This window comes from Rhamphochromis longiceps, linkage group LG3 (assembly GCF_057381845.1).
Source record: "Rhamphochromis longiceps isolate RC_006_pf linkage group LG3, R_longiceps_female_GT1.1, whole genome shotgun sequence".
Lineage (NCBI taxonomy): Eukaryota > Metazoa > Chordata > Actinopteri > Cichliformes > Cichlidae > Rhamphochromis > Rhamphochromis longiceps.
The window spans coordinates 61,363,628-61,599,581 of NC_140559.1; the positions used below are offsets into that span (position 1 = coordinate 61,363,628).

The window sequence follows — 235,954 nt, forward strand, 5'->3', positions numbered from 1 at the left end:
GCACCAAAGTTCTCTGGTTTACTCATGCATGAGGGAGACCTGCCTAGAGCCAAGTGTCGTCCCACCACTTGACCTCCATCAGACTCTCAGCCAGGCTCCCCATAGCACTCCTTTTATTGTGGTTACATGAATATGCATAGGGTCATTAACATATAGCATCTTACATAGGTATACATGTGAACAAAGAATACTGTGTGTGTGTGTGTGTGTGTGTGTGTGTGTGTGTGTGTGTGTGTGTGTGGTACTGCTGATCAAAGGGTCATACATCCTTGGTCAGGAAGAGGGTAGCCTCCCCCTCACCCTAGATAACACGGTGAGGAAGTCCTGCAGCTCATCTAAACAAAAAGCACTTAGACTAGAACAGATGCAACTACGTTAATCCTACCATAAAACAATAAGAGAAGGTACGACCTCTCTCGTGCTCCCAGGATGTGGGTGTGCATTCTAGTGTGGAATACACACCAAGCCTTTGCAGCCTGTTAAAGATCACAGTCCTATCACTACACAATTGATTATACACCTCTAAGCATATATGGTTAAATATTTCTAAGCATAAATGACAATCAACAATACAAAACCTAACAGGTACTTCACATAGTCTTGGTAAATCAGTCAGTAGGGTCTGATTTTACCAGTAGGCCTTTACCTGACATCATGGCTCCCCCTTGCTGTAGCTTTCGAGTTTTACCTCATCAAGCTTCAGTTGTGATAACAGTTGCTTCCTGATGCTGGAACACTGAGCTACTAGTTGCTTCTTTGTTAGTCTAGATTTTAGGTGTTGAAGATTCCTTAGGTCCCACCTCCTCTTGATGTAACACCTTCCGCTGGTAGGTGTGGTAGCATTTCAACAGCCCCGTATTCTCATCTTAACTGCAGTTTTTCTCTGCTTCCTTTATGGATAAAGGGGTTTGGCTCTGAGCAGCAGATCAGAACTTCAGCAGGTGCTTGAGAGGAGGAAAAGGGAACAGAGTTACCAGGATGAGGAACAACATAGTAGGACTCCTCTGGAGAAAGTCCTACTCAGACGTCAGCAGAAACAGCATGAGGTAGTAAACTTAAAGTGTTGCACCAGCTTTAGCTACTTTTAGTAAGTTCCTTCATTTAATCGGATCATCCATTATAAACAGTGTCTAGTAGGGTTCAAGACCATTTCCTCCAAGACTACTGTAGGGTATTTATCTTACAATATAAACCACCCTGAGGTTACTGCTGTTGTGATTTGGTACTATATAAAACATAATTGTACTAAGGAAGGACTGTAGATAAAATGAGTGGATTTCAGATATCATGAAGAACATTATTAACACAGAACGCAAACGGACTGAACTCAGTTAAAGCACTTCTTACTCAATGCGTTTAATATTTGCATACATTCACGCAGAATGTATTTCATAAACAATAAACATATTATGTCATAAAAAGGACCTTTTTATGACATGAAAAAGTTACTTTTTCTCTGTCATTTATTTTCAATAATAAGTTCTATGTGCTTCTCTTTGTCTCTTAGAGAGAGAGAAAACAAGATGAGGAGGTACGAGAGGAATCCCAGCTGATGGAGTTTGTTCGAGTCCGACAGAACTTAAGAAAGATCCACACCGTGGTCCAGGAGAAGAATGCAAACTCTTGAACTGTTATTGAAAAATATGAAAAGATTTATTGTTTCATTTCACTTTATTCAATGTCTGATGTCCTTTACATGTAAAAACACTGGTTGTTGAAATACAGAAAGGAAAAAAAAATTAATACAAAATTGTTACACATTTTTGTTATACTTTACATGTGCTATATTATATACTTTTTAAAAAGAAGATATTCATAAATGTAAATAGGAACTGTTCTTTAACTTGTGCTGTTTAGTTATATTGAAGTCTTGTTATAAATTACTGCTACGTTTATGTTTTAATAATACCAGATGTTTTTGCAAACAGTTGCACATAAAATCCTGAACACTGCAGGACAATTAGCATGTTTTGTTGTGAAGTGGAAAAAAATACAAATCAAAATGTAAAATTCACAAAATTTGGCCAATAACTCTTGTTAGTGATGGAACGGACTGTGCTGAGGCTTCGGGGTATGTGTCAAGAAATCCAGTATTAGGAATAAAATGATTAAATAAAGCTGTTTTTATACACATTGCTATGTGCTCATTAAAGAGGGAATTGGATTATCGTGATTGTGCAGAGGGTTTTGCAACATGCTTACACATTATACCGTTTAAAAGTCAGGATGATATTTCTGGGCCAAGGGATCAGGGTTCAGAATATCCTGAACTTAGATAATAGATAGAATCAGTAGGATAATATTAATCAAGGTTAGGCAGGGAGGAGTTTTCTGTTATATTCCAGGAGAAGAGCAGATACGAGACAAGGCCAGATGTGAACAGAGAGAGAAGATTCGCAGGGAGACGGCAGGACCGCCACTTTGCTTCCCAGAAGAAGACAGTCATAACAATACTTGTGTTCAGAAGGGTTAAAGAAATCTGAGCTGGCAGCAATCACTTCAGAGTGTCGGGTCAGGACACTTGCAAATGTTCAGATGTGAGAGGAACAAACAGGCAGAGTCCAGGAATAAAGTTGTCATTCTTTGTATTTTCAATTGAGAATGTGCCCGCAGCTGGGCGAGAGAGTGTGTGTGTGTGTATGTGTGGTTTCTGCAGACAAAGCATAATAATACAATCAATTAGGAATCAGATTACATAATAAACATAAAGATACAACTGAGGTGTACTCAAGTACAGTATATAGCTAAATAAGCTGACATTATACTTCAGCCTGGTTACATAAACTTAAAGTCAGACATTATGCATTAACACACCGCATACAACTATGCACTGAAGGCAACTGTACATTGGTTTATCATCTGTTACACGGAGCACAGAATCAACAACACGATAACAACGAATCTCTCTCCTAGAAGCTAATTAGTAAACAAATCTGTTATGCTAGCGAACTACCACTTGTACATAATGTCACATAAACAGAAGCAGAAACTGCTGGTAAGTCATCAAATACACTCATGGCTGAACACCAACACAACTGAGTGAAGTAAAACATTAACTTACGGTCTTATGAACGCACACACTGTCCGTTGTTTGGCTGCCGTTTGTCTCTGAACTAAAGTTGCGGACATGCACCCCGATGGTGCATTCAGGGGGCATAGGAAATCCCATACACAACCCTAACCCTTTTGTACAGCCGCCCCCAAATTTGGTGTACAAATTTGACCTTGATGGAATGTCCTCTGCACCTAAGCAGAATCCCGGGGTAGAACAGGCAACCTGATGAGCCGGGCCACCGGGCGAGTGTAAGTTCGGTCCTTTACTCGAACGACTGCAGCTCTGACACGATCATCGGCCCCCGGTAGGATAGTTTTCACAGTTCCTACTTGCCAGAGCGCTCGTGGGGTCTGCTGATCAACAATGAGAACCACAGATCCAACTGCAATGTTGTCTGTGTCCTTGTGCCATTTCTGCCGTGGTTGCAAGGTGGGCATAAAATGCCGTATGAAGTGCTTCCAGAATTGGTCAGCCAGGACTTGAGTGTGTCTCCATCTCTTACGACTGAGCAGCTCGGATTCTGGATAGAACACTTGGGGTAGAGAGCAATCTGGCCGCCCCATCAACAAAGAGTAGGGCGTGATGGGATCTGGGTCTGCGATGTCTGAAGAAACATAACCCAAAGGCCTGGAGTTGAGTATACTCTCCACCTCAAGCAGGACAGTCCTCAGCACTTCCTCTGACACTATCTGCGCTCCCAACGTGGTGCGCAGAGCGGTTTTCACAGATCGCACCTCTCTCTCCCAAGACCCTCCAAAGTGTGGAGCACTAGGGGGATTGAAACAGAATCGGATCTGTTCTGCTGCCAGTTGCTGTCTAAGATCTGGCGTTAGGGCGATGAATGCTTCTTGTAGTTCCTTACTTGCACCTCGAAAGTTAGTACCCTGGTCCGAACGGAGTTCAAACGGCTTCCCTCTACGGGCTATGAACCGTCTGAGTGACATCAAGAAGGAGTCAACATCCATGTTTACCAGCAGATCCAGGTGAACTGCTCGAGTAGTAAGACACTTGAAAAGGATGCCCCACCTCTTTTCTGTGCGCCGACCCACTTTAATGAGCATAGGGCCGAAGCAGTCCATTCCAGTCGAATAGAAAGCAGGTCGGAAGAGCCTCAAACTTGAGGGCGGCAAATCTGCCATTTTCGGGACCTCTGGTTGACCTCTCCACTTCTTGCATTCGGGACAGTAATGCTGATGTCTTCTGACTGCTTCTCTCCCCCTTAAGATCCAGTATTTCCGGCGCAACTCAGCGAAAACACGTTCAGCTCCCGGGTGGTTGAGCTTATTGTCACATCGCTGGATTAGAAGCTTCGTAACTGGGTGAGCAGGCTCTAGAAGTACAGGGTGTAGTACCTCAGGGCTCAGGCCTTCGCATCTGCGGAGTCGACCTCCAACTCTAATCAAGTCAGAAGCCTTGTCATACTCAGGAGTGAGGGTAATTAGCCTGCTACTGGATGGAATCAGCTTCTCTGATTTAAGTAATGTGAATTCTCTCGGGAAGCTCTCCATCTGAGAATGTCTAAGCAGGGCCAGCTCTGCCCTTTTAAAGTCATCAGCATCAGGGTGACTGGTGTCATTAGCCGCCCCGTGCATCACTCGAGCAGTGGCTTTCAGGAGTTCCTCATATGTGCTGAACTGTTTGATGTCAGGTATCGCTGGACTAGCGGATCCAGTAAGCAGACCACAGAACACTGGCTTCTTCAGCTCCTCCACTTCCTCCTTAGCTTCTCCCACCGGTGCTTGTGGCCAAAGGCTGGGTGGCAGCTGAAGAAATGGTGGCCCCCGGCTCCAGCGATTCGCACCAGCAAGCTGAGCCACAGTTTTCCCTCTTGTGATATCGTCTGCTGGATTGGTTCCTGAGTCCACGTACCGCCAAGATGCTGCAGCGGAGAGTTCTTGTACCTCTGCAACTCTGGTTCCCACAAAGACTTTATACCTGCATGAATCTGAATGGAGCCAGTTAAGCACTGTAGTCGAGTCTGTCCAGAACACCACATCTTGGATGTCAAGGGTCAGTTCTTTCTTCAGAACAGAAGCCAGCTGTGCTCCTGTAAGGGCTCCACACAACTCTAGCCTTGGAATTGAGAGTTGCTTCTTGGGTGCAACTCTCGACCTCGCAGCCAAGAAAGCCACCTGGACCTTTTCTTCTCCTTGGTCGGTGCGTAGATATGCCACAGACCCATAGGCACGCTCAGAGGCATCACAGAACACATGAAGGCTCCGATGGCTGTGACTACAATCCGAGCGTGAGTCAGTGTAGCATCTTGGCAGCGTTATCTGTGAGAGCTGGCTGAGTTCACTTTCCCACAAACGCCAGGCGTGGAGCAGATTCTCAGGTAAGTGAGGATCATCCCATCCTCTTTTCTTGTCCCAGAGGTGTTGCACGATGACCTTTGCCCTGGTTGTATATGGAATAAGAAACCCGAGAGGATCATACTGCTGGGCGAGCAGCCGATAAATGTTGCGCATTGTTGGCTCTGAACTGACACTCTGCTGATGCTTGTACCGGAGTGCATCAGTCTTACAGTGCCATACGAGTCCTAGAGTGCGCTCTTGCGGATCGGCTGACTCCTGGGAGAGCCAGAGAACGCTACCCTCTGACTGGGATTCAACTGGTAGGTGGCTGATGACCGTGTGGACATTGCTAGCCCATTGTCGTAGTTCAAATCCACCCTCCAAGAGGAGAGACTGCAGGCGATCCACCAACTCCTTGGCTTGGCCTTCTGATGGGAGGCTCTGCAAACAGTTGTCAACATAGAAATTACGTTCTATGGACAGACGAGCATCCTCTCCTGGCTCAGTGTGTTTCTGGACATGATCTTGAAGTGCAAAGGTGGCGCAGCACGGACTGCATGTAGTCCCAAAGGGAAGCACCTGCCATTGGTAGATGGTGGGTTTTTCGTCTACCTTCATGTCTCGCCACAGGAAACAGAGAAAGGGTTTGTCCTCATCTAGCAGACGGACCTGATGGAACATCCCCTTTATGTCACTGCTGAAGGCGACTGGGTGTTCCCTGAACCTGAGAAGGACTCCCAACAGGCTAGCTCCCAGTGTAGGCCCTGGAAGAAGGCAGTCGTTCAGGCTCTGACCCTTGTAGGTGAAGGAACAGTTGAACACTATCCTGTCCTTCCCGTTGTGGTGCACCATGTGATGGGGGATAAACCACGAACAGTTACTCACTGCGGCCTCTTCCGGTGCAACAGCTGTGACGAAGCCAGCCTGCAGCAGTTTTTGGATTTCCCGAGAGTAGGCAGCTGCCTTCTGTGGTTCTCTGGCAAGTCGTTTCTCTGTACCACGAAGCTGGGCCAAAACTGCCTCTGGTGTAGCACGAAGAGGGGGAAGATTCTTCTTCCACAGTAGTGGGGTGGCGTAGCGATTTACTCCATCAATTGTTACTCGCGTTGTCCTTTCCTCAAGTCTCTGAATGGCCTCAGCGTCTTGTCGGGACCTAGTAATGAGCCGCTCACTCCGGTATGGCAAGGTATCCATCTTCCAGAGTCTCTCCACATGGCTGAAGAGCTCAGCTTCTGGTGAGGCCCCAGAGGTGAAGAGACACTGCTGTGGGGTTAGCCGCTGACGTAGGAATCTCGATGGACCCTGTAAAGTCCATCCAAGTCGGGTGTGCACAGCTGCAGGTCCACCTGGAGGACCTAGACGTACTGGCTCCACAGGAGTGAGAAGATGTGGATTATCTGACCCAATAAGCAGAAGGGGCTGTACCTCCTTTATGTCTGGCAGTGGCAGGTGCTTAAGGTGACGGTACCGCTCCTGTAATGCTTTTATCGGGTAACTATGGCGTGCTAGGCCAAGTTCCTTTGCTGTGAAGGCTCGGTGGATCTGGAAGGACTTGTTCGGCTGTGAGGCAGGAGAAATGGAGAATGACACAGCAGCACCATGGATGGTACAGCTATCTTGACGGACAGTGCGGAGTGCTAGGTCCTCAGCTTCCCCGTGCAGCCCCAAGCAATCAGCCGCTTCGTGCAGAAGTATGGTACGCTCTGATCCATCATCCAGTATAGCATAGGTTTCAACCATCTTTGTACTGCTCCTAATGATGACACGACTTAGCTTGAGTAACACCTGACTGCTATTGGTTTGCCGGTCTACGTACAGTGTCTCAGAGGTGGAACTTACTAAGCATGTGCTTTCCTCTGGTGCACTGGTTGAATCAGAGGCTGTAGCATCTGGGCTGGTATTGACATCATGAAGAACTTCAAGATGTCGGCGCCCACATGGTTTACACTTGGCTTTGAGGTTACACTTAGCTGCTTGATGATCATGGGCGCATCGCCAGCACCTCTTATTCACCTTGATCCACTCTGTCTTCTGCTCCTTCGACAAGAGTTTGAAGTTACTGCACTGATTCAGGTAATGCTGCACTGTATTACAGAATGGACAGTACTTCTTGGGCCTTTCTTGTGCCGCTGACATGTCACCTTCCATCTTTCTCCTGGGCTCACTACCATGGAGAATGGTGGCAACCTTCTGAAACTTATGCTCAGGACGTCTTTCCTTTCGTGAAACTTGCCTCTTCCTGTCAGAGTGGCCGCAATATTGGGCTCCAATTACCTGGACACGCACCTCATACTCAAGCCATTCAGCAAGATGAAGCAGTGTTGGTATAGGAGTGTTGATGGGATTGACAAATCTCTGGAAATTTGCTCTTAGGTCATAAGGTAGCTTAGCTAAGAGGCGAGATACGTGTGAGCCACACCTCAACTCTGTCCGACCTTGTTCTCCCAACTGGTGTAACATACCGACTAGCGCATGGACTTGTAGTGCAAAAGACTTGAAGGCTCTGATGTCACCACTCCTAATGTTGGGTCCATCCATCAGTTTGGTAATCCTTTTTAAGGCCAGATGTTGAGGTTGCCCATACATTTCTGTAAGTGCTCTCATGGTGTCAGCAAATGGGAATGGACTGTTACTGTATGAGTCAGCTACAAGTAGTGCATCTTCACACTTAAGGTGATCTGTCAAGATTTGGAACTTGAAGTGTTCAGGAGCATCAAGTGGAAGTATGTTATCTAGAGCTAGCTTTAATCTTGCAAACTCACGTGGGTCCTCGTGCACAAGGTCGGGGATCGTTGGTTGAGGTCCACGATAAGTCTCTATTGGTTGGGCTCTGCTGAGAGAGAGTGGTGTCTGAGGGCACCCACCTGGTTGCAGGCGATCGGTTGGACACTGTCGGCGGTCAACTGGATAGTTACCACAGCGCCTGTACGGATAACTCGAATCCTGATACCCATATCCATAAGGAGAACGATAGTGACTGTCAGGGCAGCTTGGGTGACCAGGGGTAGGATGCCTGTCATCTTGTCTGTAGTATGGATCATCTTCATAGCAGGCCCCTAGCCTTGGCAATCTAGGAGGAGTGGCAGGCTGACTGCAGTTCCTGTGGCGACGAGCATACACCTCGTCAACCCTTCTTTGGCCTGCATGATACGGTGATCGTCCCCTTGCTGCTGACGCTGGAAGTGGAGAGGGCCTCTCACCTGGTGTCATTGGTGAAAGAAAATCTTGAGATTCAGGGCATGAGTCGACTGAAGGTGATGGTGACTGTGCGCTGCGCTCCCTGTCAAGATCTGCGTCATTTAGACTGTGGGTGAGCTCCTCAATCAGGCCATGCTGGCTGTCCTTTGGATGTTGAGACTCATCCCCAAATGGCACCTGTGGAGCACTTTCAGGCTGATGTGGGCTCTTCTGACCTTTGATTGGCACCAGCTTACTAGTGTGGGCAGGTGTGGTTGACGTCCCATCCTCAGACCGTGATGTGGCATGCTGTGGAGCTAGTACAGGTGAGCTAGAGATCAATTCTGTCAGGCGTTGCACATCTAGTCGGAGTTGATTGTGTTCCTCTTTCATATGATGAATATATTGGAGAATTTCAGGATGAGTAGAATGCTTGCCCTGATCATCATGTGAGAGTCGGTTCTTAGTGAGGTCATCCACTTCATAGTTCTGGAGGTATGATGGCAGCTTGCTATGTCTGTGCGGACGGTCAGACTCTCTGTATGGGTATCGGCCTTCCATTCTGAACATATAAGGCTGAAGCAGTTGCTCACCTCCGGCTCGAAGGACCAAGTGTTCAGAAGGGTTAAAGAAATCTGAGCTGGCAGCAATCACTTCAGAGTGTCGGGTCAGGACACTTGCAAATGTTCAGATGTGAGAGGAACAAACAGGCAGAGTCCAGGAATAAAGTTGTCATTCTTTGTATTTTCAATTGAGAATGTGCCCGCAGCTGGGCGAGAGAGTGTGTGTGTGTGTATGTGTGGTTTCTGCAGACAAAGCATAATAATACAATCAATTAGGAATCAGATTACATAATAAACATAAAGATACAACTGAGGTGTACTCAAGTACAGTATATAGCTAAATAAGCTGACATTATACTTCAGCCTGGTTACATAAACTTAAAGTCAGACATTATGCATTAACACACCGCATACAACTATGCACTGAAGGCAACTGTACATTGGTTTATCATCTGTTACACGGAGCACAGAATCAACAACACGATAACAACGAATCTCTCTCCTAGAAGCTAATTAGTAAACAAATCTGTTATGCTAGCGAACTACCACTTGTACATAATGTCACATAAACAGAAGCAGAAACTGCTGGTAAGTCATCAAATACACTCATGGCTGAACACCAACACAACTGAGTGAAGTAAAACATTAACTTACGGTCTTATGAACGCACACACTGTCCGTTGTTTGGCTGCCGTTTGTCTCTGAACTAAAGTTGCGGACATGCACCCCGATGGTGCATTCAGGGGGCATAGGAAATCCCATACACAACCCTAACCCTTTTGTACAACTTGTTTGTTCTTGTTTTATAAAACTGTACAGCCCGCTCTGATGGTCATCCTCTGTGTGAGACAGACGGCTGATTTCACTCTGAGGTCCAGCGCTGTAAACTTGTAATTTCAAGTGCTGAAGCAAATTAAATCTTTTAAACGACAGAAGTTCTCCTGTACTTCCTTAAGAAAAAACAAACATGTCACCAGAAAGTCTTTTATGAAGATTCTTCGTCATGAGGCTTGCTTCATTAGGGTGAGTGATGTCACCGATGACATCTGAGGCCTTGCTGGTTCAGAAAGTGGTTGGAGTGTTTGTGTAATTGATGATCATATATTAAGTAGATTGGATCCATGCAAAATTTTCATGTTAGTGTTCAAGCTTGTTTTCATGGAAAAAGAAGTGTCTCCCCCTATATGGCATCACTTTGTCCTGATTTCTCCTAATAAAATATTACACATAATGTGCAATGTGTTACTGCGACTACAATATTCACAAGTCGGATTTTTTTCATCATTCTAAGGTGAAGTATTTGTTGTGTGCCAAGCACCTGACCTATGGGTATCATCTAGAAAGAGGTGCATTAATCCAAGCTGGCTGTGGGATACTCGTCCACTCTGTGGGATACTCGTCCACTCTGTGGGAGCCAGGGATTGAACCACCAACCTCCTGATCAGCAGCTGCCCTGCCCTACCTCCTGAGCTACAGCCACATCATTAAATATTTTTTTAAAGTGTCATTAATTAAAAAAAAATGTAAAATCATTCAAAGGCATTTAAAGAAATTTGAAGCATTTAATAAATAATAAACACTTTAATGGAATAGTAATGACTGATATAGTTAATTATTTCAATTTTAATTTGTAATTAATTAATTACACATTTAATTATGTATTTATTTTGGCATTTGTGGGCCTCAAAGCCCAAGCACAAAATATAGTTTCTTCCCTCTGCTGCTGAGGAGACATTCATCCGAGTCACCAGCCTCAGAAATCACAAGTTAACAGCAGCTCAGATCAGAGCCCAGATAGATGCCACACAGAGCTCCAGTAGCAGACACATCTCTACATGTTCAGAGGAGACTGTGTGAATCAGGCCTCTATGGTCAAACAGCTGCTGAGAAACACAAGGAGTGGACATTAGACCAGAGGACATCTGTGCTTTGGTCTGTCCACATTTGAGATCTTTGGTTCCACCTGCCGTGTCTTTGTGCGATGTAGAAATGAAGGCAAAAGGACCAACAAGTGCTCAGCATCTCTGGGAACTCCTTCAAGACTGTTGGAAACCGTTTCAGGAGACAACCTCATGAAGCTCATGGAGAGAACGCCAAGAGTGAGCAAAGCAGGACTCAAAGCAAAGGGCGGCTTTCATTACTACATAATTCCATATGTGTTCATTTATACTTTTGCAGTCTTGATTGCAGCAAGGAGGAATTATGGCAGGAGCCCTAGCCCCGCCTGGAAGAGAGAGCTGGGGATTCAGTAACAGCAGGTCCTCATCTTTGGCCTACACCTTTGCCATCATTATATCTGGCAAGGAGTAGGCTGGGGCGCCACACAGCTGGGCCTCCAACGCCAACTAAGACAAGCTTCTCTTAAACATAAAACAGAAATTTGGATGCCAGATGGATCAATATCTACCCACCCATCAGCCATAAATGAGTAGTTTGAGAAATTCTACCGCGACCTTTACATCACCTTTTTTTTTTTTAGGTATTTACAAGTCTGAAGCTTTACTAGTAAGCACTTCAGACTTTCACAACCACCAGATCATTCAGTTACTGATGACATACTTGATTTGGACCCTTGTGCAAAAGGCAATATTTGAATAAATTATTTCAAGATTCACCGAGCTGGGAAAAAACTAGATTAACATGAATAAAGGATCTCAAAATGGAAATTCCCAAAGAATTCTGGCAGCTCTGTCTAGAGCTTTCTGTATTAGACAATGTTTGATACAATTTAAGAGAGTACTTAGTTACAGACAAGCAAAAATGTATCCAACTGTGAGTGTAGCATGTGCAAGATGCCAATCAGGTTCCAACCACATTAGGGAATATGTTTTGGGGGTGCCCTCGGCTACACAAATTCACAAGAATGTGTAGGTCTTTCATACACATGCAACAGAACAATTTCACCATCGGCCCACATCTCCACCTTTAGGATTCCTGCCCAAGCTGTTATGGTTTCGTCACCACAGCTAAAAGCGATTGCTTTCGCCTCAGTCACGGCTCAAAGGTTTATTCTTCTCCACTGGAAATTAGACAAACCTCCTTCTTTGAACAACTTGGTAAAAGAAATGCTTTAAATGTTACAGCTGAAAAAACTGAGCTACAGCAATTCAGTTCAATTTTATTTATACAGCACCAAATCACAACAGCAGTCACCCGAAGGCGCTTTATATTCTAAGGTAGGCCCAACAATAATCCTTACAGAGGAAAAACTCAGATTCATGGATTTAAAATGGACTCGTAAAGTTTTGGCGAACTTAAAATAAAACAAAAAATAAAGCTCGCTAGCAAACATGAAATAACTTTGCCAGTGTTGGTCTATGGGATGCCAATAATAGTCCATTTGATTAATTTACCATGCTGAGCATTGTTACGTTAACTTGGTGATGACTTTGCTTACAGAACTGTTATATCATGAGTGGTGCTTCATATGCCAATGTGGCCACATTGTACATCATAGTCATGCACTTTATTTTCATGTTTTACAGTAACAGACACGTGTTTTCAAGAATACAGGTTTATTGAACTTTTTTAACTAACATTTCTCAAACAATTGTGAGGACAGAATATCCATTGTATTAATTTCATTTTTTATATCATGGATTTTTTACATTTGTGACACTACCATTCAAACCCAGGTCTACTTAATAAAATTACATGTTTCCAACTTCCTGTACTTTTTTGCATTTATCAAAATATGCTGATATTTTATTTACAATGCTTTCTGTAGACAGTGCTGAACAGAACTGTTGGCAGGTCAATGAGCTGCATATCTATTGCTCTTCCTCCTCCAGGTCCCAGCAGCTGCTGAATAGGCAGGCATAATTCAGTCAGGTCCGCTGTTCTCCAATCCCCAAATCCAGACTCCTGTACCCAAACTGCCAGACGTAGAAGTGTGATTCATCACTCCAGAGAACATGTGTCCTCTGGAGTCCAGTGCTTTACACCACTGCATCCAAAACCTTTCATGTAAGGCTCGGATGCAGCTGATCAGCCACGGAAACCCGTTCAATGAAGCCGTCTAAGTGCTGCTCTCAAGCTCATTTGAAGGCTTTCATTCCCAGTGGTTTTCACTTTGTTATACTACTGGCAGACTGGAATATTCAGCATTGCACAGGCATCCTGTAACGGTACCACGCAGGAATGTATTGAGCTCATGACAGCGACCCATTCTTTCACAAACGTAGAACCAGTCTGCAGGCCTGGAGCTCGATTTTATACAGCTGTGTTCGTGGAAGTGATCGGAACACCTGAATTAAAGGGTTTGGGTAGGCGAGGGAATACTTAATATAGTTTTATTACATTCAGCCATTCTCATAGATGAAAGATCTGAAAGTGCTGTTTGGAAGTGTTGTTTAGTTATATTAAAAAGTCAAACAGTTATCTGCAGGAAACATTTCAATTAAAAAAAAAAAAGAAGCTAAATGTCCCAAATGCATTTGTTTAACTGTACTAACATAATGAGCTGAAAGAACAGCTTTGCATGAATGATACAGCTCGAAAGTTTGAAATAAGAACCCACGTAATTCAAACAAATAAAGAAAATCAATTAGCAGGAGCTTTTGACACTTAACATACTGTGATGAGCTGAAAGCTCAGTAATGGGTTTAAAATCACTACAACAACAACGTCTAAATAATTATGGATTCCTGTCTACGCTTTAACAGTGTCAGCGGCACAATAAAAGGGTTAAGATGAGGGGGCGTCACATTTGAATAATCTAATTTGCTAGATGTGGTAGAGCTCTGTGTTGATTGGCTGTCGGCTTTGTGCATCAGTGACTTCTTTCCTTCACCGTCCGTGACGTTAGTGCTGTCGGTAGTTCCTGTAGGAGTCTGATGGTCTTGAGGAACCAGTGCCTTTAACTGAGTAAAAAGTTCATCATCCAGTTCTTGAAACCTTCTTCTTGTCGTGTTAGAGTCAGCGGGGGCAGAGAGACACTGGTACATCTGAAACACAGAGGGTCTCATCAAAACACTGGAGCAAAAAGTTCCTATTTTTAGGTTCTGCCAGAAACATAAAAAGCCAGACGGCTGACAAAACCTAACCAGCACAGATCACCAACTGTCCTCGGCCTCCAGTGAAAGCCAAGAATGAAATTTATTTCAATCAAAGTAATTTTATCCTCAAAAGAAAAAACAATTTCAGGGCTTTCAAAGCCTGATCACATGAAGACGACGGCTGTGTGTAAGCAGCAGGTCTCACCTGGATCATATGTTTGTGCAGTTTGTTGCAATCTAGCAGGGGAAGCTCCTCTGGGAGAGACATTAAAAGGTCCAACACTATGGCACTCTCTGGATGACAAAATGTATTATTAGCAAATGTAAATTCATCAAGTGAAAGCTATAAACAGACTTTCAGGATCGATCCAATATTTTGAGTAACCAGAGGAACAAGAACACAATGCACGTTTCAGTTTTTCCTTTTTAGCGAAGCTTTGGTCAAAGACAGCACCAAGTCTGTTTCATAATAGTGTAAAAGGAGTTCACAGAGTAGGTGTACCCTGGTTTTATATGTTGTTTCTTCAATTTTTAATTAAAAAAAATATCTCTTTCAGTCTCTTTGTTGGTAACATCTCCATTTCAACACCTGTCGGTGAAGACAGGTGTTGCCGGCATAAAATGTAAAATAAGCTTCTATTTTTTTTAAAATACAATAAAAAAAACTCTCAGTTTCAACATTTGAGAACTTGTTTTGTACTATTATGAACTGAATATATGCTTTAAAAGACCTGCATATCATTGTCTGCTTTTGTGTTTAGATTTTATGAAGTGTCCAAACAATTTGGGGTCAACTTGTGACGACCAAAATGGTTTCCCGGAGCTTGAGGGGTTTGCACATTCACAGGTTGCCTGATGGGAGGGGACGCTGCTGCAGACAGTTACAGTCAGACTGCAATCACTCCCAAAGACATTGATGAAGGTTGACAAATAATTGCTGTCAACTTATAGACAGATTGCCATCAGCTGGTTGTATTGTGCTTACTTTCTACAGAACAAGAAAGTTGCTGAGCGCAAATGAAGTCGTTAAATGTGAACTTCTATGTAGACAACAGACGTGAGTTTTTACTATTACAGTTAACTGCTGTATTATTTTACAGACTAATACCCGACTGTTAGCAAACTAAACTCTGTCTTATATTTAAGAAGCACATCTTGAGTACAGCTTTACCAACACGAATAACTTTTGATTTGTTTCTCGTGAAGACATCCTGTTGTTCTGAAGACAGAAACGAACCTTTTTTCATTAACCTCACATGAATATTACATAAAATACTGACGGCACCGGTGCAACCCCTCAGCCTCCTGGCAGACACACCTACATTTGAAAATCCTAGATGACTTCATACTTAAGTTTTCACATTCACAGGATATTTGTGGAAAGGTTTACGTGTGAAATTCAGCATGTTCAATGTGTTTGTTGCAAAAGGATTCTGCCATAATATTCAGCGATGCTTACCCATGGGAGTGAGTTGACAATCCTGATTCGGTTTTTGAACTGTACTTAAGAAGCCATAGATCCTCTCAAAGTCCACTACACACTTGACACCAAACATGTCTTTTGTGGCATATTTGCTGGTCCGACCAAACTTGGCATGAAATGCTGTGGCGGAGACGGACTGTGGGAGAGTAGTGGGTGTGGAGCAGCTGGAAATGGCTGAAGAGGCAGCAGTGGATAATACAGAACGGGGGACTGAAGTAAGGGTAGTGGCAGAGCAAGAGGCGGTCACATTAAGGCTGGAAGACAAAGACTGAGAGGTGGAGGTGATGGCGACGGTGGTGGGCTGTGACTCGGTGGGCTGCTGGGTGGTCTTGTTTATTGACCTGCTAAGACTTGGAGATGTCGAAGACCTAGAAGGGGGTTGAAGCGGTCCTTTCTCTGGCGTCGCTGTCAGAGATGCAGTCTGTAGATATACACATGGCTTATCAGAAGTTTCAAATGTGGGCGCAGGCTGTTGCTGCGGTAGACAGATTGTGCCGTTTGGCATGCTACATACTTGAGATGGTGCTGGCGGTGTTTTGGATGGCCTTGTGGTTGGTGCTGGAGTCTTGGGTGACTGGACTGCCTTTGTGTACCGATGCGCACCTAGAGAGGGACGTTTTACATTTTTAGTTGCAATATATTTTTTCACAATAATATGGCAGCAACTATCAACACATGTAATAAGGCGTTACCTTGGGGATCAGAAAGGACACACCTACAGTTTGGCTACTCTGGTCTGCATCTGTGGATGTGTTTGTAAACTTGCAGCTTTTTCCTGTGATTTGGTTTCTTTTAACACAGAAGAGTCAAACTGAACTCTGCAAACCTTAATTCATCCCTACAAACCATGTGAGACTGTTCACTCTGCTTACTGGTCAGCTGTGTCTGTGGCAGGAGTAACAGAAGTAAATACAGGGAGATGTTGCTGTGTGCCGGACTACTGGAGAACATGGACAGTTTACATAGAAATCACAGTTAGCTGCTAACCCATATATTGATGCCTATGATATATCTACCTGCACATTTTTAGTACCTTGATGGTGGAAATAACTCATTTTTGATGTAAACAGACTAAACACCACAGGTGTGAAAAGACCCAAAGACACAAAACAAACAGGCTGGTGACCACTTTCATAGTTGTGACAGAGTATCTGGTCTCACAATCAATATGCAAGTGGCACGACAGCTCTATGAGATTGTCTTAATATACAGTAAAAGCCATAGAAAGCAGGCAGGTGTTTGTTTGTTTTAAAAAAAACAAGAACATATTTTTCCCATTACCATGTTCAGGTGCCCAAAATATGGAGCAAAACGGATATTACATTTCACAATATGGGAAGCTGTTATTCCAGCTTTATTCTTAAATGGATTAAACTCATTTTCCAATACAACACTCCCTAATGACAAAGTTTGCTTGAGAATTTCAATACATTTGCTTTTATTCCAAATTTATTAGTTAAAAACCAAAAATACAACATGCACATAAGTATTCACAGCCTTTACCGTCACACTCGAAACTGACCTCAGGTGCGCTGCATTTCCTGTTCTTGTCTGCAACTTAATTAGAGTCAAGCCTTGGTAAATTTAATTGATTGGACAAGAAAGGCCAGCTCATAGTTTATGGTGCAGGAGCTGTCTGTAGACCTCCAAGACAAGACAAACACAAATCAAGGCTGCAGACAAACTTCATGAAGGCCCCAGTGAGCACAATGGCCTCCATCAAGTTTAGAAGCACCAGGACTCTTCCTGGAGCTGGTGCTGATCAAGGTGTGGGACCGGGTGGAAGGGCCTTAGTAAGGCAGGTGACCAAGAATCCAACAGACACTTGTGGGCGATCGTGGCTCAAGAGTTGGGAGTTCGCCTTGTAATCGGAAGGTTGCCGGTTTGAGCCCCGGCTTGGACAGTCTCGGTCGTTGTGTCCTTGGGCAAGACACTTCACCCATTGCCTACTGGTGATGGTCAGAGGGCCCGGTGGCGCCAGTGTCCGGCAGCCTCGCCTCTGTCAGTGCGCCCCAGGGTGGCTGTGGCTACAATGTAGCTTGCCATCACCAGTGTGTGAATGGGTGGATGACTGGATATGTAAAGCGCTTTGGGGTCCTTAGGGACTAGTAAAGCGCTATATAAATACAGGAGTTTGTTACTAGCAGCTATATAAATACAGGCCATTTACCATTTACTCTGGTGACGTTCCAGTGCTGTTCCACAGAGGGAGGAGAACGTTCCACAACGACAATCACTTCTGCATTATTCGACCAATCAGACCTGTATGGTCGACTGGACAGATTAAAGTGAATCCTCAGTAAAAGCGATGATGCTTGCCTGGAATTTGCCAAAATAGATCTGAAAGGCTCTTATACAGTGGGGCAAAAAAGTATTTAGTCAGCCACCGATTGTGCAAGTTCTCCCACCTAAAATGATGATAGAGGTCAGTAATTTGCACCAGAGGTACACTTCAACTGTGAGAGACAGAATGTGAAAAAAAATCCATGAATCCACCTGGTAGGATTTGTAAAGAATTTATTCGTAAATCAGGGTGGAAAATAAGTATTTGGTCAATAACAAAAATACAACTCAATACTTTGTAACATAACCTTTGTTGGCAATAACAGAGGTCAAACGTTTACTATAGGTCTTTACCAGGTTTGCACACACAGTAGCTGGTATTTTGGCCCATTCCTCCATGCAGATCTTCTCGAGAGCAGTGATGTTTTGGGGCTGTCGCCGAGCAACACGGACTTTCAACTCCCGCCACAGATTTTCTATGGGGTTGAGGTCTGGAGACTGGCTAGGCCACTCCAGGACTTTCAAATGCTTCTTACGGAGCCACTCCTTTGTTGCCCGGGCGGTGTGTTTTGGATCATTGTCATGTTGGAAGACCCAGCCTCGTTTCATCTTCAAAGTTCTCACTGATGGAAGGAGGTTTTGGCTCAAAATCTCACGATACATGGCCCCATTCATTCTGTCCTTAACACGGATCAGTCGTCCTGTCCCCTTGGCAGAAAAACAGCCCCATAGCATGATGTTTCCACCCCCATGCTTCACAGTAGGTATGGTGTTCTTGGGATGCAACTCAGTATTCTTCTTCCTCCAAACACGACGAGTTGAGTTTATACCAAAAAGTTCTACTTTGGTTTCATCTGACCACATGACATTCTCCCAATCCTCTGCTGTATCATCCATGTGCTCTCTGGCAAACTTCAGACGGGCCTGGACATGCACTGGCTTCAGCAGCGGAACACGTCTGGCACTGCGGGATTTGATTCCCTGCCGTTGTAGTGTGTTACTGATGGTGACCTTTGTTACTTTGGTCCCAGCTCTCTGCAGGTCATTCACCAGGTCCCCCCGTGTGGTTCTGGGATCTTTGCTCACCGTTCTCATGATCATTTTGACCCCACGGGATGAGATCTTGCGTGGAGCCCCAGATCGAGGGAGATTATCAGTGGTCTTGTATGTCTTCCATTTTCTGATGATTGCTCCCACAGTTGATTTTTTCACACCAAGCTGCTTGCCTATTGTAGATTCACTCTTCCCAGTCTGGTGCAGGTCTACAATACTTTTCCTGGTGTCCTTCAAAAGCTCTTTGGTCTTGGCCATGGCGGAGTTTGGAGTCTGACTGTTTGGGGCTGTGGACAGGTGTCTTTTATACAGATGATGAGTTCAAACAGGTGCCATTCATACAGGTAACGAGTGGGGGACAGAAAAGCGTCTTACCGAAGACGTTACAGGTCTGTGAGAGCCAGAGATTTTCCATGTTTGAGGTGACCAAATACTTATTTTCCACCCTGATTTACAAATAAATTCTTTACAAATCCTACCATGTGAATTCATGGATTTTTTTTTCACATTCTGTCTCTCACAGTTGAAGTGTACCTCTGGTGCAAATTACTGACCTCTGTCATCATTTTAAGTGGGGGAACTTGCACAATCGGTGGCTGACTAAATACTTTTTTGCCCCACTGTACCATTCTTGCCTGATGAAACAAAGACTGAACCCTTTGGCCTCGTCTGGCTCTCTTCCACAGCATCTTGTGTCATGCCTAACACCCCTCATCCCCAACTAGTTGCAGCAGATGGCAGCCTGAGCCCTGCTTTGCTGCGGCTTTCTTCCTGTTAAAAAGTAGTGGCTCCCCATCCAACCTGATGGAGCTCGAGAAGTTCTGTAAGTAGAATGGGAGAAACTGCCAAAAATAGGTGTGCAAAGCTTATGGTAACTTATCATTTTGTCATTATGGGGTGTTAGGTGTAGAATTTCTGCTATGATAAATGAATTTAGTCCATTTTGGTCTTGACATTGTAACATGACAAATTGTGGTCCAAGTGAATACTTTACGGATGCACTGTGAACCTTCAGGGGGAATGTTTTTGTTGTTTGTCAATCATTTCACACTGACCTATGAAACACATAAAAATATAGAAATAAATCAGTGTAGCGTCAATACTGGCAGGGCCCAGTCAGACCCTTCAGCCTCCTTGCAGATGCACCTATGGTATAAATCTCTGACTCTCTTCCACAGCATGTCTTTATCTTGTCTTCCATCTCTCCCCCCAACCGATCGCAGCAGATGGCCCCTCCCTCCCTGAGCCTGGTTCTGCTGGAGATTTCTTCCTGTTAAAAGGGAGTTTTTCCTTCCCACTGTCGCCAAATTGCTTGCTCATAGGGGGTCATATGATTGTTGGGGTTCTTTCTGTATGTATTATTGTAGAATCTACTGTACAATATAAAGCACCTTGAGGTGACTGTTGTTGTGATTTGGTGCTGTGTAAATAAAACTGAGTTAAATTCAATTCCAAAATCCAAAATGCCTCATTCTCAACTTATTGCGTTTAAAAGATTTCCAGAAAACCTTACGGTCAAGTTCACTGGCATTCAAAGTTTTTTGAAATTTTTTAGCAGATACATCTAGATTATCATTTTCAAAATCCTAGGTGACTTCCTTCTCCAGTTACTACATCACTTCGTTCTCGAGTTACGGCATACACAAACTTGATTGTTGGCATTGCCCACCCTCATTCCATCCAGTGTGATAAAAATACAAGACCAGCCTTTTATGGCTGATTTACCATGAAACCATGAAAAAAATTCAAATTATAGGCGCTTTGTTACTAGCAGCCTGTTACTTAAAAAATGGTAACTGAGAAACTGAGAAAGATAACACAATTTGACAGTACAAAAAAATATATATTTTTGCACCAACAATGCGATTCAGAAAGAGCCATTAAGCAAAAACCTGGCGTACATCAGCATACTGTGCAGTGTGCGCTTAGAAAACACTCTACCGCTTACCAAACGTTTATCAGAAATGGTCTCAATACAAGGGTGGCTACCATTAAAAATAAAAAGGAGCAGGCTCTCGTTTCTGGCAGCTGAATACATGATGCTGAGAGGTGGTTGGAGGAGCTACAGGTTTGTACCTTGCACTGGCACCGGTATTGGCCTCAAAGGGATGGTAAGACCATCTGTGGGTGGTCTGTGCACCTGGGGAGGGTCACCATTTCTCAAAGTGCAAGGCTCTGTAGAAGACACGATCAGCATCTGAAAACAGAGAGAAGCAGAATGTGGGAGAACAACATTGATTCAACTGTGTTTTTAACTACACAAATGTAACTATCAGCAGGAATTTTAAAAGCAAAGAACAGAAAACTTTAGTTTAATTTACATGCAGCAAGAATTATTCCTTGCAAATTAAGATGAGCTGTTGCACATTATTGATTTGTCTTTTTTGAAAAAGCTATATTCATTTTGATATCAGCCAAGCTCATGAAGGTGGTACTTTAATGCCATATATTTTCTGAGGTGGTACTCATCATAAAAGGTTTGAGAACCGCTGCTCTAGCTGATCTCGATGAACACCAAGGTGTTCCCAGACTAGCTGAGATGTACAGTCTCTCCAGCATGTCCTGGCTCTGCCCTGGAGCCTCCTTCTGGTGGGACATACCTGTTACGCCTCACCCAGGAGGCGCCCAGGAAGATGTTAGATGCCCGTACCACCTTTACTGGCTTCTTTCCATGTGGAGGAGTAGCATCTCTACTCTGAGCCCTCCTGGGATGGCCAGAACACTCAGCTGTCTTTTCACTACAATTTTAGGTGCAGCATCTGCATCACTGCAGCCGCAGCATCGATCTGTCTGTGGATTTCCTGCACCCCCTCTCTCATCACTCAACAAGACTCCGATATACTTAAACACCCGCACTTGGGACAGTAACTCGTCGTTGACTCCACCCTTTTTCTGGCTAAGAACCATGGCCTCAGACTCAGAGGTGCTGCTTCACACTCGGCTGTGAACCGCTGCAGTGCGAGCTGGAGGCCACCACCTGATGAAGCCAACAGAACCACATCATCTGCAAAGAGCCGAGACCACCCAATTTAAATTCTGTCCATAAAAATTCGATAATTCCAAAAGCACCTCTCACAGAATACTCCAAGGGACACGGTCGGATTCCTTCTGCAAGTTCACAAAAGACATGCAGACTGGTTGGGCACTGGCACCCACCCCGTGCAACCTCAAATAAGATTCGGAAAGTACTGGGAAAAATTCTCTGATACAAATATGTGAAACGATAGACTTTGAAAAACTTTGTTTTGCCTGTTTGTCTATGAGTCTTCTTTTTTTGTCAGTGGGTCTTTGGGTATAAAGAACAGGCTCCACCACTTTCCCCCCTCTTTGTTGGAGACAGCACAAAGCAAAGATGACAATCAGCACAAGGAGAGTTTTACCGATTACCACAGCAATTCAACTTGAGAAACATGAACAGGTAGGAAAGAAGGCTGCAGCTTGACTTGTTAGCTGCTGAAGTTCAGTTCTGGCTGCTGGGCTGGGGTCTGAGTAACTTAGCCTTAGCATTAGCATCCTGTCTGTACAGGTGTTTGCAGAGAGCTGAGGTTCTGTTAGCAGTATAATAAGAGATTTGTTTTTCTGTCCTGGATGTAGTTTGCACTTTATCATCATGCTCTTGTCCTTTTCTTCAATAAAAATAAGAGTTCGGTCCATATCCACGCTGTAGACTGCGCCACTATTTTTCTCCACAGGCACACAAATTGAAATCAGCTGACTGTACACAAGTGCAAGGAGAACCAATAAGTGGAACCAATAGGCAAGCAGAATAACAATCCCAATGAATTAAAATACTGGGTCTCGTTTCTCCCTACTGATAACAGATCTATCCTGAAGTATGACTGTTGTGTGAAGGATTTGTTGTTTACTTAAATTATCACAAAAATAAAGTTAAACTAAATTTAAAAATGCCTACCTGAGAGAAAGCAGTGGAAATAGTTTCCTCAAGGGTTCCCACTAAAGAAGAGGCCATGTATGTCCACTCCTCAATGGGTTTTCTAACGTTCCTCTCCTCCCTCCTTTGCCTTTTCAGCTTCAACCTGGAATTTAAGAGCACTTTGTTCTTCAGAAGTTCAACCACAGACTGGATCTGAAGGAGGGAAAGGACAGTGCGTGTCTTTATGCACAGTCAGCACACAGTATAAACAAAAATTAATAAACTCAGTTCAAAAAGTAAGGAATCTTGTGTTAGATTATTTTTTGTAACAATATTTGGCAATAAACCTCATGCTCTTTAGTCCCCTAAAACGCTGTCACGTTTCTAAGGAAAATGCACTTGCAGCGGTTACAACGATGGAAAACTTGCCAAATCTTCTCTATCAATGACAAACAACTTATTCTGACAAGATGCTGACAGTCAGGTCCCTGTGAGCATGGTCAAAGTATGCCACGCTGACTGACCCACACCATAGGGCAACGTTAAGCTGGTGTTGTTGGTCCTAAATCTCCAAATTGAAGACCAAGTTCAAAATAATGGGAGATGTCAGCACTCAGGAACCATAGGCGGTCTTCTACAGATTTGCAGGATTACATGGCACTCCAGACAATCTAGCATAGACGGCACACGGCCAGTCTCTGGCCTCATAGGGCTGCCATGACTGCCCTTTACTGTTTGCACTGGTATTGACAACATGTGCACTGGAACCTGAAGATGTGGAGGAATATCATCTTTGGTGATGATGAGTCCAGATTCTGTCTATGACACGGAGGACGCTACGCTGCTTGCTGCACCAATAAGGTGACAGCTTTCAGCTTTTGGTGAAGGAAGTGTGCGATGGTGTGGGATGTCATCGTTCTCACTGGAAATCCAAAGTTTGTCATTACTGGGGACTCATATTTCCAGTTTCTTCAGACTTTAATCATCCGATCCAATAAATGACACTAAATTTGAGCTGTTTGGCAGTGACAACGATCTGAAGGCACAAATACACGTTCCTTACGATTTAAGGGGAAATATACAGATTCAAGACGTATTAAAAATTAGGACTGTTAAAACAAACAAATAACCACTCAAACACATACTTCCTTACTTTCTGTTTATATAAATTAAAAAGGATATTTACGAAAGACTTGTTTTGACTTAAGTACCAACGAAAAGCGTCGTTTCTGTATGAGGGCCGTACCTCTGAAAGGGACCGAGTAGGCAGGTGTTTTCTCAGGAAGGCACAGTCGATGTCTGTTTTTCCTGCGGCGGTCCTGCTACTCAGTCCTTTAAGGGCAACAAGAAGTTTCTTCTTCTCGTCTCGATGCCAGCTGCATTTACCGGAACGTTCCGGCTCAGCGTCCAGTCTGTCAGCCCACTTTGTCCGAGTAACGCGAGGATGCGGCTTCATGTTCGCCTGAGATTCAACACAGGTTCCTGCTACTCAAAGCAGGAAAACCCAGTGCGCATGCCCTTTGCTCCAAAACTTCCGATAATACATTTTCAGAATAAAAGTTGAATATTTCTATTTGCTACAAATAATTTGTTGTTCAGTGTGCATTGAACTGAAATTACATTTATTTGGTGATACAATTAAAGAAAAAGCGTTTCTAATGGCCCAGGCTTGTGATTTTTTTATTAGATGTGATAATAAAAAATAAAACAAACAAACTGTCTGTCACATCAATATTATACATTTAAAAAACAAAACTTTTTGCGCTCCACAGGTTTGGAATGTGAAATCAAAGCATTTAGATCCCTTGCTCTCTCTCTCTCGCTCTCTCTCTCACACACACACACACACACACACACACACACACACACACACACACACACACACACACACACACACACACTTTTAAAAAAACTTGTTTTTAGCGTATATTGTGGATGAGTAGGTTTCCATTTTATTTTGAAGGTCGTACTGTTTCCGGGTAACTTCAGCGTTGACCTCCAAGGTAACGCAGCATAAAAATATGGACAGAGCTTCGTGAAATTCTGATCGCCTGGCAAAAAGTTTTAAAAAAAAATCATTGCGGGAATTTAAGCTGTTATACGTCACCTGTTGACCTACATCTGTCAAAAATAAGCCAATCATATCTGTCACAAACAATTTCAAGTATTTAAAGGCCAAAACGAGCATTCCTGTCACTAAGTAGCTCCTGCAGTCAGTGTTTGGTAAAATATATATATCCTTTGTTTATCTGGGTAAAAAGTGTAATGTTTTTCAAAAAAGATCTTCCCCAAGAGGGAAGCAGAAATTGTGACAAATATAACGTCACAGTTTTATAAACTTATTTGAAACTTATTTGAAATGACCAGAAAGCACTGGATTGATGACAAAATGGGTACAAATATGCAGTCATAAAGATACTTCAGAAACAGGTCATTAATGTATTTGATATATAACCTCTTCATAAATCCTGTCACTACAGTCTGTGTAATAGAGTGAATTGTTGCCCCCCAGTGGTAAAATACAGAAGTGCCTGTTACAGGGCTAGTTCTTGGTTGACCAATATATAACAACAAAAAAGGGTAGTTTTCTGCACCGCTAAGAAACAACAAGTTAGTGTGTGATGTCCTGCTGTTCAATAAAGGCACCTATCCACGTCCTTCTGTCCTGATCCTTTTAAGAGCCTAATCCAGAATATCACAACTGGCGACGAGGATTCTAAAGATTTCCACAGCGTGACAGAGGCTGTAGGAGGGTTGTGTTCACATGTAAAGAAAAAGACAAATCAAGACGTTTTCTTCACGGCTGCAGCGGAACAGCTTTTGGTGAGCTAACATGGCGATGCATGTGGGTCGTGTTGAAGAGTATAATGAATCGAAGGAAGATTTTGAGTCATATTTGGAGCGGTTGGAGCAATGGATGTTGGCAAATGATGTTTCCGATGAGAAGAAAGTGTGCACGTTTCTCTCTGTGATCGGAGCAGATACATACAGGCTGCTAAAGAATCTTGTGTCTCCGAGGGTACCGAGTACCATGGGATATGCAGCGCTGACTGGGGCGTTAAGTGCGCATTATAAGCCGACTCCAGTGGTGATAGCTGAGCGTTTTCGTTTTCAGAAACGTAACCAGAAAGAAGGGGAGGCAGTTTCTGACTATGTTGTCGCCCTGAGGCAGTTGTCAGCCACATGTGATTTTGGACAATATTTGGATGAGGCCCTGAGGGATCGTTTTGTTAGTGGGCTGCGTTCTGATGCTGTGCAGCGCAAGCTACTATCGGAAAAGGATCTTACATTTCCACGTGCATGTGAGATTGCCGTATCCATGGAACTCGCTTCGAAAAATACGATGGAGTTCTCAGGACGCCAGGACCCTCACCACGTAAATGCCTTGACAAATGCTCCAAATTTTTTCAACAAAGGATGGAAAGGACAGAACAGGCAAGAGGGCAATAACAAGCCAAAGAACTGGAAGGGACCTAAAAAAGACACAGGAATGAAGCAACCATGTTATCGTTGTGGTGGAAAGCATTCAGCACGTGAGTGCAAATTTAAGAGCGAAAAGTGTCATGTTCCTGCACGTGCTTGCAGGAATAAAAAATTCAGTCAGCAAACTCAGTATTTGGAAACTGAGGATGAATGCTCAAGTAGGAATGATGAAGCTGAACTTTTTGGAGTTTATTCAATGTACTCCATCACCTCCAGTGAGAAGGGATACACAGTGGATGTTGCGCTTGGGAGCAAGAACACCACCATGCTGCTGGATACAGGATCAGCAGTGTCGGTAGTATCAGACAAGTATTATCAGATGCATCTCACTCATTTCCCTATAAAACCAGCCAGTGGGCTAAAGCTCAAGTCCTACTCAGGCCAACACATTGCTGTGCGTGGATATATTATGTTACCAGTACAGTATGGGACTCAAAACATCACCCTACCACTGATCGTTGTTCAGGGAGACAGACCAGCTCTGATTGGACGAAACTGGTTAAAGAAACTACAGCTGAACTGGAAACAGATTTTCACAGTACACAAGGTACTGGTGCAGAAAGAAGCAAAGCCAGGAGTACTAGAAGTGATTCAGCGCCATCAGGCAGTGTTTTTGGATGACCAAGGCTGCATAAAGGGATTTAAAGCTAGAATCCACACTAAACCAAACACCACACCAATTTTCTGTAAAGCTCGCCCAGTTCCTTATGCACTAAAAGAAGCTGTGGAAAAGGAGCTGGACAGATTGGAAAAGGTGAAGGTTATTTCAAAGGTTGAGAAAAGTGAGTGGGCATCCCCTATTGTTACTGTGCCAAAGGCAGACAAAACAATTAGGATATGTGGTGACTACAAAGTCAGTGTCAACCAGTGTGTTGAAGAGGAAAGATATCCACTTCCAAATACTGAAGATTTGTTTGCCACTTTAGCTGGAGGAATATCCTTCAGTAAACTTGACCTTTCTCATGCCTATCAGCAGCTACAGTTAGATGAAGAATCAGAGAAGTATCTGGTCATCAACACACACAAAGGTCTCTATAAGTACAATCGCCTCAGCTATGGTGTTTCCAGTGCTCCGGCTCTTTTCCAGTCTGTGATGGATCAAATCCTTCAGGGGATGGAGCATGTCACCTGCTTTTTGGATGACATCCTCATCACTGCTTCATCTGAAAGGGATCATTTGAAGAGGTTGGAGGAAGTACTCACACGTCTGGAGAAGCATGGTGTCAGAGTGAAGCTTTCCAAGTGCCACTTTCTTCAGAGCAGTGTGGAGTACCTGGGACATCGTATTGACAGGGATGGTCTGCATCCTTTAGAGGAAAAGGTAGCAGCCATAGCAAATGCACCAGAACCAACAAACGTCACTGAACTGAAGTCCTTTCTTGGTCTTCTAAATTACTACAGTCGATTTTTGGAAAATCCATCCACCATTCTTCAGCCTTTGCATAACCTGTTGAGAAAAGATGCTAAATGGATTTGGACCATGGAATGTGCAAAAGCATTCAGGGATGCAAAAAGTCTACTGCTGCAGAACAAAATGTTGGTGCACTACAGCACAAATCTGCCATTGAAGTTAGCCTGCGATGCATCACCTTATGGATTGGGCGCAGTCATCTCTCATGTCATGGAAAATGGAGAGGAAAGGCCTGTGGCTTTCGCATCAAGAACATTAACTGAAGCTGAGCGAAAGTATGCCCAGATAGAAAAAGAGGCCCTTGCCATAATTTTTGGAGTAAAGAAATTCCATAAATATCTGTATGGAAGGAAATTCACCCTCATAACAGATCATAAGCCACTGCTGGCTATACTAGGGCCAAAGTCAGCTGTCCCAACACTCGCTGCACTAAGAATGCAACGCTGGGCTCTTATTCTAATGGCATACAATTATGACATTGAATATAGAAGATCAGCTGAACATGCTAATGCAGATGCATTGTCACGTCTACCTCGGAATACGCCAGACAACATTGCCGCTGAGGGAAGTATCTTCTATTTCTCACATGTGGAAGAGCTACCAATAGTAGCTAAAGACATTGAGAGAGCAACCATGAAGGATCCAATCCTCAGCAAGGTCTGGAGCTACACCATGAATGGGTGGCCAAGTTATATGCAAGACGAATCACTTAAGCCTTACTTTACACGCAGACACGAGCTGTCAGCAGAACAAGGATGTGTTCTTTGGGGACAACGGGTCATCATTCCACCGGTTTACCAACAGAAAGTGCTGGAAGACCTGCATCATGAACATCCAGGTATCTGTCGTATGAAAGCACTCGCTCGCAGTTACCTGTGGTGGCCAGGCTGTGATGGTGATATACAAGAACTGGTTCAAAGCTGCTCAGTCTGTCAGGCTGTACAGAAGTCACCACCCGTTGCACCACTCCATCCGTGGAAGTGGCCTGAGAGAGTTTGGCAACGGATTCACATTGATTTCGCTGAAAAAGGCAAGCAGTACTTTTTAGTTGTCATTGACAGTCATTCAAAATGGTTGGAAGTGTTCCCTATGCCATCCATTACCTCACACAACACCATTGAGGTTTTGAGAGGGTTATTTGCTTCATATGGACTTCCAGAAGAGCTTGTTTCAGACAATGGACCTCAACTTGTGTCAAAGGAATTCAATCAGTTTCTGGAGTTAAATGGGATCAGACACACAGCTGTTCCTGCCTATCATCCTGCATCAAACGGGGCAGCAGAGAGGTCAGTACAAATCCTGAAACGATCCCTGATGAAAAATGTGCTGGAAGCAGATGGTAAGGCCACATTGCCACTCAGTCATCGTTTGGCAAACTTCCTTATCATGTATCGCAGTACACCGCACACTGTAACGGGTCGTACACCAGCAGAGTTGTTCCTGAAACGTCAGATCCGGACTCGCTTCAGCCTGCTGAAACCTGAACTAAGCAGACACATTGAACAGAAACAGTCTGAGCAGAAGCGACACCATGATTACAAAACCCAACCTGTTCGTGTTTTTTCGGAGGGAGACGCTGTGCGTATCCGAAACTTCAGGGGGGGGGGGGAAACAAAATGGACTCAGGGAACAGTTCTGAAGAAAATGGGAAGTGTTACTTACCTAATACAAGAGGGACAGAGAACACGCACAATACATGTGGATCACCTGTTACCATGGAGACAGACTGTGGAGAAACCCCCAGTTATATTTTCACCGGTTTCAGAGGGACGGCCAGAAGTGATTATGGACAGTATTGTTCCAGAGATACCACCAAGTCCACCTGGGATTTTAACATCACACTCCTTACCTCCTGAACCACCTAAACAGACAACCGATGAACCACCAGTATCCAACCCAGAAACCACCCAAAGCCCATCTGTGGAACGCAGATACCCAGAGAGACGCAGAGTTCCCCCAAAGAGACTGAATCTTTGAAAATGTAGAGTTATGTTTTAGTTATTTACTGCCAGTTATTTTAGAAGTGAAGAGTTAATAATGGAAGTAATGGCTACATTTGTTCATTGTTCGTAAGGGCCACAGAATATTTCTTTTTGGTGGGGGCAGTGAAATACATTCTTTAAAGGGTTGCTTACTTCAATTACAAATCTAAAAGGGGAGGAATGTAATAGAGTGAATTGTTGCCCCCCAGTGGTAAAATACAGAAGTGCCTGTTACAGGGCTAGTTCTTGGTTGACCAATATATAACAACAAAAAAGGGTAGTTTTCTGCACCGCTAAGAAACAACAAGTTAGTGTGTGATGTCCTGCTGTTCAATAAAGGCACCTATCCACGTCCTTCTGTCCTGATCCTTTTAAGAGCCTAATCCAGAATATCACAGTCTGTTTACAGAATTAAAAATTAGATGTATAAAAAAAAACAACCATAAAAACGGAAATCAAATTTTGTCACAACACCTGAATTGAAGAGCTTGAAGATGTTGTTCTGTGAAACAATGATTAATGTCTAACAAAGCTCCTTATTATACCAGACTGCCAGTTTTTATGAACAAGAGAAATACTCGCACAAACAAAGAAAGAAAAGTTAAAGACACTGTTAAAGACAGCAGGCTGTGACTCTAATAATGTGCTTCAGCAAAATTCTCCATTTGTTAACATTTGTGTTGCTCACAATAAATCAATCATGCGCTGTGGGTCAGCACGTCACCTGGGCCTGCCACGGCCGCCCCGCGGTTCAGCATGCCGCCCAGACCTGCTCTCCCCTTGCCGGGGTCAGCAGCGCGCCTGAGAGACATGCTCTGAACGAACTGGAGGTCAGCACTTTGCCTGGACCTGCCTAATGATTTTTCATGCATTGGAGTCAGCCAACACTGCCTACGGCTGCCATGCCACCATCGGCTCAATTGCCTGCGGCTCCAACGTCACCACCAGCTCTACCATCAGTAGCTTCTATCTCACTGTCAGGTCCAGCCAAGTCTCTGCCTGAGCCGGAGGTCAGCAAGTCCCCTGGACCTGCCATAGAGTGCCCACTCCGGGTCAGGGATGAGTTCCTACCCCAAGTGGTGGAGTCTAAGTACAGTGGGGCAAAAAAGTATTTAGTCAGCCACCGATTGTGCAAGTTCCCCCACTTAAAATGATGACAGAGGTCAGTAATTTGCACCAGAGGTACACTTCAACTGTGAGAGACAGAATGTGAAAAAAAATCCATGAATTCACATGGTAGGATTTGTAAAGAATTTATTCGTAAATTAGGGTGGAAAATAAGTATTTGGTCACCTCAAACATGGAAAATCTCTGGCTCTCACAGACCTGTAACGTCTTCTGTAAGAAGCTTTTCTGTCCCTCACTCGTTACCTGTATGAATGGCACCTGTTTGAACTCATCATCTGTATAAAAGACACCTGTCCACAGCCTCAAACAGTCAGACTCCAAACTCCGCCATGGCCAAGACCAAAGAGCTTTCGAAGGACACCAGGAAAAGTATTGTAGACCTGCACCAGACTGGGAAGAGTGAATCTACAATAGGCAAGCAGCTTGGTGTGAAAAAAATCAACTGTGGGAGCAATCATCAGAAAATGGAAGACATACAAGACCACTGATAATCTCCCACGATCTGGGGCTCCACGCAAGATCTCATCCCGTGGGGTCAAAATGATCATGAGAACAGTGAGCAAAGATCCCAGAACCACACGGGGGGACCTGGTGAATGACCTGCAGAGAGCTGGGACCAAAGTAACAAAGGTCACCATCAGTAACACACTACAACGGCAGGGAATCAAATCCCGCAGTGCCAGACGTGTTCCGCTGCTGAAGCCAGTGCATGTCCAGGCCCGTCTGAAGTTTGCCAGAGAGCACATGGATGATACAGCAGAGGATTGGGAGAATGTCATGTGGTCAGATGAAACCAAAGTAGAACTTTTTGGTATAAACTCAACTCGTCGTGTTTGGAGGACGAAGAATACTGAGTTGCATCCCATGCTATGAGGCTGTTTTTCTGCCAAGGGGACAGGACGACTGATCCGTGTTAAGGACAGAATGAATGGGGCCATGTATCGTGAGATTTTGAGCCAAAACCTCCTTCCATCAGTGAGAACTTTGAAGATGAAAGGAGGCTGGGTCTTCCAACATGACAATGATCCAAAACACACCGCCCGGGCAACAAAGGAGTGGCTCCGTAAGAAGCATTTGAAAGTCCTGGAGTGGCCTAGCCAGTCTCCAGACCTCAACCCCATAGAAAATCTGTGGCGGGAGTTGAAAGTCCGTGTTGCTCGGCGACAGCCCCAAAACATCACTGCTCTCGAGAAGATCTGCATGGAGGAATGGGCCAAAATACCAGCTACTGTGTGTGCAAACCTGGTAAAGACCTATAGTAAACGTTTGACCTCTGTTATTGCCAACAAAGGTTATGTTACAAAGTATTGAGTTGTATTTTTGTTATTGACCAAATACTTATTTTCCACCCTGATTTATGAATAAATTCTTTACAAATCCTACAATGTGGATTCATGGATTTTTTTTTTCACATTCTGTCTCTCACAGTTGAAGTGTACCTCTGGTGCAAATTACTGACCTCTGTCATCATTTTAGGTGGGGGAACTTGCACAATCGGTGGCTGACTAAATACTTTTTTGCCCCACTGTATCTCTGGGTCTCGTTCACAAGTGACAGGAGAAGAGAGCAGGAGATTGACACGTGATCGGCAGTGATGCGGCCGCTTTACCGGTCTGTTGTGGTGAAGAGAGAGCTGAGTGTAAAAGTGAAGCTTCCAATTTACCTGTCGATCTACGTCCCTACCTTCAACTATCGTCATGAGCTGTGGGTAGTGACCAAAAGAGCGAGATCGTGGATGCAGCGGAAGAAATGGGATTTCTTTGAAGGGTGGCTGGTCTCTCCCTTAGAGATAGGGTGAGAAGTTCAGCCACCCGGGAGGGGCTCAGAGTAGAGTTGCTGCTCCTCCACATCGAAAGGAACCAGTTGAGGTGGCTCGGGCATTGACAACGATGCCTCCTGGACGCCGCCTGGGTGAGGTGTGCCAGGCATGTCCCACCAGGAGAAGGTCCCAGGGCAGACCTAGGACACGCTGGAGAGATTATATCTCTCGGCTGGCCTGGAAACGCCTTGGTGTTCCCCCAAGCTGGAGGAGGTGGCTGGGGAGAGGGAGGTCTGGGCTTCTCTGCTTGGCCTGCTGCCCCCGCGACCCGGCCGCAGATAAGAAGAAGATGTACGGATGGATTGAAATTAATGTTAAAGTCATAGTGTTTAACTGTTATAAACATCATGGGGGGAAAAACCAAAGAAAACAATACAAGAGTGCTTTACTTTATTTTTTCCAGAGAAAAAAAGTACAAATAAGTTTTCACTGAATAACATATTTAAACCAACTTCACATCAAATCATCAGTTTTAAACGTTTTACAGTTTTACTGTTTATCACTGTTAAATATTCAAATATCGTTCATAGTCTAGATTACAACAGTTCAGCAGTACCAGATACCTGAATTATTATATTATGGATGTATCACTCAGACTTTACACTTCACCTGGGTCTTGCTCTGCATTGTGCAAATTCACATAGCATTGTGGACCCCCTAACACAAATCCTTTGATGTGCCTTGCTTTTGCCTCTCTTCACCCTAATTTCTTTTGTAAGATCTCCCAGAAAGAGTTCTAATGAAGGAACCTACACACCTGGTCAAGGCGAATATAACAGAGTCAGTTCAGGAGTAGGTTGTAAGAACCTCTGACTGCTTTGTTCACACATATCTTAGCAGGGTGGAATCGCATTCCCTCTTTCTCATAATACTCATCAGTGTACTTTTGCAAAGGTTTTCTGGGTCACCCGACGCCTCTCGCTTGCATTTCAAAAACATTTTGACGTCAACCCTCTGGATTCTGATTACTTTTGATTTTATCCTTATATTTCACCTTTTCAAATTGTTCACCATGTCATGTTTGGTATCATTCTTTTCAGCACAACCTCACACGTCTGAATTTAAAGATATTGTTTTTATTCTCACATACTGTATTAACACAACTGACCTAAAATCGGACCAAAGACATAAAAATCAAGTATGAAAAAGTTTGATGTTTTTGCTGTGAAAAACACAAACAAGTTTAACGAATAATTTTCATAACTTGAAAAGAACATATGCTCAAATTTTGTGAAATATAGGTAAATATAATTATTTACCTAAAATGCAGCCAATGCCTGAGGAGTTTTTCTGCAGCCACTAAAACTCACTCTCTCTCTCTCTCTCTCTCTCTCTCTCTCTCGCTCTCTCTCTCTCGCTCTCTCTCTCTCTCTCTCGCTCTCTCTCGCTGCTGTCACTCACAAAGCTTCGCCATCTCCCGAAGCAACCAAATGCCACATTGCCGTAAAAATTTTTTTGATTGGGGCATTTGTTCAGCAATAGGAAAAGCACTCACCCTATTGGTTCTGCTCCTCAGCACAGGTACTACAGCGAGGAAACATCAGTTATCTGTAGGGAAGGCCTGGATGAAACAACCCACCAGGTGGCAGCACAGTGCATTTGACAAAAAACGTGTAAAGCATCTGAACTTGAACGTTTTCTTTAATTCAATCTTGTGGTATAATTTCATTGCATCTGCCGAAGAAAGCATTACTGGGGCCGAGATGCTGTGGCTTTCTGTCTGGATGAAGGCCATGACTGTGAAATGAGTCAACTTTAATGACACCCAAAACATATTCTCACATGACCATAACATCAACACAGTGATGCAATCTCAATGCATGTACCTGTTCATAAAACACACAAAGCTCAGCGCAGGACCCCTAACTGACCGGAATAATCTTATAATCAGGATGACATGACAGACAGCAGCTGGAAAATTCAGAAGTGGCATTGATGGAAGCGTCGAAACCATCCACAAAATATAGACCCACTCGCCTGTGAGAGCATGTTTCACTACAATGTTGTCTCTGTGGGCTAAAACTGAAGCCGTTCAATAGAGACATTAGTAAAAATCGTATTCTAATTAATATATGCTCCTTCATATGTGAGAGCTTGTATGTCTTGGGAGAGAAACAATGTTTTATACATGCACATACATGATGATGTTAAAGTAGTGAACAATGCACTTGGTCTACAGTTTATGAATGAATGTATGGCAATAGACACATCTTTAGCACAATAACGGTGCATTTCCAACTGAAAATCAAAGATTTTTCTGGAAGACAGTTTGGTATCAAGCCATAAATTTGGTTCACACACTTTCACACGTTGTGTCGTAGCCATCGAATGACAGATCAGGATATGATCCCACATTCATTGGCTGTATTAAATTTGTGTGGAAAGTGACCCTTGTCCAGGTCTTTTCTTATATGTTGTATCACACATTTCACAATACCTGAAATTGTCACAAGGAATCAGACCATGTCTCTGCTCTGGGGTTATTTGCAGATACGATTACAATCTGCATTTTTCACCATGTGCGTTGCTGAATTTGGAACTGTGGTGTAGGGGAGTCTCATGGCCGTAGCAGTGGTTACAGACATAGGATGCACTGAAAGAACCTGTGGAAACCTGTGAGTCATGTGGTGATGTTCATTGTGTAATTACAGCAAGATTGTGGATGTGGATTACTGTGTGTAAAAACACACCAGCAACATGATGGAAGATTACAATCTTGACATTTAAGTATTTTCAAATTTGGTGACATCAGTGTGGGATACCTGCTGATTATCATCTAGTCCTACTGCACTCTATAGCTTTCTTTCTCAGACATGGCAGCACTGGCTGAGTGTGCAAGACATAAACAGAAGTTAAACTTGTTTTCAATATTGTTTGAATTAGACAGTTACTTCCTTTTTTTGACAATATATATATATATATATATATAAGGTACTCACTCCAGCCTTAAACATTACCCACCTCCATTAACTCTAGTTCTTTGGCTAATAGAATCATTATTACTCTGCATATCTGCTTCATCAAGAAATAAATCCAGGTTATAAATGTTATCTGCATTTAAAACAGCCTGAACATTGCTGGCTACTGAAGGTCCTCTAAAAACAGCATTTATCACACCACCAGGCTGGGAGCCGTCCACTGCTCTATCAGGGACATTAGCCAGACTCTCTTACTCTGATGGGCACCTGTTCTGGGTTATCAGCACCAATATCTCTACATACTACTCAGGCATTGAAAGTGGATGTGCCTAATCGTTGCTGACCTGTCGTCACCACTACTGCGCCATAGTCACAGCGTCGTTCACATTGCCAACACCAGAGGGAGCAAGAGAAACACGACTCCTGTCATCAGGAGACAGCAGTAGAAAAGCATCACCAGAATTAATATAACAATATAATATAACCACCATTGTTCACATTATCAACAGCAGTAGGTGGCATATAAACACTAGTGTTATAAACACAGCCAGAGAAACACTAACATTATCATAGTGAGAGCCAGAGAAGCAGCACAAGAACTGTTAAAAGCACCAGGAGGCACAGAAGCCACAGCAGCTGCAGGATTAACAAACACGTGGAGTAGTGAAACCAGATGGTTCACACACATGTAAGTGGGTGAAGAGCTTGTGCCAACCATCGCATCTCTATCATATGTCTATTATTATTACCATTAGCATTTGCAAATATACTAATTAGACATGGGTTTGTGAAACGGGGGGCGGGGGCTGCATGACATCTTGTGACAAAGACACACACACAACAATAAGATTGTTGATTTGTGTATCTGTGCATTCTCACAGTTTGGTGTTCCAGGTGCTGTATGTTGTTTGTTTCTAATTCCCTGTGTTTGCGATACATCATGTTGTTCTATTTGTGCTCTATCATCTTATTATGTTTCCTTCTATTTTCTCCTACTGATGGTCCTGCTACACATATAATGCATTAACTGACATCGCACTAATAGAAATCAATAAATAAGCAGATAAAAGAAACACATGAACAAGAGAAGCTTATACTGACGTTGTAGAGCTCATCGTGGAAAAGCAAAGTGTGTTTGGCACAGAGAGCATTCAGATCATAAACCTGTCTGCAAAAGCTGCCTGACAGGAGGTCAACACACACACACACACACACACACACACACACACACACACACACACACACACACACACACACACACACACACACACACACACACACACACACACACACACACATGTGTCTCATCCACCAACACCATCATGCAGCCGCTGCTGCTGCATGATGGTGTTGGTGGATGAGTCATCCACTCCTCAGCACATGACATCATGAATCACTTAACCCCTCTGTAGGCAGGAGAGCTGCAGCCATTATGCTTTTCTCTCTCCTAGTAACAAGGCTAGGCACCTGACAGATTCGCTTTTTTGTATTCTTCTGTTTTTCTTTGTCATCCTATTTATTTCATGAGCTGAAATTCATTCTTTTTCAGGGTAGCCTACATTTTCACCCTTATACTTCAACCTTATATCCCTCCCATCTGTCTGTTTCAGTTACTGGTTCATCCATGCATCACATGGAGCAAACATGAATCAGTTTGTCACACACACGTGTCAGAAAAGGCATCCAGTGTGAAGTCTTTGCTAAATCAAACATGTGGATTCAAAACAGAGTCGTCTATACCAGATCAGTCAGGGTCCAGGTTAACAGTGATGGTCTCCAATGCCATTGCCCAACAGGTTGCTGGTGAAAAGTGCTGCTGTTGGCTGAATACAATATTGACATAGGAAAGGGATGAGGTGTGATAGGAGGCAGTGAGAAAAAAAGAAAAGGCAGGAGTGTGTAGGTGAGAACAGAGACTAAATGACTAGTAGAGGGGGAGTGCAGACTGATGTAATGGAGATGATGGCAAACAAACGATAAGTCAGGCTTCCAGCATTGTAGCCTCCATTTCTACACAACGTTTCTACAGTAGAATAACTGTGGTGATCGCTTTAATGTGTCTTTGGGCTGGTTTTCAACTTTGTTTGTGTTGAATGAATATGGTTCAGAGATGGTGACACTTACCAAAAAACAGAAGGTGGAGAAGGAGGTGAAAGAGCACGACATGTAATTATTTTTATTGGAAAAATTGAATAATGAGGATGGGCAAGATTAAAAATGAGTATATCAGAAGGACATCTCAGGTTGGGACAAGACAAGAGAGGTTTACATTGTTCAACACGTGCAGAGGAGAGACAAATCATGCTAAATCAGAATCAGAAAACGTTATTGTTCGTTGCAAAGTAATGGAAATTTGTTTTAAACTTGGTTTTCACTGTATAGAAAATAATACAACAACAAAAAACACAATATAAACACAGCATACTGAGATTAATACATAAAAATTATCTCTTTTTTTAAAAACAATATTTTTAGTGCTTTTGCAACCACATACAAAGATTTGTTTTCACAGTAATATGCCGCAGTAGTAAGAACACCCCCCCCCCCCCCCCCCACACACACACACACACCCTCACCTCCCATCCCTGCTCTCACCCGAGCATAAATCAAATAAAAACACATGAAATGTGCACACATTAGTATATTATGTGGCATTTATACATATTGAAGGAAACAAAAAGAAGGGAAAAAAACCAAAAACAAAATAGAAATAGCCCAAATGTACCCAATGCCCAAACCTGGAACCCTGCGTCCACATTTCCTGGTACAAATAAAGCATTTTTCCAAATAGGACTAAACCGAGAGAGATTATTCTTAATATTCCTCATTTCTTTTACTGTAAACCAAACTTCAATCATGTTTCAGACTATAGGATTATTTGTTTCTTTCTTTAATTGTTTTGGCTGTGCAGAGTATAAGTACAAGTTTAATGGCATTTTAAGAGAATTTGTTTCCATCCCCACCCAAGAAGGGATATTTTGGGATGAAAAATAAAACATTATTGTCCTTAGTTGAATAGCCAGATAATGCCAGTAAAAGTTGGGGGCATTTCAACCCCCCTGTGTCGAAGGGAAGATGCAACAAAGACAAGCAAATGCGGGGACGCTTCTTGTTCTAAATAAACTCTCTGATTAATGATGCTAGATTGGTAAACAATCCAGTAGGAGGAGCCAGTGGGACATTCTGAAACATTCATTTATTTTAAGACCACTTATCCTTCCAATAACAGATGTTATTATAAACTTATACAACGCTCCAGATCTTTAGAAATTTTCTGTAGAATTGTATTATAGTTAAGAAGCACCACATCTTTTAGTGAAGGAACTATTTTAATGCCTATAAGTGAATTCAGAATTAACAGTAAACCCAGATATATTCTGACTTACGTTTTGACTATACCCTTGTTTAAGTAACATTAATGATGGTTTTGTTACATTTACTTTATACCCTGAGAAGGCCCAAACTGGTCTATTAAATCCTTTTACTGCAGACGCAGAAGTTTTTAGCTTTAAAAATAAAGATTTTTAAAAATAAAATGACATCATCAGCAAATAAAGCAATTCTATGGTCCTGTCTACCAATCTTAACACCTTGTATTTGTCCACTGGTGCTAACACCTATTGCCAAAGGTTCAATAGCTAAAAGGAATAAAGGTGGAGAACCCTGCAGACACCCTCTTTTAATGTCAAATGGTTCAGAAATTATCTCATTAGTTAGAACCTGAGCAACAGAATGACAGCTTGATCCAATGCAAAAATGATTTACCAAACCCAAATCTAACAATGACATCAAAGAGATATGGCCATTTGATTCTATCAAAATCTTTCTCCATGTCAAGCGAGGGAATGGCTGTATCTTCCTGTTCACTTTGATTATGAAGAACGTTGAGGACTCGTCTTACATTATGAAAACCCTGCCTATATTTAACAAATCCATTTTGATTCAATTCAATTTTATTTACAGTGGGGCAAAAAAGTATTTAGTCAGCCACCGATTGTGCAAGTTCCCCCACCTAAAATGATGACAGAGGTCAGTAATTTGCACCAGAGGTACACTTCAACTGTGAGAGACAGAATGTGAAAAAAAAATCCATGAATTCACATGGTAGGATTTGTAAAGAATTTATTCGTAAATCAGGGTGAAAAATAAGTATTTGGTCAATAACAAAAATACAACTCAATACTTTGTAACATAACCTTTGTTGGCAATAACAGAGGTCAAACGTTTACTATAGGTCTTTACCAGGTTTGCACACACAGTAGCTGGTATTTTGGCCCATTCCTCCATGCAGATCTTCTCGAGAGCAGTGATGTTTTGGGGCTGTCGCCGAGCAACACGGACTTTCAACTCCCGCCACAGATTTTCTATGGGGTTGAGGTCTGGAGACTGGCTAGGCCACTCCAGGACTTTCAAATGCTTCTTACGGAGCCACTCCTTTGTTGCCCGGGCGGTGTGTTTTGGATCATTGTCATGTTGGAAGACCCAGCCTCGTTTCATCTTCAAAGTTCTCACTGATGGAAGGAGGTTTTGGCTCAAAATCTCACGATACATGGCCCCATTCATTCTGTCCTTAACACGGATCAGTCGTCCTGTCCCCTTGGCAGAAAAACAGCCCCATAGCATGATGTTTCCACCCCCATGCTTCACAGTAGGTATGGTGTTCTTGGGATGCAACTCAGTATTCTTCTTCCTCCAAACACGACGAGTTGAGTTTATACCAAAAAGTTCTACTTTGGTTTCATCTGACCACATGACATTCTCCCAATCCTCTGCTGTATCATCCATGTGCTCTCTGGCAAACTTCAGACGGGCCTGGACATGCACTGGCTTCAGCAGCGGAACACGTCTGGCACTGCGGGATTTGATTCCCTGCCGTTGTAGTGTGTTACTGATGGTGACCTTTGTTACTTTGGTCCCAGCTCTCTGCAGGTCATTCACCAGGTCCCCCCGTGTGGTTCTGGGATCTTTGCTCACCGTTCTCATGATCATTTTGACCCCACGGGATGAGATCTTGCGTGGAGCCCCAGATCGAGGGAGATTATCAGTGGTCTTGTATGCCTTCCATTTTCTGATGGTTGCTCCCACAGTTGATTTTTTCACACCAAGCTGCTTGCCTATTGTAGATTCACTCTTCCCAGTCTGGTGCAGGTCTACAATACTTTTCCTGGTGTCCTTCGAAAGCTCTTTGGTCTTGGCCATGGCGGAGTTTGGAGTCTGACTGTTTGAGGCTGTGGACAGGTGTCTTTTATACAGATGATGAGTTCAAACAGGTGCCATTCATACAGGTAACGAGTGGGGGACAGAAAAGCTTCTTACAGAAGACGTTACAGGTCTGTGAGAGCCAGAGATCTTCCTTGTTTGAGGTGACCAAATACTTATTTTCCACCCTAATTTACGAATAAATTCTTTACAAATCCTACCATGTGGATTCATGGATTTTTTTTTTCACATTCTGTCTCTCACAGTTGAAGTGTACCTCTGGTGCAAATTACTGACCTCTGTCATCATTTTAAGTGGGGGAACTTGCACAATCGGTGGCTGACTAAATACTTTTTTGCCCCACTGTATATATCGTCAAATCACAGCAACGGTCGCCTCAACAATCATATGACCCCCTATGAGCAAGCACTTTGGCGACAGTGGGAAGGAAAAACTCCCTTTTAACAGGAAGAAACCTCCGGCAGAACCAGGCTCAGGGAGGGGCGGGGCCATCTGCTGCGACCGGTTGGGGTGAGAGAAGGAAGACAGGATAAAAGACATGCTGTGGAAGAGAGACAGAGGTTAATAACAGACATGATTCAATGCAGAGAGGTCTATTACAGTTTTTTCTGATTGCTTAAGCACATTTTTTGTAACCATTGGCTAATTTTGCAAAACTCTTCACACAAATAAGAAAACCTGTCACCCAATCATCAAAACATTGTAGTTCTCTTGCAAAAGCGAACACAGCTAGATTAACTCTTCACACCTTCGTAAAAATGGTGTTTCCGTATCAAACAGTACACACAAGCCATCATCTACTAAGCACACAATGCACCAACTGCACACTGATGGTATGAATACAAAACACATCTGGCTTTTGCTTTCTCTGTGCACAAGGTAGGCTATGTCAGTTTGAGCTCATACTTCTGTCATAGATCCATAAGCATAGAGGGATCCAAACTTCAAGTACTGGTGTTTATTCAAACACATCAAAACAAACACAAGTGTTTATTTCCAAGTATAGGATTATTTGCAATCGCCATAATGACTATATGGGTTACTTGGTCTGCAGTGAACATGCTTCCTCTGCCCCAGCATCTGGTCATCTAGCAATTCTGTAAAGTAACAATTTCAGTATTTTTACATCAGTGGTATTGGTGTGTTTCTCATTGGCATATGGCAGTGCTACAAATCTTTGTGCGAAGTGACTGTACTAACCGACCCTCATTTCAAGATGTCCTTATGGTACTTGCTACAGTGTAGCGGCTCGAGTTAGGCTGGACCCGTTGGCCAGCTACCCTCAGGGTCATTCCACGGTTGATTACATGGTCCACTATTGTAGCTCTGATGTCATCAGCAATTCTATTTCTTACTCTTCCTACCCTTCCTCTCCCCCCTCCTCATCTTCCTCTCCCCCCTTCTCGTCTTCCTCTTGCTCCTCCTTGTCCTTGTCGTCCTCTTCATCCTACTTCTTCACCTCCACGTCCTCTTCCTCGGCCTCCTCTACTTCTCACTCTTTCTGCTCCCTCCATTGTACTCCGCACACACAGCTTACCTGTATTATAGTGCTTAGGCTGATTGCAAAGTGAACTAATTATCTAAAAAAGTTTTCACATGTGAAAGTGTGCCAGACAGTTGGCAAATTAGTGTTAATGATAGCCATACATGTGTATACTTTTGCTAGGAGTGTGTTGGAAATTTGGTAATTGAGTGTTGTGCAGTGAATTGTGCCTACAGTTTTGCAAAGTGTGTGTTACAAAATTGCAAACTGAGTGCAAAGCAGTTTTTGTGCTTTTAGTTTTGCAAACTCAGTGAGTGGTTTTGCTATAAGTCTGAATAGTTTTAGAGATTGTGCTACAGGAATCACAGTTAGGGTTTAAGCAATCAGAAAAAACTGTAACACATAGTGAGTGAGAAAGGTGACTGGAAAGGAAAAACTCAATGCATCATGGGAATCCCCCGGCAGCCTACATTTATTGCAGCATAACTAAGGGAGGATTCAGGGTCACCTGGTCCAGCCCTAACTATATGCTTTAGCAAAAAGGAAAGTTTGAAGCCTAATCTTGAAAGTAGAGATAGTGTCTGTCTCCTGAATCCAAACTGGAAGCTGGTTCCACAGAAGAGGGGCCTGAAAACTGAAGGCTCTGCCTCCCATTCTACTTTTAAATACTCTAGGAACAACAAGTAGGCCTGCAGAGCGAGAGCGAAGCGCTCTAATAGGGTGATATGGTACTACAAGGTCATTAAGATAAGATGGGGCCTGATTATTTAAGACCTTGTATGTGAGGAGCAGGATTTTGAATTCTGGATTTAACAGGAAGCCAAAACAGGAGAAATCTGCTCTCTCTTTCTAGTCCCTGTCAGGACTCTTGCTGCAGCATTTTGGATTAGCTGAAGGCTTTTTGGACATCCTGATAATAATGAATTACAGTCGTCCAGCCTGGAAGTAATAAATGCATGAACTACTTTTTCAGCGTCACTCTGAGACAGGATATTTCTAACTTTAGAGATGTTGCACAAATGGAAGAAAGCAGTCTTACATATTTGTTTAATATGTGCGTTGAAGGACATGTCCTGGTCAAAAATGACTCCAAGGTTCCTCACAGCATTACTGGAGGCCACGGTAATGCCATCCAGAGTAAGAATCTGGTTAGATACCATATTTCTAAGCTTTTCAGGGCCGAGTACAATAACCTCAGTTTTATCTGAATTAAGAAGCAGAAAGTTAGCGGCCGTCCAGGTCTTTATGTCTTTAAGACATTCCTGCAGTTTAACTCATTGGTGTGTGTTATCTGGCTTCATGGACAGATAGAGCTGGGTGTCATCAGCATAGCAGTGAAAATGTATGCTATGTCTTCTAATGATGCTGCCTAAGGGAAGCATGTATAATGTAAACAGAATGTATGGTCGACAGTAACGAACGCTGCACTGAGGTCTAGCAGGACAAGCACAGAGACGAGTCCACTGTTAGAGGCGCTGATCGTTTGGAGAAAGTAATTATTGAAGTGAGCTAAGAAAGATCAGTTGGAGAATCTAATTGGAGAGTCTAAATAAATATCAGCAGCCCTGAAATGAGTCACTTTTTTCGCTAATGGTTAACATTTTATTTGTGACAAAATTCATGAAGTTATTGCTGGTTAAGGTTAAAGGAATGTTTGGCTCAACGGAGCTCTGACTTTTTGTCAGCCTGGTTATCGTGCTGGAAAAAAAAACTATACTGGATTAGTTAGTTTTACTTTTACTCCCTACATTTTTAACCAAACATCTGTACTTTCTACTCCTTATATTTTCAATGCTCCTAACTTTTTGTTTGAAGCATTTCAGTTGTTATTTCACGTCACATTGGTCCTTCATCAACATCAAACCAATCTGAACCTGTAACTCATGAAAAGCAATCCTTTTTGTGTATTAATGACCAGCAGATGTGGCATAAAAAGAGGTAAAAAACAAAATAAACAAACAGGCAAAACTATCAGGGGTTAAAGTGGATGATTTTTTGGTTTGTTTGTTTGTTTGTTAGCTCTCAGTAGAAATAATCGTGACGTGATTAATTTCCTCATGATGAATTTTTAAAAACAGATGTTCCTTCCTTTTCTTTGTTCTACTTAGTTGACTCAAGCCGAGTGCATTTACTAGAATTAAAATTTAGACTAAATTAAATTTTGTATTCCCATCTACAAATTTTATTATTACACAAGGTTCACTTTGCACAGCTGGTAGAGATATCCTCAAAAGAGCTACATTTTCACTTTTACTTGAGTAAAGAAGTTGAATCAGTACTTCAACTTTTACTAGAGTATTTGTCAACAGTAGTATGTGTAGTTCTATTTAAGTCTGTACTTTTGCTACCTCTGCTGAGGATCCACAGTATCCACACTCATACGCAGTGAAGATGTAAAACCATTAACAAGATAATGATATACACAAGATGATGCATGCAATTGAAGAAAAGAAAAGTGGAGGAATTAAAAGTAAGCACTTTCTGAAAGGTGTCTACCGTAATGAAATGAATTCCTCACTGCTGTATAATCCATAATTGTAAATGTGAATGGTATTAGGAAATGACCGGGCAAAAGAGGATCTTTGGAGAATATTGTTAGATGTTCAGGTTTTATGCCATTTGTCAGAATAGGTCTAGAGTGTGAATAACGTGGTGGATGGTTTCTTTTACACATTTAAAAAATTCAGTTGAGTCTAATATTGGAAATAGATATAAAATGTATTTAATCCCACACTGAGGGAAATTAGATAAAAAGTCAGAGAAATCAGAGTAAGGTCCAGGTGGATGATAGATAACAGCAGCAAAAGAACTGGCTTTTGAGTTTTCAGGTTTGGTTGAAAAATGCATCAGGCTTTCAAAACTCTGTCTGGTCTTTAGTGTGGAAGATTGCTGCCACACCCCCTCCTCGGCCTGTGCTTCGAGGATTCAGACAGTTAGTGTTTATTCATTATCACTTATGTTAGAGTTTGTATTGTTGATTGTCATTTATGCTTAGAAATATTTAACCATATATGCTTAGAGGTGTATAATCACTTGTGTAGTGATAGGATGTGTGATCTTTAGCAGGCCGCAAAGGCTTGGTGTGCATTCCAGGAATGCACACCTACATCCTGGGAGCATGGGAGAGGTCGTACCTTGTTTAATTGTGTTATGGTAGGATTAACGTAGCTACGTCTGTTCTAGTCTAAGTGCTTTTTGTGTATAAATGAACTGCTGGACTTCCTTACTGTGTTATCTAGGATGAGGGGGGGTCTACCCTCTTCCTGACCAAGGATGTTTGCTTGTGTGCTTTTATGACCCTTTGATCAGCAGTACCTCACACACACACACACACACACACACACACACACACACACACACACACACACACACACACACACACACACACACGGGCAAGGTACTCTTTGTGTGTATGTAGACGTCATATGTTAATGAACCTATGCATATTCATGTAACCTAAGGACAGGACAGTGGTACGGGAGAACGGAGGAGAGCAACTGGGGCCAAGCGAAGGAACGGCGTTTGTCCGGTTCTCTCCCGTGCACGAGTAACATGACGAAGCTTGCCTATCCATCTCCATAAAACCTCTCTTGACATGTCTAGATGACATTAAAGCTTGGTTGGCTCGAAACTTTTTAAATTTTAATAAAAAGAAAACAGAAGTGTTGGTGTTTGGACCCAGTGGTCCCTGTGAGTCCTCCTCTGTTGTTTTAGGATCCCTGGAAGTCTATTTTAAATCTGTTGTTACTGACCTTGGTTTTAAGTTGGACAGTGATTTTAAATTGGACAACCAAATCAGAGCAGTGGTGAAGTCCAGTTTTTATCATTTAAGGCGACTGGCAAGACTAAAATCTTTTCTTTCGAGGCAGCACCTTGAAACAGTGATCCATGCTTTTATTTCTTCCCGCCTGGACTACTGTAACTCACTTTATGTGGGGGTCAGTCAGTCATTGCTCTCACGTCTGCAGCTGGTTCAAAATGCGGCTGCACGACTCCTAACAGGAACTCGAAAAAGAGAGCATATAACCCCCGTGCTGGCCTCTCTACACTGGCTGCCTGTGTCTTTTAGAGTTAATTTTAAAATTCTTATGTTTGTTTTTAAATGCCTACACAGTCTTGCCCCGCCTTACCTCTCTGAGCTTCTTCATCCCCACATACCCTGTCGGTCTCTCAGGTCAGCTGACCAGCTGCTCCTGGAGGTACCGAGATCCAGGAGGAAGCTCAGAGGGGACAGGGCCTTCTCTATTGTGGCTCCAAAATTATGGAATAATTTGCCCATGCATGTTAGAGAGGCCCCTTCACTGTCCACTTTTAAATCACGTCTTAAAACCCACTTTTATTCCTTGGCTTTTAACCTCAGTGAGACTTAGTTTCTTTTTTAATGCAGTAGTTATTTAATTAATGATTTCACTCTTCTTTTATTTGTTTTTTATTTATATCTCATGTAATTTTATTTTACAGTTCCAATGTACAGCACTTTGTGTCAGCTGTGGTTGTTTTAAAGTGCTTTATAAATAAAGTTGATGATGATGATGATGATGATGATTTGTGTCTTGCTTTGCGGTGTAATCATATTGCCTTCAACGTTCCAGCGAATAGGTTTATGCTACAAACCTATCAACTTACATAATCATCCTGATGTAAACAGGTTTCTGTAAGGTAGAATAATCAGCATGTTGATCAATTATTAATTCATGTACTAACAGGGACTTAGAAGACAGAGAGACTTGCACTGTTTTACTCGTTAGTGCAGTATGTTGTTATATTGTTTTTCCTTTCATTTTCTGTGGATTTTTGTTTTTTGGTGGTCGGGGACCAGACACAGTCTCTAAGGGGATGGGGATTTGGGGGACAACAGGAGGAGAGAAACTGCAAAGAAATTTGTAAGACTGCAACCCTGCTTCCTGCTCCAGAAGGTTACAGAAATAAGAGCTGCTCCATCCAAAGTGGATGGATGCCATCTCTCCTAACAAGACCAGGTGCTCCCCTGAAAATTTCCATAGCAGGCGATAGCTTCAGTGTTGCCTGCTCTGGCCCATGCAAGACAATTCACTACGGTTGCTGGTGTCTCTGTCTTCACGTCTCAAAACAGAATTGGTAATATCCAGTTTTTTCCAGAGCAGAGTAGCTGGTGTGGAGTGGTTGGTCGTGCACTCACAGAAGATTGTCGTGGGGGCTCTTGTCAGGCCTGCATCGGCTAATCCACAGTGTTACTTGTGTGGGTTTTTTCACATAGTTGGGCCCCAATGAGACCCTGGACAAGCACATTCTCTTGGGGCTACATAGGATAAGTGTAGGTTTGCCCAGCCTCTACTGCTGGCCCGCACAGACATGTATGTTGGGAAGTAAGACTGCAGTTCTCTATTGAGCTGCTCATGATTATGATCATACTTCAACCAAATTGGACTGGCACAAATATGGTGCAAGCGAGCACAGTACATCATGCATTCTGGTAGCAGCCCGAGAATGATCTTTACCGTCCTGGTTGAGCAGTTTATTGAATCTAGCACTCTTTTCAAGACTGAGAACACTGATGAATACACAAAGGCAGTCAGTCAGGCACTCAGCAAACAGACAGTAGGGAAAAGCCTATACTGATAATCACTGTCGTGATGTGACAACTGCAAGCTCACCATCAGAAGTGTTCAGCTTTACTTTGGTCACCAAAGTCACACATGTTGCCGACCAAAGTGTCCAGGTTCGATGAGATGACGACTTTGCTGTTGCTGTCTCTCTCTCACAGTCTCTTTGTGTCCAAAATGAAACATTTTTTTTAATAAAAATATTTTTCTTTATTTCTTTATGTGTAGTAAAATAGTAATTGACATGGACATTTACATCCAGCAAACACATATTTATTACAGCGGTTACAATGAGTTACATCTAGAAAGAGCGTTGGTAACACTCATTGCATACATGACGCAAACAGTTAGTAGTAGGTACACTGACGTTTTTGTTTCATTCATCTTTAAGATTTTTTTATACTTTTTTCATTGATGCATAAATGTCTTTAAAAAAAGTTGTTTTTCAGATGCAAGTATACATAAACGTGCAGACATTGTACCCTCTACTGTGTCTCAGCCCCTTTCTTTATTAATAAGCCAAAAAGAAAAGCATAAAAAAAGCAACAAATCATTAAAAATGACAAAAGTTCAGTTCATTCTTTTTGTTACTCGTAGCTCATGGTTACTTTTTTCTATGACACTTTCAATGCCAAGATGCTGTGCTGATACCTTGATGATGACAAAGATGAACACCAACAAGCCAAAGTGGAAAACCTCTTTTCGATTGGAAAAATAGAAAAAGTAGCAAAAGAAAGTTTTTATTGATGAATTATTATTAGTATCCATGTGAAAACGAAAATCAGGCTGTACAAAGTTTCTTTTTGTGTCATTGTCATTGAAAAATGTTTGGAAATGTGGAGCAAACATAAACATGAGCAAACTGTTAAGATGGTGAGAACATTTGCATTATGCACTTTAGTCTGACTGACCACACAAAGTGCTTCACACCAAACCTTACCATTTTACTCTGTTCTTGCATTGCTTTATTCCCTACACTTACACATTTGATCTGCATTTGACCTGCCTTGCATTCGTACTTTGGCAAATTTAGAACCAGTACATGTATCATGTATGTTTTTCATTGTGGGATTCTCGCTAATTAGGAGATTTGAAACTAGAGCCTTCTTGATATGAGGTGAAGGGATGTTACTAAACACTGAACCACCATTACAGGAGAGTTTTCCTATAATCAACATTTGGATAATGGGAAAAATAAGCCGAATTAAAACTGAATTTAAAAATGACAAATTAAAAAAAGAACGAATAAAATAAAAGTTTAAAAAAAATGTGTGAAACTGGGATTTCAGAGCACTTAGTGCCAACAACACTTCTTGTAAAATAGAAACTTGTAACATTTACTAAAAAACTACAAAGGCCATCTTGCTTAGAAAAGTAATGTATTAAATGCAAACTGCTGCTTCTAAGGAATCTGTTGAGAGTGACTGAAAATGTAGAATTATTCTTTTGCTTTTAAATATCTCCATGAAAAGATCAGTATGGCTCCACCATTACATCCTCCTCCAATAGCAGGACGTGTAAAACACTGGACTGTTTTCTAGCCAGGGTTTGGCTGAATTTGTTATCACCGTAGCAACAAGGTTGTTGAAGTTATGCAAAAGAATGAGTCATCCAAGCTATTATATTGGTGGTAGTCTGGCTTTTTGATGCATTATGTTTTATTATAAAGAGCTTTGGTGGATATGTGTGAGTATACATTCACAGAAACGTGCTTTCCATTAAAAATTTATCCTTTTATATGAACAATAAAAAACTGATACATTTACATAAACATGTGGTCATTTAAAAGATAATTATAGGGAGTGGCTTTTGATTTCTAAGAGGTGATAGTGAAAGAATGTATGGACACCCTTTGGGGGCTATTTCCTTCCACTGAGGGGGGACTTTTGGTATCTTTTGGCCAGGCATAATTTTGAGGAAACTATTTTAATTTGATAATTTTCAAATTTTAATGCCAAAACTATCATTCCTGACAGTAGAGCCAACATGGGAATAAATGTTTTCAAATTCATCTGACTGATTCTGAAAAAGGCCTTCGGTACAGGTAACAGCATATTTAAACATCCTCCTTTGTTGGCATTTTAAAATGTCCATATAGAGAATGTTGTCAAGAAAAGTTAAAGGATAGCAAAGGAAATGAGTGCAGTTGTACATCTTTCATCCGTTTTATCCAGACCACCTCTGGGGAAAAGTCTTCTGTGGTGTCCTTGTCTCAATCATAACCAATCAAAATGATTACAGGAAACTTATTACATATGAAAAACCACCTAAATACTTTAACATAAATAAATACACTCTTTTCTGCTTGTGGCTCTTCTTCTTCTCGTCCTTCTTCTCATGTCTGTACTCAGTCCATCATGTATGGCTTCTTCATGGATATCTGCTGTATGTATTTCTCCAGATCATCATAGTTACTGTCTGGCTGCTTTCCAGCCACATAATAATCTGCAGGCGCTGGGGCTGAGTAATACAGCTGCTTCTGCTGAGAATGGATTCTGGGAAGTGGATGTAGTTTGGGGTTGGACGCTGGCTGAAATGTCCAAGGGTACAAAGAGAGAGGGTATCTGGTGTAGTAAGACTTCTGCTGTTGGCCTGTAGGGGGTTTTCTCAGCTTAGGTTGGACCCAGCTGTTGTATCGCCTTTTGGGAGAAAAAGCATAAACATCATCCACTGAATGAGTGAGGAAGTTGTTGAGAGTGAGAGCGGGCTTAAGGATCAAGTAATAGGGTTTAAGTCTGGGTGCAGGAGGAACATAGATGGGGTAGCCTTTGTAGGGCTTCTTCTGGTAGTAGGAAGGATAAGTGTGGGGGAAAAGGGGATAGTGAGGATATCTAGTCCAAGCAGCTTTAGGTGACGTGAGCCAGAGGTCCTGTTTGATCGGCACAGGAGGCTGGGCCCAGATATTTTGATTGCCAAGCTGAGGTTTTGCAGGTTTGTTCCAGAGATCCTCTGATCTTGTTGGATTTTTCTTCTGCAACCAAGTTTTGAGGAAATGAGCTGCTGGAAATGGTTGGTTAGAGGCGGGAATGTCATTTTGATTGCTTGAAATCTGTGATTCCGATGAAAATGGTGAAGATATGGGGGATAAATGTCGTCGCCAACCTGATATCACGTCAGGCGACAAGTCTTTCTTCTTCTTCTTCTCCACGTCACTGATGATGTCCACCACATCATCAGCAGGGAGGTGGAGCTTGCTGGAGATCTCTATAAGCTTGTCAATGGTCTGAGGATCAATATCGTCTTCCTCTGTGACTTCCTGTTCTTCGTCAGACCTTTTATCCTCTGCAGCGCTGGAGAGAGAAGAGCTGTACTGCTTGTTCCCGTTATTCTGTTTGACCATGTACCGCAGCAGCATGTCTGAGGCAATATCAGCTAGCATCTCCTCCTCCATCTTGGCTCTTTGTGCCTCAGCTGCCTGTCTCCTCATCTCCTCCTGCTCACCTTTGGCCTGAGCCTCCTCTTCCTCTGGACTCAACACCTCCTCATCTTCTTCCTCCTCCTCGTCTGGATCATCATCTTCCATCGTCTGTTCTCTTGGAGCCTGGAGGTCTGCTGAGTTATGATTACTGTCATCAAATTCATCCATAAAATTATCTCCTCTGAACTTTGGGAAGCTGAGAGCTTTCTGCGTCTCTTCTTGCCATTTAAGCTTTTTCTTAGTGATAGCAAGGTCACTGCCTTTATTTATGGGCATGATGTCGTTGTAGCTGTAGTCTCTGCTTTCTCTGTGACTTTGCTCAGAGTCTCCTTCCCTCTTAATGGGCACATTCAAAGCAGGGAATTCCTTCATCATCATCTCAAGACTTTTTAGCTCCTCAGGGCTGAGCTGTTCCTCCTCCTCAGTACTGGCTTGATCAGGGCTGGTTGATCCCTGCTGGGAACCAGTACTCTCTCCATTATCGCCTCTTCCATCTGAGCCAGTGGGAGGCTTCTCTCTTGCTATTTCGACTGTGTGGCTTGTAGTACGACTGGTCACCCTCTCGGTCAGCTCCTCTTCTTTTTGTGCTTTCTTCCTCTCTTCCTCTTCCCCCGTTTCCTGCTCCTTCCCCTGTGTCGCCATTAGCAGCTCTAACTCTTGTCGTCCGTCTCTGTCTCGGTCTGCTCCCTCAATCGTTCTCAATTTTCTGTATGAATCTTTGTTTTTATATTCCTCTTTCTCTGCTGTCATCTCTTCTTCCATTCCATCACGCCCCTCTCCTTCGCTCATTTGCTCTGCTTTTGAATTATTCAGTGCCTCTAGTAAAACTGCTGCTAGTTTTTTGGGATCAACATTTTTAAAAAGCTCTTCTTCATGCTCTGCTTCCTCTTGTCTCTGCATTGGCTGGCTTTCTTCACCACCTATATTCCTATATCCAGACAGAGTCAGCCCTGACATATGTTGGTATGGCTTGTCAAGGGTGCTGAGAGGATTGGAGGTGGACAGATGGAGAAAGGATGCTGCTGTCAGAAGAAGCAGCCGTATTAAAGCACTTGAGGGATTATGGTATCTAGTCATGGCTAGCCAGAACAGGACTTTCTGTGAGCGGTGAAGGAGATCAGAAATCCCTGGAAAAGAGAAGAAACAGAATCAAATCTTCACTGAGAATGCAAGGATGTATATGTGGGTTTGATGAGTGAATGAGTGAGTACCACATATGACGGCTAAAGCTTGTTTTCTATCTGCAGTTAATCACAACTTTTAGTGTAACCATGACCGTTTCTTCTCCTGGTGCTTGACTAGCCATTCCACTCCTATCACACATATTGCTCCCATGAAAAGATATTCTAAAAAATGCATACTGTGTTTACACTTTAGTAAACCTTTTGTCCCGTTTCATTTTATGAATTTGAAATTAATCTCATTAAATCTGTTACTTTTATTAGATGTCACCAAAAGTTTTGGGAGCTGACACGTAGGGATGGAAACTGATGAGAGCTGAGTGATGCAGATTCCATTGTCAATATCACTTATCAATTATCGATTCTTGTTGGAGCTATTTATTCTTTTTTTATTACTTTGAAGTTTGCTAGGGGTTGTTGTTGATTTACATATATTTTTGGGTTATTCACAAGTTTTATTTGTAGGTTTATACTTCTTTTATTGTTTTGTTTTGTTGTTTGTTTTGTTAAGTCAGCCAGGAGGAACTGTAGGGCCATTTCCTTTAAATGAAGGCACTGGTAAGTGCACGTGGAACTGATAGGTGAGCAAATTTGACGAATCCAAGGAACTGAACATCTCGAGTCCCATCCCTACTCCTAGAGTTGTTCACAAAAAAGAGTTGTAACATAAGTTATAACACACAGGGACCTGAAGTGAACCTGAGAGTTAAAACAATGAAAGTGTCCATTGTCTGCACTTTTCATGATTTACATTTTGCTCTTTGAAGTTTTTTTAAATTCTCCTGTTCTGGTGAACTCTGATATTGTTCCCTGCTCTCTTCTGGCCCACTTGCTAACAATCAACCTTCTTCAGAAGTCCAGCTCCAGTGACAAGCAGTAAGGATCTTGGAGGACTGCACATCTCCTGAAGGTAAAAACCTTTCTCCACCCGCATCCAACCGAATTGTAGAGTTGGGCGGATTGATCCAAATATCGATAGCATCGATACCAGATCGATACTAGCACGATTGGATCAATACTTTGCTTTTATCCTTCAAGTTCAGTATGTAGCCCGCTGAACTGTGTTAATCATTTCTTTGGAAAAACTAAACCTCAAACACGCACTCTGAAAAACGTGCAAACTTTCTGTGCTTTAGATTCAGAATTTTTTTAATTCCAGGTCTCCAAAAACCAAGTTTGAAAACATGAAAAGCTGAAAGGTGTGTTTTGTTGTGTCAGCTAATTATTGTGGAAAGTAACAATCACAGTGGTGATTAAAATGTGTTCAGAATTTGCAAATTGAGAAATCATCTCATAAGTCATGGCAAACTATTCTCCCCCAATTAGCTGCTGAGTAACTTCAGCAATACTGGCCCTGTATTTGCTTTGTATTGGATCGATACCAAAATTTGTAGTGTGGCACAGAAATTCTGTGAATGAGGGAAAGTGTGAACGTGAAATTATATCTGAAATACAATAACACATGAATAACACAAATCCTGCGTGAAGCAGCCCAGACGAGGTCCTGACAGACATTGACTGATGCGCGCGCGCGCGCGCGCGCGCACACACACACACACACACACACACACACACACACACACACACACACACACAGGGAAATAGGAAAGTGGAGACAGAACACAAAACAAACAGAAAACAGAAGCTCGCGCAGTGAGGACTGAGGGACGTGACGCTGTGCTCTAGCACTAGAGCAATGTTTCCGTGCAACACTAAGAGCACAGCTGGTTTTCACTTTCTGCGTTTTCGCGCGCGCGCATGCGTGTGTACCTGAATCTAGTGTAGGAGTAACTAACCAAGGTAGTTATAGTTAACTAAACCGGGCAGAGGAGGCGTGGGTTTTCACGCACGCAAGACGCGCTACCTGCAGTCCTCGAAGATCCTAACTGCGCGTCGCTGGAAGCGGATGATATGTGACTGCTGAATGTTGATTGGTTGACAAGTGGGCCGGAATAGAGCAGCGAGCGATAGCAGAAGCAGAAAAATAGTGAAAAAACGTAAAACATGATCAAATAAATCATCTCTCAATGTCGCTGCTGCTGACGCGCTGCTCTGCTTGGTGCTGCAATGTTGAACCCAGAGTGCAACAAGTGAAATATCTTGAAATCCGCAACAACCAAACCGGTGCGCATTCACTGCCATGCCGTCTTTGGAACGGGTAAGACGTTTATCACACCGAGTCGTTTACACCATCAGAAAAAGCTGCTCTTGTTTTCAGAAGCCACCGCCTGCCTGCATCGCCATGTGCCACATGCAGCAGTTAAACACTGTAAAAATGCGCAGGAACAGCAAACTCAAATGTATTTTCTAAGAATACCTAAACAACCAGTTGTACGGTGAGATTTTTTTTATCCCTATTAAAGCAAAACAATTCAAGTTTAATGTCATTTCGTTCTCAGCTAATTACCACAAACCTTTTTGTTTGTTAAATCACCCAACAGTTCTATCAGTATATTAGTAAATAGTTGCTAAAATCCTTTTGTTTTTAGTTGCAGTAAACACACTTCGGAGATACAGGAACAGCATATCCTGCGGTGGAGGCTGGGCTGTGCCAAAAAAGGGATTTCACATGTTCTCGTGTGTTGTTGTTGTTGTTTAATGTCTAATACATGTACTTATATTCGTGAGTAGACTGTACTGAGCAGGATTTATGAAGAGGCTTTTGAAGTGTCTTCATCACTCTGTGTAATTGTACCCATTTTGTCATCAAGCCCTTCCTTTTTGGTTACTTCAAGTAATTTTATCGAACGGTGATGTTGAGAAATGATTGGCCTATTTTTGATAGGTTTCAGGTCAACAAGTTATTTTTAACCGTTTAAATGTAATCATTGTTTGGCACAACGAGATGACTCTGTTGTTTGCACTGTTGCAGCAGGTCACAGTTCCCAGAAAAGCAAATAAACATGAGCATACAGCCACCTCAGACTCTGTTCGACAGTAACCTCCCCGCAACTCGCACTTCACATGTAAACAACATTATCTCAGACTAACATGGACGTCAGTGTTATGCAGAGACAAAAGGTTGCCGTTGTCTCTGTGGTTTTTAATGCGAATGTCCCCGCGGTTACAGCTTCAGTCTACTTATTTTACAGTGCAGTTGTTTCAGTCTAGGATATGATTGCTGGAAATGACGATGATTGAGATGATGTGGCTGAAGATGAGAAGTAGGAGGGGTTGTAGGAGCAGACACGGTTGATTATAAACAATGAATTTTGACCACATCAAATAACAATACTTTAAGCTGCCATCAGTGCACAAATCCACTTCAACGTGACGCCTGACTTACGAACCGCCTGCGTGTCCGCAAAATATTGACTGGGGCCTAATTGATTTTTATTCAATAAAATCAATTAAATGTGCCACAGTTTGGGACGAACATAAATACTTCCGATTCATCTACTAAACCTCCTCCAACCCATCACACAGCAGGCATTACCACCTTTTTCTGCATTTTCTATATATTTTGCACATTTCCTGCGCCTCGCTTTGCTTTGACTACAAAGCTGTAGCGTGACATCATAATTTTGTTGCAATATTTCAAACATTTATGAGTATTTCTAAGAACGCTTATATTAATGAGCAACAGTACTTCTTTCGGAGAGCACAAGGTTAAATGCTTTAATGCAAAATAAGTTGCCGCTTACTTGCAGTTCAGTGTGTGCGGCGGGGGAATTCCTGCTTTCCCTCCTCGTCACGTCACACAGCTGCTGAAGTCCTGCAGTCATCCACTCCGTGCTCGTCGTGACGCGTGCCGTGTTGTAACGTGCTGTTAATCCTTGTTACTGTTATTGTTGTATGTCGCAGGGTTTCGGACTCTTCGTGTGCTCCTATCACAGGAGTCAGAACCTAATTCGTGTATTTTCAGGACTACGGACAGAGGCTGCGGCTGTCTTCTACCCCCTCCTTCCGCACACACGTGATCCTTGCGTCAAGGTCCCCATTGACGTCAATAGACTGGATTTCATTCATAAGATTTTTCTGCACCCCACCGACCTTATCTTATCCCTCCTCCCCTATTTTATCAGACCAATTAGCTGCAGTGCTGCTGTTGAATAGACAGAATATTCGTAATTCATGGTGCAACCTCAGAGAGCTGGTCCAAGCTTTCACGGGCAAACCTGAGTGCAAGAGGGAACATTTGGGGTTTTCTTTAGACATAGACACGCTTATTTCTGCGGCTGTCTCACGTTTGTGTGCCATCAGAGCTTAAGGATGCTGTGCACTGGTGTGTGACAATGGAGGCAAAAATAGCTCTCCTAATAAGCTGTGAAAGGGCTCAGTTTTAGTAAATAAATACATTTATTTTTCATGGATCATCATCTCCATCCTTCTGTTCACTGGTGCAATTCTGCATTCATCAGCGTCTCCAGTTTTGTGTTAAAATGTCTGGTTAAAAGTCCACTGCCCTCTCTTAGATATTTCCGCACTGCTACAGCTGCATCATCTGAACCTTTCATTCAGTGGTGCTGGTTTCAGTTATTGTGCAAACGTACAGTTTTTAAGTTTGGGGAAACCTGCAGTCAGCTGAGACATCATCTGTTCCTCCCACTGAAAACATCCAGATGAACAGAATCAACTTTTGGGGAACTTTTCTACTCTTCATTATTTTCATAGTTGCCTCAACTCCCTCTTAATTAATCTTCTGCACTTCCTGTTTCCAAGCGCACGCTCTCTGTCTAGCCAATTCATAGAAGTCCAATTCTCCTTCCATACTGTCCAATCTCACGTGCAACACACTTTTTCTTTTCCACCTTTCTTTTTGCAATGCACGTGCCCTACCAGTGTTCCTGGCTACTTCTCCTTCATCTCATAGACTGTCCAACTTTTTTATTACCACTTTTTATTTGCATAACACCAAGTCACAACCGTTGCCTCACGGTGTCGTTATGTACATTTACTTTTAATACCATTGATATTTGGACTGCTTTTCTCCATCATCTGCCTCCCTTGGTCACATTGCAATAAGCTGTTGATGGCTTCTCATGATGCATCATCATGGATTCATAATCTTCATTTAAATGCTTGCTCACAGGGGGTCACATGATTACTGGAGTTTTCTGTTTTCTTTATACTCTATGTATAGTTTCTTCACCTTCTAATATAAAGTATTTGCTCAAAGAGGCTCGTCTCGTTTTCTCTGTATTATTGTAAAGTCTTTTGCTTACAATATAAAGAGTATAAATCAGCTTGAAATATAAATGTCAAAGAATAAAACTGATGATGTGCCAACTAAAAAATATCCAATCCAATGTTTGTTCAAAACGTATCATCACTCAGTGATCACTACAACTACATTTTCTCTAAATAATACAAGATAAAATTCATCAGTTCTCAAAGTTTAGCTCTGTCAGTTAACCTTTATTAACACCAGGTGAAGAGTTCCTGTTATGAATCTGGATGACAAGCATAGTTTTTGAAAGTGCGTAGACTAGTCTTCTAGTTTTTTGTTAGCAGTTTAATCTCACAGTGGTTGGGCATGCTAGTCTTTACAGGTATCTCTGCAATATATCAATGCAGGAAACCCGCAGTCAGCTGAGACTGAAGATGTCACTTGGATGAAGGACGAAACATTTCTCCATCTGAAAACGCTACGTCCAGATGAACAGAATCAACTTTTAGTGTATCCGCACCAACAATCACACCCAAGGCCAATTTGGAATCACCAATTAACCCAGTGGTTCTCCATCTGTGGGGTGTATAGCTACTGGACGTGCACAACTAGTGAAATGTGAAAATAAGAATGTTTTTTAGGTAAACAACAGTTGTCATTGTTCTGAACTTTACTAAACTTGAAACCTTTTCTTTTACTTGCCAGTCAGGGTAATTATTATAATTCTTAACTATTGGGATTCTTATCTAAGTTAAACTGCGCCATTAAAGTTTTAAGTTGCATCTCTATATATTTCATATAGCTCCACTTGCCACACAGATGCATCTGTATGTGCAAGGGTGTGGATTTCTGTGCCACTTTGAAACTGGTGTGTGGAGTGACTACGCTGACCTGTCGTCAAATGACAGAAGACTACAGGATATTTCTGACTGCTGGACCATTCAACCTAGAGCCTAATATAACTGTACATTTGGAGAGACATGAAAAACATTTCCCCCTTACCCCCACCAACCCACCCACTGAGTGCTTTTGACTTTTACACAGGAAAGAAGAAAAAACAAAAACTGGACCATATAGTAGAACTACAGATCTATGGTAAATAAATAAAGAGCAAGTTCCATCACTTATTCTTTTACAAAAAAGGTAAATAAACTCCTAATGTGGGCCTTTTGGGGTTTTTTTCTTTATATATTTTGGCCACACATTGTGGAATATAGAGGATTTTGCCCAATTTTACACTGGACTGAATCAAAGATACACACATTTCATGCTGTGTGTTAACAGTGCTAACTGAATCACACTTGTTGTGATTTACCTCTTCAATATAAATACCTTTCAACAGAATTATGAAGGAAGATGGATTGAGTATATTGTATAAAAGACTTTAAATGCAGAATGTTTGTCCAACTCTTAGACACCCCTTTTCAGAAATGTTTATTAATCCCACCAACTCAGACTAATTTGTGTGATTACAAGCAGATGCATTCAAATTCAAAGGGAAAAGTAAACAAAGTTAGAAACATTGTTCCAGCTCATAAAATATTCCTGCTGAGACAGTATAACGAGCTAAGATTTATTTTAAACAAGCAAACAAACCAGAGAATCTTAAGCCCGACCATTTTAACATAATTTCCCTGGAAAATAAATCCAAGGTGATGAGGTGATGATACACGTCCTAATAATCCCATAAAAAAACATAGACACTGCAGCACCTTAGGGGGGCGTGCTCCATTTTGACCCCGAGACTTCCAGGCCATACTCAGCACAGATGTTTCTGTATCCTATGCCAGCCACTTGGTTATGGCGTTCCATGTATGTCCTGTTTGCTAGCATCTAGCACCCTGTTGTTATATGTGCTCAGGGGCATCTTTGCACAGCCCGCCCTTGGGGTCTTGCCTTGTGTGATAGACCGTAAAGTCTAGTGCTCAGAGTGTGTTCCTGCACTGCCATGATTAGTGCCTTTCTCTCAGTTCACCTTTGTCCAGCCACTGGTAGGATTTCTGGACATCAGCCACTTCTTCTGCCGGCCGTATATACCATGCAGGGTCCTGTAGATCCATGATGCTCCTCTTCTCAAATTTCTGCTGCCTGAGATATTAACTAACCACACTCTCAGTTGTGGCCATCTTCCTGAAGTACTTGTGGATGTTCATTGTCTCATCCTGGGTAGCAGTTCTGACACTCACTAGCCTTGGCCACCTTCCTCCTTCTTAGTGTACAGTCTTAGGGTGCTGCATGCATGTCAGTGGCTTCTATCTCCTCTTTTGGCCAGCTTATTTCATGGTTCGTTCCTATTTGTCTATGGGACTACCCCCTCCCCCTTTTCTTTTAACGATCCAACTACACTTCTCAAGTCCAAATGGGCTGGAAGTAGCCTGCATATGATTATATCCGGCCCTAGATAATTTCACGTCAGTTATTGATGGTCCTCAGTAGAAACAGAATCTTCGGCCCTGCGGAGAAGCCATGCAGGCAGGGATGGGACTTTATTCCGATGGGCACACCATGCAGGCAATCTGGGATCATATCATTATGTTAAAATAGGAAGGGGGCAGACGTTACAAAGACAACAAGTGTAGTGGTACAGGCTTAGTACACAGAGACAAGGGTGCCGGATTTAAACGCTAAGGTGTTGGGAAAAATGAGTGAAAAAAGTAAACTAAGCAGCACTTGGCTGCATTTTAAATAATACTGAAGACTGCTGAGTGCAGAATCTATCAAACTAGGAGCTGGCTAAAGTGACACCAGATTTTATTTTCAGCCATTTGCCATTATGGAGGACAAAAGGTTTCAAACTTGTCCAGGCCTTAAAGCTGATGTGTGCTCTCCCATATAGTAATAAATGCATAAAAAATAAGGCTTTTCTGAAAACAATGAATAGAAAAGTCTCACAGGCCAGAATACATGCTTCAAGCCATTTATAATTCTTACCCTGTTTGATCTGTTGCTCACCACAAACAAGCACAAGAAAAATTTGTTACCCTAAACTTTAGTTGCATAAGTTTTACAGCTTTCCCCACTGATAAAAACGCTTCATACTACACAAAATAATTAAGCAAAAACAACTGAATGAAAAAACAACTAAACGTATATCAAAAAAATGGAGTCTGAGCAATGAGCTACCAGAACTTTACACATTTATTTCTTACACTGAAAACCAAAGAGTCATGCTGACAGATTTGTCACAGCAGCTTTTTCTTTACCATCTAGAAACAGTTCAGAATCAGAATCAGCATACTTTATTAATCCCTAAGGAAATTATGTAAATATGTAACTTCTTTACAGTGACGTTGAGTTTCACTAGTCCAGCCCCTTAAGATCAACATTTGCTGTAGATCCTGGTGGTGTGGATCAGTGAACCAGTGTCTCCTTCACTCCTGGCATACAGCTTGATATCATCCGTGTAGAGGAGGTGGCTAATAATTGCTTAAGTCCTTGGCCAGCCTGTTTGATGATCTGGCTGACGGGGGTTCAGGCCTATGCAGAACAGTAGTGTGGGGCAGAACATCTCCTTGGTAAATCCTGCACTTGAAGCTGACCTCTAGTGTTCGCCAAATCCCCATCAAATTCCTTATGGTCCTGTCTTGTACAGTCAGAGGAATCCCAGGATCCATGAGTGAGGCACTGAGTCATAGGCTTTCTTATGGTCAATCAAGGGAGTGCACAGGTTGGTCAGTCTTGTCTTACAGTCTCTGGTAACTGCTCAACCAGTAGCAGGTTTTCACCACTCTCACCACCCCAACATAGCACACTGGAACCTTCAACAGTTTTAGTAAATCCTTTTGTAACCAATGCCATCAGTATATTTTGTAACAAGCTTGCGAAGCTCTTGACAGAGCACACTGGTTTTACACAACATGAGATGTTCCTTGTGTGACACCTTTTTATAGGCCATCAGTTGGGACTTGAGAATTAGCTGATATTAATCTGCACCTGGCGGCAGGAATGCTTTCTAATTACAGAGGGAGTCTGACAAGAGCCAAATTGTGATAGCTAGACCACTGGATCAGCACATTTCCAAAACTGCAGCTCTTATGGAGTGTTCTCAGTCTGCAGTAGTCAAAAGTGGTTGAAAAGGACTAGCGATGAACCAGTGACAGGGTCATGAGCGGCCAAGGCTCACCAGTTCATCTGAGGAGCAATGGCTGGCCCGTGTGGCTGGTCCAACAGACAAGGTACTGTAGGCTTAAACTGCCCCCAAAATATTGGTTCTGAAAGGTTACTGAAAAACAGTGCATTGCATTTTGTTGGGTATGGAACTACATAACAGCAGAACAATATGGGTGCTCATGACCCATCCATCACCAAAAACACCAACAATGGGCACTTGAGCATCAGAACTTAAATGCCTTAATGCAACTGCTGTTGTGATTTGGTGCCATTTAATTGAAATGGAACTGAATTGACCGTGGTGCCATGGAAGAAGGTAGCCTGGTCTGGGAATCATGCTTTCTGGGAATGGCCAGGTTCTGCTGGGGAACCTTGAGTCCTGTCATTCATGTGGATGTTACTTTGACATGTACAGCCAACCAAAGCCTTGTTGTAGACCATGTACATCCTTTCACTGAAATTGTAATCCCTGATGGCTGTGGCCTATTTGAGCAGGATAACCCTCGCTGCCACAAAGCAAAAATGTTTCAAGAATGGTGTGAGGAGCTATCTGTTTCTAACGCCTTGGTGCAAGGTGTGTGTGTGTGTAAACTGTAATCGTTTTAGCAGTTTATCTATTAAGAAGTAGGGATGGGTATCGTTTAGGTTTTATCTGATACAAGTACCAAACCGGTACTTTTGAAACGGTGCCGGTGCTTAAACGGTGCTCAAACCGGTGCTTAAAGAATGGAGAACACAAAATTGGTCCAAAAACCTCTCATGTTTAGCTGTTTTCCACTTTTTCTTTGGTCATTTTAGCCTTTTTGGCCAGGGTGAAGGGAGTACCTGTCATCAAACAAGAAGACAGCTGCATGTAACTACGACGGTGTTTGCTAGTTCACCTTACATGCATTAATGTAATAACGTGGTTAGCCTACTCAACGTAAATTACACACGAACAACATTAAGCTACTCACGCAGAGAAGAGGAACGGCAGAGATGTGCACGGTGTGAGGTCTCGCAGCAAGCTATCAAATACGGCGCTTTTCTCGGCTTTTAAAAAAACGCTATGCGTCGCCAGGTGTTTCATCAGATTCGAGGTGTTACCTCCTTTGCACAGTATCAGCTTAAAGCACTTGTTGCAGGCTGCTGAGTTTTAATCTTTTGCTGTGAAGTACAGCCAGACTTTTGACCGCTTCACCTTGGGCATTTTTAATCTGTAGCTCTGCTCTAAAAGAATGTACATACCTGGGCCCGCCTACTACGCTCGCAAAGGTAAAATGATTGGCTGGAATCCAAAGTGCATGACATCTCAGGAAAAAAAAAAAAAAAAAGCACCGAAATAAAGCACCGAAATGTGTGCTGCTTTTCGGTCTGGTTACTACCGTTTATGTCAGAACCGATACCGGTACCCATCCCTATTAAGAAGTCTATTATCCTGGAATTTTGTCAGGGGTATCAGCCTGGAAATTTTTCAACTTGTTCAACTGATTTTGAATGACCCGTTCCATTACTGCCCACTGCTCATTCAGCAAAAGTCTGTTTTTCACACAGATGTCACACTGAAAACAAAACTTTGTAAAACATTTACAGAACAATAAAATATAGTTAAGCTAGATAATTCTATCTGCCTTGTAATTTCACCCCAGCCCAAACAAGTAACCACTGCACACAGCATGTCCCTCCTATAACTTTCAACTCTGACCTTTACCTGTGTTCCTTCTCATTCTAAGTTGCACTTTTCTTAAACTGCATATGACATTTCCACCTCATCAGGATACAGTACATATTAATGGTTCAAATGTAAATAAGATCCTTTTTTTTTTAGTTCTGATGCCATTCTAAAATGTCTTTGGTTTATTCTTCACTATCAGTTTATCAAAGTTGTGCAATGAAAGATGGGCCAATAACAAGGAATATTCATACAATCTAAAAATATTAAACACCTGAAATAAACGTGATATATTCACACACCAATTGATTACCTAGTACAAGAACAATTTGAGTGGAGCCAGAAAATTAAAATGTCTAATTCTTGTAATTGTTTTGTTTTTAATTTCTTCACTGTTTTATGTAGCGCCTGCATTTCTTAACATGGTGTAAATATACTGTACAAGGCAGGAACACAAGCCATCATACGAGCGAATGGATTATCTAAATAACAGAATGACATTAAATGTTGTTAAATGTATGTATAAATTAAGTGTTTTTTCCCCAACTTACCATCGTCAATGCTTTAAAATTCACTAGTAGCACTTGTAGTGACATTAAATATTTATTACAGCCTTACTACTCAAGTGAGCCCATAGTCAGTACCTGACAAAGCTTCATGACATAATGTGCCTGCTCAACCAGTTTTTGTATCATAGCCCAGTCACACTGCAAAATCACAATACTGTGATAAACATTCAGCAAAATGTTACTTTGCTGAAGTGTATATAACCCACAGTGGTAAACACTGTGGGTTATTTTCTTAGCTGGACTCTGCCTTACTCCTTAAAAAGAATATAAACACACAACTCTGGCAGCCACATAGAAGTGACCTCCCCACCCACACACACGCACACTATCACCCACCCACCCAGAGCTAAAGGGCCTGGCACTGCAAGGTTCTTCCACTAACTGAGTCTCTCCCCCAGTTAAACAGTGTATATCAGTCCCCATTCACATATACATAGTACCAGTACTGTCAAGTTGATGCATGTTCTACCCTACACTGACCCACCCCCTGCCTTCTATATTCTCCCATAACGCTGCTGTGGGCTATGCCAAGCCCATCTCCTCCAGTACACTTCTCGGTGATTCGTCCTCCTGAAAAGATAAACAAATGGAAGACGCAACTTAAATTACAGACAACAAATTGTTCCATTCACATTGCATGGAGCTGTCACCTCTCACAGGCATACGTAGAAAGATGACCGTATGCCATTTATATTAGTATTACTGTATTATATGCAAAAAAAAAAATGCAACAGTTAGGGCTAGCTGACTCAGAGTGCAGGCAGAGAGGAAACTTACACAAAACTGTTTTTTCACCGACCAGGGAGGAACAAAAACGACACAAATTTACATATGCAGAGTGTACAAACTGCACAACTCCAAACTGAAGTTAGTCTGGTGATCATTAACACAACAAAATGTGTCCCACAGTCAGTCCATGACTTGTGACTGACTTTTCAGTGATAACTCACAGGTCACTAACTTTAACGCATCGTCTTCTTGAGTCATGTCAACTCTGAAGCCCAGCTTACCTCCTGCAGTAGGTCAGCTTGTTCAATGGCTTTGAGGACACTCTTTTTAGATGTGTCCTGAATCTCTCCTCCCATCAGGAACTCGTCTAAAATGAAGTAGGCCTTCTCAAAATTAAAGATGATGTCCAGCTCACATACCTACACATACACAAAACGCCACTCTTTACCATGCCAGGGAAAGTCTCAGAATGGTCTTTCAACTTTTCCCTTTTGAGAATTCAAACAAAATTATGTTTGAATTCATTGTGAGTACATTTTAACAAGTAGACATTTATCTTTCTGACAATAATAATTTTAGAAAACGTATACAAAATGATTCAAAGAGTGACTGCATGTATTATAGGAGTACATTTTTACTTAAACCAACTAAGGATAAGTTGCTGTACTAAGAATTATTGTTACCCCTGGACAAAATGTCAAACGAAATGTCAAACGATCACTGCGGCATCAATGAGTTAAACTGTCTAAATGCTTTCATCTTTAATAAAATGATCAGTGTTGCAACTTTACCAGGTGTAACAATTAAGTTTAACATCCAAGCATCCATGAAAACAGCATTTATTAAATTCAGCAGTTAGAAGTTAGCAGGAAGTTAGCTTGCTAGTTTCCATGTAAATATACCATGCTCTGAGAGATTTCAGAAAGAAAAAAAAATCAAACTTACAGCACTGCTGTCACTTAAATGAGGACAGAAAAACTAAACCGAACTGACCTTTGTAGGGTTACTGAAGTTGGGCTAGCTGGAATATAATGGTTTGCTACATGCTGGCTAGCTACAGAGCTATAGTTAGCATGATATAAAAACATTAGCACAGTGAAGCTGGAGGATGAAATATAAGTTTTTCCTGTTCCTGTTTCCATGTTAAGTTCCTGATCTTCAGCTTCATGTTCCCATTCCAATCTTTATTTGCCTCAGAGTGATTCTTTTCTGACTCATTCAAATTTTTGGTGTCTGAGCAGCTGGGTTGTAGTTACATGGTAAGGTTTTAAAACTGAGCTTTAAAAAGTGTTGCAGATGAATAGTAGTAATGAAAACCCACAGGTCGACAGTGATCATGGACTATTTTTAGGGGCTTGTTCTGATTAAACAGAACAAGATGCAAAGCATTAAAACATGCCAAAAACACAACAGCCTTAAAAAACGCAGAGTAGTTTGGACCCGGAAGCAGGATTCATATGCCGTCAACTAGTCTCTTCCTTCAAAGTAATTCACATGCAAATCAGAAAAATCACATTAAGATGCACATATGACTTACACTGCCAAAATATTTATCCAGCAACTCTACGAAACGGTGTATAACTTCGAGTGTGATCAGCTCATTGTCTTGCTCTTCAATGGCACAACAGAAATAAAGGCTGGCATACCTGCAAGACAATATACACAGAAGTAGAAACAACTTTAAAATCCTACATTGCCTTGTTCTCAAGTTATCGCATTCACTAGATTTGCAGAAAACGTAACCTCTGACCTTTATGTTAAGGCCACTGAGATTGAAACTCAAACATATTAAGTGGATTCACCTATGGTATCAATCTGAAAACCCAATGTCGCCTCGTTCTCAAGTTAACAAAAACCACCAAGGCCGCAGACTGCCTGCTGTGAGATCCAGTTAAGACTTTCTGCCTCAAAATTCATCACAGATTTTAAAAAAGAAAGAAAGACGAAGAACAACAACAACAACAACAGAAATGTACATACAGTCGAAGTATGACAGTTTACCATACCTGTGTAGGGCTGCCAGACAGAGCAAGCGTGCAGAGTTCTTTCAGTCCAATAACCTGTGTTTGGGTGCTGACCTATGAAGTAGCATCTGTGTTTTAATCAGTCACTTATCCCCCTGATCTTGTTGACTTGCCTGATTTTGTAATTTGTCCAAGGTAAGTGGGCTAAATGATTAAATCCTTAATTCTGCTTTCTGTTTTAAATGCATTGTTTGCCTAGTTGTGTTGTAACCTCCAAGTTGTGCTTGCGTTTTGGTTATTAACACATCAATATCTCATTATTATATCAATATCCCAAAGGTGTTCTATTGAATTAATATCTGGTGACAGTGGGGGCGATGTGAGTATAGTGAACTCATTGTCATGTTCAACAAACCAGGTGACTGGGGGAAGCTGTCGTCACAGGATGGGCACAATGTGAGCATAAGGGTTGGACGGGTCAGGAAAAATACTCAGGTAATGATCCCATTTAACACCTGCCTGAACATTTCATACAGTGTAGGATAGCCCCATGCTTACAGTGTAGGATAGCCCCATGCTTGCATACTATTTATGTCGAACTCTGACCCTCTCATCCAAACGTCGGATAAGAAACTGAAGCTCAACAGACCACACAATCGTCTTCCAATATTCTATTTCCCTATTTTGGTGAGCACATACAAAGGAATGGCACCCAGTGTGGTCTGCTGCTGCCATCTTGTCTTTTGCATACTTTGGCTGTAATGCAGGGTTATGTTGGTACTATGGTAAATGGACTGGTTCTTATATAGCTCTTTTCTACTCCACCTGAGCATTCAAAGTGTTTTATACAACTTGTCTTGTTCACCCATTTACACAAGCTCTTATTTTTCTCTGTACATGCTTTCTACCACATTCACACACATTCAAACTCAGATGGATGCATTGAAGAGCAACTTGGGGTTAGTATCTTTCCCAGGGATATTTGGCACATATGTATTTGGAACAGCCATGGATTGAACCACCAACCTTCTGATTAGCGCACAATGTGCTATACCTGCTGAGCTACAACAACCCTTATCAGATAGAAGAAGTCTTCTTCTCTGAAATGAACAAGTTATTTTTGCCCAAAGACCCACTGCTCCCTGCATATTTTCTCCTTTTCAGAACTTTCCCTTTAATTTCTAAAGAGGGTTGTTAGAAAATAGATCACCAATTTGTGAAACACTCAGAATAGCGTGCGTCAGAGCAACATCCATGCCACATTCAGTCACCTGAATTACATTTCTTCCCCATTCTGAGGTGCTGACCATGTCTACATAAATGCATGGACTGGGTTGCTGCAATGTCAGTGGCTGATTAGACATTCAACAAGTAGTTAAAAAGTTGTACCTAACAAAGGTATACCTAACCTATCTATAGACTTGGAGTACTGTGTTAAGCCACCCATCCTTTCTTTATATTTTGCTTCCACTGAGCCAGACTCTTAATTTTTTGTAATTTTTATTCAAAACTTTTACCTGGACATTGTTAGGGCTGTTTTTGTTTTTGTTGTGCATCTGCACCTTATTGTTGTCAATGCCTACGCATGGGACAGTGTGAAACGTAATTTCAATTCCTTTGTATGGCAAGTACATTCGAAGAAATTGACAAATAAAAGTATTCTATTCTAATTGTAGTTCACTGCCCAGACTGTCCTGTATTTACGAATCACTTTTGTTTTTTTGATTGATGAAATCTCCATAGTAGATAGTGAAAAACAGGAACTTTCCTGTCAATTAAATGTTTATGCTGGTGTAGCATGAATGGCTGTAGATGAAGTCTTTATCAACAGAAAAGATTGTTAGAAATTATTATTAAAAAAAAATAAAAATACAGTTAAAAGTCCAAAAATGTATGCCCTCCATCACATGTTCCAAAGACTCCAGTGGGCTGAATTGGTGTCTTTGCTGGATTGATTCTGCTCCCCTGGTCTTATGTTTAGCACCACTGATTTAGTCCAGTGTTAGACTATACTTGTAGAGGGGATGCATTCTTTAGTGATGGTCAAGGGTGGTTCTGTACCACATAAGATGGTTGTTGTTTTATGCAACAAAGTCTCAGGGACAATGCTTCTTTGGTCTAATTTCCTTCCCTTCGCCTCAGCTGAACTTGTCCGGTCTGTAAAATCTCAAGTATGCCTTCCAAAGCTCTGATGCAGAAAAGCAAATGTTCTAAGGCTTGTTGTGTCAACATTGGACTCAGCCATTAACTCTGCTAGGTGTGGCAAAGCCAGCTGATGTGGCTGGCCATAGTGGGAAGTAGGAGAGGCCACTGTGTCACTATATTAGTTACTATAGTGTGAAATGTGTAGGCTTCTTCAAATTTCAAATGACTCATAAAAATCTAATAATGTAACATTCAACAGAAAGACCTGATGCATCTTCTAAACCAAGTTGTTTTCCTTGGGTACAGCTGGTTTAAGTCCTATGATGTGTTTCTCTGACCAGGGAAGTCAAGGGAAGCAGGCCAGTAGTAACTTGCCCTGATGCTAAGAGCTCCTGGCAGTTAAGGCAATGCAAATCCAGCCCATGGCCCTGGTGATCAGGGCCACCCATATTCCTCCACTGATCACCGGATGTATGAGGCCATGGTTAGGTTCTCTGTAGTTAGAGCTCAAAGGCAGTAGTTCACCTAATTTGCCAAAGCAGACTTATAGTTCATCTACGTGTTCCACCAGTGGGGGCTGGGCTGGCAGTGAAAGACCATGTACCACTGTGGTGGACGTGGGCCTATCGTCCCCATCTATATGAAAGCAGCTTCTCTTTCCAACAGACATTAATTTTAATGAAATACTCAAATACAGACAAATATGTAGTTTTCCTTCCTGCTGTTTCTTTCTTGGAGACGAAGCACTGCCACATCTCATCCTTTTTACATGTTTAATACTGTGTTACTAACATTTCTTTTAAAAATTTCTAAACAATAAAGGCTACTGCCTAAATGTATAAAAGCACTAGTGCATTTCTTTAGTTTCTTGATAATTAGTGATAAATCAACAGCAGTTCATAGCACGAGTTAGCTACAAAAGAAAATGAAACTGTAAATATCTACTCTAGAAACAACTGTCAGTAACGTTAAAATGAGAAAAGATGAAAATAGTGTAAAGAAAGCACCACAAGAAGCACGTGATGATGTGATGAGTACAAAATGCAGGACTGCCCATGGCACTTTTACCTTTTATAGACAATCTTGAGGTCGCGCCATTCTAGAAAACTGCACATCTTTGGTTTGCGAGCCAACACTATCTGCATCAGCTCCCTGACCATCTTCTTCTTGTCACGCTCAGCTGTGGCTGTGTACCACTTCTGCAGTCGCAGCTTGCCCTGCCGGCTGAACAGCAGCATGAAGCGCATCTACATGCAAAAACAGAACAGCCCCCAAAAAGACAGTACAGCATATATGAGAACATGTATTCAATGTATAGGTACATGTCAATACATAAATGTAAATTTGAATTACTGGCCCAGTAAAGGAACCTTTCCTGTTAACTGCATTCTTGTGCCCAATTATGAGTCACTTCATCACAGTTTTTTATCATTTGCTCTTTTTGTAAACATTATTATCAAGTCTGACATCATTAACAATTTCTGTGTTCAAATGCTCTTTCAACTCCCAAAAGCAAAGAAATACAGGGACGTCATTAAGAGTTAAATATGGTCAAAACTATTTCAGCTCCAATAAAATAATCAGTGCGGCTGCTCAAGTGTTGCACCATTATGATAAAGAGGATAAATAGGAGGGCCCCATATTAATAGAGGCAGATGCCATCATATGGTAGGAATCAATGGTATGGTATCAACGTTTTGCAATGTGGTCTGGATTACTTGCTTAGAAAAGGTTCAGGTTCAAAGTTTAATATACAGTGAAATCTGAAGTCAGCCCAAGAGAATCACATCCTTGGTGACAAATAAACCTCAGTGTGCACTGTGAGTCTTTAGAAATTAAACCATGTCAACAGTGCACATCTTTTAGAGCACGCGGCGGCTCCTGTCTGCTCAAATAACAAAGAACTGCACTATGTTTGAAATCCAGCAGAATAGATGCTTGGGCTGAGATGTGCTGCACTCAAAAATCAACTCTGACATTTTGTGAGACTTTAACTTGTGGTAAACATTTCAGGTAGAAATATACTGCAAAAAAAAGAGAATAGCATGCCAAATTGTTTTCTCAAATCACAAAAAAAAAAAAAAAAAAAAAAGGTCTAATCTCCACTTGGTGTCTATATTAGATCATCATCCCATATCTACTTGGTCCAAGGGAGTGTCACAATGAAACACATAGGGAGTTAAGCCAGCATTATAAAATAGCCATTTTAAAATGATTTTATGTTACAGTGATCCAGTCAAACCTACCAAAAAAACATAAATAAAACAACCTCATGGCTTTCTGTAATAGGTTATTTAAATTCCAGTCTACTTATCCCATGCCCTCCAAATCCCTCAGTTGTTAATGCAATATCTCTCTGATACGTCCCAAGTACACTACTGAAAACTGGCAGTTCAAAAGTAGAAGGTGAACAAAGTGGAGCATTTAGCAGTTGAAGAGTCAGTTACCTTTTTCAGGTGCTGGAAGACCAAATTAGGACTAAAACCAAAATTAATAATGGATTTGGTCACTAAAGACTTGCACTAGGATGACAATCTTTAAATATTCTTTGTGAAGTCAGCTGGGATAGGCTTCAGCACCCCCCGCGACCCTGAAAAGGATAAGCAGAAGCAAATGGATGGATGGATGGAATGGATATGAAAGTCTATAATAACATAATGGCCATGACAAATTTACATTGCGATTGTATGTGGCGAGTGTTTCATCATCCTATGCTGTTTCCCCACTGGTAAAGGAAAGGGAGGAACTGACATCAAATGGCTATAATATTTTGGTTTGATATTACCTACACACATAGACGTCTTATACTGCATTTAAAGCAAACCCATATACATAACACTTCAATCACATAATGAAACCACTGGTATAAACTTAAGCTGTAATGTGTATTACAGCTATTTTAAAATTTTGCAGATTTGGCAATACTAATCCCCCGTATCACTTACTAATTATGTTTACTTACATGTGCCTGTTACCAGTCTACAGTCTATTTGGCAGGGACGAGTGTGGGAGCTATGGCAGGTAATATTAACATCACCAGTGTCAGTCACATCATTCGGCCACGCAGAGTTTCAAAAACAACTGCGCTGAGGTTAAGCAGAAAGTTAGCCACATAATGAAACCTATTTCATTACTTTATGTTGTAACCCTAGGCTGGCAGAAAGTAGGAAGCACGGCATCACCTCCGTTGCTGACGATAACTAAAACCTACAGATAAACTAATTACCTGCAACAAGGGCAGTCACACTAGTTTGTCCCTTATCTGTCATGCTAAAGTCTGACTAACATCACACAGATCACAAGCTGCACGAAAGCTATATACAGCGTAAGAAGCATGAAGCATGTTTCTTATGCTGGCCTGTTAGCTTGCAAGGCTATGCTGACAGAAGCCAGGTGTAGTTACCGCAGGTGGTGACTTCCTGGAATCATACACCTTGATAGCATTAGCGTAGCATACCCTCCACGTACACTTTTCCAGGCAGGTGAGACGTAATAACTTACCATTCTGTGGGGTTTTTAACGTTTGTGTCACGTTACAAACGGACTGTACTCCCTCGTTGCCCACTCAGACGTACACCCGAACTAATGCCGAAAGTTCATTCCCGTGTGAGGTGCTCAACTACTGCGCTTGTAATAAGCGCAAACCCTTCCCCGACCGTTGCTTCTGCCAAAGCACTTCCACATCCGAGGAGCATGCGCACTCCGGCACGTCTAACGTGACGTTTATGATTTCGTCTCACTTCCGGAGGGTTCGAATGATCTTAAAGTGTATGAAGTGTAGTGTTACATCCTCACCGTGTGTAACTGCGGACACTGAGTCCCTGGTAAAGAAAAAAAGAGAGTCTCCGTAGCGGTAGGATTTTCCATCATCATCATTCATTAAACACCGAAAAACCAGGTTTCTCTTCAGCATTGAAGCCACGCTCACAAAAAGTCAGAGCTCTGCTGAGTCAAGCATTCCTTTAACTTCATTGATTAAAAAATAAATAAATGAAATTTTATCTATTGAAGAACAAATACTCAAAGCCATAGACACATCATTATTTTAAGCTACTTTAAATGTCATTTATATTTATTTAGACTCTTTCACTTCAGCTAATCTAAATCTGAAATAACTTTAGTAATCGCTTCCTCCAGGTCATCAACGTGTCCATTAGACCTCATTACCCATTCCTGCTCAAACTATTACAATTAGTAAATGCTTTAATCTTAAATATGATCATCTATCTCTATTAATAGGCTATGTGCAATTAAGGTGGCAATCATTAAACTATTACTTAAAAAGCAGTAACTTGACCCAGCTGTCTTATGTAATTACTGACCACTCTCCAGCATTCCTTTTATCTCAAAAATTCTTGAAAGAGTTAAACAGCTAACCGATCATCTGCAGAGGAATGAAAAGAGTTTCAGTCAGGTTTCAGAGTTCATCACAGCACAGAAACAGCTTTAGTGAAGGTTACAGATCCTTTCCTCTGGCCTCTGACAGTGGACTCATCTCTGTGCTTGTTCTGCAAGACCTCAGTCCATCGTTGATACTGTTGACCACAGTATTTTATTACAGAGATTAGGACTTGCCATAGGTTTTAAAGTATGGCACTGTAGGGCTTTGCATGATATCTGTCTGATAGACTCCGTTTTTTTTTTTTTTTAAATAATAATGATGAATTGGATTTATATAGCACTTTCCAAGGCACCCAAAGCGCTTTACAATGCCATTATTCATTCACTCTCACATTCATACACTGGTGGAGGCAGCTACAGTTGTAGCTACAGCTGCCCTGGGGCAGACTGACAGAAGCGAGGCTGCCATATCGCGCCATCGGCCCCTCTGGCCAACACCAGTAGGCGGTAGGGTAAAGTGTCTTGCCCAAGGACACAACGACCAGGACAGAGAGCCCAGGGATCAAACCGGCGACCCTCCGGTTACAGATACGCTTCCCAACCCCCTGAGCCACGGTCGCCCTGTTTTTCATGTAAACGGAGAGTCCTCTTTACACACTAAGTTTAATTATCCAGTCTTTAAGTGATGACGGGATGAACCCTGCTTCTGGGTCAAAACTACTCTGCGTTTAATAAGGCTGTTGTGTTTTTAAAATGTTAAAATCTTTTTCTATTTATTCTGAACTTCAGCACCCCTAAAAAGCGGGGTGGCTTTTTAGGGACTTGTGCTCAGTTGGTAGAGCAGGTCAGATACTAACCGGAAGGTTGGTGGTTCGAGCCCAGGCTCCTCCTCTCAGTGATGCTGCAGTGTTCGTTTGAGTTTGGGACCTGAAGCGGAGTTTGGACCCCAAAACAGCTAATGATGTCAGACTTAAAGACCGGATTGAGTTCCACATGGTTCTGTGCTAGGACCAATTCTGTTTACATTATACAAGCTTTCAGTAGTATCATTTGAAGTCACAGTATAGATTTTCCTCGCTAGCAGATGACACAACATGGTGTCTAACCAGATACTTAGTATCTAAATATGATGGGACGCAGAGTCTTCAGCTTTTAGGCCTTCTTTTCTAAAGTATATAGTTAGTGCTCGATCTGGTAACTCTAAATCCTTCCTTATTTGGACCTAGACTGCTGCAGGCTTCCTGTGATGCACGGACTGTTTCTTCGTCTTCACTTACCTTTTTCACATGTGTAACTTGCTAACCTAGCCCTGTAGAGTCAGTGTTAAACACCTGGAATGCACAGAGTTGATTGGTTAAGTGGTATCATGTGGTATGGCTTAGCTTCCATCCAATTGGTCTGTGCATTTCTGCAGCCACTGAACCACTATCATAAAGACCAGAATAGCTGAACCAGTTAAAAATAGAAGTGCCCTCCCTGGTGTTAAATCATAAACTTCTGTTTTGGCTGTAGGTCTGGGTCCATATGGGACAGCCTGTGGGTCTGGATCTGGACCTTGGTCCACATAGTGGCCTCTGCTATAGAGGTTACACAGGTAGTCCAACTCCTCCAGGATGGTACATTAATATGTAAGGTTTTGCTGTGTCTCTCAGCATAGTCTCAAAGCATGAAGGAGATTGTTACAGAACCGCTCCTTTGTCACAGTAGGAACAGAATTAACAATTTTTGGAGAGTCTTTGAATTCAGCCCTCTGTAGGTTGAAAATGTTCATTTCCAGTGAACATTGTGGCATCTTTTTGTTCCCAACAGATCGCATATTACATATTATTATAGCTATATAGCACATTTTTTTTCTTATCAAGATCTAATATGTTTTCCAAGTTCCTTTAATTATGTGTTTGGGATATGATGCTGAAAAATGAAGACCTCTTGCCACTCATTTTCACTCCAGTTCTTGTGTAATGTTTCCCCTTCTTAAGAATGGCTTCCTGACAGGTTTTCTTTGCTTTGGCGAATCAGTGACCCCACCCCACCCTATATCTTGCTTTCAGATACTGTTCATCTACTGTAGATAGATACAGATTTTTTTAGACATGCTTTTGTCTTCCACTTGTCTAGTTTCCTCAGTCACTGCACACCATGCTAGGTGTTCAGGTTTTCAGCTAATACCTATTTTGCAGCTTAATAGTACAAAAATGCTGTTTTGTGCGAAGCTTATCTTTGGCAGATTTAACTAAAGCAATGGGAACTAATATTTCTGTTATGTGTAGAAACTATATTGATTTGTTAGGTGCCTTTTGATGCTTGAGTCAGGGGGGGAACAGAAAAAGTCAATGTTAACCTTTCAAAGAACTCCTCAAAGACTGCAACATTGTAAAAAATATAGTAGTTTAATAAATACAAGCATAGTGACAGAAATAAAAATGTAAGAACAAAACAAACAAAAAATATGAAATATATTTTTTAACAGTAATAATATCAAAATATAACTATTTATAAATACTAATCCATTCAGCGTCCCTCCCTTACAATTAAATCAATATCTTTTGTATCAGGAACAGGTGAAATACCTCATATGTTCACTTTCCTTTATATCACAATATGTTTTATCACTCAGAAACATTCAGAGAAATAAATAATCTATAAAGAAATATATATATATTTAGCAAAATCTTTTTCAATAATGTTGTAAATAAACCTTCCAGTGATAAAGTTTACAGTTTCAAATATGTCATCTGATGTAAGTAGTATATGTCAGATATGGCATCCATTGGATGGTCATGTGGAATTTTAGTAGCCTCACGCAGGGGAATGAAAGGTTTTCAGAGCGGGTTACTGCTGAGGCTGGTTGAACTGACCCATGAAAAGAACAGCACCTAAACATAAAAAGGAGAACATTAGGGAGCCACTCTACCAATTAGCAGTCTGGTATTGTAAAATTTTATTCTAGTGAAAGGTTACCTGTGAGTTTGTGCTGGATAAGGAAAAGGAACGGTCGGTCTAGAATGATCTCCTCTACGGCCATACGAGAAAACAAGACAGCAGCTAACAGAATAATGAAAAAGAAAGGGGGGTCAGTGCTGGGTTTATGTGGGGACCTCATTTGGACCCCTCACATTATCTTCAAATAGTTCTCCTGATACATTTTTTGTTGAAAAGTATTTGTTACAATTTGATTAATCACAAAAAATGATTAAAATATTTTCTCTGTGTCTATAAATCAATATCTATAAACATTAAGAACTCTGCTTCTGTTGCCTATTTTCAACATCCCCTTTTAGCTTACATCATATTATGTTCCATACTACCATAAAACCATAAAAAATCAATTATATCACCTGTGCCACAAATAAATATATATAGACTTGAGAAATGAGGGTACCTGTTGATGCTGCTCCTTTGGTTCCCTCTTCATTCACCTCAATTTTCAGTTTTTGCAGGACCTTCGACACACACAGCCTTTGATCCACTTGAGGCAAAAACACAAAAAAAACAAAAACAAATGAGTAAATAAAGAAAAAAACAATTACATAAAATGTGTTTTTTTTTCATTATGTAGTTTTTTTAAACCTTAAATTTTTTTATCTGCTTATTTATAATCTATCATTAAGGCTTAAAATGCTTCAATTTTTAAATATGGATAGTCTTGACACACAGGCTTTTAAGGTGGTTGTAATGAAAAGATAGATAGATAGATAGATAGATAGATAGATAGATAGATAGATAGATAGATAGATAGATAGATAGATAGATAGATAGATAGATAGATAGATAGATAGATAGATAGATAGATAGATAGATAGATAGATAGATAGATAGATAGATAGATAGATAGATAGATAAAAAAACTGAATGATCATCTCTGAAAAACTGGTTTATTTCAAAAGCTCCAGTCAGGATTAAGAGTGTATCATAGTGCAGAAACAGCTTTAGTGATGGTCATGAACTATCTTCTGGACTCATCTCTTTGTTTGTCCTGCTGGACCTCATTAAAACACCATTCGTGTTAAACAGTTCAGTTGTTTGAATTCTATCTGTAACACACTCCGATTTGTTCATATAACAACACAATACACTCATGACTCCAAGTTTGTAAGGAATCTTGGAGTCATTCCTGACTCCAAGATGATAGCACTGATAGCACTGTTCTATCTACCCGAACACTCACAGTGCTTTATACAACTTCTCTCATTTATACCATTCATATGCTTAAGTGCTTTCTATCTAACATTCACACTTAATTATTCTCCAGTGGATGCATCGGAGAGCAGCTTGGGATTAGTATCTTGCCTGAGGATATTTGGCATACAGACTGGGGTAGCTTGGGATCAAACCTCCAACTTTCTGATTGGTAGATGACCTGCTGCACCTTGGGAACTACAGTTACCCCCAAGAGGTGAACATTTAACAAAAAGGTTGACTTACAGGTGATGCGTGTGAAGTCTGCAGTAGCTGGGTTGAAGATGTCTCCTAGTCCCATGTTAACTAGCGCAGTCTTCAGATTCACCTCGGAGTCCAGAGTAAACCTTCAAAACACCAGTCTTTCAGTTTCTTGTGTTTTGTTTAGGCTGACAGCCTTGTGATAATCAATATGAATCAATATAATTTATTGTTAGCTCCAAAGATACACTCTGACCACTCTTACCTAGGCAAGGCCAGCTGCCTCCTGACATTCCTCAGCTCTGTCCTCCACTGTCGGATCTTCTGGCTGCTCAGATCTGCACTGAGCGTGCTCAGAGGAACTTCAGGCTCAAAGGGAGACACCAAGAGCATGCTCAGTAAGTCGCCCTCATATGGGACCTCGATCACATCGTAATCCACTCCATCAGCGGTTACAAACTCTCCTGTTAATTGAGGGGAAAAGAAAGGCCTTAATGAGTAAATACAGATAGAGACCTTAGTCATCTGTGGAACCGTCTGATAAACAAGTGCAACAACGTGGCCCACCGTAGTTGAAGCGGTTGGTGATTCTCATCATGTGGACTGGCACAGTGCTGCCATTAGCACAGTGGAACATCCTCTCCTGTGTCAGTTTTGGGTCAAAGGGAATTTTCCAGAGCCCCTGGAAGTGGAGCGCATTAAGGAGGACGAGGCGTGTCTGATCAGTCAGAGATCCAGACTGCAAGAATTCAGGGATAAGACCTGCAGAAGAGATGACCAAACGATTTCAAAGATGGACACAAAGATAGACGTCAGCAGAAATCAAAGCTGATGGAGGTTTCAGACGGGTTTGAGTCTGCTATATGAATATACCTGCAGTGTGATCTGAGACCCATGCATTGATAACGCTGATGGCTTGGTCTGGCTTCGTGAAGTCCACCTGGTGAGGGTTGGTCTTGAAGGCCTTGGCCAAGGTCCGGTGATATCTCTTCTCCAGATTCATCTTCCTCTCCACCATCACCCCGTTGGCTATTTCTACCCCTTCCTCAGTGGACAGGCCCCGCTGCAGAAGCCACTGCTGCCGAAGCATCCCCCGCTCTGCGGGACGAGTTTTGTTTTTTCATGGTTATGGTCTTGACATGCTCTAGTCTACCAAAGTCACAAAACTACCTTTTTTTAATCTTTCTTTAACTTAGTTACAAACTTCCTTTTGCAAACGCTACAGTATGTGTAAAAACAGTAAATAGTGCCATATTGTTGTCCTGATGCTAAATACTTTATGGATATATTCTCATTATTTCCTGTAACCTGTTCCTGTTGCCGCAGTCCCACTTTGTTGTCTGGATCTAGATGTCACTCACCTTGCAGAGAAAAACCCATAGCTGTAGTTAAGGCCTTGCTGGTGTTTCCATTTGCACCAAGCTGAGCCATGGCCAGAACAGAGGCCACGCCATATGGGGACAAGACCACATTCTTGTCTGTTGACTCCTGGGCCAACTGGTAGAAGACCTTCAGCCCAAAATCAGTCTGCTTATCCTGCAGAGAACTCAGTCCCACTCTGCTCAGAGCCAGCACCAGGAAAATATATACACAAAGCATTCTGGAAAAGAAAAATGAGAATTTCATCAAATATGAATAGTGGTGATTCAGTATGCAGCAGACACTCTGTATCTGACACCTGCAAATATAACCTTTCTTCTCAAACAGCTTTTCTCGCAGTGATTGTACACTACATCACTAAAACTGATGCATTCTTTAGAAATAGGTATTGTTTCCATTTAAAGAGGAGTGGGTTTTTGTTTAACCTTGTGTCTGTAGATCCTTTCTGATTCTTAGTAAGAAACTGCACTGGATTACACAGTGGTACAGAGAAAGGTTAGAGACCTGTCAAAAGTTGGCCATAAAATGATGTCTTAAAAGTATGACTGTAAAAACTTGCATACAGAAAGGTTCAAGCAAAGAGTATGAAAATAAATAAAGACAGAAAGAAAACGTGTCAAACTAGCCACAACTGGTAGATGTAAAAAAAAAAGAAAGAAAAGAAGAAGAATATATTAGTCCACTTCTAACTGTGCTTCAGTCAAACACTGACTCAGGATAATGAGATTTAATAATAATAATTCAGGATAGGATTTATAACAGATTCAGTTTGTTCTTAGGAACTGAATGCAAGTCAACATAATAGACATGTGTATTAAAAAAAGCTGTGCACATGTGATTGATGATGTAATTTATGGATGTGGACAAGATCCACTGAAAACTACTCAAGAGGCTAAATTACACTTTATTGTATTAAATACCAATTTCCCTTCTAATTCCTTGTAATGCTGTGTGTGCCTGTATGTATAAGCTAAAGTCTGAACTGTCAGGTTCAGGTCCTTACCTTGTAGCTGGTGTGTGTCCAGTGTAGTATTTCAAATCCCTGTTTGTTCAGGTTGGGTCTTCTCTGCTGGTCCCTGAGTTTGAAATACTGACAGCGGTTTGCCTATTTATACTAAAAGACTGCCTCCCTCCTACGCACACACATAAACACACAAAGCGTTGGAGACGATGATGTCATCTGACACTGTCTGGACAGACTTCCTTTTCATGAACACACATGTCCACTCACCCTCCCTCTCACTTTTTTCCTTGTCTCTTTTTCCAAGTTATCATTGAGGATATGGAAAGTCACTTAACTCTTTCCCCACACGGACACACACACATTAGTCTGTTCTTCCTGCTCATGCTGGAACAGTTAGTCAGAGGTGAATGCACAGTAATGTTTCGTAATCACTGATTTTTTAAAATGTCTGGATATAATAAATATTGCTGGCTGACAGGCAAGTGCTGCACTCTCGAATGCTCTGCATGTTTCTACAGGAAATATGGTGTGGAAGTAAAAGTGCTATCTGTTATTTGTTTTTCTTTGGAAGGCTATTTTTGACTTCTTTTAGCGTGTCACAGGTTAAAAACATATATAATCCAGTGCTGCAGTGAGTGGTATACATGCTCATGTGCTTTCACTTTGGGTGGGGATGCATCAGAATTCCAAATTTAGTCACAACTTTTAACATTCCTTATCCCACTACTCACCAAGCATCTGGTAGACAGGACAGAGAGTTGCATTTTACACACTTTTTCCAAGTCTATCTACGGAAGCTTGTGGCAGCCTAACAAAATGTAATTGAAGCCATTTGTTATATAGAAGAAAGCAAAATCAAAGAGCTTCCTGGACCTGATTTTGTTATGGAGTGTTTCAATTTCCATTACTAAGAAACAAAGAAACAAAAAGGACAAGAAGATGTTAAAACACTGCAGATACCCAGGAGACACAGAAATTACCAAACTGCATCCCTTAATCATCAGAATACAGTGTCAACAATTTTTCCTAAGAAGTAGGACCAAAACCATCTGTGGATTATCCAGAGTAACAGAAACATAAGAATCACCAAAAACACAAACTAAGTATAAAATACATAAATAAAAAAGGTGAACAGATGTTGTGCTGCTGGAACGTCGTTTCTGTGAGGGGACCTTATATAACAAGCTGCATTCACACAAGCTGTTTCATCCTTGAGAGCTTTTCTAACATTCACTCACATTCTGATGGATGCACTGGGAGAACTCGGGATTAGGATCTTGTCGAAGTATAGTTGACATGCAAACTGAAGCATCCAGGGATCAAACCACCAACCTACTGATAAGTAGATGATGTACCTCTTGAGTTATACTCAGACTGAAAAGATGTGCAAATGTAATTTCATGAATACCTTATTAACAGAGAAAATCAGTTTAAACTAGTTCACCTTGTGTAAAACATTCAAAATAATTCCAAAGAAAAACACAAACCTAGGCTACAAATTTTAATGACAAGGTTTGGGAACCAGATCTTTCTTTATTCTAAGATAACTGAGTCTTTGACAAATGTTTATGGCCATTGACAGTGTCTGGCATTTTTTGCCCTGGCTTTTAAATAGATGTAGTTTTCTGTCTTCAAAATACTCAAAATTTGTTTATTAAGCCTGAGAAGCTCCCACTACTAATACCCTGGGAATGTGACACAGCCACAACAGTGAGAGAATAACAACAGTGAACAATGGGATGACAAGTCCGTTATCAAGCCTTTAGGATCACCACTGTTATTTTTACACATTATGCTGTTTTTGCTTTAGACAATGTTTCCTAAAATATAAAGATGCATCAGCACATCTGGTTACTGTAACTTGGCCCCACAACCCCTGAGGATTTAGTACATTCCATGTAAGGCTGTGACTGGAAATTTGGTTTGTACACCCACTCAGTTCTCTGTGAGAGAAAACAGGAATGAACTGTTGCCAAGACAGCAAATAACACCACACACTGACTCTTAGTTTTGTTATTGCTTAGCTATTGATTTGTATTTATTCCCAGGTATTTTTGTCCTAGTTATTGGGTTTATTTGTTCCCTCTGTGGGGCTCGTCCCTCTGTATCACTTTTCTCTGGTTAATTTATTTATACATCCATGTTTCTCTATTTAGTTATAAGTCTTATTTCCTGTTTTATATCACCTTCTCATATTGGTAAATGGACTGGTTCTAATCAATCTGAGCGCTCGAAGCAATTTACACAACTCCACACAGTCTGGCTACACTGTCACTAATAACTCTGCGTGCTCTTTGGTTAGAATCCAGGTGACTTGAATAAACCTCATGGGTTTGAAAATAGAGTTAAAATTAAGAGGATAAACAGAAATTTCAGTTCAGTTGTATTTATATTGTGCTAGTTCACAACATTATTACTTTATATATAATTATAAATTTCAACAAAACCTAAAGGCTTAAAATTAACATTTGCACTAATTTTCAGCAATAATATGGTATATTACAGCTGATATATTGTTATAGTATAGCCTAAAAAAAGTGTGGTGACTGCTGCCTTTTGAGTAATACGGTGAGGGATGATCATGTTATGACTGATGTGTCAGAGTGTGGTTGTTCCTCTGTATCAGCCCATCACAGCTGCAGGGACATGTACAATAAGTCCTGAGTGTAACATTTCTGTAGAGACCTATCTCCACACATCAAAGCTGATGTGGTCCTTGTGTTGACTCATCCACTTTCTGTCTGTCTTGCTACATCATGCTCTCTTCTCTCCTGTTTTATGTTCATTAACTGCACCTTCTGTTTCAGGGTCTTCCTCTGTGTGCCACCTTTGCATCCAGCACACCTATATTTCTTCTCTGTGCAGGTACCTGGTTGTGTCTGAGGGACTTGCCAAGAGCGAGTTTTTCCTTGAGAAACAGTTTATCTGTGAATCTGTAGTGGAGACCAGGACATTCCAGCTATCATTCCTTATGCTGTCTGTTGTTTTTACCTTCACTGTAAATAAACACACTGTTAGTGAACCTACTGAGTCCAGTCTTCTCTAGTGTTCATGATGAAAGCATTTTGGCAGCTACCAAAATGCATCCTGATTTTTCTTAAAAACAAGAAATAATGGACTGTAATTATTCTGCTGATCAGTTCTAATAGTTTGTGGTTTAAAAGTAATTAACAGGGTTCATAGCAGTTTGGCCGATCTCAGATGAAAATAATTTGTCAAAACAATTCATCCATGTGTTTTATCTTAATTACTCCCCTTTTTATCCATTTCTTTCAGAAAACTATCAAAAAATGTCAAAACTTTGAAGCGCTCCATATTAACAGCAGGTACTTTTGTTGACTTGGAGGCCCCATTATTTCAGAAGTTTTGGTTAAAACTTAAAGTACATAAATATCTCTGAAGACAAAAGTCACTGATGAAGATACACTGTCTTACTTTCAAACTAGCCTCTCCTTTTCTAAATGTATTCTCTATGAAATAAGCAGAGAGGGGGCCAATCACATTTATACTGAAATTTACTAACATGGTTATCATACAAAACACTAGAGTAATGTGACAGTTACTTTTAGTGTATTGACTATCATGTTGAGCTGTATACGACACGGCTCTCAGCCATCCTACCAAAATGAGATAAAACTGAGGCACAGTTATCATATTCATATCCAGCAGTATTCCTCAATTATTTTAACATTTTACTGATATACAGGGACCAAGCCTACAAAAACAACAGAAAGTAATTTTGTTACATAAGTTCCTGCTGTATGTATGATGAAACAGTTTTATATAATCCCTGAAAGTGCAAAGCAGTCAATGAGAGACAGAAGAAATGGAAAACTCAAGTGTTTGTGGTTAGGTGAGTAAATGGGTGTGATTGTGGTGAACAGATAGAAGATCGCTTATGTTCAGAAAACGGGAATTTCCATCCATGAAATGTATTCGCTACTTCATATTCCACAATCAACTGTTTATTATATTCTAACAAAGTTGATGCGATTTGGATTGAAAGCAACTCCACGTAAAATCACAATGGGATCAGTGGATAGTGAAGCGCGTGGTGTACAGTCGTCCCAACTCTCTGCAGAATCAAACGACAGTTAGTCTGCTGTCTGCGGCAGGGGAGCAAACTTCCGGCGGCATGCGAGAATGTGTGACTTATTAGTGACCCGTCAGTAAGTGCGAGCTTCACCGGCCTGCTGACAAACCATGCAGGCAGGGGCGGGGCTTTGTGTTTATGGACACCAATCACACGCAAAGACAGACTAGGATCATACCATTACGTGAAACAAGGAAGGGGGAGGGGGCAGACATTCCAAAGACACCAAGTTAGTGGTACAGGCCGGGTACACAGAGGAGATGAGCATCTGGCTGCATTTCAGTGCGATTGGAGACCGCAAAGCAGAATGCAGAATTTATAAACTTAGGAGCTGGATAAAGTTTTGGAGGATGAAAGGTTTCACATTTCTCCTTAAACCTCATGCTCTTCTCCCTAGCAGTAGTAAATGAATTTAAAAAAAAATGATGTAGCACTTATCTATCTATACTATTAGGCGAGTTATGTAAACTGCTTTGAGTGCTCAGATAGATATAAGAAGGTGAAGGAAAACTAAGCACGAGAAACAAATAACTGTCAAAGCAGGCAACTTCTAAATATCTCGTGTTGCCACATGTATTTCCACGTGTGGGACTAATAAAGGTTATCTTATCTTATCTTATCTTATCTTATTGCCTTCCAGTAAGTTTTAATAACCCGACAGTCCCAGAAAATATAATAGTCTGCATTTGTGTTTCCACATCACAGTCATAGTGAGATTTTTGGTATGTTGTAATAAAGTAACTTATCAGGCTTTTCCAACCAAACTCCCTCCAGCTCACACAGCGTCTTTGAATCGCAGAGATGTAGAAATGTGTGCATGTAGCACAGAGTCATGGTTCACTGAGTCTCAATGAGTCTCACAGGCCGGAATGTGCTTGAAGACTTTTACAATTCTTAACTTGTTTGATCAGCTGCTCACCACAAACGAGCACACATTTGACTTTTAACAGTTTATCCCACATTCATACTACGTGAAGTCATCAAGCAATAAACAGGAAATGACAAGAGTTTGTTTTTACTTTCTAATGTCCAAGTTTGTTTTGTTTTCCAACTACAGGTTAAAAAACAAAAAAAAAAACTGGAGAGTCGGGGCAATGAGCAGCACAATACAGGACTGTTAATTAAGACACTTTATTAACAAACATTAGCTTACAAGGCTCGCTGTCACGATGCTGTCCTAGTTAAAGAGCAGCTCAGTAAAATATTTAAACAACCATTTTGACCAGCCACTTGGGGAGGGAACCTACACGGGGGAGTGCCCAAGGGTGCCACCAATTACTCACCCGTGCAGTCTCTCTGCAACTTAAACTCCTATTAAAAGCATGATTAAAGTACAACAGTTAACACTAAAACACCATAAAACACAAAGAACCAGTCTATGCCAGTCAACACAACCACAACAAAGCAACAACAAGGCTACAACAAGACAGCAGCAGTGCGTAGGCCTGTAACAAGAGAAAGAAAGCAGTGATCCAGGGCCCACCCTGCTATAAGCCAAATTCCAGACAATCTATAACAGTGGTCCCCAACCCCCCAGGCATCGGACCGGTACCGGTCCGTGAGTCGTTTGGTACCGGGCCGCGAGAGTTGAGGCTCAGGTGTGAAATGTATAGTTTTCAGGGTTTTTATCGGTTTTCAGCATTATTTTGTTATCTTTTTATCGTTTACTCGGTTTTCCTTGGTCTTTTCACTGTGTTATGAATAAATTTTCTGTTTTTCGGTACCGGTACTAGTTTTATTTTGTTGTATTTATCCGCGACACCTTAAAGGCCGGTCCGTGCAAACCAGCTTCTGGTTAACAGCTAAGGGAAGGGTGACTGTTCATGCTGCAATCAGACACCATGCGTGAACCTAACACCTCCTATCAAGTCTAACCCACTCATACCTGTTATTAATCTCTGTCTCTCTTCCACAGCATGTCTTTGTCCTGTCTTCCTTCTCTCACCCCAACCGGTGGCAGCAGATGGCCGCCCCTCCCTGAGCCTGGTTCTGTTGGAGGTTTCTTCCTGTTAAAAGGGAGTTTTTCCTTCCCACTGTCACCAGTGTGCTTGCTCATAGGGGGTCACATGATTGTTGGGTTTTTCTCTGTATGTATTATTGTAGGGTCTACCAAATTGCCTTGAGGTGACTGTTGTTGGGATTTGGTGCTGTATAAATAAAACTGAATTGAAAAAATGACTTCTCGTAGCCTCTCATAGTGTGAGATGCTTAGGTCAAAGATATATCCAAACAGAGATATAGCCTGACTGCTCTTGAATACTGGAATATTGTGGAGTACTGTACATGTGTACCAGCAGATAAAAAGTTTCCTCTACCTGTAGTGACTAAATCCATTATTTTGACACTGTGGTTTCTAATTGTTTGGTAGTAGTTTTAACGTTCACTCAATCAAAGTTCACCATGCCGATCTTTGTTTCCATTCATATTCATGAGTCATTTATTTCATTTGCATTGTCTGGTTTTCTTGCCATTTCCATTTATAAAACGCAACAGGTAACTTGATTAAGCACAGGAGAAAACCATTTCTCATCAGCAACACCTGAACAGAATTACCCATGACCTTAAATAACCCTGTACCCGCTTCTGCCATAACCAGTACATAAAATGCAAAACAACCCTCTAGTGGTGATAAAGATAGGGAAACACTACCTCTGTGTGAACCTCTTTGCTCCACTGTTTGACAGTCAAAAGAGGCACGATCCCAAAGGTGTCAGACTGCTTACCCATAAAATGTTTTAGAGTCCATCACTCATGGGTTAAACAGAAAGAAAAACCTAAAAATGGCTAACCATGCACTGTTACAAAGGTTGTTATATGTCAGTATAATCATAAAAAGCAGTTTGTAGAATTACCCATAATGGTAATATATGTCCATATTTTTTTCTAGACATTTACCGTATTTTGTTCCTCAGGAGCCCTGGAAGCTGAAGGCTCTGCCTTCCATTCAACTTTTCCAACTTTGTTTTATTGATTTCAACCATGACATACAAAGTCAGCAACAGCAAAGTCGATTTTGATTTCAGAACAATTGTATGTCCATTACACCCTCCCAAATTCTCCCCCTTCCAGGTCCACCCTAGACAAGACACCGCAGAGATCCAGTCTCTGCACATAAAAAATACCTCAAGACCCATACACATAACAAGCATAACAAAAAAAGAAAAAACCCACCAACAACAAAACGAAAGGAAAAAACCCCCAAAAGAGAACAAAACAAAAGCTTTATAACGTAGCCTCACTCAGTTCACTTCAGTCTCAGGAAGTACAGTAATGGTGACAACCAGTAAAAGAAATGATTTCCAGGTTTTGTTAAATTTCCTAATAGAACTTCCATTCAACTTTTAAATACCCTTTGAGCCACAAGTAAACCAGCAGTCTTTGTCAAAGGGTGTGACACTGGCGACATGTTTTACCATCAAGCACAAAATTGCTGTACTCAAAGAGACCTTGTCTAATCTTGTCCTTGTCTAATCAACGCGATAACACTGATATGGCCGTTGTTAGCAAAAGTTAAAGTGCCACCTAGTGGCAACTGGAAATGTCACGTTTGAATTTTTAATGCACTGCTCCTCACATGTTGATCCCATCCACCTGAAATCTAGTGTGGGTACATATCAGACGCTTCATTGTGAAAATTGTGAGATTTCACTGAAAGGCATGCCGAGTTACCAGGGAGCAGGAAGTAGCTTTAGAGGGGCTTGGAAAGCTCAAAAACTCATGAATCTTAGCATACTCCTCTAATGTGCAGCTTTCCACTTCTGTAGCTGTTATTAGAGCACGAATCTTAACAGTGATTTTTGCACATCAGGTCATCTTGCATATTAAGCTCATGGCTCCTTTGCATTTTGTTTTCTTTCTGTCAACCCTTAACCTATCCGGCATTTGTGTGTGGCAGCAAAGAGAAATGCTTTTTCTTCTTGTACATATGACAATAAACGCTTTGAATATTGAATCTAAAGACCTTGATTATGCTAAACTGAGAAGCTTTTGGGGTTTCGTGAAACGGCGTGGTCATGACAGCATGCCGAGTTTCGATCATTCACCATGAAGCATGAAATGCTGTAGCTCATTGACTAGCCTCTATCAAGCTTGACAGGCATGGTGACAGTCCCACCCCGAACAGATTGATATGCTATTTGTCAGCAGTAGTTAGAGTGCCACCTAGTGGGAAAAGAAAATATGCAAATAGGTATAATTATCAATCTTAATGAAAATTTACTTTGCAGTTCCACACACGATATGCATCAGTGTGACATTTTGGTCAATTGTTATCCTCCATTGCCACCTAGTGGGCTTAGAAGGTGCTCAGCAGGGCTCGACCGCATCGGGGTGCAGCTCTCGCATGGCTGCCTGCAGTGCCCCACTTGATTACTTGCTGTTTCTCCCCGATGCTACTAAATAACAATATATTAAGTTTATATTAACTTGTAATACATTTCATTATGATATTGTGACTAATATAGACAACTTTTAAATAAATATTTTCTTTTCATATCAGGCGTGTATAGCCCTTCCATCCATTTTCTTCCATGTATCCTAACTAATGGTTGAAAACTCATTTAAAGCCGATCTTCAGCGAATTCAAGTTCTAGTTAGCTCTCTCCAGAAGTCGGTGACCAGGTTAGCGCCCCATCTCCGTACATCCCTGGCTCAGTTTGAATACGTCTTTATCATAAGTCCTCCTCATGTTTACTAGAGTTCCTCTTGACTCAGCGCTATGTTAAGGATTGACACATGTTTGGGTCCGGCCGGTCTTCACAAAGTTTCGTTTTAAAATTTTCCGGGTAAGTCTACATCTTTAACACAAAAATAGCACGGCTGCGGAGTAGGTGGCGCCGTGGCTTAGTTGGTTAAAGCGCCTGTCTAGTAAACAGGAGATCCTGGGTTCGAATCCCAGCGGTGCCTTTTTATGGAAACACATAATTTACTGCCAATTGTTAGAATAATTGTGAAGTACTTTTAATATCCGTATAACATAGACTATCGGACTGACATTTAATCAATGACTCAAATGGGCTCATAGTCTTTTTTCGTTTTAGATAGCGTAATATTTTTATTTCATAGATAACCATCTTTAGATTCCAAGAATAGAGTCAGTAAATTTACATTTTTCTATGAATAAAAGTAGTGAAAGGAAAGCACACGCTGCGAGCAGGGTTCGAACCTGCGCGGGAAGATCCCATTGGATTTCAAGTCCAACGCCTTAACCACTCGGCCATCGCAGCTAAGCCACTACATGGTGGGTATTGTTTTGATAAGTGAGTAAGTCGTATAAGTCGAATAAGTGGGAAAAAAGTGGGCATGTGTTTTGTTTTTCCTTTTCCAGAATTCTGAGAAAAATGTCAGAAGACTTTAGTATCACACATTAATCTCAGAATTCTGACTTTAATCTCAGAATTCTGGAAAAGAAAAAAAAAAGATGTGCCCACCCTCACTAGTTATGTTTCTGATTGAGGCAGTATCACTTATAATGGAGATGTCAGGAATAGACACGGTTGTGGCACTGATTCACTCTTTAGCACTATGGTCACCCCGGTGTGTTGGCCAGAACACCACTTAAGGCCAAGTTGTCCCAGAGTATAGAAGAAGGAGAAGAAGGTTTGGTTTGAGGCACTTTATTCTCAAAGCTCAGTTCCTGTGGCTGTAATCACACGGGTGTGTGTGTGATTTTTTATCATTCACGCACACATCACATCCCACAGGAATCAGTGCATCCCCACCGGACTAACACCGCTCGTCCGACACTAAAACTGCCCACCTTACTAACTGGATGATGTCACCAGACGGTGGGCTGGCTCAAACTGACAGAAGAAGAAGGATTTTCTCCTTCCAAATTGAGTTAAAACTGAGGTTATTGTACTCTGCCGTAGATGTGCCTTAAAAATGTGAAAGCTTAACTTTATCTTATCTTATATCTCAGAAATGTGGTATGAAACCAGATACTTGTCTTCCAGTAACATTGAGAGGAATCGAGGAGTTGTTATTGACTAGAATATGTCCTTCAAACCACAGATTAAAAAAAAATTCTGTGTAGTGTTTTGAAAAAAGTTTTTTAAAACTGCAATTTGAGTGTAAAGCAGGACTTGTGCTTGTAGTTTAGCAGGATTGGTTCTGGGGATTGGTGGATCAGTTACATGTTGTAGTCATTGTGTCTGAAGTACAAGTAATTGTGTGTAAACAATTGGGGGAAACTGTAACAGGCTGTACTAAAAACTCCCTGAAAAGCCTTCAGTTAATCCAAAATGCTGCAGCAAGAGTCCTGACAGGGACTAGAAAGAGAGAGCAGATTTCTCCTGTATTGGCTTCCCTTTGTTGGCTTCCTGTTAAATCCAGAACCAAATTTAAAATCGTTCTTCTCACACACGAGGTCTTGAATAGCCCCATCTTATCTTAAAGGCCTCATATAGAGCACTTTGCACTCCATCCACATGTCAAAGGAAAAGTGTTTCATTGTTGCTACCCTACTGTATGTGTTGTTAATTTCATTTACACATAAGCAGCTGAAACTGATTAACAACCCTGTCTGCTACTTCACTGACCAGACCAAGAACCCAGAACTTGAACTGACTTGATGCCATACTGTCATTACAAAGTGTTGCTTTAATCTTTTGAGCAGTATAGTATCTAAAACTTGTCACTTGTTTAAGACCGACAGGCAATTATTCATTGTCACATCTACACTTACAGCTTATTTAGAATAACCACCTAACCAAAGAAGCATATAGATCACGCTCCACAGAAAGGGCACAGCTACTTTAGAACAGAATATTTCTGCATTCAGGCGACTCACTACCACAGCACCCAGATCTCATGTGAAACACTTGGTTCTTACTTGGTGTAAAAAAATTTAACTTCTGGTTGCAGTGTGTGATTTTAAACCACACCCCTGAGAAACACACTATGGTCACAATGGCAACCAACACAAAGGTCCTTACTTTGAAGGACTTCACTCACGTCTCAGTATCTTTATTGGACTAGAACTTTCATGCACACCCATAGCTGATTCATGTTGATGATTTTATATTTTAATGATTCAAGCTAAGCCACCATCCACAGATCATCTGTGTTTAAAGGTTATTTTTCTATATGATGCGTTCACAAGTAAACATAGAAGCTTGTCCGTTGATTTTAAAAAGATCTCATTTGAAAACGACGTACAGAGCTATTATTAAATTAGGTTTATATGCTGTCCAGTACAATGGATGCAATGCTTTACTTGTAAGATTCACTGCAAGGTAGAAAACTTATGTAACACTTTTTAGGGCATAGTGTGATAGCTCTGCATTCATCAAACCAGCAGGAAACTCAAGTCAGAGCTGAATCAGTTTAAAACAAGGATGTTACCTCAATTTTAACATTTTATACCTAATTCGGAATTATTATTATAATGTTGCTGCTGAGCATGTTTGCTATTTGCCTCATTTAATTTATCTTATTTCATAATTTATTCAAGAAATATCAGGAAAATGTTTTGTCTATGTGGGTCATAAAAGCCCAAACCCATTTTCACTGTCAGGAAAACGATGGGAGAGTCCCTGTTGAAACTTTAACAGGAACTTTCTTCCGTGTGTAAAAGGACAGTGACACCTGTATCACCTTGGGTTCTTATGGGTTTAGAACTAAGGAAACAAGGAAGTAGTCCAGGGACCAAGATATAAGAAAAGATAAAGATAATGTTCTGGACATTAACATAGTGCAGTAATATGAGAGAGAATCAGCTGCATCTACGATGACATTCAAGCTCCTGTATCATTTTGTGCATCGTCCTGTATCTTTATTGTTTAATCTCTTCTGTCCAATTCTTGTCATTGACATGAAATATGAGAGCTAGTATTCTGAATTGTTGAGATAAAGTCATTGCTAAGTTGATTGTTTCTGGGTGTGGCCATCATATTTTATTTTATACGTGTTTTATTACAAATTTCTCTTTGGTTTTTCCCTACTCTCAGATCTCTGATATGATACCACACAAATTCTCAAAAAAGATGATTAGATGATTCTTCATATCAGAAATGTCATTTAGGTTGTCATTTAATGTTGTGTCCACTCTTAATAATTTTAAGTGGAGCATGGGATTCAATTTTCCATAACTAAAACCAGCAGAACTTCGAGACTTATTTATGCAATCATGCCAAAGGACTGTTTTTCTAGAGCTTTTAAAGTGAAGGGCCACCACCGCTACCTATAAACCTTTGCAAAAACTTAATGAGCTTAATTGTGAAAGCAGAAAGAGTGTCTGTCTTCAAATCTGAACTGAGATGAGATGATGATGAGATGAGAGCCTTTATTTGTCAGTTGCAGGTCTTTTACCCACAACCGAGATGACAGACCTTGCCGACCATACATACAATACACAAACATCACATTGGGGAGACGGGTCAGGCTAGGTAGCGAGGAAAAAAACATTGAAATGTGTAACACTGAAGGATAATAGAGGAATGCACAGGTATCAACACACCATAGCACAATAAACACAGACAGCAACATGGGAAAGAGTTCCAGTGTGTACATCTGATCTGGGGCCGCTGCAATCTTCGACTGCGCCTCCAACTGACCCGATGTCCACATCAGAGGGGAGGTAAGCGTTGGAGGTGGCGTTGGATCCGGGGTAGGGAGGGTGATGCGTCAGTGAGGGCTTATCAGTATCAGTATATCTATGTGTGTGCGTGTCCATAGTTCAGCTGAGACAGTGTCCTTCGCCCTGCCAGGCTAAGTAAACAGTCTTCCAGCCAACCCAGGTGGCCTTGCATGGAATGGGAAGGAACAGACTCAACACAGTCGTTATCAGGGTGTTGATGTTCAGCTCCGGTCTTGCAGCTGGCGCCGAGAGGGTATCCGCATAAGTGATGGTATTTTTTACTTTAGTGCGAACAGCTCATATGAATTTCAAAGCAGTTCTACAGTCCAACACTGGTCTCTCAATCTCCCGTTGGAGAGCCGCGAGCTTCGCCATACTTGCGTTCTGTGATGTTGTCATTTCTTGTGCTCAAGGAGCCGATTTCTGAGAACTCACGGCAGTGTGCCTCCCCGAGATGTCATCCAATTTTGCGCCCAGAGATGTTATTCCGAGCGAGCCTTTCCGAGATGTATCCAGTCTGCAGTCAGAGATCTTATTCTGAGTATTCACAGCAGCCGTAGCCTCTCCAAGATCTTATCCGTGCTGCGCTCAATGAGCCCATTTTGAGAAACTCACGCCTCTCCCATCGTTTCAATCCCAGCGGGCAGCCTTGTGGGGGTTTGAACAGCCGGTTCCGCTTCCTTAATTCTTCGATAAGTCAGGGCCAAGCCAGCTCCGATCAGCCAGAACCCTGTTACCATGGTTCCGAATAGGTAGCACTCAGGCTCACCCCAGCCCAAACTTCTCGTTGAGAAAGGGGTGTCAATTGCAATCCATAATTCCTCTTTTAGGTTTTAGAGAACAGACTGTGAGAGAATGTAAGCAGGGAAGATAAGGGAGAGGAGAAAAAGTGTGTCCGCCAAAGAAGAAAAGCTGGGAGCTTGTTTCACAGAAGGCGTCTGAAAACTGAAGGTTTTGCTTCCTTATCTACTTTTAAATACCTGAGGAGCAACAAGTAATTCTGAAATCTGAGAGAGAAGTGCTCTTTTGGTTCTTTAAGAGTTCTTTAAGATATGATGATAATACATGCATGAACTAGTTTTTCAGTGTCACTCTGAGACAGGGTCGTTCTAGTTTTTCTGGTGTGAAACATTTCTAAGATACCTGAATGTAGAAGTAGTGTGTACTGTTCATGCTGATGCACAGATATAAAATGTAGGTATATCAGATAAAGAAAAGGAATAGGAAATGCTGATGTGAGGTTTCGTATTTGCTGCAGTATGAGCTGTCCTCACAACATGATTCCTTGAAGCTTACTGGTTGAGAGTCCATGCAGTAGTCGGTCCACATCGTGTTAACGGTCCATCCGTAAGTTGGTGGTAAAGAAGAACAAATATGTGAACGCAAGTGGCCTTCCTAGAATCACTGTCAATATACATTACAAGCTAAAAAGGTGTGTCCCTCTGATCAAAGTTTCATGTTTATTACACAATAAGCTTGATAATTTCTTAAGTTCTTTTTTATAATATGATGTTTGAGGAACATCCCCACCCTGCTCGTGAACTCCTGAGGTCAAAAGGCACACATGCACACACGCATCCAGTCATGCCTAACGGGACCACACCCTCTCCCTATCATTCACAGTTACTCATTTACTCATTTTGATACACAATATACAGCAGTTCAGCATCCACACCACCTACTCAATTTATCCATCCTGGTTTCCACCCAGCATGCCCCTGACTCATCCCCAGCCTATAAAAAGTCCTGTACTCTGTGTCTCTGTCTTCTTGCACTGGTATCTCAAAGTTAGCCATGGAAATATTAAAGTTTTTAATTTTCTTATTGTGGATGTGTGATTCCAGAGCAGGACAGTTACAGTACAGGTGAGTTCTTAATGCGTAACAACTATATAATCAGTTAAGTTGCTAATTATTCATATAGCTGGATCCTTCTAATAAGTTATGACTTTATCGAGCAGGAACGCGTCGTTTCTTTTCTGGTTGTTCTCAATAGCTGCCTTCTTTAATAATTGCTTTAAGTGATCAGTAAGCCTAGAAAAGCACTATGCCACTATGACTCTTATGTATAAAAATGTAAGGCTTAAATCACAAATATATGTCATTATTAGACCTTTTTTTTTGTTAAGAATTGGGAATTTATTTAGTTATTTATTTCTACCTTTAACTTGACTTTCAGTTTCTTTGGATAACTAGGCCTTCTTTGGAATATGGAATGAGTAAAGTGCTTCTTAAATGGACAAAACGACGAGTTTCCTACTTCACAAATGACTGTCACGGCCCATCCATGTTCATGTGCTCATGTGTTTTTTGTAATTTGGCGAATTGTATCGCAGTAGTTGCACTTAATTAATTAACTCTAATGATGTAAGCCACCACATGAATAACAGAGACACAGAGAATTCTGTTTGAAGCACATTTACTTTATGCACTTTGGCCTGTCTTCCACCATCAATGTGTTCCTTGGAGAGTCTTTTTTCTTCTTTTCAATGTCCTGCGCAGTTTTAACCAGACTCTAACCTGCATCTTTCTCTTGTTTGCAGTGCGCAGAATGAGCAGACAGAAGATGGTATGTTGGTTTTTTTTATCATCTACGACATGTTCAAGACATATAAAGTGCACTTATGGGTAACATACTATCACAGAGATGTGACATTACTGCAACGCTGTATCCAACACAGTCCCTGTGTTGGATTTGAACCTTAACTCTTTACAGCTCCTTATCTTAAGTAATGATAATAATGTCCGGCCTAAACGTACAGAAAAATAAACAGTTGTCTCTCATTGTCGAATCAGTTTAATGTCTGTTACTGGGATGTTAACTGTCAGTAACGATTAGGCATAGCTTGAAACCTGACACTAATAAACAGATGCTTGTTTGCATTTAAACACTTGAACTACTCTATCATAGAGAATTCTTCATGAACATGTTTGGCCTTGTGTTCCGTCTGTAATGTGTTTCTACAGCCGTAGTGGTGACTTCATGCGACTTTAACCAAGACAGTGGCCCATTCTGCGATTTCATCCAGGATAGCACAGACAGCAGTGACTGGACCCGGCACAGAGGTCCAACTCCCACAAATGGCACTGGTCCCAGTGGAGACTACCCTGATGGAGGTTTGCATGCTTTATTAAAAACACGTTTATTCCGTACTATTGTCGTGATTGTACTGAATGGGATTAATTAAGAGTTCGAGGGTGTAAACAAATAAACATGTTTCGTCTGTGTCCTTCTTTCTGCAGAGGGATACTACATCTATCACGAGGGGGACAATGTGTCTAATGGACAGAACGCTCGCTTGCTGAGCCCCCCCATCACCTCATCAGCCTCTGAGATCTGTGTTCAGTTCAACTACTACATGTACGGGATTGACAATGCCAATAATTTGAGAATTCTGGCAAAATTACCCAGTAGTGAGGCAGAGGTGTGGAAGAGGACTGGAATCCAGAGTCCAAACTGGTTGACCGGCTCTGTTACCGTATCGAAAGCGAGCAGCCAGAGCATTACCGTGAGTGTTACCAGATCACTTTAACAACTTTAAACAGCATCAACAGTAGCAACAGGAGCTTGGGACTTTAGCTATGAAGTGAAGTCATTCAGACACTAAACTCTCATCAGACATTAGTAAGTGACATTAATAAGGTGAAGGAAGCTGCTTTAAACAGCTTTGCAAATATAGAAATCCTTCTGTATTATTATCCTCTAATTTTATTAAGGAACTAATTTAAAGTTTCATTTTGTCGCTGATAATTGAGAACAATTTTTCTACATGCCAAATGAATACATGCAATAAGCAATATTTAGCATTACAAAACAGATAGTCGAAGGTAATAATAGTCAACACACGTAAAGATTATTTTACAGCTGCTTTTATGTCTTTGTAATTGCAACAACAGCTGTAAAACAACCATTCAAAATGCTGAACGAGACAAGAACAGACAGATATGTGCTGAGGCCCATGATAACGCTCTGCTCTTTAAAACATGTTCATAAAGTTTCGGACTGTCACACCCTCAACAGTATTCTGAAGGAGTTGCTTAACGTCTAGTGTATCATATTTGATACATACAGTTTTTGGCACTTCCACATCATCAGTGTGAATTTTCCCCCTGAAAAACCTAAATAAATTGCACAATACCTTTTTTAGCAATTAAAAAAAACAGATAAGCAAATACAAATTAAATTTCATATACAGAAATTGAAATGTGATTTATTTTTTAAAAACTTAAACAAAAGGAGGTTAAATAAACACTATTTTCAAAGAATTACAATTTTCTGGCAATGATTTCATGATTCAGGCTTTAAAGGGTTAAAGTAACAGCTGTGCTGTTTCTTACATTTTTTGCACAGTGCTTATCATGTAACAGCTTACCCAGTGCTGTTCAGAACCACACTGTCTGTTATACGCTTCACTTTTGGTGAAGTGAAAGCTCAGGAGGAGGAATTTGAAACGAGTCAGGAAACTCAATAATTAAAGATTGTTTGCAGGTTATTATGTAAAATCAATATATAACACACACAGTGTGTTCTAGCAGACACTTCTGGTCATGTATGTGTGTCGGTTACATCGCAGTATTTAACAACATGAAATCAAAGTACTTACATGCAGGACTAAGGTCGTAGCTTTATGGTCTGAACTATGATACCTTTGTGTCTCATTAGTCTGATACTTCTTCACCTTTTCTAAGAATCCTTTGGTGCCTCTTCTGTCTGTCACACTTCTCATCTCTCACCTCTTTCTTCTCTTGTTCATAAGAGGCCAAATCCTTAAAAACGTTTTGTTTTCATGACTAAATGAAAAAGCTTCAAATATTTAAGAGTCCAGCCACTACCACATGTCAAAGACATGTCCTGTAACCAGTTTTTACTGTCTCAGTTTCTTTATTTTTGAAACACATCCTTATGAGTACATTAAAGTGTAACGGCAGAATGCTGCTGGAATGACACACAGCGGCGGCTTCCTCTGTGTGTCTATTTCTGGAGGAGTGGAATGATTCTTATCATCTTTCACATTTTATTGTTTGGCCAACTCGTCCACTTTGTCACGTGTAGACATGATTTTCTGCTTCCTAAAAGTTAGCTGTAAAAATATTTTCAGGGCCCAAACATCAATGTGCTGAAAAACTGATGAAGCACACAAAGTTATTCATCACTGACACTTGTACTGTTTATGTTGAGGTTGAGCTGACATGAAAACTTTTTGTTCACTTGCCCGCCAGACTTTTATTGGGCAACTAATCTCACTTGCAAATGTTTCCTTCCATCTCTAAAAGCATCAGAGCAATTGTCATTTTGATCAGAAAATGATGTTTAGATAAACTGACTATAGCTTTAAAAATTACTGTTAAAATATGATTGTTATTTATTATAAATTAATTAAAATTACTAGCAAATGGTGCAGATGGCCCCGCCCCTCCCTGAGCCTGGTTCTGCCGGAGGTTAAAAGGGAGTTTTTCCTTCCCACTGTCACCAAAAGTGCTTGCTCATAGGGGTCATATGATTGTTGGGTTTTTCTCTGAATGTATTATTGTAGCCTTACAATATAAAAGCGCCTTGAGGCGACTGTTGTTGTGATTTGGCGCTGTATAAATAAACTGAATTGAATTGAATTGGATTACTTGGGTATCTGGAATAAAAGAAAATAAACCCTTAAGTCTTTTACACCCCCCCAGTTTGTTTCTGCTCCTACTGCTTAGATGGAAATCAAGGCTTTATTGAAGAAAAACTCTTTCTTTAAGTTACTGTGTATATTATGTATATAAATCTCTAGCTTTTTTTGTGTAGGGTGATATTTTCTTTGCATGTCTACAGATCGTCTTTGAGGCTCAGAGAGGCTTATCTTCTTCTTGTGATTCAGCTTTGGACAACATCGTCATCACTGAAGGAGCATGTCCCTGTGAGTTCACACACATGCACATAAAGACACACACACACACACACACACACACACACACACACACACACACACACACACACACACACACACACACACACACACACACACACACACACACACACAATCACATTTTGAGCTGATATATAAATGTTTTGTTCACAGCTTGTATTTTTGGCTGTGATTTTGACACTTCCGGTGACCTCTGTGGATGGACAACTCAAACTGAGGATCCCAATATGTTTGGCTTCAGTCAGTGGGCAGGAGGAACTGAAACTGAAGGCACTGGACCTGATGATGACTTTTCAAAACCTGGTCGTAAGTGATTTTTCTTTGTGAGGTCTAAATGGAAGTGAATGTTTTACCAAGACTGGCTCTATTTTCCTCTTGCAATATTTGCAAAACATAGAACGCTGCTTTCTGGCCTGATTAAGCACTAACTGACACTATTGTGGTACTGACAATAAATCAGAAATATAATAACAATTCTACTAATAATTTACAATTATTACTACTAGTAGTAGTAATATTATTTGCATTGTTATTATTATGCTTTTAACCCTTACACATGTAGTTGGATCCTATCTGTTGTTGGATTCTCCCGAGGCTATACCTGGAGTCAGTGCTCAGATCACAAGTCCTTTAACAACTCCCTCCTCCTCTGCATGTCTCGAGCTTACCTTCCATTACTACCTGTATGGCACTAGTACTACTATGCAGATCAGTGTCCACACGATCACCACAGGTAAAAGAAAAAAAGGGTGCACTATCATAATAGAAGAATGTTTGACCAAAAGCTAGAAAAGAGGAAAATCTTTTTTTGAATTGTTTTTCTCTTTACCAGATGAAACCCTCGGACCTGCTCTCTTCACTGTAACAGGGAACCAGGGACAAGGCTGGAAGCCGGCAAACGTCCGCTTTCTGGGAAATAATGCTATTAAGGTAAATAGTAGAACACCACAAGTCTCTTTATGTGTGTATTCCTGTGTGTGCACAGGCTTCACATCATATGCACATTTATATGCATTTCAGTTTGCAATTGTGGGTACCTATGGAGAAACGCCTCAGACAGATATTGCTATCGATGCTGTTTGTATCATGACCTGCACAGGTGAGAAATCAACCCAAGACGTTTAATTTGCCTTCTTGCACATTCAGAACCTTCAGAAATATGGATCAGTTGTGTCGGTGTTTACATGAGAAACTATATCTGTTTCATTTATAGGTCAGCCTGTTACACCCAAACCACCAACTGCTGCTCCAACTACACCTAAAACAACAACACCCAAACCACCAACTCCTGAACAAACTACACCTAAAACAACAACACCCAAACCACCAACTCCTGAACAAACTACACCTAAAACAACAACACCCAAACCACCAACTCCTGAACAAACTACACCTAAAACAACAACACCCAAACCACCAACTCCTGAACAAACTACATCTAAACCACCAAGTAAGACTTGTTTTATCAGATATTTCCATTAATACTTCATTCCAGAAGTCCAGAAGTTCTTTCATTCATGCTCCTTTTTATTTTCCATCTTATTCTTTCTATCCAGACCCCTGTCCTCCTAACGCAGAGTATATAGAGTGCGGTCCAGCTTGTATACCCACCTGTATGGAACCCTCCACCAATTGCTCCGGCTCCTGTATCAGTGGCTGCTTCTGCAAACCAGGCTTTGTTTTTAAGGGACGGCGTTGCATACCACTGGAGAGTTGTGGCTGTTTAGACGATGAGAATAACTATTATGAGGTCAGATGTCCTATTTACATATACTACATAAATTCCCGGTCAGTAAACACAGATATACAGTCAACCTCTGCCTATTCAGTATTTGTTGATTTTTCTGTGGAATGTAACTCTAAATTATTGGCAGAAAATTTGCCTATTTGTGGATTTTTTGATAAAGCATATCTAAAATATTCATTAGTTATTTTCATCAGGGTGATTTCATGTTTGAACTATTAAAACAGGCAGTTATAAGCGTTTTTAGAGGGCGTTCTTAAGTATTCCCAGAGTGATTGTGGTCCCTAACCACAATCGGGGGTCGACTGTAGTAACAAAATAGCAAGCATAAGTTGTATTTCAGGTCCCTCTTCTGTGAAACCAGCCCTCAGTTTAGATTTGCAAAACAGACGCGCTCTCTGCTTTTAGGATTATGCTTACAATTTTTTGATAAAGCTCATACTTAGGGTAGAAGCAGGTGACCCTAAAATAGTTAGTTATACTGCAATAGGTCAAGGCTACTAAGGCGTTCGTATGATAGACTGAATGTCTCTTCTTTGCTTAACTCTTTTCACTTTTTGTGTTTATTTATAAAACACTTTTCATCTCATCATTACTTATCTGGCTGTGTTCCATAGTGTGTCTTTTTTCTTATTTGCCTTTATTTCTCTTTTTCTCAACTCCAACCAGTCACAGCGGATGGCTACTCCTCACTGTGCCTGGTTTGGCAGGGATTTCTTCCTGTCAAAAGGGAGTTTTTCCTTCTGACTGTTGTGAGAAATAAAATAAATCTAGAGGCGACTACTGTTGTTAAATAACTAAAAATGGAATGAATTGAATAATATGTAATTATACACCATGCTTTCTTAGTTTTGATTGTGTTAATTCTTTTCAGCCTGGTGAGATCGTATTTGGAGATGGCTGCTCAAAGCTGTGTCGCTGTGCAGGGAACTACACTTTGGAATGTGTTGATAACTCCTGTGACCCCACTGAAGAGTGTCGGGAAGTTAATGGTGTAGCAGGCTGTTATCCTAAAGGTAATAATGTTTGGCAACAAAAAATTTGTCTTGAAACTACAACATGCATCTTAAAATGTGTAATTTTAATAGATGAATATGCAATGGATGGTCTAGTCACATCTAAAGAGAAAAATATTTTAAAGTAGTCACGTCCACAACTACCACTCCACTGTTCAAAGATTGTTGATATAATACTCCAGAGGTTGATTCTGTTCATCTGGACGTAGCGTTTTTGTGGGAGAAATGTTTTGTCACTCATCCAAGTGACTTCTTCAGTCTCAGCTGACTGCAGGTTTCTCCAATCTCATAAACAGTACATTTGCATAATGACTGAAACCAGCCCGCAGAAGGAACAATGGGCTGGGAGGTCAGTTCCTTAATCTAAGGAGCCTGGAAAGAAAAAGCATCTGGACTTCTTTAAGTTGCTTGAAGACATTTCACCTCTCATCTGAGAAGCTTCTTCAGTTATAGCGTCAAATGGTGGAGAGTCCCAGATTTAAACCCTGTGGGAGTAACCCCACCGAGAGGGCCAAAGGACCCCTAATGATCCTCTAAATAATCGCATGTCAGATGGCCCAGGATGTGAGTGGGCGTTGAGGCGTCTGGGAAGGAAAAACAAAACTGGATTATAGATGGCAGACAGTTGGTGTCGTAAACCACCGCTTCTGTTCAAAGATGGTCGCTCACAGTGGACAAATGGCTTATTTTATTCCTCTTTCAAACCATCTGTCTTCTCTGTCCAAAATGTGAACATTGGCATCCTCGAAAGAGTGACCTTTGTCCTTTAGACGCAGTTGGACAGCCGAGTCTTGTCCTGTGGAGGTGGCTTTTCTATGTTGTGCCATACGTTTGTGAAGTGGCTGTTTGGTCTCTCCAATGTAGAGGTCTGGGCATTCCTCGCTACACTGTACAGCATACACCACATTGTTAAGTTTGTGTTTAGGAGTTTTGTCTTTAGGATGAACCAGTTTTGGTCTGAGTGTGTTGCTGGGTCTGAAAGAAGCTTCTCAGATGAGAGGTGAAATGTCTGTAAGCAACTTAAAGAAGTCCAGACGCTTTTCTTTCCAAGCTCCTTAGACTACGATGACCTGGATGACTGAGAACCTTCACAGTTAGTTCCTTGATCTTAATTATGCAAATTCTCATGACCATTGATCAACAACCACTGATCAATAACCATGAGTCCCATTCACAGAGAGTTGGGGAATGGCTGCAATCACAGCATTGTAAGATGGTGACAGATGTACCCTTAGGCCCCCTCCTCGATTCAGAGATGGTCTTTCCCTTTTCACGTAAATTTTCACGTTCCTCCCTGTCCAGGATGTTACATCCTCATCATTGAAAGAGTGTCACTGGCCTGTAGGAGTAAATAGACTGCAGAGTCCTGGCCTGACGAGGTGGCTCTTCTGTGTTGTAGCCAGAGGTTGTTTGGTTTCCCTGATGTATAAATCCTGACAATCCTACTGGCACTTAACAGCGTACACTATGTTACTCTATTTGTGTCGGGGGACCCGATCCTTGGGGTGGACCCATTTTTGGCGCAGCGTGTTTTGGGGTTTAAAAGCCACAGAGACCCGGTGTTTAGAAAAAATGCATCTAGACTGCTTCGATACTCCTGACATACTCCTGACATGTACGGGATAGCTATAGGTCACTATATAGTCAGCGGTTGTCCTTCTCTCCTGGAGCTTTCTTTAGGTGGCTTTTCTTTAGGTGGTAGTAGGAGGACGCAATGTGCAGACACTCAGAGGCGGAACGTAAACTGAAAAGGGTAACAAAACTAGGAATACAAAATACACTTACACAGATAGAAAACGCAGCTAGATAAGGGTAGATCGCAACGCGGACACAGAGAAACACAGGGCTTAAATACACGGAGGGAGGAATCAGGGAATGGGTAATAGGAGGGAAACACAGCTGAGGAAAACCAGGCCTAACGAGACAAAGGAAGCACAACCAGATGCATTTACATGGACTTTCAAAGTAACACAGGAAACATAACACAGACTGAACTTACAGACACAGACTCATAGGCAAGCACTACAGAGGGAACAGAGACGTGGAACCAGGGCAGACACAGACACTGACTGGACACGGGGATATAGCAGGCAGGGGAGACAGCAACTAAGGTTTACACAGAGACATAAACCATAAGACAGAACTCTAACAAAGAAAACAAAGACTAGAAATGATAAATAATATAATAAACTCAAAACCTTGGGTCAACGACCCAGGCATCCTAACATAGGCAGCCGTTGTCCTTCTCTCCTGGATCGGCTGGAGCTTTCTTTTGGCGCCTTACCAGCTTTGACAAAAGTCCAGCTGGGATAATCACATTTACTCAGGGCCTTCTTGATGTGATGTTCTTCTGCCTCCCTGGCCGCTGTGTCTGTGGGGATGGTGTTCGCTCTGTGTTGTAGCGTCCTGATTAGGGATGGGTATCATTTAGGTTTTATCCGATACCGGTGCCAAACCAGTACTTCTGAAACGGTGCCGGTGCTTAAACGGTGCTCGAACCAGTGCTTAAAGAATGGAGAACAAAATCTTTGTCCAAAAACCTCTCATGTTTTTATTTTTTGCAGTCTCTTTTTTTCTGCAAAATGATAACCAAGTTAGCCTTTTCTGTTGATACAACATGAAGGGAGTATCTGCCATCAAACAAGAAGACGGCCGCATGTAACACCGACAGTGTTTGCTAGTTCACCTTATGTGCATTAATTTAATAATGTGGTTAGCCTACTCAACGTGAATTACATACGAACAACAGTAAGCTACTCACCCAGAGAAGAATGGCTGCTGCCGCCACCATCATCATTTTTGCTACACTGGCAGGGCTAGGGCCAGGACTCTCCTCTTCGGGGATGTTGCTAACTCCGGGTCAATAACAGGCACCACATCCGCAGTAAATGTGCTTGGTGCGAGGTCTTGCAGCAAGCTATCAAATACAGTGCATTTCTCAGCTTTTAAAAAAACGCTATGCATCGCCAAGTGTTTCATCAGATTCAAGGTGTTACCTCCTTTGCACAGTATCACCTCAAAGCACTTGTTGCAGGCTGCTGAGTTTGCATCTTTTGCTGTGAAGTACAGCCAGACTTTTGACCGCTTCGCCTTGGGCATCCTCGGAAACGTAAAATGATTGGCTAGAATCTAAAGTGTATCACAGCTCAGGAAAAAAAAGCACCGAAATAAAGCACCGAAATGTGCGCTGCTTTTCGGTCTGGTTATCAGAATCAGAATCAGAATCAGAATACTTTATTGATCCCTGGGGGAAATTATTTTTTGTTACAGTGCTCCATTTTAAACCAACATTAAGACAAGACAGACAATACACTAACTAAGAATAGTACAATATATACATATATATACATACATACATACATAAGTCACTCATAAATAAATAGTTGGAAAAGAAACATGTGTAGTTGTAGCAGCAAACAGTGTGTTAAGTGGATGCGTTGTACAGGGAGATGGCCACAGGCAGGAAAGATTTCCTGTGTCGTTCAGTGGTGCTTTTTGGTAATCTCAGTCTCTCACTGAACGTGCTCCTGTGACTGACCAGCATGTCATGGAGTGGGTGGGAGGTGTTATCCAACATTGTCTTTATCTTGGACAGCATCCGCCTCTCCGACACCACCTTGAGGGAGTCCAGCTCCATCCCCACAACATTGCTGGCCTTACGGATTAGTTTATTAAGTCTGTTGGCATCTGCGACCCTCAGCCTGCTCCCCCAGCATGCAACAGCATAGAGGATCGCACTGGCCACAACAGACTCATAGAAAATCCTCAGCATTTTCTGGCAGATGTTGAAGGACCTCAGTCGCCTCAAAAAATAGAGACGACTCTGGCCCTTCCTGTAAAGTGCTGTGGTGTTTGCAGCCCAGTCCAGTTTATTGTCAATGTGTACTCCAAGGTATTTATAGTCCTCCACAATGTCAACACTGACCCCCTGAATTGAAACAGGGGTCAAGTGTTTATGTCATACCGTTTATGTCAGAACCCATCCCTAATTGGGAGTGGACCTAAGGGGGCCGTGGACCCCCTAATGTTCCTCTCCATTATCACATGAGCCACGGTTAGAAAACAGGTGTGGGTCACAATCAGCACAGGTTTCGGGTGAATCCATTGTGAGACCTAGCCTCAACCTATCATGTGACTTACTGAGGTGAAATGACCCAGTATGTGAATGGGTGTTAAGGCGTCTGGGAAGGATCTCAAAACTGCATTATAGATGGCAGACAGTCGGTGTCGTAAACCTGTCCCTCTGTTGAAAGATGGTCATTCACAGTGGACAAATGGCTTATTTTATTCCTCTTTCAAACCATCTGTCTTCTCTGTCCAAAATGTGGACATTGGCATCCTCTTAGGGACACTCCCAATAGGGCTTAAAAGTCTGTGACTGTCCACCAGTTGCTCTTAGAACTGAAGAAGCTGAAGAGGTGAAATGTCTTAAAGAAAAGTCCAGACACTTTTCTTTCCAAGGTTCTTAGACTACGATGACCTGGATGGCTGAGAACCTTCACGGAAAAATCTGCCTTAAATTCTTGATTACATCAATACATTACATTCGTATCAAAATGCCAATATACCATTTATCTCTTGTTATTTTCTTTAGGTACATCCACGTGCGTTGCATCTGGCGATCCACACTACACCAGCTTTGACAAACGCAAATATGACTTCATGGGCAACTGCAGCTATCTGATGTCTAGTCCATGCAATGACACAACTGTGCCCTACTTTGAGGTCCATACTGACAATGAAAACCGGTATAACAGGCCGACCATCTCCTATGTGAATGCCGTACATGTATACGCACAGATGATAAAGATCTCCATTCTCAAAGGTGGCACTGTGCAGGTAAGAAATAAGAGAAGGAAGGAAAACAAATCACGCTATCACGTTATCAGGCACTACTGCATTACAAACAAACATCATTCTGTGGTACAAATCACTGCACATGCTCAGGAACACTTCTGAAAACCACTGCAATTGACCATGGAAAGAAACTTGCACTTACACTTACCACTTTGCACATGTTCAGGAGTTGAGTGATCACATTTGTTGATCACTCAACTGGCACTGGTTTCGCTAGCTACCAGTGCTAGCTAGCGAAACCTGGCTAGCACTGGTAGCTAGCCAGGTTTCGCTAGCTACCTGGTTTCGCTAGCCAGGTTTCGCTAGCTACCAGTGCCATCGGAATGACAATAGTTCAATAGTCTGATCTTGATCCTAACATTCAGGGACGTCGAGTTCCAAATAGGTTAGAGATAGGTCCTTCTCTCACCCCAACCAGTCGCAGCAGATGGCTGCCCCTCCCTGAGCCTGGTTCTGCCGCAGGTTTCTTCCTGTTAAAAGTCGCCTTTGTCGCCAAAGTGCTTGATCATAGGGGGGTCATATGATTGTTGGGTTTGTTCTCTGTATGCATTATTATAGGGTCTACCTTCAAATATAAAGCACCTTGAGGTTACTGTTGTTGTGATTTGGCACTATATAAATAAAATTGAATTAAATTGAGTAGAACTGGAAACATCGGAAGACTTCGGCCGCCTTCCCTACTCTGAAGTCGCATCCTTGTCTGATGCCAGTATTAATCTTGAAGAAATCCATTGAGAAATCGTCTCTCCGGACGCAGCAGCAGGAGTTGGAGTAGAGACCACAAAAGGCATCTACAAACTTGCTGGGGGACTTCATATTGAAGTTAGATAGCCCTTAGAGTCAGCCGGTGGACGCTGTCAAAAGCCGTCTCAAAGTCGATGAAATTAATAGAAATCTTCTTTTGGTATTACGATGTTTGTTCAATGATCATGCGGAGGGTGAATATTTGGTTGACTCAGGACTGGCCACTCCGAAAGCCAGTCTGCTCTTCTCCCAGTCGTTCGCCCACTGCACATCGTAGCAAACTCAAAAGAATGAGGAAAAACACTTTCCCGGGTACCAACAGCAATGTGATGCCCTGCCAGTTGTTACAGTCGCCCAAATCACCTTCCTTCCGAAGTTTGATGATGATGACTGTAATTGAGCATTTCAGGGAGGATCTCGTCCAGGCCAGCAGCCTTTCCACTCTTGAGGAATCGGATCGCTTTCTTGACTTCGGCGTGTGTTTGACTCAACGTTGGTCTTGCTCAGCTAGGGTGAGCGGGACTCGTCCATTTTTCTCTTGGATTTGGACGCAGCAGCCACCGCGAGCCCCAGTTAGATCTCGTACAATGCGACATAAGGTTCAGGTATCGTTCGGCTGCTTCTTGGGCTTCCATGCCTTTGGTTTCGATCCACTCTCACTTGTCACACCGGCAGCTGCATTTGACCTGTCCGACAAGGTCTTAGTATGCGGCCGTGGCCCTCTTATGCTGCTCTGCAGGAGCATGCGGGTCAAAGGCCAGCTGGTCCTGAACCAACTTCACCAAACAACTTTGAACTAGAAGGCTTTTGACAGCGTCCACCGGTTGGGGACTGGCAACGGTGGAGTTGATGTAAAGAAAACAAACATATAATAAGATCCAGAAAGGCTTCCATACCACATCACCAAAAACAACTACACCCAAACCAAGAACTCCTGGGCCAACTACACCCAGACCCAAACAAACAATTCAAGGACCGGTTGTGATTTTGTTGCGTTAATGTAACACAGCTATAAATGTGCCCATGTGCCAATTGTTATTGAAATGGGTTAGAGTGGAATCAAGTTGAAAATAATCAATTATTATGTTGTTCTTCTTTTTTTTTTATGTCATAATCTGTTGCTCAGCCATCATTGGCATGATGAGGGAACGTTTCTTTTTAGTTACGGTTAGTAATGTTGTGACATGGGTAATTCGAAAATGAAAATGTTGGCTAATAATTGACCAGATTTGATGTACTGCGCCTATTTCCCCATACAGGTTAATGGGACCAATGTCAATCTGCCACTGTCCCCGGCCCCTGGTATTTCTGTGTTCAAGTCAGGAAAACACTACACTGTCTCCATGAACTTTGGTGTGACGGTTCGCTATGATGGAAACTCCTTCATGGACATTAAAGTAATCGAAGAGTGAGTGAAGACCAAATTCATGGTTTCCTTATAAAGTGGTGTTTTAATCACAAGTTCACCAGTCCAGAAATCTACATCCATACTGATACAACTAAAACTATAACACATATTCATATACTGAACATGAATCCTTTATCTGTAAGGAGTAGTAAGGTGATGAAGGCAGAGATTAATGACACAGCTAGGATATTTTATTTAAACAATTTAGCAGGGGCAACACAAACAGCTCCCTCAAAATTTCAAGATAAAATCACACAAAACTTCTAATTTCCTGACTAGTTAATTCTATGCTGATGCTATCAAACGCATCAAATGTACATGTCTGATCTTTTAGTCTTACTAATGTGTGGGGTTTAGTCTACTGCTGAAAAGAAACTTGGCTGGAATTAAAACACGTTGTAGTTCTGGCTGACTTGTTAGTCTTTCTTGCATAAGACTCTAACACAATCATTTTCTGCAATCTGCAGCTATCATAACAAGCTGTGTGGCCTGTGTGGCAACTATGATGGAGATACCAAAGATGACTTCCGCAAACCAGATGGAAGCTTAGCTGAAAATGCCAATGACTTTGGACACAGTTGGAACATGAATCCAGAGTGAGTATTGCAGAGATGCAAGTGTAAAGAAACATTTACCATTGACAAAAGACAAATGTTCTTAAGATGATGGTCTGTCTTGACAGATGTAATGAGAAACCCAACACTACCATCCCTGGGTGCAATGAAGAAGAACAGGAACTGTATGAAAGCTCTGGATATTGTGGCATTCTGCTGGACAAAAATGGACCTTTTGCTGTGTGCCATCCCAAAGTCAACCCCAATGTATGTTCATGTAGAGGATAGTGCACATATAATGAACAAATGTGGAACCAGTCCTTATTCTGAGCTTGTTGTATTTGTGTATGTGTGTGTGCATTCAGGGTGAAAATGTGATATTAGTAATAGTGGAATAATTTGAATATGTGGTTTTAGATGGTCACACAATATAAAGCATTGTAACAAAGTGATTGTTTGTTCTCAGAATTACTTCAGGGACTGTGTCTTTGACTTGTGTGAGCTGGATGGTGCCAAGCCCATTTTGTGTGAAGCCATTGAAGCCTATGTCAATGAATGCCAAGATCGTGGGGTCAACCTTGGACCATGGAGGAATGAAACCTTCTGCCGTGAGTATTGGAAGGACAAATGATTTAATTTAGTAGTAAAATATCTTTAGGTATATCATTAGGTAAAAATCAGCTTGGCTGAGTAGTTGGGAGAAAATAACACAAAGAAGTTTATGTCAGTTTTGACTTGTGGAAGAGTACTTCATACGGGCTTCCTACTCACTAAAGTTAACTGAGGGAGTGCTGCTTTAGCATACCTAGTTGGGCAGACAACATATGCCAAGAGGCTGCAGGAGACTGGGTTACCACCAAACTCAAACAATCTAGTTCCACGGAAGACAACACAACTGGAAGTGCCAAAGACGTATCTCTTTTCTTGTGAAAAGCTGTCATTTTATATTTTAACCAGCACATACTTTTGTTTCCTATCACTAACTTCAACCTCTTGTGGTCTGCTTAGCACTGAGCTGTCCCCCAAACAGCCACTACGAACCTTGTGCAGATCCTTGTCAGGAAACATGCTTTGGAAAACCCCCCTCCTGCTCTGGTCCCTGCTCTGAGTCCTGTGTGTGTGATCCCAGCTATGTCCTGAGTGCTGGCAAGTGCGTTAAGGAGAACATGTGTGGCTGCAACCACACGAACGGCCAGTATTATGAGGTATGGTGAAGTGGGTCTGATAGGCCGGCAGTGAATCATTTGGTCCTTTGTATTTCAAGTCAGGTCACTTGCAGTCTCTTTATGTCCTCTCTAAAACAACATTTTCATACATACATGCATAAAAGGATCTACAAAGAATCATCTGTGCCTGCTATGCTTAATTGTCAGTTTTGTTGTCTGTTTGTCAGCCTGGAGAGGAGTTTTTTGAGGAAGACTGCAAGCGAAAATGTTGGTGTGGTGCAGCTGGAATTACCTGTGAAGCCTCTGAATGCCCCCCAATGCATGAATGTAAACTTCAGGATGGAGAGCTGGGCTGCTATCCTACGAGTATGTTTGTAATGTTCACACCTAGCATTTTCTATCCCTGCTCTAATATACATAATTAGACTGAGTAATGGAAGATAGAGAAGCACAACCCAGAGGTGTCTTTTACTTTCAATAACAGTGAAATATTTATGTGTGTGTTGCTGTTATGTTTCTTTTGCTCTCTTCTGTACAGTTTGTCTATAACAACACTTGTTACATGCAATTCTTTATAATGCAAAATCACAGAGTTGCAGAAAAGAAATTGAAATAATACAAAATTTTGTCTAGTCAGGAAATGATATATTCCTTGCATCTATTTTAATGCCAGTATAAGTCCAAAGCAGCAGTGAACTGCACTGTTATTAGGTAATTGTTCTACAGTGGCTTCATCTGTGTTTCAGTCTGATGTTCCTGATGTTTTTCCCCTCTCTCAGGCTTTCAGGATTGTGTAGTTTCTGGGGATCCACACTACAACACCTTTGACAAGAAGTACTACAGCTTCATGGGAACCTGTACTTACACACTGGCCAGAAGCTGTAGGAACAGCACAGGTACACACTATTTTGAGACATTTATTCATTAAGATGTTTGGGTTTCATTGCACCTGTTCTAGTCTTGCCACACCACACGCACAAATGAAAGTTTAAATGAGCTAAATTTACTCATTTATTATTTTCATCGCAAAGCATGACATATATTGTTTTCATTCACGTTTGCTGCAAAGAGAAGACACTGAATGTCAGTGGTGGTTTGTATGTTAATGCCAATGTTCACCTTTAATATAAACACACAATATTCCTGATTGTCGTGGTCTTCCCTGTGCAGGCCCTTGGTTCTCTGTGGAGGCAAAGAATGAAGAGAGAGGAGTTGCAGGAGTGTCATACCTGAGGAAGCTATATGTGACAGTGGATGGAATTACTGTGACCCTGATGAAGAGCAGTAGAACACTGGTCAGTATATGAATGAATTACTATCTCTTGTATTTCCCATCTTTAAGTAAAATGTGTGCCAGCAGACATCCCACACAGTAGTTGTATCATCACCATGTATGTCTTATGTCTACACATAACTGACATTTTAGCAAAGAACTCAAATTATATCTTTAGTTACTTTGTTGCTAACAACATGTAAAAAAAACAAAACAGATTTTTCCCATTTTGTCAGTTGAATCTATGCCAAAGATAACACAGTGTGATAGGCATAAAGCAATGTCTGTCTTGCTTGTTAAAACTATACAAAGTCTGTTTTTGCCTGATATACTGCACATTGCACACTCTTTGTACTTTTATACTCCCTGACCTGTCCACCAATTAGACGTTTACACAGTCTGTTTAACATCTTTATATTCTTATATTCTTAACATCTTTTTCTTCATCACTGAATCAGGTGAACGGAGTACGGGTGGCTCTGCCCCACTCCCCCTCTCCTCTCATGTCTATTAGTCTTGCTGGTCAGTTCATCACGCTTCAAACATCCTTTGGCCTGAGGGTGCGTTGGGATGGAAACCATTATGCCCAGATCTCAGTTCCCAGGTTAGTATAAATATTGGTTTGAACTATTTTGATATTGTAGAACTTCTTTTTATTTGCTTCACACATTCATACAATACACCTGACCACTGTCTCCATTGCTCTATCATTATTTTTTTGATGACCACTTTCCTCTGATGCAACCATAACCTAACGATCTGAAGAAACTCTGATAGATAACGATCTAAACTGCTGAACGTCACCAGTTGTTTTATGTATGTTGTGAAAACAAAGCAGTCCATTTGTGTGCATATTGTGGACTTATGCAACTTTTAATATATACTAACGATGCCCTGGTTTATTGTATCAGGGATCTTTGCATTCTCTTCATTTGTTTCTAGAATTACAATAAAAGGCCAAGCAACACCTTATTAAACATTGCAAATATTCTTAAGCTTGTCTTATTTTAATCCTACATATCCTACCTTGACTTTGTCCTACCAGCTCCTACTATGACCAAATGTGTGGCCTTTGTGGTGACTATGATGGGAACCCAGACAATGACTTCACTAAACCAGATGGCACTGTGGCAGGAAATAGTAATGACTTTGGGAACAGCTGGCAGACCAAAGACGATGAAGATGACTCGTGAGTTCCAACATATCTACCTTTCTGTCTTTTGGATTTCTTCTGGTTATGTCTTTTGTTACCTTACTGTCGGACTCTTTCTGACAAACTGAAGAGGATGTAACTGTGTTTTGTATTTGTATTGACCAGATGTACCCCAGGAACAAAGCCTGATCCAGACTGTGACCCCAACTTGGAAGCTGAAGTTGTAAAACCAGAGAAATGTGGTAAAATTACAGACCCTACTGGACCCTTCCGGTAAGAATTCACAACCCCTCCACTTTTGGTTATCGACTTGGTTAAACTGATGGGATTCCTGGGATTTTACAACGTTTTTTTCCTGACCTTATAAAATCATGAAATAGATGGCAGCATGCCTGGTAATCACCCAACTGACCTGTAAAATATGAATAAATATTTTCAATACTATTACTGTAATGCTGTAATGAACCCTTCTGGCACTGGGATGCCAGTTTTGTTCTTTGTCCCTCATTCTCAAACGCAGCAGCAAGTTTTTACCAATGACTTGCCAGTTTATCTCTATCTATCGTTGCAAAAAACCTGGGATACCAGGTTCTTTCTATAACCCTCCTTTGCAAATACAACAGTGAGCTTTTGGCACCAGGATGCCAAGTTATTATTCCTCATTTGCAAATGCATCAACAAGGTTTTCTACCCAGGAGATTCCAGTTTCCCTTCCCCTCTATCCCTCCCTCGCACAATGCAGCAGCATGCTTCTTGGCACTAGGATGTCAGGCTTTCTTTCTCTATCCCTCCTTCACAAATGCAGGAGCAAGCTTTTAGCACCGGGTTGCCAGTTCCTCTTCTGTCCCTCCCTTTTTCACAAAAATGCAGCAGCATGTTTTTTGGCACAGGAATGCCAGGTTCTCTTTCTCTTTTCCTCCTTTACAAATCCAGCAGAATGCTTTTTGCAATGGTACTCCAGGTTCTATTTCTCAGTCTTTTTCAAATTTGCCAGCATACATCTGGCACCGGGATGCCAGTTCTTTTCCTTCATTTGCAGTAGCAAGCTTTTCTTCCCTCTATCTCTCCTGAGCAAAATGCAGCAGCGTGCTTTTTGGCACCTGGAAGCCAGTATCTCTTCCCACTTTCCCCAATAACTTGGATGCCAGGGTCCATGCATTTATCTATCTTTCACAAAATGTAACAGTGCACATTCCTGACACCGTATTGCCAGTCTTTGTCTCCATATCGATCATTTTCAAACACACCAGAATAGCTTTTACGAGCCGTCAAGCCATTGCCTCATGTCTTAAAATACAGACATGCATCCATCCAGCCTCCACACCAGTCGAGCCACGTTGCCACTCGATCAGGGGTTCTCCTCATTAAGCTATTAAGGTCTTTCGTTTTCTGAAATTTGCTTTGTGGTCTTCTCCCACCATTCCTTCGTAATTTTCCGAACTCAACCACTCCACTCTCTGGAATCCTTGACCATCTTCTCCCTGCGCTTCTCTTTTGTCCTGCTTTCCTTCTTCCACTTCAGCCGGTAGCGGCAGATGGCTGTCCTTCCATGGGAATGGTTTTGCCAGAAGTTTCTTCCCGTTAAAAGGAGTTGTTCCTTCCCAATTCCCAAAGTGCTTGCTCATAGGGAGTCATATGATTGTTGGGTTTTCTCTGTAGGTATTATTGCAGGGTCTACCTTACATATAAAGCACCTTGAGGCGATTGTTGTTGTGATTTGGGCTGTATAAATAAATTGAATTGAAAAATTGAATTATTCCTGCAGAGGTCTTTCACCTTCACAATGCACAGTTATTGCTGCTTCTAGGGGATGTCTTCTTTGGGGATCTGCCAGCCCAGGAGCCGCCGCCAGTCCACAGCGAGACCTTCCCCAAACCGCAGTTCAATTCATGTTTAAGCCATTCACCTTTATTCACTGGCCCCAGCTAGTGAATTGTTGCTAAACTTATGCAACAATTGTTGACTGTTTCACCACCAAATGTAGCTTTTTTGTTTGTTCGAACTCAGATTTTCAGTATATATGAGCCTCTGCCTTTTCCTACCTAAGCTAAGTGAGTGCTTTTCTCTGTTACAGGGAGTGCATCAGTGTAGTTAATCCCACTCCATTCTTCCAAAGCTGTGTGTATGACATGTGTCAGTTCAACGGCCAGCAGCACGTGCTGTGTGACCAGCTCCAGGCCTACACTGACGCATGTCATAGTGCTGGAGCCAAAGTCTACCAATGGAGAACTCCAGACTTCTGCCGTAAGTTTGAATCTGAGATATACCAAATATATCTAAATGATATATGATATATAAAACATAGTCACAGTGACATCACCCATTGGCTTGATAAGCCCCATTCTGAAGCATAAATGAATAAAGACTTGAATAATACCTTTTCATTTTGGAAAAATGAGCCTTCAGCATTTTCCCTTTTAAATGGGGTGCATGCCATAGCTTCTCCATTTGGAAGTTGTCTGCACCTGTAAATATAACCACGATATATTACATCCTGCTCACCAACATTATAATTGAACTTATAATCATATTTATAATTGTATAGGGAGGAGAGTTTAAGATACAGCGCACAATGCTGAAACCAATGTAAAATATTCAATGCAGTTAATATTATCCTTGCTTTCATTTATGACACTGAGTTAAATCAATATGAGATACGTAGGTGCCCTGTCTTTGAATCATCGTACTACCCACTCCCTTCTCTGTTGCTATTTGTCCACCATTGTTCCCTCTCATTATTGTTCATCCCTGTGTTTGTCCACACAGCTCTGACCTGTCCTCCCAATAGCTCCTACTCCCTTTGTGTGAATTCATGTCCTGAGACATGTCTTGGTGTGGTGGGACCACCTGGCTGTGAGGAAGTGTGTGTGGAGGGTTGTGAGTGTAACCCTGGCTTCATTCTCAGTGATGACAAATGTGTGGAACTGAGAGACTGTGGTTGTGTGGACCCCAGTGGAACCTATCACCCTGTAAGTGGAAACAGCCTCCAAACAATTAAAACCATATTCCATTTACCTTTAAAATGTGCTAAGCTCATGCTAACATCATTTTCAGTTCTCTTTATAACTTCAACAGGAGAGACGCCAAGAGACACAAAGACCCTACAGTACAAAAGAAATTAAAACTCAACTAAATTAAGGGTGCATAGACTGCAGAGAACTGTTGGCACATAAATATTGGTTTTACAACAAAGATTTTTACTTTCAACTTATCAAGCACAGATTATATTTATTATACTGTATTATACCTGAATTTAAAAGACACTGGTGTTATAGAATTTGTATTTATGTCATAGCATTTACATACTGGTGCCACCACAATTAGCAAGCCCAAAATCAATAAATAAATGAGTAAAGGTTGGCCTAATTAGTTAGTGGCATACAGAATCCCTGGTTTGCATCCAAATGTATATTTATCATTTTGATCTTTATATTCGTGTGATGTATAAGAGAGAATGTAAAAGGAGTCTGCAAAGAAAGGCGTCTGGACTTCTTTAAGTTGCTTGAAGACTTAAAGACTTAAAGAAGTCCAGACGCTTTTCTTTGCAAGCTCCTTTGACTACGATGACCTGGATGACTGAGAACCTTCACAGACATATAAGAGAGAATTACATGACAAAATTTTGATTGTTTTTTGCATTCTGTGTACATTTGTCAGGTGGGCGATGACTGGTACTTGGAGGGTTGTGAACAAAAGTGTATGTGTCACAGTGGAGGTCTGCTACAGTGTCATAACACCAGCTGTAACCCAACTACTGAGAGCTGCCAACTACAAGATGGAGAATATGAATGCCACCCTCTGGGTATGTTAATCACACAGCTTCACATAGAAATAGCTGCATGAATGCATGGATGTGGATTACAGTGTCAAGTGCTTTATCCGACTGGCCCTAGAAATGCAGTAAATAAATGCAGTCATTTTAGCAACAGGCGCTCCAAACCTCCACTGTCTCAACTGATGTTGTTAGTTTGGACTGAGTTTGTTAACACTGCATAATAACTTCCTACCTTTTTAGTTCCTGAAAGAGTATCTGCTCATTTTCCAGTAATCCTTTTTCTTTCTACCCAGACCTGTGTCCTCCTAACGCAGAGTATATAGAGTGTGGTCCAGCTTGCATTCCTACATGTATGGAACCCTCTACCAACTGTTCTGGCTCCTGCATCACTGGGTGTTTCTGCAAACCAGGCTTTGTCTTCAAAGGACGGCACTGCGTGCCGCTGGACAAGTGTGGTTGTTTAGATGACAACAATAACTATTATGAGGTCAGATGTCCTAGTTAGTACTGTGTACAGTGTACATTTAAAGACATACAGTATACTTTCTCAGTACTGATTGTTTTCATTTTATCCAGCCTGGTGAGATAGTATTTGGAGATGGCTGCACAAAGCTGTGTCGCTGTGTAGGGAACTACACTTTGGAATGTGTTGATAACTCCTGTGACCCCACTGAAGAGTGTCGAGAGGTTAATGGTGTTGCAGGCTGTTATCCTAAAGGTAATAATGTTTGTTGACTTTATTGTTGTTGACTTGATTTAATGCAGTGTAATAAATTACATCTGCACAAAGAGCACCTTGTGTTGTGCTTTACAGTCAGTCGGTATAACTTGATAGTTGACAGTGTGGAAATTACAATTTTCTCATATATTATTCCTTTAGGTACATCCACATGCATTGCATCTGGCGATCCACACTACACCAGCTTTGACAAACGCAAATATGACTTCATGGGCAACTGCAGCTATCTGATGTCTAGTCCATGCAATGACACAACTGTGCCCTACTTTGAGGTCCATACTGACAATGAAAACCGGTATAACAGGCCGACCATCTCCTATGTGAATGCCGTACATGTATACGCACAGATGATAAAGATCTCCATTCTCAAAGGTGGCACTGTGCAGGTAAGACATGAGAGGAAGAAACAGGATGTTTTGCATGTGAAAACCAATCACGCTTTCAGTTTTTAGGCACTACTGCATTACAAACAAACATCATTCTGTGGTACAAATCACTGCACATGCTCAGGAACACTTCTGAAAACCACTGCAATTGACCATGGAAAGAAACTTGCACTTACACTTAACACTTAGTTCCTCCTACGCCGAGCGACGCATCGGGCAGCTAACAATCTCCATCGATGACGGTCAGGGGCGAATGTTTCAGCTTCGTCCCAGGCGATGTAGACTGTTTTCAGATCATCCATAAACATTCGACGCCATGTGATATTTGGTCGGCCTTGTTTTCGCTGGTTCTGCCAAAGGCTTCTTCCTGTTAAAAGACGCCTCTGTCACCAAAGTGCTTGGTCAATGGGGTCATATGATTGTTGTTTTTTTTCTCTGTATGTATTATTGTAAGGTCTATCTTACAATATAAAGCACCTTGAGGTGACTGTTTTTGTGATTTGGGACTATATAAAAAACATTGAATTTAAATGAATTGAATTGGAGACGTCGGAGGACACCGGCAGCCTTCCCTACTTTGGAGTTTACATCTTGATCAGAGATCCCATAATTCGAGATGATGCTGCCCAGATATGTGAAATTTTCCAACTTATCAGCACGTTATTGGTTGATTATGACGGGAACATGGGCAGTTGTGTAGCCAACTCCGAGTACCTTGGTTTTCTTGGCGCTTATTCGTAATCCGACTTCCTCACCTCCCTCTGCAAAGCTGCAGTCCATTCTTGGAGGTCTTCCGTAGTCGAGCCCAGTAGGGGCCCAGTAGCCAATTCAAAGGAATAAGGCAAAGCACTTTCCCGGGTACCGACAGGAGCGTGATGCCCCGGCAGTTGTTACAGTCACCCAAATCGCCTTTCGGGAAGTTTGGTGATAACACCTTTTGCCCATTCATAGGGTACACGCGATGTTGTCCAGCAGGCGTTTAGGGGTCTTCTAAGGGCACCATCCAATCATCTGTCTGGACGCAGAACCGGGAGTTGGAGCAGAGACCACAAAAGGCGTATACAAACTGCTGGGGGACTCCATATTGACGTGGGATAGCCCATAGAGTCGGCCGGTGGACGTTGTCAAAAGCTTTCTTGAAGTCGTTGAAATTACCCATTCATAGGGTACATGCGATGTTGACCAGCAGGCATTTAGGGGACTTCTAAGGACGGCATCCAACTGGGCTTTGTCGTCCTTCAGCATTGTGGGGAGGAACTCGTCCAGGCCAACATCGCTGTCTTGACTTCGGCGTTGCTAATTTTTCCGATATCGAAAGGAAGAAGATCCATGGAGGGTGCAAGTTCTTCGGCCTCGAACAAGTGGAGTGGCTCGGGCTGGTTTAAAGTATCGCAGAACTGTTTGGCTCAACGTTGGTCTTGCTCAGCGTCAGTGAGGAGGACTCGTCCATTTTGTCTCGGATTGGGACAGAGCGGCCACTGCGAGCCCCTGTTAGATCGTACAATGCGATTTAATATTCGGGTATCGTTCTGGTCGACTGTTTTCTTGTGCATTCATGCCTTTGGCTTCGATCCACTTTCGCTTGCCATGCCGGCAGCTGCGTTTAACATGTCGGGCATGACATTTACAGACATCATTGGCATGAGAAATGGTAAATGGCCTGTATTTATATAGCGCTTTACTAGTCCCTAAGGACCCCAAAGTGCTTTACATATCCAGTCATCCACCCATTCACACACACATTCACACACTGGTGATGGCAAGCTACATTGTAGCCACAGCCACCCTGGGGCGCACTGACAGAGGCGAGGCTGCCAGACACTGGCGCCACCGGGCCCTCTGACCACCACCAGTAGGCAACGGGTGAAGTGTCTTGCCCAAGGACACAACGACCGAGACTGTCCAAGCCGGGGCTCGAACCGGCAACCTTCCGATTACAAGGCGAACTCCCAACTCTTGAGCCACGATCGCCCACTAAAGGAACGTTTCTTTTCAGTTACAGATAGTAATGTTGTGACATGGGTAATTAAAAAATGAAAATGTTGGCCAGATTTGATGTACTCTGCCTATTTTCCCATACAGGTTAATGGGACCAATGTCAATCTGCCACTGTCTCCGTCCCCTGGTATTTCTGTGTTCAAGTCAGGAAAACACTACACTGTCTCCATGAACTTTGGTGTGACGGTTCGCTATGATGGAAACGCCTTCATGGACATCAAAGTAATCGAAGAGTGAGTGAAGACCAAATTCATGGTTTCCTTATAAAGTGGTGTTTTAATCACAAGTTCACCAGTCCAGAAATCTACATCCATACTGATACAACTAAAACTATATGTCATGCGCCGCGGCGCGCATGCACAAAAGGATCCAGATGCAGACTCCGCGCTAACAGAAAAGACACTTTATTGAAATAACGAAAGGCGACCCGGGAAAACTAGAGAGCAAAACAAGAAACTAAAAACCCGGGGAATAATGACACGAGGAAGCCAGGATCGGGACCATGGGAGGCTGCAATAGAAAGGGGAGATGATTACTAGGGAGCCGGAAAGTAGGGAAAACACATCAGGACTGAGTTAGAGTAGGGGGCTTACGATGGAACGGGACTGTGGGAGCTCGGGAGGGAAGTGTGGCAGTCCGTGAGCAGAAAGTCCGTGGAAATAGCGAATGGGCCAGATGATGCACCGAGTGATCCAGTTGAGCCGGAGGACAGGCAGGTGGCAGACGCCGAGTCGAAACCTGGACACAAGTAGGCAGATTAAACACAGTTCCAACCAGAAGGGAATGCACGCTTTCGTGGAAGTCTAGTTACCACTGTGGGGGGACTAACGGACTGGCGTGGAGCCTTCCATCAGTGCCGGGTTCAGTAGATCTCCGTGTAGTCACCGTGATGGAGAACAGATGTGCCGGTGATAGCCCGGGGGTGTGGCTACCCGAGCGTCACGCATTCCTCAGACACAGGACCACGGACCATGACACTATAACACATTTTCATATACTGAACATGACTCCTTTATCTGTAAGGAGTAGTAAGGTGATAAAGGCAGAGATTAATGACACAGCTAGGATATTTTATTTAAACAATTTAGCAGGGGCAACACAAACAGCTCCCTCAAAATTTCAAGATAAAATCACACAAAACTTCTAATTTCCTGACTAGTTAATTCTATGCTGATGCTATCAAACACATCAAATGTACATGTCTGATCTTTTAGTCTTACTAATGTGTGGGGTTTAGTCTACTGCTGAAAAGAAACTTGGCTGCAATTAAAACACGTTGTAGTTCTGGCTTACTTGTTAGTCTTTCTTGCATAAGACTCTAACACAATCATTTTCTGCAATCTGCAGCTATCAGAACAAGCTGTGTGGCCTGTGTGGCAACTATGATGGAGATACCAAAGATGACTTCCGCAAACCGGATGGAAGCTTAGCTGAAAATGCCAATGACTTTGGACACAGTTGGAACATGAATCCAGAGTGAGTATTGCAGAGATGCAAGTGTAAAGAAACATTTACCATTGACAAAAGACAAATGTTCTTAAGATGATGGTCTGTCTTGACAGATGTAATGAGAAACCCAACACTACCATCCCTGGGTGCAATGAAGAAGAACAGGAACTGTATGAAAGCTCTGGATATTGTGGCATTCTGCTGGACAAAAATGGACCTTTTGCTGTGTGCCATCCCAAAGTCAACCCCAATGTATGTTCATGTAGAGGATAGTGCACATATAATGAACAAATGTGGAACCAGTCCTTATTCTGAGCTTGTTGTATTTGTGTATGTGTGTGTGCATTCAGGGTGAAAATGTGATATTAGTAATAGTGGAATAATTTGAATATGTGGTTTTAGATGGTCACACAATATAAAGCATTGTAACAAAGTGATTGTTTGTTCTCAGAATTACTTCAGGGACTGTGTCTTTGACTTGTGTGAGCTGGATGGTGCCAAGCCCATTTTGTGTGAAGCCATTGAAGCCTATGTCAATGAATGCCAAGATCGTGGGGTCAACCTTGGACCATGGAGGAATGAAACCTTCTGCCGTGAGTATTGGAAGGACAAATGATTTAATTTAGTAGTAAAATATCTTTAGGTATATCATTAGGTAAAAATCAGCTTGGCTGAGTAGTTGGGAGAAAATAACACAAAGAAGTTTATGTCAGTTTTGACTTGTGGAAGAGTACTTCATACGGGCTTCCTACTCACTAAAGTTAACTGAGGGAGTGCTGCTTTAGCATACCTAGTTGGGCAGACAACATATGCCAAGAGGCTGCAGGAGACTGGGTTACCACCAAACTCAAACAATCTAGTTCCACGGAAGACAACACAGCTGGAAGTGCCAAAGACGTATCTCTTTTCTTGCGAAAAGCTGTCATTTTATATTTTAACCAGCACATACTTTTGTTTCCTATCACTAACTTCAACCTCTTGTGGTCTGCTTAGCACTGAGCTGTCCCCCAAACAGCCACTATGAACCTTGTGCAGATCCTTGTCAGGAAACATGCTTTGGAAAACCCCCCTCCTGCTCTGGTCCCTGCTCTGAGTCCTGTGTGTGTGATCCCAGCTATGTCCTGAGTGCTGGCAAGTGCGTTAAGGAGAACATGTGTGGCTGCAACCACACGAACGGCCAGTATTATGAGGTATGGTGAAGTGGGTCTGATAGGCCGGCAGTGAATCATTTGGTCCTTTGTATTTCAAGTCAGGTCACTTGCAGTCTCTTTATGTCCTCTCTAAAACAACATTTTCATACATACATGCATAAAAGGATCTACAAAGAATCATCTGTGCCTGCTATGCTTAATTGTCAATTTTGTTGTCTGTTTGTCAGCCTGGAGAGGAGTTTTTTGAGGAAGACTGCAAGCGAAAATGTTGGTGTGGTGCAGCTGGAATTACCTGTGAAGCCTCTGAATGCCCCCCAATGCATGAATGTAAACTTCAGGATGGAGAGCTGGGCTGCTATCCTACGAGTATGTTTGTAATGTTCACACCTAAAAAAAACACAGCAAAGCTGTAGCCATTATATTCTAAGTAGGTTTCCAGATCTCATGGGTTGGACTGCCAACCTGAAAAGTTTTGCAACTGTGTTTGATGTGATGCTGTAGACTTTGTCAAAGTTCTCAAACGAGCATTTTCTATCCCTGCTCTAATATACATAATTAGACTGAGCAATGGAAGATAGAGAAGCACAACCCACAGGCGTCTTTTACTTTCAATAACAGTGAAATATTTATGTGTGTGTTGCTGTTATGTTTCTTTTGCTCTCTTCTGTACAGTTTGTCTATAACAACACTTGTTACATGCAATTCTTTATAATGCAAAATCACAGAGTTGCAGAAAAGAAATTGAAATAATACAAAATTTTGTCTAGTCAGGAAATGATATATTCCTTGCATCTATTTTAATGCCAGTATAAGTCCAAAGCAGCAGTGAACTGCACTGTTATTAGGTAATTGTTCTACAGTGGCTTCATCTGTGTTTCAGTCTGATGTTCCTGATGTTTTCCCCTCTCTCAGGCTTTCAGGATTGTGTAGTTTCTGGGGATCCACACTACAACACCTTTGACAAGAAGTACTACAGCTTCATGGGAACCTGTACTTACACACTGGCCAGAAGCTGTAGGAACAGCACAGGTACACACTATTTTGAGACATTTATTCATTAAGATGTTTGGGTTTCATTGCACCTGTTCTAGTCTTGCCACACCACACGCACAAATGAAAGTTTAAATGAGCTAAATTTACTCATTTATTATTTTCATCGCAAAGCATGACATATATTGTTTTCATTCACGTTTGCTGCAAAGAGAAGACACTGAATGTCAGTGGTGGTTTGTATGTTAATGCAAATGTTCACCTTTAATATAAACACACAATATTCCTGATTGTCGTGGTCTTCCCTGTGCAGGGCCTTGGTTCTCTGTGGAGGCAAAGAATGAAGAGAGAGGAGTTGCAGGAGTGTCATACCTGAGGAAGCTATATGTGACAGTGGATGGAATTACTGTGACCCTGATGAAGAGCAGTAGAACACTGGTCAGTATATGAATGAATTACTATCTCTTGTATTTCCCATCTTTAAGTAAAATGTGTGCCAGCAGACATCCCACACAGTAGTTGTATCATCACCATGGATGTCTTATGTCTACACATAACTGACATTTTAGCAAAGAACTCAAATTATATCTTTAGTTACTTTGTTGCTAACAACATGTAAAAAAAACAAAACAGATTTTTCCCATTTTGTCAGTTGAATCTATGCCAAAGATAACACAGTGTGATAGGCATAAAGCAATGTCTTTCTTGCTTGTTAAAACTATACAAAGTCTGTTTTTGCCTGATATACTGCACATTGCACACTCTTTGTACTTTTATACTCCCTGACCTGTCCACCAATTAGACGTTTACACAGTCTGTTTAACATCTTTATATTCTTATATTCTTAACATCTTTTTCTTCATCACTGAATCAGGTGAACGGAGTACGGGTGGCTCTGCCCCACTCCCCCTCTCCTCTCATGTCTATTAGTCTTGCTGGTCAGTTCATCACGCTTCAAACATCCTTTGGCCTGAGGGTGCGTTGGGATGGAAACCATTATGCCCAGATCTCAGTTCCCAGGTTAGTATAAATATTGGTTTGAACTATTTTGATATTGTAGAACTTCTTTTTATTTGCTTCACACATTCATACAATACACCTGACCACTGTCTCCATTGCTCTATCATTATTTTTTTGATGACCACTTTCCTCTGATGCAACCATAACCTAACGATCTGAAGAAACTCTGATAGATAACGATCTAAACTGCTGAACGTCACCAGTTGTTTTATGTATGTTGTGAGAACTTTAAAAAAAGCATAGCAGTCCATTTGTGTGCATATTGTGGACTTATGCAACTTTTAATATATACTAACGATGCCCTGGTTTATTGTATCAGGGATTTTTGCATTCTCTTCATTTGTTTCTAGAATTACAATAAAAGGCCAAGCAACACCTTATTAAACATTGCAAATATTCTTAAGCTTGTCTTATTTTAATCCTACATATCCTGCCTTGACTTTGTCCTACCAGCTCCTACTATGACCAAATGTGTGGCCTTTGTGGTGACTATGATGGGAACCCAGACAATGACTTCACTAAACCAGATGGCACTGTGGCAGGAAATAGTAATGACTTTGGGAACAGCTGGCAGACCAAAGACGATGAAGATGACTCGTGAGTTCCAACATATCTATCTTTCTGTCTTTTGGATTTCTTCTGGTTATGTCTTTTGTTACCTTACTGTCGGACTCTTTCTGACAAACTGAAGAGGATGTAACTGTGTTTTGTATTTGTATTGACCAGATGTACCCCAGGAACAAAGCCTGATCCAGACTGTGACCCCAACTTGGAAGCTGAAGTTGTAAAACCAGAGAAATGTGGTAAAATTACAGACCCTACTGGACCCTTCCGGTAAGAATTCACAACCCCTCCACTTTTGGTTATCGACTTGGTTAAACTGATGGGATTCCTGGGATTTTACAACGTTTTTTTCCTGACCTTATAAAATCATGAAATAGATGGCAGCATGCCTGGTAATCACCCAACTGACCTGTAAAATATGAATAAATATTTTCAATACTATTACTGTAATGCTGTAATGAACCCTTCTGGCACTGGGATGCCAGTTTTGTTCTTTGTCCCTCATTCTCAAACGCAGCAGCAAGTTTTTACCAATGACTTGCCAGTTTATCTCTATCTATCGTTGCAAAAAACCTGGGATACCAGGTTCTTTCTATAACCCTCCTTTGCAAATGCAACAGTGAGCTTTTGGCACCAGGATGCCAAGTTATTATTCCTCATTTGCAAATGCATCAACAAGGTTTTCTACCCAGGAGATTCCAGTTTCCCTTCCCCTCTATCCCTCCCTCGCACAATGCAGCAGCATGCTTCTTGGCACTAGGATGTCAGGCTTTCTTTCTCTATCCCTCCTTCACAAATGCAGGAGCAAGCTTTTAGCACCGGGTTGCCAGTTCCTCTTCTGTCCCTCCCTTTTTCACAAAAATGCAGCAGCATGTTTTTTGGCACAGGAATGCCAGGTTCTCTTTCTTTTCCTCCTTTACAAATCCAGCAGAATGCTTTTTGCAATGGTTCTATTTCTCTGTCTTTTTCAAATTTGCCAGCATACATCTGGCACCGGGATGCCAGTTCTTTTCCTTCATTTGCAGTAGCAAGCTTTTCTTCCCTCTATCTCTCCTGAGCAAAATGCAGCAGCGTGCTTTTTGGCACCTGGAAGCCAGTATCTCTTCCCACTTTCCCCAATAACTTGGATGCCAGGGTCCATGCATTTATCTATCTTTCACAAAATGTAACAGTGCACATTCCTGACACCGTATTGCCAGTCTTTGTCTCCATATCGATCATTTTCAAACACACCAGAATAGCTTTTACGAGCCGTCAAGCCATTGCCTCATGTCTTAAAATACAGACATGCATCCATCCAGCCTCCACACCAGTCGAGCCATGTTGCCACTCGATCAGGGGTTCTCCTCATTCAGCTATTAAGGTCTTTCGTTTTCTGAAATTTGCTTTGTGGTCTTCTCCCACCATTCCTTCGTAATTTTCCGAACTCAACCACTCCACTCTCTGGAATCCTTGACCACCTTCTCTCTGCGCTTCTCTTTTGTCCTGCTTTCCTTCTTCCACTTCAGCCGGTAGCGGCAGATGGCTGTCCTTCCATGGGAATGGTTTTGCCAGAAGTTTCTTCCCGTTAAAAGGAGTTGTTCCTTCCCAATTCCCAAAGTGCTTGCTCATAGGGAGTCATATGATTGTTGGGTTTTCTCTGTAGGTATTATTGCAGGGTCTACCTTACATATAAAGCACCTTGAGGCGATTGTTGTTGTGATTTGGGGCTGTATAAATAAATTGAATTGAAAAATTGAATTATTACTGCAGAGGTCTTTCACCTTCACAATGCACAGTTATTGCTGCTTCTAGGGGATGTCTTCTTTGGGGATCTGCCAGCCCAGGAGCCGCTGCCAGTCCACAGCGAGACCTTCCCCAAACCGCAGTTCAATTCATGTTTAAGCCATTCACCTTTATTCAATGGCCCCATCTAGTGAATTGTTGCTAAACTTATGCAACAGTTGTTGACTGTTTCACCACCAATTGTAGCTTTTTTGTTTGTTCGAACTCAGATTTTCAGTATATATGAGCCTCTGCCTTTTCCTACCTAAGCTAAGTGAGTGCTTTTCTCTGTTACAGGGAGTGCATCAGTGTAGTTAATCCCACTCCATTCTTCCAAAGCTGTGTGTATGACATGTGTCAGTTCAACGGCCAGCAGCATGTGCTGTGTGACCAGCTCCAGGCCTACACTGACGCATGTCATAGTGCTGGAGCCAAAGTCTACCAATGGAGAACTCCAGACTTCTGCCGTAAGTTTGAATCTGAGATATACCAAATATATCTAAAAGATATATGATATATAAAACATAGTCACAGTGACATCACCCATTGGCTTGATAAGCCCCATTCTGAAGCATAAATGAATAAAGACTTGAATAATACCTTTTCATTTTGGAAAAATGAGCCTTCAGCATTTTCCCTTTTAAATGGGGTGCATGCCATAGCTTCTCCATTTGGAAGTTGTCTCCACCTGTAAATATAACCACGATATATTACATCCTGCTCACCAACATTATAATTGAACTTATAATCATATTTATAATTGTATAGGGAGGAGAGTTTAAGATACAGCGCACAATGCTGAAACCAATGTAAAATATTCAATGCAGTTAATATTATCCTTGCTTTCATTTATGACACTGAGTTAAATCAATATGAGATACGTAGGTGCCCTGTCTTTGAATCATCCTACTACCCACTCCCTTCTCTGTTGCTATTTGTCCACCATTGTTCCCTCTCATTATTGTTCATCCCTGTGTTTGTCCACACAGCTCTGACCTGTCCTCCCAATAGCTCCTACTCTCTTTGTGTGAATTCATGTCCTGAGACATGTCTTGGTGTGGTGGGACCACCTGGCTGTGAGGAAGTGTGTGTGGAGGGTTGTGAGTGTAACCCTGGCTTCATTCTCAGTGATGACAAATGTGTGGAACTGAGAGACTGTGGTTGTGTGGACCCCAGTGGAACCTATCACCCTGTAAGTGGAAACAGCCTCCAAACAATTAAAACCATATTCCATTTACCTTTAAAATGTGCTAAGCTCATGCTAACATCATTTTCAGTTCTCTTTATGACTTCAACAGGAGAGACGCCAAGAGACACAAAGACCCTACAGTACAAAAGAAATTAAAACTCAACTAAATTAAGGGTGCATAGACTGCAGAGAACTGTTGGCACATAAATATTGGTTTTACAACAAAGATTTTTACTTTCAACTTATCAAGCACAGATTATATTTATTATACTGTATTATACCTGAATTTAAAAGACACTGGTGTTATAGAATTTGTATTTATGTCATAGCATTTACATACTGGTGCCACCACAATTAGCAAGCCCAAAATCAATAAATAAATGAGTAAAGGTTGGCCTAATTAGTTAGTGGCATACAGAATCCCTGGTTTGCATCCAAATGTATATTTATCATTTTGATCTTTATATTCGTGTGATGTATAAGAGAGAATGTAAAAGGAGTCTGCAAAGAAAGGCGTCTGGACTTCTTTAAGTTGCTTGAAGACTTAAAGACTTAAAGAAGTCCAGACGCTTTTCTTTGCAAGCTCCTTTGACTACGATGACCTGGATGACTGAGAACCTTCACAGACATATAAGAGAGAATTACATGACAAAATTTTGATTGTTTTTTGCATTCTGTGTACATTTGTCAGGTGGGCGATGACTGGTACTTGGAGGGTTGTGAACAAAAGTGTATGTGTCACAGTGGAGGTCTGCTACAGTGTCATAACACCAGCTGTAACCCAACTACTGAGAGCTGCCAACTACAAGATGGAGAATATGAATGCCACCCTCTGGGTATGTTAATCACACAGCTTCACATAGAAATAGCTGCATGAATGCATGGATGTGGATTACAGTGTCAAGTGCTTTATCCGACTGGCCCTAGAAATGCAGTAAATAAATGCAGTCATTTTAGCAACAGGCGCTCCAAACCTCCACTGTCTCAACTGATGTTGTTAGTTTGGACTGAGTTTGTTAACACTGCATAATAACTTCCTACCTTTTTAGTTCCTGAAAGAGTATCTGCTCATTTTCCAGTAATCCTTTTTCTTTCTACCCAGACCTGTGTCCTCCTAACGCAGAGTATATAGAGTGTGGTCCAGCTTGCATTCCTACATGTATGGAACCCTCTACCAACTGTTCTGGCTCCTGCATCACTGGGTGTTTCTGCAAACCAGGCTTTGTCTTCAAAGGACGGCACTGCGTGCCGCTGGACAAGTGTGGTTGTTTAGATGACAACAATAACTATTATGAGGTCAGATGTCCTAGTTAGTACTGTGTACAGTGTACATTTAAAGACATACAGTATACTTTCTCAGTACTGATTGTTTTCATTTTATCCAGCCTGGTGAGATAGTATTTGGAGATGGCTGCACAAAGCTGTGTCGCTGTGTAGGGAACTACACTTTGGAATGTGTTGATAACTCCTGTGACCCCACTGAAGAGTGTCGAGAGGTTAATGGTGTTGCAGGCTGTTATCCTAAAGGTAATAATGTTTGTTGACTTTATTGTTGTTGACTTGATTTAATGCAGTGTAATAAATTACATCTGCACAAAGAGCACCTTGTGTTGTGCTTTACAGTCAGTCGGTATAACTTGATAGTTGACAGTGTGGAAATTACAATTTTCTCATATATTATTCCTTTAGGTACATCCACATGCATTGCATCTGGCGATCCACACTACACCAGCTTTGACAAACGCAAATATGACTTCATGGGCAACTGCAGCTATCTGATGTCTAGTCCATGCAATGACACAACTGTGCCCTACTTTGAGGTCCATACTGACAATGAAAACCGGTATAACAGGCCGACCATCTCCTATGTGAATGCCGTACATGTATACGCACAGATGATAAAGATCTCCATTCTCAAAGGTGGCACTGTGCAGGTAAGACATGAGAGGAAGAAACAGGATGTTTTGCATGTGAAAACCAATCACGCTTTCACGTTATCAGGCACTACTGCATTACAAACAAACATCATTCTGTGGTACAAACCACTGCACATGCTCAGGAACACTTCTGAAAACCACTGCAATTGACCATGGAAAGAAACTTGCACTTACACTTAACACTTAGTTCCTCCTACGCCGAGCGACGCATCGGGCAGCTAACAATCTCCATCGATGACGGTCAGGGGCGAATGTTTCAGCTTCGTCCCAGGCGATGTCGACTGTTTTCAGATCATCCATAAACATTCGACGCCATGTGATATTTGGTCGGCCTTGCTTTCGCTGGTTCTGCCAAAGGCTTCTTCCTGTTAAAAGACGCCTCTGTCACCAAAGTGCTTGGTCAATGGGGTCATATGATTGTTGTTTTTTTTCTCTGTATGTATTATTGTAAGGTCTATCTTACAATATAAAGCACCTTGAGGTGACTGTTTTTGTGATTTGGGACTATATAAAAAACATTGAATTTAAATGAATTGAATTGGAGACGTCGGAGGACACCGGCAGCCTTCCCTACTTTGGAGTTTACATCTTGATCAGAGATCCCATAATTCGAGATGATGCTGCCCAGATATGTGAAATTTTCCAACTTATCAGCACGTTATTGGTTGATTATGACGGGAACATGGGCAGTTGTGTAGCCAACTCCGAGTACCTTGGTTTTCTTGGCGCTTATTCGTAATCCGACTTCCTCACCTCCCTCTGCAAAGCTGCAGTCCATTCTTGGAGGTCTTCCGTAGTCGAGCCCAGTAGGGGCCCAGTAGCCAATTCAAAGGAATAAGGCAAAGCACTTTCCCGGGTACCGACAGGAGCGTGATGCCCCGGCAGTTGTTACAGTCACCCAAATCGCCTTTCGGGAAGTTTGGTGATAACACCTTTTGCCCATTCATAGGGTACACGCGATGTTGTCCAGCAGGCGTTTAGGGGTCTTCTAAGGGCACCATCCAATCATCTGTCTGGACGCAGAACCGGGAGTTGGAGCAGAGACCACAAAAGGCGTATACAAACTGCTGGGGGACTCCATATTGACGTGGGATAGCCCATAGAGTCGGCCGGTGGACGTTGTCAAAAGCTTTCTTGAAGTCGTTGAAATTACCCATTCATAGGGTACATGCGATGTTGACCAGCAGGCATTTAGGGGACTTCTAAGGGCGGCATCCAACTGGGCTTTGTCGTCCTTCAGCATTGTGGGGAGGAACTCGTCCAGGCCAACATCGCTGTCTTGACTTCGGCGTTGCTAATTTTTCCGATATCGAAAGGAAGAAGATCCATGGAGGGTGCAAGTTCTTCGGCCTCGAACAAGTGGAGTGGCTCGGGCTGGTTTAAAGTATCGCAGAACTGTTTGGCTCAACGTTGGTCTTGCTCAGCGTCAGTGAGGAGGACTCGTCCATTTTGTCTCGGATTGGGACAGAGCGGCCACTGCGAGCCCCTGTTAGATCGTACAATGCGATTTAATATTCGGGTATCGTTCTGGTCGACTGTTTTCTTGTGCATTCATGCCTTTGGCTTCGATCCACTTTCGCTTGCCATGCCGGCAGCTGCGTTTAACATGTCGGGCATGACATTTACAGACATCATTGGCATGAGAAATGGTAAATGGCCTGTATTTATATAGCGCTTTACTAGTCCCTAAGGACCCCAAAGTGCTTTACATATCCAGTCATCCACCCATTCACACACACATTCACACACTGGTGATGGCAAGCTACATTGTAGCCACAGCCACCCTGGGGCGCACTGACAGAGGCGAGGCTGCCAGACACTGGCGCCACCGGGCCCTCTGACCACCACCAGTAGGCAACGGGTGAAGTGTCTTGCCCAAGGACACAACGACCGAGACTGTCCAAGCCGGGGCTCGAACCGGCAACCTTCCGATTACAAGGCGAACTCCCAACTCTTGAGCCACGATCGCCCACTAAAGGAACGTTTCTTTTCAGTTACAGATAGTAATGTTGTGACATGGGTAATTAAAAAATGAAAATGTTGGCCAGATTTGATGTACTCTGCCTATTTTCCCATACAGGTTAATGGGACCAATGTCAATCTGCCACTGTCTCCGTCCCCTGGTATTTCTGTGTTCAAGTCAGGAAAACACTACACTGTCTCCATGAACTTTGGTGTGACGGTTCGCTATGATGGAAACGCCTTCATGGACATCAAAGTAATCGAAGAGTGAGTGAAGACCAAATTCATGGTTTCCTTATAAAGTGGTGTTTTAATCACAAGTTCACCAGTCCAGAAATCTACATCCATACTGATACAACTAAAACTATATGTCATGCGCCGCGGCGCGCATGCACAAAAGGATCCAGATGCAGACTCCGCGCTAACAGAAAAGACACTTTATTGAAATAACGAAAGGCGACCCGGGAAAACTAGAGAGCAAAACAAGAAACTAAAAACCCGGGGAATAATGACACGAGGAAGCCAAGATCGGGACCATGGGAGGCTGCAATAGAAAGGGGAGATGATTACTAGGGAGCCGGAAAGTAGGGAAAACACATCAGGACTGAGTTAGAGTAGGGGGCTTACGATGGAACGGGACTGTGGGAGCTCGGGAGGGAAGTGTGGCAGTCCGTGAGCAGAAAGTCCGTGGAAATAGCGAATGGGCCAGATGATGCACCGAGTGATCCAGTTGAGCCGGAGGACAGGCAGGTGGCAGACGCCGAGTCGAAACCTGGACACAAGTAGGCAGATTAAACACAGTTCCAACCAGAAGGGAATGCACGCTTTCGTGGAAGTCTAGTTACCACTGTGGGGGGACTAACGGACTGGCGTGGAGCCTTCCATCAGTGCCGGGTTCAGTAGATCTCCGTGTAGTCACCGTGATGGAGAACAGATGTGCCGGTGATAGCCCGGGGGTGTGGCTACCCGAGCGTCACGCATTCCTCAGACACAGGACCACGGACCATGACACTATAACACATTTTCATATACTGAACATGACTCCTTTATCTGTAAGGAGTAGTAAGGTGATAAAGGCAGAGATTAATGACACAGCTAGGATATTTTATTTAAACAATTTAGCAGGGGCAACACAAACAGCTCCCTCAAAATTTCAAGATAAAATCACACAAAACTTCTAATTTCCTGACTAGTTAATTCTATGCTGATGCTATCAAACACATCAAATGTACATGTCTGATCTTTTAGTCTTACTAATGTGTGGGGTTTAGTCTACTGCTGAAAAGAAACTTGGCTGCAATTAAAACACGTTGTAGTTCTGGCTTACTTGTTAGTCTTTCTTGCATAAGACTCTAACACAATCATTTTCTGCAATCTGCAGCTATCAGAACAAGCTGTGTGGCCTGTGTGGCAACTATGATGGAGATACCAAAGATGACTTCCGCAAACCGGATGGAAGCTTAGCTGAAAATGCCAATGACTTTGGACACAGTTGGAACATGAATCCAGAGTGAGTATTGCAGAGATGCAAGTGTAAAGAAACATTTACCATTGACAAAAGACAAATGTTCTTAAGATGATGGTCTGTCTTGACAGATGTAATGAGAAACCCAACACTACCATCCCTGGGTGCAATGAAGAAGAACAGGAACTGTATGAAAGCTCTGGATATTGTGGCATTCTGCTGGACAAAAATGGACCTTTTGCTGTGTGCCATCCCAAAGTCAACCCCAATGTATGTTCATGTAGAGGATAGTGCACATATAATGAACAAATGTGGAACCAGTCCTTATTCTGAGCTTGTTGTATTTGTGTATGTGTGTGTGCATTCAGGGTGAAAATGTGATATTAGTAATAGTGGAATAATTTGAATATGTGGTTTTAGATGGTCACACAATATAAAGCATTGTAACAAAGTGATTGTTTGTTCTCAGAATTACTTCAGGGACTGTGTCTTTGACTTGTGTGAGCTGATTGGTGCCAAGCCCATTTTGTGTGAAGCCATTGAAGCCTATGTCAATGAATGCCAAGATCGTGGGGTCAACCTTGGACCATGGAGGAATGAAACCTTCTGCCGTGAGTATTGGAAGGACAAATGATTTAATTTAGTAGTAAAATATCTTTAGGTATATCATTAGGTAAAAATCAGCTTGGCTGAGTAGTTGGGAGAAAATAACACAAGAGAGTTTTTGGTCAGTTTTGACTTGTGGAAGAGTACTTCATACGGGCTTCCTACTCACTAAAGTTAACTGAGGGAGTGCTGCTTTAGCATACCTAGTTGGGCAGAAAACATATACCAAGAGGCTGCAGGAGACTGGGTTACCACCAAACTCAAACAATCTAGTTACACGGAAGACAACACAGCTGGAAGTGCCAAAGACGTATCTCTTTTCTTGTGAAAAGCTGTCATTTTATATTTTAACCAGCACATACTTTTGTTTCCTATCACTAACTTCAACCTCTTGTGGTCTGCTTAGCACTGAGCTGTCCCCCAAACAGCCACTACGAACCTTGTGCAGATCCTTGTCAGGAAACATGCTTTGGAAAACCCCCCTCCTGCTCTGGTCCCTGCTCTGAGTCCTGTGTGTGTGATCCCAGCTATGTCCTGAGTGCTGGCAAGTGCGTTAAGGAGAACATGTGTGGCTGCAACCACACGAACGGCCAGTATTATGAGGTATGGTGAAGTGGGTCTGATAGGCCGGCAGTGAATCATTTGGTCCTTTGTATTTCAAGTCAGGTCACTTGCAGTCTCTTTATGTCCTCTCTAAAACAACATTTTCATACATACATGCATAAAAGGATCTACAAAGAATCATCTGTGCCTGCTATGCTTAATTGTCAATTTTGTTGTCTGTTTGTCAGCCTGGAGAGGAGTTTTTTGAGGAAGACTGCAAGCGAAAATGTTGGTGTGGTGCAGCTGGAATTACCTGTGAAGCCTCTGAATGCCCCCCAATGCATGAATGTAAACTTCAGGATGGAGAGCTGGGCTGCTATCCTACGAGTATGTTTGTAATGTTCACACCTAAAAAAACACAGCAAAGCTGTAGCCATTATATTCTAAGTAGGTTTCCAGATCTCATGGGTTGGACTGCCAACCTGAAAAGTTTTGCAACTGTGTTTGATGTGATGCTGTAGACTTTGTCAAAGTTCTCAAACGAGCATTTTCTATCCCTGCTCTAATATACATAATTAGACTGAGTAATGGAAGATAGAGAAGCACAAACCACAGGCGTCTTTTACTTTCAATAACAGTGAAATATTTATGTGTGTGTTGCTGTTATGTTTCTTTTGCTCTCTTCTGTACAGTTTGTCTATAACAACACTTGTTACATGCATTTCTTTATAATGCAAAATCACAGAGTTGCAGAAAAGAAATTGAAATAATACAAATTTTTGTCTAGTCAGGAAATGATATATTCCTTGCATCTATTTTAATGCCAGTATAAGTCCAAAGCAGCAGTGAACTGCACTGTTATTAGGTAATTGTTCTACAGTGGCTTCATCTGTGTTTCAGTCTGATGTTCCTGATGTTTTTCCCCTCTCTCAGGCTTTCAGGATTGTGTAGTTTCTGGGGATCCACACTACAACACCTTTGACAAGAAGTACTACAGCTTCATGGGAACCTGTACTTACACACTGGCCAGAAGCTGTAGGAACAGCACAGGTACACACTATTTTGAGACATTTATTCATTAAGATGTTTGGGTTTCATTGCACCTGTTCTAGTCTTGCCACACCACACGCACAAATGAAAGTTTAAATGAGCTAAATTTACTCATTTATTATTTTCATCGCAAAGCATGACATATATTGTTTTCATTCACGTTTGCTGCAAAGAGAAGACACTGAATGTCAGTGGTGGTTTGTATGTTAATGCCAATGTTCACCTTTAATATAAACACACAATATTCCTGATTGTCGTGGTCTTCCCTGTGCAGGCCCTTGGTTCTCTGTGGAGGCAAAGAATGAAGAGAGAGGAGTTGCAGGAGTGTCATACCTGAGGAAGCTATATGTGACAGTGGATGGAATTACTGTGACCCTGATGAAGAGCAGTAGAACACTGGTCAGTATGTGAATGAATTACTATCTCTTATATTTCCCATCTTTAAGTAAAATGTGTGCCAGCAGACATCCCACACAGAAGTTGTATCATCACCATGGATGTCTTATGTCTACACATAACTGACATTTTAGCAAAGAACTCAAATTATATCTTTAGTTACTTTGTTGCTAACAGCATGTAAAAAAACAAAACAGATTTTTCCCATTTTGTCAGTTGAATCTATGCCAAAGATAACACAGTGTGATAGGCATAAAGCAATGTCTTTCTTGCTTGTTAAAACTATACAAAGTCTGTTTTTGCCTGATATACTGCACATTGCACACTCTTTGTACTTTTATACTCCCTGACCTGTCCACCAATTAGACGTTTACACAGTCTGTTTAACATCTTTATATTCTTATATTCTTAACATCTTTTTCTTCATCACTGAATCAGGTGAACGGAGTACGGGTGGCTCTGCCCCACTCCCCCTCTCCTCTCATGTCTATTAGTCTTGCTGGTCAGTTCATCACGCTTCAAACATCCTTTGGCCTGAGGGTGCGTTGGGATGGAAACCATTATGCCCAGATCTCAGTTCCCAGGTTAGTATAAATATTGGTTTGAACTATTTTGATATTGTAGAACTTCTTTTTATTTGCTTCACACATTCATACAATACACCTGACCACTGTCTCCATTGCTCTATCATTATTTTTTTGATGACCACTTTCCTCTGATGCAACCATAACCTAACGATCTGAAGAAATTTTGATAGTTAACGATCTAAACTGCTGAACGTCACCAGTTGTTTTATGTATGTTGTGAGAACTTTAAAAAAAGCATAGCAGTCCATTTGTGTGTATATTGTGGACATATGCAACTTTTAATATATACTAACGATGCCCTGGTTTATTGTATCAGGGATTTTTGCATTCTCTTCATTTGTTTCTAGAATTACAATAAAAGGCCAAGCAACACCTTATTAAACATTGCAAATATTCTTAAGCTTGTCTTATTTTAATCCTACATATCCTGCCTTGACTTTGTCCTACCAGCTCCTACTATGACCAAATGTGTGGCCTTTGTGGTGACTATGATGGGAACCCAGACAATGACTTCACTAAACCAGATGGCACTGTGGCAGGAAATAGTAATGACTTTGGGAACAGCTGGCAGACCAAAGACGATGAAGATGACTCGTGAGTTCCAACATATCTATCTTTCTGTCTTTTGGATTTCTTCTGGTTATGTCTTTTGTTACCTTACTGTCGGACTCTTTCTGACAAACTGAAGAGGATGTAACTGTGTTTTGTATTTGTATTGACCAGATGTACCCCAGGAACAAAGCCTGATCCAGACTGTGACCCCAACTTGGAAGCTGAAGTTGTAAAACCAGAGAAATGTGGTAAAATTACAGACCCTACTGGACCCTTCCGGTAAGAATTCACAACCCCTCCACTTTTGGTTATCGACTTGGTTAAACTGATGGGATTCCTGGGATTTTACAACGTTTTTTTCCTGACCTTATAAAATCATGAAATAGATGGCAGCATGCCTGGTAATCACCCAACTGACCTGTAAAATATGAATAAATATTTTCAATACTATTACTGTAATGCTGTAATGAACCCTTCTGGCACTGGGATGCCAGTTTTGTTCTTTGTCCCTCATTCTCAAACGCAGCAGCAAGTTTTTACCAATGACTTGCCAGTTTATCTCTATCTATCGTTGCAAAAAACCTGGGATACCAGGTTCTTTCTATAACCCTCCTTTGCAAATGCAACAGTGAGCTTTTGGCACCAGGATGCCAAGTTATTATTCCTCATTTGCAAATGCATCAACAAGGTTTTCTACCCAGGAGATTCCAGTTTCCCTTCCCCTCTATCCCTCCCTCGCACAATGCAGCAGCATGCTTCTTGGCACTAGGATGTCAGGCTTTCTTTCTCTATCCCTCCTTCACAAATGCAGGAGCAAGCTTTTAGCACCGGGTTGCCAGTTCCTCTTCTGTCCCTCCCTTTTTCACAAAAATGCAGCAGCATGTTTTTTGGCACAGGAATGCCAGGTTCTCTTTCTCTTTTCCTCCTTTACAAATCCAGCAGAATGCTTTTTGCAATGGTACTCCAGGTTCTATTTCTCTGTCTTTTTCAAATTTGCCAGCATACATCTGGCACCGGGATGCCAGTTCTTTTCCTTCATTTGCAGTAGCAAGCTTTTCTTCCCTCTATCTCTCCTGAGCAAAATGCAGCAGCGTGCTTTTTGGCACCTGGAAGCCAGTATCTCTTCCCACTTTCCCCAATAACTTGGATGCCAGGGTCCATGCATTTATCTATCTTTCACAAAATGTAACAGTGCACATTCCTGACACCGTATTGCCAGTCTTTGTCTCCATATCGATCATTTTCAAACACACCAGAATAGCTTTTACGAGCCGTCAAGCCATTGCCTCATGTCTTAAAATACAGACATGCATCCATCCAGCCTCCACACCAGTCGAGCCATGTTGCCACTCGATCAGGGGTTCTCCTCATTCAGCTATTAAGGTCTTTCGTTTTCTGAAATTTGCTTTGTGGTCTTCTCCCACCATTCCTTCGTAATTTTCCAAACTCAACCACTCCACTCTCTGGAATCCTTGACCACCTTCTCTCTGCGCTTCTCTTTTGTCCTGCTTTCCTTCTTCCACTTCAGCCGGTAGCGGCAGATGGCTGTCCTTCCATGGGAATGGTTTTGCCAGAAGTTTCTTCCCGTTAAAAGGAGTTGTTCCTTCCCAATTCCCAAAGTGCTTGCTCATAGGGAGTCATATGATTGTTGGGTTTTCTCTGTAGGTATTATTGCAGGGTCTACCTTACATATAAAGCACCTTGAGGCGATTGTTGTTGTGATTTGGGGCTGTATAAATAAATTGAATTGAAAAATTGAATTATTACTGCAGAGGTCTTTCACCTTCACAATGCACAGTTATTGCTGCTTCTAGGGGATGTCTTCTTTGGGGATCTGCCAGCCCAGGAGCCGCTGCCAGTCCACAGCGAGACCTTCCCCAAACCGCAGTTCAATTCATGTTTAAGCCATTCACCTTTATTCAATGGCCCCATCTAGTGAATTGTTGCTAAACTTATGCAACAATTGTTGACTGTTTCACCACCAATTGTAGCTTTTTTGTTTGTTCGAACTCAGATTTTCAGTATATATGAGCCTCTGCCTTTTCCTACCTAAGCTAAGTGAGTGCTTTTCTCTGTTACAGGGAGTGCATCAGTGTAGTTAATCCCACTCCATTCTTCCAAAGCTGTGTGTATGACATGTGTCAGTTCAACGGCCAGCAGCACGTGCTGTGTGACCAGCTCCAGGCCTACACTGACGCATGTCATAGTGCTGGAGCCAAAGTCTACCAATGGAGAACTCCAGACTTCTGCCGTAAGTTTGAATCTGAGATATACCAAATATATCTAAAAGATATATGATATATAAAACATAGTCACAGTGACATCACCCATTGGCTTGATAAGCCCCATTCTGAAGCATAAATGAATAAAGACTTGAATAATACCTTTTCATTTTGGAAAAATGAGCCTTCAGCATTTTCCCTTTTAAATGGGGTGCATGCCATAGCTTCTCCATTTGGAAGTTGTCTCCACCTGTAAATATAACCACGATATATTACATCCTGCTCACCAACATTATAATTGAACTTATAATCATATTTATAATTGTATAGGGAGGAGAGTTTAAGATACAGCGCACAATGCTGAAACCAATGTAAAATATTCAATGCAGTTAATATTATCCTTGCTTTCATTTATGACACTGAGTTAAATCAATATGAGATACGTAGGTGCCCTGTCTTTGAATCATCCTACTACCCACTCCCTTCTCTGTTGCTATTTGTCCACCATTGTTCCCTCTCATTATTGTTCATCCCTGTGTTTGTCCACACAGCTCTGACCTGTCCTCCCAATAGCTCCTACTCCCTTTGTGTGAATTCATGTCCTGAGACATGTCTTGGTGTGGTGGGACCACCTGGCTGTGAGGAAGTGTGTGTGGAGGGTTGTGAGTGTAACCCTGGCTTCATTCTCAGTGATGACAAATGTGTGGAACTGAGAGACTGTGGTTGTGTGGACCCCAGTGGAACCTATCACCCTGTAAGTGGAAACAGCCTCCAAACAATTAAAACCATATTCCATTTACCTTTAAAATGTGCTAAGCTCATGCTAACATCATTTTCAGTTCTCTTTATGACTTCAACAGGAGAGACGCCAAGAGACACAAAGACCCTACAGTACAAAAGAAATTAAAACTCAACTAAATTAAGGGTGCATAGACTGCAGTGAACTGTTGGCACATAAATATTGGTTTTACAACAAAGATTTTTACTTTCAACTTATCAAGCACAGATTATATTTATTATACTGTATTATACCTGAATTTAAAAGACACTGGTGTTATAGAATTTGTATTTATGTCATAGCATTTACATACTGGTGCCACCACAATTAGCAAGCCCAAAATCAATAAATAAATGAGTAAAGGTTGGCCTAATTAGTTAGTGGCATACAGAATCCCTGGTTTGCATCCAAATGTATATTTATCATTTTGATCTTTATATTCGTGTGATGTATAAGAGAGAATGTAAAAGGAGTCTGCAAAGAAAGGCGTCTGGACTTCTTTAAGTTGCTTGAAGACTTAAAGACTTAAAGAAGTCCAGACGCTTTTCTTTGCAAGCTCCTTTGACTACGATGACCTGGATGACTGAGAACCTTCACAGACATATAAGAGAGAATTACATGACAAAATTTTGATTGTTTTTTGCATTCTGTGTACATTTGTCAGGTGGGCGATGACTGGTACTTGGAGGGTTGTGAACAAAAGTGTATGTGTCACAGTGGAGGTCTGCTACAGTGTCATAACACCAGCTGTAACCCAACTACTGAGAGCTGCCAACTACAAGATGGAGAATATGAATGCCACCCTCTGGGTATGTTAATCACACAGCTTCACATAGAAATAGCTGCATGAATGCATGGATGTGGATTACAGTGTCAAGTGCTTTATCCGACTGGCCCTAGAAATGCAGTAAATAAATGCAGTCATTTTAGCAACAGGCGCTCCAAACCTCCACTGTCTCAACTGATGTTGTTAGTTTGGACTGAGTTTGTTAACACTGCATAATAACTTCCTACCTTTTTAGTTCCTGAAAGAGTATCTGCTCATTTTCCAGTAATCCTTTTTCTTTCTACCCAGACCTGTGTCCTCCTAACGCAGAGTATATAGAGTGTGGTCCAGCTTGCATTCCTACATGTATGGAACCCTCTACCAACTGTTCTGGCTCCTGCATCACTGGGTGTTTCTGCAAACCAGGCTTTGTCTTCAAAGGACGGCACTGCGTGCCGCTGGACAAGTGTGGTTGTTTAGATGACAACAATAACTATTATGAGGTCAGATGTCCTAGTTAGTACTGTGTACAGTGTACATTTAAAGACATACAGTATACTTTCTCAGTACTGATTGTTTTCATTTTATCCAGCCTGGTGAGATAGTATTTGGAGATGGCTGCACAAAGCTGTGTCGCTGTGTAGGGAACTACACTTTGGAATGTGTTGATAACTCCTGTGACCCCACTGAAGAGTGTCGAGAGGTTAATGGTGTTGCAGGCTGTTATCCTAAAGGTAATAATGTTTGTTGACTTTATTGTTGTTGACTTGATTTAATGCAGTGTAATAAATTACATCTGCACAAAGAGCACCTTGTGTTGTGCTTTACAGTCAGTCGGTATAACTTGATAGTTGACAGTGTGGAAATTACAATTTTCTCATATATTATTCCTTTAGGTACATCCACATGCATTGCATCTGGCGATCCACACTACACCAGCTTTGACAAACGCAAATATGACTTCATGGGCAACTGCAGCTATCTGATGTCTAGTCCATGCAATGACACAACTGTGCCCTACTTTGAGGTCCATACTGACAATGAAAACCGGTATAACAGGCCGACCATCTCCTATGTGAATGCCGTACATGTATACGCACAGATGATAAAGATCTCCATTCTCAAAGGTGGCACTGTGCAGGTAAGACATGAGAGGAAGAAACAGGATGTTTTGCATGTGAAAACCAATCACGCTTTCACGTTATCAGGCACTACTGCATTACAAACAAACATCATTCTGTGGTACAAACCACTGCACATGCTCAGGAACACTTCTGAAAACCACTGCAATTGACCATGGAAAGAAACTTGCACTTACACTTAACACTTAGTTCCTCCTACGCCGAGCGACGCATCGGGCAGCTAACAATCTCCATCGATGACGGTCAGGGGCGAATGTTTCAGCTTCGTCCCAGGCGATGTAGACTGTTTTCAGATCATCCATAAACATTCGACGCCATGTGATATTTGGTCGGCCTTGCTTTCGCTGGTTCTGCCAAAGGCTTCTTCCTGTTAAAAGACGCCTCTGTCACCAAAGTGCTTGGTCAATGGGGTCATATGATTGTTGTTTTTTTTCTCTGTATGTATTATTGTAAGGTCTATCTTACAATATAAAGCACCTTGAGGTGACTGTTTTTGTGATTTGGGACTATATAAAAAACATTGAATTTAAATGAATTGAATTGGAGACGTCGGAGGACACCGGCAGCCTTCCCTACTTTGGAGTTTACATCTTGATCAGAGATCCCATAATTCGAGATGATGCTGCCCAGATATGTGAAATTTTCCAACTTATCAGCACGTTATTGGTTGATTATGACGGGAACATGGGCAGTTGTGTAGCCAACTCCGAGTACCTTGGTTTTCTTGGCGCTTATTCGTAATCCGACTTCCTCACCTGCCTCTGCAAAGCTGCAGTCCATTCTTGGAGGTCTTCCGTAGTCGAGCCCAGTAGGGGCCCAGTAGCCAATTCAAAGGAATAAGGCAAAGCACTTTCCCGGGTACCGACAGGAGCGTGATGCCCCGGCAGTTGTTACAGTCACCCAAATCGCCTTTCGGGAAGTTTGGTGATAACACCTTTTGCCCATTCATAGGGTACACGCGATGTTGTCCAGCAGGCGTTTAGGGGTCTTCTAAGGGCACCATCCAATCATCTGTCTGGACGCAGAACCGGGAGTTGGAGCAGAGACCACAAAAGGCGTATACAAACTGCTGGGGGACTCCATATTGACGTGGGATAGCCCATAGAGTCGGCCGGTGGACGTTGTCAAAAGCTTTCTTGAAGTCGTTGAAATTACCCATTCATAGGGTACATGCGATGTTGACCAGCAGGCATTTAGGGGACTTCTAAGGGCGGCATCCAACTGGGCTTTGTCGTCCTTCAGCATTGTGGGGAGGAACTCGTCCAGGCCAACATCGCTGTCTTGACTTCGGCGTTGCTAATTTTTCCGATATCGAAAGGAAGAAGATCCATGGAGGGTGCAAGTTCTTCGGCCTCGAACAAGTGGAGTGGCTCGGGCTGGTTTAAAGTATCGCAGAACTGTTTGGCTCAACGTTGGTCTTGCTCAGCGTCAGTGAGGAGGACTCGTCCATTTTGTCTCGGATTGGGACAGAGCGGCCACTGCGAGCCCCTGTTAGATCGTACAATGCGATTTAATATTCGGGTATCGTTCTGGTCGACTGTTTTCTTGTGCATTCATGCCTTTGGCTTCGATCCACTTTCGCTTGCCATGCCGGCAGCTGCGTTTAACATGTCGGGCATGACATTTACAGACATCATTGGCATGAGAAATGGTAAATGGCCTGTATTTATATAGCGCTTTACTAGTCCCTAAGGACCCCAAAGTGCTTTACATATCCAGTCATCCACCCATTCACACACACATTCACACACTGGTGATGGCAAGCTACATTGTAGCCACAGCCACCCTGGGGCGCACTGACAGAGGCGAGGCTGCCAGACACTGGCGCCACCGGGCCCTCTGACCACCACCAGTAGGCAACGGGTGAAGTGTCTTGCCCAAGGACACAACGACCGAGACTGTCCAAGCCGGGGCTCGAACCGGCAACCTTCCGATTACAAGGCGAACTCCCAACTCTTGAGCCACGATCGCCCACTAAAGGAACGTTTCTTTTCAGTTACAGATAGTAATGTTGTGACATGGGTAATTAAAAAATGAAAATGTTGGCCAGATTTGATGTACTCTGCCTATTTTCCCATACAGGTTAATGGGACCAATGTCAATCTGCCACTGTCTCCGTCCCCTGGTATTTCTGTGTTCAAGTCAGGAAAACACTACACTGTCTCCATGAACTTTGGTGTGACGGTTCGCTATGATGGAAACGCCTTCATGGACATCAAAGTAATCGAAGAGTGAGTGAAGACCAAATTCATGGTTTCCTTATAAAGTGGTGTTTTAATCACAAGTTCACCAGTCCAGAAATCTACATCCATACTGATACAACTAAAACTATATGTCATGCGCCGCGGCGCGCATGCACAAAAGGATCCAGATGCAGACTCCGCGCTAACAGAAAAGACACTTTATTGAAATAACGAAAGGCGACCCGGGAAAACTAGAGAGCAAAACAAGAAACTAAAAACCCGGGGAATAATGACACGAGGAAGCCAAGATCGGGACCATGGGAGGCTGCAATAGAAAGGGGAGATGATTACTAGGGAGCCGGAAAGTAGGGAAAACACATCAGGACTGAGTTAGAGTAGGGGGCTTACGATGGAACGGGACTGTGGGAGCTCGGGAGGGAAGTGTGGCAGTCCGTGAGCAGAAAGTCCGTGGAAATAGCGAATGGGCCAGATGATGCACCGAGTGATCCAGTTGAGCCGGAGGACAGGCAGGTGGCAGACGCCGAGTCGAAACCTGGACACAAGTAGGCAGATTAAACACAGTTCCAACCAGAAGGGAATGCACGCTTTCGTGGAAGTCTAGTTACCACTGTGGGGGGACTAACGGACTGGCGTGGAGCCTTCCATCAGTGCCGGGTTCAGTAGATCTCCGTGTAGTCACCGTGATGGAGAACAGATGTGCCGGTGATAGCCCGGGGGTGTGGCTACCCGAGCGTCACGCATTCCTCAGACACAGGACCACGGACCATGACACTATAACACATTTTCATATACTGAACATGACTCCTTTATCTGTAAGGAGTAGTAAGAAGGTGATAAAGGCAGAGATTAATGACACAGCTAGGATATTTTATTTAAACAATTTAGCAGGGGCAACACAAACAGCTCCCTCAAAATTTCAAGATAAAATCACACAAAACTTCTAATTTCCTGACTAGTTAATTCTATGCTGATGCTATCAAACACATCAAATGTACATGTCTGATCTTTTAGTCTTACTAATGTGTGGGGTTTAGTCTACTGCTGAAAAGAAACTTGGCTGCAATTAAAACACGTTGTAGTTCTGGCTTACTTGTTAGTCTTTCTTGCATAAGACTCTAACACAATCATTTTCTGCAATCTGCAGCTATCAGAACAAGCTGTGTGGCCTGTGTGGCAACTATGATGGAGATACCAAAGATGACTTCCGCAAACCGGATGGAAGCTTAGCTGAAAATGCCAATGACTTTGGACACAGTTGGAACATGAATCCAGAGTGAGTATTGCAGAGATGCAAGTGTAAAGAAACATTTACCATTGACAAAAGACAAATGTTCTTAAGATGATGGTCTGTCTTGACAGATGTAATGAGAAACCCAACACTACCATCCCTGGGTGCAATGAAGAAGAACAGGAACTGTATGAAAGCTCTGGATATTGTGGCATTCTGCTGGACAAAAATGGACCTTTTGCTGTGTGCCATCCCAAAGTCAACCCCAATGTATGTTCATGTAGAGGATAGTGCACATATAATGAACAAATGTGGAACCAGTCCTTATTCTGAGCTTGTTGTATTTGTGTATGTGTGTGTGCATTCAGGGTGAAAATGTGATATTAGTAATAGTGGAATAATTTGAATATGTGGTTTTAGATGGTCACACAATATAAAGCATTGTAACAAAGTGATTGTTTGTTCTCAGAATTACTTCAGGGACTGTGTCTTTGACTTGTGTGAGCTGGATGGTGCCAAGCCCATTTTGTGTGAAGCCATTGAAGCCTATGTCAATGAATGCCAAGATCGTGGGGTCAACCTTGGACCATGGAGGAATGAAACCTTCTGCCGTGAGTATTGGAAGGACAAATGATTTAATTTAGTAGTAAAATATCTTTAGGTATATCATTAGGTAAAAATCAGCTTGGCTGAGTAGTTGGGAGAAAATAACACAAAGAAGTTTATGTCAGTTTTGACTTGTGGAAGAGTACTTCATACGGGCTTCCTACTCACTAAAGTTAACTGAGGGAGTGCTGCTTTAGCATACCTAGTTGGGCAGAAAACATATACCAAGAGGCTGCAGGAGACTGGGTTACCACCAAACTCAAACAATCTAGTTCCACGGAAGACAACACAGCTGGAAGTGCCAAAGACGTATCTCTTTTCTTGCGAAAAGCTGTCATTTTATATTTTAACCAGCACATACTTTTGTTTCCTATCACTAACTTCAACCTCTTGTGGTCTGCTTAGCACTGAGCTGTCCCCCAAACAGCCACTACGAACCTTGTGCAGATCCTTGTCAGGAAACATGCTTTGGAAAACCCCCCTCCTGCTCTGGTCCCTGCTCTGAGTCCTGTGTGTGTGATCCCAGCTATGTCCTGAGTGCTGGCAAGTGCGTTAAGGAGAACATGTGTGGCTGCAACCACACGAACGGCCAGTATTATGAGGTATGGTGAAGTGGGTCTGATAGGCCGGCAGTGAATCATTTGGTCCTTTGTATTTCAAGTCAGGTCACTTGCAGTCTCTTTATGTCCTCTCTAAAACAACATTTTCATACATACATGCATAAGAGGATCTACAAAGAATCATCTGTGCCTGCTATGCTTAATTGTCAATTTTGTTGTCTGTTTGTCAGCCTGGAGAGGAGTTTTTTGAGGAAGACTGCAAGCGAAAATGTTGGTGTGGTGCAGCTGGAATTACCTGTGAAGCCTCTGAATGCCCCCCAATGCATGAATGTAAACTTCAGGATGGAGAGCTGGGCTGCTATCCTACGAGTATGTTTGTAATGTTCAAACCTAGCATTTTCTATCCCTGCTCTAATATACATAATTAGACTGAGTAATGGAAGATAGAGAAGCACAACCCAGAGGTGTCTTTTACTTTCAATAACAGTGAAATATTTATGTGTGTGTTGCTGTTATGTTTCTTTTGCTCTCTTCTGTACAGTTTGTCTATAACAACACTTGTTACATGCAATTCTTTATAATGCAAAATCACAGAGTTGCAGAAAAGAAATTGAAATAATACAAAATTTTGTCTAGTCAGGAAATGATATATTCCTTGCATCTATTTTAATGCCAGTATAAGTCCAAAGCAGCAGTGAACTGCACTGTTATTAGGTAATTGTTCTACAGTGGCTTCATCTGTGTTTCAGTCTGATGTTCCTGATGTTTTTCCCCTCTCTCAGGCTTTCAGGATTGTGTAGTTTCTGGGGATCCACACTACAACACCTTTGACAAGAAGTACTACAGCTTCATGGGAACCTGTACTTACACACTGGCCAGAAGCTGTAGGAACAGCACAGGTACACACTATTTTGAGACATTTATTCATTAAGATGTTTGGGTTTCATTGCACCTGTTCTAGTCTTGCCACACCACACGCACAAATGAAAGTTTAAATGAGCTAAATTTACTCATTTATTATTTTCATCGCAAAGCATGACATATATTGTTTTCATTCACGTTTGCTGCAAAGAGAAGACACTGAATGTCAGTGGTGGTTTGTATGTTAATGCCAATGTTCACCTTTAATATAAACACACAATATTCCTGATTGTCGTGGTCTTCCCTGTGCAGGGCCTTGGTTCTCTGTGGAGGCAAAGAATGAAGAGAGAGGAGTTGCAGGAGTGTCATACCTGAGGAAGCTATATGTGACAGTGGATGGAATTACTGTGACCCTGATGAAGAGCAGTAGAACACTGGTCAGTATATGAATGAATTACTATCTCTTGTATTTCCCATCTTTAAGTAAAATGTGTGCCAGCAGACATCCCACACAGTAGTTGTATCATCACCATGGATGTCTTATGTCTACACATAACTGACATTTTAGCAAAGAACTCAAATTATATCTTTAGTTACTTTGTTGCTAACAACATGTAAAAAAACACGGGTGGCTCTGCCCCACTCCCCCTCTCCTCTCATGTCTATTAGTCTTGCTGGTCAGTTCATCACGCTTCAAACATCCTTTGGCCTGAGGGTGCGTTGGGATGGAAACCATTATGCCCAGATCTCAGTTCCCAGGTTAGTATAAATATTGGTTTGAACTATTTTGATATTGTAGAACTTCTTTTTATTTGCTTCACACATTCATACAATACACCTGACCACTGTCTCCATTGCTCTATCATTATTTTTTTGATGACCACTTTCCTCTGATGCAACCATAACCTAACGATCTGAAGAAACTCTGATAGATAACGATCTAAACTGCTGAACGTCACCAGTTGTTTTATGTATGTTGTGAGAACTTTAAAAAAAGCATAGCAGTCCATTTGTGTGCATATTGTGGACATATGCAACTTTTAATATATACTAACGATGCCCTGGTTTATTGTATCAGGGATTTTTGCATTCTCTTCATTTGTTTCTAGAATTACAATAAAAGGCCAAGCAACACCTTATTAAACATTGCAAATATTCTTAAGCTTGTCTTATTTTAATCCTACATATCCTGCCTTGACTTTGTCCTACCAGCTCCTACTATGACCAAATGTGTGGCCTTTGTGGTGACTATGATGGGAACCCAGACAATGACTTCACTAAACCAGATGGCACTGTGGCAGGAAATAGTAATGACTTTGGGAACAGCTGGCAGACCAAAGACGATGAAGATGACTCGTGAGTTCCAACATATCTATCTTTCTGTCTTTTGGATTTCTTCTGGTTATGTCTTTTGTTACCTTGCTGTCGGACTCTTTCTGACAAACTGAAGAGGATGTAACTGTGTTTTGTATTTGTGTTGACCAGATGTACCCCAGGAACAAAGCCTGATCCAGACTGTGACCCCAACTTGGAAGCTGAAGTTGTAAAACCAGAGAAATGTGGTAAAATTACAGACCCTACTGGACCCTTCCGGTAAGAATTCACAACCCCTCCACTTTTGGTTATCGACTTGGTTAAACTGATGGGATTCCTGGGATTTTACAACGTTTTTTTCCTGACCTTATAAAATCATGAAATAGATGGCAGCATGCCTGGTAATCACCCAACTGACCTGTAAAATATGAATAAATATTTTCAATACTATTACTGTAATGCTGTAATGAACCCTTCTGGAACTGGGATGCCAGTTTTGTTCTTTGTCCCTCATTCTCAAACGCAGCAGTAAGTTTTTACCAATGACTTGCCAGTTTATCTCCATTTATCGTTGCAAAAAACCTGGGATACCAGGTTTTTTCTATAACCCTCCTTTGCAAATGCCACAGTGAGCTTTTGGCACCAGGATGCCAAGTTATTATTCCTCATTTGCAAATGCATCAACAAGGTTTTCTACCCAGGAGATTCCAGTTTCCCTTCACCTCTATCCCTCCCTCGCAAAATGCAGCAGCATGCTTCTTGGCACTAGGATGTCAGGCTTTCTTTCTCTATCCCTCCTTCTTAAATGCAGGAGCAAGCTTTTAGAACCGGGTTGCCAGTTCCTCTTCCGTCCCTCCCTTTTTCACAAAAATGCAGCAGCATGTTTTTTGGCACAGGAATGCCAGGTTCTCTTTCTTTCTCTATCCCTCGTTCACAAATGCAGTAGCACGCTTTTAGCACCGGGTTGCCAGTTCCTCTTCCGTCCCTCCCTTTTTCACAAAAATGCACCAGCATGTTTTTTGGCACAGGAATGCCAGGTTCTCTTTCTTTCTCTATCCCTCGTTCACAAATGCAGTAGCACGCTTTTAGCACCGGGTTGCCAGTTCCTCTTCCGTCCCTCCCCTTTTCACAAAAATACAGCAGCATGTTTTTTGGCACTGGAATGCCAGGTTCTCTTTCTCTGTCCCTCCTTTGCAAATATACCAGCAAGCTTTTGGGCCCGGGATTCCTGGTTCCTTTCTCTGTTCCTCCTTTACAAATGCAACAGCAGGCTTTTAGCGCTGGGATGCCATGTTTTCTTTCTCTTTTCCTCCTTTACAAATCCAGCAACATGCTTTTAGCACTGGGATGCCATGTTTTCTTTCTCTTTTCCTCCTTTACAAAACCATGGAATACCATTGCAAAAAGTGAATAATTTTTGCAATGGTATTCCAGGTTCTATTTCTCTGTCCTTCTTTTTCAAATTCTTCAGCATACATCTGGCACCGGGATGCCAGGTTCTTTTCCTTCATTTGCAGTAGCAAGCTTTTCTTCCCTCTATCTCTCCTGAGCAAAATGCAGCAGCGTGCTTTTTGGCACCTGGAAGCCAGTTTCTCTTTCCTCTTTCCCCAATAACTTGGATGCCAGGGTCCATACATCTATCTATCTTTCACAAAATGTAACAAAGCACATTCCTGACACCGTATTGCCAGTCTCTGTCTCCATATCGATCATTTTCAAACACAGCAGTAAAAGCTTTTACGAGCCGTCAAGCCATTGCCTCATGTCTTAAAATACAAACATGCATCCATCCAGCCTCCACACCAGTCGAGCCACGTTGCCACTCGATCAGGGGTTCTCCTCATTCAGCTATTAAGGTCTTTCGTTTTCTGAAATCTGCTTTGTGGTCTTCTCCCACCATTCCTTCGTAATTTTCCAAGCTCAACCACTCTACTCTCTGGAATCCTTGACCACCTTCTCTCTGCGCTTCTCTTTTGTCCTGCTTTCCTTCTTCCACCTCAACCTGTAGCGGCAGATGGCTGTCCTTCCATGGGAATGGTTTTGCCAGAGGTTTCTTCCTGTTAAAAGGAGTTGTTCCTTCCCACTGTCGCCAAAGTGCTTGCTCATAGTTAGTCATATGATTGTTGGGTTGTTTCTGTAGATATTACTGCAGGGTCTACCTTACATATAAAGCGCCTTGAGGCGATTGTTGCTGTCATTTGGGGCTGTATAAATAAATTGAATTGAAAAATTGAATTATTACTGCAGAGGTCTTTCACCTTCACAATGCACAATTATTGCTGCTTCTAGGGGATGCCTTCTTTGGGGATCTGCCAGCCCGGGAGGCACCAGTCCCCTTTGCGCCCTTCCCTAAAGCTCAGTTCAACTCATGTTTAAGCCATTCACCTTTTTCTAATAGGAACACTGTAAAATGTAAAATGACAATGTGGACTCAGTTAGTGAGTTAGAGATAAAGTATCCAAACACTTCCCTTCCTGTTCTTATCTATATATAATCCCCCAGTTCTACTAGCTGTTTGTTCTTCCATTCATTCCCAACCCTCCCTCCCCTTTTTCAATTTCAATTCTTTCACTGTTTCACTTCTCATTAGTACATGGGGATCTGCCAGCCCAGGAGCCACCGCCAGTCCCCAGCGAGGCCTTCCCCAAACCGCAGTTCAATTCATGTTTAAGCCATTCACCTTTATTCACTGGCCCCAGCTAGTGAATTGTTGCTAAACTTATGCAACAGTTGTTGACTGTTTCACCACCAAATGTAGCTTGTTTGTTTGTTTGAACTCAGATTTTCAGTATATGAGCCTCTGCCTTTTCCTACCTAAGCTAAGTGAGTGCTTTTCTCTGTTACAGGGAGTGCATCAGTGTAGTTAATCCCACTCCATTCTTCCAAAGCTGTGTGTATGACATGTGTCAGTTCAACGGCCAGCAGCACGTGCTGTGTGACCAGCTCCAGGCCTACACTGACGCATGTCATAGTGCTGGAGCCAAAGTCTACCAATGGAGAACTCCAGACTTCTGCCGTAAGTTTGAATCTGAGATATACCAAATATATCTAAAAGATATATGATATATAAAACATAGTCACAGTGACATCACCCATTGGCTTGATAAGCCCCATTCTGAAGCATAAATGAATAAAGACTTGAATAATACCTTTTCATGTTGGAAAAATGAGCCTTCAGCATTTTCCCTTTTAAATGGGGTGCATGCCATAGCTTCTCCATTTGGAAGTTGTATCCACCTGTAAATATAACCACGATATATTACATCCTGCTCACCAACATTATAATTGAACTTATAATCATATTTATAATTGTATAGGGAGGAGAGTTTAAGATACAGTGCACAATGCTGAAACCAATGTAAAATATTCAATGCAGTTAATATTGTCCTTGCTTTCATTTATGACACTGAATTAAATCAATATGAGATACGTAGGTGCCCTGTCTTTGAATCATCCTACTCCCACTCCCTTCTCTGTTGCTATTTGTCCACCATTGTTCCCTCTCATTATTGTTCATCCCTGTGTTTGTCCACACAGCTCTGACCTGTCCTCCCAATAGCTCCTACTCCCTTTGTGTGAGTTCATGTCCTGAGACATGTCTTGGTGTGGTGGGACCACCTGGCTGTGAGGAAGTGTGTGTGGAGGGTTGTGAGTGTAACCCTGGCTTCATTCTCAGTGATGACAAATGTGTGGAACTGAGAGACTGTGGTTGTGTGGACCCCAGTGGAACCTATCACCCTGTAAGTGGAAACAGCCTCCAAACAATTAAAACCATATTCCATTTACCTTTAAAATGTGCTAAGCTCATGCTAACATCATTTTCAGTTCTCTTTATGACTTCAACAGGAGAGACGCCAAGAGACACAAAGACCCTACAGTACAAAAGAAATTAAAACTCAACTAAATTAAGGGTGCATAGACTGCAGTGAACTGTTGGCACATAAATATTGGTTTTACAACAAAGATTTTTACTTTCAACTTATCAAGCACAGATTATATTTATTATACTGTATTTTACCTGAATTTAAAAGACACTGGTGTTATAGAATTTGTATTTATGTCACAGCATTTACATACGGGTGCCACCACAATTAGCAAGCCCAAAATCAATAAATAAATGAGTGTAGGTTGGCCTAATTAGTTAGTGGCATACAGAATCCCTGGTATGCATCCACATGTATATTTATATACATTTTGATACATTTATATTTATATATTTATTTATCATTTTTGATCTTTCCCACAAATTTCCCACGTGTGGGACTAATAAAGGTTATCTTATCTTATCTTTATATTCGTGTGATGTATAAGAGAGAATTACATGACAAAATTTTGATTGTTTTTTGTATTCTGTGTACATTTTTCAGGTGGGCGATGACTGGTACTTGGAGGGTTGTGAACAAAAGTGTATGTGTCACAGTGGAGGTCTGCTACAGTGTCATAACACCAGCTGTAACCCAACTACTGAGAGCTGCCAACTACAAGATGGAGAATATGAATGCCACCCTCTGGGTATGTTAATCACACAGCTTCACATAGAAATAGCTGCATGAATGCATGGATGTGGATTACAGTGTCAAGTGCTTTATCCGACTGGTCCTAGAAATGCAGTAAATAAATGCAGTCATTTTAGCAACAGGCGCTCCAAACCTCCACTGTCTCAACTGATGTTGTTAGTTTGGACTGAGTTTGTTAACACTGCATAATAACTTCCTACCTTTTTAGTTCCTGAAAGAGTATCTGCTCATTTTCCAGTAATCCTTTTTCTTTCTACCCAGACCTGTGTCCTCCTAACGCAGAGTATATAGAGTGTGGTCCAGCTTGCATTCCTACATGTATGGAACCCTCTACCAACTGTTCTGGCTCCTGCATCACTGGGTGTTTCTGCAAACCAGGCTTTGTCTTCAAAGGACGGCACTGCGTGCCACTGGACAAGTGTGGTTGTTTAGATGACAACAATAACTATTATGAGGTCAGATGTCCTAGTTAGTACTGTGTACAGTGTACATTTAAAGACATACAGTATACTTTCTCAGTACTGATTGTTTTCATTTTATCCAGCCTGGTGAGATAGTATTTGGAGATGGCTGCACAAAGCTGTGTCGCTGTGTAGGGAACTACACTTTGGAATGTGTTGATAACTCCTGTGACCCCACTGAAGAGTGTCGAGAGGTTAATGGTGTTGCAGGCTGTTATCCTAAAGGTAATAATGTTTGTTGACTTTATTGTTGTTGACTTGATTTAATGCAGTGTAATAAATTACATCTGCACAAAGAGCACCTTGTGTTGTGCTTTACAGTCAGTCGGTATAACTTGATAGTTGACAGTGTGGAAATTACAATTTTCTCATATATTATTCCTTTAGGTACATCCACATGCATTGCATCTGGCGATCCACACTACACCAGCTTTGACAAACGCAAATATGACTTCATGGGCAACTGCAGCTATCTGATGTCTAGTCCATGCAATGACACAACTGTGCCCTACTTTGAGGTCCATACTGACAATGAAAACCGGTATAACAGGCCGACCATCTCCTATGTGAATGCCGTACATGTATACGCACAGATGATAAAGATCTCCATTCTCAAAGGTGGCACTGTGCAGGTAAGACATGAGAGGAAGAAACAGGATGTTTTGCATGTGAAAACCAATCACGCTTTCAGTTTTTAGGCACTACTGCATTACAAACAAACATCATTCTGTGGTACAAATCACTGCACATGCTCAGGAACACTTCTGAAAACCACTGCAATTGACCATGGAAAGAAACTTGCACTTACACTTAACACTTAGTTCCTCCTACGCCGAGCGACGCATCGGGCAGCTAACAATCTCCATCCAATCTCCAGGGGCGAATGTTTCAGCTTCGTCCCAGGCGATGTAGACTGTTTTCAGATCATCCATAAACATTCGACGCCATGTGATATTTGGTCGGCCTTGCTTTCGCTGGTTCTGCCAAAGGCTTCTTCCTGTTAAAAGACGCCTCTGTCACCAAAGTGCTTGGTCAATGGGGTCATATGATTGTTGTTTTTTTTCTCTGTATGTATTATTGTAGGGTCTATCTTAAAATATAAAGCACCTTGAGGTGACTGTTTTTGTGATTTGGGACTATATAAAAAACATTGAATTTAAATGAATTGAATTGGAGACGTCGGAGGACACCGGCAGCCTTCCCTACTTTGGAGTTTACATCTTGATCAGAGATCCCATAATTCGAGATGATGCTGCCCAGATATGTGAAATTTTCCAACTTATCAGCACGTTATTGGTTGATTATGACGGGAACATGGGCAGTTGTGTAGCCAACTCCGAGTACCTTGGTTTTCTTGGCGCTTATTCGTAATCCGACTTCCTCACCTCCCTCTGCAAAGCTGCAGTCCATTCTTGGAGGTCTTCCGTAGTCGAGCCCAGTAGGGGCCCAGTAGCCAATTCAAAGGAATAAGGCAAAGCACTTTCCCGGGTACCGACAGGAGCGTGATGCCCCGGCAGTTGTTACAGTCACCCAAATCGCCTTTCGGGAAGTTTGGTGATAACACCTTTTGCCCATTCATAGGGTACACGCGATGTTGTCCAGCAGGCGTTTAGGGGTCTTCTAAGGGCGCCATCCAATCATCTGTCTGGACGCAGAACCGGGAGTTGGAGCAGAGACCACAAAAGGCGTATACAAACTGCTGGGGGACTCCATATTGACGTGGGATAGCCCATAGAGTCGGCCGGTGGACGTTGTCAAAAGCTTTCTTGAAGTCGTTGAAATTACCCATTCATAGGGTACATGCGATGTTGACCAGCAGGCATTTAGGGGACTTCTAAGGGCGGCATCCAACTGGGCTTCGTCATCCTTCAGCATTGTGGGGAGGAACTCGTCCAGGCCAACATCGTTGTCTTGACTTCGGCGTTGCTAATTTTTCCGATATCGAAAGGAAGAAGATCCATGGAGGGTGCAAGTTCTTCGGCCTCGAACAAGTGGAGTGGCTCGGGCTGGTTTAAAGTATCGCAGAACTGTTTGGCTCAACGTTGGTCTTGCTCAGCGTCAGTGAGGAGGACTCGTCCATTTTGTCTCGGATTGGGACAGAGCGGCCACTGCGAGCCCCTGTTAGATCGTACAATGCGATTTAATATTCGGGTATCGTTCTGGTCGACTGTTTTCTTGTGCATTCATGCCTTTGGCTTCGATCCACTTTCGCTTGCCATGCCGGCAGCTGCGTTTAACATGTCGGGCATGACATTTACAGACATCATTGGCATGAGAAATGGTAAATGGCCTGTATTTATATAGCGCTTTACTAGTCCCTAAGGACCCCAAAGTGCTTTACATATCCAGTCATCCACCCATTCACACACACATTCACACACTGGTGATGGCAAGCTACATTGTAGCCACAGCCACCCTGGGGCGCACTGACAGAGGCGAGGCTGCCAGACACTGGCGCCACCGGGCCCTCTGACCACCACCAGTAGGCAACGGGTGAAGTGTCTTGCCCAAGGACACAACGACCGAGACTGTCCAAGCCGGGGCTCGAACCGGCAACCTTCCGATTACAAGGCGAACTCCCAACTCTTGAGCCACGATCGCCCACTAAAGGAACGTTTCTTTTCAGTTACAGATAGTAATGTTGTGACATGGGTAATTAAAAAATGAAAATGTTGGCCAGATTTGATGTACTCTGCCTATTTTCCCATACAGGTTAATGGGACCAATGTCAATCTGCCACTGTCTCCGTCCCCTGGTATTTCTGTGTTCAAGTCAGGAAAACACTACACTGTCTCCATGAACTTTGGTGTGACGGTTCGCTATGATGGAAACGCCTTCATGGACATCAAAGTAATCGAAGAGTGAGTGAAGACCAAATTCATGGTTTCCTTATAAAGTGGTGTTTTAATCACAAGTTCACCAGTCCAGAAATCTACATCCATACTGATACAACTAAAACTATATGTCATGCGCCACGGCGCGCGTGCACAAAAGGATCCAGATGCAGACTCCGCGCTAACAGAAAAGACACTTTATTGAAATAACGAAAGGCGACCCGGGAAAACTAGAGAGCAAAACAAGAAACTAAAAACCCGGGGAATAATGACACGAGGAAGCCAAGATCGGGACCATGGGAGGCTGCAATAGAAAGGGGAGATGATTACTAGGGAGCCGGAAAGTAGGGAAAACACATCAGGACTGAGTTAGAGTAGGGGGCTTACGATGGAACGGGACTGTGGGAGCTCGGGAGGGAAGTGTGGCAGTCCGTGAGCAGAAAGTCCGTGGAAATAGCGAATGGGCCAGATGATGCACCGAGTGATCCAGTTGAGCCGGAGGACAGGCAGGTGGCAGACGCCGAGTCGAAACCTGGACACAAGTAGGCAGATTAAACACAGTTCCAACCAGAAGGGAATGCACGCTTTCGTGGAAGTCTAGTTACCACTGTGGGGGGACTAACGGACTGGCGTGGAGCCTTCCATCAGTGCCGGGTTCAGTAGATCTCCGTGTAGTCACCGTGATGGAGAACAGATGTGCCGGTGATAGCCCGGGGGTGTGGCTACCCGAGCGTCACGCATTCCTCAGACACAGGACCACGGACCATGACACTATAACACATTTTCATATACTGAACATGACTCCTTTATCTGTAAGGAGTAGTAAGGTGATAAAGGCAGAGATTAATGACACAGCTAGGATATTTTATTTAAACAATTTAGCAGGGGCAACACAAACAGCTCCCTCAAAATTTCAAGATAAAATCACACAAAACTTCTAATTTCCTGACTAGTTAATTCTATGCTGATGCTATCAAACACATCAAATGTACATGTCTGATCTTTTAGTCTTACTAATGTGTGGGGTTTAGTCTACTGCTGAAAAGAAACTTGGCTGCAATTAAAACACGTTGTAGTTCTGGCTTACTTGTTAGTCTTTCTTGCATAAGACTCTAACACAATCATTTTCTGCAATCTGCAGCTATCAGAACAAGCTGTGTGGCCTGTGTGGCAACTATGATGGAGATACCAAAGATGACTTCCGCAAACCGGATGGAAGCTTAGCTGAAAATGCCAATGACTTTGGACACAGTTGGAACATGAATCCAGAGTGAGTATTGCAGAGATGCAAGTGTAAAGAAACATTTACCATTGACAAAAGACAAATGTTCTTAAGATGATGGTCTGTCTTGACAGATGTAATGAGAAACCCAACACTACCATCCCTGAGTGCAATGAAGAAGAACAGGAACTGTATGAAAGCTCTGGATATTGTGGCATTCTGCTGGACAAAAATGGACCTTTTGCTGTGTGCCATCCCAAAGTCAACCCCAATGTATGTTCATGTAGAGGATAGTGCACATATAATAAACAAATGTGGAACCAGTCCTTATTCTGAGCTTGTTGTATTTGTGTATGTGTGTGTGCATTCAGGGTGAAAATGTGATATTAGTAATAGTGGAATAATTTGAATATATGGTTTTAGATGGTCACACAATATAAAGCATTGTAACAAAGTGATTGTTTGTTCTCAGAATTACTTCAGGGACTGTGTCTTTGACTTGTGTGAGCTGGATGGTGCCAAGCCCATTTTGTGTGAAGCCATTGAAGCCTATGTCAATGAATGCCAAGATCGTGGGGTCAACCTTGGACCATGGAGGAATGAAACCTTCTGCCGTGAGTATTGGAAGGACAAATGATTTAATTTAGTAGTAAAATATCTTTAGGTATATCATTAGGTAAAAATCAGCTTGGCTGAGTAGTTGGGAGAAAATAACACAAAGAAGTTTATGTCAGTTTTGACTTGTGGAAGAGTACTTCATACGGGCTTCCTACTCACTAAAGTTAACTGAGGGAGTGCTGCTTTAGCATACCTAGTTGGGCAGACAACATATGCCAAGAGGCTGCAGGAGACTGGGTTACCACCAAACTCAAACAATCTAGTTCCACGGAAGACAACACAGCTGGAAGTGCCAAAGACGTATCTCTTTTCTTGTGAAAAGCTGTCATTTTATATTTTAACCAGCACATACTTTTGTTTCCTATCACTAACTTCAACCTCTTGTGGTCTGCTTAGCACTGAGCTGTCCCCCAAACAGCCACTATGAACCTTGTGCAGATCCTTGTCAGGAAACATGCTTTGGAAAACCCCCCTCCTGCTCTGGTCCCTGCTCTGAGTCCTGTGTGTGTGATCCCAGCTATGTCCTGAGTGCTGGCAAGTGCGTTAAGGAGAACATGTGTGGCTGCAACCACACGAACGGCCAGTATTATGAGGTATGGTGAAGTGGGTCTGATAAGCCGGCAGTGAATCATTTGGTCCTTTGTATTTCAAGTCAGGTCACTTGCAGTCTCTTTATGTCCTCTCTAAAACAACATTTTCATACATACATGCATAAAAGGATCTACAAAGAATCATCTGTGCCTGCTATGCTTAATTGTCAATTTTGTTGTCTGTTTGTCAGCCTGGAGAGGAGTTTTTTGAGGAAGACTGCAAGCGAAAATGTTGGTGTGGTGCAGCTGGAATTACCTGTGAAGCCTCTGAATGCCCCCCAATGCATGAATGTAAACTTCAGGATGGAGAGCTGGGCTGCTATCCTACGAGTATGTTTGTAATGTTCACACCTAGCATTTTCTATCCCTGCTCTAATATACATAATTAGACTGAGTAATGGAAGATAGAGAAGCACAACCCAGAGGTGTCTTTTACTTTCAATAACAGTGAAATATTTATGTGTGTGTTGCTGTTATGTTTCTTTTGCTCTCTTCTGTACGGTTTGTCTATAACAACACTTGTTACATGCAATTCTTTATAATGCAAAATCACAGAGTTGCAGAAAAGAAATTGAAATAATACAAATTTTTGTCTAGTCAGGAAATGATATATTCCTTGCATCTATTTTAATGCCAGTATAAGTCCAAAGCAGCAGTGAACTGCACTGTTATTAGGTAATTGTTCTACAGTGGCTTCATCTGTGTTTCAGTCTGATGTTCCTGATGTTTTTCCCCTCTCTCAGGCTTTCAGGATTGTGTAGTTTCTGGGGATCCACACTACAACACCTTTGACAAGAAGTACTACAGCTTCATGGGAACCTGTACTTACACACTGGCCAGAAGCTGTAGGAACAGCACAGGTACACACTATTTTGAGACATTTATTCATTAAGATGTTTGGGTTTCATTGCACCTGTTCTAGTCTTGCCACACCACACGCACAAATGAAAGTTTAAATGAGCTAAATTTACTCATTTATTATTTTCATCGCAAAGCATGACATATATTGTTTTCATTCACGTTTGCTGCAAAGAGAAGACACTGAATGTCAGTGGTGGTTTGTATGTTAATGCCAATGTTCACCTTTAATATAAACACACAATATTCCTGATTGTCGTGGTCTTCCCTGTGCAGGCCCTTGGTTCTCTGTGGAGGCAAAGAATGAAGAGAGAGGAGTTGCAGGAGTGTCATACCTGAGGAAGCTATATGTGACAGTGGATGGAATTACTGTGACCCTGATGAAGAGCAGTAGAACACTGGTCAGTATATGAATGAATTACTATCTCTTGTATTTCCCATCTTTAAGTAAAATGTGTGCCAGCAGACATCCCACACAGTAGTTGTATCATCACCATGGATGTCTTATGTCTACACATAACTGACATTTTAGCAAAGAACTCAAATTATATCTTTAGTTACATTGTTGCTAACAGCATGTAAAAAACAAAACAGATTTTTCCCATTTTGTCAGTTGAATCTATGCCAAAGATAACACAGTGTGATAGGCATAAAGCAATGTCCTTCTTGCTTGTTAAAACTATACAAAGTCTGTTTTTGCCTGATATACTGCACATTGCACACTCTTTGTACTTTTATACTCCCTGACCTGTCCACCAATTAGACGTTTACACAGTCTGTTTAACATCTTTATATTCTTATATTCTTAACATCTTTTTCTTCATCACTGAATCAGGTGAACGGAGTACGGGTGGCTCTGCCCCACTCCCCCTCTCCTCTCATGTCTATTAGTCTTGCTGGTCAGTTCATCACGCTTCAAACATCCTTTGGCCTGAGGGTGCGTTGGGATGGAAACCATTATGCCCAGATCTCAGTTCCCAGGTTAGTATAAATATTGGTTTGAACTATTTTGATATTGTAGAACTTCTTTTTATTTGCTTCACACATTCATACAATACACCTGACCACTGTCTCCATTGCTCTATCATTATTTTTTTGATGACCACTTTCCTCTGATGCAACCATAACCTAACGATCTGAAGAAACTCTGATAGATAACGATCTAAACTGCTGAACGTCACCAGTTGTTTTATGTATGTTGTGAGAACTTTAAAAAAAGCATAGCAGTCCATTTGTGTGCATATTGTGGACATATGCAACTTTTAATATATACTAACGATGCCCTGGTTTATTGTATCAGGGATCTTTGCATTCTCTTCATTTGTTTCTAGAATTACAATAAAAGGCCAAGCAACACCTTATTAAACATTGCAAATATTCTTAAGCTTGTCTTATTTTAATCCTACATATCCTGCCTTGACTTTGTTCTACCAGCTCCTACTATGACCAAATGTGTGGCCTTTGTGGTGACTATGATGGGAACCCAGACAATGACTTCACTAAACCAGATGGCACTGTGGCAGGAAATAGTAATGACTTTGGGAACAGCTGGCAGACCAAAGACGATGAAGATGACTCGTGAGTTCCAACATATCTATCTTTCTGTCTTTTGGATTTCTTCTGGTTATGTCTTTTGTTACCTTGCTGTCGGACTCTTTCTGACAAACTGAAGAGGATGTAACTGTGTTTTGTATTTGTGTTGACCAGATGTACCCCAGGAACAAAGCCTGATCCAGACTGTGACCCCAACTTGGAAGCTGAAGTTGTAAAACCAGAGAAATGTGGTAAAATTACAGACCCTACTGGACCCTTCCGGTAAGAATTCACAACCCCTCCACTTTTGGTTATCGACTTGGTTAAACTGATGGGATTCCTGGGATTTTACAACGTTTTTTTCCTGACCTTATAAAATCATGAAATAGATGGCAGCATGCCTGGTAATCACCCAACTGACCTGTAAAATATGAATAAATATTTTCAATACTATTACTGTAATGCTGTAATGAACCCTTCTGGCACTGGGATGCCAGTTTTGTTCTTTGTCCCTCATTCTCAAACGCAGCAGCAAGTTTTTACCAATGACTTGCCAGTTTATCTCTATCTATCGTTGCAAAAAACCTGGGATACCAGGTTCTTTCTATAACCCTCCTTTGCAAATACAACAGTGAGCTTTTGGCACCAGGATGCCAAGTTATTATTCCTCATTTGCAAATGCATCAACAAGGTTTTCTACCCAGGAGATTCCAGTTTCCCTTCCCCTCTATCCCTCCCTCGCACAATGCAGCAGCATGCTTCTTGGCACTAGGATGTCAGGCTTTCTTTCTCTATCCCTCCTTCACAAATGCAGGAGCAAGTTTTTAGCACCGGGTTGCCAGTTCCTCTTCTGTCCCTCCCTTTTTCACAAAAATGCAGCAGCATGTTTTTTGGCACAGGAATGCCAGGTTCTCTTTCTTTCTCTATCCCTCGTTCACAAATGCAGTAGCACGCTTTTAGCACCGGGTTGCCAGTTCCTCTTCCGTCCCTCCCCTTTTCACAAAAATACAGCAGCATGTTTTTTGGCACTGGAATGCCAGGTTCTCTTTCTCTGTCCCTCCTTTGCAAATGCAGCAGCAGGCTTTTAGCGCTGGGATGCCATGTTTTCTTTCTCTTTTCCTCCTTTACAAAACCATGGAATACCATTGCAAAAAGTGAATACTTTTTGCAATGGTATTCCAGGTTCTATTTCTCTGTCCTTCTTTTTCAAATTCGCCTGCATACATCAGGTACCGGGATGCCAGGTTCTTTTCCTTCATTTGCAGTAGCAAGCTTTTCTTCCCTCTATCTCTCCTGAGCAAAATGCAGCAGCGTGCTTTTTGGCACCTGGAAGCCAGTTTCTCTTTCCTCTTTCCCCAATAACTTGGATGCCAGGGTCCATACATCTATCTATCTTTCACAAAATGTAACAAAGCACATTCCTGACACCGTATTGCCAGTCTCTGTCTCCATATCGATCATTTTCAAACACAGCAGTAAAAGCTTTTACGAGCCGTCAAGCCATTGCCTCATGTCTTAAAATACAGACATGCATCCATCCAGCCTCCACACCAGTCGAGCCACGTTGCCACTCGATCAGGGGTTCTCCTCATTAAGCTATTAAGGTCTTTCGTTTTCTGAAATCTGCTTTGTGGTCTTCTCCCACCATTCCTTCGTAATTTTCCGAACTCAACCACTCCACTCTCTGGAATCCTTGACCACCTTCTCTCTGCGCTTCTCTTTTGTCCTGCTTTCCTTCTTCCACCTCAACCTGTAGCGGCAGATGGCTGTCCTTCCATGGGAATGGTTTTGCCAGAGGTTTCTTCCTGTTAAAAGGAGTTGTTCCTTCCCACTGTCGCCAAAGTGCTTGCTCATAGTTAGTCATATGATTGTTGGGTTGTTTCTGTAGGTATTACTGCAGGGTCTACCTTACATATAAAGTGCCTTGAGGCGATTGTTGTTGTGATTTGGGGCTGTATAAATAAATTGAATTGAAAAATTGAATTATTACTGCAGAGGTCTTTCACCTTCACAATGCACAATTATTGCTGCTTCTAGGGGATGCCTTCTTTGGGGATCTGCCAGCCCGGGAGGCACCAGTCCCCTTTGCGCCCTTCCCTAAAGCTCAGTTCAACTCATGTTTAAGCCATTCACCTTTTTCTAATAGGAACACTGTAAAATGTAAAATGACAATGTGGACTCAGTTAGTGAGTTAGAGATAAAGTATCCAAACACTTCCCTTCCTGTTCTTATCTATATATAATCCCCCAGTTCTACTAGCTGTTTGTTCTTCCATTCATTCCCAACCCTCCCTCCCCTTTTTCAATTTCAATTCTTTCACTGTTTCACTTCTCATTAGTACATGGGGATCTGCCAGCCCAGGAGCCACCGCCAGTCCCCAGCGAGGCCTTCCCCAAACCGCAGTTCAATTCATGTTTAAGCCATTCACCTTTATTCACTGGCCCCATCTAGTGAATTGTTGCTAAACTTATGCAACAGTTGTTGACTGTTTCACCACCAAATGTAGCTTGTTTGTTTGTTTGAACTCAGATTTTCAGTATATGAGCCTCTGCCTTTTCCTACCTAAGCTAAGTGAGTGCTTTTCTCTGTTACAGGGAGTGCATCAGTGTAGTTAATCCCACTCCATTCTTCCAAAGCTGTGTGTATGACATGTGTCAGTTCAACGGCCAGCAGCACGTGCTGTGTGACCAGCTCCAGGCCTACACTGACGCATGTCATAGTGCTGGAGCCAAAGTCTACCAATGGAGAACTCCAGACTTCTGCCGTAAGTTTGAATCTGAGATATACCAAATATATCTAAAAGATATATGATATATAAAACATAGTCACAGTGACATCACCCATTGGCTTGATAAGCCCCATTCTGAAGCATAAATGAATAAAGACTTGAATAATACCTTTTCATGTTGGAAAAATGAGCCTTCAGCATTTTCCCTTTTAAATGGGGTGCATGCCATAGCTTCTCCATTTGGAAGTTGTATCCACCTGTAAATATAACCACGATATATTACATCCTGCTCACCAACATTATAATTGAACTTATAATCATATTTATAATTGTATAGGGAGGAGAGTTTAAGATACAGTGCACAATGCTGAAACCAATGTAAAATATTCAATGCAGTTAATATTGTCCTTGCTTTCATTTATGACACTGAATTAAATCAATATGAGATACGTAGGTGCCCTGTCTTTGAATCATCGTACTACCCACTCCCTTCTCTGTTGCTATTTGTCCACCATTGTTCCCTCTCATTATTGTTCATCCCTGTGTTTGTCCACACAGCTCTGACCTGTCCTCCCAATAGCTCCTACTCCCTTTGTGTGAATTCATGTCCTGAGACATGTCTTGGTGTGGTGGGACCACCTGGCTGTGAGGAAGTGTGTGTGGAGGGTTGTGAGTGTAACCCTGGCTTCATTCTCAGTGATGACAAATGTGTGGAACTGAGAGACTGTGGTTGTGTGGACCCCAGTGGAACCTATCACCCTGTAAGTGGAAACAGCCTCCAAACAATTAAAACCATATTCCATTTACCTTTAAAATGTGCTAAGCTCATGCTAACATCATTTTCAGTTCTCTTTATGACTTCAACAGGAGAGACGCCAAGAGACACAAAGACCCTACAGTACAAAAGAAATTAAAACTCAACTAAATTAAGGGTGCATAGACTGCAGTGAACTGTTGGCACATAAATATTGGTTTTACAACAAAGATTTTTACTTTCAACTTATCAAGCACAGATTATATTTATTATACTGTATTTTACCTGAATTTAAAAGACACTGGTGTTATAGAATTTGTATTTATGTCACAGCATTTACATACGGGTGCCACCACAATTAGCAAGCCCAAAATCAATAAATAAATGAGTGTAGGTTGGCCTAATTAGTTAGTGGCATACAGAATCCCTGGTTTGCATCCACATGTATATTTATATACATTTTGATACATTTATATTTATATATTTATTTATCATTTTTGATCTTTCCCACAAATTTCCCACGTGTGGGACTAATAAAGGTTATCTTATCTTATCTTTATATTCGTGTGATGTATAAGAGAGAATTACATGACAAAATTTTGATTGTTTTTTGTATTCTGTGTACATTTTTCAGGTGGGCGATGACTGGTACTTGGAGGGTTGTGAACAAAAGTGTATGTGTCACAGTGGAGGTCTGCTACAGTGTCATAACACCAGCTGTAACCCAACTACTGAGAGCTGCCAACTACAAGATGGAGAATATGAATGCCACCCTATTGGTATATTAATCACACCGCTTCACATACATCTAAAGATTATTATTTCATTTAACACATCTGACATCTCAGTGCATTATCCATTTTATATAGTTCCACTGAAATCTGCATTTGTTTTGCTCATCATGGTAAATGATAAAGTAACTCCCTGCCTTCTTTGTTCAGGAAATGGTATCTGCTCAGTTTCTGGTGATCCTCACTACATAACCTTTGATAAACGTACTCACCATTACATGGGTTCATGCTCCTACACCTTGACCAAACCCTGCAATGTCTCCTCTGGCTTGCCACATTTCACGGTCCATACCCAGAATGAGCACAGAGGAAGTAATAAGAAGGTTTCCTATGTGAGGGCTGTGGTGATCAATGTGAATGGTATCACTGTCATCCTTGGCAAGGGACACACGGTCCAGGTAGGCAGAGGGTTCTTCCAGTCACTCATACAATAAACAGTATCTCTGTTTGCTATCTTAGTGCTTTTACCCATTTTATTTACTACCAACTGAATAATTTTAAGGCCAATATGTACAGCCTAGGCCTATTGGAACAAGAACCACTTGTAAGATTTTCTTTAAATCTCTTCATAATCAGATTTAAGATTTTTATAATCTGCAGCAGTCAAAATAAAACACAATTTTTAAAAAAATTAAACTAGTTCTCCACCAAATTTAAATCAACAGAATGCAAGTATAACAAAGCTATATTTATAGCAGCCTCTTTACTGAATGTGTTTTCCTAACATGTGTTTTAATAACAGATTCAGCCTCGTCTCAGTAGAAGGTGGAAACTGTCCCCTGCTGCATTTGTATATAAAGATGGTTGATTTAAAGGAAAAGTCTACTGTAGAGGAACAAAGAACAAGTACACATAATAAGCTGTGTTTTTCTGGCAATAATATTGTGATCTCTGGCTGTTGTCAGGTCAATGGCACTGCGGTTGTTCCACCTGTTACCTCCATCAGGGGAGTTAAGATCTACTTGAGTGGAAAGTTTGTTGTCTTAGAAACATCTTTTAATCTGAGGGTGCGTTTTGATGGAAACCATCATGCTGATGTCACTTTGCCAACTTCCTACAATGGCCTACTCTGTGGGATGTGTGGTAAGAGCCAGTGCAATTATTTGCTGTTGTTCCTTACTAAGTGAATAAAACACAGGATTTGACTAATTAAAATAGAGTGATTTTGAATATCTGTTGTCTCCACAGGAAATTTCAATGGGAACCCTAATGATGACAACTTGAAACCAGATAACACACCAGCTGCTAACACCAATGAGCTAGGAGACAGCTGGCAGGTTGCTGACTCAGACCCCGAGTGAGTCACATTACAGAAAACAGAATATAAGACCTTTAATTTTATCTATTTGTAGATTTTCATTTCTTCATCATTATGTCAATACAAGAATTGTTGATCCTACTTTATTCCTAAGTTCCTTTTATTTCATTGTCATTCGGCTTTGACTGCTACGTCTGCATTAAATATCGCTATTAAACTTTTCAAGTTCTTCCCAGAAATTGTCCTGTACATGTCACCAGTCTCCTGCTAATCTTAGCCTTAGAATTACCAAACACAAACATGTTGACTCCATTGCAATGAATTCTCCCATTTCCTCTCAGCTGTACTGATGGTACAGAAGAAGAAGATTGTGATGTAAAGGTGGAGGAAGAGGCCACGAAGCCTACCAGCTGTGGCATGATCACTGATCCCAACGGTATGAAAAACACATATGTGTGTGCACGCGCTCTCTCTCTCTCTCACTAAGATACACACACACACGCACACATAAAAGAATGTTATCATTACAACTAATAGTCTAATATCATCTACCCATCCATCCATCCATCCATCCATCCATCTATGGTCCTGGGGGCAGTAGTTTAAGGAGACAAGCCCAGACTTTCCTCATCCTAGTCAGCTCTTCTGACATTAATAAGTTATATTTCCAGCGATCTCTCACTCCAACAAGTCCTGGAACTGACCCGCCTCCTTCAATCACAGAATACCTTAACTCAAATGTGTCCAGGTGGCATCCTAGTCAATGCCCGAACCACCTAATTGGCTCCTTTGAATGTGGAGGAGCTGCCACTCTACTCCAAGCTCTTCACCCTATCTTGGAGCCCAGCCACCCTTCGAAGGAAGCTCATTTCCGCCGCTTATGTACATAACCTCATTTTTTTCGGTCGCTACCCAGAGCTCTGAACCGTAGGTCAGGGAAGGATCATAGATTACCCAGATGCTATCCCAATCCGTCTGTCAAATCAATTAAATTTTATTTGTACAGCCACAAATCACAATAACAGTTGCCTCAAGGCACTTTATATTGAAAGGTAGACCCTACAATAATACATATGCACAAGATCCCAAGACCCCTGAACTCATCCCTGACCTGGAGTGAGTGCTCCACCTTTTTCTGGCTGAGAACCGTGGTCTTGGACTTGGAGGTTCTCGCTTTACACTCAGCTGCGAAACGTTCCAGTGGAAGCTGGAGCTCACCATGTGATGAACAACAAAATCTGCAAAAGGCAAAGATGGAATCCTGATGCCACCAAATGGACAGCCTTCATTACTTGGCTGTGCCGAGATATTCTTACATAAAAACTATGAACAGAATCAGTGAGAAAGGCTGCCCCTGGCAGCCTACCACTGATTTTCCCAGGGAGGGTGAGAAATGTGATCCCTTATAGTTGGTGCACAGACTCTGCTTCCATTACAGAAGACCTGACTGTAGGATTGAGGATTGTTTGCCATTTTAATGGACTCACCAAACTCCTCCTTTTTCATCTACTGCCTTTCACTCCATTTGGCCCGCAGGTACCTGTTGGATGCCTGTAAATACTAAATAGACTGATTCTTATATGATGCTTTGTATTGTCACAAGCACGTGACTAGAACACACAAACTCCTCCACTGAAACAATATGCTGGTTTACAGTGTGTACTTAATCTTATTAAGCACTGACATTTGATGACTTCAGCACCCTTGTAGACAAAACATGGCTCTCAGCACAAGCCAGGAACTGTGGAAGCGATGCTTGGGAAATGATATGACGTATATATGCAGTAAAACAACCAATTGGTTTGGTGATGTGAAATATAGATATGTGCTGTTAGCTGAAGTAAGCCCTTCATGCCTTTTTCCCACTTTGTATATGTCTCACATATATTAAACAATCTTTACATTTACCTTAAAACTTTTGGGCTGGCCTCTCTGATATATATCACTGTTAGGCTAGACAATGTGGTGAAAATCATCCCCAAGCAGTCGCTTCAACTACACTTTGTTCTATCTTTGATCTTAACCTCAGGAATCTTTAAGCCCTGCCACTCTGTTGTATCCCCTGAGCCATACTTTGAGAGTTGTGTATTCGACATGTGTGCCACTGGAGGTGAGACCGTGGCTCTGTGCCAGGCCATAGAGACCTACGCCGACATGTGTGCTGCTGCAGGAGTCCCCATCGAATGGAGGACGAACACCTTCTGTCGTGAGTCCTGTTTTTCTTTGTGTGTGTATAGAGAAAAAATAGGATCTTAAGTAATACTTTTTCCATTGCTACCAAACGTATTACTAAAGTAATAATAACAATATTAGATGTTTCCCTGAGAAATCAGTGCCTTCATTTTGAGCGTGACAAAATGATCAGTTTAAATATAAAAAGTTGAGTATAAAGTAAGAAAATCCCCATGATTTGTCCAATACACCCAGGTCATCTTCCACTTTCTTTACTACTAGTGACATTATAGTATGTAGTTTATATTTCCATTTAAAACTGCAGTGTCTGCTGTCTAACAGAGGTTACATACGCTTGATTTTTAGGTGCTAAGGAATAATGCTTATATGCTGCTTTATGGGAAACACAAAGGTTTATTGGTCCACAGAAACATATAGTGGACATTCCAGACCCTCCCAGATTTCAAGAAAATTTACCAATATTTGTTTGTTTGTTTTTTTCAGAAAAATATCCTGGTGAAAATAGTGCAGTTTAAACTATATACTCTCATTTGTTTCACTTTCACTAGGTTACATCTCTCACAAGGTTTAGATAATTCCACTGCGAGCACCAAAACTGTCCCTCTTCTGAGTTAGGGGCCAACAATGGTTCAAAAAGAAATGATGTACACAAACTTTATGAGTTTTGCTGTAACATGTTTCCTGTAGACAAATACAACCTTCTTTTTGTTTATAGATATGTAACAACTGTTGTGCATTTTTACAAACAACCCTAAAAATTGCTTGACTCCCTCCAGCTCTGAAGTGCCCCCCAGGCAGTCATTACACCTCATGCGGCCCTGCATGTCCTCAGCCGAGCTGTCAGAACCCTGCAGGACACGGCGGCTCTTGCGATCTTCCCTGTGTGGAGGGCTGCATCTGTGACACTGGCCTCATCCTCAGCGGAGACAAATGTGTCCCAATCAGCCAGTGTGGATGCACTGATGGTGATGGGAAATACAGGCCGGTGGGTGTGCAGTGGGAGATTTTCCTTTTTGCAAGAAAATGTGTTTTATGTAAGGGTGCATTAAACTTTTTTGGTATATGTTTAGGTTGGAGACACTTGGTTCACAAAGGCTGACTGCTCAGAGCAATGCAAGTGTGCTGGAAACAACAACATCAGCTGTGAGTCTTGGCAGTGCAGCCCTGCACAGGAGTGCAAAGTGGTGGAAGGAGTACTAGGCTGTCATTCTACAGGTAAACTGAACGAAGGGCTGGATAATTACATGTTCACGTCACCTAAAGCTGTGTCAGTGTATGTTTTTGCCCTTTTACCGAGTCTCATATCCGACCTCAGGTAAAGGAGTGTGTCATGTAGCTGGAGATCCGCACTACTACACTTTTGATGGTGTGATGCATACGTTCATGGGAACTTGCACATATACTCTGGTGGAGGTATGGGAGGAGTTTAACTTACTTTGTACACAACAGATATTCCTGTGGTGCTGTTTTGTCTTTGAAAACAAAATATACACTATTTTAAAGGTGTGCAACGCCACCCAAGTCACTCCTTTCAACATAGTGGCTAAGAATGAGGAACGTGGTCAACCAGAGGCATCATATGTTCGCTCTGTGAAAGTCACCCTGTACCCTGGCACTGTTATTGAACTGCAAAAGGGCCGCAGAGTTCTGGTATGTGACATAGTTTATGATTTTACAGACATTCAAATATAGAGGAACTACGCCATACTGAAACAATCAGCAGCTGACATGATTTCACTTTTCTGTGCTCAGGTGAACGGACAGCGGGTGAAAACCCCAGTTTCCGTTGACTTGGCTGGAGCTAAAGTGATAACCAGTGGAGCCTATAGTCTGCTGGACACAAACTTTGGTCTACAGGTGAAATTTGACGGAGTCCATCACGTTGAGATCACTGTTCCAGGAGAATATTTTGATAAGGTATCAGAAATTAAGACCATGTTTTCTAGTGTCTGCATCACAACTCTTTCAATGTCAAGTCACATGAGGAAATTAAAAATTACAAATTGTGTATGCTAGTTATGGCTGCTTGTAGTAGCTGCTCTGCTGTATATTACAGAAACATTGCAATAACCTTGTTCCACTGGCCTCTTCTCCAGGTGTGTGGCATGTGTGGAAACTACAACCAGAACCCCTCTGATGACAACCTAATGCCCAACAAGAAACCAGCCAAGGATGACATTGAACTGGGAAACAGCTGGAAATCAAATGGAGACAGTGATCCTGGGTCAGTGGGTAACAACCAGTGAACAACTTTTAGTGTTGTTATGCGGATATTAGTTGTAACTCTATCCGGTCTTTAAGTGATGACATGTTGAATCCTGCTTCCAGGTCCAAACTACTCTGCGTTTAATAAGGCTGTTGTGTTTTTAACATGTTTTAATGCTTTGTATCTTGTTCTATTTAATCTGAACAAGCCCCTAAAAACAGTCGGCTTCTCTTGTTTTTCTTTTCTGTTTTTTTACCACTGTTCATTTTAAAGCTCAGTTTTTAAAACCTTACATGTAACTACAGCCCAGCCCATGCAGCAGTACATTAATGACTAACCTCGTATTGTGGATGGATTATCTCAGTTGTTCTCCTGACTGAAGTTTGGTCCGTTTACAGCATCCTGCCATGCGATTGCATTTTTCCCTAACCATCTGGAACCCTCATGTTAACTTTTATCGAGTGGAAAAAGCGATATATAAACATGTAGCACATGATTATATACCAGCTAGCCTACAAACGCCACTGCTGTTTAGTTTTCTGTCTTCATTTATGCTGGAAATGATAGCAGAGCTGTACATTTTGGAAATCCCTCATTCAAACATGCTATATTACATATAGATGGAAACTAGCGAGCTAACTGCTTGCTAACTTCTAACTCCATTACATTTCATAAATTCGGTTTCCATGGATTCCTGGACATTAAACTTAATTGTTACACCTGGTAAAGCAGCAACGCTGATCATTTTATTAAAGATGAAAGAATTTAGACAGTTTTTAACTCTCAGTGATGCTGCAGTGATCGTTTGACTTTGGGACCTGCAGCGGAGTTTGGACGTCAGACTTAAAGATAGTAGTGGTCTCCAGATTCACCAAACACGCAAAACACCCCTGGTTCCAGATAGTGGTTACTCTAATGAATCAAATGTATGCTGTCCATGTTGGCGAAATTACACCCTGATCCAAATGTTCTTCTGTTCAGTTGTCAGCCAGACACCCGTCCAGACATCCACCCAAAGTGTAGCAAAGAAGAAGAGATGCTGTATGAGGCTCAGTGTGGTGGGGTCATTCTCTCCAATAACTTCAAGCCGTGCCACGCTCTAGTGCCCCCTGAGGCTTTCCTGGCTAACTGCGTCTATGACATGTGCGAGTATGACGGCATGCAGACTACGCTCTGTGACAACGTGGAGGCATATGCTCAGGCCTGTCAGAGTGCTGGTGTCACCATCAGCTGGAGAAACAGCAGCTTTTGCCGTGAGTTACAGTAACAAAGATTCACATAAAGATTTGAATTTATTGTTTGTCTTACCTCATTCTCGTCCCTCTCTGCAGCCCTGCCCTGTCTTCCTAACAGCCACTACTCAGACTGCACAGCCCCCTGCCCTCCCACGTGCTCTGACCTCTTCCCTGTCTTCTGCCATCTGCCTCCAACTACTTGTCTCGAGGGCTGCCAGTGCAATGCTGGTTACGTCCTCAGTGACGGCAAGTGTGTTACTCTGGACCAGTGTGGCTGTCTGGACTTAAACAGGGAGTACCATGATGTGAGTACAGTACTGCCCGTACTGTTGCTAGATGATGGACTCAGTGGGATGTTCCATAATAGAAAATCCTGAGCTCAAAAGTACACAGAGGCTATGAGGATTTAATATTAGCATATTGAAAACCCTTTATTCTAAGTCCAGGTATAACCAGTCCCATGCATGTCTGTGTGTGCGCCCACAGGTAGGAGATTTGTGGCTAACAGATAAATGCACTGAGTCGTGTACCTGTAACCCTGGTGGTGAAGTCAGATGTGAGGACCACAGCTGTAATTCGAATTCACTGTGTGACCTGGACAAGAATGGAAACCGCTACTGCAGACCCACCGGTGAGTTTGAGAGACTTCAAACCTTAATAAACAAGCAAAGTAACAAAAATGACTGTGGTTTTTGACCATGAATCCTCCCATTTTCCACCATCGTTAGAGTTCAATCAGTGCAGCATCTGTGGGGATCCTCACTACCTAACATTCGATGGCTTCAAGCATCACTTCCAAGGTGTCGACACCTATGAACTTGCTCTGGGTCACAACCTGTCGAGCTCCCTGACGCCCCTGGTGGTGAGAGGAAAGAACGTTAGACGTGGAATGAACAAGAGGGTGTCGTTCCTGGAGGAGATGGACATCAATGTTTACGGTGTCAATGTTAAATTCCTGCAGAAGAAGACTGTCCTGGTCAGCTGACACTTTGTTAAAAAAGAGCAGGTTTTCATGCATTTCTAATGGTAAAAATGATGTAACGCAATCCTACCTGATCTCCTGTAGGTCAACGGGGAGTATGTAACACCTCCTCTCACACCAGTTGATGGTTTGACCATCACAAGGAACTCCAGGCAGATCCAGCTCACCACTGACTTTGGACTCACTGTACGCTTTGATGGCAACAGTCGAGGAGGTAAAAGAAGAAGACAGTTCTGTCTGAGAACGTCTTAGGCTTTTGTACAAATCTGTTCACGTTCCTCTTATGTCTCTCTGTTTGTGTATCAGAAATCATACTTCCTGGTACCTATAAGAATTCTGTTAGAGGACTGTGTGGGAACTATGATGGCATCACCAGAAATGAATACATGAAGCCAGATGGGACAGTAGTCAGGGATCTTAAAGAATTTGGAGATAGTTGGAAGGTCAATGATCGACCTGCCAACAGACTTAGGATCTTGGACCGTCCTATCCGTGCACTGAGGTACGATTACAACCAGGCTCACTGCTTCTACAGATTTCTGTCACTATTTAACAGAGAATATTGTTGTTAAAGAAAACTGCCTTATGTTATAAAATAAAGATAATTATTGCTGCCCGACAATAATTAGCAGAGCTTGGCCCAAGTCTGTCTGCCTGTTAAGTGCTTGATAAAAGAAAATCTTCAAACGGAATAGGCTCGTTTCATGTTACAGTTTTTGTGGAAACTAAACTTCATGTTACACACGGCTGTTACACAACAGTTTCTCTGTCTCCAGACAAGAAGCAGAGACTGATCCAGACTCAGGGTTCGAGGTGTCAGACTGCTCTCAGTCACAGCTCAGCGACTACAACAGCCCGATGAAGTGTGGGGCGCTGTCTGATTCCAGTGGGCCATTTGCTGCCTGCCACACCACCGTGTCACCCCAAATCTACCAGGAGTAAGTAGTCTGCACTTAAGTGGGGATATGTATGAAGCTGTCTTCTGGACACATTTCAGTACAATGTTAACTTGAGCATAATCGATATAATTCATCTGAAAAACGCAACGTCTAGATGAACAGAATCAGCCTTTTGGGATTTACGTACCTGGATGATTGAGCGTGCATCAAGACATATTCAATATAACACATGACAGCAGCTGTATGAACCAACGTGCATGTGTGAGCTTTTTGCTTGTGCTCATGTTTGTCCTTTCAGTGACTGTCTGTTTGACCTGTGTGCTGAGGGAGGCAGTGAAGCTATGCGCTGTGCCAGTTATGAAGCATATGCAGCAGCTTGTCAACAGGCTGGAGTTACATTAGGATTGTGGAGGCAGCAGCTGGACTGCGGTAAGAAATGCTGCCCTTCATTCACATCATGTGGGAAGACAAACAGTTCAGAGTCCATCTCCTCACTCCACCTGTTGTGTGTTTTTGTTTGTATTCATAATTTGAAGTAAAAAAAAACAAACTGCATTCCAAAACTGTCAGAAAACGCAGATTGTAATGTGCTGTCCTCACTGAGACAGATATGTGGTAATGCAGTTTGTATTCATCTTATATAGTTTACAGTTTCTTATTTCTTCTTTATAGTTTCTTATATAGATACTCTTGCACATTATCAAATCTCCTGTAAACGTGAGGCATTGAACTAAGACACATTTGCAAAACAAAGAATTACATTCTGTCGAACGGTTTGCTGTAAATAACATCACGTTTCTCTTTCCCAGTCCTCTCTTGCACCGCCAACAGCACTTACTCCCCCTGCATGTCATCTTGCCCCGCCTCCTGCGCCAACCTGGCAGCACCCTCAGAGTGTGAAGTCACTTCGTGTGTCGAAGGCTGCCAGTGTGCCGCCGGCTTTGTTATGAGTGAGGGGACTTGTGTGCCATATGCACAGTGTGGCTGCACCTTCCTAAACAGATACTACCCTGTAAGTGGCCTTCAGTTACACGAGTGACTGTGTATCTATGTGACCACGTGACGATGTGCGCTCATATCTCTCCATCCTGCAGCTCAAAGAGAAGTTTGTGACCGAGGACTGCTCTCAGTCTTGTGAGTGTAGCAGTACCGGTGCTGTGTGTGAGCCGAAGACCTGCCAGGACGCTTACGTGTGCACCATCTACAACTTCAAACGTGACTGCTACAAAGGTACGTGTTCATGCAAGTGTTTGAGCACTGTGTATTTTGAATCATACAATCATACAGCAGGGCTGTGTGGGAGAGTCTGGGTGCTGAACTGGTCTGTGTGCAGTCCAGGCTGATAACATAAAAGCAAAAATACAACAAAGAAAATCCAGGACCATGGAGCATCTCTAATCCCACAGTAAACAGGAATGGGACAACATTCACTCCACTAACTGGTCCCAGTTCACAGCTGTTTATGGACAGCTGTTAAAAAACTGATGTTTTTTCACAATTACCTCGTTTTTTCCTAAAACTTTATAGATTCTCAGTTTAATTCCGTGATTATGTGTTTCCTGTTGTGAATAAAATATCTTACAAATTAACTGAGAAATGAACTAAATTAAACTGTCAACAACAACACCTATTTTTGTCTTCTTGCAGCAAGTCCCTGCCTCAATTACCCCTGTTTGAACGAAGGCACATGTCAGGACTCAGGCAACAACACGTACACCTGTCTGTGTGCAGAAGGCTTTGAAGGCACAAACTGTGAGATGGAAGTGATGCCACCCACCGGTGGAGGACTTGGTACGACTGAAACATGACTTCATTCTTTAAAGCTGCCACATTTCCTCGTGAACTTTCCTGTTTCTATACTACTCTTTGTGTCTGCGATGTCTTTGTGTGTCTTTGTGGATGCAAGACTAAACACAGAAACATTTTAGTATCTAACATTGAAAAACTAACGTTCAGCTAGATGTCTCATACTTCACTGTTTATCATCATAAGATCTGTTTGCACTAGGATCAGCTGATATCAGAGGTATTAGCCAACACGGCGTTCTGGACTAAAGTAGAATTATAATGTCCGTGGTTGATATAACCCAGAAAAGTGACAATATAATGTCGAGATAAGAGGTATCATATAAAATATTGACTTCAAATCTCCTCCAAGCTCAGTTTCAAATTCATGTAAGGACCCTGCACTCACTGTGATTGGTCAAATGAATTATTTCACTGAGAGTGGAGGACATGTGGTTAACGGTTAAAGACTTTGTTTCTCATTTTTGTGTGTTTCAGAAACTAAGTGGATTATCCTGATTGCGGTTCTGGTCCCAGTTGCTGTCATTATCATCACCGTGACTACCATTGTTCTTGTTTGCAAAAAGAAAACCATGTGAGTGTTAACAGATCATCTTAACAAAAATATGCGCTTGAATAAGTACGTCTGTGTGCACTGTATGAAATTTAAACACAAACACAGGTTTTAAAAATATATCTGGGCCAATATCTTTTGTTTTTTCCAAATACCATTATAAAACTTCAAATAAATAAATAACTGTATGCATGCACACATTAAAGTCTCTAACCTCCGTTTTTCTCTTTTCAGGAAAAAGAAGAAGAAGGAGACAAATATCAGCATGGAATCAACAAGTAAGGATCAGGAAAAAGATTAAATGAGCTTAAAAACAAATCTGCAAAACGCAATAAAGCTGCTCTACCACAATAAACATTTAGTTAGTGTAACACTTACTACTGTTAGTAGTTGTTGTTGTTTCCATAATGTCACTATAAGCATCAAATTGAAAGGGTGTGTAGCAGTCAAGCTCCTGCTCATCAAATCCACATGACCATCAGAGTGACCAGTTTGCTGGGCTGGAACATTCAGGTGTATATTAACACTACACCACCAGGCAAGGATGTGCCAGCAAATCCACTCAAAGGTCTGACAGTAAAAAGCACAACGAAAGAGCAAAATATAAAAATCTCAGACTCTGTGTGCCTCGCTCAGCATGTTATGGGTAAAAATCCACGACAGCGTCCTTCGAATAAGAATAAGTGTCGCTTGTTCGGAAGCTTTTTCTCTCTTAAAAAAAGGAGCATGGCAGCCCACCTTAGGTCTGCAAAGACTTCTCTTCCTGTCAAACTGTCAACAATAGTAGAGGAGGGATGTGCTGGTCGCAAGTGTGAGTAATTCCACAGATTAGAAGTAGGTGGGTTTCTGCTTCTCGAGTCCAATTAAAGTCAAAAACACAAAAATCACAGGAGAGGAGCAAAGGTCTACGCCAGCTGTTTTATTAAACAGAGAAGCTCAGCAAAACAGAAGGAAAGGCAAAGCTCCCCTAGGGTGTTCGCTGTTAGCGCATGCAGGTTGGGACCAACCCCAACGGACAGACAGCAGGAAAAAGCCCAGAGGACTTTCCCAGATCCCCTTCTACAGGAACCCACCTCCCTGCTGTGGAGTAACTTTCCCACGCGCCCAAAAACAGCAGGTGCAGGGTCAAGTACGGGCCAGGACTCTGGCTGAGGGCCCAGCACAAAGGGGCACCCTTAAATTAACCCTTTGCTTTGCCTTCTGACAATAGGTCACAACATGGTCAAAGGTCACACATTACTACAGCAAACAGCGTACTTTTTGTGATAATCTTATGATGTACATGTGAATAATACTTGGCCTAACTACATCAAATATATGGGTTAAATACTTTACATAATAATAAACACTCCATCGTAGGTTAATAGTGTGTTTCAGTATCTCTGTTACCATGTTACTATTTTCTAAGAGCTGCATGAAAAATGTTTATTGTGTGTGTGTGTGTGTGTGTGTGTGTGTGTGTGTGTGTGTGTGTGTGTGTGTGTGTGTGTGTGTGTGTGTGTGTGCATGCGTGCGTGTGTGTGCATAAGGGCAAAATACCTCGTGCCTAATATTCTACGTGAAAGCTATCTAGTACAGATAGATATACAGTGTATAGAGTTATATAGGTATACATGTCATACAAAAATCCACCACAGGGGGTGATGAAGGGGAAACATGAACTCCTCTGTATACCAGAGTCAAATGTGATGTCATCTCTCTGACAACTAAAGCTTTGTGTATAAATACTCGTATGTATATAATGTGTGTGTATTTTACTTATTTTTCAGCTCTAATATGTCTCCCATGTCTTCTGTTTTAGGTGTTCCATACACAAACATTGATAACCAGAAAAAGGAGAAAGTCACTGCTTTTTGATGACAAACTTCAATGAAACTATTTTTTCTCTATGTAACCACTTGTCATGTCAAAGAAGAGTAAAAATGAAGATAAGACTTGCTTATTTGTTTATTTGTTGCTTTTTTAAGTTATGCTTGAACATGTCATTTGAAGTGAATGTTTAATTAAATAAATAGTTATATGTGTATGTGCTTCTTGTAGTGTCTGCCCACAGTTTTTCAGAGTAATAAGTTCCACCCTGTCTTTACTTCAGAGTGTGCCCATTACTAACCTGCTGTCTAATAACCAGCCAGTAGATGTAGAGAGAGACAGCAAAGCGAAACACCACTGTCCCCTCTGCACCAAAGCTCATGGAAAAAACGACTGAAAGTAGAAAACCATTCTGTATTCAGGCAAATCAAACATTTTTCATTCTTTTGGGAAAACATGAACTCCAGACAATCTGATGGAGTCACTAAAATCATATATTAAAACAAGAATAGGACAACATTCCTCTCAAAGAAACCTCAGTTCTGAAATATTTGCAGACTGTTGAACGAATAGGAAACGCTGCACATTAGTACGCACTGCCATATCTCCTCTTTTTTGATAAATGTTGCTGTTATCAAATTTCAAATTATTTTTCCCAAAAAATCCATTTTAAATACTGGAAGTTCTGTTGTGAATAATAAATGTTTTTACAAAACTGGCCCGCTCTGTTTGTATTTACCTTTTACATGGAGTCCAAACGTTTTCAGAGCATTTGTAAGAGAGGTGGCACATTTCTGGAAAAAGTCTTTGGACAGATACAATCAAGTTTAACTTGTATCCAAATGATGGGAAGATAAAAATATAGAGAAGGAAAGGAACACCGCATGATCCAAAGCACATCATCATCTGTGAAACACCGTGGAACGTGAAGTGTGCCGGGCTACAATCACTGTGGAGAGTCAGCAAAGTGCTATAACACACTGCAAATGGGGGAAAAATGGATACTATTACCGCGCAAGCAGTAGCTGGTAGTCGGGCCACATGCGTGTCCTTGTGCAGTTGAACATAATCAACAAAGTCCGCTTGTAGTTGAAAACAAACAGGCAAACATTTATTTCCAGTCTTGAAATACAGTGATCCGTTTGAATGTTCCTGTACACGGTAAGAAAACTGTTTGACTCCACAGCTAGTTAAAGCCCCGTTACTCCACACTCGTGCACGGTTACCATGTATTAAAGGAACAGTACGTCAAAATTAAATAAGGAAAGAAAATACAATTTAATTGTAAATATTACGTTAAACAAAATTATATAGTAAAAACTGAAATTCCCTATTATCTTACACTTATCCAAACTAATTCAAATTATTAACAAATATACATTCTGTGCAATCTGAGTAAACTAAGAGATGATTAGACCTTTATCTTACACAGTATACTGTAAATGCAAGCTACATGTTTTTAAAGGCAAAACACAGGAAATTGTTCACGAGCCCAGCAAGTCAACTGTCCTCTACTCAACAGAGTTATCAAAGAACAATGCAGAAAACCCAGGAACTGAAGGCAGGGCAATAAAAGCCTGCCAGAGCATGTCACGGGCATCTGATGATGTAAATGAGCTCTAGATTTTAGGGTCACTGACTGCAAAGGATTTTATTCATATATTTAAAAAACAAACTCCTATATTTACAAGTTTAGCCTCTAAAACGTGGGAGAACATCTAACTAATGACCAGCTGGTCAACTCTACTAAAAATACACGTCTGAAAGTATGAATAGAGAATATTTTGCAGAGGTTTTATACATATTTTTATTCACAGCTTTATACAGTGTAGAACAACTGATGACACTATGAAATCCCAAATTTATTAAGAAAGTGAGCTCAAACTTACAGTCAGTCATAAAAAAGAAGAATCTAGATCGATCTATGCACGCACGCACAAACGCACAGACTTCATAGTTTCTCACACGGTACAAAATACTAAATAATCAGGAAGTTGTCACGGTCCGCTGTGACGGACCGAGTGGAGAATGCGTGTAATGGACCCAGGTGCGTACACAAGTGAACAGACGGGAGTGAGCTTTAACAGAAGGCGAGCCTTTATTATGGCTGAAAACAAGGTGTGCAAATACAGCAGGGATGGCGTGGCTAAACAAAAACCTAAACTGGTGTTATGGTTCGTTCGAGTTAGGGAAGAGAAGAAAGCAAGCCCAAGCCGAAGTAGGTGTCAAAAATAGTGATCTTTATTACACACTTTGTGCACTAAGTGTGGGAAAAGACAATTTGCAATCGAATCCTCTCGTCAACTGAAGCATCAGTCTCCTTATATTGCCATTATGACATCACAGTTGGATCTTTACTGGAAATGATCTCAAATGATGACAATTCCCCGCCTATCACAAAGTTTCCCTTATATAGACATCAACTGCTACTCTTAAGAGAAAAACAAGTGTGTATTACATTGTGCATTTTGTGAAAGTGTATCTATCAGAGAAACTGTCCTCAGACGACCCTCCTATTATTACTAAATGTGTAGGTGAACGTGCGTGTGTGTTACATAAGTGCGTGCATGTAGTTACAGGCCGGCGTACGTGCAGAACTACACGCAGGCCTGGGCCCAACAGGACTAGTGGGTCTGTATGGTGTGACTGCACTAAAGTGCAACAACTTAAGTAGATAACAAGAATGATACAGAACCTCACTGAACAGTCAGTGTGCATTAATATTTGCTCAAAGTAACACAAATGTAATTAAAAGATTATTCTGTCAACCGATTTAACAATGGTAAATGATTAATCAATGATAACTGATTGTGAGAATACAAAATAAAATATCTCCTGATCACACTCCTCCTCTTTGGCCTTTTGAAAAAAGGCCAACATTTAGAGATATTGTGTCACTCCTCCGTCCAGGCGGCTTCTCGCAACGGCATCATATGTTCCGGACCAGCTGACCCAGCTGAACCAGAAGCTATGGCCCTGCTCACCAGATTACCCAACACCTGCCTCACCAGAGGAATGAGACAACACCCGATCAGCAACAAACCTAGAAAAACTAAAAGAGAAAACATGGCAGACATAAACAATCCCTTGTATTGCCCAAAAACAGATGTGAACCAGTCTCCCAGCCTCGAGTTCACGCCTGATTGCTCATGCATGGTTCTAGATAACGCTTTCAGATTCTCCAGCGCCCGCGTGACCGTTCCGTCCGGAGCTGTATTGTTGGGAATAAAGGTGCAACATAAATCTCCGAACATCGCACACACGCCTCCCTTCTCAGCCAATAACATGTCCAGCGCCATGCGATTTTGGATTCCCATTAACGACGTCGGACCTAATTGTTCTGCAAGACCTTCCACCGCGTCCCTAGTGAGATTAGAGAGTCTCAACACATTATAATGAACATAATTAATGCGATCAACATTTTTATTTGGAGTCACCCACAGAAACACACTTTCAAACCCAGCCGCTATCTGATCAACTAACTTATACTCATCTGGAACTCCTCTGGGAACTCCTATTGAGTCTATCCAGGTTGGCGAGTCCCGTCTTGGATCATACTTGTGGATAGCTCCTGTGGCTCTCCTCCGTCTGGGTGTAGACACATCCGCGCCTTGCTGTGGAACTGTCTCTAGCCTACTGCCTATAAGCATCAAAGGTGCAGCTAGGCGCACCAGAGCACACGTTCCCACACTCCCCAAGGGAACCTGCACCAAAAGGGTGTACTCCCCACAATAATAATATAGCCCACCTCTCGCCCAGGTGCCTATAATTGTGCTTGGGTCACTTACATCATTAGTAGTCCTACCTGTGATTGTCCTCTGACACCAGCTTGGATCAATCCTTCCTAGCCTAAATCTCACTCTGTCTGTAGAAAACTCAAAACATGTATAATTATCTCGTTTTGGTGTGAATGAACCTGGTTGTGTACGTTTATCAATTGGCGGATATAAACCTGACAAAGTGGTGCAGTTACCTGTGTCCACCGCCTCTCTAGTTAATCTCAACATGCAATTATATCCCCACTCATCCTCTGGATACAGAGGAGCGGGTTCAGTAAACAAATGTGGTCGAGCGGTAGCACAAGCAACACAATCAACCACTTTCTGCTCCTTAGCATTTTGAGCCACCCAATCTAACCAAAGATTCCTATCTCCAAAACCTGTGGCACGCTCTATCAACTCCTGAGGTTTTAACCTAGTATAATCAGTGGCAACAAACCATTTTTCTTCTGGATCCTTGTAAGTAACTGTCTCTACGGGATCCGTTTGCACCGTGAGATTCAGTGCTGAGTCATTTCCCAGCGGTTTAGACCTGGGATTAAATAAATTCACCCGAATTAACCCGAATGGATCTGTCCCTACTTTATCTACCCCTACTACTAAATAAAACGCACCTCCATCAAACCCAGGTTCAGGGAGTTCACTCCATGGTCCTAGGGAAAGAGTAATAGGGTTATTTGTAACAGAATAATCTCTCTGAATAGCTATTCCTTCAAGGGCCGGTGGCACCGTTGGCTGCCATCCTACCCCTGTCCACGCGACCACATCCTGCCAAGAACACCACTGATCCGTTACATAGGTGTAGATGTCACTATCCCATGATGGGCCCCACACCGACTTAGGGTAACACATCATTGGATGATAACAAACCCACACATTATATGTTCTCCAGCTATTCCCGTCACCCGAGCATTTAATTACCTCACACAAATCGAATGTGAACGCTGTCGTGGATCCATTAACATACCCAAACTCGACTCCGCCACTGGCTTTGAGACACCCATCATCCCCACCTGAACCAACCGCACGCTTGACTTTTTTCGACGATTTGATCGGTTCGGGCTCAGGAGCGGATAGACCTCTGTGTCTGGGCAATTCACCTGTCTGCCAAAAAACAAAGAAACACGTTATAACACTTATTAACCCCAACACCCCCGTTATTCTCCAATTTTCCCACAATTTCATGATGACTGTTCCCAGGCTCGTTTACTTTTACTCTGTACTAAAAAGATAAAGTTACAAAAAGAGGAGTATAAAGTTATGAGTATAAAAATATGCGAGTATCATACAAAACTATTACGATTCCTTCAAACTATCAAATACTTTAGACTAGAGCCCTAGCCTATTTAAGAGCCTGGAATGGATTCCTCCTTGGCGCGTGACGCTCCTCTTCTTTCTTCGCCTCACTCAGGTTAGACTACTGAGGAGGACCGTGGCACAGGGGGAGAGAGGATTATTCTGCCTCTATGTTCCCCCCCTGCGTCGATGGGGTGGAGGCTAGCTCCAGCAAGCTCTCGTCCGCGACTGCACACTGAGACCAATGGAACCAGGTCTCCCCTTTCCCCTTCAGACGGACAGCACTGGTGGTTCGGGCAGTTACTTCGAAGGGTCCGGTCCACCTCGGGTCTCTCCACTTTCGCTTAATGACCTTCAGCCACACCGCCTTGGCATCGGGGATGAACCTGTCCTCCGCTTTCACCCCTTCTCCAACCTGTTGTGTGAAACTAGACACAAGAGCTTTTAATTCTTTCCAACATTCAATATGTTTTCTGTTACTTTTTACACTTTCTTCCGCCGGAACTGTTGTCCAAGGACCTGGAAACTGTCGTCCTGTCAACAGCTCATATGGTGTGAAACCTGTGGATTGATTAACACAACATCTTATTATCATCAATGCAATTGGCAGGGCCGCTACCCAATTTAGCCCCGTGTGAGCAGAAATCTTCGCAATTTTATTCTTCAGGTTTAGATTCATTCTTTCTACCTTTCCCTGCGACTGGGGATGATATACCGTGCCAAATCTATGTTGCAACCCCAGCTTCTGTTCTACCTCTGCCAAATCTTTGTTTTTAAAATGAGTCCCATTGTCGGACCTAATCCGCTTAGGGAAACCATGCCGGGGGATGTAATGATTGATTAAACACTTAATTACACTTTTTGCATCCTCCCTCTTGGTAGGCCATGCCTCAGGCCAACCCGTCAAAGCATCTACACTTACCAGTAGATATCGAACTCCTCCTGGGCCTGGATCAATCATGTCAGTGAAGTCAATGACAATCTCTTCACCTGGTCTTTCTGGAATGGGGAACTTACCTGCCTCTGGTTTAATCACTGGCTTCGGATTGTGCCTCCCACAGATCAGACACGTCCTAGCCTTCTCCTTGATCATATCCTTCAAAAAGGGATGCCACCAATGGCACAGATGTCTCCCCATCTGGGCGACACCCACATGTCCAAGGCCGTGCGCTTCGGCAATCTTCTGTTTTGCCAAGTTGGCTGTCAACACTGGTCGACCGTCAGGTCCTCGCCAGAGACCTCCTTCTTCCCAGGCTCCTCGACTCTTCCAGATCCCCTTCTCTTCTGGGGCAGCCTCCCCTTGGGCCTTCCGGGCTTCCTCTAGCATGTTAACTCCTAATTCTTCTTCCACCGTTATTTGTACCATCTGTCGTGATGCTTTATACCCCGCTGCCTCTTTTGCAGCTCGATCGGCTTCCTGATTTCCTCTGGCCATCAGGCCGGTCCCTGAGGAGTGGCCTTTGCATTTTATGATGCTCACCTCCTCTGGATCTCCCAAGGCCTGCTCAAGTTCCTCCATTTCTTTTTTGTGGCAGATTGGTGCGTTATCTGCTGTCCTGAATCCTGCTCTTCTCCATTGGGCCAGCTCCACATGAGCCGCTCCAAAAGCATAAGCTGAGTCCGTGTAAATGTTGACTCTTTTTCCTTTTGCAAGTCTCAAAGCTCGACTTAGAGCAATTACTTCTGCTCTTTGGGCTGACTGCTGCCCTTCAAGTCTTCCAGCCTCCTTCACTTCAAATGCAGCCCCTTTTCTGCAAACTACCGCGTAGCCTGCTTTTAATCCTTCATCATCCCTGTAGCAGTATCCATCAGTGAACCAATCTTCAGCTCCTGTCAGAGGTTGTGCTTTCAAGTCTTCTCTTATCTTCTCGTCCACTTCAACTCTCTTTGCGCAGTCATGAGGTTCTCCTCCTGACTCCATTAAATCTGCCATGTTAATTCCTTCATGTGTGAAGGTCAAGTTAGGAGCGTCTAAAACTTTACACACTCTCTGTTGTGTAAGAGGTGTCATGGTGAAGGCTTGTGAGTTAACATATGCCACCACACTGTGGGTGGTCAGCACCTTCAACGGATGGTCCCTCACTATATGTGCTGTCTTTTGTATAATTTTTGACACCCCAATGGCATGCTGAGTGCATCTCGGGTGCCTTGTCTCTTTTTTTTTTTTTTTTTTTTTTTAAATGACATCAGAAACAGCAGTATGCGACATTACGTGATGGCAGAGCTTCAGTTCATCCTTTGTCATTTTTTTTTTTTTTTTTTTTTTTTAATAAATAGGACAGGGGGAATGAATGAGAGAGAGAGGGGGAGAGAAAGAAAGAAAACCAAAGGGGAGAAGAGACGGTGAGAAGGGGGGGGAAGAGAGACAAAAAAAAAAAAAAAAAACTCCTGGGTCACCTGTATGGAGAAAGAAAAAAAAAACAAACAAACAAACAAACAAAAACAAACAGAGGAGACAGCAAACAACAAAGAGCAACATAATAATAGAGAAAACAAAGCACCATCACAATAAACTAGCTAGTCATAGATATCAGTATTTACTAAGTAATAAACGATATTGTGCAGCACGCAAGATAGACAGCGCACAGTGTGCTTTGAGGCAGCAGCCAAGAAAGCTTTAGTCCGCGTCTGTGAATACCCATGTGTGCATACCTGTGTGGATCAGCATGCTTGCATTCCAAAGGTTTCTCCATGTAATGATCTGCTAGGGAGTGTGGGGGGGCCACAGCCCCGTCCTCCAGGGTGTGAAGCGGGTATGGAGGAGATCAAAACTCCAGACATCCAGAGGCCCCCAGAACACAAGAGACCATGGAAGACCAACAGAGGGGCAGCCGTGCCACTGTCCCAGTAAGAGCTGAGGAGAGTCCCAGATGAGGGCTCGCCCAGCAGCCGCGGAGCAGAAGTCAGGGGGAGTTGCAGTGACGCGCCCGTGAGCTCCGCCGGCCCCCAGCTGTGCCTGAGTGACCGAGCCCCAGGCCGAGAGGCCGGGGGCACCCCACCTCCAAAGGGGCCCGAATGAGCCCCAGGCCCCAGGCCCCGACAAGCGGCCGCCAAGGAGTGAGCCGGTGTGTACCCGGACGCCCACCCCCAGACACAAAGAACCACCAACACACCGACACCTGAGGGAGTCCGCCACCGGCAGGGGAAGTGGTGGTGGGTGGAGATAGGCCTCCAAACCTTGGAGGGCCTGAGGTGTCCCCAGAGAGGTGGCGTCTGATACCCAACCTGACATATAGACACAGACATACAGGCACACACAGACACAAACATCCATTCCCACCCTCATGCTCTCATATGCACTCACTCCACACTCAACCAACGTGGAGACAGACATAAAGAGACGCTGTACACACAATCACACTCCCCAAGCGTACTCTACAAACCGGGTCTAGGTACCCTTGCCCCTGGAGGGGGGAATTGCACCCAGACCCAGGTGGTGTTACCCTTTTCCCTGCGGTGGGAAGAGGCAGACCACCCCGACTCCGCAGCAGCAGGGAGGCCCCACACCCCAGACCGCAGTCGGACGGCCAACTCCTCCTACTAGCCCTCCCGCTCCAGCAGGCCGCAGAGAATGGGGGTGGGAGAAGACTCCAAACCTCCCTCCACCCGCTCATTGTAGTGTTGATGCATATGTGTTCTAAGGTGCAATTAAAACCCAGGAGGGCATGGAGCTACCTGCCAAGGAGCAGCAGGTAAGCGCATAGTCCCTCCTGCTAACCCTCAATGACTAAGTGTATTTAAAATTGAGAGGTGGGCAACGACGTCAGGGGTGCCTTGTCTCTAATGAATTCAGCCTGATGCTGACGTACATAAGTACATCTCTTCCCCCCCCTTTTTTCTGAAACAACACCCCATTAGCTATCCCGTGTGTTTCAGAAACATCAAGATAGAAGGGTTGTTCATAATTAGGGATAGCAAGATCAGCCGATCTGGATAAGTCCTGTTTTAATGCAATAAACGCCGACTCAGTGGCCGATGTCCATGGCAGTTCAGCCTTAAGATTTCTGACACCTGCCGTTTTTACTGTGTAGCACCCACAGTGTGGTTGATGCCACTTGCTGCACTAGAGAACCAGGAACGTATATTTCCAAACTGGGTTACGTTGTTAGAAAGGTCGCTCAATACTTTTAACAAAAGCAAAAACCCAGCAGCTGTGCACAGACTCACTAAGATTACAGTCTCAGCTGCACATATTCAGGATGTTGTGTCCTATGTACACTGTGCTGAACACAACTGTTCTAATGAGAATGAGAACTTTGATGGCCCATGATGCCCTAACCCTAATACATTCACAAAGTATTACATCATCTGACCCTGACAGTCACTGCACATACCTGTAACTGTTACGTCCGTTTTTTAATTGTAAGCCTATTTTTGCATTTAACTCTACTAAACTGTGCACAATGTTTAGGCAGATGCTCAGATTCTAAGACATTGGTACCACCAGTGCAATGACTCCAAACATGCACTCGCACATGCAATCATCTTCAGTCTCAATAAAAATGAGTTACAGTGGGATGCAAACGTTTGGCAGCCTTGTTAATAGTCCTTATTTTCCTGTATAAATCATTGGTTAATAAAAAATGTCAGTTAAATATATCATACACACACACAGTGATATTTGAGAAGTGAAATGAAGTTTATTGGATTTACAGAAAGTGTGCAATAATTATTGTAACAACCAACGATTTATACAGGAAAATAATGACTATTAACAAGGTTGCACAAACGTTTGCATCCCACTGTACGTCCTCTTTAAACTGTCAGCCTCCTACAGTATCGCTCGTTTTCTACTGCACAGAAAAAGCAGTTTTAATAAAATCAGTGTTAGCAAAAATTATATTCACAACTAAAGTGCAGATTTTATAATTGTTAATGTTTTTTATGTAAAAAAAAAATCAAGCAGCTGTTTCTAAGCCGCATCGGGCCCATTTTTGGTCCACGTTCACAAAGTTGAGTGCGCTGCCCGCCAGCTCAGCTGCTGGGATATTTACTCTGGTTATCCTCGTCTTTTTATGATCTGGAACATGCAAGTCTAATAAATCAAAAACAAGAAGGAGATGAAGGAGGGGGCAAATATCACAGCAGGAAGGTCTGAAATATTAGACAGTGCTGCTAGAAGTTAAATCAAAAGATAAACTGAAAGTAAGTAAGTAACTACTGCAAGGGCTCGACACACTCTGACTGGATCCTACTATAAAACAAAACTTTTAGCCCATCAGTCTCTGTGCAAACCATAGAGGCTGACATAAGAATAGTTTAAGACATAAATCCTTTAAGTTTGAGGCAAGAAGCCAAGAACCAGCTGTAAACCTTTGACATGTTAAATAGAATGAGTAATTACATTTTTATTGTTACATATAAAGACCACATGGCACAGTATGCAAAACAAAACAAAAAACATTTCTTTACAAAAACGTAAAAAGTAAAAAGTTTTGTTATCACATCCACATTTTGAGACATGAACATACTGGAGCTTACTTTGTGCTATTGAGCCTGACTCAATGATGCTAAAAGGAAACTCGAGCGAAACCAACAGATTCAAGCATAAACAGAGACGTGTATGAACAGTTATACACAGTTAAACAGGTTTAGCAAAAACAAACATTTTTAAAAGGTCTTTAAAGGAAATAAAAATGTTGATGTGATGGAGGGAATTTGTCATCAGGGAGAAGCGTAACAAACAGAAGTATCCCTCCACTGACCTGAGCTCACATCAGAATCTCATCAGCACCAGTCCTCTGACTCATCTTTCATTCCTCATTCACTGACTCCATCTTTACCATTTATTATAGTAGGACTGCTGCTTCTTCTTCATGAAGACAAAGATCTGACGGCTGCTCTGTGTTGAAGCACAGCCACAGAACAGTGATGCTTTTGTCATAAGCTCCCACAGTCCAGATCACCTGAACGGAGAAACAGAGTGAGAAGAAGTTTAAAATGCTCCTAGGAAATGTACCAACATTAGACCAGTTTGCAGTAGATTTACATTTGTGTACATTTTGATAGATGGACATTTTTCACCACTATCCATTTGATGGCAAATAATCGAAATACAAATTTCATTCCAATTAATTTTAGGGGGTCTAAAGTTACTTAGAATCAAACCGCTCCTTCCAGTCAGCTTGGACAAAGGTTACTAACACTTTCGGCTGTCGTGTTGCTTTAGTCCCATGATAGCTTGTTGTATTGTTTTTCTACAGCCAGAAGCTGAATGTTAACCATGAACATTAAGTAACATGAAACGTATTTCACTCCAGCTTCCTAAGTTTTGTCTTATTTTTACAACATTAAGAGCCAGTCCATTTTGATTGTGCAACTACAGAAGGCGGTTAATGTTTCACCTCAATAAAACAGGTAATGTTGAACAGTACATGCACCAAAGTTTCCTACCTTTTGTGTACATCTTTGATTCATTCCAGCACTAGCACCTTACACTCTCTCTTGGCTATTTTTACCAGTGAAACAAAGCTGGGGTCGGGGGGCAGGTGAGGGGCTCGATTAACAGTTCCTGCAGGAGAGGTTGTTGTCTGGAGCTCTGCCATAGTGCCTGACCTGGACCCAGAACAAAGATATCACAGACATCATTGTGGACTGCAATATGAAAGATTGTCTTAAATGCGTCTCCAATCTTGCATAACTACTACAATGTCTCTAAAAAGTGTATCGTCTATTATGTGAATCTTTTATACAAACATATTTGGCTTAAATCTGACATAGCTCAAAGGAATTTCCATCCATCTTCTTCTTCTGGAAACAACCTAAGCAGAGAAGTCTCCAGCCACCTCCCACAGCCTATTCACGGGGACGCCAAGTCGTTTCCATGGCAGCAGAGAGATATAGTCTTACCAGTTTGTCTTGGGTCAGCTACAGGGTTTCCTCCAGGTGGGACACCTTGGAACACCTGACCTGAGAGGAGCCAATGAGGCAACCTATAGATGCCCAAAACAATGACCCGGCTCATTTCCAGAAGCAATAGCTCGACTCTGAGCACTTCTTGAATGACTGAACTTCTCACCATCTCTAAGGGAAAGGGCAGCCACCCTCTGGAGAAAGCTCGTTTCTGTTGCTTGTATCTTTGATCTTGGTCACAACCCTCGCCCACCCAAGTTGATAAAAGGTCATTTCTTCCCTTTTTACAGTTTTCAATTAATTCAACTTAACTTTACTCATTTAATAAAAACTTTTTTTCCCAGTCACCCACACCCCAGTGGAAGTATCTCAGTGCCCCACAGTTTGAGAAGCAGTCTTGTACAATGACCCTCCATACCTGAGATTTACTGACCAAAATGGCTGGTGGTGGGGGAAGCTCTTTAACCGGCTCAGGCTTCGTCCTTCGAAGGTGTTTTTCAAAGGTGACTGAGGCTCCGTGGGCGGTGCGGGCACAGAAGCTGTAAACTTCATATGCTGGCTCAGCTACCGCGTTATCATAGACATGTGGAAGATGGAAAGCCATTACTTACATTTTTTGTCAAGCAAAACTGTGCCAAATAAAAACAATACAGCAGTATGAGCGGTGTAGTAATTCCTGGTTTAAAGTTCTTCAAGGATCAAACATTAAACGGAGCATAAACAGGATTTACTGGGCTGGGTTTGTGCACTGTTAATATTAAGACAATGTCAATACATTTAACAACTTATTTCCTTTGGTACCTCAAAAATCCCAGTTTTGAGAATCTGGAAGGCCACAGTGAAGGACAGCATGGAACCTTTCTTACACTGGCCCAGGTTGTTGAGTGGAGACTGGCACACAACCGCTCCCACACTGGGATCCTGCTCACTTCCTCCTAGATGGATGCATGGACAGTGAGGAGCAGGTAACAAACATAAGCAGGGGGAAGAATGAGAATTTAGACTGGATTAGGTATCCGATAGAGGATTGGAGCAGAGAATATTTATCCAATGCAAGAATCTAAGGCTACGTTCACACTGCAGGTCTTAATGCTCAAATCTGATTTTTTTTATCAAATCCAATTGTTTTGGCTGCTTGTTCACAATACAAATAAAATGTGACAGCAAACGCGCTCTAGGGTGAACCCTCAAAGCGGCCCGCATGTGCAAAAGCAGACGTCACACACAACGCGCTCTGTTTACGGAAGTAAAAATGGTGGCTACGGATCTAGTAGGTGTTGTTGCAGCAGTCTATCAATTTCTCTCCATGCTAATCAAGTCCAAAACCTCAGTTTCTGTCCATTGACTCGCTGCAGATTCAGGAGAGGGAGCAAATAATTATTTCCCACACACTAGGAACTGTCTGTAGGATTTGATACTCACCCTCTGAATTCCAGATCAGACGAACAGCAAGGAAATCTTGCAAATTGTTGAGCAGCGTATATTTCACCCAGAAGTGTTGTTGAGGCCTGACGGTCCTTGGGCAGGACGCCATCATCACCAACTCCGGACGATTTAAGTGAACACTGGGTATCGAGTAACAAGTAGAGATGCATCTGGAGAGAGCATGATAAGTATTATATTTCTATTATTAGAACATATAGCAGGAATTCTTCTTATAAGAGAAAACAAATAGCACAACAAGACTACAATTTCAATTCTATACAATTATAAACAGAAAAAAGTCATTTAATGTTCTTATATGGAGAGTGTTTTGGTTTCTTCTTTAATACATTTTGTATTTCACACATAAAGGCATACAAAATGACACAATGTGCTTATCCCTGTCAGGGTCACGGGGGGCAGGAGCCTAGCTCGGCTACCACAGGGCGAGAGACAGGGTACACCCCGGACAGGTCGACCAGTCTATTGCAAGACTGATACATAGAGACAGACAACCATTCCCACTCACAGTCGTACTTATGGGCAATTTAGAATTATAAGTTAACTTAATCCCACTAAACTTTGGTCTTTGGACTGTGGGAGGAAGAGAACCCACGCAAACTCCACACAGAAAGGCCCCAGGCGCTGGAACTGAACTCAGGATCCTCTTGCAGTGCTTATCGCAGTGTTACGCCTGCTTGCGTTTGTTGAGCAATTGCTGTCCTTCTACAGCAATGCATAGTGGTCAAAGGTCTAATGTAGTGCAGCCACATACATGATCCATAGTTGCTACAGTCTGCGCTAAGGGTGCAAACACGCACTCAGTTGTTATTTAAAATAGATGTTAAACTACAAATTCTGGAAGTCATATAAATATCATCTCTTAAATTGTTTAAAAAATTGTTTTTATTTTGCCACAGTTGGTGAAATTAATCAATTTATTTTTATACTAATTTTCTCTAAATCCTGTTATATGTTTGTGTTCAGTCAAATAACATAATAGTGCTGTAGATCCAAAAATATAGGATTATAGATCTCTCTCTCTCTCTCTCTCTCTCTCTCTCTCCATATACATATACATATATATATATATATATATGTATATTAAAGGTTATTTGTATTTAGCAGCCTGCAGCCTTTTGATGATCCTTTGGTGCCCTCTAGTGACTCATGTGAAATAGTGATCAACTGGGAAATGAATGTTATTTCTGTTAAATAAACTTGTACGATCTTTATTTGTAGACCACACTAAGCAAAAGATAAATAAAAACTCAAAGGGAACTTTAAGTCTGTTTGCCATCCTTTACTGGATGCAAGCAGCAGCTGTAATTACTTTAAAATACACGGCAGTCGTTTCATATACACAGTACATGCAGACTCCAGGATTGTTATGTACTGCTACTGCTACAGAAATACCTCAACAAGAAGACAAATAGTTACCTCATGGCAGGATGTACTGGACTGTGCCACTGTAGGACAGCCAACAATGGGACTTCCAAACCCTATGAAAAGACAACAACATTATTTAATAATTAAAACCTCCTCTTCGACCCCTCTACCTCTCACATTGGACTCTCCGGGAGGCTTCAGACTGAAAGCCCCATAGAGGGCAGAGAAGTGACAAGGTGATGAGAGGCATTATGAGGTATGGTCTTTCCATGTGATTTCCATGCATCCTCATTAAATTTTCAGTTTTTACAGGTGGGATAAGGTCCCTAGGCTAGATGCCCCATGCTAACCAAGCCTACCTCGGATATGGGCAAGAGAAAAGGGAAACCATACCATCGCCAGGATTAACAAGGTCCCTGTCAGGTGTTGAGGAGCCAGGATACTGATGAAAAGTGTACTGAAACAAGAAGGCTCAAGTCGGCAAGAGATGAGAACAGGGCACTGTTGGAGTACTAATATGCAAGTAACCCCAGGAGAAGAGGTTACATGAGCGGGATGTGGGACCTCTGGTATCTCCAGCATCCAGATTGTCAGCAAAACAACTACTAACTCAGTGTTCCAACATTTGGAGGAAGGAACTGCTGTCACAGCTAGAGACTGACGAGGTACAACACACAAGCTACGGCAAGGGGGAGCCAGGAAGACAAGTTGGGGGGAGATATCATCATCACCCCCACCCGAGCTTGGGTACCAAGCCCAGGTACGATGGAAGAAGGAGCGCTGAGTGTGAGAGAAACTGACCTGAAAGGTAGGATCATGGTGAAGCTTTAAATTTGGACCCTCCGTATTCGGTTACCAAGATTACGTGAAGCACTCTCTGAAGGTCTACTAGATGATGTGAATGCAGCACTACGGACAGTTCCTACTGTAACCATCACTGAGACTAATCAATACCCTTCAGTACCCTGGAGAAGGAGACTGGAGGTCAAGATCAAGGTAGCGTGGAGGGAAGTTATCGGTATTGAAGTAGAAAGAAATACAGCAAGCATGATAACCTGCCTCAGTACCACATGGAAGCTCCTGTCAGGCATCATATCGGAGGCTGAACAGGCAAATGGTTCAATACATGAGCGGCGCACAGAAAGGAATCAGCAGGAATACTAGAGGAGTGAATCCCCAGCTACTGGTAGACAGAGCAGGCGCCTGAGACTGCAAGAGTTTGAATAATACAGGCTAAGGGAAGCATGTATAAAGTAAACAGAAAAGGCAGAGTGCCTTTAATTCCTATGGCATGTTCTAACCTCTGTAATACAAACGGTGGTGACCAATAATGAAAGCAGCACTGTGATGTGGCAGATTTCTTTTCTGATGTATTAATCATACATTTTTATCGTGTCACATTAGTAATAGTAATAGCAAGAGCACTCCTGTCACTTAGTTGTATGCATGTGCACTACAAATGGGCCTTATGCTCTACACACACACACTTGACGCAGTGAGGCCAGTGTTAGTTCATGGGAGAGGTTAAACAGATAGTGAGCCTCCTGTTTATCAGGGACGTAAATCCTTGGGTGACGGCCAAGCAGAAAACAAAGTCATAATTCTGTCTGTGAGGGAGAATTATGACTCTGCGGTCCTACCTACCTATGTCATGTTTGGTGACAGGGTGTGTACCACACTCAACATGGACCAGAGGAAGCAAAGGAAAGAGTTGTCTCAGGAGATTAGAAAGAAAATCATAGACAAGCATGTTAAAGGTAAAGGCTATAAGACCATCTCCAAGCAGCTAGATGTTCCTGTGACTACAGCTGCACATATTATTCAGAAATTTAAGATCCATGGGACTGTAGCCAACCTCCCTGGACGTGGCCGTAGGAGGAAAATTGATGACAGATCAAAGAGACGGATAATCCGAATGGTAACAAAAGAGCCCAGAAAGACTTCTAAAGAGATCCAAGGTGAACTTCATGCTCAGTGAACATCAGTGTCAGATCGCACCATCCGTCGCTGTTTGAACCAAAGTGGGCTACATGGGAGACAACCAAGGAGGACACCATTGTTGAAAACAAATCATCAAAAAGCCGGACTGGAATTTTCCAAACTACATGTTGACAAGCCACAAAGCTTCTGGGAAGATGTCCTGTGGACAGATGAGACCAAAATTTTACTTTTTGCCAAGACACATCAGCTCTATGTTCACTGACAGAAAAATGAAGGAGGAGGAGGCTCGGTTATGTTCTGGGGCGTCCTCTGGGGTTGAATCTGTGCAGGGTACATTGAAATCTGAAGATTGTCAAGGTATCCTAGAGAGAAATGTGCTGGCCAGTGTCAGACAGCTTGGTCTCAGTCGCAGGTCATGGGTCTTGCAACAGGACAATGACCCAAAAACACACAGAAACACCCAAGAATGGCTGAGAGGAAATGGCCTGTATTTATATAGCGCTTTACTAGTCCCTAAGGACCCCAAAGCGCTTTACATATCCAGTCATCCACCCATTCACGCACACATTCACACACTGGACTATTCTAAAGTAGCCTTCTATGAGCCCTGACCTCAATCCTGTTGAGCATCTTTGGATGAAACATGCCGTGTGGAAAAGGCGCCCTTCAAACTGGAAACAACTGGAGCAATTTGATCAGGAGAAGTGGGCCAAAATACCTACTGAGAGGTGCAGAAGTCTCATTGACAGTTACAGGAATCGCTTGACTGCAGTGTTTGCCTCAAAAGGTTGTGCAACAAAATATTAAGTTGTGGGCACCATCGTTTTTGTCCAGGTCTGTTTCATGCATTTAGTTTTTTTTAAATAATTCTGTTCAAGCATGGTTAAAAAGCAATGTGTGACTTTCAATGGTTAACATTCATAGAATTTGTATTTACTTATACTTTTGTTTTACAGTTATTTCTGTGACCATTGTGAGTTTTTCGCTCATTGACTGAAGGGTACCAAGAATTTTGTCCACGTCTGTAAATCATATATAAATCACGGTTTATGCAAGCAAATTGTTAGTACAATCACTTCCTTTATTTCTACCGTGTGTGGACTCAGTGGAGACCTTCAAAAAGCAGCTAAAGACGTGTTTATTTCAAAAAGCTTTTAATTGGAACAGGGTTTTATGATATATGTGTTTTTACCTTGTAAAGCACTTTGTGACACGTGTCTGTGAAAGGTAATATATAAATAAACTTTACTTCCTTACTATTTATTGTAATCATTTGGCAGCTTTAACTTTGCACTAAAACTTGTTTTCACAAAATCGCACTGGTTTTAAAAAAGTAACGACACACTCTCCAGTGTGCCTTCTCACCTTGCTGGATTGCTGTTCTTCTTTCTCTTGTAGCTGCAGCTGAAAAATGAAGGTCTGCTCCTCCAGGGCACTAAGCATACAAGGTAAATGTGATGATTTGTTGTCTATCCGACAGAATGAAGCCATGCTGATCTCTGCTGACTGGTGGCTTTAATAGAAAGTATAAAGCGTTATGCTCATTAGGAGGCTAAAGAACACAGAAAACAACTTGCCAATTACTTCCCTGCTTACAAAGCATTTGCACACCGAGTGCATATGTACTTACCAGACATTGTCGACTACGAGCACTGAGCCATCAGGCATCATGGGAAGGTAAGACGAGTTATAGTTTGGAAGAATCTTCACATCTTTGACACACATTCTGTCCTGTGAGCTGCAGTTCATCACTGAGGAAAAAGTAACCCACTAATCATTAGCTGTTTATGAGCTTATTGTACTTCTAGGTACAATTGCATCATTTTGGTGTTTTGCTAACTTGACGCAGTTTTCTGGACCTTTCAAATTCCCAATTTTTGCTCAATTTAACAGAATAGTATTGTATATTGTGTATATTCATTTTGTTTGAAGTTTAAAATGCAGTAAAAATCAGATGAAGGTAGCGTGACAGACGTTTACTTTGATTACACAAAAATGAGGCAGGACTACGTGATGGATAATTCTAAGGAGCTCGGAAAGCAACCAGCTGGGCTTCTTTAAGTTTCTTGAAGACGTTTCACCTCATACTTAAGCTCTAAAATCAAATAGTGGCGAGTCACAAGTAATTACACCCTATTTAAACCCCAGTGGGCTGCCCCCTACTGTTGCATTTAAACCGTATTTAAACGTGTTTGGGTTTATGTTAGGACTACTCCTGGCAACGAATTTCTTACTTGACTAACTATGTGGGGGGGAAATGAGACACTTGCTTAAAACTAAGAAACACTCAAATATTCATTTGAGAACTGTATGATGAAAAAATGTCAATTCCATAATAACAAAAGGGATTTGAAACCACGTATCACACTGTTTAGTAATGAATCATGGCGCTTAACTGTGTGGCGTCTGACATGGTTAATGATCAACATTAAACATTACACGTAGCTGCTTTAGTTTAAGGGTCGTGATATAGCGGCTGCTGTTTCACTTAATACTGAGACAGGTAGCTGTTGTTTAGGAGAGATCCAGATTTGGGAAAATACAATTAAAAAAATAATAAAAGTCCACGTTTTGTGTCTGTGTGTGCATGAGCTGCTGTTCTACCCTTGAGGACGGTCAGATGTTTTCCAGAAACAGTCATATGTCGACACTGGACACTGGGAGGTGGAAGAACATCCAGGGTAGTGCTGACTAGGAAAGAGGAAACCATGGTGTTTGTTTACTATCAGACTGGACAATGGAATTATAATTTATATGTAATCCAATGGGACAGATACTGGTTTCCTAGTCTTATGACCTCATTAGTTGTAGGTTTTAGACTACAATCCTTTTTAACTCTTGTGACACACAGAGCTCATTCAGTATGTTGAGATGGCGTGTTTACCTTGTGCCTTGAAGGTGCTAAGATCTTGTCTGAAGGTGCATGTTGGACTCCTAAACTGCAGCAGAGTCAGGTAGCCAAGCTCCCTTAATTCTGCATTTTCCTCCATCTGCTTCCACACAGTGACTACAATCTGTCATCACAGAGAGGCATTCAACTACAGGTTCCACCTCTAGAGTTCATCATACAGGGTACTATGCAAAAGTCTTAAGCCACCTTTAATTTCTTACACTTTGTTAGGAAAACTGGAAATAATAATAATGGATTGCATTTATACAGCGCTTTTCGGGGCCCCAAAGCACTTTACAATGCCACTATTCATTCACTCTCACATTCACACACTGGTGGAGGCAGCTACGGTTGTAGCCACAGCTGCCCTGGGGCAGACTGACAGAAGCGAGGCTGCCATATCGCGCCATCGGCCCCTCTGGCCAACACCAGTAGGCGGTGGGTGAAGTGTCTTGCCCAAGGACACAACGACCGAGACTGTCCGAGCCGGGGCTCGGCAACATTCCGGTTACAAGACGAACTGCCAACTCTTTGAGCCACGATCGCCCTTATACATAAATACATAAAGTTTTACTGAAACTCAAGTTGTCTGCAGCGTTTCCTGACTGCCAGTGCCAGCCTTGTCCCTGAGACGCTGCGAAGGGCGAACTGAACCTCCAGCCTCCCGGGGATCCGGCAGCTTATGCGCCACAGCAGACGCAGCTGCAGCAGGAGGCAGAGGGCCAGCAGCTGCTGGAGCGTCGTCATCCTCGGCTCCTAACGTGTTCGAGTCAGGGGTCACCAATGTGGAGGTAAACACAGACGAGACGAGAGCTCTCACACGCCAACGTTTCTCACTCTAACGTTATTCTTGAACAAACAACAACTGCAAACATCGTACCACAAAACTCAGCAACACACTTCCTGCGTGTGAGTGGAGTCCACCACAGTGGAAATAAAGCAAAAACAAGAGTTTGTAGATAAGATAAGCTTTCTTGTCATTTCTGTCTTCACAAAGATTTTTCCGGGCTTCTTGAAGGGCTTTCCAGAGGTCTAATAGGGTTGTTGGCTGCTGCTGTTCTCTGTAAAGATGATGCGGGCTCCGAGGAGGCCGATCCATGATGTACTCCATTGTGTGTTTTTCTCTTCAGGTATGCTTTTACTCCTCTTTTTTACTTTAGTTTGGTTTTAAAAATTTTGTCATCTAGTTTTTGTTTTTAGTTTAGTTTTGGTTGATTGTAATAACATTTCTACTCAGTAGTGTGCAAGCCTGACAATATCAGGCAGAACTGATCCAGGGTATCACTGAGCTGGATCGTCTCAGGTGCATAGTCTCAGATTGACCGAAACAATGTCTAGATTGAGGTCAGGCATGTGTGGGGGCTGGTCAATAGTATCAGTTCCTTCATCATACTCTTGTCACATGAGACCATGTGACCATTCTGGTGCAACACAAGAAACCCAGGACCTGCTACACCAGCGTATCATCTGACAGTGGCTCCAAAGATTTCACTCTGACACCTAACGGCCATCAAGCTGCCGTTGCCTAGCTTGCAGAGGGATGTGCATCCCTCCATGGATGAGGTTGCCCATTCCCTAACCTACAAACAAACCAGTCATGCTGAGCATTATTACAGGCAGCATAACATCCCCCATGACTTCTCCATTACTTTCACATTTGCCACATCCACTCAGGGTGAACCTGTTAAGAGGTAAATGAATTGGTTTTTATCAGCACCTCCAAGTCTGAGGCCATGTACCTCAGCTGGCAAAGGGCGGAGAGCCCACGCCGGGTCAGCGACAAGTTCCTGGTTGAGGTTGTTCAGGAGTTGGGTGCCTCCTGGGTGAGGTGTTCCAGGCATGTCCTACCAGGTGGAGGCCTCGGGGCAGACACAGGACATGTAGGAGAGATTATATGTCTCTACAGGCCTGCGAACGCTTTAGTGTTCCACGGGATAGGCTAGAGGAGGAGGCAGGAGGTCTGGGCGTCTCTGCTTAGGCTGTTGCCCCCGTGACCCGGTCGCAGATTTGTGGAAGAAAATGAAAGGATAGATGGAGTGGTCTTGTTATTGGCCCTCTAGACGGCCTGTAGTTAATGTAATTAACACCAAAGCAACTGAAACCGATTAAAAATCCCCTCTGCAACTTAACTGACCAGATTAATATACCAAGGGTTGAATTTATTTAATGCTTTACTTTGATTAAAAAGTGTTCCTGTAATTAGTTTGAGTGTATAAAGAAATCAGGGATGAGTCAAGACTTTTGAACAGTTTTGTACCATTTAGGAATAATAAGCACAGTACAAACAAACACTAACAAATATAAACACTAGAACCTATACAATACATGTTTACGTTTTTTTACACCATTTAAATTCCTTTTACTGAAGGCATCAGAACTATGAATGAACACATGTGGAATTCTGTAACAACAAAAAAGTGTGAAATAACTCAGGACATGTTTGATATTTCAGATTCTTCCAAACAGCCTTTGCTTTGATTCCTGCTTTGCTCACTCTTGGCGTTCTCTCCATGAGCTTCATGAGGTCGTCTCCTGAAACGGTTTCCAACAGTCTTGAAGGAGTTCCCAGAGATGCTGAGCACTTGTTGGTCCTTTGCCTTCACTCTGAGCTCCATCTCATCCCAAACCATCCACACTGGGTTTAGGTCAGGTGACTGTGGAGGCCAGGACCCATCAGACCAAAGCACAGATGTCCTCTGGTCTAATGTCCACTCCTTGTGTTTCTCAGCAGCTGTTTGACCATAAAGGCCTGATTCACACAGTCTCCTCTGAACATGTAGAGATGTGTCTGCTACTGGAGCTCTGTGTGGCATCTATCTGGGCTCTGATCTGAGCTGCTGTTAACTTGTGATTTCTGAGGCTGGTGACTCGGATGAATGTAGAGGGGACTCCTGCTCTTCCTTTCCTGGGGCGTCCTCATGTCAGACAGTTTCATCGTGGTCTTGATGGTTTTTGTGACAGCACTTGGGGACACATTCAAAGTTTTAGCAGTTTTACAGCCTGACTGACCTTCAGTTCTGAAAGTAATGATGGGCTGTTGTTTCTCTCAGCTGATTGGTTCTTGCCATAATATGAATTCTAACAGTCGTCAAATATGGCTGTCAGCTGTGCACCAACCTGACTGCTGCACAACACACCTGATGGTCCCAACCTCATTAAGAAGGCAAGAAATTCCACAAATGAGCCCTGACAGGCTCACCTGTGAGGGGAAACACGTCAGGTGACCCCATCATGAAGCTCACTGAGAGAAGGCCGAGGGTTTGCAGCGCTGTCAATCTATCTACATACACACACACACACACACACTACGTGTACATGCATACAGGTGTGTCCAACCTTGGCTTTACGTGTACTGACTGGCAGCTTGTCCAAAGAGACAGTGAGACAGAAGATAAGCTGGTCTTCCAACACCCAAGCAGACTGCAGGAGATCAACATAAGACAATTTTTGTTTAAATAAATAAAATAATATGGACTGAGTTAAACAATCAGTCACAACAGTACGATATCTAACAGCTGCCATCACAGGTAAAACTCTTAAAACAAACACTTTGGTAAATAAAAAATGAAACCTGTGCTCGCTTAATGCTAGTTTAGCTTTAATTGTGGTGGAAAATAATGTATGCGTTTCAGTTTTCTGTTTGCAGATATTTATGTATAGACATTTACAACAGCTGATAAATTAAAATTTAAAGAATAGTTTTACAATCATTTGTTGTATGTGTTTGTTTTTTCCTGAACAGTTTGTTGTAGCAACTCTTTTAACTCTGCATGTTATGGTAATTCAACTGTGCAGGTGCCCTGCTGCCACTGGTGCATGGATGTACGGCTCCTGAATGACTGGCTGCAGCCTTATATATAAAGCCTGGAGCGCTTCACACACTTCCCCTAACAGCTGAGGAAGTGGAGTGGGTGAGCTGCCGTTACTTTGAACACATCGTTTTCTCCTGTTTTTGGACAGGAGGTCAGACTCTGTCTTTATTTTGGTTCCTTTCCTCTGTGAGGTCGTGTATGTTGGCATCCATCAGACCTTAGCTTTGTTTTATTTACTATTTTGGCCTCAGGTCACCCTGAAGTGTTGACACTCCTGTTCTGTTGTTTTTGCCTCATTACTTTGTAAATAAATGCCATGTAATGACCAGTGATTGTTTCCTGTGGCTGCGTGGGTGTTGGTGGGGAGCAAGTGCCTCATCCATGCCATCTCCTGGCCCGCAGACGGGTTTGTAACAACAGGGACTAGACAGGAGAGTGCTGGGAGTGTTTTTGTACTTGTGTAGTTTGTTTTTCTAAAAGTAACCTTTTACTTTCACTCCTCACATTTTCAAAAACAGACTCATTACTTTGCATTCAAGAGGAGTTATTATTTGTTACTGCGAGCCTCCAAACATCAAACTGATTTATGTGTAAACAGTAACACATCCATGGCAGTCCTGTTGTGTAATCGTCAGCAGAGGATGATGCATAAAAGAGCTGAAGTGTGTCAAAGTCAGGGGTTAAAACTGGGCTTCATGAGCTGCAGGGCTTCAGCATCTAGTCAGCCCCACAGAAGGTGAGTGAACATAAAGGGAGTAATGTGTTACTGAAGGTCATTTCAAATGCAGCATTTCTGCAAACACACAAATTGTTTTTGCGCAGTTTGTGTAACAGTGTGTTGACAGGGAGAGAAAAGAAAGAGCTAACTTCACTCAGACAGACAGGACGTGGCAGGAAGAAGAGAGCTTACATTTAAAGGTAAGGATGCTCGTGGGATTTTTTAAAACGAGATACTTTGTTTGTACATGTGACTTTTTTTTTAATTTTGAAACATGCTGCAAATCAAACTAAGGCATGAAAACCCTCTGCAGGTTAGTTTTCTGCACTGGGACGACTTAAAGTAAAGCACAGTGGCTGTGGGTTCATGGCCACAGTTAGCTTAAATCACATGTAGCAGAGAGTCACATGAATTTGATGAGCTTAGATCCACTGATGAACTCCACCTTGATACTGGTTTTATAGCATCTAGTATAAAGACAGTATAAATTGTGGAGGATGAAACATCTGCTCACATCTGGTTGAATCCAGGTGTGTCCATCCACAGAGAGCAGCAGGTCAGCTGATCACAGCCTGCACAGTAAGAACACCTACTGGAGCTCTCAGGAGAAATGAGTGTGAGTTTGATTCAGTTCCCCACACTGAGCCGTGACAACCAGTTTTAGGTTCCCCACCTGCTGAACCCACTTTAACCTCTGACTGTGCACACTTCCTGTTTACAGGCAAAGTCCCCTCTACAATGGAGGCAACAGCAAATAGATTTGATTTTCCTTTTTCTTCAGACTCAAGCTGAGTATAATTAGAATCAAAAATAGACTAAAGTTTGTGTTCCCCTCTACTGATATTATTCTATCATTATGTTCACATAGCACAGGGTTCAGCATCCTCCTTTACTTCCTTTACTTCGAGCACATTTAGAGCCTTTACTTTTTTTTATTCAAGTAAATAAGTAGAATCAGTACTGTAACTTTTACTGGAGTATTTTTACTAGTAGTATCTGCACTTCTACTCGAGTACAGACAATCTAAACCACCCTGTTTTTTGTTTTGTTTTTTATCTAATTAGGACATATGTGTAGGTTACTTAAAAACCAATTTTTTTCCTGTCTCGTTGTAGGTAACATGCGACAATGAGTGATGACAGTTCTGCAGAAACATTAGATGTGTGTAAATCTATGGACTTCCTCTTCTTCAGTACTGGCTTATTTTACCTTGGCTTGTTCTGTCTCGCTGTGCATCGCTGCACTACTGGGTGAGCACTTATGACTGAGGAGTTGGTGACACTGTGTGAAGGTCTGCTTGTCCCCCCGTCTTCTTCCGCTCTGTTCTGCGGTCCTACACTCTACATCCTCGCTGTCTTCACTGCAGCTGCTCATGCGGTCACACTGCTCAGCCGGTGTCTGCCTCCAGCTCTCCGCGGCGCACACGCTCGCCAGAGCGCACAAAGAACCCCCCAGGTCCTTCCGAGACAGAGCACCATCGTCCCTGTCCGTTAAGCCCCGAAACCGCAACACCAGCAGAAACTGGAGAGTCTCCCCGAGGTAGACGTTCTTTCGCTGAGGAAGCGTTGTGTAGTTTGCTGCGTCTGATAAACTCGATATTTGGGCGACAGGAAAATACAAACAAAACTTGTATTGCGACTCCATCGTGGCGGTGGCTAACTCTGCCTCTGCATTTCACCGCGCCTGAACAGGAGCTTACTGAAAGCGCCCACCGATGTGTGCATCCTGCTTCCTTTCACTAATAGCGACAAAACAACAGGACGATTAATCGATGTAGAGAAGACGAATCAGACCAATGCAATCAAAAGTCAGTGACGAAAACCAGAAAAACGAAGGCATGCTGTACCAGGATGCAGTTTACATAAATAACATTTATAATAAGATCATTTTACGTCACCTTGCAGTGACTTCCTACTAAAGCTTAACTCTAAGCCCATGCAGCCCTAACTGACAGCTGCCACACGATATTGCCAACAATATTTGCTCATCTGCAAACACACACATGAACCTGAGTGAGATCCCATTCTTAATCAGCTCACCTGGGAACCTTGCTTTCCACAAGGTGCAGGTCTGTGTTTATGGGAAATCTGACCATTTGTGAGGTCAGGCACTGATGTTGAACCGGACGCCCGAATCACAATCTCTGCTCTAGTTATTTCCTCAGGTGTTCTGTCAGGTGTTCATTCACACCAAACTGTCTGATCCATGAACAGGGAGGGGTCGTACCCATCACTGGGAGCATGAAGCTGAAGTCCATGAAGCTCTCTGCACACTGTTCTTAAGGTAATATTACAGCCACAGTCTTGGAGGTTTGCTGGCAGCCTCTTTCATTCCCAATCACGTCCACTTCATTATAACTGTGTCAGTTGGCGATATCCTCCTAAGACCCAGCAATTAACTTTTGTCCTCCTTTGGGGACACGAGTCTGATACTTCTACATCATGCACCATATATATGACTCCTGCTGTACTGTCAGGGGGCATCCTGGCTTTTGTGTGGGCTGGGCAAACAGAACACATCAGCTTCCATATTTTATGGCCATGAGAGATTAAGTGATACTTCTGTTTTTTGTAGATTCTATTGCTTAAACTCAAATTGTTCCTTCTTTAATTTGAGCATCTTAACTTAGATCTAGATTTCTCAAATGCGTAGTAATTACAGGCTTTCCAAAACAAAACTTTTATTCTGTGTTCTTTTAAGTCGGCAGAACTTACTACCTCATAACCGATTCGAACAGTGTCTATACTTCAGGAAGTAGAGGGCAGAATGAGGCAGAAAGGATTTTACTCAGAGCTGTCGAAAAGGAATCAGTCAAAGGATGAAGTGGAGGAAGGCCAGACATCAGAGAGGGAAGGTGAAAGCTAAAAGGAGTTGATGCACCTCATCCAAAATAAGAACTGTTAAATGTAGGGCTGTGAAGTTTTTAGGCACAACAGTATCAAACAACGTGGCCCACAACCATGTGATTCTCTGACTACATCAAACAGAAAATAGGCAACACTTTGAAATAAATATTAGCAAGTCCATTAAGGCAACAAATGAGAACAAATGTCCTCAACAAGGCTGCCAAGGAAAGATGTTTCCCTTCACAGGCGATTTCCTGTCTGAGAAACCAAACCTCATAACTTCAGAGCTTATACATCTTGTCCATAATAGACTGTGGGTGTCATCATTTTGCCCGTTCTCAGGCTCCTCAAACGCTGGCACGTCCTTTAATCTTTTTGTTTGCCCTGTCTGTCCTGCATCTCTGACAACTTCCACAGTTCTGAATAAAATATTTTTCAGCTTCACTCAGCTTCACATTCTGTGATCAAACAAGCTGATGTCCACTTCAAGGAACAGAATATTACAAAAAAAAATGTTTCTGTGAAATTAAATTAAATTATCTAAAAGAATCTAAATATCAAAACATGTCTCGGGAGGAGTGTTATGAACTCCTTGGCCTGCTGTATGATCTGATTCGAGACAGTTTATACCTCAGTATATTTCTGAGTGCTAACTATAATGTACAAAGCAGCCTGCTAACTAAACTCACTAGCTTTAGCTGATAACTGAGCAGTCCAACCTGTCGATCAAATATGGTTGTTTCACAGAATAGTTATAAAATGACATGGTTTCACGTATCTACTAATTCTACGTCATTTAAATCTGCAGTGTTTCTAATGCTGGCAGGGCATCCTCGGGTTGCATGAACACTGCATAGAAGTCTACGGGAAATGATTGTGTAGGTCTGTGAGCTCAGTAAAAAGATTTTTAAAGACATTTTTCATTGAATAAAATGTGGAGTCTATGAAGATGTTCAATATGTTCAACTTGAATATGATCTAACGATGTACACAAGCTTGAATAACAAGTTTTAATTCTTAAATTTAAAGATGAAACAATTGTGAAAATAGTCACAAATATGGAGGCTGATATTTGCACAGATGCAACGGCAGCTGTAAACTTACAGTTTGCTTTGCACTCACTGCATTTTCTGTTTCATGATTATAAATGTAACAATTTACACATAAAGTTCTTTGATCTTTTTACTCAGGACATTTTAATGCAGCACAGAACAACCACCGTATCACACAGCTGCTGTCAAATGTTACAAACAAGGAGGCAAAAAGACGTAGGAGAGTTAAAGATTTTTTTTAATTATTTAGTACAAGAAAACAAACACAACAGATGCACACAAAGAGCGTGATCTACTACAAATTTCCGACAGAATACAGTTTCAAGTAAGATCATAGCCACATATACTGCAGCTGCTCGGCCTGCTCAGTAACATCTGGAGCAACATGAGGAGTTCTCTGTGAAATGTCCTGTCAGGGCTGTGGGAGTGGCTGAATAGAGATCGTTGGCGAAGTGGGCATGACAGAAGGTAAATCACACCACCTACCACTGCTTCTTACTCTGACCTGTACCGCTCTTGTCCACTATGTACAACATGGAACTTTAATACTGAAAACGAGCTACAAAATGAGTCACATTACAGTATTTGCGAAAATTCAAATAAAGCTTTATCCTAGATCGGGAAGCAAAGTTTGACTTTCTGGTACCTTCTAGTACCAGAAGCTGTTTTTAATGGAGTGTAATTAAAAGGAAGAAAACACACACACACGTGTTTAAACACCAATAAAAAGTATGAGCAGACAGAGGTGACAACACAGTTACTGTCCTGAATTTAAGAAACAGGTTTAACTTTGTTATTTATTTATGTGAAAATGTTTCACCTCATTTTATTTTTACTTGTTTACATTTTTCAACTTGTTTGCCATCTTCCATATTTATATTGGAATTAAGTGTGTAATAAAGAAATTTCCTCAGCATTAATAAAGTCTTTTTATTTCTTTATTACACTGTGCTGGTTACATGACACGACTGTGGTATCCTATAGAAGGGCGCTCGAAAAGCACAAAAACATTATGATGGAGTTTTCAGCGTATTAACTGTTTGTCGTCCATGTTGGCAAGAATTGATTGGCATTCGTCAGCGATTGAGTACCGACATGTATGCTGTGTGTAAATATGACTTATCACCACTAACCTTCAGAGAGTGACAAAATGTACCTGGATATAATAGTCACAGTTATCTAATAACCAAAATATAAGGGACACTTATGTTACAGCATGTAGTAGCACTCTATGATAAAAAAAATCCATATTGTGTAATTTTTTGAATGTTCAGCTGTTACTGGTGTAAAACACGAACAAGCAGAATAGGAAGCGATATTCTTCGAAATCTAAACGAAAGCTGGCAGGTGCAAAAGACAGAAAGGTCTCTTTCAGTGAAGTCAACACGACGTGACTTGGAAACCAGGAAAACCACGGGAAAGGAAACCATTTACTTCAGTTACGCTGCTGTGACATAGAAGCAGCCGTGCACACGCTGCTGCTGTAACATAGAAGCAGCCGTGCACACGCTGCTGTGACATAGAAGCAGCTTCTGTTATTCCAAACGTCTGCGTAGGCTTGACCTCCAGAGACCTTTCTGGATGTGACATCGAGCACATTTTAATTAGCGCGACTGAAACAATGTTGTTGAGACCCCAGACAGGACTATGACACTCCTGAAGCAAGAGTTTCACTGTTAATGATGGCTTATTTATGAATGAAGAGAAAGTCAGAGTTTTAGAGTAAACTAAAATAAATCACTGGTTTCCTGAGTGAAGGGAAATAAACACTTTATGTCCCTTTGATTTTAAGACGTTGTTCAGTATTGACTCTCTTTAAACAGACTGACTGTAAGAGATGAATAATATCCTTTCATCAGAGGAGGTAGCCACTCAAACACAGTATGCCTGAATCTCCCTTACGGGCCACTGCTGAGGTGACCAGATGTGCGCTGTGTAGGGTGGCCGACTCTGGACGGAGAACAAGACGATCGAATGTTTGACACTGGGCAATAAATTCAATACTTTCAACAATGAACGAACATGTACGATCTAGGAAACAACCTGTTGTAAGGAGGTTCATTTAAAAACAAAGTGGCGCATGCATATTTCCTGTATATGCATGCAGTCACGTCTGACGCTGTCTGTCACCTGTGCTACCTCGCATGCAGGGATGACCCTCACTAAGGCAGGGCCAACACTGTCAGTGAACCCACTCTGTGACACTTCTTATGCAATCAAAGAAACGTTGTTTTCAGCCTGTGTTAGATTGTACGGACAGCAGTTGGTGAAGAACACAACTGAAACAGTCGTCTAGCTTTAGCACTTTACCTGCTAAAACTCCTAATATGGTCTGTGACTCTACTTTCCTTCCACAGGCACGTCCTCAGAAAGGAGGGAAAGGTAAGCATGCTGGCCCTGCACTTGCCCAATGTAGCTTTGGACCTCAGTATGGAAGAGCAGGTCAATGACAAAATGAAACTGGGACTGCTGGGAGTCACTGGAAACAACAGCGAGCCATAAGCTTTCTGCCCGACAGGTGCAGACGTGGTTAATGTTGCTGAAAGTGTGGATCTGAAACAATATAGCAATCTTAGTCTAAAGCTAAAAGATGTATTTTCCTAAATGTAAACAAACTGTGGCAGAAAACTGAAACTCATAATCCAGAAATAGCTTTTAGAGTCCAGACTCACCACTCAACAGCACAAACAAGCCTGTGGTGTTTCAGGAGACACGCCCACAGGCACTTATTTTGAAGCACTACCTTAATTTCACTGGGAAAAAAATCATTACACAAACCTGATGTAAATCAAAACATTTAAAATCCTGCCTAAAAGTGAATTTTTAAAAATTCATCTGGAAGATGTACCTGCACCACCACAGCTGCTATCTGCGGACTTCTCCTATAGATGAGATTTGCTGTCTCTGAGCCGCGTTTAAAGGCAAGCTTATGTAAAAAACAGTCTGTATGTTAAAATACAAAAAAAGATTTGAGCAAGGAAGCGATCATTTGTCTGATGAAATCAATAACAGCTGTTAATGCAACAACAAACCTAAAATGTCTTGGTTTTCTGCAGTGCTCTGTCCAGCGAGACTGTCTTCATGTTTTTATTTTCACAAACTCCCGCCTGTGTCGGATCAGCCACAAGACCCGAGCGGTGTACCCCTCCTCTGTAACCTTGGGACAGCTTGTAACTTTCATTTAATTTAAGCATCAACACAATAAGAAAATGCAGTTCCAATAATAAAATAGACTGTCACTGGGAGTAATTGCCAAAGATGAAAACATACCAAACCAGAGAGTGTGTTCAGGAAAAGAAAGAAAACTGGAAGTGCTGCAGAGAAGCTTGTTTCTTTCTCACATGTAAACTAAATTTGGCTCAGGCGTCTCTGGTCCGTTTCCCCTCACAAATCAAAGGTAACATGTAACTCACCTTAAACTATCTCAATCTTTCTTTTTCTCGCACTCCTTTTAAAGTCTGGTTACGCTTCATTATACGGCTTCCATCCCAGTCTCTTTCTCTTTCCATCTCAGCTTCTCCCATCATCATTTTCTCTCCTGTCCTAGATGAATCATGTCTTACAAAAGCACCACCAGCTGCTAGCTGTCCCTGCTGTCCCAGCTGGGGTTGGACAGCCCGTGGGAACTGTTTACTATCCAGCAAATCTTTGTATTGGATCTCGGGCCTAATCATCCTCAGACAGGCCGTCCTGGTAGCATTGTCGAGACCCGGCTGGAGCTCGTATCCAAGAATCTTTACTACTCCGCTCTGAAAGGGTCGGATATTTTTGTCTCGTATCCGGTATGCTTCTACGGGCTTTCCACCATCCTTCAGACAAACCCGGCCCAGGATTTCCCGCCGCATCCTGAGAAGAGCTACTTCTTGCTCCATCTGGGCACGACCAAACTTGTCGATATCCTCCCAGAACGTGCGGTTGAAGGCTTTGTATAGGTACCAATCTAAGGCGTTCCACTGGCGTAGCTTCTCCCGCTGATGATCCGTTAGCGACAGATTGGGCAACATCTTGCCTTGTAAGCGTCCAGCTCTAGCACCGACGCCAGCCGCTACGGCAGCTTTGCCGACCCAGCTTCCGCTCATTACGCTGTTGCTGCTGGGCTTTTGCTGCCGAGCGTTAAGGCTAAATGAGACTACAGCATCCAGTGGCCAGCAGAGGGCATGTCTCAGCAGGATCATAGACTGGTCAAAGTACTCGGACACAAGAATCAGTCTGAATGTCTGGCGGATCATGGCCTCACCATGCTGAGCTAATTCCACTGAGAAATTAGCATTATTGTCCATGCCAAAATCAAACCACAGCAGGTTGCGGGCATAGTGGTTGTTGCGAAGACGAGGGTCATAGTATTTATTTGGGTCGTCGACAAAGTCGCCCAGCCCTTTTGCCTTCCGAAAGGCAGGAGCTACTTCTTTGTAATAAGCAAAAGAGGACTCCGCCAGCGCGACAGGATCCCTGATGATAGAAAAGTAGAATGTGTCTGCAGGCATCACTTTCTCCACCTGGAAGACAAAAATTGAAACAGTTACAAATAACGATACTACTGCAGTAGCATCACGTATTGTCTCTGACATCAGCAACGGTTCAACTATCCATTGTTTTAATTATGAAACCAACAGAAGCTCCTCTGATGTCATTCTACCGCTGAGCATGCTCAATCTGGACAGAGGGTTTGGCTTGCTGACACGGGTATTTACAGGTATTTACACTAGCAGTCTGGTGATTAGCCAGAATGACAAATAGTGCTAATGCACAGCCCGGCAGAGTTAGGCTAACCAATCCCACTGGGACCTTCTAGTGCTGGTTGAAGGGTTCAGTTTCCTAAGAGTCTGAAGGTTTGGATGGGCTGGCAGTCCTCCTACAGTCATACAGGCAGTTAGGTTAAGTCAGACTAAGCATGGAGTTTAGTGTCTGTAGTGTTTTTAGTCCAATTTGAGCAAATTTCTAAATGAACATCACTTTAGCCCACAAAACGACCTTTGTGTATTATTTTTGTGTATTTTGTTCATTAGTTGTTGTTGATTATCTTCTGCCAATTTTTATTATATGGCTGAGGCTACTGATGTCACATCTGTATATGAGTTTGTACACTTTCATTTTCTATATATAAACTATAAAATGAGTCTCTTTAAGATGTCCAGCCATGTTGGAAATTTGAACAGTGGAGGATTATACAGATGGCTGTATGATTATCAAACCATTTTCAGTCATTACTGTCAGCCTTCTATTTTACCCACCATTCTCTTCGTGTGAACGACTTACCTCTGGCTTATTAAACCTCATGTGATTGCCCATGATGTGAAACTCCGTGGCTCGGGGACCTCGATAACCTTTGACTCTGTGAGCATTGAAGGGTAGTGGGTACCCCAGCTGGTAGCCCAGTGGAAGGGCAAAGCGAAGGTTGCGTTCCTCTCCAAAGCGGTACAGCATGTTGAGCACTGTGCTGCTTGCTGTCTTGTGTGTCTTGAGGAACATGATGTGAGTGTGGGGCTGACAGGAGCCCAGAGACGGCCCCTGGGCATCAGGGGATGAAAAGATGGAGTGAGCAGCTGGTTGGGCACTGCTGTTGGACGAGTGGGAAGAGAGGAGCAAACTGTAAATAATTATTGTTCAGAACATCTCTGGGATTTTACCACAACTCAAATCTACTCACCATATGATAGTATTGACATTTCTACAATCAATGCAAATCAATTCTTGGTCTTACTTGTACTACAAAATCAGTAGGTTTTCACCCCACATCAGAAATCATGTTTAAAGCAAACAGCTTAGCAGCATCACACTGTCTCAACCGATAGAACTGATGTGGCTGTTCACAGGAAATGTAAAAGAAAGGCAAGGCAAGGCAAGTTTATTTGTATAGCACAATTCAACAGCAAGGTGATTCAAGAAAGGACAACAAACAGAAACAGTTCAGTTGCTGAGTACACTTTGAACCTAACTCCTTACTTCATGCAAAGATAAAATGTCTTAAAGAAGTATAAACGTATGAGCTTTGAATTTATTAGTTGCTGTGAACTGATTTTATAACTGAGTTTTATTCCTGTCTGGATGGTTTCCTTCTAAGCAGATGTTACATAAACACAGACACATCACAGCCAAAATGTTCAAAGCTATACTGTGGTAGCACGGGGATTTCATTTCACACAGGCACAAATACTCCAAGAAAGCAGCAGCAATCATTTCTTCATCATTAATAGCAAACTGAATGAGAAGCATGTGATTGGGTAGCATTTGTCCTGCAGCTGTGGCTTAATGGTTGGGTAATAGTGGGACAGCAAGGACAACAGTATTTCACAACATTCAGGGCCCTGTTCTGTGGAACCAGGGTTCAGGAGACAGACAGTATCTCTACTTTGAAGACTAGGCTTACAGATACAGCCACTTTAAAAACGGCTGTCTCATCCCTGACAGGACCGTGGGTGGGCGCGTGACGGATTTCTGACCAATTGCCAGCTGATGGGTGGCTGTAATGATACCCTCACCTGGAAGATGCAACCATGGGTGGTAACGTCCCAAAAGCAGCATTTAGGAAAACCGGTGGTAATATCTTGTGTATCCACCAGGGGGCGCAGTGTGGAGGCTTGTTATCCTCCTGAGACCCAGTAATTCATTTTTGTGCACTGTAGTACACATTTAGTTTTTGCTTGTAGCTCTCATAGTCTACTTGCCACTCTTCTAAGTCCTGATGTTTCTTAGAGAGGACAACAGTACCTTTAAAATGATATCACATGTGTGGGGGTGTGGCCTTGCCAATTGTCTTTTACCCACCTTTTCAAAATGGTTGGCATGCCTACCAGCATATTTTATGGAAGAAAGAAAGGTAAGCTTGATATTTACATTTAAAATGTTTTTTAATTTTCAAAAATAAACATCTAGTAAATAATTTGAGGGGTCTTTAAGAATTAGGCTTATTGAGTTTCACAGAGAACATGACTAATCTATTAATGTGTACTCTAGTGCACGTCGGGACTTTGTACTTATATTTATTTCACTTTTTCCTAGTAGACAACTCTTTAACAAAGGCAGAGAGAATTCTTAACAGAATCATTGAGGGAGATTCAAACATAGATGCTTCAGAAGATGAGAGTCATGTGAGCCAGATAGGAGAGGGTGAGAACCCAGGAGGAGCCACACAAAGATTATCGAGATGCAGTGGCAGATGTAATAGAGAAAAACACAGGACCACCTGAAATCTGTCGTCCTATCTGGTCCAAAACCAACATGTAGGAGAATCTGGAATTTTGATTTGAGTTAAAAATAAAATATGGGTAAAATGCAGGAATGATTTCCAGTATAGTAAAAAATAAGAGTCGCATTTATAGCTGAATCCATGACACCTGATTGTTTCTACACGATCACGTCTTTGCTGAAAGTTATCAATGATCTCAATGTGCGAAAAGAACTCCCAGTATCTGGAGTTCAAGCTCCTCTTGGCTGAGAAACCAGGGACAAACATGTGAACAAGACCTGAATAATACCAGTAATGAAGAGTTCTCTCCAAAGATCAAGAAAAGTAGGCCCCAATCAGATGAGAGTGTAGCAAAATATGGTTCCCTCCACTTGCCTGAGATGGTTAACAGTCCAAGGCATTTCAGTTGTAGAATGGTTGGGTGCAACAGTAAAACATATGTGGGATGTGGGAAGTGCCAAATGTTCCTTTGTGTCTCCAAATAAAAAAATCACAGTACTTCCTCAGATATCATAAATGAATTGACTTTTGTGAAATAGAAAGCCAAGTGCAATCACTTGTTCCTGAACCAATGGCTTACAGCTAGTGAAGTGTCAGTGACTTCTAAGTTGATCCCTGATCTACATTTTTATGATATTGTTATATAAATAAGTTTTAATATCCTGCTTACAAAAATTTCAGTGGACCATTTAATTTTCTTAAATAGCTCTTGAATGTTGTTAGTTTCACATTCGTGATCAATGAACTCCCCTTGTGCACTGTAGTGCACATGTTGTAAAATTTAAATAAAATTAGTTAAAAATAATTTTGTTTTTGTAATGTGTTTATTTTACCATCCCAACACTTGATTTATCTGAAAAAAATCAAAATCAAAATATTTTTTTCCCCTGGGTCTCACCATGTACATGTGAAACTCGAAATATTAGAATATAGTGCAAAAAAATTTTCAGTAATTCTACTTAAAAGGTGAAACTAATGTAGACTCATTACATGCAGAGCGAGATATTTCAAGACTTTACTTGTTATAATTATGATGATCATGGCTTACACTTATGAAAACCCTGGATAGTATAATCATACATATGTACTCAGTACTTGTCTCGGGCCCCTTTTGCATGAATTACTGCCTCAGTGCGGCGTGGCACGTCAGCAGTGACGTGTTATAGAAGACCAGGATGCTTCAATAGCAGCCTTCGGCTCTTCTGCATTGTTTGGTCTCATGTGTCTCATCTTTCTCTTGGCAAAGCCCGTTCAGGTTACGTGAGTTTGCTGGCCAATCAAGCACAATTATCCCATGGTCATTGAACAAGGTTTTACTAAACCGTCATGACTTTGTTTCTGAGAGTGTCTCATGACAATGACGTAAGCCCGTGCGACGTCCGTGGCAGCAACAGATGTTTGCAGATCAATAATGGACGACCATGCAGCGTTTAAAGCGTGAAAGTAATCACATTACTTTGAGTTTGATTCTGTAAAAAGTGACAAAAACATCAGCGTTTGCTGCACACTCTGCGCGGAAAGAAAACTTCTTTCTACACCGAAACATTAAACTTCAACTCTGAGCGAGCAGCGAGCACGCTGCCACGGGAATGTGACGTTCACAGAGAAACCCCCGGATCCTCCCACTGACAGGACCACTGTGGGCAAACCTCCACCCGCCCCACTCCTGCTAAACAGGTGACAATAGATTTAAGAGCTGCTGAGTCTTTGATTTTATTTATTTTCTGCTGTGTTTTACTCGCATCTATTTGAAAGAGTGAAAACACAAAACATTATTTTATTTTATGTGCTGGAATATGCAGAAAATAGATTTAAATGTTAAACATTCTTCCAGTCAGAGAATGTCGCATATTATTTAATTTTTGCTTCATGCATGAAGTTAAAAGATTAAAACTAACAAAACAAGTTTTTCATTTGATTACATTTTATATGATGGATTATGCAGAAAAAGTAGAACTGGGCTGAAAGGTCTGTTGCTCTATTACATATTCAGGTTGTTTATCATGGTTTTAAAATGTAACTAAGTAACTAATTACTTTTGAAAATAAGTAATCAGTAAAGTAACAGGATTGCTTTCTTGGAAAAGTAATCAGTAATTAGTAACTAATTACTTTTTCAACTAACTTGACCAACACTGCTCGCCATTCTTCCTCCAGACTCTAGGACCTTGGTTTCCAAATGAGATGCAAAATTTGCTCCCACCAGAAACTGGACTTTGTGCCACAGATTAACAGAGCAGTTCTTTTATTCTTTAGCCAGGTGATTCTGTTTGTTGTTCAGGATCAGCTTGACATGAGGAATAGAGCATTTGAAGCTCAACTCCAGGATCCGTCTGTGTGTTGCACTAACTCCAGCCTCAGTCACTCCTTGAGAAGGTCTCTCACACTGTTGAACGGCCTTTTCCTAACAATCCTGTCCAGGCTGAGGTCATCCCTGCTGCTTGTGCACCGTTTTCTTCCACAGAACTTTCTATTAATGTGCTTTGATGCAGCACTTTGAGAACATCCAACCTCTTTTGCAATTACCTTTTGAGGTGTTCCCTCTTTATGGAGGCTGTAGTGATGGTTTTCTGCACAACTGTCAGGTCAGTAGTCTTCCCCATGAACCAGACTGAGAGACCATTTAAAGGCTCTTTGCAGGTGTTTTGGATTAATTAGCTGATGAGAGCGTGACACTTTGAACCTACGATATTGAACTTTTTCAAAATATTCAAATTTGCTGAGCTTTTGAATTTGAAGTTTTCATAAGCTGTAAGCCATAATCATCAAAATTATAACAAATAAAGGCTTGAAATATCTCGCTTTGCATGTAATGAACCCAGAGCAGCATCTAGCGGTGTGGCTGTTATTTTACTATTACTGTATTATAGTATATATATTGCTATATGCAATACTGTTGAGCATGTATTTGCCTATGTAGAGCTTACAGAGAGGGGGTTTTCAACCACTGCAAATGTACTCCCATGCTGTAGTCCTCCACAATACCAACTGCATGTTGCTCGACATGGATGATGCTGTATGTTAGTTAATGCCAACTGGTTGACAAGTCAACAGGTACTAGCGCGATAATAGTTGACCAGGAATGAGACAAGTACAAAGACATTACACACTCGTTTATGCTGAGTTAGTATGAAACGTAGAGAGAGCTGTTTATGACCACAAACCAGTGATCTCTGTTTCACTTTCGGTCTGTACAACTTCACTTTTCTTCACAGATGGACGAAAAAAGGACATCCAATGGTTGTACCAGCTCTACCACATATTTGTGACACTGTTACCATGTGACAAAAACCCACTCTATAGGAACACGGGCAGCCCACAGTTGTCCATGAACTGCCAACATAATTTCCTCATAATAGAGAGAAAGAAAACTAAATCTGACGCAAAAATGTAAAAATCCAATGCAGTTCAAATTGAAAAAGCAAAACCATACCTCTTGTTGAAGATGATTCCCAGCAGCTGGGTGGCAAAAGCAATGGCCACAAAGAATAGCAGCGCTTTCCACATCCAAACTGGACCCAGCCGACCACAAACCAGCGATCGCAACATCCTGTGAGGAGGAGAGAAGGATGGATGAATGGAATGATGCACATAGTTGTGAGCCCAAAGCAGTCAGTGGAAGAGGAAGATACAGAAAAAGAAGGGGAAAAGTGTGTGGAAAGAGAGTAATACGGATGGATGGATGGATGGATGGATGGATGGATGGATGGATGGATGGATGGATGGATGGATGGATGGTAGTCGGACGATTGGATGGATGGATGGATGGATGGATGGATGGATGGATGGATGGATGGTAGTCGGACGATTGGATGGATGGATGGTAGTCGGACGATTGGATGGATGGATGGATGGATGGATGGATGGATGGATGGATGGATGGATGGTAGTCGGACGATTGGATGGATGGATGGTAGTCGGACGATTGGATGGATGGATGGATGGATGGATGGATGGATGGATGGATGGTAGTCAGACGATTGGATGGATGGATGGATGGATGGAAGGATGGATGGTAGTCGGACAATTGGATGGATGGATGGATGGATGGATGGATGGATGGATAGATGGATGGATGGATGGATGGATGGTAGTCGGACGATTGGATGGATGGATGGTAGTCGGACGATTGGATGGATGGATGGATGGATGGATGGATGGATGGATGGTAGTCAGACGATTGGATGGATGGATGGATGGATGGATGGATGGATGGATGGATGGTAGTCGGACAATTGGATGGATGGATGGATGGATGGATGGATGGATGGATGGATGGATGGATGGATGGATGGATGGAAGAATCAAACAGTAAGATAATGTCATTAAAGTGACAGGATAGGGTTTGAAGAGGAGAAAAGGCATGAAGAGACGGGGACAGCTGGATGAGTCATAAAACAAAAACGACTGAAGTATCTTCGGGAAGGAAACCAGTCTGAAAATAGATCTTGTATTCCTTAGATTCCTTAGATACTGATGTCCGGTTCATTCTTATAACAGAAGATGAATAAACTCAAAGCATACTTTTAACCAAAATTTAAATACTAATCAGTTAAAGGTTCAAGTTAATTTTACATAGCACCATGGACTTTTCCTTGGCTAGGAAAGGCTACCACTCGCCATTGAACAGAGTTTTTTATAATGTGGCACAAACAAGGCATGAATGTGATTGGTTTGAAAAAGTTGGGGAGGGGTCACAGTTTAAACCTGGCCTCCCTACTGGTCTTTGTTCTGGTGTCTGGCTCATGTTTCCCCTTACACTTTGTGCAGGGGGCTTGTCTCTGTAATGAGAAGAAAGATGACTCCTCTCTACTTTACCATGGCAACCTCCTCTCTTCTTGAGTCAGTCCACTGGAGAGTGAAACTCTTGACACCTTGAAATTTTTGTACCGTGCTGCACCATCTCCAATGAATTCATTCCCCAAAAATTCCTAAGGGGGGACGGGGGGGTCCTCCCTGTTTATGCTGTGTTTTAGTTAGTATCCGTGTACCAGTCTGCCTCTGATACCAGTGTCTTGATTTTTCCTGTGGGTTTATATGTATGGGTGTGGCATTTTCTTACAACACTCTATTCTATGATACATATTTGTGTAGTAATGTTAGAACAAATTATGAGGTAATTGTGAAACCTAAAATAATGGGGTGTATATGTAATAAAGATTTTTAAAAATGTGTTCAAATGTGTATCTGTTCATTGTAAACATGTATGTATTAATGTCTGTAACTGTAACTTTAACCTCAGCCAAACGTCTCCGAAAACGTCGGAGCGCTTTTGCAAATATGTGGTGTCTTGATAAACCGAGCAGATATTTGAAGTTTACACAGCTACAGTATCGCCTGAAAATGTGTTAAAGGTTTATTTTGTGACCCAGAAATAATAAGAGTAATATTAAAACTAAGTAGCTGCTGCCATTGTTGGAAACTGGAATTGGCTGAGTTGTGCTATGAATTCTGGGAAAGGTTGGTCCACGAAGGATACACCCATCCTTCAAATCTGGGGAGAAGGAGGACACATTTTTCTGAGTCTTCGAATTTAGACATTTGTCACGTCGCTGTAACGTAATCAGCCAACAAATGTGGCCTGCGAAGGATGCAGCCCCTGAATTTGTACACAGCTACGATACTGGACACAGCTTCTTCTTCTTCGGGGTTTAACGGCAGCTGGCATCCTTGTACATGCAGTGCTGCCATCTTCTGTTTCAGTCCGTTATTACACTCTTAAATCCTGCTACTTATTCCTGCGTCTTTTGGGATCTTACAAAGCTTCAAATGACGCGTCGAATATTAAATCAGTCGTCGACGATTTTGATAGTCGACGTAATCGTGACTGGTCGACTAATCGTGGCAGCCCTAATGTCTATTGATGTCTATGGTGTTTCCATAGTTGGCACTACTAATTATTAAAAGGGTTTGCCCATCTTAAACAGTAAGTGTGACAATACTTTCCATTATCAAGCATTTAAATAAAAACCCAACACCACTAGAAAAGGGATAAAAATATACATCAATAAAAGTCTTTTTTTTAACATATTCATGCATATGTAACAAGTTCTATGTAAAAGAGCCTGTAGTGAGCTGTCAAATGAAATAGTACTTTCAGACAGTCTGTTTTTCAGTGACATTGATTGCTGTCACACAATCACACTGGAACAGATCAATGTAACAGGATTTGTGATAGATGTGTGTTCATTGGTTTGGAATCACACACAGATGTCATCAGAGCGTGAACACAACTGGCATGGTCTTTTTGTGTTTGATAACAAAGGAACACTCACAGGAAGTGGCTGTTATGTCATACAATTGCACGTATATTAAACCTAATTTAACCTAATGCATTTTAGTAAAATGCTTATTGGTAATAAGCTGCTACATATTGCCAAAACAACCTTGCAACTCTGTTGAAAGGAAGCGTATTTCCTCACTTTTGGTTTTTATCATACTGATAAAGAGCTGATACACTTATCAAAGCCTCCCACGGGTCTTTAAAGCTGAGAGGGGCTCAGTGTAAAGACCATAACATATGATTCACATCAATTCAATTTTATTTTTATAGCACCAAATCACAACAACTGTCCCCTCAAGGCGCTTTATATTGTAAGGTAGACACTACTAAAACAATCATATGATACCTATGAGCAAGCACTGTGCTGGCGACAGTGGGAAGGAAAAACTCCCTTTAACAGGAAGAAACCTCCGGCAGAACCAGGCTCATATTCATATCTATCCAACTTAACAGTGATGCCTCGTTCCATCCAGCTGGGCGAACAGAAAAAGAAAGAGACCATTCACACTATTACAGCAATATTGTTTTCAGAGGATAAAGGCAACTTTGTCGACTTTGCCACATTAGCTTTGTACTGTTAATACGTGCATAGAATTTATGCTTCTATTACAATTTTGTAAAAACATCTTTATTAACTTTATTTTTTTTATTTAACCCTAAAAAATTAATTTAAAAAAACCTCTACAGTTAAAAATGTCTTATACTGATGTATATTACTATTTCAATCGACCCAGTTACGTTACTGGCTAATGGGACACTGGAAAAGTTTGGGGAAAAACTTCTTCAGTGGACTTGGAGACGTTGATGACTAGAATAATCTTCTGACACTCTCCTAATATGTGATGGACTAGTTCTCTATGATAATTTGACATTTAAACCCAGACGGATTCATAACTTTGCAGTCAGGCACGTTACAGTGTGGTATGTCATATGACAGCTGAAATCACACTTCCTCTAAATAGATTTGTGCATTTCACTGTTCACTTTGATCAGATCTGATCACACTGCCTCTCCGTCTGATTGTCACTTCTGCAGACCAATGTGAGATTAATATTAGGGCAGCAGCCACCACCCTGTTCACCACATATTACAAGTCTGAAATGCCCAAGCGGAGTTGGAGGGAGAGGCTGTATATATGTATATGGTTCCCGAACTTGTGACCATGTTAAGACTTGGCGTGTGAAGAATCCCTACACCCACACCTTCGCCCATGTCTCTGCAAAATCGCAGCCTAGCGCCGCCCATTGTACACCACAGTCTCTCCATCCTAATAACCCCGTTATGGTTTTGCTATCAGCATCTTGTTCTGTGCCCACTTGTTCCATTCTCACATCTATTGCTAGCTATTTCAAGTTACCTGGCTCTCCGTCTGAAAATCATAGCTGTGTCCCCAGGCCGGTATCGGTGACGCTGTTATTGTGCAGCTGCAGAGAGCTCGGAGCATCTCGGAGGCTTCAGCTGCGGCAGATCCACTGCTCGGGCCGTGGACCCGGATCAGCCCCGCGGAGGGACACGGGCCGGAATACGTCCCTGTTGGGCTGAAAGCCCGTCTAGTTCCGAGGACGTAAAACGAAATTTTCTTTCTTCCAGCTGTAAACCTTCCTGCCTATTGTGCTGATAATGAGAATACAGTAGAGTCAAGAAAAGAACAGAGGATGTGGCGTACTTCCGGTAAACATCAAAATAAAAGCATTCATGTGTCTGGACCGTGAACAAGCCGTGAAGGGTATTAGCGTTAGTCGACGTGGGTGCCGAGCAGTGGGTCGGGGGGTCTGGGTCCGTTCATAAAACTCACTGTACCCCGTCCGATGAACTATACACATACTCAGTCTACAGGTTTGAATTTGACATGTCGCCTGTAAAAGTGGCTCCGCGTTGTATCCGGCTGCTCTTGCTGTCGCACACCGTGCTTTTATTAAGTGCGTTATTCCGCTTCGGTTTGTTTTATTGACGTCAGCTTGGCGAAGGGGGTTCGCCATATGTGACGTCACACGGTGACGCTGTTAGAAAGGCATCCGCAGAAAAAGAAAGATTAGTTCCCATCGCTTTTCCTTGACCTCCAGGGAAACAAATCCAAGTCCAGGAAAGGTGGTAAGAGAACTGATAAGGAGTTAGGAAAATGCTCTGAAAATCCGAAAGACCCTGCGCTTGTCTCATTATCAGTGTGATGCCGGATATCCGCCATATTTAAACTACTAAGTGCACGTTCTACTCCTTTAATCGAATCTCGGCAGTATTTGGACCTTTATTACAAAGGTTGGAAATTTGACGAAAACGGAAAAATTAGGCCAGATTTACTAACGCAAGGGGGAGTAAAAATACATGGCCTTGTGACATGTATTTGTAAAGAGGAGAATATTTAAATGAGTCACTACAAAATCTGTGCCACACAGTTTATTGCAAATTGCATAATATCTAAAGCCCCAAAAATCATGTCTTATGCCTGCTGCTGTTGTGATAGCTACATCTTTTTGTTTGTTTGTTGCTTAAAGACAGGAGATAGATGGTGATGTGGATGTTGCAAAGCTGTGCCAAAACCGTGTCTCAGTAAAACTTTGCACTCAAGCTTATAGGCGAGCCCCGCGTATTGCTCTTCAATAATTCTGGGATTTTCATGTAAAACTACAAAAACAACCACAACTCAGATTCTCTTTCTCAGCAGTGTGCACACAATACATCTTATTTTCTCGTATTAACCTGCTGTGATCTAGTGGAACTCCTTTCCTCCACGGTTAGGATTTGTGTGACTGCAGTACATCCATCCATCAAAAGTTTATCAAAAGAAGTAAAAGTTTATGATGTCCCTAAAAGGACCCATCTCATCTTCAAGAACTCATTGTACTGTATCTCCTCTTTAGAGTACTTTGCTCTAAGACTGCTGGCTTACTTGTGGTTCCCAGGTAGACGTAGTAATGGGAGGCAGAGCCTGCTCTTCTGTAGAAGCCTGTTTCTGCTGGCACTTAACTGTACAATCGAATGTGCCTTAAAGCAACTGTTTATGTGGTTTGGTGATTGAATTGAATAAAGTCTGCAATGTGACAAAGAGCATTACCAATAATGCAAACTAACTGTACAGAACCTCAGACAGACTGTTATCAGTAAATATATATCAGAATTTTTATCTTCTAAATCTGCCTTCTTAATAGGAGACCGCGACTCAACTAAAAGTTGTTTTTATTCCTGTTGTGTAATGTTCAGAGTGCAGCTGTGCATTTAACAGGCTGTTGCTAAAACTAAAAATATAGGGTTGAAGAAACATTGGGACGAATGTGTAAAATGTATCATCCTGATACATGCTCTGGTAAGAAAATCCCAGAAAGTTGATTCAGTGTTTTCAGAAACGTTTCATCACAACAGTCCTCAAATGTCTGGGATATACCTCATCATAACTTCTTGGAGGTTTCCCTGAGAGAATAAGCAATCTTATAGCTGGTGGCTGCCCACTACACCTAATCTTAAGGTCAGCATAAAGTTATTTTCCCTGTAGGAATCAGTAAAAGCTACCTTAGTCTACAATTTGGGGCTTAATGTTGAAAAAGATCTAATACCTTTTGACACAAAATTCCACTAATCACTGTCACACTTTCCTGATTTGGTCTCACTGCCATTACTGAATATTAAAAGTAATAAATGACAGGTTTGGTGATATTTTCATAAACTATTCATTTACCACATCAATAAACACCATGACGGCGCAAAATGTTTTTTCTAACATGGCAACCTTTAAAAAGTGAAAGGAGACAGAAAGACAGGTGGGAAAGAATAAAACTTAATGAACTTTTTGATGCCATTTTACACACAGTACTGGTGCAGAATCTAGAAAATGTGGGGAAATACTGGCATCATATACAGTACTTACTTCTGAAGAAATTATGATGGGACCCTGAAATCAGTGGCGTGTCTAGAAAATTTTTGTTGGGGGAGCCAGGTAGGGGCACAGATTTGGAGAAGGGTGGCAGATGTAATTGGCAGATAATGTTAAAAACAATTCCACCAACCCTTAACCATAATTCAATAACCCTGTAAACCTAATAACCGAATGCGCTTTTAACTCTTATTAGAATGAGATTTTAACCACTACGGTGCAAAGTTTTTAGATACTGCGTTGATAAAGTACAAGAGATACAATCAGTCAGTGTTTATTCAGCATTCAAGGACATCAATAGTTGCATAGTATTTTTACTGACATGTAGTGCACATATGTTTTGGGCAAAAACATTTTTGAATATTAAAATACGAACATTTGTAACAAACAATTGACAAATTAGCCAGTTCCAATGTAAAACTTTCTCTGCCTGTTAAAAAAAGAAGATAATCTTCTCACAAACTGGTGATTTATTTTGAAACAGGAAAAAAGTGGAGAAACAACTGAAAAGACTAACATTTGAATAGAACCTGAAAGCAAGTAAATACTTTCTCTGCTGCCTTATGGTAAACTTTGGTAATATTGATAAAGAACAACACTGGCTGATGATGAAATACAGTCAGCTGGCATGGTGACACTGCCAGTATTAACCTGCAGGGCTGGACTGGGACAGAAAATCGGGCATTTTGACTACAGACCGGCCCACCAGGTATTAAAGCCATAAAGACTTTGAATGAAAACAAATGCTGTTGTGACAGTGATGTACAGTCTTGTTGGTATATGTATGATTTCTATACATTTTACGTCAGATAAAAACGTTGGTTGTAAGATTTAGATAATTATTTAATAAAAACTAGATATTTTAAATGAGAATAAGAAAGTATGTCTTTGTGCCCCCCTCTCCCTGTTAATGCCCTACCTGGCCCCCTGGCAACACTTTGCTAGACCCGCCCCTGCACAGTTACCAGCTGTCAGCTGCTTAGAAAAGGATGCTGGTGTTATTTGTCTCTCAGAAACAGTTCATAACTTCCCTTCAACTCATTCATGTCACCTAAAAGGTAAACCTGTTTCTCCATCACCTGTTCAGCTCTGATGATTCAGTAAGGACATCTCCTGGTTTCATCCTCATGTTTCCCTCTCACCACATATCCAAACCGATATCATGACCAGCAGCTTTACAGCTGTGGCTCCAGCAAACATCAGCTGATACTAGAAAGTAATATTAAATAAATTCTAACAACAGCTGATCAAACATGCTGCTGTTGTTTAGCGCGACAGCCGCTGGTTTCCTCTTTCTGGCGCAAAGTGGGCGATAAACAAACAAGAGAGAAAAGCCGATCAGCTGATCATTGATCAGTTTCATGATTGAAGTAGAAACAGGAGAGGGAGGGTGAGAGAATGAGAGAAGAAGAAACAGCTGTGCAGCGTAACGACAGAATGACTCCAGCTTTGTGTGGTTTTTTTTTTCATTGTAGCTGAAGTCCGGGACAAACTGTGTTCCTTTTCAGCTCAACACGAAACGCGTAATATTTTCTCTGAATACGAGACGATTCCGTTTTTTACAGGACGGTTGGCAACTCTACTAACTAACCTTATGAATAAAGTTCACTATCAGTAACATCATAGCACCACCCAGCTGTATAAACTCCGTCATGCTAGCTAGTACGCAGTACGAGTTATTGTAACTGACTGTAAAAAGTCAGCATAATGAAAATAAACTCCACCTAAACTTGGTTTATATCTGACCCAGATAGACTGCAGGTCATAACTTCTTACCTGAAGTTCAGTTCACCTGACACTCCGGCCGCTGCTACCTCGGGTCTCTGCTCCTCCTGCCTCCCCTTTCCCTCATCCACCTGTTGCCTCTGTGGAAGCTCCGCCATAGCCACCACCAAACAACTGACTTATTTTTACACATCTGCCAGCATCTGGCCAATCCATCACCGTTCATTGTTTGTACCGTTAAGGGAAGAAAGACAACAAAAAAGCATTGACACCAGGCGGTGGGCCGATGGCCAGTCCAGCTATGGAGAGTTATCAACCTCTGTCTCTCTTCCACAGCATGTCTTTATCCTGTCTTCCTTCTCTCACCCCAACCAATCACAGCAGATGGCCCCGCCCCTCCCTGAGCCTGGTTCTGCCGGAGGTTTCTTCCTGTTAAAAGGGAGTTTTTCCTTCCCACTGTCGCCAAAGTGCTGCTCATAGGGGGTCATATGATTGTTGGGGTTTTCTCTGTATCTATTATTATAGGGTATACTGTACAATATAAAGCACCTTGAGGTGACTGTTGTTGTAAATTTGGCATTGTATGAATAAAGTTGAATTGAATTAATCTGTAGTGGAATACATTTAAAAACATCCATCATAAAGACAGGGGCTGTCATTGTCCCTGAATCTTCTCATGCTTTCCTGCCTGTTATCTCTCTCTGTCTCTCTGTCACAAAGGTAGTGGTTGCCCCATGATCGGAAGGTCAGGGGTTTCAATCCACTGAACGGCTACCCTGAGGTACCCCTGAGCCAGGTACCGTCCCTACACACTGCTGCCTGGGTGCTGCACTGGTGGCTGCCCACTGCTTCACTGGGTGAATGGGTTAAATGCAGAGGAGTAATTTCCCTACAGGGACTAACACATACACATTAGGTATATCACATTAGCCACCTGAAAGCATGAAGAAGGCTAAAAGCACTTGGTTAAGGGAAGAGATGAGAAAGATGGGTCTATATGGTTCTCTGTGGATTATTTGATGCTTATTCACTGCCCTGGGTCGACAAACTCCTGGTTGGATTAAGTACTGCTCGTCTTTATACAACACACCAAGGACTACTTGTAGATTGCCTTGTCTCCAGAATCCACACAGATATATATTTTGGAATATCACGTTTAATGGGGGCAACTTTTCTAATGTGCACCTCGAAAAATTACACAGTGTAGTAACCAGAGATGGGCAGTAACGCGTTACTTGTAACGCGTTACTGTAATCGGATTACTTTTTTCAAGTAACGAGTAATGTAAGGGATTACTATTGCAAAAACGGTAATTAGATTACCTTTACTTTCCCGTAGGAACGCTGCGTTACTGCGTTACTAAAACCGTGAACTTTTTGCGAGAATGTCTCATGACAATGACGCAAGCGAGTGCGACGGCTATGGTAGCTCGTGTGTCAACAATAGAAAACATGGAGCGAGGGATAGAGTACGATCGTGCAGCATTTAATACTTGGAAATACCGACATTATTTTGAATTTGACTCTTTAAAAAGCGACAAAAACATAAGCGTACGTTGTACACTCTGCATCGGAAGAAAACTTCTTTCTACGTCGAAAAATTCCACTTCCAACCTGAGCAAGCACCTAGCACGCTGCCACAAGAATGTTAAATTGACAGAAAACCCCCAGGATCCCCTCACTGACGTGACCGCTGTGGCTACCACATCTACTTCCACCGGGCAAACCTCAGATGGACCCACTCCTGCTAAACAGGTTAAACTAGACGTAAGAGCGACAGGACTTAGTGCCGCTGAACTGAAGAAGCTTGTCGCTGCCTATATCGTCGAGGACATGTTGCCGATTTCCACTGTTGACTCTGAATCATTCCGACGCATCGTAGAAAAAATACCAACTAAAAGTGGTGTCAAGCTGCCCCAGAGAAAGTCATTTGTAGGACACCTTGAGAGAGAATATGACAAAATGAACTCTAACTTGAAGGCTACACTCGAAGAGGCAGAGTTTGTTTCCACCACTGCTGACATCTGGACGGTAAATAATAAAGTTTTATGGGTGTAACAGTTCACTGGATTAATTCCACATTACAACACAACAAGGCCGCTCTAGCATGCAAGAGAATTAGAGGCAGCCATACCTATGATGTAATTGGAGCAGAGATTGAAGAAATCCATTCATCATATGGACTACAAGGCAAAGTTATTGCCACTGTAACGGATAATGCATCCAATTTTGCCAAAGCATTCAGAGTATGTCAGCCCTGTCATTTGGAGTCTGAATCTGAAAATGAAGAAGGTGATGACAAGGAACCGACCTTTACTGAGGTCATAGAAGCTCTTTCAGCTGCATCTGGTGATGCACAGTTTAGCCTCCCTCCACACTACAGATGTGCATCGCACACAATTAACTTGATTTCAACAAGCGATGTTGACAAACATCTAAATTCCTGTGCAGACACCAAGGCTGTATATAGGAGTAGCATTGCAAAATGTTCTGCTCTTTGGACTAAAGCAAGTCGATCAACATTAGCCTCTGAACAGGTGGAGGAAGTCAGTCGGAGGAAACTAATGGTACCGACATCCACAAGGTGGAATTCCCTGTATGAGGCCATTTCTAGAATCATCACAATTCCCTTGAATGAACTTAATCCCCTGTGTGTAAAACTGGGAATCAAGTGCCTTAATGAAAGGGAGTACCAGTTCTTGAAAGAGTACTGTACTGTGATGAAGCCCCTGACAGTGGCTCTGGACATCTTACAAGGGGATGAGTGCACCTACGGGGCTTTACTGCCAACACTCACAAGCCTGATGTCAAAGACCCTTTCCCTGAAAGATGACCTCTCTAGAATGACAGCCAGCCTTCCAGATGTCATTGTAAAGGTAAGATTATTATTAATTGCTTTGGGTGGATTTGTTAAATTTATTATACCATTCACAGTGGGTGGATGTTATACTTTGTTTTAAGCAGTGGGTACAATTATTAAAATGATAGAATAAAAGACCAAGTATTCACCCCTTGTTAAATATCAGGGACATTGATCATCATTAATCATGAATATTAATCATAATATCAACAAAAGCCTCAGCCAAAATTAAATCTCATACAGTATTGATAATAGAAAATATAGATGGTTTAGAGCTGTAAAGCCCACAAAATATTGACAATAGGTAATTATACAGTAAAATAATTGTATTCTTAGTTGCATCATATTGTATGTTACAGGCCATCAAGACTCGTTTTGATGCTGTTCTGGACAGCCAAGAAGGACTTCTCGCAGCGGCCACTTGTCCCAAGTTTAAACTTCGTTGGCTGAGAGATGAGCGTAGGAGAGAGTATGTGAAGGAGCTCCTGATAACAGAGTGTCGTAAAGCTGCTCCTGCAACTGAGAACACTAATGTGTCCCAAATCCCAGCCAGCCCAGCCGAAATGGACTTTTTTGAATTTCAGAATCAGCCCACAGAAAGCTTCTCAGCAGAAAAAGAAATAACTGACTTTTTAAGGTCAGGCTATGAGCTTGAGATTCTGAATCAGTTCCCAAATCTCAAAAAGATGTACATGAAATACAACAGTCCAACTCCATCCAGTGCACCAGTGGAACGGCTGTTCAGTTTAGGTGAATTGGTGCTTTCCCCAAAAAGGAACAGAATGTCTGATAGAAGGTTTGAGAAGCTTCTGCTGATGCGATATAACCACTGTTTCAGTCCAAAAGAAAACAATAAAACATAGGTCTTTTTCAGGGTTGCCACAAACTGAGACTGGATTAACAGCCTGAATGTAGCATGCAATAGCATTTTCTGTTTTTGTAATCTCAATATTATGCCTCTCTGCACTTTACAAACTGTTAAAAGATGTTTTTGTTAATTTTATTTATTTTATTTATTTATTTTTTGCTTTATTTATATGAAAAGATGTGTGTATACACAAAAATAATTTATGTTATATGCTGGAGTATGCAGAAATACAGTTTAAGCCTTTATTTTCTTAAAATATGGTGTAATGTGCAGAAATATGTTCAAATGTTAAACAAATTTATTAAAGTCAAAGACTGTTGAATTTAATTTAATTTTTGTTTGATGCACTGTTTATAAAGTTAAGATTAAAAGTAATAAACAATTTTTTAAAAAGACACTTTTCCATTTGATTCACTTTTATATGATGGATTATGCAGAAAAAATAGCATTGGCCCAAAAGGTCTATTGCTTTATCAAGCATTCAGGTAGTGTATCATGTTTTTTAAAAGTAACTAAGTAACTAAGTAATTAATTACTTTTGAAAACAAGTAATCAGTAAAGTAACGGGATTACTTTTTTGAGAAGTAATCAGTAATCAGTAACTAATTACTTTTTTCAAGTAACTTGACCAACACTGGTAGTAACCAAACGTGATATTCAAAAAGATATATCTGGACAATGATTTTGTTTTTTGTTCAACTAAACCAGGGGTCGGCAACCTGCGGCTCCGGAGCCACATGCGGCTCTTTAGTCTTTATACTGCGGCTCCGTGGTTTGGGGAAATAAATTGTAAAAGTATTTAGCTGAAGTGTATTTTATTTATGTTAGTTTTTTTTTAACTTGTAGTTCTAAATTGGAAGATTATCGTGATCTTGAAATATCTTGAAAAAAATAAAATCCCCACATCCCCACGGCTTGCCCTGGCAAACCGTGACAATGCCTAATTTGTGGATTGTCGATCTTCAGATCCTCATACGTATTTGAGCAGCTTTTCTCCACCATGAACTATGTTAAAAACAAAAACCGCTCACGCCTCACAGACAACAGCTTACAGTCCTGCGTAAAGATGAAAGTGACTTCGTACAGCCCCGGTCTCCAGATGCTGTGCGCAGAGGTTCAGGAGCAAAAGTCCCATGTCAAACATATCACGGCAGACCCAACGATGTTTGCATGAACAGAATGGCTGTCGCCATCCTCCATCTTTAAAATGTATTACCCTTCCAGGACCTGAAGTTAAGTAAAGCGCCAGGGTTCTTATCAGTGTTTTCCGTATTGGACCTTATCACTGTTTAGTTTTCACATTTCCTGTTTTATTGTGTTAGCCTCGGACTGTGTGTATGTTCCACTTCCTGTGTCATTAGTTAGATTTAGTCCAGCTGTGTGTACTCACCTGTTTCTTGCCATCATGAGCCGGTGTATTTAAACCCTCAGTTTCTCTCAGTTCCTCGTCTTATCATCGTCTAATCCACAGGTGTGTTTCCAGGTCTACTTCAGTCAGCCAGTCTTTCAGTTTCAGATAGCTTCTGTCCGTCCAGCCTCACTAATAAATACCATCCACACCTTCAATCTGCCTGCGAGTCCTGCATTTGGGTCCACTCGCCCTCTCTCTACAGTGTGACGCCTGACAACTTGACATCGACCAATCAGCTGAAAGGAAGAAAAATCTTGTCAAAATTTGTATGTGCAAGTTGAAACTCACACGCATGTGAGGGAACTTGAACAGGAAGCTTCACACATATTTTTTTGCCTTCTATCCGTAAACAGACATTAACCAAACAACTTGTAACTTGTTTAATTATCTTTTACAAATACAAATCTTTTTTAGGCACACATTTTAGATATTTTGATTTACAAGGTTACAAAACTCACTTCACAACTAGACAGTCTGATTTACAAGTACAAAATATTTATGACCATAATTTGAGCCTCTGAATCAATCTGCAGTCCTAATCCCGAGACCCCTTTGCACAGTGTTCAGAAGAGTTGTTCCTTATATTTCTTAAAATGTTTCTTAGAGGCACATTTATATTTCTTCAGCCTCCTCTCATTTTGCATATAAAATAAAATACATCTAATTTTCTTTGATGTACTTGCTGTGTAACTCTTGTCCTCCATACATCACAGACCGCTAATCACACTTTTATCAGTTAATATCTAATATAGCGTTCCATGTTCTTCCTCCTGCAGCAACTGTGTTATAAACAATGAAACGCAAAATGCAGTTACAACGAAGATTCACACAATCTGCTCAACTGTGTTTATGCTGCTCTCTATAAAACAGGAAGTGATGTGTGACCTAATACAACAGACTTCACACAAGAGGGAGAAACGCTGAGGGAAGAATTTGGAACAAATAACTGGATTAAGTTCACAAAGAGAACCAATACAGGAAATAACCTAAACATTATAAAAAACCATCCCTTGATAAATAACCAAAACAGTCCAAAACACTGAAAACAACTGACCGAGGACCATGACCGTGTGTATTTGGGGATTTGTTTGCATTCATTTACACACACTCCATTTTCCCAAGACTTCAGGATGGACACATAGTTGAAAAACTAGATGAAGTTCCCATCGATCCAACCATTCTCTTCCGCTTATCCTTTTTCAGGGTCATGGGTGCTGGAGCCTATCCCAGCTGTCTTAGGGTGAGAGGCAGGGTACACCCTGGACAGGTCGCCAGTCTGTCGCAGGGCAATGAAATTCCCCAAATCCGAAAAGCAAATCCAGAATCTAAAAGTGTGTATTTATTTAGGAGTTTAAATGTAATTAATTCCCAATTAAAAAACAAGTTAACTTTGCAGAAACTCACCACTGCTCACACTGTGGGGACAGGAAGCCGTCCTGATTCTAAATTTAGAAGCAAAGCCTCTTATCAGTTCACTGGTGCCTTTGTTAAGGAGCACAACACCTGCTGCTCCTGACCAGAGTCTACTCCACTTTAATCTACATGGCCCAGTTCAGAGAGTCGTAACAAAAACGAGCACAAGAAAACATGCACTGCGATATCTGCTTTTGTTCTATTAAACACAAAAACAGCTGCAAAGAGGAACTGATGAAGTCACTGTGTTTAGAATAAGTAACAGTGTGCTTAGTGGTTGCGTTAATGTTTTGTCCCAGCATGGTTTTCTAATAATGACGACAAGTACAGTAATACTCATCATTACATTATCAGAAAAAAGAGAAAACAAACTGTGTCAGTTTATTTTTATAAAGCTTTTATAAGTTTTATAAAGCCTTATGAAGGGAATCGTTTTACAACATCAGTGTTACATCCCTGAATCAATGTGACATCATGTGCACCAAACTGCACCGTTTATGCTTTTGTAAAATGACTTTTCCTGTGAAAAACTAAGAATGCTCCATGATTCAGTGCCACCTTTTACACCTTTAGTAAGAAGGTACAGGCGTGAGACAGGTTAATGCTTCACTGCTGTGAAGCTGTAATAAACCTGTCACAAATCTTTCTCTCTAATAATTTTGTCTTAACTTCAGATTCAAGTTTTATGTTTCATTAAAGGGAAATCAGACTGCCTCGTTTTATTGCCACCTCCAGGTTAACACCCTGATGTTGCGCAGTTTATAACGTCGCTGTTTGGATGTTTTAAAAGCAAAATACACTCACGGTGCGGTTCAGCAGGTCTTCCTCGTATAGCGGTGTCCGGTTAGTGAAGAAAACAAAGGGCGTCCTTGTTGCACTGCTCCTGTTGGCTCAGCAGACGGCTGAGAAAGACCTCTGAAGTTACCGTGTCATGTGGTTCCTCTGCGCCACACAAACACCATCACGGACACGTCACTTACCCACTTTCCCGTTTTTAACTTTAGCTCCTGAATAAAAAAGTTTTAAATTCGGTATTGGGGGAAACAGTAATGAATACATGTGAGCTGGAAAATGTCTCAACACGTTTATTATAATATACAACCCTGAATTATACTGATTCAATTCAAGTTTATTTTATTTATATAGCGCCAAATCACAACCACAGTCGCCTGAAGGCGCTTTATTACTGATGACCCAAAGACAATTCAGTCCACTGATGAGCAGAATGCGCATCAGGCAGCTACGTGAAGTTCACCACAATTAAAAATGAAGCTTGGAGAAAAAATAGATCCCGGGGTCAAATACGTGATGAAACAGGCTTTTGTGTAGCTACCATTCACTGCGCGTTGTTAGTTAGTTTATGTCACACTGGTTACAAACTATACTGCAGCTAAAGTATGTTGATAGTCATGTTTCACCTTTAACAACAGCATCTCTGTTCTCGCACTTTCATTCCAGACGCATTTGTCTGTCCTGCTTTGTGTTTCTTTGCTTTTTGCGCTGTCCACGGCACGTGCTGCAGAGACATCTTGTGGTCATCTTGTGAACGTTTAATGGGTTGTGATTGTTATTTTAGAAATTCAGAGCTTTGAATTCGTTTTAGAATAGTAACATCACAAGTTTAAGTTAGATAAAAGACTCTTGACAGCTTACAGGAAACAGAATCTGCATATACTGCACTATTTCAAATTGCTGACTGAATCCTCCACATTGCTGCTGTCTTTCCAATTTGAATAAAGCATTTGTTTTTCGTACATGGCTTAATTTTTAGCTAGATCAAATCGTTGACTATTTCAGAATCAGAATCAATGAAACGTACAACAGACACTAAGCAATCATATAAAGTGTAGAAATAGAGATATAAACATAAATATTAAAGTATTAACACTAATGTTTCTGGGATATTACAGGTGTGAGTGCACAGGTGCACAAATATACTTTGTGGCGTACAAAAAGTGACAGAGTGTCTGGTTCAGTGTGTGGGTCTGACCCAAGTAGATGCATTAGTTTGATAGAGGGAGGTAGGAACAACCTCCTGTGTCATTCCCTCAGACTGCAAGGTTGAAGAAATCGCTCTTCAGTGTGTTACGGAGAGGGTGGGAGTCATTGTCCGTGACCGGCAGCTGTCATGAAACGGCCCAAATGCAGGCTCGTAGGTGGGGGGAGCCTGCATCTGTGAGACAGACACGCAAAATTAAAAAGGAAACCATGAGAACAGACATGAAAACTTGACTAGACGTGACACATGGAGCACAAAGGAGGCACAATAACAAAACCCAAGATCTAAAACTCATTAAAGAAAACCAGAAACTAAATTCAAGATCCAAAATTATTTATTTGTCACATGCATCGTTATACGAGTACAACATGGGCTCCGTAGGCTGCAGTGCCCCTGAGAAGGACAAATGGATGGATGGGTTTTTAAATAAATCTAACACCAGATGTTTGTTCTGACTGATAGATCCACCGCCCATTTCCCAATAGGAAGGGATCTAAGCAGCTTCTAAAGAAAAATGTGTGGACTTCTTGAAGTTTTTCAAGAAACTTTTCTTTCCAGGCTCTTTAGACTTCGATGACCTGGATGACTGAGAACCTTCACAGACATAATATGAAGGGATATTGATTCATCTATTTTGGGGAGCTGTTACGGTTCAGCGTGGGGGACTCAAGCGCAGGAAGCCAGAATCAGCTGTACACAAGAATTTATTTACAGAATCCACCAGGTGTATAAACAGGAAGTGCAGGGCAGTGCTATATACAACAAGGTGAGGGACGGCGCTCCAGGTAAATCCAAAGGGGTAGTCACTCGTTCTCCAATTCTCCACACACACACATGACCACAGGTCCACTCTCCACTCTCCACACACTGATTCACACGGGAAGGTATCCAGGAGTCCTGTAGACGAGGAAACGAGAATTAATTACAACGTTCACAATGTTAACTGAGCTGTAACTTTGACTCTCACTGACGGGTGGCAGACAACGATCCAGCGAAGACCAGCAGACTCCTTCTGGCTTAAATGCCGATCGCCTTGATGGGCATCAGGTGTGTTCCCCTTCCGTGGGCGTGAACCCACAGTGAGTTCTTCCCCGGCGACAGAGAGGAGGAGAGAGACAAAGGTAGAAATGGCCGATCAACGTCCTGCTGACCCCCCAGGCCGTGACAGGAGCGTCCTATATATAACTTGGGAGTTCTGAGAAACTGTGCACACTTGATGGTGTTTTTCATTTAGACTTGATTAGGTTTAAATTTCTTTTTTATTATACATTTCATTTGTTGATATTCTAAAAATCTTTTCTTGTTGAACCCGTACTGTAGAACTAATCTGTCGAACAGAATAAAGTCTGTTCCTTCTAAAATATGTTCCAAGTATTTGATTCCTTTACGACTTCAATCTGTGAAGTTTATCATATTATTGTTTTGTAATATGTCCGGATTGTTCCAGATAGGTGTACGTTTGCATGGGATTCATGAAGACTGTTATTTTTAGAAACTCCCACCATGCTGTCAGAGAGGAGCTGATGTTGATGCTTTTAAAGCATTCATGTCGTTTGATGTTTGAGCTGATAAATGGTCAGAAATCTCCAGATTATTGCACAGTGCCTGTTCTACAAGGCTCATCTTAGTGGGCGTGTTTTAACCATCCGGAGATGAACTGAAGCCTGTTGGTTAAAAAGTAGTGTTGAAAGTTAGGCGGCTCTAGTCCTCCTTTATCCTTGGCCCTTTGTAGCATTTTTCAGCTGATACATGCAGGTTTATATTTCCAAAGGAATTTAGAAATGTACGAATCCAGAGATCTGAACCAGGCAGCTGATGGTTCACTCGGGATCACATAAAATAATCAAACCACCATTTTTCTTGAAGCAATCCTTCCCATGAGTGATAGGGACAGAGACTTCCCTCGAGTCAGATTGTCTTCTACTTTCATTAAAAGTGGCATGTTGGTTAATTCAGTTAAATCTGCAAGCCTAGGAGAGTTAGCTCTTCTGTGTTGTGCCACTGGCTCAGCAAGAGGTTGTTTAGTTTCCCTGGAGTGTAAATCTTTGCAATCTTCCTGGCACTTCACAACGGTCCTGGTGATATGTTAAATAAGGAATTGTTGTGGAATTTGGTGATATAAATTAGACTTGTTTTGCGGTAAATCTTTTAGAACCTACCATCATATTAAACACTACAGCCAAAGAAACAAAAAAGTGCTCACAGATTATCCTAACAAAGGAAAATTAACTCAAAAAAGCCTTTTAAACAATCTTGTGTTTTTGGATTACAAATGAATTAATTTACGAGATGCACTGTAGGTACTGTGCATTGCCCAAGAATGTAAGTGTGCACATTGTTTTCATGATCAATAATATAAATTATTGATCATTTTGAAGTAGATGTTCTTGCTGATGTTCAGTTTTACATGAATGTCTGCAAGAACTTTTCCCATCCTTTTGTTCAACCACTTGGAGTCACC

General features: G+C 41.9%; 8 protein-coding genes, 3 long non-coding RNA genes and 2 other non-coding genes across 17 annotated transcripts; 3 read left to right on the forward strand and 10 right to left on the reverse strand.

Annotated features, from left to right (window-relative positions):
- Positions 1-12,587: 12,587 nt before the first annotated feature.
- On the reverse strand, positions 12,588-24,268 carry snapc2 (small nuclear RNA activating complex, polypeptide 2). The gene is made up of 7 exons (XM_085400588.1): positions 24,026-24,268; positions 22,819-22,992; positions 20,982-21,102; positions 16,084-16,172; positions 15,546-15,990; positions 14,292-14,380; positions 12,588-14,035 (listed from the first exon to the last, which is right to left on the reverse strand). The coding sequence occupies exons 1-7, from the start codon at positions 24,233-24,235 to the stop codon at positions 13,718-13,720; spliced, it is 1,446 nt and encodes a 481-aa protein (XP_085256714.1). The 5' UTR covers positions 24,236-24,268; the 3' UTR covers positions 12,588-13,717.
- Positions 24,269-48,069: 23,801 nt separating this feature from the next.
- On the reverse strand, positions 48,070-56,321 carry vgf (VGF nerve growth factor inducible). Its single transcript, XM_085400589.1, has 2 exons — positions 56,049-56,321; positions 48,070-52,350 (listed from the first exon to the last, which is right to left on the reverse strand). The coding sequence occupies exon 2, from the start codon at positions 52,298-52,300 to the stop codon at positions 50,153-50,155; it is 2,148 nt and encodes a 715-aa protein (XP_085256715.1). The 5' UTR covers positions 52,301-52,350; positions 56,049-56,321; the 3' UTR covers positions 48,070-50,152.
- A 4,313-nt stretch (positions 56,322-60,634) lies between these two features.
- Positions 60,635-72,371, reverse strand: ap1s1 (adaptor related protein complex 1 subunit sigma 1). 2 transcript variants are annotated; one of them, XM_085400592.1, is made up of 6 exons: positions 72,184-72,371; positions 71,130-71,272; positions 69,751-69,929; positions 66,111-66,219; positions 64,855-64,992; positions 60,635-64,414 (listed from the first exon to the last, which is right to left on the reverse strand). In XM_085400592.1, the coding sequence occupies exons 3-6, from the start codon at positions 69,927-69,929 to the stop codon at positions 64,367-64,369; spliced, it is 474 nt and encodes a 157-aa protein (XP_085256718.1). In that variant the 5' UTR covers positions 71,130-71,272; positions 72,184-72,371; the 3' UTR covers positions 60,635-64,366. The 2 variants fall into 2 exon arrangements, with proteins under 2 accessions (XP_085256718.1, XP_085256717.1); XM_085400591.1 differs by lacking the exon at positions 71,130-71,272.
- Positions 72,372-75,442: 3,071 nt separating this feature from the next.
- Positions 75,443-79,850, reverse strand: serpine1 (serpin peptidase inhibitor, clade E (nexin, plasminogen activator inhibitor type 1), member 1). Its single transcript, XM_085402561.1, has 9 exons — positions 79,787-79,850; positions 78,765-79,003; positions 78,277-78,501; positions 77,971-78,165; positions 77,669-77,867; positions 77,449-77,549; positions 76,406-76,492; positions 75,985-76,068; positions 75,443-75,899 (listed from the first exon to the last, which is right to left on the reverse strand). The coding sequence occupies exons 2-9, from the start codon at positions 79,000-79,002 to the stop codon at positions 75,856-75,858; spliced, it is 1,173 nt and encodes a 390-aa protein (XP_085258687.1). The 5' UTR covers position 79,003; positions 79,787-79,850; the 3' UTR covers positions 75,443-75,855.
- Positions 79,851-88,671: 8,821 nt separating this feature from the next.
- On the forward strand, positions 88,672-88,745 carry trnat-agu (transfer RNA threonine (anticodon AGU)). Its single transcript has one exon. It is a non-coding gene; the product is annotated as a tRNA-Thr (tRNA).
- A 238-nt stretch (positions 88,746-88,983) lies between these two features.
- On the reverse strand, positions 88,984-89,065 carry trnas-uga (transfer RNA serine (anticodon UGA)). Its single transcript has one exon. It is a non-coding gene; the product is annotated as a tRNA-Ser (tRNA).
- Positions 89,066-95,041: 5,976 nt separating this feature from the next.
- On the forward strand, positions 95,042-178,453 carry zanl (zonadhesin, like). The gene is made up of 119 exons (XM_085401171.1): positions 95,042-95,045; positions 95,385-95,534; positions 95,661-95,926; positions 98,230-98,314; positions 98,477-98,629; positions 98,886-99,056; positions 99,156-99,253; positions 99,344-99,442; positions 99,542-99,773; positions 99,880-100,073; positions 100,942-101,083; positions 105,678-105,922; positions 107,944-108,092; positions 108,560-108,688; positions 108,775-108,913; positions 109,113-109,254; positions 109,655-109,851; positions 110,040-110,178; positions 110,592-110,708; positions 110,983-111,107; positions 111,544-111,689; positions 112,131-112,274; positions 112,404-112,511; positions 114,313-114,482; positions 115,005-115,207; positions 115,896-116,040; positions 116,307-116,500; positions 116,590-116,731; positions 116,894-117,138; positions 119,221-119,369; positions 120,484-120,612; positions 120,699-120,837; positions 121,037-121,178; positions 121,579-121,775; positions 121,964-122,102; positions 122,649-122,765; positions 123,040-123,164; positions 123,601-123,746; positions 124,200-124,343; positions 124,473-124,580; positions 126,372-126,541; positions 127,064-127,266; positions 127,955-128,099; positions 128,366-128,559; positions 128,649-128,790; positions 128,953-129,197; positions 131,281-131,429; positions 132,544-132,672; positions 132,759-132,897; positions 133,097-133,238; positions 133,640-133,836; positions 134,025-134,163; positions 134,710-134,826; positions 135,101-135,225; positions 135,661-135,806; positions 136,260-136,403; positions 136,533-136,640; positions 138,443-138,612; positions 139,135-139,337; positions 140,026-140,170; positions 140,437-140,630; positions 140,720-140,861; positions 141,024-141,268; positions 143,352-143,500; positions 144,618-144,746; positions 144,833-144,971; positions 145,171-145,312; positions 145,713-145,909; positions 146,098-146,236; positions 146,650-146,766; positions 147,041-147,165; positions 147,297-147,487; positions 147,941-148,084; positions 148,214-148,321; positions 150,889-151,058; positions 151,580-151,782; positions 152,410-152,554; positions 152,821-153,014; positions 153,104-153,245; positions 153,408-153,652; positions 155,733-155,881; positions 156,996-157,124; positions 157,211-157,349; positions 157,549-157,690; positions 158,091-158,287; positions 158,476-158,614; positions 159,028-159,144; positions 159,419-159,543; positions 159,978-160,123; positions 160,577-160,720; positions 160,850-160,957; positions 163,270-163,439; positions 163,962-164,164; positions 164,792-164,936; positions 165,099-165,346; positions 165,854-166,031; positions 166,137-166,245; positions 166,548-166,642; positions 168,236-168,412; positions 169,176-169,384; positions 169,470-169,614; positions 169,715-169,812; positions 169,903-170,049; positions 170,152-170,316; positions 170,496-170,623; positions 171,587-171,858; positions 171,937-172,145; positions 172,327-172,471; positions 172,569-172,816; positions 172,907-173,036; positions 173,129-173,324; positions 173,599-173,760; positions 174,020-174,150; positions 174,531-174,733; positions 174,816-174,951; positions 175,369-175,512; positions 176,004-176,100; positions 176,314-176,357; positions 177,881-178,453. Exons 1-119 carry the CDS (start codon positions 95,042-95,044, stop codon positions 177,934-177,936), a joined length of 18,345 nt encoding a protein of 6,114 aa, XP_085257297.1. The 3' UTR covers positions 177,937-178,453.
- LOC146675604 (uncharacterized) lies at positions 131,439-132,166 on the reverse strand. The gene is made up of 3 exons (XR_014910292.1): positions 132,008-132,166; positions 131,790-131,934; positions 131,439-131,706 (listed from the first exon to the last, which is right to left on the reverse strand). It is a non-coding gene; the product is annotated as an uncharacterized LOC146675604 (long non-coding RNA).
- LOC146675605 (uncharacterized) lies at positions 143,510-144,237 on the reverse strand. The gene is made up of 3 exons (XR_014910293.1): positions 144,079-144,237; positions 143,861-144,005; positions 143,510-143,777 (listed from the first exon to the last, which is right to left on the reverse strand). It is a non-coding gene; the product is annotated as an uncharacterized LOC146675605 (long non-coding RNA).
- On the reverse strand, positions 155,915-156,618 carry LOC146675606 (uncharacterized). The gene is made up of 3 exons (XR_014910291.1): positions 156,460-156,618; positions 156,242-156,386; positions 155,915-156,158 (listed from the first exon to the last, which is right to left on the reverse strand). It is a non-coding gene; the product is annotated as an uncharacterized LOC146675606 (long non-coding RNA).
- A 9,838-nt stretch (positions 178,454-188,291) lies between the features above and the next one.
- Positions 188,292-203,747, reverse strand: trappc14 (trafficking protein particle complex subunit 14). Of its 3 annotated transcripts, none has more exons than XM_085400594.1 (12): positions 203,197-203,747; positions 200,815-200,877; positions 197,452-197,581; positions 197,172-197,258; positions 196,198-196,318; positions 195,933-196,080; positions 192,678-192,739; positions 191,238-191,410; positions 190,617-190,750; positions 190,234-190,379; positions 189,357-189,518; positions 188,292-188,869 (listed from the first exon to the last, which is right to left on the reverse strand). In XM_085400594.1, exons 1-11 carry the CDS (start codon positions 203,629-203,631, stop codon positions 189,377-189,379), a joined length of 1,641 nt encoding a protein of 546 aa, XP_085256720.1. In that variant the 5' UTR covers positions 203,632-203,747; the 3' UTR covers positions 188,292-188,869; positions 189,357-189,376. The 3 variants fall into 3 exon arrangements, with proteins under 3 accessions (XP_085256720.1, XP_085256721.1, XP_085256719.1); XM_085400595.1 differs by having other exon boundaries at positions 195,933-196,002; positions 200,794-200,877; positions 203,197-203,746; XM_085400593.1 differs by having other exon boundaries at positions 200,794-200,877; positions 203,197-203,746.
- Positions 203,748-206,076: 2,329 nt separating this feature from the next.
- Positions 206,077-232,426, reverse strand: gal3st4 (galactose-3-O-sulfotransferase 4). 2 transcript variants are annotated; one of them, XM_085400598.1, is made up of 5 exons: positions 232,299-232,426; positions 230,061-230,317; positions 216,504-216,620; positions 211,142-211,442; positions 206,077-210,381 (listed from the first exon to the last, which is right to left on the reverse strand). In XM_085400598.1, exons 2-5 carry the CDS (start codon positions 230,075-230,077, stop codon positions 209,305-209,307), a joined length of 1,512 nt encoding a protein of 503 aa, XP_085256724.1. In that variant the 5' UTR covers positions 230,078-230,317; positions 232,299-232,426; the 3' UTR covers positions 206,077-209,304. The 2 variants fall into 2 exon arrangements, with proteins under 2 accessions (XP_085256724.1, XP_085256723.1); XM_085400597.1 differs by lacking the exons at positions 230,061-230,317; positions 232,299-232,426 and adding an exon at positions 220,711-221,031 and having other exon boundaries at positions 206,078-210,381.
- On the forward strand, positions 227,731-228,768 carry LOC146675609 (uncharacterized). The gene is made up of 2 exons (XM_085402562.1): positions 227,731-227,818; positions 228,162-228,768. Exons 1-2 carry the CDS (start codon positions 227,747-227,749, stop codon positions 228,663-228,665), a joined length of 576 nt encoding a protein of 191 aa, XP_085258688.1. The 5' UTR covers positions 227,731-227,746; the 3' UTR covers positions 228,666-228,768.
- Positions 232,427-235,954: the final 3,528 nt, after the last annotated feature.

What these genes read in the sequence shown, in the direction of transcription:
- LOC146675609 (XM_085402562.1), top strand. Translation starts at nt 227,747, where the DNA reads ATGTCAAAGACCCTTTCCCTGAAAGATGACCTCTCTAGAATGACAGCC. An exon ending in TTCCAGATGTCATTGTAAAG is followed by an intron (nt 227,819 to 228,161) that starts GTAAGATTATTA and finishes TGTATGTTACAG; the next exon opens with GCCATCAAGACTCGTTTTGA.
- serpine1 (XM_085402561.1), bottom strand. Translation starts at nt 79,002, where the DNA reads ATGCTTTGTGTATATATTTTCCTGGTGCTGGCTCTGAGCAGAGTGGGA. An exon ending in GGTCTCAGATCACACTGCAG is followed by an intron (nt 78,166 to 78,276) that starts GTATATTCATAT and finishes TCTCTTCTGCAG; the next exon opens with GTCTTATCCCTGAATTCTTG. An exon ending in AGGCAGCTGGCCTTGCCTAG is followed by an intron (nt 77,550 to 77,668) that starts GTAAGAGTGGTC and finishes GGTGTTTTGAAG; the next exon opens with GTTTACTCTGGACTCCGAGG.
- ap1s1 (XM_085400591.1), bottom strand. An exon ending in TGGATAAATATTTTGGCAGT is followed by an intron (nt 64,993 to 66,110) that starts GTAAGTCATATG and finishes GTGTATGTGTAG; the next exon opens with GTATGTGAGCTGGACATCAT. An exon ending in AAGCTGACCTACTGCAGGAG is followed by an intron (nt 64,415 to 64,854) that starts GTAAGCTGGGCT and finishes TTATCTTTTCAG; the next exon opens with GAGGACGAATCACCGAGAAG.
- vgf (XM_085400589.1), bottom strand. Translation starts at nt 52,300, where the DNA reads ATGACTAGATACCATAATCCCTCAAGTGCTTTAATACGGCTGCTTCTT.
- zanl (XM_085401171.1), top strand. An exon ending in AAGCTGTAGGAACAGCACAG is followed by an intron (nt 159,145 to 159,418) that starts GTACACACTATT and finishes TTCCCTGTGCAG; the next exon opens with GCCCTTGGTTCTCTGTGGAG. An exon ending in AAAAGGGCCGCAGAGTTCTG is followed by an intron (nt 170,050 to 170,151) that starts GTATGTGACATA and finishes TTCTGTGCTCAG; the next exon opens with GTGAACGGACAGCGGGTGAA.
- snapc2 (XM_085400588.1), bottom strand. Translation starts at nt 24,235, where the DNA reads ATGAAGCCGCATCCTCGCGTTACTCGGACAAAGTGGGCTGACAGACTG. An exon ending in AATACCGGTGCCAGTGCAAG is followed by an intron (nt 16,173 to 20,981) that starts GTACAAACCTGT and finishes GTCCCTCTCTAG; the next exon opens with GTGCGCATCGGTACACAAAG. An exon ending in TTGTCAACTCACTCCCATGG is followed by an intron (nt 14,381 to 15,545) that starts GTAAGCATCGCT and finishes TTTGTCATCCAG; the next exon opens with AGAGTGCCATAGTGTTGGAC.
- gal3st4 (XM_085400597.1), bottom strand. Translation starts at nt 220,733, where the DNA reads ATGATTTTCAGACGGAGAGCCAG. An exon ending in GGAATCATCTTCAACAAGAG is followed by an intron (nt 211,443 to 216,503) that starts GTATGGTTTTGC and finishes CTCGTCCAACAG; the next exon opens with CAGTGCCCAACCAGCTGCTC. An exon ending in TGAGGTTTAATAAGCCAGAG is followed by an intron (nt 210,382 to 211,141) that starts GTAAGTCGTTCA and finishes TTTGTCTTCCAG; the next exon opens with GTGGAGAAAGTGATGCCTGC.
- trappc14 (XM_085400593.1), bottom strand. Translation starts at nt 203,631, where the DNA reads ATGGAGTCGCAATACAAGTTTTGTTTGTATTTTCCTGTCGCCCAAATA. An exon ending in CTCGTAGTCGACAATGTCTG is followed by an intron (nt 196,081 to 196,197) that starts GTAAGTACATAT and finishes TTTCTATTAAAG; the next exon opens with CCACCAGTCAGCAGAGATCA. An exon ending in AAGAACAGCAATCCAGCAAG is followed by an intron (nt 192,740 to 195,932) that starts GTGAGAAGGCAC and finishes GTCTTTTCATAG; the next exon opens with GGTTTGGAAGTCCCATTGTT.